Source organism: Aythya ferina, assembly GCF_964211825.1.
Source record: "Aythya ferina genome assembly, chromosome: Z".
NCBI classification, from domain to species: Eukaryota; Metazoa; Chordata; class Aves; order Anseriformes; family Anatidae; genus Aythya; species Aythya ferina.
Window position 1 is genome coordinate 38,399,349 of NC_140299.1, and position 288,358 is coordinate 38,687,706.

At 37.0% G+C, this 288,358-nt stretch overlaps 2 protein-coding genes across 2 annotated transcripts; one reads left to right on the plus strand and one right to left on the minus strand.

The window, feature by feature from the left end:
- Nucleotides 1–4,703: 4,703 nt before the first annotated feature.
- RORB (RAR related orphan receptor B) lies at nt 4,704–150,920 on the minus strand. The gene is made up of 10 exons (XM_084503842.1): nt 150,415–150,920; nt 45,285–45,370; nt 40,727–40,868; nt 37,166–37,567; nt 17,583–17,704; nt 16,100–16,232; nt 14,497–14,604; nt 13,226–13,336; nt 7,840–7,952; nt 4,704–7,322 (listed from the first exon to the last, which is right to left on the minus strand). Exons 1-10 carry the CDS (start codon nt 150,419–150,421, stop codon nt 7,167–7,169), a joined length of 1,380 nt encoding a protein of 459 aa, XP_084359968.1. The 5' UTR covers nt 150,422–150,920; the 3' UTR covers nt 4,704–7,166.
- LOC311427331 (uncharacterized protein) lies at nt 150,839–210,872 on the plus strand (the record flags this gene model as incomplete). Its single annotated transcript, XM_084504645.1, has 4 exons — nt 150,839–151,252; nt 170,886–170,957; nt 207,470–207,521; nt 210,737–210,872. 4 exons carry the CDS (start codon nt 150,839–150,841, stop codon nt 210,766–210,768), a joined length of 570 nt encoding a protein of 189 aa, XP_084360771.1. The 3' UTR covers nt 210,769–210,872.
- Between the last annotated feature and the right edge of the window lie 77,486 nt (nt 210,873–288,358).

A 288,358-nucleotide genomic window follows, 5' to 3' on the forward strand; every position in this document is an offset into this window, starting at 1 on the left:
ATAATTACAAAGAAACACTTATAATTTATTTATTGCTGCTATATCCAATGATGTTTTCTTTCTCTCCCCATGTACTGTGCTTGAATTATGAGGATGATGGAATTATGCAAATGTAGTACATTGTGTTACTGAACTCACTGTGAGCAGTATTACCCTCACTGCCTGCCGTAACACCCAGGAAATATCCTTCCTTTCCCCATGCGTTTTGTGCATTGCTTTATTCTGTCAGCACACACAAAATGGAAGGATGGTTTACATGACACTGACACATCCATTATGTCACTGAACATTTGGGCTGCCTTTTTAAGTGAGTTACTGATCCATGAGTTACCACTGGAGAAATTTTACATCACAACAGTTTTTGTCTGCAGTTTAGACTGCATATACAATTGGCTCTTTTAGTTAAGTGGTCTGTTGCAGACCATTTCTGGGATGGTAAATTTAGGGTTTATTCCCATAAGTCTGACTTCTGGGGACAACACAGGCAGAGAAGGTACAGCTAAATGAGGACATGGAGGCTGGGAGGAAGAGGAGGAAGGAACCTGCTTCCTGTCTACTGGGTGCAGCCTTCCTTGCAGACTGCAGGTGAATGTCATCTTTGAGAAAGAGCAAAAGTGAGTCATACAGCACTCCAGGCCTCATTCATTATGAACTAAGAATAAAAGGAGAAGAAAAGAGAGGCAAGGTTCTTTGGCCAGAAGATTGTTCTTTTAATGGGTAGTTATCATGCTAGCAAGAATTTTAGCCATTTAGACATGGCTCCCAGCAACCTGAAAATTGAAACTAAAGTTGCCTTGGGACAGGGACAGTAAAGAATAATATTATGAAAGCCTTTATGCATAGGGATATTGGCCTCTTCTTTCCAACTCCTGATGTGGTTGCCCAGCCATCTCTAGGTGTAGTGATTTCAGAAGATAGAAAGAGTAAAAATTCATACATACTCACTAAAATAATAGCAACAATGGTCATTATGTGAGCTGAGGAAAACCTATTGGTTGGAGAAATGAAATTAAATCAATGGCTGGCAAGATAATCCCTTGAAATGTACCTTTTTGTATGAGTTCTTGTAAAGGTAGATCTATGAAAATATTTAGCGGAAAGCTAGTAAAACTAGGGATTAGCAGAAATGCATTTATCATCTCTCATTACTAGGAAATTTTCCTAGTAATTACTAGGAGTTTTTTCACCAATGCAGTTTAAAAGTTGAATTTATTTTTTAATTTTAATTTTAATTTTTTTTTTTACCCTTGGGACGAGAAAAGGACTGGTGATGTCATGGAGAAGCATTGCTACAGAGGCCTGGGGGGAGCTGTGACTTTGTGTATCCCTGAGAGGAAGGGGCAGCTGTTAGCCACTTAATTTTCTACTATTCAATCTTTATAGGCATTTCTCCATGTGGTAGCTCAGCAAAACTGTTGCTGTCATTGTTGATGTTATCATTTATTCCATATCTTAACCTTTCGTCTTACACACCTGCAGCAATTCTGAATATGAGCTCACTTTAGCGGTACCTAAACTCATTACCTTTAAACAGCACTTTCTTTTGTCAATTGCCTAAATTCAGTAACTCATAGAGAGCTTGCTTGCATTTTTGTTTCCAAAAGGACTTAACACCATAAACTGACTGGTCATTAGTGCTCCACTAACTGTGAAACAATAGGTTAAGTGAATCCTGCACCAAGCTGAGGAAACTCTGACAGTGAATTCAGTTTATAACAGTTTATAACAATATTACTTCACTGGCTTGAAAGCCTTGTCTGGGTTGTGCTCATTTGGGCAGCTCAACCAGTGCCCTTCAAAGCCTCTAGTGTTCTCTTCCTCATTATCACCATTATACTTATATAGCTAGTTTTAATAATGAAACATCCCTGAGTGGCATACAGTGCAATATCTGCATCAAGCAGTGATTGTCATTTACAAAGCATGAAACATAAAAAAGAAAGGACTGGGTCTCCAACATGCTGCTTGTAATGGATATCAGAGATAGAAGTAAGTCTCCAGAATGGAGGCAGAAAGTGCTGGGATAGATTGGTAGGTGTGTATACTCTGTTATTGTCAGGAAAAGAAAGCCATCTCAGGTTTCCATTTCACATGTACTTAAAAAAGATTGTGCCATGTTTCAGTTTGGTCCGATTGTGCAGTGCTGTATTCCTATGATGTCTAATAGACAATGGCTCTGAAAATAATCTGCTTCCAGGCTGGACCTTGGTCCTTCTAGAAATGGCACAATCAATGCAGAGTCAGAGGGAAGGAAGATGCAGGGGGCCTGGATGTGTCTCATCTGTGCTTTATAGCACAGCTTTACAGTGGGGAATGTAATAATCAGCTGCACTTCTCTAGCTGTGCTGCCTGACTGCTTTGCAGAGTGCTGCAGCCTAGGAGCAGCTCCTACAGCCCAGTGGTGGGAGGCTGAGGGGCCAGCATGTGAGCTTTGCACAGCTTTGCATCCTCTTTGTGTAGAAGTTTGTATGTCAGAAATACCAGCAAAATTAACCCAAAGGGTTAAAGTGTACACCTGTGCAAGCTGCTACCATTAAAATGAACAGTCATATAATAAAGCTTATATTCACAGGCAAATCCAGTAGCTGCTTCAACTGGAGCACCGTAACCTTGCACAGACATTGAGACAGCATTGGTGCTCAAGGCACTACTGAGAGAATAAACTGGTCCCTGTGAAATGAAGCAAAAATGAACAGCAGAAAGTGTGAAGGAAAAGCATTAAAGAGCAAGTATGATGACATCTGACTGTGCTCCACAAAGCTCAAAGGGGACCTCTTAACATCAAAGGTCTGACTTTGTGAGGAGTTGAGCACCTTCTGTGTGATGCTGAGATGCCTCCGTTTTTAGCAGACCTAGTTAGAGCTCAGGGAGCTTGACATCTTGCAAAATCAATTCCTAAATGTTGCCTATCACAAAGCAATCTTAAAATACACATTGTTTTTTGGAAACTAGTTGAGTCAACCGAATGCCTTCTATTACCTTGTTTGTTTGTGTTGATTTCTTTTTCCTTTCTTATTTATTTTATTTTATTTTATTTTATTTTATTTTATTTTATTTTATTTTATTTTATTTTATTTTATTTTATTTTATTTTATTTTATTTTATTTTATTTTATTTTATTTTTTATTTATTTTATTTATTTATTTTTCCTAGCAATCACTAAAGCATTCTTTCCATTAGAAGAAAATATGACTCTTGGAATTAATTCTTTATGCAAAGAGCTGGCTAGAGTGACATTTACACCAAAGTGAAGTCTCTGTGGTAGTATAACAAACAGTCTATATCTGCCTGCTTGATGCCAAGGAAAATTTAGATCAATGTGGTTCAATTATCTGAGAGCAATTCTAGAAGACTCAATATATGTTTTAAATATCTGTTTGTTAAATACCAAGAATCCATCAATCATTAAAAATTGTGTCCTGTGTGACGAGCTTGTCACTAAAAATATCAACAAACATAACCAATTACTACACGGAGCAGATGTGACAAGTTCCAGTTCTAGAGATTTGATTAAAGGGCTCCAGATATTATTGCAGACTAATGAAAGCTAACAAGAAATAAACCATTGCACCAATATTGTCTCAATATTGTCTGAAATGCATTCTGTGAGTGGTCTATGTGGTTATTTACTTGGATAACTGGAACATGCAATATCCAATATTGAGAATTTGTGTACAAATGACTTTGTATCAACAATGACAACAAAAATCCAGCCTGTAGCATCTGGTAATTTTTTGTTATTCTATACTCAGTCAACGAAGGGCAGGAGAAGTACTACTTGACCTATGTGGCCAGTCCAAAATCACAGAAAATTAAATAAATATTATCAGCTCTAATTAGCACAAATAAATAATGTATGAGAATAATTTTCTGTTTTTCAAATAAATAACAGAATTACTTCCTCAAATTCTGTAAAAGTAGAAACAAAAGTAGAACAAGCTATTAATAGTTATTGTTTTAAGATAATAATTCGTTTAGCAATATTTGTTATTGTTTGTACAGGCTATTGCCTATCAATGACAATGAGGATTTTTGCATACCAGATTCTTCATGGTTTTATGACAAAAGGAGAGAATCCATTTCTCACCCCAGACTGTACACTGCTACCTCTGTGGTTTCTGGTAAGTCATTTAACTTCTTTATCTTCATTTCTTTATCTTTAGAAAAGGGTAAGTTATCCTTAATGATTTGGTCAAATCTTACTGAAGAGGTCAAGAGGTTGCAGTGATTAAAGAATAGCGCTTTAAGGATGAAATTCCCCATGGATAATTACTAAATAATATGTCATTTTCACTGGTGATGTCCATTTTGCCATCCTGCTTAAGTCATAATGTCAGCTAAAGACTGATTAGCTTATTTGAAAAGAATAAAACATTTTCAAGATGTAATGCATAACTGTGGATTGTTTCTAAACATAATAAACTTCATTTATCAACAATAAGAACAGTAATATTTATCACATTCCATATGCTGGTGCTTAGCTAAATATGTTACTTATACAGAAAATGAGTTTATAAAAGACTTCAAATGAATAGATAGATAGGTAGTAGATAGATAGATAGATAGATAGATAGATATGTTCTTGTTGAAAAACAGAAGAAAAACATGAATCCCCTGCACTTAAAATTGAGCTCTTGTGGGATTCAGTTTGACTTTTTTTTTTTTTTTCCAAGTACCTTCAAGCTGACCATGCATAAATATGGTTAGTTTTTTTTTTTTTTTTTTTTTTTTTGATATTAGAAAGAGGTGGAATTTGGAGTCCTATTCACAGCTTTGCTGCAAGCAGATAAATCACCTTCTAAGAGGATGCCAGTCTTAGGGTTTACTAAGTGCTGTAAAGAAGCATCAAGAGCAATGTTTTACTATGTTAACTGAAGACATATCAATGTAATGATCAGAAAACATGCTCTGAATTTGGTGGAAGAAAAAGGTGTTTTAGAGATTTATTTCGTATAGGACCTAGTAATTTGGAAGATTGTGACATGTTCACAACAAAATTATTCTCAGCACAACTAACTAGCTTGTGCAGGTTATATACATATAAGTTGGAATGGACTTAAATATTTATTAGCTGTGAGATCATAACTGCTCTTGTATCAGGTCTGGGAGTGCTAAAACAGTGTATGTATACTTGCAAACTGGTTGGTGTAGGGCTGGCCATATCAATTTTGTCTGAAATAGGCATTGAATTACTAGATGATGCGGAAAACGGAGCATTGAACTGAGACAGGAGCTGTGTGGTCTCCTGGAAAAGCCAGAGTCCTTAAGCTTATCACTGCCACAAGCCAAGTTTCTGCACCCACCATAAGGCACAGCTGTGTCCCCATTGGTCCCGGGAGCACTGCTCTGGGAGTGACCTGGCAGACAGTGGGGCCTTCAGCCTGCCTGCCAACATGCTCCTCCTCACCAGGCCTCAGCTTGCATTGCCTTCAATGTGATTTGAAATAAAGAAATGCATCTGCTTTTCTTTATTTGCCCTACCTTTGCTTCATTTCTTTTTCACTTATTTCTGCATCCTCTTATTTCTGTTCTAGTCCCTCTGGTGGTGTCCCCTGAAGGGACTTCTCAGGAAAAGCTCACAACAGGTAGAAGTGACGTTAAAGACAGAGCCATGACAGGAATTGAATACCTGTTCTTCCACAGGCAAAAAGTTTATGGTTTTTATCCCTGGTAGACTCCAAATATGTTAATCATGACTGCAATTAGATTTAATAAATCCCCAACTTTAGGTCTGTAGTAGTCTATGCTTCTTAACTCCCTCCTATGTTTACCTTCGGTTTTGCAAACAAATAAATGCACATAAAATCAATTCAGGGAGAGACAAAAAGATAGCCTGAATCTTTTGCTTGCCTCCTGAAGAGAGCATAAAATCATCCCTATGTATGTGTATATATATACACACGTAAGTGCATGTGCATGTAACATATATGTGGAATGGAAACCATCAGTCTCATCTAGATGAGGCTACATCAGAAATAGCGATAGTTATGTTCATCTTTGTAACCATGGCCATTGCTTGCTTTGACTTTCCTCCTCCCTCCCTCAGAGCTACATTTTAGGCTTCCTATGGTTTTTGCTGAGTTCACTAAGTCTTTCCATTGAGGTAAGCAAAAAAACAAGCCAAGTCTTGAAATTACTTTTCAAAGAAGTATATATAAAATAAAATCCTTTGTGGAATCAGAAAAATGTATGGGTGGGACCGTCTAGATTTTTATTCAGTGTTTCAGACACTTCAATGACATCATGTCCTAAAGCGTTCACTTTTATATATGCTGTATCCCTGTGACAGGGAGAATTCCAAAAAAGCTTTTCTTCTCTCCACTAAAATCATCCAGACAAGGCTTTTGCACCATTGATACATTCCTGATGTTTCATTTACAGACTGCACACATGCACTACATTACACGTCTCAGGAGTGATCCTGTCATTACACATTGGCAGTTGATGATTTAACTCTGACTGGCAAATTAAATTGTGATTGCCCAAAATAAATCTAATACATTACTTGGAGAGCAAGAAATGCATGACAGCCTGGCTGAGCATCCTTTAAAAGTAGGCATGGGACTTTTAAGCTACAGCATGTATGCATATAATACATACATATATATATATATAAGTATATAGCACATATACATATATATACGTATTTCATACATGCACAATAATTTCCAAGACAGCTACAAATTTCCACATGCATTAAACTATCTAAAAACATAGAAATAGGCAAGTCTAATAAGTGGAATTTTCTTAAATTATATTTGAACAATAAACAGCAAGAGTAATACTGCAAAGTACTGCTCTATTCTCATTTATATCTACAATAAAATTCTATGAACAGTTGTCTCCCAAAACATATCCCAATAAAATAAAATTTAAAAAAGGTAACACCCAGTGTACTATATTTTATACTCATAGTCAGTTCAAAAAAAAAAAAAAAAAAAAAAAAAGGAAAAAAAAAGTAAACAAAGAAAAGAGAAAAAGGACATCCCCACTCAGAGTTGCATATTTACATTCTTCAAACTGTAGCGGTGAAAAATAATTCTATTAAGTGCAGAACATTCCTAGTGTTGCAGTAGTGACATTTTTAATAAGTTCATTATGAAAACATTTCTTTTTGTCTTAACAGTGATGCATTCCATGACTACGTGAAAATTTTATTATCCCCTTCACTTGCAGCCAGTGGTTGAGTCTGGATTGAAAAGCTCCTTATATAAGGGAGGAAACAGTGTGTTCACTATATCTGGATGAGACTGTTTAAATACCTGTAGTTTCTCTCCGTGCAAGTTGCAAAGTGCAGTAATGGTTGGTATCTTGGCTATTAACTGTGAGACATTAAAATAAGAAGAAAAGGAACAGGGAGGAAATAAATTTAGTATAAATTACAGTTTCCAGAGTGAACTAATATAGTATCTTTTTGGTTAACTGGATGCAATATCCTGAACTCTATCAAAACTACCTACCCAGACCTTGTATAAGACCACTGTTCAAGTACCGTTAAAGGCTAAAAGCAATTGTCCTGGAAACTTGAGAGAAGTGCCAAAACAAAAAGTTTTGTTAAAGTTCCTTTAACAAGGAACCTTCTCTAGGGGTATTTTTGTTAAAGTGGTCCCACTCTTTCTAGGATACCAAATAAAGTAATTAATGGATAGAACAAAATATGAACTAAGAGGAAAGACAACACCAAGAAGAAGAGTGCAACAGCAATGCTTACTGTTGAATTACAGCAATGAAAGCATTTAGTGTGATGATTTTAATGTATATTAATGCAGTAATGGAGAAGTGGCTACAAAAAGAGACACATGACTGAGGAGTGCTTGGCTCCTTGTTTTAACAATTTACCTTTGTCAAAGTCTCATCATCAAGATGGTTCTTCTGGATCACATGCTGAAGTGCAAAGTATATTTTTTCCTGAAGCTTCTGGACCTTCCTTGGCTCTATTAACCAGGCTCTGTCTAAGAAAAAGGAAGGGAAGAGATAAGGCCAAGAAAAGCACAGATGTGGTACATGCTCATGGATGAACTCAGTGTCCCATGCTGGCAAGCATTCACAGCAATCATAATTCTCATGAGGAAGGACTGCATGATAATTAAAACATGGTTTCAGAAGCAAAGTATCTTAATCCATTAAAGGATCACTGGAGAGATTAATTAACACATTCTGAGTATACAGCAACACAATATTGGCTCTGCATTTGTTTGTGTGAACCAGCATGTTAGAGGGAAAAATGGGAGTAGAAATGAAATAAGATCCAAGCATTTTATTATACTTTGCTGGTAGTCACTGCTCTAACTTCGTATTGATTAGGTAAAAAAGATGTCATGTCATCTTAGTGTCTTAGTACATAAAGAATAAGCATATTAATCAAAACAGTCACATATTTGAAAATAATATAATTATCAAAAAAAAAAAAAAACAAAATGTATCTCATTATTTATTAGGCTAACTTTATGAGACCAAATATTATATTCTGTATAAAAAAATCTTCCTTCAAAAGAATTTATTTAATAATGCAAAGAATTATGAGCTCTTGCAAAATCTTGAAGTGCAAATTTCTCATTATTTAAAAATATTCTCTTTTTAAACAACACAAAATAAAGATTATATGGCAGAATAACAATTACAGTTATTTGGACTTGTACTGATCTCAAATCCCAAGTGTAGGAGATTAAAAAGAAAATCTATATTCTGTCAAGTCATAGCTTCTGGAAACAACCATACACAAAGTGAAGTAGCAGACCCCAAGACAATCTCCAAATGACTAATACTCTGTGTTCATAGAATCATAGAATCATAGAATAACCCGAGTTAGAAGGGACCCACTAGGATCATTGAGTCCAACTCCTGGCACCACATAGGTCTACCCAAAAATTCAGACCACATGACTAAGAGCACAGTCCAAACACTTCTTAAACTCTGGCAGGCTTGGTACCATGACTGTGTCTCTGGGGAGCCTGTTGCAGTGCGTGACAACTCTTTCAGTGAAGAAGCTCTTCCTGATACCCATTTACAGCACCTTCTGAGTTCCCACGCTGCAAATTTTTTTCTCCCTCTTTCACAATCCAGACTGATTCTTGGATCTATAGATTTTAGCTTTCCAGGAGGAAATAAGAAATTAAGTTTTGTCACAGGCACGAATCTTAATGTACAGGTGCAGGAAAATCCTTCTCCTTTTCAGAGCTCTTCTCCATACCTCCCCCAGTCACTAAAATAATCCATAGAAAGAATGTAAATCAAGAGACTGGAGCTGAAGAGTATTTCAGCACAGAAGAAGCAGGATTCTGTCATTTGTCTGACTGTCTGTGGAGAATACTCTATGAAAAGTGACCTTCACCAAATGTTCTGAAAAGAGACAAAACTAAGCCTCTAAATACTTAGCAGATAATCAGAAAAAGAAAAAAAAATGAAAAGGTTAGGGATCATGATCCTGGGAGATAAGCCAATGGATTCTGTACCACCAGTGGCCATAGAAACAGAATTGGCCAAGGGAACACACAGTATCTACACAAATAAACACATAGGAATATTTGGACTTTACAGTTTAGCTCCAAAATTTATGCTGTTGCAAAAACATACCTTTCAATAGTGTTAAATCAATGCCTATTGTGGCAGACTGGAAGTAGAAAGAATTATGAGAGCAATCCTTGAAGATGTATCTTTCTGCCAAAAGAATGAGCTTAAAAATAGACAGACTGTTGGACCACAAGCTTCATCATTTATCTGTCACAGAGCATGTTGTATATAATACAGTTCTTAAAATAATGACAAGAGCTAAGTGAAAATTTTACAATGGATATTAAGTTTGTCTCCCAAAATGTAGTTTCTACCAACTGAAAAACGTGCAAATTTTTGCAAGTTCCCCAGATACCTCTAATTATATTCTTAAAGTGTGGGAAAAAGTCAACAGATAAGTGGCTACCCATACAGAATATGAGAAGCACTTTTTCAACTCTTTCAGTGCTTTTCCTTGTGGGTTTTGGCAGCATCTGTATAAGAAAAACTTGAAGATGAACACTTGTCAAAGGAAGTGGATGTGTCAATAAATTAGTGGGTTGAATTACTGGTGAACCAGTGCTTTATTTGTTTACTTATGTTTGCAAGATAAAACACTTTATGGTGAAGAAAGTGGAACACATGGATTATTTCACTCTTCATTCATTCTCTGTTGCTTATTATATTTGAAAGAAAATAAATGGCAATTTTCAATGTCAATTCAATGTGTACTGATTTTTCTTGCCTCCCCATTCACAAACTTAGCAGCCCAGCTGAAAGGAGAATTATTTACACAGCTCAAACTTGCAGTCATTCTAACAAAGAGAGATTGCCTTCACACTTGCACATGATGCTTCAGCCCATTGTGTCATTTCTTGTTCAGTGACTAAAGATACAGATGCTTGCAGACTACAGCAAGAAATATTTAACAAGCATCACTTTTACTTTTTTTTTTTTTTTTTTTTTGGTTAAAAGAATAGGAGACATTGCATGTCAACTTGGACATGAAATGAGAAACTGCAGATTATTGAGGTATTTCATCAAGTACAACCAGTTTCAAACCTCAAGCTTGATTATGGTGAAAAAAACTTTGAATTACCTCCACTTATTTGTGTTACTTAGCAGAAGCTGCTATTCAAAAGACACCCAACTTTGACTAAAATGCTTTACTAGAATTAATGGAGAAATTTTACAACACATGCCTGCAATACCGCTGGCTCAAAGCCAGTGCTGAGTTGCTGGCTTTTTCAAACACTTAGTACAGCTGCAGATGTTTTAGAAGTAGAAATGAGTGTCAGTGATCTGCTGACAGAATGCATGAGATTTTGTTGCTTTCCAAAGTAAAGGGATGTATGAAGATCTGCAAACCTTTATCAGAATTTCGATTTCCATTGAATTCTTATCTATAGCTTCATAAATTACTTGATCAAAAGTCCATTAAAGTCAACAGGAAACTTTTAATTGCTTAATTAGTGTTTTTTTTTTTTTTTTTTTTTTTTTTTTCCCCAGACCTAAGGTGTACAATACTCAAAGATGCTGGAAGATTTCTGTGACCAGATTTTGTTAAATAAGGCTATAAATTGTTCTCATTTCCAGGATTACCTGGGAGACAGTAATATAACTTCTTTTCAATTTATCTAGAAATTATGTAACTGAATTTCTTTCTCCATGTGAGATACCCCAATCTGATCCAAAGTGCTTTGAAGTCAGCTTCCAAATAATCTTATTGCTTCTGTCTGTTCAGGAAACACCCTAAATATTAAAAAGGTCAAATATTCAGCCATCCCCATCCTACTTTTCCTAGCTTTATAATATGAAGTCAGCCTGAAATCATCTTCTGCTGTCTCTGTTAGTATATTACTGAGGAACTGTACAGCCTAGACTGCCACAGAATTTCCAGGTTGTCTTCAGCTTTGAATTGAGTCAGTCAGTTGACAGGTCACTAATGTTAAACAGGAACAAATGTTGCACATCTCTGTTATTCTCATAGGTTGGGTCTTTTTTGGGGAGAAAAGGGCTGGTGGAGAGGGACCCAATAAGGCACTGTGTCCCCTGTCCCAGAGGAAGCCAGGACATCTGGGAGGTGTCACACAGGCAGCTTTCACACCCATGTACAACTAGGACATGGCTGAGGAACACATGGTAATGGGGGCTCTCTGGAGGGTCATCTTTGAAACATCCTGATCTCACATCTAGCAGGCACTAGTTCAAACCTTTCACCTCCGAGCAGATGACTGCAAGAAGTGCTCAAAGGAAAAATAGGAGTAGAGTGCTTTCAGGAGGTGTCATTAATGAGAACAAACATGTTGATACCATCTGTGCTAGTCTAATTCTGCCTAATGTGATTTCCACCACAGATGTGCAAGACGGCAAAGTGACCTAGAAGAAGTCCTTAGGGAACAGGCTGGAAAAATGATTAATGGTGGAATTTTTTGAAAAGGCCTTTCAAGGGGTTACTCTTAGTGGGAACTGGAGGTCTGCCACACCTGAGGAATGTTTAAAATACCACACTAAACTGAGTTTGTCTTTGTGGAGTTACGTGAATATATGAAAAGAAATATTTTGCCCCTGGAATTATCACTTCTCACATGGACATAAATTCAGACAGGAACTCATGCAGATTTTTACTACTCATGTTCTTATCCCCATAGAAAAACCCAGTCATAACTAGGGACCTGCTCAGGGTCGTGAGATCTGAGTTCACTGAAAATCCTAAGAGGACCATGCCTTATCTTGGGTACCATATTTCTCTGTATGTATGCTGGAGAAATGCCAGCTGGCACTTCTTGTCTGCACAATCTTGCTCCTTGTCTATTACCATTATTCTCAGCAACTATGTCTCCCTCAAGTTCCAGTCTAATGAGATGGTCTTTGACTCAAATAGCAAATCTTTGCCTATAGATTAAGTTCAGGTGGAGAACAATTGATTCCCCCCTCCCCCATTTTCTTTCTTTCTTCCTTTCTTCCTTTCTTTCTTTCTTTCTTTCTTTCTTTCTTTCTTTCTTTCTTTCTTTCTTTCTTTCTTTCTTTCTTTCTTTCTTTCTTTCTTTCTCTTTCTTTCTTTCTTTCTTTCTTTCTTTCTTTCTTTCTTTCTTTCTTTCTTTCTTTCTTTCTTTCTTTCTTTCTTTCTTTCTTTTTCTTTCTTTCTTTTTCTTTCTTTCTTTCTTTCTCTTCCTTCCTTCCTTCCTTCCTTCCTTCCTTCCTTCCTTCCTTCCTTCCTTCCTTCCTTCCTTCCTTCCTTCCTTCCTTCCTTCCTTCCTTCCTTCCTTCCTTCCTTCCTTCCTTCCTTCCTTCCTTCCTTCCTTCCTTCCTTCCTTCCTTCCTTCCTCCCTTCCTCCCTTCCTCCCTTCCTCCCTTCCTCCCTTCCTCCCTTCCTCCCTTCCTCCCTTCCTCCCTTCCTTTCCTCCTTTCTTCCTAAATTATATATATAAATGGTATGTTACATAGTCTGCTTATCTGGATTTCTGTGATAGGGCCACCACATTTTTGATCTATTTCCAACACGTGTAATTGTTGGCAGTCTAACCAAAATACTGGGAGTTGTATTTGACTAATATAGGTATTCTTCCATTGAGTAATACACAACTTGATACATTTAATACACCTTAAACGGTTGTTCAAAAAAGTAGAAATAAAGGTGGACAAGGATGTTAAATACAGAATGAACAAACAAACAACTAAACTAAACAACAACAAAAAAAGAAGATTCATTCTGGTGTTTGGATTAAATAAATACCTGGTGATATCAGAACTGCAGATGAAAACAAGGCAATCTCCTCCTCAGTGAGCTGTAAGGAACATAAATTCTTTGCAAAGTCAAATGCTTCATTCACCAGATCATCAGAACCTACAGACCACAAAGGACAACATCAAGTTAGAAATGTATTAGCTTATATTTTTCCTTTTCATGTTTTTTTTTTTTTTTTTTTTTTTTTTTTTTTTTAAAAAAAAGCACAAATATCCCTACTTCTAAAACAACTACCTTTCGTCAGCTATTAAAATTCTACTTGCTCTGAAAATCAGCTACTTCATGTATCACTTAATCACCCAAAGAAGCACAAAAAATTATCAAGAATTAGGGGTATGACTTAGATGAACAACTTACAGAGATCTTAAAAAGGTGTTTTCTATTCCCAGCATGGAAAGAATTTTTATTTCTAATCAGACATAAAAACTAATGGGGGTGAATGACCAGTCCTAAATAACTTTCACTCATATTGTTTATTAATTAACAGTACAAAAATTTTTGAAAATTTGTGAAAATATCATAAGGACTAAAATACTTAAAACAGTGCAATTAACACACACATAAATGTTTATTCATGCAAGAAAGTGTTATATTTATTCATATGCAAGAAAAAATTATACCTATACAGTAATTTTTTGATATAAATTTTTGATATAAATTACTCTCCTTGAATGTGGTTCTGTTTGTGTCATTTTAAATTTGCTAATAATGTATCACTCTCATTGACTGACAAAGGACACACATTTAGCTATTAATGTTTTAGGTAGCCTTTAATATTATGTCAAGAAATGAAGCAATTGCTTTCACATATGAATCTAAGTAAGCTTAAATGTTTTCAGCAATACAGTATTTTAGACAAGTCCCTTTGTATATTTTATTGTGGTTCATCATTTTAGTCCCCTCCATGGTGTAATAAAGTGGCCTTCTGCAGGACACAATTAGTGGGAGGGATTTGATATGTCAAGCATAACTGACCTGTGATGTTAAACCATGCAGCTTTCACCATGAACTCATGCTTTATCAAAGCTTTAGATGGAAGAGTATGTCTGATGTCTCTGTCTGATAAAACCCTCATAGTGCTCCTTTCCTTTAGAGAAAAACACCCACTACCGCTGGCAACATTTTCAGTTCGACTGTAGAGATTTGGATATTTGAGGTTCAACGTTACTAAGGTTTTCAATGTGTGTCAGTATTTTCAGAAAGATAAAATCTGCTGTTATTTAGCTCTATGTAATTGGTTGAAAAGAAGATCAACATACCCAAGGCTTTAAACATTTGCATCCCTCCATACTTTCCTTCAAACAAAACAGTATTGTTGAGTGGGTTGAAGGCACGGCACATTCTCACCAAAACAACTTCCAAGCAGCCTATAGGACACAAGAGGGAAGAAAAGTACCACACATTACTGCAAAACATCAGAATACAGGAAATTTCAAGAAAATATTTAGGAAGATATCAATCATTAGAAACATCAACAGGCACAGAAAATCTTTGGAGCCACCTAGGTGATCTCTCTCTGAATATGGGAACCAATAGTTCTGTCTGATTTGATTATAGAAGATGAGTAATTTTTGGGCCAGCCTCACCATATTTTCTTTAGGCTTATTTTCTTCTTGCAGCAAATTGGTAACATAGGCTTAATCTGAATTTAGACCTGGAAAAATGAATGGAATAATAATTTTAAGCACCCTCTAACTAAATCCAAGTTTCCTGTAAGAGAAACTCTGAATTTGAGGATTCTTTTACAAACATGTTTTAGATTAAAAGGTCCAGATTTTCTAACTTCTGCTTGGCATTAACAGCAAAACAGAAAATAAAACCTGATGTGTTTATACATGCTGAAGCTAAACAGAGTTGTCTAACTGTATAGTCAAGCGCAACTATATCTTTTGCTTAAGGTACAATTGCGTTGCTAGTTTTGTCCATCAAATGAAAGAAATGACATGGGATGCACTGTCATTTGGAAACGTTTCAAAGTTAGTGTGAACTTAAAAAAATAAAATAAAAATGTTGTTATATGTCTCTCTTTTTCCAGGGACCTGCTCTGCTTCCCTTTCCTTTTGCACTTCTGCCCACCACCTTGGCCAAGTCCCACACTGGCCACAGACAGCACTAACCACATTGACTTTCAGATGAAGTGAACAGCTTTCTGTTGAAAAAGGAAGCACTTCTTATGCTTTAACAAGCTGTCTCACACCTCACTTTGTCACACCATTTTGTCCTTCTGAGTTTAGCGCTGTTGTTGTATAGTCAGAACAAAACTTGTCATGATTCTTAAGGAGAACAGAAATTACCACGTCCCATCTCAGGGAAGGGACCTGTCCCTTTCCTTCCACCTTGCCCTTATGTACACATATGCACACCCAGACATGCACAGAGAGCATGGCCAGAGCATGCCACCATAATCCGCTCTCATTTAGTTCCAAACCAACTGGCGCCAGCAGGGATTTACTCTCCTGCGCACTGGCTGGAGGGTATCTCTGTAGTCTCATTAAAAAGATTAGAAATGACCACAGAGGCATTCACTAATGACAAGTGGAGATTTTATGGGGTGGCAGAAGACTGACTCGACCAGCTCAATTCACAGGGTCCTTCCACTATATGTCAGGTTGGAGACCGCAGTTGTTGCAATGACAATGTGTGTGTGTGTATTTAATAACCACAACTGACTGTAGAGGGAAGGGGATCAGAAGACAGTAACATGATCAGTGGGGAAAACTACAGAAGGGTTAATGCAGCTAATGAAATAGTCTGAAAAGTAAGGTTCCATCAAAATTAAAATGACCTACAGAACAAGACAGCAGAGTACATTTCTAACGTACTGGGAGTAAAACCAGTCTCAAGCCTTTGGTATTTACCCACCTGACTTAAGGAGAAGAATTTGGTCATTCTGGCAGAGCTCCATGAAGCCTGTTATCCGCTTTGCAAACTCCACAACGTACTGGATAGCATGTGTGATCTGAATGGCACACTGTTGCCACAGAGCTTCTCTGGTCTTCCAGGAAAACACACATGGAAAAGCAAACCAATAAGTAATGGGCTTCGTCAGTGCATAGAGGACTTCAAGTGGCCTTGCAAGAAAGTCGTAGGACTGCCTCCCCAGTCAGAGCTAGTGGCATCTCTGCCTTTCAAGGTGCCTAACACTTTTTATTAGAATGTTGTTTTCACAAGTTGGTTGCCCAAGTAGTCTGAAATCTCTCTTTGCTTCTTCAGAGGGGGATAATGCATTGGCCAATATTAAAATATGATTTTAGTGTTGAATTTTGTGCAGGAGAGACAGTCAGTGGCACCAACAATGTAAATAACCCAGGATATTCCAAGGGAGGAAGTGGTGCAGTGCTATTCAGTCATCTGACAGAATATTTTTACTAGTTTGAAACTTAAAAAAATAAATCATTATAGTATCATTGCAATCTGAATACTGACTACCTGAGATTTTTGTCTCCTTGAAAACTACTTTCCTTGTGCATGCAAGTTGTGCAAATGCAAACCAATGTTCTTGGGTTGCATACAATAACTGTGCAAGTTAGTGTGTTTTTATTCCTGTTATTTCTTCTTAGCCCCATGGCTTTCCTAGAACAAGAAGGAGTCTCTTTGGATTCTTGCATGATCAGTTAATCTGCCAATTGATATCTCATTGCAGAAACATTCTTAGTGATACAGGCACAAGAGGCACAAGGAGCATGGCTTGACCTGTTAACTGGACTATATCTGAAGAGGTACCAGTAAGAAATATTCTGAACATGATCTGAGAATCACAAAGGCAGAAAAAAAATCCCAACAAACATGTAATGAGACCATTTTTCCAGCCACTTTTGAACAACTTCACTTTAAAGAGTGTTTTCAATTCATCACTGTTTGTTATCTATAAGTGACAGATATTTACTTTACTCACAGTGAAAATATTTATTATTCAGATAAAAAAGGGCTGTGCTTCTAACAACTATCAAAATGATAAGGAAACAAGTTAGGTTGTCTTATTTTCTGAAAACTCTTAAAATAGAGAGGGTCCAATCCTGATCACATGATGATCAACTGAATTTCTGCATAATGATTAAATACGTTGTAACAAACACTGGATAGAAATCTGGATTCTGTGACCATGTCTGAGCTTTAACTTAAAATTTATCCCAACCTGCTAGAAAGCTACTCCTTCTATTTATGAAATGTCACTCTACTTTTAGTGACCAGGCTCCTGAAAGATATTTAAAAGCCTATTTTCACCTGTATGAAACTCATCAGCTTTCCTTGCCAAATATGTTACAATAACAATTATATTAACATTGTTATATTAACAATTTCAGTTCACAGGGAACAGAAGAAAAAGCATATTACAGGGTTGTACCTTGCTCTGATAAACTTTAATTTCTTCATATGTGTGGGTCTGCCATGCTAGCTGGTGTAGTTCCTCCATTGTGTATTGGCATGTCTCCAAATGAGATTTAATGATATTCTGTGCAATTCGATCTGAGGGGAATAAAAAGTAGCTCATATGAAACACTCTGGTGAACAGTGAATTGCAATAACAAAATGTTGAAAATATTAAGGTTTTTGGAAAATGCAGATTTTCAAAAAATAAAAATCAAAGTCTTTTCTTTCCAGTGATACTTTTATCTCACTCTCTTTTAAAATATTTCTGAAGACGTCTTCTGTGAAATATTTCAGTATTCAGTCCAAAACCAAAGGATGCTTCATAAATTAAGAATGCTTTTGGATGTATATATGGAAATAACAATGGATCTTATGAAATTATTTTAATTCTTTCATTCTGTAAGTTATGATGATGATGACAATGATGACAATTACTATTATTATTATTAATGTGTTCAAATAAATGTTTGGAGACTCTGGTTTGCTGATCATTTCTGTTTACCCAAAGCCTGCACAGCTGCCCACACCTGGCTACTCAGTCCTGACATAGGCATTTGCATTACTTGGGGATTACTTACATCAGAGAAACAGGAAAATTGTCTCATTTTTCTCCAGTTAGGTTTTAGCTGAATTGATTTGTGAATTAGCAGAATGGACATGAACATGGAGACTGTTGCTAGCAAGGTGTGAAAGCTGCAATGAGCAGCCTGAGTTTTAGGAGGAGAGAGGCTGGGGAATAGCTCTCACACTGTAACAGCACATGATTAAGTTACATTAAAGTTATTCTGAAATCACAGCTTTAGACATTACTGCATAGCATGGAGTGCAGGATGCAAGGGGGAAGCATTCATTGCTGACCTGAGAAACCCATAAAATTAACAGTAAACTTCTCAAGGAAGCATTTGAAAGCCACTTGAATGGATTAAAAATATTCCCACCCCCCAAAAAAAATAAAATCCAACATGAATTCATTAGCACTGGAAGTTGAAATGTCTTGATAAAGCATGCTCTAGAAACGCGATCATTTCTTATCTTGCAGCTTTGAGACCTATATAGCTAACGTAGCTCAGTGCCTTATCCTGAAGACATTGTTTAAGCTAAATGCCATTTAAGCAAAGTAAAAGGTGGGAGAAAAAGAACAACCCTGATCTGAAATAGTCATTTCAAAGCCTGCACTTATCAGAAAACATGGGAAATAAAAAGAACTCGGAATGTCATCATTTACTCATCCACATCCTCAACACTTTCTTAGAGTGGGTGGATCTGTTGTTTTGGAGTCCCAAAATAAGACTGTTGCTTTGGACAAATGTTATCTGAATTTAAAAACACCAGTAATAAGGAAAGCTGAAAAATGATTGTAAACATATATATGCTGTCTGCAATCACTACTATAGGAGTATGAATTAAAGGAGATTTTTCTATATTACTGTCACAGTTGATAAGCTGAGAGTTAATGGAAGGGTGCTGAAGAAAACACAAAAGAGTTACAAGTTTTTGTACAAAAAGAGAGTATTTTCTCTATTGAATCTTTAGATAATAATTTAACAGATAATGCTGCCTCTAGGTTTCCTGGTGGAAGAGCTGAGTAGTGTAAAGATAACTAAAAGTGTATATTAGTAAGTACAGGAATCTATCATTCTTCCATGGAAGCATACAAGTCTTACCCCATGGTAGTAAGTCAATGTTGTATTTTGTAGTAAAAACCTTACAGATAAATGGACATGTCAGAATAAATTGAACAATAATTAAAAAAAAATGTTGTATAAACACTATATTTCAGATTTTTACTCCTCATACTGTTCAATTTAACGTATGTTTAAAAAAAAAAATCAGCTTTCTGGAAAAATCATAAACTACAGTAAGTATGACTGTAGCAGTTTAGCTCAAGGTATAAATTTTGTATCTTATGTTCCAGAAAGTATTTAACCAGAAGGAACTGAAGTATGGTTAGAACATTTAAACCTTGTATCTAAAACACCAATTAAATAAATATAGTTTAAACTTGTATTACACATTCCCAATCTGAAAAGTGAAGAATTTTGCTCTCTATAACTACTGAGTGGTCTTTCTGTTTCTTGTGCTTTCTAGCTCATCTCCCCTAGCCTCAGCATTTGTTACACTAGGCTGGAACTATTCATGTTCTTGACAAAAGAAAATACTTGCAATATCAAATACTTTATATGCAGTATAAATACTGCATAGCCAGATTTTGAATCAGATAAGTCTGGCCTGATTGTTGGCCCGATGTGAATCTGAAGATAAGATCCTTTCATTTCACTGACCTGGAAATGTATTTAATCATCAGTTCTATATCACTGCAAAGACTCCCAGCCCCAGTCTTTTTCCTACCATTTACATATTTAACTTAGGATCAAAGATCTGAGTAGCAATTCATGAACCTTCAAGGTTTTGTAGGGATGGCATCCTGTGTTTTAGTTCTATACATTTTTTCCTTATGTACTTACGTTGAGCTGACAATAAAAAAACATTTAGATGTATGAAGGCCTAGGGCAATTGCAGCAAGCAGCAGTTCCAAATCCTGACATCCAAAGAGGAACCAGGTGCAAGAAAGATTTGAAACTCTTGGGCTGCAGGCTAGGCAAGGCTGAGTGCATGAAGGAAAGGGTATGCTGGGTCTCAGGGGAAGATGGGACGTATTTTGTGTAAGCAGCAGAGGAGGCTGCTTGCTTACACTCAGTGCTGGAGTCTCTGGGAGGTGCTTTATGCAGATATAGCAGATACATGGGGTGTGCATTGCTGACATGGTTCAAAAAAACAAAAGAATTATAAGCTTATCTTGGCTTCTCAGAGGGTTCAGCAACAGAAGATGCAATGCAGGCAGAGCAAAGAATATTACTCTCAAAGGGATTTCAAAGAGCATAGCCTTCCCCCTCCCCCCCCTATTTTTTTTTCCCTATGCCATTTTCAGATCTGAGTTCTTTTCACTTATGTAAATCAGCACATATCTCTGCAAATCCCATGCAGAAAGAAGACCTTAAATCCTTGGGAATAATGTAATGACATCTAATGTAAACCTGTCCTGATATATGGCATGGGTATTGTGCGAAATCCAAAACATGACACATTACTGGGAGGAGACCTAGCAGCTCTTGAGTATTGTTGGCAACTGAGTTCATTCAAAGAATGGAACAGTGAGGAAGGAAAGCAGCTTTCTACAGAGAGCTGTTGCCTTAATGCAGAGGCCATGGCCTCAGCCCCCTGGAGGTACCCTTCTGGGGGAATAGTCAACAGATATGTCCCTCCTGTTCTCCAGACTAGAAGCTTCTACCACAGTTTCTCCACACAACAGGTCTTGACTTAAGTCAATTTTATTATTTTCATTTTCATTTCATTTTGTTGTCTGCTATCTTAAGGCAGAGTTTCCAAGGGTTCCCTCACACCAGGAAGCTGCACAGACACAACTATAACTAAGAATCCTTTTTGGTTGGGTTGCAAGGACTATGAAAGACAGCACAATTCTTGTGACCTCAATATGAACTATATTCCCCTTTAAAATGTTCTCAGTCTCCGTTTTACATAGATTACATCAGGTTTGCAACATTTGCTTATGACAAGACAAGCGAAAGAGATGATGCTGATTCTTTATATTTGAGAATCAAAGTTTGAAGCATTTTCTTTTGCAAGGAACACCTGCAAGTGTTGAGTGAAAATTAATAACTTCAGCCAAAAGCAATCACTAAGCCTGCATGACAGTATACCATCAACATTAACAATAACTACAGTTGTAAACTGCATGATTATTGAAGCTTATTGCCATAATATGTAAACACAGATGTACACTAGGTGTTTTATTATTCCCCTTTTGTATGCATACTGGGTTTATTATATTAGGGTTCTATCTCCTCTCATGCAACATGATCACTTGATACTGAATGACACCCTTTAGGGATCTGAGAGCCACAGCATATCCTGGCAGACTGACTCTGGCTGGGAAACATGGACCACAGAAAATGTATTTCCCAGCATATATTGGAAGCATTTCCATTTTATTTTCCATTTATTTTAGTTATAAATTTGAAGAATTTTTAGTATTGTTATTCTGACTTTTTTTTTTTCATAGAAAACTGTCTATTTTTGTGCAAATACTGTTTCATTACAAAAAGTCTCCAGTAAGAAGTATTTGCTTCCAGACTTGTAAGCTAGAAACAACATAGTCTATCAAGTAAATAGTTATTAGTTGTAACCAATATGAGGTCTTGAAAAATCAGAAATATTCAGGCAAGCTATATCTTGGAATGATCAGTTATATCTTATTTCTGTCCCATATATGCCTGCCTAGTTTTCTGTAAATACCCACTATATTAGCCGTTAAGTCTCATTCATTCTTTTTCATTCTGAAAAAAAAATAGACATTTTTGGTTCATCATGACTCTGAATTTCAAAAGATTTAATATCAAATCACACCAGAGCAGTCTGTGTGGTAAACATCTATATTAAACTAAATTAAATAATAATAATAATAATAATAAAATTACAAGTGGTGTCTTAACAAGATCTTTAAAGAAAGCTGATTTTATAGATTCATCATCTGGATTATAGAAATGCCTGCCAGCAGGACTGGTTTCTCAGAACAGGAGAATTAACATGTCCAGCTTTCACAGAATTCTCCAAAATAACTGGAGAGACAAGAATTTAGTTTTAGCATACAGCTCAAACCTCCAGAGAGATGTGTCCACCAGATCCCAACCCTGCCCTGATAAAAACACTGCAGAAGAGGGAAAACATGCTTGAGATGTTTCAAACATTCTCTAAAACCTGTTGATTAATGAGAAAAATAGGAAAACTGTATTCTTCCCCAAACAGTCAAGTGGGCAGGCAATAATTTGGGACAGCTCCAGAAGAATTGTGGAAGAGGCCAGGACAGGGTGAGCTGCAGGGCTGAGTAAGCTGTGGAGGTGTTCCCCTACGGCAATGCTGATGGGGCACTGAAAGGTGCTGGGCAGGCAGGAGGGTGGGTGGATGTGTAGATACAGGCATTTACTGAGAGACAGGCCCACACCATGGAGAAGACATCAAAACTTTTGTTTAGATTCTCCTCATGTGACAAGATCTTGACAACAGCAGCCTGTGCTTTTTAACAGCCCTACTGCAAGTCATACCTCTATTACATGTCTCCGATGCCAAAGCTAGTTCCTGAAAGCCTTGCCAAAGATTATGGTAAGATAGATGGGGGAAAAAGTAACAGAAAATGAAACTTAAATCAGAAGAATCAATTTAAGAAAGAAAGACAAGGAAGAAATAACTTGAACAATGCTGTAATCCAGTGTGTAGGAGAAATCAGCAGCACTCAGTGAGACACAGAAAGGATGGTGGACAATGAATTAATTGGGACTTTGCAATACAGCACTGTAAAATAAAGTAAAATATGCAGAAGAAGATGCTCAAAATAAGATGAAAATCATACATCAGGAAGCTGAAAGATTATCTGTCAAAAAAGATTTGTTCTAATTCAGAAAAACAGTTGTGGATTTCTTGAAAGAAATACTTTGTATATGCATGTAATTCTATGGTCTGTGAAATGTGACTGATCAGACAAGATTGCCTCAAAGCTTGTGACCTGATGAAGCAACAAAAACATGAAAGAAAGATGTATACATGTACTGTGAGTAAAACAAAGGCTGTACAATATGCAGAGGAGACTGGTGACAGAATAAAAATCTAGAGAACATGCTCCTGGGTTGGCAGCTTGATGGAAGCAAATTAGCCTATTAAAGCCAATACCTGAAAGAGGTCATGTGCAAATATTGATGGGAACAGTCCCAGAGCATAATGATGGATCTAACTGACACTAAAAGAATTATATTAAGCTATTAGGGAAAAGCAGCATCTCAACAGTGAAATGTGGAATATAGCACATAGCCAAGATATGGAGGAAGAAGACCATGAGAGATCAATGTTGCTCTAGCAAAAGAAACAGCTTTTAAATTTGGTCTGGTCTACCTAAAACTACAGGGACAAGAAAAATGTTTGATTCTGGAAGACTGGCCTAGTGCAATAAGCTGCAGCATCATTAGTGCAGTAAATCCATCCTGGTTTCTTATGGACGCATCACTTGCCCTTCCTCCTGTGTTCAGCTGGGTAAGAGGCCTCAAGTGTGTACATGGTGCCTGTCTACACAGGCTGACTGGCCAGCAGGCCAACACCTTCTGGGGTGGACACAGGCCTGACCATGGCTTTTCTCCTTCCCTGAGAAGGTCTGTCTTTGTCAACAGCTGAGTAATCTCTTTTGCAAAAGTTTGTGGGAATGTAAATTTCTGAGACCACTGACTGCCTTTGCTGAGGATGAACAGGAGTTAAAGAAGTACTGGGTGTGAGAAAGTTAAAGAAGTATTGGGTGATACAAATACTTGACAGTTCCTTCCTTCCTTCCTTCCTTCCTTCCTTCCTTCCTTCCTTCCTTCCTTCCTTCCTTCCTTCCTTCCTTCCTTCCTTCCTTCCTTCCTTCCTTCCTTCCTTCCTTCCTTCCTTCCTTCCTTCCTTCCTTCCTTCCTTCCTTCCTTCCTTCCTTCCTTCCTTCCTTCCTTCCTTCCTTCCTTTTCCCTACCTCCCTCCTTTCTTTTTCTTCTGTCGTGGTTTAACCCGGCCGGCAGCTAAACACCACAAAGCCGTTCGCTCACCCTCCCCCCTTCCTCTCTGGGATGGGGGAGAGAAATGGAAAGTGAAGCCCATGAGATGAGATAAAGACAGTTTAATAAGACAGGAAAATAATAATAATAATAATAATAATACAATGATGATAATAGTACTACTAGTACTAATGTGTACAAACAAGTGATGCACAATGCAATTGCTCACCACCCACTGACCGATGCCCAGCCTAATCCCGAGCAGTCCGGCCCCCTCCCCCAGCTAGCCACCCCTATATATTGTTTAGCATGACTTCAGATGGTATGGAATACCCCTTTGGCTAGTTTGGGTCAGCTGTCCTGGTCTGTCCTCTCCCAGCTCTTACTGCATCCCCAGCCTGCCCGTTGGCAGGACAGAGCAAGAAGCTGAGATGTCCTTGGCGTAGTATAAGCACTGCTCTGCAACAATTAAAACATCGGGGTGTTATCAGAACTCTTCTCATCCTAAGCCTAAACATAGCATTCTACCAGCTACTAGGAAGAAAATTAACTCTGTTCTAACTGAAACCAGGATATCTTCGTTCCTTTTCTTCCTTTCTTCCTACATTTCTTGTTTTAGGTTTCAGTAGACACCTCACAATAGGTACTCTCCAAAGGTTGTGACAGCTCAAGCATGAATTGCACCAACGGGTTAGGAGCTGTTTAAATCTGAACTACATACAGAAAACTGAACATCGCAACCTAGATAATATAAATCAGCCTAGTGCAGACCTGCAGTGGTCTTTCATCAGCTGATGAGTCAGTCCTGTCTTTTTCAGACATTTCCTTGTAATATCTGGAGATATTCAACTGCAATGCCTAGGAAAAACTCCAGCTTGAAGTCAAGTTCAGTGCTGGTGGTTATAGGTCTAGTAACTCCAAACATTGCACGCAATATTCACCAGCTGTGAATTTGGCCTGCTAAGTGGAAATTATCCACAGGATTCAGCAGTGTCTGTTTTCTACAGGCTCTTTAGTTCTTTCATTTGTCTGTCTTTTCTCATGAGAAATCCTAGGTTTTCTCAGCATTCCCTTCTTTTGCACTGGGAACTGAAGAACTTTGAAGTGTGCCTCCTAAAACACTGATAATCATCCTCAATTAAAATGAATAATGAATTTTTAATTTGCCACTTACCCTTAGGATCCAGTTGAATAGCTAAGAGCTCATCTCAGTTTATATCCTAAGTTGAGCTCTCACAGGGATCCACTTTGAATTAATGCTGCAATAACACCACAGCTTTGGCTGGCTGCTATAAGCATGCATATCAGTTCTTAAAACTATCAAAACTCCTGCTATACATTCTAAATAAAATCTCCATTATAATACTCAAAATAATGGCAGGGTAATACCAAATTAACATTTTTCTGTGTTCTAATTCAAGGGAACTATGACCGTAAATGTAAAAATTTGTGAACAGGTTTCATTACATAGATTACCTCAAGAAATTCTGAAGAAATTCTATGGCAGTAGAGGCAGTGATTCAGGCAATAAAGAAAAGATGTGTCCTGTAGTGGCTGTCCAACATGAATATTGCATCCTTCCATCTGTTTTTACAAATGGGCTGGCTGAAAATTCTTTTTTATTTTATTTTATTTTATTTTATTTTATTTTATTTTATTTTATTTTATTTTATTTTATTTTATTTTATTTTATTTTATTTTATTTTATTTTATTTTATTTTATTTTATTTTATATTTTTAATATATTTTTAATAGAAAAATAGAAACAATTTTTCCGAAATGTGGTTCCAAAAAACAAATTAATGTTTTTATCTGTCCCTGGTTTTCTCAATAGCATAATGCATAAAGGGAAAATAAATAAATAATAATAAAAAGCTAATCAATTACAAGAAATGACAATACAGTTGAATAAAGTCCTAATTCAAAGGAACTTAGAGGATGGACCCAGAATTCAGTTAAAACCTAGAGGATTTATAAATGCTTAAAGGTCTCCACTTAATAATTCTTTCCCTGGATCTCTGCCAATTTAGTCAAAAACGTATATTTTATACTAATTAGAAATCATTTTGCTGGCAGCAAAAGCACAAACCAAGGCAATGGCTAGAGATTACGGGACATGGGCTCTACAGGCACCATATAATTATCACAAATTCATTGAGATGAACTGTTTCCTAACTTCTTGAAACACAGATTACACAATTGTATTACAATTGAGACTGTTCCAAAGCAAGAATGTGGTTTCATTTATTACAATTAAGCAAACATTGTTAGAATGGACATTGTTCACTATGAAACCTAGAAATATGCATGGAACACTTGGAATATTAAAACTCTTAAACTACAGTTGTAAGGCTTTGACCTGTAAGTCTTCAAAAGATTGGGAGAGTTTAGGAATACATTTGAGCATTTTTTTCTCTGACACAGGTTTCTATTCATTTTTTTTTTTTTTAAAGATTTTATACTATTTAGGTGTAGAACTGCTTTAAAAAGCAATAACAAAGCATTCTACAGTAGTTCTATTTTCCCATAGTATGACACCTGCATTGTAGTGTCACTGTATAGAGTCAGAAATTGAAACAATTTGATCGTCATAAACAATCCCAGTGATTTCACCTATTCTGATGCTCATTTGTCTGAATTTTAGTCTCATTGCACTGCAACTTTGCAATAAACACATGCTTGTTCCTCACTGTGTTTCAATCCAACATTTTCCTCATATGTTTCCACTCCTGTACAAAAATAGTGGTGCTGCTCTTTGAAACGAACTATCAAAAATGAATGGACTAATGAAAGGTATAGGTCTCAACCGAGCTGGGAAAAACATCATAAACTACATAATGCACATTATTCATAAATATAAAAGGGATAGTAGTGAAATGCATGATATGATGAATGAAATCTACCACACAGAATGCATGTGGTGTACAAAAGTCAACTATGGCAATGGAAAATAACACTTTAGACGTTGCATGTGTACTGGGAAACAAAACAAAACAACAACAACAAAATAAAACAAAGCTTTCTGTGTTTTTCTTGTGGCTGGAGGTTAGAGAAGAATCAAACAATGTTGTATGCGATGAAAAAGAAATACATTACAGCCCCCACATTTAGCTCTTTGAAAAGCACAGGGTACATATGCATATTGTCAGTACTGAACTTTCCAGAAAAATCATGCACGAATATCAGCATTGACACTGAGGTAAAGGGGTTGTCCGGATGAGGAGGTAAGCAATTTTTCACTACTAATTCAACACACGTGACTTTTGGAGATAATATGATACTTCTATATACTACAGTGATTCCTAACTCTTCACTGTTTTGCCCCATTGATTCTCATCTGCAGTGCTGTCTTTGCTGCCTCAGAGGTTGTGTGTAAGACACAACTTTGCAAGGCACCATACGGCACCATACATCACATGCCACATACCCTCCATGCTCTGTTCCAGCCTTCTTCTTCTGAGGGTTTCTTAGAGAAAGCCAGTTACCATTTCTTCTGCTGACACTGCGACACAATACAATATAATACAGTTCAGCAGGGAATCAGCTGAACAGATATTTCTATGACTGACAGCTATAGCACACCTCAGTACTTATTATACCGCTAGCTTTAGGTTGATCTTTTTGTGTGATTTATAATATGATAATATTCACCGTACAGTGCTATTTCTGAAAAGATTATCATGATATATGGTAATATATGGGATGCATGATATGTTATTTTACATATTTTGACTGCTACAAATGGTTGCTTTCTAACTGCTTTTTGGATTCTCAATAGAATGAACACATTCTGTCAAGTTTGCTTATATAAGAAAATATATCTTTTGAGAAAAAGAGGAATTTTATGTACTTGTTTTAATGGATTAGAAATATTCCCACTTTAAAGATATATATTATCATGCTTTGGAATGTAAGCTATAGATTAATTTGTTTTAAATAATGTTTAATATATTTTTAATTCATTTGTACAATGGTCTGAAAAGCAGGTCAAACAGAACCAAACAACACAAAATATTCCCTATTCTCAATCTCAGCTAAAGATATAATTGATTTTAGGAATTTAAATACTTGAAGCAGTGGTTTATGTTTTTCAAATAGTCATAGCTGCAATTAAGATGGACCTCGTTCTCTTTGGTGCTGCACAGTCAGTAGACATTTTTCATTTCTTGAAAATATGCATCATTTTCCAGAAATTATTTAACTATATGTAACCAGAAATCTTGAGTATTCCTACCAACAACAATTATCCTCATAAAGGGCAATATTTAAAGTGGCATTTTCTGCAACATCTATAGTGCATGATCTGTAATGTAATCAGACTCCATTTAGAAACAATGTCAATGGACATTATTGGTAAAATTAATGTGGCTCTTTTAGTTGGCTAGCATTTGACATATAAATTGAACTAATTGGAAGAGAATTTTTTCCTTCTCTGAAAGAGAAAAAGGATTTCACTTTCAGAAATATCAAAACAAACAAACAAACGAACAAACAAACAAAAAAGCACAATCCAAAAATAACAAACAAAACACCCAAACCCTTTATAATTTACAGGAAAATTGTCTCTAGCATACAATTTTAGTCTATCTATTGCATTTTTAAATAGTTTTAGGTTAATTGCTTAATTGTATAAATTTGAACTTAGTATAGTTAAAAAAGCACATTGCATTCTGCTTATTAAACTGCTGTAATTTGCATTAAATGCGGCTGAAAATGACTTCTATAACTGATATGAGACAGATCTGAAGTCCACTGCAGATACAGTGAGGCAAAGTGGATGTTCAGTGACTTGAAAGCCACGGGGTGAATTTTTGTTTTCTAAATCTACATCAAGAGTTATAACACAAACTCTGCTCTCTCTGTCTTCTTAAGTCAGTAAGAGCTAAAATATGTATTTAGTAAAGTATAAGAACATGATCATTTATTTGCTAACATTTGGATCATTTAAACTATCAGTGTGAGAAATACATATTCAATACAGCCTATATATAGATCTATAATTAGTCTGGTTTTGATCTGTAAATTGTCATTTGTAAATATGTAAATTTACAAATAAAGATTACTAATCTGGAAAAGATAAAACTAGAGAAAACTACAAACTTTCAAAAATATTTCAAAAATTCTGACAATTTTATGGCATTTTTGTTGGCCAAATTTATTTCTAAATATTTAAAATTCAGAACCTGCAATTATATATATATATATAGCTATTTTCATTTTAACATCAGCTCAGCTAGAATTTTTCTGCATCATAATATTTTAATTTATTCCTCCACCCTTCTGTCCATTTCAGATGAAGTGGAAATGTTTCCTAGCTGAGCTAAGCTGTCAAATTAGTTTTGAATCTTGCCATTCCCCATTTTCTTCTTTAATGTACTAGAAGTGGAAAAGATTACTTAATTACCTTAAAAAATTAACAGAAGAGGGGGTTCTAAGCTTTATTACATTAACTGAAATGAGCACAACACTGAAATATTAATTTATTCTGATTGTTACCTTTAAATAGGTAATGATGATTAGAAATAGTGCCCTAAGGGTATCTGCATGGAAATGCTCATGCTGCACATTTTTAACTGCTCACTAGATGGCAACATCGCTCTGCTGAAATACAGCTGTAAGGCTGTACACATCTGCACACATCTGCCCTGCAAAATTTGACTACGACCTTGGTAGAAGAGATATTAAAACATGGCTTAGAAAAAGAGGTGAAGAAATATTATGCAGGACTACATTTACACAGCCTTTTTGTTTTACTATGTAGTGGTCCATGGGCTTGAAACGAAGCTACAGACAAAAGAGAACATCAACACAGCTGTTGTTAATGTCGCCTTAGGTATGGGCTTTAATTTAGAGAGTTCATTGCATTTTGAATCATCTGATCTATACAATAACCTTTGAAATAACATCTAAGTGATAAGTATACATTCTGTAGACAGTCCATTAATTTTTGATTTGGCACAGAGAGCAAGGCTTGGAGGTACAGTTAAGGGAGTTAAAGAATTAACAACAACAGCAACAAGGAAGGAAGGGAGCGAGGGAGGGAGGGAGGGAGGAAGGAAGGAAGGAAGGAAGGAAGGAAGGAAGGAAGGAAGGAAGGAAGGAAGGAAGGAAGGAAGGAAGGAAGGGAGGGAGGGAGGGAGGGAGGGAGGAAGGAAGACCAAACAAGGCTTTAAGAAAGTAAAGCCTGGTAGTCTCATCTGTCATCAAGGCAAGGAAACTTTTCCATTAACTTCTACACACCAAGGCCTTAAGGACACATTTTGTGAGGAAAATGCAGTGCTGTTTTGTAACAGATAACGTTATGCACATACATTGAAACAAGATGGTCTTTAATTTGACCAAGTTTAAAAATAAGCCTTTAATATCACACTTGGGCACAAGCATTACTATATTTTCTCTGGAGCTGCAATGGTCAGGAAACAGAGCTGCTTTTTCCCTTAAAGAGTTTCCATGCACAGGCTGATCTTTGCCTCTCTCTCTCTGTGAGGAGAAGGACATTCTATGTACAACGAAATACTTGGTTTCAACACAGAGGCAGATTGGACCTGAGTTTGAGCTTCTACCACAGCAGGAGAAAATTCTGCCTTCCCAGACCTACAGATATAAGGGACACACAGTACCATGAACCCCTGGGACATGGGTGCCCCTCATACTGCCAGCTTTACCTGGCTGGTGGGACACATCTGGCTTGTGCTGCCAATGGTCAGCAGGACAAGTAGAGAAAAAGCATGCTCAATTTATCCTGAATTCATCAAGCTGAATAATTCCTCTGTCCTCTGCCCACCTTGGCTACAAATCCAGCTCATGGCTCCAAACAAGATGCCTTGAGTCACAGATGAAAATACCTGTCTTAAAAGTAAAAGGAAATAACCTAGAAATTCAAGTGATGTCAAGATGAAGCTCTGCTCCTTTCTGATTATTTACCAGCTTCAGATTATTTACCAGCTTTTTATTTCCTGGGATTTTGAATTTCTTTTTGAATCGGGAACTGGAATACTGACCAGGGCAGAGCCTAAGGCACTCTTCTGCCTAATGGGGAACTACCTGTTTTAATCAAGCTATTCTTCATCATAGGCTCTGGCAGTTACATGAGAAATTTGTTTCTGTATTTGAAAGACTGCTCTTTCTTATACTCAACATTCTCATCATGATCAGATAAGGTGCAGTTGTACCCTGGAATATTCAGCCTATTTGGAGGAATATAATAGTTCTAAATACCTCTGAAGGAGCCCTATATAACTTCAATTTGTCAGCATGTCTTTTGCCTACACTTATTTCCTGGTACAGTATTTAGAGATACTGGTAAGCATGTAATGCAGGATGAGCTACATTTTGCTTACCATGGCATTCTAATACATATATATATTTAAAGTATCTGCTGTATAAAACTTTTGTTTCTCAAAACTGTTAAAATGAACAATTTCCACTTCCACTATTAAGTCTACAACAGATCAAGGTATGTTCAGAAAAAAATAGAACTTTTACATTTAAATTAAAACATATAAGAGTTAAGATCAAAGCATGCCTGATAATTTTGACTTGTGGATAAAAAATAAGATGTGAAGAAAATAAAGTAAATGTTACATAAATTATTTGGTAGAATACCATTGAAAACATTATTTCTACATCTGAGTCAAAATGATAAGGAAATGAAGAATACTTGTTTAATTTTTGAGAGAATTTTACTGTTTGCTAGTGGACAAAAAGTAAATACTAAAGTACTTTATGCAGTTGCAGCAAATTGTTTAGTCAGGTGCAGCAGGGGCCATTGTTAGAACTTGTTTAACAAGCTTTTAACATTTTCATTAATAATCTGGAAGAGAGGGTTCACAGCATGTTAATTAAATGAGTAGATAACTCCAAACCAAGAGAAGTCACAAATCATCAATGACGACTGAGACCTAATGTAGCAGGATTGAAAAGGACAGAAAAACAGAAAAGAGAAAACAAGATTTAAGCTTAGAAATGTGCACTCAGAGGTCTCTTAATAAGAAATGTCCTATACAGTAAAAAGGTAAATGAGAAACAACCAAAGCAATAGCACTGAAGTAGTAAGCGGTGAAATGGATATTGGTTAAAATATGATGCTATGATTATAATATGTAGAGCTATGATTCTGGGCTGCCTGCAAATAAGACTTGTGAAAAGCTTACTCCAACTTTAAGGAACTCAGGGATGGAAGGATTCTCACACATTTGTTTATGAGGAGGATTGCATTCAGACAAGATCAAGTGCCTTGTCTGAATCTTGTCAAGATATGACAAGACAAGTGTGCTGGTGCTTAAACAAATACACTTTTGAAGAATTATGAACACCAGAACAACATAAAGAATGGAAGTCTGAATCTGGTATAAAGTCTTCAGTGAGGATAAGAACTAAAATGACCTGGATACTTAAAACAGCAGTTTGGAGTATCAATAGGCAGGATAGCATAAAGTCCTATCAAGCACAAAAATCAATGCAGTATTGTTTTTCTATCTCTTATATTCTCTATTCACCTACCAGTTAAGGTTATAACTTCTACTTAACATGACTTGAATTTATTTCTAAGTTTCACCAGACTAAGTAAGAGAGAGTGAAATTTAATCATATTTTAATATGAAATCAATGCATCCCACTGCTTAGAGTTTTCTTGCTTTCATTGCTAGACTGTGGCTATATAGATACTCACAATCTGCTGCAGCATTAAGAGATGTTTTCTGATTGTTTTTAAACCTTGAAAATGTCTTTCATCTGTGCTCAAATTCCGATACTTTATGGTACCTCTCTTCCATTTTTTTTTCTTCAGTTGCATCAGTTACCTGTTATACTGCATTATCTCTCAGTAAAAATGTTACTACTCTTCTGCAGGTGCCACAAATGACATAAAAGCAGAACTGGGGTAAAATTCTAGTAATTTAGGAGCCTCAGTTCCAATTTCAAATAGAAGAGGCAATTCCAACACCTATCATCTGTTGTCAGCTCAGAGACAGGCCCTTAGCTGTGTCTTTCTCTCTGCAGTTGTGGGTTTCCCCCCTTTCTCTGCTCAGGAAAGGGAATACCAGTCTGATGGTATGGAGGATGAAAGAATGGGAAACAGGGCAGTCAAGTACAGGGATGGAACAAAAAGCTGGAAGAGAACAAAAAGCTGGGTGAGAATTCAAGAGTAATGCATTATTTCTTAGTGATCCTGCAAGAGATAGAAGTTAAACACTTTTCTAAAGCTCTGTAAGTCAAAAGATCCCATTGATTTTGGTGGACTCCTTTAGCTGTTACGGATATAATCTCATGGCCTCTATGTTGGGCTCAGTTCTGTAACTGAAAACTAATTCAATTAATGTACTATCAGAACTGCGATACTTCTTGTACCTCCTCTGAACATCTCTGGGAACATTTCCCTTTGGTACAGGGTGCTGCAGAGAAACAGATCTCAGGATTGTTTAAATTGTCTCTCAGATGGTTCCTTGTAATACTAACCACCGTTGTAGTACTGAGCTTTGAAGAAATCATTCTTAAGTAATATTCACAAGTCCCCAAAACCAAGCAGGAGAGTGGAAAAAAAGTTCATCAGTAATCTTCAGTAATCCACACTGCTACACTGTAGGTGTAGGTCTTCACTGGACAGCCTAGACCAAACATGACACAGGGAAATGGCACAGGCAAACCACAACTCCAGGGCAATCTGTAGGTCTGAGTACATGCATATACTTATACATCTTAGCATACATACACCCACGAGGAGGAAGGCCAGGCCTAGTTGGTGTTTATGGTGTGACATTAAATAATTCGTTATAAGTGTTTTTGAGCATATTTTGGTTTATTTTATTTATAAATTTATTTTATTTTTGATTCCCATTAGAGAAATCTTATCCCTTGATTATATCCTCAGCCACAACTGAGTCATCATACTTCACTTGTTCAGGTGGGAAGTACCTTTAGGTATTAGGATGCCAATCTCCTTCCATTATATGCATTTATATCAGAGGCAGTACCATCAGTTGAATTGGAGAGATAGGACCAGAAGTGTTAGATGAACAGAAATCCCTTACAGAAGAATCACCTGTTGCCATTTAAACTGTCTCATCTGACACTGAGGGCTATATGCTACTTTTCAAATAAGAAATCACAGAATTTCCTAGGTTGGAAGAGACCTCAAGGTCATCGAGTCCAACCTCCAACCTAACGCTAACAGCCCTCCACTAAACCATATCCCTAAGCTCTACATCTAAACGTCTTTTGAAGACTTCCAGGGATGGTGACTCCACCACTTCCCTGGGCAGCCTGTTCCAGTGCCTCACAACCCTTTCAGTGAAGAAGTTCTTCCTAACATCTAACCTAAAACTCCCCTGGCTCAACTTAAGCCCATTCCCCCTCGTCCTGTCACCAGGCACGTGGGAGAACAGGCCAACCCCCACCTCGCTACAGCCTCCCTTGAGGTACCTATAGAGAGCGATAAGGTCACCCCTGAGCCTCCTTTTCTCCAGGCTGAACAAGCCCAGCTCCCTCAGCCGCTCCTCGTAGGACTTGTTCTCCAGGCCCCTCACCAGCTTCGTCGCCCTTCTCTGCACCCGCTCAAGCACCTCGATGTCCTTCTTGTAGCGAGGGGCCCAAAACTGAACACAGTACTCGAGGTGCGGCCTCACCAGAGCTGAGTACAGGGGGACGATCACCTCCCTAGCCCTGCTGGTCACGCTGTTCCTAATACAAGCCAGGATGCCGTTGGCCTTCTTGGCCACCTGAGCACACTGCTGGCTCATATTCAGCCGACTATCAACCATCACTCCCAGGTCCTTCTCTGCCTGGCAGCTTTCCAACCATTCCTCTCCCAGTCTGTAGCTCTGCTTGGGGTTATTGCGCCCCAGGTGCAGGACCCGGCACTTGGCCTTGTTAAACTTCATGCAGTTGAGCTCAGCCCATCGGTCCAGCCTATCCAGATCCTCCTGCAGAGCTTTCCTACCCTCAAGCAGATCGACACACGCACCTAACTTGGTGTCATCTGCGAACTTACTGAGGGTGCACTCGATGCCCTCGTCCAGATCATTGATGAAGATATTAAAGAGGACCGGCCCCAGCACCGAGCCCTGGGGGACGCCACTAGTGACTGGCCTCCAACTGGACTTGGCTCCATTCACCACGACTCTTTGGGCCCGGCTATCCAGCCAGTTTCTAACCCAACGAAGCGTGCGCCAGTCCAAGCCAAGAGCAGCCAGTTTCTTGAGGAGAATGTTGTGGGAGATGGTGTCAAAAGCCTTGCTGAAGTCAAGGTAGACCACATCCACAGCCTTTCCCTCATCCACCCAGCGCGTCACTCTGTCATAGAAGGAGATCAGGTTCGTCAGGCATGACCTGCCTTTCATAAAGCCATGCTGACTGGGCCTGATCGCCTGCTTCCCCTTCAAGTGCTGCATGATGACTCTCAGGAGGATCTGCTCCATGAGCTTTCCTGGCACTGAGGTCAAACTGACAGGCCTGTAGTTTCCCGGGTCTGCCCTCCGGCCCTTCTTGTAGATGGGCGTCACGTTTGCTAGCCGCCAGTCGATTGGGACCTCCCCCGATAGCCAGGACTGCTGATAAATGATGGACAGTGGCTTGGCCAGCTCCTCTGCCAGTTCCCTCAGTACCCTTGGGTGGATCCCATCCGGCCCCATCGACTTGTGCACATCTAAGTGCCGTAGCAGGTCACCAACCAGTTCTTCATGGATAATGAGGGCCACATCCTGTTCCCCATCCCCTTCCACCAGCTCAGGGTACTGGGTATCCAGAGAACATCCGGTATTGCCGCTGAAGACTGAGGCAAAGAAGGCATTGAGCACCTCCGCCTTTTCCTCATCTCTTGTAACTAAGTTTCCCCCCGCATCCAGTAAAGGATGGAGATTCTCCTTAGTCCTCCTTTTTGTGTTGATGTATTTATAGAAACATTTTTTGTTATCTTTAACGGCAGTAGCCAGATTGAGCTCCAGATGAGCTTTGGCCTTCCTAATTTTGTCCCTGCACAGCCTCGCTACTTCTTTAAAGTCCTCCTTAGTGGCCTGCCCACTTTTCCAAAGCTTATAAACCCTCTTTTTCCTCCTAAGATCAAGCCACAATTCTCTGTTGAGCCAGGCCGGTCTTCTTCCCTGCCAGCTCGTCTTTGGGCACGTGGGTACAGACCGTTCCTGCGCCATTAAGATTTCCCTCTTGAAGAGCGCCCAGCCTTCCTGGACCCCTCTGCCCTTCAGAACCGCCTCCCAAGGGACTCCACCAACCAGTGTCCTGAGCAGTTCAAAGTCAGCCCTCCGAAAGTCCAATACAGCGGTTTTACTGGTCCCCTTCCTGGCCTCACCAAGAATAGTGAACTCCACCATTGCGTGGTCACTCTGCCCGAGACAGCTCCCGACAATCACATCCTCCACCAGTCCTTCTCTGAATGAATGAATGAATGAATGAATGAATGAATGAAAATGAAGGGTGCTCCAAGGAATTCAGGCAGGGGTGTTCACAAAACTACCTTCATCTCTGCTGAGCTCATGAGGTAAGTGAACTTGTTCTGCATGTACATCCACACACCAGGAGCTGGTGTTTTTAACTATGAATACCCTAGATTTAGCTGCTGTGGGGATTCTGGGTGTTGACAAGAATACAGCTGGCTAGCTGAAGAGATCATTTAAGCCTCCTAGTAATGAGCTCATTTGAAGCAAATGCCACACTACTAATTATCACTTGGTTCTGATTGATTCATCACCTGCTTTGGTGCTCGTATTTCACACACAGAAGGTAAACTGCTTGGTTTAAGAGACTGAATAATTCACAGAGTTTATTTAAAACAGAATCATTTCAACTACTTCCATTTCTCTCATTTAGTTCTTGTATATGTGTGCAAATATATGTGCATATGAACATGTAATTACTGTAGAACCATGTATGGAATGCCTATAAAATATTTTAATAAAGACAATATTGTAATCTGGTTTATATTTATCCATTACACAAGAGAAATAATAATTTTCCTTACCTATTTCAGTCATGGATATCCCCGGAGCTAACTGCCCATTGTTGAATGAGCTGTAGGTAAACAAGTTTGGTACAGAGGTGAGGTCATAGATAGGTTCCTGTTTTATCTGTTTGATTCCAGTCATGTCTAACCCAGACTGATCTGGAGAAGGCTGGGCAGAATCCACATTGTAATAACCCTCAGACTTTGGCAGGTCGATGACGTGCCCATTTGAGTAGGTGCTGCCCGTTTCATTATTCAGGTTGCTCAAGCCATTGCTGATGCTGTTGCTGTAAACCCTGGCAAGGGCTTCTGCCTCGCCACTCTGCTGCTGCCGCTGTTCCTGCAGTCGCTGCTGGTGCTTCTGCACTTCAGCATATAAACTATCCCTCTGCTTTTTGGACATTCTTCCAAATTTCACAGCTGAAAAATAAAACATAATGTAAATCATTGTCATCTTTCTTTCTTCTTCTTCTTCCTTTTTTTTTTTTTTTTTTTTTTTTTTCCTTGATTCTTTTCAACAAAACCACTTCTCTGATATTTAATTTTAATATCATTTTTTGCTGTGGAAAATTATTATTATTAGAAATGAGAGAGAATGCAAAGTATTACACTGCATCTCACAAAGATGTATCTCACAAAGGAAAACTATCACGTGCCTGGATTTACAAGGTGACAACTGTTAAATTCTATTTGACAGGAGGGCCTATGTCAAGAAACTCACTTTCTACTGTGAAAGTTAAAAAGATCATGTAAATTTTTTTTTTTTTTTTTTTTTTTTTAATATATCTCTGTGTCCACTGAACATCAACCCAGAGCTGTAGAGCTGTATGAAATGCACAATCTCTGGATTCATATCCCATATGATTTACCAACTTTCCACAACAGTTTAAACTGTGCATTAACAGGATTAGCGCTATGGATGAAAACAAGCCCTAAAGCCCTATTATCACATCCTTTCAATGGGGTGTTATCTTCACACATTTAGAAAAATCTTGGAGGTTAGAGTTATAACCTAGAAGACAATAACAGATTTGAAGGTAAGCAGCATAAATGAATATAATTTTTTCCACAGAGGAAAGTCTCAGGGATTTACACAATCAGTTTACATAATCTCCATGTTTAAGATCCATGAATTCCTTCTAATGAGAAAGGCAGAAAAACATCAGAGTGAAAACCAACCTTCCCAGGAATAGGACACACTGAGATTAAAATTTTCAAAAAATAAGAAGCTGATTGCAGGGGAACTATGAGAAGTATATCCACATACAGGTATATCCACATATATCCACATGTATATACAGAGTTATCTTTTATTTTTCCATCTCTCTTTAAATTCTGGCTTTCTACTAGCCTGGACCTAGGATTCTCAGAGCAGAGGTAGCTGTGCTGTAAGACAAATAAGATCTTTCCATTATGATACATCTAGCAGAATTTATCAGAGAACAGACAGGAGGACATTCCTCTGGAAATACTTGTTTTTACACATTATGAAGAGTATTTTCCAATGCTGAGTATTTCCAGTCCATTTGTAATGGAGATCAGTTCAGAATCATCACACTTAATAGGAGAGGATGGGCTTGTCTCCCATTTTTGCTATCTCACAGTTCAGTTATAGACCTCAAGAAGATTCTGAGCCTACACATGTAGGTGAGAGTGAAAATCTTCTAATAGGAAGAACAACAGAAAAAGAAGGAAACAATATGAGAAGGATGTGCCAGAAAATTGAGGGGGTGTTAGCCTGTTCAATTTATTTGAACTTTACTTTGAGAGTTTGTTTTTCTTGTCATGAGCCCCAGCTTACTTGAAGCCCTCCATAAAGTCTACAAGCCACTTCACATGGACACACAAAGGCTGTCCCTGCAACTGGCCCATAGCGCATTGCACTTTCTTACAGATGACTGGATTTTGAAAAATGCAACTCCGTATTTTCTTCAAATTTAGAGCCTCAGTAATAAAAACAAACACCCACTGTTTATTCTCATTATATATTCATTAATTGGATTCTCCAGCTGCTGTCAATTAGTATCCTGCCTCCGCACGATAAAAACGAATCTGTTACATGGCTGAGAGGTAAAATTCACATTCATTTTCTCTGCTAAAAAAATTCATACAGGCTATCTTAAACTTGCAAGAGCTCTCAATATTATTAAGTATAAACACCCTCACAGCAACAATGGGAGAAGAAAGTGATGCTGTCAAAAGAATCCCTTTCTTTACCTGTGTGCAGTGTTCCCTGAATTATAGGTTGGGAAGACAGGATTGTCAGTCATGCTAAAATACTTTTGTGATCCCATACTTGGGAAATAGTACTTTTTATGGGAAAGTATGTGCTGTTAAATTACTGAAATTTTGCTACTTTAATTTCCTCCAGGAGGAAGTGGGAGCTGAATTGTCAGAGTATATGGTATGCTAGGACCAAAAGAACTCCATGAGATAGCAATGTATCTCCCAGACTGGTGGAACAGGTAAGCAAGTTGTTTCAGTGAGACATAAAATATACTGAGGCGGGAAAAGACGTTTTTAAACAAATTTAAATTTTTAAACAAGTTTATAAACCAGGCCATATAAAGAAATAGCTCTTTATGTAACTTCTTCATCAATGACTTAATTTCAAATGACAGATTTTATGTAAATTGCTTAAGACTGAAAACTGCTGGCAGGAAACCTAATTAATATAACCTGTCTTCAAAAACAATGTTTTCTTATCATACTTCCTGACCATCTCAAATGTGTTTGTGAGCTGCACAGCCTTTGTATTAGCAGTGGTGGCTGGGGCAGGTCTGCTGTGGGCAGCTTTGCTCAAGCCTCCCACCAGACCTTCAGCATGACTTGCCCACATCTTGGAAGGTGGATCAGAGCTCTACAAAAGATCCTACCTGTGGATAAACTGTGAAGCCTCCCCCTGGTTTGATTTCCATTTTCAATGCTAAATCAACATTTCTTATATAGACCCAGACCCAGACAGGAGGACAGGAGGCAATACACAAGTGAAATAAATGCTTTTTTTTTTTTTCTTTTTTCATTAAAAAATGCCAGGTCAAGTGCTCTGAATAAAATAAATGAGTTTGAAACCTTAATATTATCTTCTTTTTTTTTTTTTTTTTTTTTTTTTTTTTTTTTTTTTTAATAATTGCCTATTTACTGTCTTTAGAGATCTCAAGGAAAGGGATGCTTTCTTACCTCAATATTTAGCGTTATTAATATAAGAAATTATATAAACTAGAATATAAATCCACCTCTGAAGAGAGGACGGACCATTTTGTGCTTTTAATCAGAACAGCAAATTTTATCAGAACAGCACATTTTCCTCCTAACTCTTGATGCTTCCAAACCAACACTGCTCTCCATTTTGTGATTCCAATACACACACCCACTCCACTCCCCCCTTCCACTCCCCCCCCCCCCGAAAAATAACCTCCTTTGTTAACTGGCAAAGATCTGTGTCTCACAGTGCATGCATTACAAAGCAAGGAGCTTCTCCTCTCTCTTTTTCTAGAAATCTACAGGGAGTTTAAGCAAGTCAGTAGTGAAGAAGGGTTTCAAAGGGATTAGGCATGAAGCAGGAATCTGACTCCTTACCATCTCTAGACATTCCCAGGGCAAGACATTTCTGCAGTCGGCAGTGTTGGCAACGATTTCTGTTGGTTCTGTCAATTAAACAGTTTCTCTGCCTTGGGCAGGAGTAGGAGGCATTGTTCTGCTGACTCCTCCGAAAGAATCCCTAGGGGCAATGAAGAAGAGAAACAGAGTATTACCATGTGCGTATATGTGCGCACGCTCACACACACACTCACAGCCATGCTTATTTCTTATTTAGCACAATGTTATTTATGCTGTGGCTTTGCTGATGAACTAAACATGTATAGTGGAATTAAAGAACATGCACTCCCAATAAGGATAATTTTTCTTTGTAGAAGAATATTAAATAATTCCACTTTGTTAAGAGACAAAAAGTGGAGAGTTACAGAATACACTCCTACTGTGTAATAACTACAAAGTATCATCTAGTGCTTGTTCCTTACAGAGGAAAAGACTGTCAGAATTTGTAAACAGACAACTTAAAATACATATTCTGACTATTTTCTTTCTTTAGTGAAAGATACTGGTAATATCCAGCACTGGTTATGCGTAGCATTAGAAGCTAAAATGTCTGCTGTTTAATTTAACCTGGCAAATGTTGATCTGATCTGGAGAGACCATACACTTCAGGAGTGAAAAGTAATTCAAATTCAAGCATAACAAAAGCACTAGGATTTAATGACTGTATCAAGTAAACCTGACACACAAAGGAGAAAGCAACACCGTTAGAGACTACCATGAGAAAATATAGACATTTCCCATATCAATGCAATATAAATATCCATTTTATCTATTAAAATTTTTGTAGTTATTCTATCTTCTAGAAGCTTTGGCTGGACTATTTGGCAGTTCTTTATCAAAGAACTAGAACTAATACTTAAAGCCTTATGAGCTCTGAAGTGCTACAATCATCACCAAGAGGTACTATTACTGTAAAAGTGACTTGAAATGAAAGAGTTGACTAGAGAAATGAAATCAGGAGATGAAAAAGAGAGAGGGAGAAAACATTTTATAATATTCTTTTTTTTTTTTTTTTTTTTTTTTCCTGTAAAATAAAGAACAGGAGGAACATTGAATCTAGAGACAGAAAGAGAAACAAAAGACAGAAAGAAAAGAAGTTCATTGGCAAACTTAACAGCTGTGGAAACAGGTAACTGCATGGCTTTGTGTTGGGAAAGGTGAAGGCTAGTCTAACAACTGCAGGAAACCACAAAGAGAATGCATCATTATTGCAGTTACACTAGTTATCAGAAGTGACACAAAAGTGGTTGTGCTTTTCTGGGTTGGTTTGTAAACAGCTCTCAGTGGAGTCAGAAAGCAAGAGCTTACTGCACTCATTAAGCAAAACCAGTGTTATCTCCATGCAGACTGATAATGATAAAATATGGAATCTGTAACTGCTGTGGTTTCTGTGAATGGCTCAATTTGCTTGCCAGGGGTAGCAAACAAACTTTCACTCAAGTCCTTGCAAACCAAATCAGGGTGTCACAAGGTGTCAGTAACAATGGGCTATAGGCATGATATCCCGCTAAGGAGACAGAAGTGGTAGTTCCTAATGTTGAGCATAAGGAGACTATTTGGCCTGTGCTGGTTTTATCAGTGATTATATCTAAAAATTAAATTAAGTTTTATGATTTGTACTGCTAAGAGAATGAACGTCCATGCATGAACATAGGGTGGCTTTCAGAAAAAATCTGGTAGGGACTTGCCTCATCCTGGCTGACCAAAACTTTCTTCTTGCTGTGGAGGTGAGCTTAATTTAACACTAGATGGATGATAATTGCAGATAATTCTTACCCACTTTTTGAACTTTACAGCCAATTTGTTTGTGACATGAGGAACATTTTCTGGTTTAGATTTTAGTGCCTCTTATGTGGATATGGATTTGAGAGAACAAATGAATTAAAAGATGTTAAAAACACACACACACAACCATCTAGCACCAACATGTCTTAACTTGCAGTGCTGTTTCTATCCATTGTCTGATCTCCTCTCACAAGACTATTTTTTTTCCCTCCCATTAAGGTTGATCTCCTCTCACAAAAACTTGTTTGTTCCTTTTCTGCCCCTCTTAGGAAAAAATCAAGGGTTACATAATGAAGTTAATCTACAGCAGGTAATTTATTTCTCCAAGGAGACTTTTGTAATTTGTTCTTCATGCAAAATATCTCAGTGTTTTCTTCAAAGTAGAGAGAAACATCTTATTTCATGTTTAGGGGATCTTTATACAATATTGGCTATATTTGCTGAGAATAATGACAGTTAGGGGAAGCAGGGAATGAATCATTACTGAGGCCACAAAAACTTCAAGACAGGTCAGAAGTAGCAAACACTTTGTGCCAGGGCCAGCAGAGGAGATGAGAAGAGACCTCTCATCAAAAAAAGGAAAGTTTTTTTTTTTTGTTTGTTTGTCTTCAAGCTTTTTGTTTCTCAGAAGAAACCTGTCTTCAGGTTTCACACTGACAGTGGAAACAATGGCAGCAGACACCATTTTTTCACTGGCTCCAGTACGCTACTCAGTCTATGCAGGTGTGTATCATGGAACTGCCACAAAGTTTATGACACCCCTTAAGCACTTAGGATATGCATTTGCAGTGGCAGAACTAATGCAGACATGCAGTGAAAGGATTTTGTGTCCCCTGGAGTCTGTAGCAATGACAGCAGCAGTGTAATCCTCCAACACAACATCCTGAAATGCTGTGGCCCTCTGGTGTCTGGCTCAAATCCACACATGCTGGTGGATACACTTCTGGTCTCTTTCTTCTGCACATCCTCTCCCTTTTAATTGGTTCACATTTCTAATGCATTCAGACAAAAGGAGCTGGACATGACCAGTGTTGGACATTAGTGTGTGTGTTGAGCAAATAGTTATATAGCAGCTGGGTGATGAAGAGTAGAGTTGCACTGCTTGAGACAGTGCTTACCTTAAGAGAGAGGTCTTGCAGAGGGAGAGGCTTCCTCTTGAACCTGATGTGAAAACTGACATCTTTCTTTTTTTTTTTTTTTTTTTTTTTTTTTTTTTTCACAACAGACTCACAAAACAAGATTAGACTAATTGATCTGATACTGGAACAAAAACCATAGGCTTAAAACTGCTGTGAGTGCAAGAGAAGTTATTTATTTCAAAAAGTGGTCCTCACACAGAGCTGAGGGGTGTCATCTCCCCATAGGGTACACAAAAGGCCAGCATTAACCCTAATCACATCTACACCCACATCTACAGGAGACTCCACCCTTCATTCTACTCTTCTGTGGAGGCTGGGTATTGAGTTAATACTCTCATTTTCTGCTTAAAGAATTTCTCTCCAGTCATTTTTGTGCCAATGTTGAGGTATCAGATCAACACATGTCTTAAAATGTGTTAATCTTAAACACAAATCTTAACACATGTCACTGTTGGAAAAATATGCTTATTCCCGGTCCGGTCTCACAATAAGACAGTGTCACATTGTGGAGTCTTTGTTTAAAATTGTTAATATTTCTGAAAGAAATCTGATCTTTGACAATATATTGTTTCTTAACATGTTGGCATTAAATATTTTCATTTCTGAATAGGTGTACACAAATTTTCAGATTTTACAAATACAGAATTTCACTCTACAGAATTCTCACTCTTTCCATACAGAACTCACTGTTTCCATACAGAATAAACCAGAGATATTGTCGTCATCTTTGCAACTTCTCTTTTACATTTAGAGCTAAAATAACAGTGCGTATAATATAAAATTCTGTTTTCCCATAGGTAATAATCTATTTCCTTATATAATAAAAAGTACGGAGTCTTTTTAAAGTTGAAAACTTAAGCCTTTTTGTTGTATTTGCTTGGGGTCTGATTACAGTTATTTGAGCCAATGTCTGGGATAATATTCTAAATTTTTATTTATTTATTTATTTATTTTTGTCTCACTGCCAGTTCCTAGCAATTCCACTATGCTGGAGCTTATAGAGAAGAAGGAAAAGGATCCTTTTACACTACACATAACATAAGGCATCTTTTTCTTTTAGAGACTACAATTTGGCTTGCAGAGAATGCAAAGCGTATAAAATATGACTAAACTGACACCAGTAAGCTTTTAAGATGTTGAACTGAGATACCGTATCAACTTCTAATGCTACAAAGAATATGTAAGAAACAATCCAGTTCTCAAGCTGATTTAAAGTAGAACTTGTGTGACTTTAAGTTGCAAGTTTATTTTATATTATAAAATAATATAAATAATAAATATAAAAATAATACAATGATATAATAGTATAATATAATAATATAAATATAATAAAAATAATACATAATATAAATATAAATATATAAATAATAAGTATAAAATACTTTTATCAGATGTGATTAATTCATGTTTCAAAAGAGGATGTAACTCTAAAGACTATTTAATGAAAAGAAAAGTAACTTGTAAAATCAGACACAGAACACATGTATATGATCAGCAGGCTTTATAGTCTTCGGTTTCTCTTGCTTGAAAGAGTGTAGAAGTGTATTATTGCATACACTAATGCCTGAGGCTAATGCAGATGATGATGACTATTCTGTACTCAAATCTCATACCTTGCAGCCTTCACATGTGATGACTCCATAGTGTATTCCAGAGGATTTATCACCACAAATTTTGCATGGTATCACTTCAATTTGCGCTGAAAAATAAGACAAATATTTTGAGTATGTAATTCTATTTCATTTCTTTCTTCCTGAAAGGAAGGTTTTAAAAGATAGAGGTAGACAACAGACAGGCTGTGTCCCCCTGTTTCCTCCCCTGATAACATAAAACTGCTTCTTATTGTACTGTATGTTTCTGAATGCTTTGATTTGGCAGAATTTAATTTCTTCATATTATGTAATTTCTGCCATACCCCACAAAACTCTTAAACAGTTTAAGTTATCTCATGATTAACAAGTTTTTCCTCATATTCTTCTCTTTTGTTTTTACTTGTTAATTTCATCTTAATTATTACTAATGACAGTCATTAAGGATCCTAAATAATTGTCTAGATTGTTCTTGCTTACACTTTTCAAATATTCATGACTTCATTTTGCAGAGGTAGGTTTACATGGTATGTTTTGGTGCATTTTGCAGAACAGTAGAGGTGATGAAGTTTTCATATCCTTCAGATTATGGCTTCAAGACACACAAAGATCTCCCAGTAGGAGAGATAAGTTTGCCAACGATTACTTAACCTCTCTTTCTCTTCAAGCGGTTTGTTTGAGCCCCAGCTCAATAGTACTACTATTACTAGTACTTAACATCAATATCAATAATTAATTTAAAATTAAATCAACAAACAATTGATTAATAATTATTAATTATAGATTATAATTAATATTAATTAATAAGAATTTTAAAAACAAGTAATTAATAAATAATATGGATAGCTATTAATAATTAGTATTAATAGTACTACTAGCCCCTACTCAAAAATAGGCAATATCCAGACCGAGGTTAAATATCCAATAACTGTGTGATGGGAGAGTCAGGCACTACCTGAAAGTGTTTGAATATGTCTATCTTTCATATCCCTTTATAAACCAAATGATTAGAAAATTACTGTCTTCTATGTGTATATCCTTTTCTTTTGGTAATGTAGCCATTAATTTCCCTTACCTACTTTGAATTCTGCGTATGTTTCCATTTTCTACATTGTAAGAAGACATGCTCTGAAATTTAGGGAAGGATTGTACTTATTCTAGTAAGAAGCATTGAGTTGAAATGAAACCCTTTTTTTTTTTTTTTTTTTTTCTTTCCTATTCATTTCTTTTCCACTGTGGAAGTATGTTTTCTCTGGATTTCTCCTGCAACCTGGAACTAGTATCATACTTGGTAAAGACCAGTACTCCTGGCAGATATTGGTTGTGGTTTAACCCCGGTAAAGAGTCACACCCCACACAACTTCTAGCTCACTCCCCACCAGTGGGATGAGGGAGAGAATTAGAAGGGTGAAAGTGAGAAAACTCATGGCTTGTGGTAAAGACAGTTTATTAGGTAAAACAAAATCTGTATGTGCAAGCAAAGGAAAATAGTTCTTTCAGTACTTCACATCCACAGACATTCAGCCATTTTGGGCTGCATGGCATCATTCAACCCTTTCCAGGAAGCATAGTTTATTCACCACATGTAACAGTTATTTGGCAAGACAAATGTCATAACTCTGAACATCCTCATCTCCTACTTCTTTCCCCTCACCTTTTATTGCTGATCATATGATATGGGATGGATCCACTAGTCAGCTGGTGTCAGCTGCCCTCACTGTGACCCCTCCCAGTTTCTTGCACAGCTAGTGAGGTAGCATGAGAAGCAGAGAAATCCTTGGCTCAGTGTAAATACTGCTCAGCAACACCTAAAATAGCAGTGTGTTTTCAACACTATTTTCATCACAATTCCAAAACAGCACAATACCATCTATTGGCTTCTATAAGCACATCAGTGATAGAAGACCACAGAAATTGCAGGACCTCTCTGGAAGGAAACAGGAGACCTGTTTACCTGGAAAGGCTGAGGTACTCAATGGCTTTTTTTCCTCAGTCTTCACTGGCAAGAGCTCTAGCTACATAGCCCAAGCTCCGTAAGGCAAAATCAGGGACTGGGAAAATGATGAACTGCCTACTGTAGGAGAAAATCAGGTTCAAGACCAGTGAGGGAATCTGAAGGTGCACAAGGGGGCCTGATGAGATACATCCACAGGTCCTGAAGAAAACAGCAAATATAGCTGCTAAGCCATTGTCCATCATTTGAGAAACTGCAGCAGTCTGGTGAAGTTCCCATTAACTGGAAGAGGAGAAACATAAACTAGATTTTTAAAAAAGAAAAAAGGAAGACCCAGGGAACTACAAACTAGTCAGTCTCACCTCTGTGCCTGGCAAGATCAGGGAGCAGATCCATCTGGAAGCTATGTTAAAGCACATGGAAAATAAGTGATTTGTGGCAGCCAACATGGCTTCACTAGGGACAGATTGTGCCTGATAAATCTGGTGGCCTTCTAAAACAGGATTACAGTATTGGTGGATAGGGGAAGAGTAACTGACATCAAATACCTTGAATTGTGCAAAGTGTTTGACACTGACCCCCATAATATCCATGTCTCTAAATTGGAGAGACATGGTTTGATGGATGAACCACTCAGTAGGTAAAGAATTGACTGGATGGCTGCACTCTAAGAGTTGTGGTCAATGGCTCAGTCTCCAGGTGAAGATCAGTAATGAGTGGTGTTTCTCAGGGGTCAGTATGGGGATCACTGTTATATAACCTCTTTGTCAGTGACACGGAAAATGGGTTTGAATGCACAAGAGTGCACTTGAGTACACAAGAGTCTCAGCAAGCTTGCTGAAGACACCAAGATGTGTGGTGTGGTTGACAAACTGGAGAGAAGGGTTGCTATACAGAGGGACCTGTACAGGCTTAAGATGTGGGCCTATGAGAACCTCATGAAGTTCAACAAGGCCAATTGCAAGTTCCTGCACCTAGGCCAGGGCAATCCCAAGCACAAGTAAGCCTGGGTAGAGAATGGATTGAAAGCAGCCCTGAGAAGGATCTGAGGATGTTAGTCAAAGAGAAGCTAAGCATGTGAACCAGCAATGTGCAGTTGCAGCCCAGAAAGCCAACAGTTTCCTGGCTTCCTGAAAAGCAGTGTGGCCACCATGTTGAGGGAGGTGATTCTCTCCCTCTACTCAGCTCTCATGAGACCCAATCTGGAGCACTGTGTTCAGCTCTGGGGCCCCTATTCTAAGAATGACATGGATCTATTAGAATGAGTCCAGAGGAGGGCCATGAAGGTGATCAAGGGGCTGGAGTGCCTCTCCTACCAAGATAGGCTGAGGTAGCTGGGGTTGTTCAGCCTGGAGAAGAGAAGACTCTAGGAGACAGTATCTAAAGGGGGGGCTAAGGGAAAGCAAGAGAAGGACTTTTTGCCAGGAAGTGTACTGATAGGATACAAAATAATTGTTTTAAACTAAAAAGGGGTAACTTTAGTAGGAAGAAATTCTTCACCATAAAGGTAGTGAGGCACTGGAACGGGTCTCCCAGAGAAGCTGTGGATGCCTCATCCCTGGAAGTGTTCAGGGTCAGGTTGAATAGAGCTTAGAGCAACCTGGTCTAGTGGAAGGTGTCCCTGCTCCTGGCAGGGGGGTTGGAACTAGATGGTCTTCAACTTCCCTTCCAATCCAAACCATTCTATGATCCTATGATCAGAAGATTCTAGTATGAAGAAAATTAACTCTATCCTACCCAAAACCAAGACAATATCTTCCATATTTGGGGCAAAAATAGTAACAGTTCTCTGTAACACAAGTCACTCATCAAATACTTGGGCAGCAAAACTGAGAGCCTGCATGGTGATGCTACCCTGAGCACAAAAGTTGCTAGCCCTTAGTACTTTGTATGGATAAATTCAACTCCAAAATGGATTGGAAGTCAGGAAAACAAGTTTATAATTCAGGACATTTCAAACCTGTTGTCATACAAAAAGGCTATAAATACTGGAGAAAATGTATTTAAAAATGATTGCATATTTTAAGACAAGCACTAAGCACATTCGTATGTTGAATGTTGGGGTAATGTAATAGCATAGTCTGGATTTTGACCATTTCCAATCTATAGCTATCATTTATCACTACTTCCAGGAAACAAGAGTTTCCTAAGAGTTATCTTTCTGCCACCATCAAGTTAAGCAAGCAAAGCTCAAGGCAGTGTCTTGCAGAGCCACCATACTTCCCACTGAAAGGAAAATTGCAACCCCTACTCCTTTGTATTACATGGTAGGGACTTACTAAAGTAAAAACCACAAGGTGAATATTAGTGTGCCTCTTCTCTGTAAAGTTAGTAACTATTTCCCTGGGACACCATATACAAAATGAACCAGGAAAAAAGAACATTTATGGATGGTTAGAGAAACTTTTGTTTCCCATTGTAATCTCACTTTTCTAAGATGCTGTCTCTGATCAATCATATTTCTAGGTGAGGTGAACACTGGCTTAAGCAAGCAATAGAGATTTTTAAATTGTTTATAAGCTAAGATGGATAGGATGAATTTTGCTGTAGAAAAATATTATTTATTGTTAATATGTTTTGGGTCCTTCTATTCAAGAAAGTTCATGTCTTGAAACACAATTTGCTATGTCATCCACATTTTTGTGATTAGTTTCTGTATCTTGTTTTGCTTTCACAAAACACGTGATGTAGATTTTCTACCTTCTTAAGAAACTTGTATACATTGGCTATCCTTCTAGCTTAATAACCACATTAAAAAAATAAATAAATAAAAAATAAATGGAAATTCCTTATAGAAATGTAGATGCAGTTTCTTGGTAATTCTTCCAGGTTGATACTGTTTAAAAATGCTCATGCCTTATCCCCACTGAGGTAATTAAAATATTTAAACATGCACATCAAGGTAGTGCTCTTTGAAAGGCTAGCTGAAACAATTGCTCACAGGTTTCTGCTTGAAAGTCATGTGGAGGGAGCAAAGGTAGGCCCTAGGACCGTGTGCTGTTTTATGCTGATAAGCATCAAAGACATATATCAATGTCAGAAGCAGGGACTACTGTGACAATATGAGGAGATCTCCAGGAAAAGTAATGACAAGGGAAGAAAAAAATAAAAACAGTTCAAAGATACTTTTAATGTGACTTGCGTATACAGATTGTAAATGCTGTACGAACAGAGATAGAAGGATTGATCCTGTGACAATCATTGCATTAAGCACAGTACTCGTTACCATGAGCAATCAATAATTCCATGTGTGACTTACAATTATAAGCACTATGCTCATGATAAATATTTCTGGATCAGGTCACTAAATGCTAAGGCTCTGGGTTTCAATTAATATGAAATAAATATTACAGGCATGCAACTTATCAATTAATTCAAACCTTTGTTCAAAACTAACCATTCTATAAAATAGTAAATACAGGATCTCTAAGAAATTGCTACTATGGCTCCTCAAATAGTTCACAGAGAAGGTAACATCTTTAGGACACAGAAAGCATTTGAAGAAGTTTGGAAAAATACACTCTGCTATGGTCTTCTAGGCATTTCTTTTTGTTCATAGGACAGCAGAACAATATTTGTAAGAGAAACCTTGAGTCATTAATTGTACAGGACAGATGAAAAAGAAACCACTGTATTCCCTGAAACATCTTGAATTACCGTAATTAACACCCAATGTACCAGGTTTCTTTTGCAGATTTAATGATTGTCAGGGACTACTACACCTTTTTCACATCTTGTATTTGTTCAGACACCTATAATTTTATGTTGTTTCTCTTCTTCCTTTCTCCTCTTAGGCCAAGAAACATTTTAGGGAACTGTATATCCTACTGCTACCCATAGCTGCTATAAACTAAACAGCTCACTTATGAATTCCTTGCAAGTATAAAATACATTGATTCGGTACTGATTCCTGAATACTGAAGTAAAAATGGAAGGAACTAATAGTGGAGTTGCCGTAATGATAACTTTCAGCAGTACAGGAAAGGAATTTATTTTCTACCAATATACTAAAAATGAGAAAACATAACAACAAAACTACTTATCTCCAATTTTAGAGTCCTTCCACTTGCCTTCTTACACATCAGCTTTAATAATGTGTGTAAGAGTAATGGCTCCTGCCTTTTTTTCAAGCTACAATATAGGTCTCAACTGCCCATTTGTTCAATTTTTCAACAAGCACATTCAGTTTTCATCCTGTCTTGAGATGTATCACTCAATAAAATTCTGCAAACAACCATTACCCAAAATCATTAATAATGTTTGGATATATGCTGCATTGTGGATCACTAATCACTTATCACTAATAGTAACTTCTCTCATCATTATCACAGGGTCATCCTGCCTCTCTTCAGTATTCATCTCTTACTTTATACATCAGCTTAGGAACTACTTTTAGGTTTATATGGCATCCTACAAATTCAAATGCCACAATGGAGTTAATTAAATCCACATGACTAGTAACAATAGCCTACAGATGCCGGGTTTACCATCTGGAACCTATTTTATTCTCTCAGGACAACAGGAAGAAAGGTAGAATATGATTAAGGAAGCAAATACTAAATCTTCTCAGACATTTGAAGTGAACCCTTGGGGAAAATACATACATACGTACATACATACATATATATATATATGTATATACATATACATATATATACTTACAAATATCTTCACTAGTCATTTTCTCCTATGATGGCCCGAGTTAGAAAGATGCATAGATTTTTCTTTGTTGGCAAAGTATTTACTGGCACTAAATTAATTATTGTAAAAATAGGGCAATTATCAGGTTTCAAGAATAGTTATATTGGTGGAATTAGGAAAAAATCCAGGAGCTGCATGGTTATCTGCTGAATTCCTCTTGAAACAAAGATAAGAGTCAACAAGACAGTCGATGACAGTCAATGTGTCCACTGTATATTTCTGAGCACTAGCACTCACATGTATATGTTATCTAACAAGAAAAAAGTAAAACTTACATTTTATGTAATCTCAATTTAACATCTGAGAAACTTCACTTAGGAGAGACAGGACTGTAATCTCCCAGACCTGTAGCTTTGGTTCCAAGGGGAAAAAAGACTCAAGCTTTCAATATTTAGTTCTTGATCAAAAGAGTATATTAACATATGCTGGGCATGAACTTTGAAGAGGAAGTCCTCTGTTATTTGTTGATCTAGGAGGGATCACACGTGGAAACATCAAGGCTAATCAGAGAACCAGTAGCAAAAAACCCAGCTCCTTCACCTTCCAAGAATTCATAACATCCTTGAACTGGAGTTCTTTGAAAAATACTCTTAAATTGGCCCAGATCACTTTCATATTTGTATCCCTAAGTGATTTCAAATTGAATATATTAAATCATTTTCATCTAGTGCCAACTCTGCTTTCTTTCATCCTGGCCTCTGTGAGTAAGACAGGTTTTTTCCTTCAGTGTCACCATCAATAAAAATTTCCACTACAGACTATGCTGCCAAGTAGTACTTGGTATCGTCTTTGCTATTGATTTAGATATTCTGTGGTGACAGCAAGACTTCAGGTGCTTTGCATTTGTTTTTAATAATCTGAAAACATGCAGTTGAAGATACTGGCTACATTTTTCTCTGCCATACCTCATAGAGTGAGAGCTACACCGTTAGCAATATCTAAGCAAGCTAGTGAATGCTAGCTAATGTTAATTAAGGTGTCTGAAGTTACATATATACTGTCAGTCCTTCCCAAAATGATCCATTAAAGTAAGGAGACACGGTGGAATTGACCCAGGAAAATACCTGCTTTATAAAATCGTAGAAGTTTTACACAGTAGTACACACAACTCTGGTTACAGGTCTGGACCCTATTCCTGGACTTAGATCTGCAAAGGCTGTCAGGTCCACTCTGCCCAGTCCATTATGGCAAAGTAACGGACTCTGCCCAGTCCATTACCAAATATGCCAGTTAATAGTCTGTGTGCTGAGCAAATAGTTATATAACAGCTGGGTGATGAAGAGTAGAGTTGCACTGCTTGAGACAGTGCTTACCTTAAGAGAGTGGTCTTGCAGAGGGAGAGGCTTCTTGTTGAACCGGATGTGGAAACTGACATCTTTTTTCACAACAGACTCACAAAACAAGATTAGACTAATTGATCTGATTCTGGAACAAAAACCATAGGCTTAAAACTGCTGTAAGAGAAGTTATTTATTTCAAAAAGTGGACCTCACACAGAGCTGAGGGGTGTCATCTCCCCATAGGGCACACACAGGGGCCAACATTAACCCTAATCACATCTACAGGAGACTCTGCCCCTCTCTCCTACTGCTCATGTGCAGAGACATGCAAATTCCCCAGAAGCAGTAATTCTTTATCTATATGAATCACTGGGCACACACAGTAGATTTGATCTGCACATGGTTTGTAACAACTTGTCATGAATTTCAGAGAAAGTGGTAGTCCTGGCTGTTAGATATTGAGAAAACTGATAGATCATCACTTGAAATAGCAGAGTGATAGATTACAGTTAAAAAGATTGTTTTTCCCATAAATCCACACAGTTGTCATGACTGAATTATTTCGTGATCTTGCACTCTCAGTTGAAGTTTTTTTAGCTTATAATCAATGTCCCTTGGAAGGTTTTTTGGTGATACGTTTTCTTTAATGATTTCCCAGGGAGAAAAAAAAAAAAAAAAAAAAAAGAAAGCACTGAATTGTGTCAGCTCCTTTAACAGATCAGTTCTGCTCTTTATCACATGACTATTCCAAAGACTACTGGAAAACAAAGACTTTAATTTTTCTTTTTTTCCAGTGAAAAACAACAGGAAGTTAGAATGTTCAGAATTAGATTTAGAATAGTTAGAATTGAATGCATTTATTTTTATTTTATTTTATTTTATTTTATTTTATTTTATTTTATTTTGTTTTGTTTTGTTTTGTTTTGTTTTATTTTATTGTGTAGAAAAGATCAGTATGAAACCTTAGACTTAGGTATTACAATATCTGTAGACTGTTATTTCGAAGTTTAAAAATAATATGCTATATATTAGCCTTTTTATAGGTTTCATATATTAAAGAAATATGTTTATATCTTCACTGTAGGGAGACTTTTTGTATCTGCTTCTCCCATAGTCATAATAATGATTATAGAGCATTGTAATATAGACAGATAAAATAATATAAGTTTAAATGATTATGAGTGCAATCTCATAATCATAATATATAAGCAATCTCCAGACTGCTTATATAATCTGCTCTTTTTGTATTTTTTTTTTTTTGTTAGTTTGTTTGAAAACACAACTTTTGGAACAAACCTGGAAAAAATGGTCTCCACTGATTATTTGTCTTTACATTCAGAAGAGAAGATGAAATTATAGAAAAAGAAAACAAAAAAAAAAAAAAAAGAGAGAGAGAACAGTAGGACAACATTTTCTCGTCACATTAAGAAAGGAAATTTAAAAAAAAAGTTTTTGTTAAAATATCCTTTATTTCCTTTATTGAGTATAACTACAATAGATCTAGCAGTGTTATTTAAGAATTTATGAATAGTGATTATTTGCATGTTTGTGATTATTTGCATGTTTGTGATTGTTCAAGTAAATAGATGAGATTTTCAGGTAGATGTGTTATCTTTTATTACACTAAATGGTGCATTCTTTTTAAAAATAAATGATTTTTTATTTCATGTGAAACAAAAAATAAATGATTTTTTATTTCATGTGAAATAAGAGCAAAGGACTTTAGGTTTAAAAAAGGTTAAGAATAATTGCTCAGAGCTGAATTCCATTATGCTAATCAATTGGAAAAGCTGCAAGATTTGCAAAATTGGATGATTCTCTGAGGAGCAAAGGTGGCTGTGATGAAGAGAACCGTAAGGGTCTTAATAGCACTGATACAATTGATATGTCATGATACAATTGATATTTTGGATTATCTTTTTTTTTTTTTTTTTTTTTTTTTTTTTTTTTTTCTCCTGAAAAATTGCTTATTTTAATGCGTTAAATGCATACAGTAAATTAACAAAAAATTTTAGACTTCCTTGGTATTTTTACAAGATAGTGGCATAGATGCTATTTCCTGGATTTCAAATAAAAACTTTTTTTTTTTTAATTATTTATTTCATATATTTATATATTTATTTTCCCCAAGAATGGCAGCCTGGCATGCAATGAAATGCCAAAAGTTTGGAAGATGCCAAAGGCACAGAAATTCTCACCTAGCAGGTTGTTTGCTTCTTTATTTTGGGGAAGACAAGGTGGTCAGAGCAAGTGGGAAGCATGAGGCTGTCTGGGCCTTTTGTGGAATGGTTCACAAGCTGGGAGGCAGCAGAAGGGAAGCTGACCTGCAGGGCAGTGATGACTAACACAAGCCAAATACGACTGTATTATCCAGATGTGAAAATAAGAAAATCAGAGGCTATGGTTCTGCTGTAGGCTATGGCTCAAAGCCTGAGCTCTAAAAGGCTATGCTCAAAGAGATCACAAAGGGTCAAAGGATCAGTAAACTTTGAAAACCACTTAGTGCTCTTAGTGCAGAGCAGCATGTTCATAGCCTCTCAACATGGGAATTTCTATATAAATCTATGTACTCTTTTCCCTAGTAACTCATATGCATGGAAATTATACATGTAACTTCAAAGAATGATGCTACAGTAAAACAAGTTACCACACAACAACAAAACAAAAGTTGCCAGCAAAAAATTCGGACTCCTTAGGTGAGTTCAAATCAGAGATACTTAATTAAATTCTCAGAGCCTTAGCCTGGGCCCTGTAAAGAGCTCAGAAACTTGTCTTATTCACAAAAAAAGATTTAAGTGTATAATAAATGCAGAATTATTAAAGTACAGTTTATACTTCCCTCAAAGACTCAAGCAATGGTTCTGCTGATACTGCACACTTTACCTAAAGAGATTATTATGGTAATCCCAAATATTATACTACCCAACCTATCTTACGTTTGAGCTCATCAGATCCTATGTTCTACAAATAATCTCTAGCAGCTTTAGACAGTGTTTACATAAGCTGGTGAGGATAGCTATTTGAGCAGTGATGTTTTTCTATGTAATTCTCAACACAGAAAATGTGCACTTGTTCAAAATTAGCAGCCTATACAGAAAATACACTGCATATGAAAAGTTCTTTCCTGTGAGAAGCACACTTTTACTCTGCCACCTATTTGTCATAATTGGTAGATATTTGCCTTATATGCTTTATAAGCATATATAAGCACAGCCATTTAACAGGATCAATTCTTTTCCCTCCTACTTGTCTTAGAAAGCTACTGAGTGTGCCCAGTGTTTCTGAATGACTGTTTTCTCACACACACCAATCCATTATTATTATTATTATTATTATTATTATTATTATTATTATTATTAATTATTATAATTTTTATTTATTTATTTATTTATTTTTCTCTTGAATAAGTAGCTCAATGAACTTTGCAAGCCCAGATGGTGTGGTAAATATTTATGGTCAGTTTCACGTTTTAGTGAGCTGAAATTGTCATGTAGTGCTCAATATCTCAGTTAGATACGCTAGATACGAATAGATCACCTCTGTGCAGGTACAAAGCCTTTTAGCACAGAAATGTTGTAAGGAACAGTCTCTGAAGGGCTTCTGTGTTAAGGATGTGGGATCACATGTGACTTTACACCCAGCTAGTGTTACTGCTTGCTTGAGTAGGAAATAAATTAACTTAAATCTTATTTCAGTTTTCAGTGGAAGGCAAGGCATAGTGTTTATTCTCTACACCGTTATTTTGTTCAAACATACAAAGTTTCCTTCACTCCCAATCAAATCACAACCAAGAACAAAAACATCAAAAACATCAAAAAACATCAGCAGAAAGGAGGACCACTGTACAGTCCAACAGAAGCAACTGGCACTCAGCAATTTCAGTGTTCATGACTCAGGTGCCACTCAACAGAGCCTGAAGCCAGCTTCTGTATAAATGGAGGTTTCAAATATAATCATATTGAACTCCTCCTCTATGACTGCTTATTTTCTGAACAGCTTCCCAAACACTTGCACCGGTAAGGGAAAAACTGTAGCAGCACCACGGATGGAGAGCTATAACAAAGATCTTGGATGGATGATAGTAGTGAAATAATAAAATGTAGTGTAAATAATTAAGGATTAAGGAGGTTTCTTCAGTCTGTAGATGAACATAAAATAGAGTTGCTGGAACTACAAAGAGTTCAGGTTTGGAGAAATTTCCAGCTGGGTCAGAACAGTCATCTATCATCCCACATCTTGAGTATTATATTTTTGATATTTTTATTTCATGGAAAAAATGTCTGAAAACTATGGAAGACTCAGGGAAATTAAAAAGTTATTTATTTATTATTATTATTTTTTTTAATACGCATGTAAGATAACAGAATAGAATCAAACAGCATCATATCTTTACTTCTGGAAATTAGTAACTTCTACACATCGAGAAATAACTAAAATTAAAAATACAATAGAAACACAAAAATCTCTACATGATACTTATAATAGAAAAGAACTTTAACTTCATATAAGTACACAAACTCACCATTCAGATAACTGGGTATTTATGTTTTATATTTTTGTATTTTTTGAACATTCAATTATATTCAAATTATGTTGAACGTTCACACATACTGACTTTTTTTTAAGGTCTCAAGTATGGTCTATTTTTACAAACAAAATATTAGAAGAGGTAGGAAGTGACTTTGGATTTAAAAATCTCCAAACTTAATGCATATCCAACAGAAATAACTACTGTCATTGTTAAGTGTATTGTTGTTAAGATGTCAGCATTAAGAAGAACAAAAAAACACTTCAAAGTCAAGAAAAGTACATGAAGTAATGTACATAGAAAGTTCCATAATTTTGTATCATGTATGCACTTTATTTTTGTTTCCCTAACCATTATTACAGTTACCTTGAATATTATCTCTGAGGACACTGTATCCAAAGATGACATTTTACTTAACAAGTTATGAAACTGTGACTTAAAACGATTTAAACACATTTTTAAAGTACAATCAGTGGCTACTAATGGCTTTTGCGAACTCTGGAAAACATTACTTTCATAGAATCATAGAATCTTTTCAGCATTTTTTTTTTCTCTTCTACATATGAGAAGATATAGAAAAAAACTTTCACATCTAACAATGATACATTACATACACTAAATATTCTACTGTGGAAATCACACTAAATATTTCTTTTGCTTTATTAATTAGCCTAATAACTTATATCTTAAACTAGAATAACTAGTGATGTATACTGCAACACTTTAACTAGCTAAAAACCCCTTTCTTCGAGCAATTTTAATTAGTCTGCCTTAATGTCTGCAAAATTATTGAAATATTTAACTTTGTTCAGTGATCATCTACTCAATGTTCCCCAAATATATTCTCCAATATGAATTTTTGTAGTCATATCACTGATTGTTGCAAACAAATGTCATGATTACATTACTGAATATTTAATTCTAAGCATTTTCTTTCATCAAAGATTGAAAATTAAGCATGTAAGGTAGCCCAGCACGAACCAGTAAAGAAGTACACAAACTGGGTAGTCCTGAACATGTACGTTTCATTACAGCAAAGTGAAAGGACCTTCAAGAAGTCCTATACAGAGAATACCAATCACAACAGAGTGTGGACCATAAACCAAGGTGTGAGAATGGCAAAACTGAATAAAAGGGGGCATAAATGGTTATTTTGCACCTTGATTTTTTTTTTTTGTTGTTGTTGTTCTTCAGAAGTCCTATTTCCTGAAAAGATTTTTGTTCCTGGAATCTCTCTCATTCTATTTGTCCATTAAAATTTAAAATATTTATACCGTTTTCTGTCTGCCTTATGCAAGATGCCTTCAATAAAATTTTATCTGATTTCACTATTACAATCATATACTTTGATTAACAATGTGGTGAATCACAGAGTATGATGTAACTTAAGAAACAAAACCATTTTAGTGAGCTAAATATATTGTATATTTGTAGTCCCAATAAACCACAAATTAATGCAGCTTTTCATGTTAAATGTTTTAGAGCTTAAAACATCTTGCCAAAATAACAATTGTAAAGCTCAATGAAAAGTTGAGAAGGAAAAATACATAACCATAGTTTATGTCTTTATATGTGTTAATGAGCATGATTCAGTAGCGAAAGTTGTCCTAAAAATGGAAGAGTTGGTTGTTATTTTTATTTCCCTCTTTCTCTCCTCCCCTCCCCCCCCCCCCCTTTTTTTTTTTTTCCTTCCTCTCTTTTAAGACAGAAAATCATCAGGCCCAAAGGATGGGGAAATATAATTCTGTTGTTAAAGATTTTGATTCTGAGTAGTACTAAGTAAATTTGAAGTAATTCAACACACTCAAGTAGAATTACAGCAGTGCAGCAAAAAAAGGGGATCTAACTTGTACCGTCTGGGACTTTATGTAACTGTCATCACAGTCAAAGGAATAATTTCCCACCTGCTTTCCTGAATCACTTTCCCCATACAACTCTCCCCCACATATTAGGCACTATATAACTCCTACAGAGCAAAATGACAAGACACAGAGACAAAAACAAACAAACAGTAAAAGTGATTTCAGCCTGGAATAACTCAGAAATCCTTTCTATGTTCTCTTCTTGGTGTTTCCTGAATTTTATCATATTTTTGATCATCACTATGGATTTTCACTTTTACACATTTTTATTTAAAATCTTTGCCCTATCTTTTGAAAAGAAATCAAATCAGCTGGAGATATTCTTGGATTTGCATCTGTTGCGGTCTGAAAAATGTTATACTTCCCAACTGTCTACTTCCTAATTTAATCTGTCATTTTTTTACACAGTGGGAAGAATTAATCTTTAGTAAAATTCCAAGAGGAGTTGTTTCAAAGATAGATTTGCTACAGTATGATTAACATTTCCCTTTTTATTCTTCATGGGAATACCTCATATTGTTAAGGAAGGGAAGAAAATAAATTGGACTCACCAGTTGCATTGTTTTTTATTCTGGGTTGAATATCACACATTCTGTTGTAAATAAATAAGACGACTAGGTGCAGAACAGTATTCTCTCTACTTATTCACAGTTACACCTGTGCTGTTGCAAAAGCAGAGTCTTAACAGACTGTGTTAACAAGATTAAATGGAAGAAGTGATAAAGGCATAGACTGTTCCATTTCATTAAGAAAGGGAGGAAGACTGCTTGAGGAACTATGTAATGATATATTATTTTTTTTTCTGATGCTATCTGCAAATTAAATACATTTTTTATTCCAGCCTAATCATTTAATAATAATATCTATTTTCTAGAAATTCTGAAAATAAATCTTAACCTTCCTTTGTGATCAGTTGTTTTTGTTTCATCTGTATATAAGAAATAAAGAATTAAAATAGTAGGTGTACAATGCCAAATTATAACAGATAAAAAGCCTGTCTTGTGAAATAATACCTATATCATACCTGCAAGTATCCAGAGATAAAGAGTTAATTTGCTCAGTGTTTTTAGACTACATGTGATGGACTGACTGAACTGCACCTGTTGGACACCCTTTACATTGAAGCAATATCAACTGAATATCCCAGTTGATCTTGATTTGTACAGTTAGTAAGTACTGAGGAAATTTAGGGGTAAGACTCCTCTTCTTACCCTAGGAGTTCTAGGGGTCTGAAACTCCTGCTTTTATTATGAATCCACTCATAAAGTTACTAAGCCTGGAACAGCTCTTTTCTTTTTCTAGGCTACCGTATGGTCCTTTGCCTGGGATCTTGTCCTGGTTCTCAGGTTGTATGTGTGAGGACATGCAATGCCTGTCATGTACCAAGCACAAAGTTGACAAATGCAAAACACTGCAAACTTTATACAGGTTTTCTGTCAAAAAGACAGTAAAGAAAAACAAGACATAAAATGAGAGTATTTTTACAAGACAGCTAATACATTAAATACAGTACCTCTTACTAATTCACTTTTTCCCTTGGGAGTGTTTGTGGGTTTTCTGTGCTCAGAAAGAATTCTCCTCACCTGCCCGTTATACATTCCCAGGCTTTTTTTTGCTGGCAGGGTTCTGTCAGTTAACTTCATTTCAAGGTAAGCTTTCCCTGCTTAATAGTTTTCTCATGTCTTAACCTTTTGCATAAAGTACTTGTTGGAATAAGAGATGATTCAGATTTTAACATTTCTGTTCTGCTAGCTCTGCATATTCATTCTTTTGGAATTTGTGCCAAAGATAAAACACACAGGACTTCATTTTCAAGCTGCAATAAGGCTGACACATACAGAAGATTGTTAATCCTACCTACTATTGAAAAAAGTTGTTCAAATTGCTCCCATCTCAGATGCTTTGCTATGAATGCTCGTTCTGATTAGATACAACACTTGAGGAATGTTCAAGAAAAGAAACTGATGCATGGGTAAATACTAGGGGAGAGTTCCAAAGTTTATCAAAATAAGGATAATTATTGAAGATTAAGTAAAGTACAGAAAACAAACAAATACATGAGCTGGGAAAAAGCAGCCTGAAAAAATATTTTTCCAACAATGAGGAAAAAATTCTTTGAAGGGTAATAAGAAACAGGATGAGTTAATTACTTATAATAACTCATTTAAATCTGCATAAACATTACACAGCTATTTTTTTCATAACTGTTCCTAGAACCAGTCACGTAGGCTACACGTGATGCTGTCGGATTATAATTTTAAATAAGGTCCCAAACTTTTGGCCTGCTGCATTTTAGATGAATAAAAATTCCCTGGCTTGCTAAAAGAATAAGAATTGCCCTTTCTCTATTATTTCATAAATGGGAGCCTTTGATGTTACGGAGCATAATTTTTCTTGACTGGATAAATAATTGGTGTATAATTTTCCTCCTGTTGCAACAGCATTTCATTCTGCTGAAGTAGTGATTGCCTAACAAGATTTCTAAGTCTTAACATTTCATAATATATTACAGTTCCCTATTAGACACACCACTTTCAGATAAAAAACATGGATCAAAGAAATGGCCAAAAGAAATGAACAACATTGAAGTTTTTTTATTTATTTATTTATTTTTTTTTATTCTCTCTTTAATTTATGTAACTGAAAATTGGTTCTGCCTAAGTCAGAAAGAAACCAATACATTGTTGCTGAATATTACAGACCTTTCTGATGCAGGAATTAGCATCAAATTGGTACTGAGAAACGACTCCAGACACAATGGTTTTAAAATTATGAATTATCACTTGACTACCAGTCTAATAAATCACTCTATATGTCTTGTTAGGTGTGTTCTGCCACACCAACATTGGATGATGCAGAATTTAGATTCAGAAGTCCTAGTTACCAGAAGTATAAATAGTAATATTTAATCTCTTATAAAAAGTATAATGATACAACATTGTTTTTAATTCTAAGTTTGCATATCTAAAGATGTATCTCACTGACTCTCAGCTGAAAAAAATGATATCAAGGAACAAAAGCTGAATAAATATGAAATAAAAACTATTCATTTATAGCATAGAGTACTGTGAAGTCAGATATCCATACATTGATAGTTGTCTTTTGACCAGAAAGCTTTTTTACATGATGGCTTAACAGAGTAAATCAATCAACAAGCTGAAAAAAAGGGATAAAAGGGCTCTCAGGTACTTAGCTTTTTATTTATTTATTTATCTATCTATTTATTTTATTTTTATTTATTTTCATTTCCATTTTCATTATTTATTTTTTAACTGTTTCAACCTAAACAGATCATGAAAAGACCTTCTTTACATGTTTATGAAAAATGTTGCCTCTGTTTTTTTCTTCCTGATGACATTAACCAGAAAAGGAATCTTCTCATGTGATTTTCATGTGATGTATTTTTAAGATAAAGAAAGGTAGGAATCTCACACCAATTGATGTAATAAAATATAGCCTCATTCCTTAATTTCCTAACAGTTAATTCTCTCATCAGTCTAATTTGCTGAGCAGTTTCTAGCATCTTATAACAAAAACAATCACAGGATTAGGTACATAAAGGTGACCTAGAAAGATAATAAACCATAAAAGTTGGTGCAAAGACACTCTCTAATGTACTACAGTAGAAAACAAACAAGCAAACAAACAATCTGCTCCTGAGAGATGTAGGCATTCAAATGAAAATAGGCAATCAATTGGATGTTTTTTTTTTTTTTTTTTTTTTTTTTTTTTCTAAAGACTACAAATACACAATTTGCACAATTTGCAATGGACACAATCTGCAGGAGACATCCTAGGGAAATTGATAGCTGAGAGAGACCTTCAGCTGTTGTACATGAAATCTATTCTAAGTGACAGCCCTGGTCAAAGTTATTTGGTTAGACCAAGCATGGTCTGGCCATCATTTCAGGACAAATGTGAAAATTACCAAGGAGGCACAGTTGGATTCACTTCCATCCAGCCACTTTACTCTTGCTAAGAACAGGCACTAGATGCTTCCGCAGACAATAACATTCTTCTCTTGCTCCAGATCTGTTCTGTTTTTTTTTTTTTTTTTTTTTTTTTTTGTTTGTTTGTTTGTTTGTTTTGTTTGTTTGTTTTCCTCCATTTATTTATTTATTTATAAATCAAAAAGCATCCAGCTATCTGGGGAGCAAAGGAAATGACAAGAATGTGTGTGTGTCTGTACAAGACTGTATTGGTTCTTCAGAACCTTATTTGGTGTGAACTGGTTCAAGGCTGCTGAAGTCAGTGAAGCTGTGCCAGCTTAACTGCAGGTCAGGTCTTTCTCATTTATGCCTACATTACACTGCAGTTTAAAAATAAAGGAAGACAGTGTTATTAAAGAAGCTATAAATGACTGTAATGCTCTCATCTTGAATGCTGCAGCCCCCTGGTCTTAACTTCCAGAGCCAGAGGAAATTGAACAGATGCTTCTGGGTTGTGGCCCTGCACAATTTCAAAGAAGGAGAGTATGCTCTTTCATTGTAGGAAGTAGGTATTGTCCTTGGGGAATGTGATCAGATGAGCCTGCCACTTGCTCTCTTTTGCTTTGTATATTCTTCAGCCTTGCAAGTTCAAATCCACCTTGCAAATGCCCTTTTGGATGTTGGCCTTCCTCTCTTGTGGATACAGAACAGAAAGAATATTCTTGCTGCATCCTGAAGTCTTGTGATCTGTAAATCTAAGTCTCCACAGCCCTGGGGACATTTCAACAATGTGAATCAAGTTCTGTTCCACTTGCAAGCTAAAGATACAAAAATGGTGATGCTACCTCTTGGTTTAAAGAAAAATCAATACAACTGTATAGAGAATCCAGTTCCTTTAATCAGGGCATATATGGGGGAATCACAGCAAAGGGCTTAGCAGAAGCAATAGGTAGAAGGGCTTTTTAATGGTCTTTTTTTTTTTTTTTTTTTTTTTTTTTTTTCTTCTTCTCTATTTTGTTTTCCCAGACCTGGTGAAGAGTAACTCCACCATACTGGGTGAAGGGGAAGAGAAGGAAATGACAGACAGCATGCCATAAAAGGTATATTAGTACACTGTACAGAGCATTTTAGTTCCAGGACTTCAGAAATGATAACAGAGGCTATACCTTTACGTGCAGAAGAAAAGGATCTTTGGAAAGCATTATAACATTAGGGTGACAGACTTCCTCTGTTGATTTGAACTGAAATGGCTTTGAAATACACTGAATGGGTTTTAAGAACTGAGAAGTATAAGATTATCCATAGAAAATTTGAAGAAAATCACAGACATGTAAGAAATAGCATCTCTAAGACAAACTGAAAATACTGCCCTCAGATTTTTAGCTGGTCTGTTATTAAATTTCACTGTGAAAACTTGCAGTGTCCAGCTAACTTGTCCTGCATGATGATGATGATGATGATGATGATGATGATTTTATTTATGATTATTTTTTTGTCTGACCACTTCTCATTTTACCTTCCAGGGAGTGACCTGCTCATCTTGACAAAAATTCTGTTCCCGGAAATTTATGCAACATCTCTTTGAAACACGTAAAGAGGGATTTAAGGCTAAATCCATTAGGAAGCAAATCAGGTATGTTAGACTTTAACACAAACTGCCTTTATGGTTCACAAACCACCTAGTCATACTATCAAAAAATCACTATTGGAAACTACATATTTTGGAATTGGAAAGCTCACACACTACATCTCATGTGTCAATCTCACACTACTGGATTTAGTGTTGGAGTGAATTGCTTGCCATCAGCTAGGATCTGAAAATGTGGGTCTGTTCTTATGCCTGTGGAATTACTGATTTATTTTATTTTATTTTATTTTATTTTATTTTATTTTATTTTATTTTATTTTATTTTATTTTATTTTATTTTATTTTATTTTATTTTATTTTATTTTATTTTATTTTATTTTATTATTTTATTTTCCACAGGATCATATTTATAGTGGTACTATTGCCAGTGGGACTGTATCTATTCCATGAAAATGTACCTAAAATGTCTCTTTTGGAAGCAAAGTACCATCAGCACTCCACTGTAATGCTATATACAGACCTGTGCAATCAAATCAGGCTCCACAATACTGTCGATCTAGTATCAGTGGCTCACTACTGGGTGACTTAAGTTTTCTTCAATCAAAGTCTGCAGCAAGGCTAGGCTTACTGTCTGTCAAGAAAACCATTCTGATCCAATACACCCATTAAGTTTATGTAGAAATGCAGTTTTCTTCTGTAACTGTAGAGTGATTAGACATTATTGCTGGAGATCATCTGAACAAGCACCAGAGTTCATTTGGGTTTGACTACAAGCAGAGCACCCTCTTCCATTCTACACCCAATATGTAATGAATTGCAACACTTCTGGACAAGGAGCTAGCACTCTTTGTTCTCGAGGATTTGAAGCACTGAATAGATTCAGCCCATGGTTTAAGCTCCACTCTTCTCTGATATCCAATTTACCAATTTTTCCCATGATTAGAAATGCCAACAAATATCCTCTTAATTTTGAGTCACCTTCTGAAAAGTAGGAATATTTGATGGTTGCTCTATTGTTGAGCCCATTAATCTATATTATTCGTTTTTTTCCTTGAGCATGGATTACTTAATCTGGCTACAAAAATTGATGTATTTGCCTGCATTCAGTACTTGTCACAGGTTTTGGCCATGTACTGAAATGATTTTATTACAATGGTTGCACAAGAAATTCTCCCCATACAACAAAGCATAATTTTGTATTTAGGATATATGTTATTGCCTCTGATTTGCATTTGGTGTGACTCTAAAAATCCTGTCTGTTGTTTTCCTCTCCTCTTCTCCTACAGTGACATATTTCTGACTGCTCTCAGCCTTTCTCAGGATCTTGGGGGTTGATGGATATCAAAAAAGGAGTCCAGGCTGTACAAAGTTAAAACAAAACAAAACAAAACCAAACAAACACCGCCCCCCAAAAACAAACAAACAAACAAACAAAAACCCTTACCTTCGTTAAAACACAAAAGTTTCACGGAGAAGATATCAGTTGAACTGCTGTGCAAACATGGGAAAATAAGATATTACCATATCACATGTATTTGCTGTTAAGTTTCAACAGACTTGAAAAGAACCAAAGTTTGTCTCCTCGTTGCTGTCACAAATTCATTAAGCTTTATTTATTTACATGTGTCTTTGTGCTGCTATGAAAAAACAAAACAGCTTTCTGAAAAAATGGAACCATCGTCTCCAGCTTCAGAGACTGTATAAAGGGATGTAGTCTGACTTGTTAATTAAAACTGCAGTTTGCACAAGCCTGTGCCTTTCAAGAAAAGCAGAGAGTAATCATATAAAGTGTTTGTTTTTCACCTTCAGGAATGAGAAAATTGTTTTCTTCAGTTCTGTTTAACTCAGCAGAAACAGAAACACGAACATTTTTCTACAGTTACTGACTTGGTCTGTTACAAAAGCAGACCTTACATCTTTAAAATAAAAAAACTAAACATAATGACTTCAGTAAGTTTTGTAATTATGTAAGTTATAATAAGAAATATTTTCAAGTTTTTCATATCTAATACAGGTCTTAGTCTTCAATACTTTAAGCAAAGTATGAACTGAAACTTCTTGATTTTATTCCTATAAAGCACTCTGACCACTCTATGCCTCCTGTAACTTACTACACTTTAAACTTTCTGGATTACACTCTATAATGTCTAGTTGTCAACCTAATAAGACAGGACTATTTATCCACCAGTGACCACAATCACCTTCAGTAAGTTAGTGAAGCCAGGGCAAACACACATAGTTCAGTTTGAGGCCTCTGTATATCCTCTTTAATATAAGAAAACAATAAAATGTCTCAAACATCACTGCTTTTTATCTATCAGCAAATGGTGTTTGACTGGCAGCAATGCTGCTTCTGAAGTGTGCTTATATCACACCCCTTCAACCTGTCAAGCCCAAATATTGGAAGCAGTGTAGTGAGATGACAAACACAGAAGAGTTATTTCAGTGGGGATCTTGAACCTCTCTTGAATTTGTGCTATATCCAGCTGGGGGGAGAAAGGGGATTTTGTGCTTTACGTTAAACTCAAATAAGCTTTCACAAATGGGAAGATTGCCTGCCATGTTATAAGGTCAGTCACAAAGAAAGATTCGCTGCTGGGTTTCTAATCTTGATTCTTGTGCTCATTAATAATACACAATACAACATCAAACGTTTCTAAAACAACAAGCCCAGAACTTTGCTTTAATACCTCTGTCAGCAATTCTCCTTTGCACTCCTGAAGATGTGGATTGTGCTTTTGACAGAAAGAATGAGTGCTTTTAAGTCACTCTTCTAAACACTACAATGGGCTTCTGTTTCCAAGTACAGCATGTGAATAATAGATGTGAAGGTCAACAATTTAAATAATAATAAGAATAAGAATTATTAACTAAGAGTCATGTCTGTTGCAGGAAAAAGAAGTAACAAGGTAAGCATGTAAACATGTGCTGTGTTGTTATTTTGATTATCACATTCAATATAACCTTCAAGCACATTGAAAGACCTCCTGGACGGCATGGAGCAGAGTGCAGAAAAACTGCAGACAGTATGACAGCTTTGTTCTGACCAGTGACATGAAAACATATTCCTCTACACTGGAATGTATTGTATGTGCCACATCAAAAAAACAAACAAAAAAACAAACAAACAAACAAACAAAACAAAACAAACAAAAAAAAACAAACAAAACTAACCAAACCAAACCAAACCAAACAAACAAGGAATAGAGAGACTCATAAATTTTTGTTTTTTCTTTGACACTTGATTTTGAGAGCTGTTTGATTCAAAGTAGAATTAGTAAACCTGTGTGGAGTGACTAAACTCTTCTGAAGGATATAGGCCGTCCAGTAATTTGCTGTTGGCCCAGTCTTTTTGTGGATTGGTCACACACAAAATTTATAGTAGACAAGGTAAGTCATCTTAGGTGCCTTGGATAACCTATTCAGGGAAGTTTTAATTTTGAAAATTTACCAAATTTCCTTCTAACTAATCAAATCAACTTCAAATTAAATCTAATCAATGAAACTGTATTAGTGGCATTGGAATATAGGCAAAGCAGTGAATGAGCTATTCTGGCACAATCATTTGGTATAACAAATGTAAACATTTTTCTTATATCATTTTTGCCTCCCTGTCCCTCTGATTTTTTATTTTTATTTATTTATTTTATTTTCCCAACAAAAATTTAATGAACATAGCTGAAAATTCATTACGGCTAAATACAATATAACCTTTTCACCATAACTGTACAAATCCTTCCTTAAAAATAAAAAGGGGGGGGGGGAAACGAACCTGTTTTTATACCTTGTATACCTGTTCATATACACTTCTCAGTTCCTGTGAGGAGTGACAACCATCACAGAAATATGGTTACATTTGAGGCAGAGTACAATGGCTTTTAAGCCTTGAAGAGCAGTGAACAATAGAAGAAATGTGAAATTTCTAGCAAAGCAGAACTTTGGGGGACAATTTGTTAATTAGGGAAATGTGCCTGGCATAGGACTGATTTGTCAGAGCATGTTCTCAAGCCACAGTAAGAGCCCTCAGTAAGACCTGCTCCCCGCTTTGAGCAGTTAACAGAGCCTATCACCATCTATGAGATAAAAAAGAAAGAGCAATACCAAATGAATCATGGGTATGGTTTTTGACATATCAGTGAAATAGTAAATCTTTCTCAGAAGCTTTTCATATGGTTTCTCTTCCAAAAGAAACATGAATAAGCTTTAAGGAGAGAAGAGGCTACCAGTAGAAGAAGTATTGGTGGAATTTTTTTTTTATTTTTTGTCATCATCATAGTGCTGTGTCATTGAGTTGGATATGCTGTTCTTGAATTAAGAAATAAAAAGATATAACCTTTCATGAAAACAGTATAATGATTAGGTGTAAATTTGGTATCTCCTAATGAAGTATGACAGCTGATGAAATCTAAGAATCTAGTTACAAAATCACAATCTAAAATGTGTTGCAATACTTCATTCTGATATTGTCTAGACAAGCAAAGTCTACTTTTGTAACTGAGAGTGAAAGATTTTCCACTCTAGCTTCTGTGACTGAGAAAATTTGCTTGAAAAAGTTAAAGGAAAGGTACAGCAGAACAATCTTATTTATTAAAGTTAAATATGAAGATACTGTCTGTTGTATTTTTAAATGCTGAAGGACAGTAATATTATAGCCATGGCACTACTATTAAAAATGTTTTAATTGTATGGTATATTCAGGTCTGCTAATAATGATCTTTTCATCCATTTTTCTTTTCTCTAGAAATGCTCTTTCCATAGGGGGAAAGTGTATGTCTTTATACTATCTGCCCCTTTGCACAGTTCTCATGTATAATGCAATTACTATGATTTTCTGCAATTCAAAAGTGCAGCCATTTCCCATAACTACACAGATAGAAAGAAAATGACCCAAATTCAAATTACTGTACAAGAGAGAGACCTTACTAACATGGCTTTTATTACTTAAGATGACAGTGAATAACTACAGATAGCACCAGTATTTTCAATTCAGGTGGTTATCCACTCAATTATTAACAAGCCCTACCTCATGTTCCCTTGGACACTAATGACTTCTGATCATGTGGCTCAGAAGAGCTGAGCAAAACTGTTATACTGGTCACACCAAGAACTACCTAGCTAGGTAAGAGGAAAACAATATGCTAGGAATATATGTTGTAAGTGCAACCCATATTAGCGTATTTCTAATCAGCATATATTAAGTTCTTAGATCCAAGAAGGCAAAACAAACAAGTCCTGCAGCATTTGAAGCCTTTCCTCTTATGCTCTTCAAAATTAGTACTAAGAAAATCTGGCATTCAGACACAAATGTTTTGCTTTGCAGAACAATACTGGAAAAAAAAAAAACATTTTTAATAATGTCAGGAAAACTGTCTCAGAGAGAGAGAAAAGAAAAGCAATTCAAACCAGATGTTCTCAATATGTCTACCTGAAACCTTTTATAACAAAGTTCCCTCTCCACATCATCGATCTAAAGCTTTAATTGGCAGACAGTAAAGTCTGATGGGAAAATAATGGTCTTTTAAATACCTGGGAATGAAAAGCAAATTAAGTTAGCACAGTGTAAGAGGCAAGTAATTACATAATGTCAATCCTGTTTTATACAGTTCAGTCTTTAAACAACATGCAAAGAAAAGACATGTCTGGTAGAAAATATGAATCTTACTTCAAGTGACTCATGTGCTCTTTTCCCAATACAAAGTTAGGGATATTAAGTATAACAGCAGGCTCTTTGCTTAAGGGTTTCTCAAATGCTGCTGCTAACACTGCCAGTTTGTGACTCTAAAATTTTCTTTCCCTCCTGGCAAATCCAAATGTCAATCATTAGCTATGAGACAAATCTTTACTGGGCAACTTCCAAAATGGTCCTCTCTGTAGAAAGAATATAAACTTAGTAAAACAAAACAAAACAAAAACAAACAAAGAATGCATTAAAAGTAGACCTAAAGTTAAAAGATGGATTGAAATCTCAAGCAATTACGTACACTCACTAAGATAACAACCAATAATTTACTAAAGTAAAATAATATAAAATAACAAAATAAATCACTGATAACAAATGAAAGAAAAAAAGTGGATTTTAAATGGCTCATGTCACAGCTCTACACAGATTCTAAACTTGTTTCCTGCTTCTCTTGTTCTTGTAGCACCACTTGCTCATATACCCCACATACCATTTCAGCAGGATTTGAAATAACAGATTCATCAGAGAAAACATCTAGAAAAGGGGGCAAGGACAGGCAGGAAGCCAGAACTCAGTGCTAGATATTGACTGATTTTTCTAAGTAAGACTGTAAGATTCCCAGTAAACCCATTAGTTTAACCTTTAGTATTTTGCTTTTACAAATATTTACCTTAAATTTTCTCAGGTAAAATTTTTTCTCTTTGCACTGTAAAAATCATTGTCTGCATTCTACTTAGGAAGGAGAAGACAATCCTAGTCCAAGCAGTATATTCACTTGAGCAAATTTTGATTATGTGTGAAGACAAGATCTCAGGATCCTCTGCATAAGCGACGCACTAAACATACTTTTGATAGTATCACAGACAAAGGGATGATGAAGAAGGCAATACTTGCTTGGAATTGAGAACAGCTATTACGATCATGATTTCCTTTTATTATGTAGGCCTCCACTGTTACTCCTAGCAGGGTGCATGCAATTAAATAACCATGTGGCACTGATATCTCAAAAGATGACAAGCTTTAACAGCTTGATTTCCTCCAAAAAGGTATAGAATGCTTGTTTTTGCAATGTAGGTCTATGGAGAATTTGATCTTTTCCTCTGTGGTGGTACCTACAGGTGGCTAGAGGACAACATTTGGGTTAGAGTACTGCATTTTCCCTTTCTTTCTCCTCTTCCTTATTGATTTCAGAACAAATAAATTAAGCACTGTTGCTTGCTGCTCAGTCTCCTTTCCCAAAAGCCAGCTTACGATGTCCTTCTGCTAGCCTCCCATCACTTTTAACTCCTTATCATATGTTCAAATCCTACTTTTCACCTCCTTACCTGAAAGTTCTCATGAATTTAAGACAGGCATACATAAAAATACACTTCCTGTGCTTTCTGTCCAACAGAAACTGGATGCAAGAATTCTCTCTTTCAAATCTTTCTTTCCTGGAGCCAGAACAAAATAACACAGCACCCTCTCAGTCTGTTTCACCACTGACCTCCTCTGACTAAATATACCATGCGTAATTTTGAAAGTGGATTTAAGTTGACTGCAGGTGTCAACTATTCCTACTGCCTGTTCAACACTATGCTGATGACTCATACTTGCTCACCTGCCCTACACTCTGGTCACTCACTGCAAGTATGCTACTTTACATGTGGATTTTTTCCTGCAAAGCTTTATAATAAATTATATATAGACTTAAGTCTATAGACTTATAGACTTATAGACTCTTTAAAAATTCCCAACAATGGCAACTGTTTTGTTCTTAGCAAGTGACTGCAATGTGAATCTCTTGCAATAGAGAAGTATTTCAGAAAAGTCCTCTGCAAACTTTTTCAGGTTATTACTATTATTATTATTATTATTATTATTATTATTATTATTATTATCATCATCATCATCATCATTATCATTATTATCATGATTATCATTATTATCATTATTATTACTATTGGCATACAAGGTGACTACTAGTCAGGAGAGGCTCTTGATATAAACCACCATAACAGAGTTCTCTTAGTCTCTGAGTATCATTTGCTTTGAATTAAAAACTCTTGATGAAAGTCACATATAAACTAAGCAATCACATATAAACTGAGCAATAAAGATGTAAATGTCAAATGTTGTGAAAGACAATTTTAACAAATCACCTGGAAAGAAGCATCTGTTGCATAGATTTAAATGAAAGGTTAACCAGGGATTTTGAGATAACAATCAAGTTGTGATTGCTAATAATAATTTTTTTTTTGACCTTAAGTACATTAAAGGGTATTTTTTTTCAAAGCTAATATATTATTTAATCTATTTTCTTCATTGAAACTTCAACACAACGTGAATTAATAGAATAACCATTTTCTAGACCAGAACTACATTTCTGTGGTATTTAAATAGCAATTACTTATTCAAGAATATCCTGACTCATAAGTAGCTAAAACTGTCATACAATGACTCAAAGTATTTCAATAGTGGGTAGGTCCCCAGAGGTTAAAAACAATGAGAAATATAAACAAATTTGTTGCATATTTGCTACTGGAGATCGTCTCTGGTAGCAAATACTTTTCCTCAAATGAAACCACTCAAACACAAAAAACAAAACAAACAAACCAACAATCATAAAGTTTAATATAATCAGGGGCCACTGGATGTCTCAGATGAATCTGAGAAAAACAATTTTAAAAAGTAACTTTATATAACTGTTTTGAATTTACATAAGATTATATAGAATAATTCATTGTATAGTATTATTTTTTTTTCACTTGCCTTTATTTTTGACTAACCTTAACTACCTACAACCATTAAATATCCATGTTAACTGCAATATATATAACTGATTTAACCACCAAATATAGTATACAAATTGTAGCTGACACTGCTGAAAAAAATAATGTTACGATAGAGTAGCCTGCTCCAGAATCAGAAACAATGGACAGTTAGATAAGGGACATGAAGAAGTTTTAAAAAATAGCAGTGAATTATTACAAAACCCTAAGTCTTGTAAGCAAACATTTTCCTATGTCTCCTCACTCATTTTAAGAATGATTATTTCAAGTGATGGCATTTCACTCTAGAAGTGTATTGTTTTAATATAAGATCCATATATGTTTCTTTTCATAAAGGCATTTGGACTATAGGCAAAGGAGCATACACTGACACAGTTATGATCATTATGATTAATTATTATTATTATCAATAATTATTATTTATAATAATAATAATAATAATAATAATAATAATAATAATAATAATAATAATTTGTTATTAATTAATGAATTAATTAAATCTCTTTCATTGAAAGAGTTCTTGGCTCCTTCAAATTTACTTTATAGAGCAATCTAAATAAAATATATTTTAACTATTTTTTTAGTTAAATTTTTTCCTGGGGCTGCCTAATTTTTCATTACTTAGGAGTGTAGATTAAGTTACAGTTTTGCTGCGGATGGTAAAATGTTTAAAACCTCCTAATAGTTTTAAGACATCACTTTTAAAAGTGACACAGAGCTTTTGAATGACTGGAGATCCACTTGCCATTTCAGTGGGCACTAGTTACAACATTAGTAGTCACAAACTCTTTTTTGGTTTAGTGGTAAAAAAAAACTGATACCAAAAAATGATTACTTATTTACAAAATCGTTTCAAAGAATCTGAGTGGATAATCTTAACTCCTTTTGGAAATCAGTGGCACTTAAAACCTCAATTTCCTCAATTATTTTTGAAAATGGAACCCAGAACTTAAAGACCTGCAACACCTACCTCCTTGAAAACCGTGATTTAAAGATGTGAATATATTTCTGCTACTACATCTGTATATTTATATTATGTTTGGAAGAGAATTGAACTTGGTTCTAAAGGTCTAATCCAACACAAAGAGTGTCTGCAGACAGAAAGATGACTTCCATGGTAGATAAGAATAATAATAACAATGACAATAATAATAGACGAAAATGAACAAATTCTGACTCTCTTCCATACTCCAGGGGATTCTAGGTGTTTGTTTGCTATAAGAAACCTGTTCTGGAGCCAGAAACAATAAATTTTCTTTAGGAAAAAGAGTAAGTGTTTATGGATCTGAACATAGAATCGGCAAGAAAATGGAGATGCTGGCACTCTATTTTACCAAAGAGATGGGTTCAAGATTGTGGCACACTTTCAGGATAAGTATTTCTTGTTGCCTAAGGGACTGGTATTTGAATGCACATCTTTTTTTGTAAATTACTTAACATGCTCCAGCAAAGTCTAAAATGAGATTCCCATCTTACTCAGAGTCTAACTGTCTAATATTCTGGAGATGAAGATGTTTTATTCTGTTCCAGGATATGGGAATTTTACTGTATGTCAAGAGTTCCATGTGTAAAAACCACTGAGTACAGGAGCATAATTATTTAGTTGGAGCAAACAACAATTTACATAAGGAGAATTCACTTCAGAAGACACCCAAAAGTACTCTGCTAGCATGGATTATATTGGTCCCATGTACAGAGAGGTTTAATATGCCTTTCAGTGAAGGTAGAACAGAAATCAAGTTTTGGAGTCACTCTTATCTTCACTCCTGGCTAAGAAATTTTTAATTTGAATTCAGATTTCCTTGTACTGCACTTCTTAATTTTCAATGTTTAGCAAAAAGACTTTTCGGTTTGTTTTGAAACATTGTTAATCTTAGCCATTTCCATTTAATAGTGAACCTGTTCATGCAGAGAAAATAAGTATAAATTTCTAAATTGCCTCTGTCATCATTAAGCAGGGGTTCAAAGAAGCTGAGGTTTTGTGCTCTTCTTGACATGAGAATTCAGAAAAAAATATTATAAAAGGTAAGACAGATATAATACCTGTAGATCAGAAAAATGTCTATTGGTAGAGGGAGGACTAATTTTTATTTTAGGGACAATGTTGACACATGAAGATTTCACCCCAGATGTCTCCCAATAAAATGTCTTACTGAAGCATGTTTCTTTCACTTAATCCTTCTGAATTTTTCATTAATCTCCAGATGATGCCCTGAGTTTAGTTGTTTCTTTAATATACACTCCATTAACATAGGAGTCGTTGAGCTTCTTGGTTTACAGGTAAGCTTATCAGCTGCTATAGCTGTATGTGAGCTGTATCCCTCTTTGGCCAGGTGTCCATGGCTAAATTGGGAAGCTTAGCACAGCTAGTAGCAACAACCCTGAGAAATCCTTCTGTGAGATGTGCAGAACAATCTTATTTGTGTCTGCAGATCTGTGGCAGCTTAGTTATACAGGTGCTACCAGAAAGCTAACTCCATGTCTTTTGCTGCTATTTCTATTTATTTATTTATTTATTTATTTTTGTCACAGACAATGCTTTCAGAAAAACAAGAGAGGTGTGAAATATAAAAGGAAGTGCAAAATATCAGAAATAGTGTAAGGTTCAAAGCCATGTCCCACTTAGCTGAGTGTAACATAGCTTGTTCTTGGGGTACTGAGAATATTTACCCCTGGTACTTTATGTATCTATTGATGGGGCTATATGGAGAAATGCAGAATGAATTGCATCCAAAATTCTGTTTTCACTTTTCCAATTATTTATTTATTTATTTATTTTACATAATGTTTTATCTGGCAAATTATTTTATTTTAATACTATTTATTTATTTATTTATTTATCTTAATTACAGGCCCTGAGAATTTAGGCTGTGACCCTAAAATCCAGAAAAGTCTTTCTTATTCTATAACTAAGGTAATAAGTGTTATCTGGAAAAATAACCTTTATTTCTTCACTGTCTCTAGGTTTGTCTTCACTGACACAAAAAGTGAAAATTCTGACTGAGTTGCTATATTTATTGGAGATTAAATAATCAGCCTGATGATGCATAAAACCAAACAGAGCATAGTTCACTGTTTCTCATCTGTTTTGGCTCTTATAAGTGTAGCAACAGTATAAAGAATTAAATCCAATGAAGTAAAGTATTTCTTTTTGACTAAAGTGACTATAAAATTCAAATGCACAATAGAGTCCGAAAGTTTCATTAGAAAGATTCCAGTGTAATGCAAACAAAGAAAAGAATGAAGAATTTATTAAAAACTGAGAAATGAAAATTCAGAATACATGTATCTTTCAGTTCTTTAACATGTTTAACCAAGCTACACACAGATCTATATAAACCATTCTGAAGTAACAAAAAGCAACTTTTTTTTTTTTTTTTTTTTTTTTTTTTTTTTTTTCCCTTAAACTATACGCCTCCTTAATACTGGTACTATAAAACATTGGTCAAATATTTTGGTTGCAAGTGACTAATGGCTGTCACTCACTGTTTATTTTGTATTTTGTCGTCTTTGTTGTTGCCCCTTTCCTTTAAGGAGGATTTAAGATCTGTTTAAGATCCAGAATTGCACATTAGATTTCAGGTCCAGGCTCCATTTGAGCAGTACAACCCTGTTACAGTTTACACAGTATCACTTTGGGCAACACAGCTGAAAGCTGATATTAGCTGATCAGGTATAAATGATTTGCAAGGCTGGATAGTCCTCATGGCAGGGTAGATTTCCACTACTGTTTCTTCTCCTGTTTCTAGTGTTTCAGTTCCTAAAGCTATCCTAGTATGCCCTTATATGTGGGGATGTAACAACAGATCTATTTTAAATTTTTGCCTATTAGCATACAGCTAATACGTTAATATATAGGAATTCAAAGTATTTACAACACCTCCTCTATCTACCTAATAATTTCTCACAAACACATTTCTGTGCTTGTGTCCTTCAAACATATAACATTTGCTACTTCTTCAAATGCATTTATAATAAGAAGCTCTCAGTCTACATAGGACAGTGTATATTTTGCAGCCAACCTGGACATGCAAAAAAAAAATAGTGCTCCAAGTCAAAATGCTGCTTTCTGACAAAGTATTCTGGACATGTAAATGAATGAATGACTTACATTCATGTCTATTTTCATCACTGAAAGATATAGAACAGCTAATATTTAAGAGCTAATTCAACCAACGTGCAATGCAAAGTTATGCAAATTGTACACATTATGCCTTGCTAAGATGGCACACAAGAAATTTCTTTTTCTGATGTACCTTAAATCTGCATCAAGGAGTACACCTCATGTTGCTTCAAAAATCCTATGTGTAAAATTCTCAATTGAATAAAAACCAAGCTTAATACACAGTAATTTGTGATTACAGAATGCATGAAAGGAACACAAAAATTGGAGGTGAAGCATACATCACATGTAACTTGGGAACACGTTTATATTATTTGAAGCCTGTGAAATCACAGAATCACAGAATCATCTAGGTTGGAAGAGACCTCCAAGATCACCAAGTTCAACCTCTGACCTAACACTAACAAGTCCTCCACTAAACCATATCACTAAGCTCTACATCTAATCATCTTTTAAAGACATCCAGGGATGTCTCAACTACTTCCCTGGGCAGCCCATTCCAATGCCTAACAACTCTTTTGGTAAAGAAGTTCTTCCTAATATCCAACTTAAACCTCCCCTGGCACAACTTTAGCCTATTTCTCCCTGTCCTGTCTGCAGGCATGTGGGAGAACAGACCATCCACCACCTCACTGCAGCCTCCTTTAAGGTACCTGTACCTGTATAGAGTGATAAGGTCGCCCCTGAGCCTTTTCTTTTCCAGGCTGAACAATCCCAGCTCCCTCAGCCTCTCCTTGTAAGCCTTGTTCTCCAGACCCCTCGCCAGCTTTGTTGCCCTTCTCTTGACTCTCTCAAGCACCTCGATGTCCTTCTTGCAGCGAGGGGCCCAAAACTGAACACAGTACTTGAGATGCGGTCTCAACAGGGCCGAGTACAGGGGGACAATCACTTCCCTAGCCCTGCTGACCACACTGTTTCTTATGCAAGCCAAGATGCTGTTGGCCTTCTTGGCCACCTGAGCACACTGCTGGCTCATATTCAGCTGACTATCAACCAATAGTTGGTTGACTATTGGCAGGTCCTTCTCTGCCAAGCAACCTTCCAACTACTCCTCTCCCAGCCTGTACTGCTGCTTCAGGTTGCTGTGCCCCAGGTGCAGGACCCGGCACTTCGCCTTGTTGAACTTCATACAATTGGCCTCAGCCCATCCATCCAACCTATCCAGATCCTCCTGCAAATCCTTCTTACCCTTGAGCAGATTGCCACATGCACCTAACTTGATGTCATCTGCAAACTTACTGATGGTGCACTCATCCAGATCATCGATAAAGATATTAAGGAGAACTGGCCCCAGTACTGAGCCCTGGGGGGCTCCATTAGTGACTGGCCTCCAACTGGATTTAACTCTATTCACCATGACTCATTGGCCTGTCTACCCAGCCAGTTTCTAACCCAATGAAGCATGCGCCAGTCCAAGCCAAGAGCAGCCAGTCTCTCAAGGAGCATGTTGTGGGAAACAGTGTCAAAAGCCTTACTGAAGTCAAGGTAGACCACATCCACAGCCTTTCCCTCATCCACCAAGCATGTCATTTTGTCATAGAAGGAGATCAGGTTCGTCAAGCAGGACTTGCCTTTCAGAAACCCATGCTGTCTGGGCCTGATCTCATGGCTGCCCTGCAAGTGCTGTGTGATGACATTCAAGGTAACCTGCTCCATGAGCTTACCTGGCACTGAAGTCAAACTAACAGGCCTATAGCTTCCTGGGTCAACCTTCCAGCCCGTCTTGTAAATGGGCGTCACATTTGCTGGTGACCTATAAATGATGGAAATGGTGGAAATGCTGATAAATGATGGATAGTGGCTTGGCCAGCTCCTCTGCCAGTTCTCTCGGTACCCTTGGGTGGATCCCATCCGGCCTCATCGACTTGTGTACATCTAAGTGCTGTAGCAGGTTGCCAAACATTTCCTTGTGTGTGGATTGTGAGGGCCACATCCTGCTCCTCTTTCCCTTCCACCAGCTCAGGGTACTGGGTATCCAGATAACAACTGGTCTTGCCGCTAAAGACTGAGGCAAAGAAGGCATTAAGCACCTCAGCCTGTTCCTCATCTCTTGTCACTGTTTCCCCCCACATCCAGTAAAGGATGGAGATTCTCCTTAGTCCTCTTTTTTTGAGTTCTTTGCAGCATCGAGGCCACTCGAAGCAGCCGAGGGAGCCGTCAGGACCTGGCAACCCTCATGAGGGAAGCTGATGAGGCGTAGGCGGAGCCAGCAGAATGTAATGTATTTCTACTTAACTATCCACTTTGTTGACTGCAGATTTATCAGTGCTGTATGATGGAACAAATTGAAATGACATGTTGTCAACTTAAGGACTATTTGTTTGAGCCAAGAACTGACAAAAGTTCAAATGTTCATTGCTGTATTCTTACATATCGATCTTCAAGAATAAAATAGTAAGTATGGTCTTTATGATGATTTTGAAATTTTTAATTAGTGTGTTTGGATAATCACTTGCCACTGGTATTGCTAAAGGATGAAGCAGATTTAACACTTATCATGGTACTAGATGATAAACACAAGCATCACATGCAAGGAAATATCTGTTTCAACAAATGCACTATTTTTAAAACCTTACATCCTGGCATAAGATTTGCAGTGAGTAGTGGCCATGAAAAAATAGAAGGAACAGCACTTTGTAAATGTTCATCCGTTTGAGTTTTTCTTATTCAGAACACCAGAGCAAACAGAAATACCAATGATAACTGGAAACAAAAGTCACATGGAGGTGGTGTGGTCTGCTTGGTACCAGAATGCTTAGATGAAGTGTAAATGAATATATACGTGTATATATATACATACATACATATATATACATACATATATATATATATTTTTTTTTTTCCACAAGGAACGTATACCTAATATTTACAAGTAGCTATCCAACATTGGACCAATAGACCATTAGGGAACAAATCCACAAAAAGTATGGAAAATGGACCTTATGGGAACGAATCTATCTAAGACAGGATTGTGTAACTGGCGTTTATATTACCCTAACCTGGCAAGAGAGAGTTTTAGAATTATGTATATATTTATATGTATGTATATATAGAATTATATATATATAGCTACCAATGAAAGAGCTGATGTAAAACCATTCTGGTTGCAGTTTGATGCAATTTAACCAATTTCATGAAAACATTGGCTTACATAGAATCATAGAATCATTAGGACTGGAAATGACCTCCAAGATCATCTGGTCCAACCATCCCCCTCCATCAGTATTACCCATTAAACCATGTTCCTGCCTGGCTTATTAAGATGTTTTAAATATCTGCCCTTAAAGAAAACATTTAGAAACAAATTATTTTCCCAAAGAGTTAGTGATTAAAGCTAAAACTTAAATTAAGCAAGGGAATATGTATGGAGTAATGAGCCACTCAGCTTGAGTAAAGATATCACAAGAGAACCTGACCATTAGTAAATGAACACAGCTATACTGTCTTTTGTCATCCATGTATGCAACACTATTCAGTTTGTGCCTTTGCTTTTTATTTTAAAAATGGCAAAAACGATAATGGCAGTACTCATGAAAACAAACAATCACACATTTATACGAAATAGAATCTGGACACATTCTAGACTGTCCCCCAGCAGAACCTGGCTCAAAGTGAAATAGAGTGATTGATCTGAAACAGCAAATAAGAGAAAATGGTAATTAAAAGCATTACTGAATAAAATAAGTATATGATACACAGAGGTGTTGGCTGGTTTGTGTTAACAACAAACCTGACACAGGCCACAGCTTGTTGATATGGTGTTACAAAGACACAAGTGAGATACTTTAGGTTTTTATTTTTCCTCCAGCCAAGGAGGAAAAAAAATATATATATATATATATATAAATTTATTTATTTATTTATTTATTTATTTTTTCTCCAGCTAATGGCAAGGAGAGACTCTCTAGTGGTATTTAGACACAATATTTAGAAATTTTGAAATAACCAGAAAATTTGTAGCAGCCAGACAGAAGAGGACACACATAATAATATCTATATCTATCTATATCTATATCTATATCTATATCTATATCTATATCTATATCTATATCTATATCTATATCTATATCTATATCTAATCTATATCTATTATATAGATATAATAGATATAATATAATAGATATAATATATATAGATATATATATTTTTTTGTTATTTGTTTAACAAAAACCTCCTAAAATGGTACATTGAAAGCAGGCAATTCTCAGTGGTAAACTTTCCATTTTAAATTCTTTGCAATTGTATACAAATAATTAAATCATCATTTAGTTTTGCATTATTTTTGTATCAAATCATTTTTTGATTAAATTCCATATTAAATATGTATTCCATAGTGAAATATCCTTGTGAAAAGGAGCTCAAAAGTAATAGTGCAGATGACTCTTGTGAATAATGAGACTGTTACAGAAATTGCAAGTTGCTATTAAAATGCAATAAAAATTCACCTATTGATACATTAAGATAATATTTATTAATATTATCTTAACAATAAAAATGTGTCACAAACACTTTCTCAAGGAGCTAGACAAAACATTTCTGTATTAAGAAGATAAAAACGTGTATTTCAATATAAATATTGAAACTTTATATTGAAACATATATTTCAATATAATGGTAATGACTAGCTTTGAAAGACAAAAACATAGCTTAGACAATGTTAAGTATGGAGGAGAATATATATTTATATATTTATAAATGAGAAAAGCAGTTAAACTTACAGTTATGTGCACTCCTCCTCCGAGAGGCTTATAAGAATAGCTTCAGTTTTAAACTTCAAAGCTGCATTTTGGAGGTATTTTATAGTTTAACAATATTAAAATTCAAAGATATTTTTAAAAGTGTATAGCAAAGAAAAATCTTGTCCACTGACATCAGCATGGCTTGGGAGCATGTTCAGTTTCCATGATGTTTCTTTACCCCACTGCAAAACCAAAGTGGTGATGGAAGTCAAATACAAGTCACGAGCTTGGCTGACAGCCTTACACATTTTAAAATTTCCTTTGAATTCCCAGAACTTCAGGGAGAGAAATACAGCAAATGTGAATGAAATGATAACTACAGTGAGTATATTCCTGACTAGTCATGTACTCTGGCACATTAAGATAACATTACAGGACTGTGTTATTCAAGTGGTCTCTGTTAATTAATGTTCAGACTTTGACAATGTGTGCTCTAACCCATTGCCCTAGTCACATTCAAGGTGCTGTTTACGAGGTGCTGTCTTTTCTGACAGCAGGTAGTTTCCTTTTCCCACAGCATTTTAATAACTATAAGCACTAGGCAAGAATAAATGCAAAGCCTGTTCAAATCAAGGAGTTCTTTAATAGAGTCCATTTCCAGAGGCATATACCTCATATAATCTGATCTAGCAATCCAGGAATTTAGAGGACAGATCTGGATAATTTTTTGGTTCCTTGTTTTCACTTGTTTTCACTTTCTAACTTTCAAAATGATAGAAGGTACAGAAAAGAAGTTCCTGAGAGAAGGGTGAGGCCTCAAGTCCTCAGGCCTCAGGTCCTTCAGTATAATGCCTGTCCTGAGCACTTACCTGAGTTCTCAGGTAAGTTCTCAAAACTGACCTCTAGTGTTCCCAAAATGCATATATACAAGCAGATAGCCAAAGCTCAGTGAAACAGCTCATGTGTCACCGTTAGACAATGAAATAACCGGGGGGTCAAATTAAATTCATTTAAAGCATTCTGGTATTTATCTGAGAGCCAGTAGCATGCTGCAAAAGAAAGAGCTGCAGTTTACAAACAATTCATTGAAAAGAAGGTTATATGAAAAGAAAAAGATGAAAAAAGATATATCTTTAAGTATATAATTATATTAATACACACATATCCACAGATTTAAATATACATATACTTCACATAGGGTCTTCAGCCATTTGACTTGGTGATACCGAGGCAGCTTCCTGATGGTAATAATGCTAACCAAATTCCTTCCTGCACACATTCCTGAGGTTGGGAAGGGTGGGGAGCAGAGACATCTTCAGACTCTCCTTTAGGAGAAGAGGATAAAATTTTTTTTTTTTTTGGTTTTCTGGCTGCAACAGAACATCACAAAAATAGTTTCAGGTCCATCCTGGTTTTAAAAATCTCAAATATCCTCCTTTTTCCCTGACAAAAAAAAAAAAAAAAAAAAAAAAAAAAAAAAAGTTTTATAACCATCAAAATGCACTTCATTGGACTTCATTTATTTTTGGAGTTATTTAAAAAACTCTGAAACAGAAATACTGTTTCCAGATGTAGATTGAAAAGCATCATTTGCTTGACAATTTGCTATCATTTCTTCATGTAAAAATTAAGCCTTTATTTTCTACATTTGTCAGTATATATATAATATTAATTTTATTTCAGCCAATTTTTCTCTTCACTTACAAGTAATATTTTTTTCTTTGCTCTGCATGGCAGATCAGCCTACAGTATTTTCCTGATATGAACTTGGCTCTCAGCTATGTTATTCATTCATGGATAAATGTTATTCTCATGTGTTTTAAGCAACATTTTCTCCTTTATATTTTCTTCCTGTGAAAATACTCACTACTGCTTCACAGGATGTAAATATTTTCTTTATAACTACAGTGTGAATACGAAGCTGTTTTTAATCTTTGTGATAGTGAATTTCTGCTTAGCAACCACAAAGATTTTTTTTTCCTCAGTACAGTGAATGATTACTGTCTTCACATGGGGTAGCAAGGGAGCACCAGTTCTGATGGTGTAAATATAAATGTCGATAAATTGTCCATACCTTATGTAATTGTTTTAAGTGGGTCCACTTAAAAGCACTGAAATTTGGTGAAATAATTGAATTACCTTTTTAACAGATTTTCTCTGACTGGTTCAGAACTCACAACAGAAGTCACATGAATCACTGTCAGGCCAAAATATGGCCATCATTATTGCATACTGTTCAAAGCAGTTGCATGGAAGGTGCAGAATTTATAGTTCTGTGCAGTGTTAATAGTGACTTTAGAGCTGCCTTATCCTCCCCTCATTCCATAAATGTGTGCCAAGTATTGTAATAAAAAATAATCTATAGATACTCTACTCTTCAGCATTCTTTCCCTTGCTACAGGGTAACTCCTCCCATTCTTAATCTTTGTACACAACAAATCTTAGTGGTGTTGGCTACTCTTGCCAGTATTAATATACAAAACTTTAGCTTGCCTCTGCAAAAGCTCCCTAAAAATAGCATTGTGAAGTTCCACCTGATAGTCTCAGAGTCACCATTCAAAATGTACTTGGTGAAACGAGTTAATTTGCCACTGTCAGATCTGCAAATTAAAAAATCCAAGTAGTGATATTTTTATCAGTGATATAGACAGTGTGAACAAGTGCACCTCCAGTAGGTTTGCAGATGACACCAAGCTGAGTGGTGCAGTTGATACAATAGAAGGAAGGGATGCCATCCAAAGGGACCTGGACAGGCTGGAGAAGTGAGCCCGCGTGAACCTATGAGGATCAACAACTCCAAGTCCAGGGTGCTGCACCCAGACTAGGGCAATCCCAGACAAGAGTACAGATTGGGAGAAGAACTCATTAAGAGCAGCTCTGCAGAGAAGGTGGATGAAAAGCTTGACATGAGCCAGCAGTGTGCACTTGCAGGCCAACTGCATTCTGGGCTGGATCAAGAGAGGAGTGACCAGCAGGTAGAGAGACGTTATTGTGCCCTTCTACTCTGCCCTTGTGAGGCACCACTGGAGCACAGAATCCAGGTCTGGGGCCCCCAGAACAAGAAGGATGTGAAGCTGTTAGAATGGGTCCAGAGGAGGGCCACAAAGACGATCTAGGGGCTGAAGCACCTCTCCTGTGAAGAAAGGTTGGGCTGGAAAGAACTGGGAAGAGCTGGGGCTGTTCAGCCTAGACAAGAGAAAACTCCAGGGTGAGCTCATTGTGGTTTTTCAGTACCTAAAGGACTCATAAAAAGATGGTGAGCAACTCTTATCAATCAGATAAGTATAGGACAAGGAGAAATGGTTTTATAGTAAATGAGACGAGATCTAGATTAGAGGTTAGGAGGAAATTCTTCACTCAGATGGTGGCAAGGCACGGGAATGAGTTGCCCAGAGAAGCAATTAGGTTCTTTTTGGCTCTTTTACCTGAAATAGTGCTTTTAAAGCAGGATATTTTAAAGCCTTGGTGATGTCCTTTGTTGCCCCTTCCCTATCCCTCTCTCTCCAACATGAAATTCCTGATACTTATGTATTCAACACATGGAGATCACTTGTCCTTTAGTTTCCTGAATCAGCCATATACTATGAGGATTTAATTTATCCTGATAGCAATAGCAGGCTTGACCTGCAGTGAATCAAAAATATAACTATCAGTTGTATAACAGGACACACTGCTTTCACTCAGACAGAGGAAAAGTGGCTAGAGCTTGGGAAACAATTCTGCTCAAGCTGTGCCTGGGCAGCTATTAAAATGAAACCAATTAAGAATATTTTTTTTTCTTCAGTTGAAAAACATTGCTATGATGTCACTGAATGTTAACAAACTGCTTTGCATTTGAAAAAATAAACTATGGACATCTTGTGAAATTCAGTAACAACATTAGCAACCAGAATAAACTTTTCTACATGTCCTCAACCCTAGCTAGAAGATTTTTTTTTTTTTTCTCCAGTACGTCAAAGCTTAGGATCAGAAAAGACCTCATTGAAGTTTTTTGTTTGTTTGTTTGTTTGTTTTTGTAACCAAATAGATGTATTGTAAAGTTGTAGAATTTTGACATATAGAACAAAAGGCACAAGCCATGATAGCTGCTCATTTTCATATCTGTCACATACATCAGATGTGTGTTTTATTTCTACTTTATTCATGGCCTCTCATTTATAAAGAGTGTGTTTTTAAATATGAAGGTATAAATAAACATTCTGTAAACCTGTAAACCACTGTGACTACATATTTAAATCTGGCAATCATCTATGTAAAAACAGTTATTTCTAATCGCAATTTAGATTTATGCCACCAAGTTTTCAGAATAAATGTGCAGTTACCAATTAGGCAACAGGTCTGATTCTTTCTTATAAATTACGCAGATTCCTATAGGTTTACAAATTCTCATTTGAGATCAATATGAGAAGTCTTCATTGAAATCTCATAGAAAGGAGACTTGTTTCAATTAGATCAAATAAAAGGGTAGTGGGATACAAAAGGATATATATCCACCTGACACCACCTTGTCTTTGACCACTTTTACTACTCTTTGTAAAGGATGATTTCATTGTCAAAATACAACATCACATGTTTATTTCAGAAATGTTATAAGACGCTATCAGGTGATTAAAAAAAATAAAAATCCCCAGACAATGAATCTGCTTTGTTCTGAACTGACCCAGTAGCCCATCTTAGTTAATTAACACCTTAATACACTAAATTCAATGAAGGCTAACTTAAATATAAAGAACTCAACAAACAAACAAAGAAATAAATCCAAATAAGGAAAAAAAATTAAGAAAACAGGAAGAAGGGATGATAATGATCTGAAATATTTCAAGTTCTTGTTGATACTGGAACAAGTGGAAAAAAAAAAAAAAAAAAAAAAGATACAAACCTGGATCTGAATCAGTCCAATATTACATTACAGCACTACTCAGTTATTTCTTACAATGGAAAGATACAAAAACCTGCATCTCAAAAAGATCAGGAAATCATACAGCTTGCTTTTCAACATATGTGACCGCATTTTTCTTATCTCAATAAAATGATCTAAGGACAATTCAGTGACCAACACAGATAAATTTATGAACAGTTCACAACATCCAGAGCTTACTGCCACTCTGGAAAACAAATACACATAGACTTACTTTCTAATTTGTAAGATAGAGTGAACCTTGAGTATTCATATTATTTGTACTATCAATATTTTATCAGTAATAAATTTTAATAACTCTTGCAGAAACAGCATCACTGAACACTTACCAGAGGGTGGGCTCAGTCATGCCTACACTAGTAGACAAATGGGGTCAAGCTGCCATTCCAGATTTAATCACATTCTGCTTCTTCAAATCTTAGATTCAGTCTCCAAGAAGCTGCTTAACTTGCCTTCTTTCCAACCAGAGGAAGAACAGTCTTTGAAAAGTTTGGTAAAAATGAATTAGAGAGGTATGTTTGCCTAAACTCTCTGGTTTCATCCCTAGCAGTGCTTGCAAAATATTTGAGGTTACTTTGCATTTTTTTTTACTTTTTTTTTTTTTTCCCCCCCGAAACTTTTCAGTAATCTGATGTATTACACTTTGAAGATCCAGCAGAGGCACTGAAACTGCTGTGTTCTTCCCAATATCAGATAAAGAAGTGGATATATAAAAATGTAGAAGAGAAAGCATCTATAATCTGTCATTCTAACATTGGGTTTGGATACAAGATAATAGCCATTCTTTAAAGCACAAGGCAGAGCCTGATAAACGAGGAGCAGTCTAATATGACCTACTGCACAGGCCCTGCACAATCATGCACGAACAAGCCCAGGAGTTCTCTTGTACCTGTGGTCAAATCCTACTTTGCCTATCAAATTTTTCTACACCTCAGTATATTGCTTCAGCTTCAAATGCTTTGAGAGGGTCTCCTGTACTAGCTTCCCTTCAATGCCCTACTGGCCTTGTGGCTTGTAGCCTCAGTGTCAATCAGAAGCATCCTTTTGTTTTGTTGAAACTGCATGCAACCATAAAAAGTAAAATTAGTGTAGCTGTCATCAGCAAAGATAAGATAAATCTTTTGACCAATACATTTAAAATGCCACCACAGCTTCTTGTTTGCTGTTTTCCTACATCAAAGGTTTTATTGTTTTATTGATCTTGCAGAAACACACGTGGAAAAGCAGACTTTTTTTTTTTTTTCAGTACAGTGGAGTAGGTCGCATAACTAACACGAACATATTAAGTTCCTAAAATATTTAACAGTGAAGTCAGCAATTTAAAATTCCATTTTGGACTCTGAACTAAGGCTGAATCAATGATTTCCCTCAGAGACTGGTCATAATAAAGAAACATTTCAAAAACATTTTCAGTTTAACAGGATATTAAACTCTCTCAGATAGTTTCTCACTTCTACCTCATAATGAGGAAACCTACTACCTTGATTTTTTTTCACACTAGCCATCAACTTATTACCACCATTTTAGGTAGAGAGAAGAAAAGCGGAGAAGGAAGAATGATTACCTGGCTTGTGTCTAAGATAGCACATACCCATTTTAATTTTGGATAAGAAAAGAAGAATTGCTTTATTAAGGATACTCACACTGCTATCTACCTAAAATCAGGTTAATTACAGGTCAATACAAGAGGATTTTACCCTGAGAAAAATCTTCAGTCATTCTCTTACCTCTGTCAGAGGCTCCAATATGCTTACCCAGCTAGGAACTTCTACCTCCTAACCATGGGTCTGCTTCCCATTGCAACAATGGAACAACCTGTTTTTATTTCTGTCATATTGCTACAGCTTTATACTTATCTAAAGTCTTTCTACTGAAAATGAAATGCTCTACAGGCTTGTTAACTTCACATACACCCACTGCAGTCCCAGGCAGATGACTAAAACAAGATAATCATTTATGATTTAATTAAAACTATTTCTGGACCTTTTATCTTCATGGGGCAGTGATGTAGATAAAGCTTGAAACTGGGAACCAAAGCAAAGGTTCAGTTCCTGGTTATGACACTGGACTTACTCTCATTTTATGTGTTAACTATCAAGTAGATGTGGCTCAGTTGTCAACTAGATGTGGTTCAGGACAACTGTGAGACTTGTGTTTGGACCTTTATACATGGAAGGAAAGTTCTGCTGTACACAAAACATTAGTAGACAATAACTTCCATGTAACACAGAAGTTTCCACTGTCTAAAGGAAAATCATAAATTAATCACTATAATTTATATATATACATATGCATATATATATATATATATATATATATAAAAGTGCATTTAGGTTCCAATGCAACAAGCTCTAGAATGATTGGATGTTATGATTTAATTGGTTTTGCTATACCAATTTGATGTACTCTTTCCAAATACCTCTCTCAATAGAAAATATTTAAAATAAACTCTCTTTGAAATATTATCATAACAGGAAAGAAAATAATCACTTCTCCTCCAAAACTATTTGTTTTGCCATCAAGTAGAGGGGATAGAAAACTTCCTGAATAAGTAAAGGTTAAAGCTTATGTAAAATTTTCATGTTTGAAATAAAACAATAAATAATAATTACACCCCCCTCCAGCTCTTACACTGCACTTTTAAAGGCAGATTTTGATCTGTTGTGGTCATGTAAATTCAGTTCAACTCCTTTGTTTTTGATTGAATTACTTCAGGCTCACCAGCATAACCAAGATCAGAGGCTGATTAAATAATTTGCCCAAAGGCAATCACCAATTTAATAGCAGAGTTGAAATAAAAGCTTTGGAGCCTCAGACTCCTCTTACATTGGTCTTCAGCAATGGAAAATATATATCATTTGATTCACTGGTATAACAGAGTACTGTACATTCCAAGTCTTTCTGATTGAATATTTAGAACACACAGAGCCCTCTAATGGTTTGACAGTATTGTCATTCATGCTACATAACGTATAATGCACATAAAATAAAAGTTAACAGAACCTTGTTAAAACAATAGATTCAAGCTCTCTAAAGTTAAGGAATACTGAAATTAATTCTTCCCTATGGTGCATATCCTTTATGATACAGTTATTAATTATAAGATCCAGTATTGTTTTCTCCAATGAACTCTATCTCACTGAGAAGATATTCATTGATACGATATCCATTGAAAAAGCAGCCAGTCGATAGGTTGTTTTCTCCTGTTTGTTCAATGTTTGACCTGGGGTCTTATTTACTGTACACATTACACAACACTGCTCTAAAAACATAATTCTTAATTTACTTATAAGGATTTTTTTTTTTTTTTATGATATTCCAAATCATAGTAGTATCAAAGTAGTATCCAAATGCTTCATAAATATTAGTATATTTATTTTACATCATCTTACTGAGGTATGCAGATGACAAATCTAAAGTTCAGCTGTCAAGGAAAAGGGAGACTAAACTGAAAGAAACAGATGTGTTCAGAAACATTCTTAATTAATTTTTTTATCTTCTAAAATGTTGATTTTTTCAGCTCTTTATAAAAACAGTTTTGATGAAATATTTCCTATGAGGGTTTTATTACCTTTTAAGAAATTTTCTGTTTCCTGACCACTAAAAGCTATAGAAATGTTATCTGTCAGATAAGAAAAACAGCTATCAATGAAAAAGTAGAGTGTTTCAGGTCCCTCACGAACATCTGGCAGGTAGGACAGCAACACAGGCTGGTGAATGAAAGTCCCTGGCAACCAGCCACCAAGCAATCCCTCCCTTACCACTCACCTTCACACAAAACTTTAACTGCACATTTGCACATAACTATGCATAGAGGTGAGAGATCCTGAATGATTCATTTCAACACAAAACAAGGAAGTTTCAGAAATCTCTAGTTGAGCCCCCAGCTTCTCAAAGGACAACATCTTCTTTGAGGGGCATAATTTGAAGCAAATAATTTTAGGAAGGGCTGTAGGAGACAGGCTTCCCAGATCTCAGCTCCAATCACAGTCCCATATGATTCCAGTGGAAAATCCTGCTTACTCCAAAACTCCTGTTTACTGCACGCTTCTCAGAGGTCCAGTAAAAACAGAAGTTATTTGAAATGTAGCTCAAAAGCTCTGGACCATCTCTAGAGAGCATGTGCAAAACATATTTTCCTTGAGGTGAATCTCCATGGTAATGAGAGGATATGTAGGTCTGAGAATCAGGCTGTTCCTATTACACTGTAAGGGTTTGCACCACAATAAGGTGATAAATGATTTACATTTCCTTACCCTTGTCTCTAGATTTGTGCCATATTCTGATTATTTGGATGACTCAGTGTACATCACGGTCCCCACAGAGCAAAGCTAGGAAACAGTGAAATGCTGCATGGGGGCATGAATGTTTTGAATGGACTCAGAAAAAATAAAAAAAGTCAGTGGAGATGAAATAATAATTTAATGGATCAAAACCAATGGCCACACTATAATAAGGACTGACCTTTTATGTACTAACTCCATCAGTCTCAGCTTGTTCACAAATTTTGAGAAAGCAGCACTGTTCTGATTCTCCTGCAGTTGCCATAAAAGTACTGTGTATACAATGTCTTATACATCTTTTTTTTTTTTAACATAACAATATTATGAGTGTGTGCTTAGAGGTGATCCAGAGCTAATTTGAAGAACTTGATAACACAGTAATATTCGGATTGGTTTTAGTGATATCTTCATGTTGGACAACATGAAGTACTATGTTCAAGCCTTTGTTCTGGAAGTAGATGAAATGTTAAAATTTTCCAGGAACAGTTATCCAGAGGCAGATAAACGTTTTTTGAGGGAAAAAAAGTCTGTCCAAATTTTTAAAAATTTAAGTTATTATCAGTTGAAATTAGTGTCATATGATATCAGTACATAACACTGATTTTGTACGTATACATTAATGTCAAAAGTTTGTGTGTAAGCCAAAGAGAGATTTCACATCAAGTAGGAATTCAAATATTTCAAAATGTTAAATTAAAGTATCACAGTAAGATAATATTGATACATTCATAGACATTCATAAAGGAGACATTCATAAAGGAGACATTCATAAAGGAGACAATTCACTTTGAAAGACACACATATACTTTGTTCAAGAATTCAATGTTGGGCTTGTCACCTAGTCTTAAAGTAGAAATTATTATTGTTATTGCTGTCCCATACTTTAAAATGGGAGCCATGTCATCCATGCATTATGAAATAGATCCTTACACACGCTTTACTCAGCAGATACCTCATGCACACAGACAGGTCTGCTAAGTGGAAAACAGATGAGAGCAGGCAGGGGTCTGGCAACCCCTGCAGCACACAGTGCACATCTTCCACCCACCTCTGGCAAACATAGCCTCAGGAAAGCCACCATGTTCACTGAGCCAGAGTGAGATGGGTGCTGCTGCTTTGGACAAGTGCCTACTTCTTGTGAAGGCAGTAGCAGGTCTGCTTGCTCACAGGACACATTTTCCATTGCAGATGCTGCTGATGCTGCTCTGTTCAGCCATGTTGTCACCTGCTGGTTCAGTTTCCACTGCTCTCTGTGCTCCACACTGCTCTTATAAATCTCTTCAAGAGCACTTGAGGACAAAAAAGCTGCTTGTATTTCTCTCCTGCCACCCCCCTCTCCAGTAACACACAACACATTTGTTCAGGGATTCATTAACAAAGCATTAATCTAGGGAGAAAATCCTGCAGTAGTTCCTTAAGCTATTGCTCTGTTAACACGGAGAGTAACCAGTCTGCAGGCTGGAGATTGTAAAACACTTTGTCCTTTCTACTTTGCAAAGCAGTATAACTCATTAGCAAGCCCTTGCTAATTGAATTTGATTTAGTGTCAACACTGTCACAGTCACACAGAAGCATACCAATAAAATTTCAATCCTGCTTGCTGTGATCATTAAGTCCAGTTGTCTAACAACAGGAGCTCTGCCTTTGTGGTGAAGGTTGTCAGATCAGACTCACAGGAGCTCTGCATTTCAGTTGCTACATGAAATAAATAAAAGTGCCAAAGTTGGCACCTAAAATATAAGATTAATGGAGAAATTCATTAGTTCAAATGACATGCATAAATGCTTTTTTTTTTTTGTGTGTGTGTGTGTTTCTGATCTCAGTAATCCTCTTCAAAATGCAAAACCCTATAGACCAATAGAGATTTAAAAGAACAAGTATGCTAAGAAAATGACTACCTTCTATTTTCATTAAAAATCTCCTTTCAAATGAACAGAATAAAGATGAGAGAGTAAAATGTGAATGCAGTATGTGGCTGAGAATTAAGGGCTTTTATATACTGAGTGTGCTGGCAGAGTTGGGCTTGATTTATTTTTATTTTAGATCTTTGACAAAAACAAAAAGCGATAAACAGCAAAAAATTCTTTCAAATGCTCTAAGTTGGGTGTTTTTGGTAAATTAATACTATAATAACAATAACAATAACAGTAACATAAGTATAATAATAGAAAAACACACCCAAGAATACTTACTATTTAGATCTTTAGCACTAAGGAACCAGAAAGAAAATACTCAAAATCTGAAGGTGCTATTCACAACCGTAAAGAACTGTTCACTTGATCAGCTATCCAAGACAATTTTCCTCCTTGCCCCATCACCAAGACAAGGAGACACATTCTTTCTTTTTAATAATTAATTACTTACACAAAGTTGAGTTTCAGTCTCCTGAGGGGTAAGTTCTACTCTGGGGTTCATGAAACCCCATCATCTCTTTTTATTTTAGTGTTTACACATAGAATCACAGGTCCATACAGACACAAACTTACCCCTCACCAGAGGGTGGAGGGATTGCTCTATTTTATGTCAGCAGCAGTACGCTGAAATCTCTGTCTCACAGATCAAAAGAAGCTGCCATATATACTGGATAACTGGGGAGGAGCAGTTCTGTAGGGGAATCCTTATTGACATCAGTCAATACTGAGAATGTCTTTTAAACCTTCTCTGGAATCTCAACTGGAAATTAGAAAGAAAAAAAAAAGTAAAAAAAAATAAAGTAAAGAAAAAGTAAGAAAGAAAGGAAAAAGGGAAAAAAAATACAAAAATACCAAGAGCTGATTAACTTTTTTTTTTTTTTTTTTTTTTTTTTTTTTAACTCATAACTGCCTGTTTATTCTCTTACTGAGTTTGGAATGATACTTCACAATTAATTTAAAAAATCTAAAACAAACTCAGGGAAACATTTATGTTACAAAAGTACATTTTCTGGAGCCATGGAGACATCATTCTATGAAGACATGAGGCAGACTGGTAATGATGGGTCTACTCATAGACATACTCCACAACATACATGTATGTAGCCCTGCGTTGAGCACTCAAGGAGAGCTCTCTCTAACGCAGCACTGTCCTATACAATAAGGAGGTACCCTAAACGTCTTTACAGTACAAAATCCAACATGGCTTTTTTAGGGTTTCATTTATAAAATTGAACTGTTCACTGATGACACACAGTTCATCATTTTGACTGTATTAACCACTGGCAAATTGCAGCCTCATATATTCAAAAGCTTTGGGCATAACACCAGTACTTCAAACTATTAAGGAATATTCTCTGAGTTAGAGGGCAGCCCACTGAAAAGATGCACTGCATGAGTGTGTCTAAAAATACTTACTGCTGCCCCAACATAAAGCACAGACATACCCACTTTATAGAGTAATGCAAAATGACACTTGAGAGATCTGTATGTTTTGCATACAGATCTTGTAACTTGAAAGCAGTGGGTTAGACAGCTTTTCTTTTTTATTTGTTTATGCTAAAATATTATGTATCCTATTTACTGTAGAAAAACCTTACCATAGCAACCCTCTAGTCTTTTACATCAGACTAGAATCAGTACTCTGATGGTCTTCAAGTCTCTCCCTTCCAAATGGACTTTGAGTTGAACAGTGAGCAACCTCAATGATTTGTTTGGATGAGGATTCTGGAATTCTTTCTTCTCTGTTGGTCTTATTCACCTCAAATAAGGGGCAATATCACATTTCTTACAAATAGTTTTACCCAGTCCAGCCATTTCCCTCCTCCTTTCAGGAACGCTCCTCATCCTTATTCTAAGTCTATGATAACATCCTTCCCCATTAGGGTTTGCCTGATGAACTGCTGCCTCTTATCCAGGATGGATTTTTGGCCAGTTCTTTTCCTGTTTCCTATGATTCATCCTAAGTCCATGAAAGTGTGCCTTTACTATCAAAGAGAAAAATAATGGGATTGATCATATGTAGACTTTTCTCCTTACCCTATGTGTGCTCAGAGGAACCTGACATGCCTCTGAGTTTTTTAGTATTTTCCTTATCAAAATCCCTGGGTGGGAGAAAAACTCAGAAACCTGTTTAAGCATTTGCTCCCCAAGTTGTGTGTGGGCTGTTGCTTCATTTCATTCTGCCACTGTCTAGACTATTCTGTGAAAAAATCTAGTCCTTATGTAAAAGAAACAGACCAGACGACAACGTCTCAGTTGTCTAGTAAGTATTTTTAAACTCTGCAACTTTGTGTCATACCAGTTAGCAACAACCAAGTGAAATATAAAAAGAAGTCCATTTTTAACCTGCTGAAATGCAACTGCTTACATAAGATATGACTAATTACAAGGAGGAAACTAAACTTCCACAATGTATTACTGGTGGTTGAAGTTCTATGCTGCTCTTACCAACATCTGGCAATGGAACCCAACTGCCACATGACTGATTCTGTTGGCAAGTCAGGGATAAAAAAAGCTAGGTTAAGACTGGCAAAGTATGTTGAAAACAAAGCTGTGGGTTATCCTTATTTTGGTCTGATGATTTCTTGTGTTTCTAGGATTTTTAAACCTAATGACCTAACCTCTATCTTTACATTAGAGGATTATAGCTGTTTGTGTGGTAGTATATTTTAAAAGTAGAAAGCATTTTTATTTACATTTACAGATAAAAACTGCACACAGCTCAGATTTTTCCATTAGAAAAAGGCCTCTGAACAAGTGTGAGGGAAAATAAACTTTTTCTTCTGCTCTTTCTAGCCACAAATATGTTGATAATCTCTAAAAGACCAGAAAGGAGAATGATAACGTGATAAGTTTTCACTACTTTCAAAAGAATGAAGATGACGAAAAAGACCCTAATGGAACTCCTTAATATATCTCTGCTCCTTTGAAAAGATTTTGCATTTACATGGCCACTGGACTAGAACAGCAGAGTAATGAATAAGTAATAAGTAAGGAAGATAAAATATTTTCATGTCCATTTTATTTACAGTTTCAGTTAGATACATAACAGACATATTTCCCTATGTCTGACAAAAACTCAAGACAAAGTCACAAATAAAATTACTGTAAGGTTATGCTTCTTAAAACTGCAAGAGATATTCCTAAGATAATTGCTGTAAAGCCTTATAAAATTTTAGTAAATAAAATAGCGGTTCTTAAAAAGGGTAAGTAGTTTTAGGCTTGAGATATATTGGTGATAGTGCTAATATTCATGAAAGTGTTAATAGATGACAATATTTCATACAAGTAATTGGAGATATGTTTTATCCAAAGCTAAGGATCAGATAGCAGCATGGAAAACACTTCGGTCTACAGCTCATTAACTATTAGTGCAGAAATATCAAGACAACCGCAAAAGGAAGTATTAAATGGTTGCATATCAAGTCACATATATTTGCTTATTTATTTGATTATTATTTATTGGATATTTGATTGCAGTGATTAGTCTTCATTTTTTTCAAGTCAAAAAAGTCTCATTGTCATAGAGAACTTTATAACAAAAATATCCCTGGAATAGTTTATATTTACAGCTGTTCAGGACATAGTCCATAAGTAGTTCCATTTCTATCCAGCACAAAAAACCCTTCACACAGCTAAGACCTGTAGTATATAACCTGTGAGGTTTGAGGGAAGGATACTGTGAAAAGAGCCTGGAATAACAGATTGTATTAGAGGAATGCCTGCTCAGATTTAGAATTTCCTAAGAACGTAAATAAAAACATATGGCTACATCTCTCCAGATTTGGCAAAGCATCCTATAAATGTATCTGTTCTAAAGAGGGGAATAGAAAAGCAAAAACATGTACAAAATCTTGAAACTGTCAACTGAACTGACAACCTAAATTACAGAAGAATCCAATCTGGACCATGCCTGGCCAGTCACCTGGCTTCATCTGTTGCAACCCACTAAATAGCCTGCAAGGGACTACAGAAGTTGTTTCAGATATAGTGGGAAAGTATTTTTCTCCCTTTTGAAGAATTTGGATATTTTACAGATTCTCTTAGTCTGGGAAATTCAAGGATCCATTAGAAGTGTGTTTACAAAAATACATCAGTAACACGGATCAACTCTAGCATTGCTCGGGACTAGATAAATCAGTTGTATGAATGCACCAACATTTAACTCCCTGTTCCTTCAATTGTCCTTCAAAAATGTCCTATCATAATGATGATGATCTTCTCATTATCCATCGATGGGAAATTCTGTCCCTCCCAGGGTCCTATCTTGAACAAACACTGAAATACCTTTTCCAGTAGAGATTATATTGCACTACAGTCCACATGGTTGCTTTAGCTTCTAGGAAAGACTGTGTTTACAGCAGAAAACAGCTTGCTAGTTTCCTCTTCATTACTCTTATTTTTGATCCAGATATTCTGTTCTGCTTAATATGGCATACCTGTCTCTACAAGCAGTTCTGATTTTGAATACTAATGTTATTCAGATTTAAACAGAAACAAGCAAAGGGGGGGAGGAAATGATTTTTTATCATCATAAAAACTTGTAAATCTGTCAAACTGAAATCAGATGTTTTTCAAATTATTTATTCCAAACAATTCAAATTATTTTACACATATCAGCATTATTGCAACAATAACCATTTTGGTATTCTACCTCACTGAAACACTACTTCATTTCACAATGGTAGTTATATTTAGCTGTGGTTTTACAGTTTGAAAAAATTTGGGATCTACAGCTACAATAAAATAATTTAGAGACGCTTAAGGAAAAGGTCAATGTTTTGTGTCTTTGTGTCTTTTTTTTTTTTTTTCCCTCCGACTTTAAAGTTTTATACAATAGAAGTTAATGAATAGTTTTGCACTACAATTAATATGTTTTTCCACTGGTACAAACAGACTTTGGTTTCCAATTCAGTGTTTGCTCACACATTTTCTAAAGATAATGGGTGCTGCTTGAGTCCCACACGTTACTAGATGCTTATACTATGGAAGATACAAGTTTTTAGTCTTATACTTGTTCTAATTTCCTGCTACAAGTGTTAAGGGGCTCTTCTGGTTACCAGAACTCAGTTGTGGCGCGTCCTGGCTTAATTCCAGCAGTGATGCTAGCCTTCTTTCCTTGGGCACTCATAGAGTTTGGAGACAAGCCCAGGCACATCCAGCTTCTTAATTAATAATGCATCACAGTTATTTCAGAAATGTCTCGAATTTCTTCAGGCAATAGCTTTTCTGTTAATTCTGTAATTAACTAACATGCACTACTGTCCTGAAGAAGAGGGTGGGTCATTCTTTCTTTTATTGTAATTTCATCATGATAAAATGATGAATCACTCCATATATGCCTACTAATGTTCCAAGCAAATATAATTATGGGGCAAACACTCTTTCTATATTTCAATTTAAGAGGGAGAAAAAACAGGCTCTAACTATAAATTATAATGTTTATAATATTTTATAATTTATTATAATTTATAATTTATAAATTTATTTTTATGTTTATTATAATTATGTATAATTTATTTATCTGTTTATTTTATTTATTTATTTATTTATTTCAGATTGGGAACTGTTGTAGTGTCATATCAAATAGATTAGAACTCACCTAGTTTAAGGTAAAGATAGATTTATCACACAAGCCGGATGAAGCCTTATTTATTATTGTTAACTATATTATGTTACTGATGTTTACACAGCCCTAAAGTTTATAAAAATAATGTGTAAGAAACTAAGCTGGTTATATTTGCAGTTTTTTTTCACTAGGACTAGTTCATTAATGAATTACAATGCAATGCTGAGCTAAGCTTTCTGTCTTTAGAAAACATTTTTTTAATTCTTGTTACATATTCATTTGATTTTCTATGATGGAAAATAATTGTTTGATTTAGTTTTAGGAGCCTTTCTGGTCTGAAGTTGTAGGATACCTTTTTTTTTTTTTTTTTTTTCTTGAGAATGTAGCACCTAGAGATCACCAAGATAACCATTATTTCATGAAGAACATATAACTCCAAAATGGGAAAGGAATTTGGATATGTATCCTTCAAAGTACTGACCACATACATTAGTAACCATAGTAAAATAAAACTTACCTTTGGCTGCTGTAAGACTACAACTCAGCATTACTATGTTGCTCTTACTACCTTTTATATTCCATTTATGAATTTGTCTGGTTCCAAGTTAAAACTGGACAAGCTGTTTTCCCCCTTTAGTAGTGCAGAAGGCTAAAGCCATGGAAGAAAAGGCTATCTATTATTAATTCATAACTTGATAAATGTCCAGGGGGCTCACATACCATGGTTACCTTCAGTGGCATAAATATGTTATTTTATACAGAAGAATGTAGGAGTCAATATGGTTTCACCTAGTGGAAATCAATTGACTTGCCTGTAAACAAGTTGCTACCTTTTACAGTAATTTGTATATCTGACCAAAACTAATTAAGTCATTAAGAACAGGCTAAACCCATCTGAATGTTGGCCCAATCCATGACAGCATACAAGAAAGAACAAAAATAGTGTGCTCTGTCGATGAAGCTTAGTTCCATAAAAGTAGTTTTGCAGAGCCAAATTCCCTACCCCACCCCTTTGACAATTATTTCTGAGACTAATTAATACATTTCAAGTGGCATGCCCTTGGCAGGAAGCAACAGAAGAATTTGTTCTAGACAACCTAGTTTAATACTTATTGTTCTTACGTTGTAATAGTAAATGTTTACAGCAATTTAAGAATTGAAGATATGAAAGATAACTTTTTTTTTTTTTTCCATATAGATTTTATATATTTGCATGTACCTGTGTGCACTTTTTGCTGTGTGATTTTAGGATATTTGAGTATGTGCATTATGTACAGAAGTACGTACTCAGGAGTAAGATAACAGTCTATCTTTTAAACTATATACTATGGTATATACTTTATATACCGTATACTTTATATATATGGTACCTGTAAGTGAACATTCCCTACACTCCCAGTATCTTCCCTTACTTGCATCACCATACAGATGGTGATGAGACCCATCACCATCTGTATGTACCTGACCACATGTACTTGACCCATGAAATCCATGTCAAGTAAAATGCCAGACCCCAGATTTGTAGTTATAAATTAAGAAAATTACTCTGCATTTAGTGGAGTTACTGAACTGCTACATTTGAGAGTTTGGCCAGGTATACTTGTGGTCTGTGACATGTGAGAATAACAAAACAAACAGTGTAATTTATCAACCATTTTTTTTTTTTCTTTTTTTCTTTTCCCCATCGGTATATAAGGTGTATGCAAGTGTGTTAGACTAGTTACTTGGAAACTCTACTCTTTATTGAGGTTTAAGAAAACAAATAAGTCTTTGTATTTTAAGTGAATTTATAACTATATAATCATGCCATTCAACAAACACATATATCTGAATCACCGTGTACATTTATTAGCTTGATATTCATAGGCTTGCCTACTTATTAATATGGCACTGCTTCTACAGTACAACTGCTGTGCAAGGACATTTTTTTCTAAACTCTGACCACCTTCAAAGCTTATCCTTCAATTATTCAGTGTAAAGCATCTTTGCAGGGTTGAGTATACACTGGTGACGTCTTGCATGTACAAACAGGACATAATCTTACAACATTTATTTTTTCCTCAGTTTTTCAGTTATGAATATACAATGTTGAGGCTAACGAATTTCATCATTCAAATTTACAGCATTAATTCCAGAATGCTGGAGGCTTAGAAATGGTTGCAATATATTTATTTTTCTTGATGAGAGTCAGAGTTATTTCTGTTTTGTATTTCAAAAGTCACAGTATGTTAAATGGCAGAACACTTTCAATTTATTTGATTTTTTAAAATTATTATTTTATTTTTTAATCACAAACAGAAGATTGAAAGCTACAGGTTACTTATTATGAGAAGAAATCTGTTATGTTCTAATTGGGTCTTCTGGTGAGAAGAAGTGATTGTTCTGATTATAGCCACATTCATGCTGCCACTTTCTTGTGCCACTAGGTAAAACAGGAAATTTTATCATCATCATCAACTCAATGATTTTCATTTCTGGAAAATTAATGTAAATACATGCTACAGACAAACATATAAATGAAACAGCTTTAACCTGATTCACTTGTCCTTCTGAAAGTGCTGTCCAGTGTTGAATTATATTTAATTTTGTATTCAGCCATGTCATCCATATTCAATATCATAACTGCAGGCTGAACTTTGATATGTTCCTGGAGATAGAGATGGGAAGACAAAGGAGGCTATTGACATATATCAAAGGGGTTAGAATGTCTTGTTACTGAAATGTTTTATTATTTTCTAATTTACCATGTATATGCTAGCTACAGAAACCCAGATTAGCCAAAACAAATATCATTTGTTCAAAAACATCTAAAAACCTTTTATTAGCAGCTTTATAATAAGGTACTCTCTATAACCAGTCTGCCAAAAAGCTAAACTTTTTGGCACTTTCAATACTAGCTTCTCAGGTACAAATTTTGGTTTTATGCATCAAGAAATACCAACAAACTACACTTTCCCTGGCTTCCCTGATTCAGAGGGAGAAAAACTAAAAACAAAAACAAAAACAAAACAAAACAAAAAAATGAGTTCCCAGGGAGTGGGAACTGGTGTATATTCTGGCAACCAGAACCATGATGACAGAAACAAAAGCAGCAAGCTTGCTACTGCAGCTTTGAGGGATGATGTATGATTTATTATTATTATTATTATTATTATTATTATTATTATTATTATTATTATTATTATTATTATTATTATTTATTTGTACATGAACCTGCTCAGAGATCAGAGCCTGTTACTGAGTGAAACATTTTCTCCAAACATCTTTCATTTTCACATCAGGAAGTAATATCAATTTCTGCATTCCTGTAAGCAAGTGTGATTTGAGCTTAAGAGCTCAGCTGTGTATGATTTTAGCAATAATGTTCAAACTTATGGTCTTCAGATGTCCTCACTTAGTTAAAAATAATTGCTTTAAATACTAGGTATTAGCTAAAGTTTGTTTTAAGACCCAGTTTTGAAAAAATGTTTTTACTGTCTGCCTTCCTAGGAAACCCATAGAAGAATCAAATGCTTGCTAAGAATATCAGTGATCTGCAAATGCAGATTCAAAATTTTCTTGCATTTTTGCCTGTCTTTATTTTTGTTGTTGTTGTTGTTGTTTCCATAAATTTTTTTTTCTCCTTGATCAAAAACTTTGAGAGTTTGACAATTCAGCTAAATATAAAAATGTATAAATGTAGTTAAAATCTTTCTATCGGATCACTCATTTAAAACATCATTCATAACCTTCTAATCACTTCAGTTAAATCCATTGAAATGTACATGGCTCTAAACATTTCTGGCATTATACATTTTAATCCCAATTAAATGATAACTGTTTACACATTCATCATAAAATTATTAGTAGAAATTACAAGTTTACAAAAATGTCAAAAAACTTAAAATTACTGGAGACTCCTTTAAAGAGAATAATTTTAGAGAATTAGAAATAAGATGGTAATTAAAAGGTAAATTTAAGGACATTGAGTACCTCTTTTAAAGGAAGATGGGGTGGAGTGAGAAAGGGAAAAAAAAAATCAGCTTAATGAACTATTTAGAGGTTTTCCTAGTCCTTATGATGATGAAGATGATGATGATGACTATTATTTTATTATTATTATTATTATCTTGTTTGATTGATCTTATTTCATAAGATTTCTTATATGAAGAACCCAGATAATTTTGTCATGATTAACCAGCACCAGGATTATAGTTGAATAAAAAATATAACTTGGACTGTTCTGCTTTAATACATCTGCAAACACATACCCATATATGCACAGAGATGAATATAAGCATGTGGTTTTTGTTTCCAGGATTGATCCAGTTTACACTCCACAAGTGTAAACTCTGGCAAGAAATTTCAACTACTGTAGAAAAGACTAAAACTGTACATGCTAGTTTAGGTCAAGGTATTTATTATGTTAACATTACTTAAAAGGTTTTATTTAAAACTACATCTCTATTAAAATTAGGCTGTCCTTCTTTTCCTTCTTTTCTGACCTGAGCTTCTTGGACAACATCATATCCAATATTTCAAGACATATATCTCATATATTGTGATGTTTTTTGCTTTTTGACAGTTACAGTTTTCTTTTTCTCTCTCTCTCTCTTTTTTTTTTTTTTTTTTTTTTTTTTTTTTTTTTTTTTTTAATTGAAACATTGCCTGGTCAGGATCGCAGGAAAATTAAATTCAATGACTGATAACAACTGACCACGTGGATTATAAATAATAATTTTCATGACACTTAAATTCTTATTTGGAAATGAATTTTTTAAGTCTAAAGTAACTGAAAATTACTTTAGCTTCTACAAAATGTAAAGTGAGTGTCTAATTTTCAACACAGTCCACACTTTCATGTTTTTTCTTTGGAAATTTTACTACAATCATCCCAGTAAGAGTGTAATTCACATCTTTTGTATGAAACCTACATAATAAGATGGACAGTCTGAGTTGAGTGTTTTTACCCACTAACTACAACCAGTGTAGGATGAGTGCCTGAAATTTCACTTCAGACAATTAAATGAAGAAATGAACTCTAAAATGAGGTAAAAATTTGGACATCTCCCACATGCTGTATTCTAATGTATGCCATTTAGGGCTGTGAAAACTCTTCTCAGAAATTTATAAAATGGCTCCTATTTTATTCTCAGTATGGACAGGACAAAATTGAATTCAACTGTGCCATTTTTTTATTTGCTTTTTTTTGTTTTGTTTTGTTTTCACAAAAAAAAAATATCTTTTCACAAGAAAAAAATTCCTTTCACAAAAAAAAATAAAATCTTTCCTTCACTGGACTGTATGTTTGATCTTCTAGCTGGTGGCAGCATGATAAAGTGGCCTGTGCAAGTTGTTTGTTGCAGATCAATAGCTAAATAAGCAGCTTCTTGATACTGTGTATTTATAATTTGTTGTGATACCTGCTTGAAGGGAGACAAATGTTACATTGACCAGTGAAGTCTCACCATTCTGCAGAGATCTGGAAACATATCCCATGCTTCCCGGGAGATGTCAGCATTAACAATTATAAAAACTGGATACAATGTATTCAAACTAATCTATGTGAAGCTTCTTAATGGCTCAGAAATTCAGTGTAGAATGGGTTAATACCATGGCTTAAATCTCCAAAAATGCTTTATTCAGAAATCTAGGTTGAAATGACATAGGCAGAAGATAGCTGACACTTAGTAGTAATACAATACATGATTTTTGTGGAGTCTAGTTAAGTCTTGGCAATACAAATACATTGACTGACAGGACTTTAAGACTTAAATATATACTTTTAAGAAGTGTATAAACTGTGTGTTCAGCAGTGTTGGCTTGAAGTATATCTTCTATGGAAACTTCTGGTAGGCTTACAGATGCTAATTCCTTCTTTCTTCCTGCCATACACAAACTGCCATGTCAAATTTACATTCAGAAATAGCTAAACACAGCATTATTATTATTAGCTCTTGTTTGCGGTAACTTCTAAAAAAATTAGTACAAGCCCTAGTTTGACTTAGTAGTATAAAGTTAAACAGTAAAAACTTTAAGGAATTTAAAAGGAATAGATAATAAACAAATACTGCTTTCCTGACCACAGAGGTTTCCAGAGATACGTTTATAGTTAATAGTTTCTGGCATATAATTTAGTAAGTATTTATTTATTTGTTTATTATTTTAGTAAGTATCAAAACTTTGATTTGTTTCCATGTCATTGTGCTATTTTTTGTTTTCCAGGTGACTTTTTTTTTTTTTTTTTTTTCCTACCCTCCCAGGAATGGGTAAGTCACTCCTGAAACAGCTCTTGAATCTTGAACACCAATCCCTTTACAACTGAATAAAACCTGGCAAATCACTAAGGACAAAGGTCTCCACTGTAGTGTACATAAAAAGAAGATTTACAGTCATATGCTGTATTGAGCAGCCTTGTTGAATAGAATATAGCATACTGCATCTTTGACAGGCTGAATGAAACCACATGCTAGCTCTGATTTTAAGCTTGCATAAGAAGCAGAGGTTGTTATATCTTCAGCACATCAGGGAATCAAGCAGTCAGAGGGAACTGGGGAAGAAAGTAAGGTCCAACATGTTTTTCTCATTGTCCTATATAATACATAATATTCCCAGCTTTAGCTTTTTTCCATTTATTTGCTCCCCAGGGCAATTACATGGCATTTATTCATCTTAACAATTGTAGGAATGAGAGGTTACAAACAAGATTTGTGTAATACCTTTTAACCCAAACTGTCTTGGGGAAGGAAGAAAATGTCACCCAATCTGTGTGAACCTCTTAAAGTGCATTTGGATCATCAGAGCAGCCAGGTTAGTATTTCAGCCATCTTCTCTTTCTTCTGTAACTATCTGCATAAACCCATTATTCAACAAAAAAGGGACTTATCTACAAGTTCCAATCAGATAAAGCTTCTATGACAGGAATAATGGGCCCTCCCTTTATCTCTTAAACATATTCAAACAGCATTTTCAAAGAAGTTAAACCTCAGGTGACCACATGGTATGTCCTCAAATTTACTGTGGAGAGCTGGGGAGGGAGGACTCAAAATTATGCTATGTGAAGCTGTCCCTACTATCCTGAATATTCAGGAAAACTATACTGTTTATAAGCATGCAGGACAAGAGAAAAAAAAAAAAAAGAAAAGCCAACAACAGCTTGACCCAGTGATGATGATGGAGAGAGTGGATGGATTATTCTTAAGAGAACAAAGAGCCATTTTCAAATGAAATGTCACTAAATTTTACTTGGTTTGCATAGATCTAACTTTTATTAATGACTTCCAAACAGCTATATTACTGTACTAGCAAATTACCATATGGTCAAAATGGCAACTTTTGAGAAATTCAGACTTAATCCATGCATGACCACATGCATAAATTAACAAAAGATTTAGCTTAAACTGTTTAGGATAGTAGCTGATTTCCAAATCCCAAATTAAATGTACTTGTTTTAAATTTTTTACATTAAATATGAACCATACTCCAAATCACAAACTAAAAATAACTAAGCTTTGGTGTGTGGGTTCACAACCTAAAGACAGGATTTGTTTTGAATAATATGCATGACCCCTTTTCTCTCCCTAATCTGGCTAGTGCAATACCTGAGTTCTTCATGCTAATCTGCATGTTGTGGTTTGCACTCTCCCCATTGCAAGCATATTGATTGGCATAAAGGAAAAATCTTTAAAGTGGTAGCCATTCACTTACAAATGACTAAGTGCTTAGACATTTTAGAGTACATTATTTTTTTGATCCCATCCAAGGTTCTTCCATAAAACAGTGTTATGGGTGATGTCCAAAAAGGCTTCACCTTTTGAAACTAAATTTCATTGGTTGAATTACATGTAATTGTCTAAACAAACAAACAAACAAACAAACAAAACATTATGCAGGTCGCAATTAGGCTTCATTACACTCAGGAATGTTCATATGTCATACAATGTCAGAGAAGACAGTACAACAAGTCTGACAGCATCCTTCTATATATACCAGTACTAATTATTTAGAAGACTGTGAAAGCCCAAATAATTTCACACATCTCTACACTTGCTTAGCTATGGAGCTGAACAAAATCACAGAACAGTTCAGGTTGGAAGGGAGCTCTGGAGTCATTTAGCCCAAGCTGCTTCTTGAACATGGAACCGACCAATGCCTTCCTGACTCTGGCAGCAACTAGTTTATGTTGGAATATACATATTTTTAAAATCTTTTGTGATGCACATATACAAACTATAGATGACATTTCTGGACACAAAATGGCTTACTATCAAGTATGGGTATCCTAATACAGATTTAAACAGACATCTCAATTTAACTGTAAAAGCCAGGTGGTTTGTATCCATGAGATAATTTTTCATCATTTTTTTTCAGAGGCATACTCTTGCTCTGCCATTATATAATGTACTTAGAGGATTTGTGTATCAGTTAATTGGTTGGATATGACTACCTATATTTTATTATTTAATCTTGTAAAGCCTTTCATCTCTTTATGATTCTCAAAGATCTCAGTCCCCCTACCCTTTCCCTAAATTATTGTTATTTATCTGCAGGACAGAAAGGAGCAAAAGAGAGGTCCTATCTAGTTGAAGTTCATTGTAAAAAATTAATTTAACAAGTATATGATGGCAGGATACTAAAGCTGGAAGACTTGATTCCCTCTTACCTTATGCAAGTATAAATTCATTTCCATGCTGTACGAAAAGATATTTGGAAACATATGTAATTTCCTATTTTATCTTTTTAGAAACACCTATATAAGTCAGACTTTCAGTTGCATCCATTTCCAAATTATTATTATTATTATTATTATTTTAAAATTAAAAGTGAATGTAACTCCTTGGCATCTCTTCTTCTTCTTCTTCTTCTTCTTCTTCTTCTTCTTCTTCTTCTTCTTCTTCTTCTTCTTCTTCCTCTTCCTCTTCCTCTTCCTCTTCTCCTTCTCCTTCTCCTTCTCCTTCTCCTTCTCCTTCTCCTTCTCCTTCTCCTTCTCCTTCTCCTTCTCCTTCTCCTCCTCCTCCTCCTCCTCCTCCTCCACCTTCTTCTCTTCCTCATCCTCCTCCTTCTCCTCTTCTTCCTCTTTTCTTTCCTAATCTTTTTAGATATTTTTTTAAAGTTTAATGGAGAAAATAAAAACACACATCATTTCTAAGCACACTACTGACTTGATTTCTTTTATCCTTAGGGATTTATATTACCAATTATTCATTGACTCAGCCAGATGAAAGGGAACTGAAGCTATTCTCCTAAGTAAAGTTTTCTGTTTTCTGAAAAGGCTTACCAAGAAATGGATACTTTAGAAAGGGAACAAACACAATAGATGTTGCACGTTGCATGGAAAAAGGAGTCTTTTATAACCCAATCAATTTACTTTGTGTCTAGCACATATCCAATGACTGTTTGATTGTGTATCTGCAACAATAAAGGCTAGTGAATATCTTCTTTGCAGAGTGTTCTCACAGATTTGCACAATGGTTTATAGATCACAGGCAAAATGAAAACTGCCTCTTTCGCCCAAATTTCACACTGTTCAAAGCTCAGATCTTGCCTAGGCATCTCTTTGGAAAGCATGTTTTTGGGTAGTTGCAGAGCACTTGCTCCTGTTAAACAACATTAGACACTGACCAGAACATTACTGCAGACTTTTAAATTCACTGTTGTATCCTATCACCTTTGGCACAGATATCCATGGACACTAGGCAGAACTGGTGCTCTTCCCTTCACAGTGACTGGGTGTTGTGATTTACAAATGCAGTACATGCTAAATCATCAGCAATACAGATCCTAGAAGTTCTGGAGGAATTCTATTTCTTACTCTTTGTGTGGTCTTCAGTGCAACCAAAAGCCCCGAGGTAGCAATTTCACACACAAAATAAAGAATAGATGCAGAAACTGTAAATATAGCTAACAAAACACACACGCACAAAACACACAAACAAACAAAACAAAAAAACACCAACCAGTGAATCAAAAACCACACTACAAGCAATGTAGGAACGTAAAATAAGTTAAAAACTTCCTTCAGCAACTAAGGAAAAAGCAGCTGAACACTTTCAGTGTCTAGAAAGGGGTTCCAGCCACCTCACCACCTAAGCTTTAACATCTGTTTACCTGTTGAAAATAGAACTTTATTTGATGAAAAATTGGCTACTTTCATCTTGTGGAAGGGGAGGTTTAGGGATGAAGAAAGCATTATGTGTTTCTCTTTGTGTTGTGATATAATAGAATATCTACTGTTGGCTCAACTTTGTGATTTTTAATATTGCTTTTGTTGCAATGTGTTTACTTTGCCTTAAAAAAAAAAAAAAAAAAAAAAAAAAGTAAGGTACTGTGGGTACTTTCCTTACTAAATGACACTATCTTAATTCACAACTATTTTTCAAAGTCTTGCATTGTAACATGCTTCTAAGTAGGCCAAGAGAGGCTGAGCAAAATTTCAACTTCCTGGAAGAGCTGCTTACTGAGTAACAGGTATGATTAAAACGAAGGTCTTTCTTTCTTCGGCAATTTAAAAGTTGTGCTATGCCACTTTACTTTTATATAACTGCTCTAAACTCTTTATGTTTTCAGCAGGATTTGGCACTAAACACAGAAACATAACATATTTTTTTTTAATTATTGTTATTATTATCCTTATTTTAATATTTTGTTCTGTTAGGCTGACAATTATTCCTTCAATTTCATAAAAATAACAACAGCAAAAAGGAATTCCACTTTTAAATATCAGTTGAAGAGTAGTTTAGTCTTGGGACAAAGCTATATTTCAGTAGATTATTTATTTATTTATTTAGATACAAGTTATTTTTTTTTTAAAGTGTTCATATTTCTGGTCAAGAAGAGTGAGAAGTGTCTGGCAAAGGGACTTGTCCTAGTAATGAGAAAGAGAGCATCAGAATGACTAGCTTTCTTCCTCGGTATATTTCTGGAGAAGTGAAATCAGGCTGGGAAATGAAGTCAGTTTGATATCTCAATATTGCAAATACTATTAGCATTATGGTGCTGAAAATAATACTTTGATGTTTTTTGTCTATGATGTATTCTCAGGATATGCTGAAGCTTTTCAAAAATGACTTTGTTGTTAATTACACCAGAGTTATCATGGTAAGTTTGAACAGAGCAAACTACGCGGTTGCTAGAGCTCCCTGTTCTCTCCCATGCTGCCCTATGCATTTCCTGTAAGTACTAGCAGCTAATGGATGCTCCTAGCTCCCTTCTCCATAACAAATGATTTCTCTTTATGTAAAACCATTAAGAGTCTTTTTTTTTTTTTTTTTTTTTCCTCCACCTGCTCAAAGGAGGCCGTCTTCGTGAGGAGAACAGGATGGAATATTCTGTAAATTTGTTGGCTGAATATGAGCCAGCAGTGTGCTCAGGTGGCCAAGAAGGCCAACAGCATCCTGGCTTGCATAAGAAGCAGTGTGGCCAGCAGGGCTAGGGAAGTGATCATCCCCCTGTACTCGGCTCTGGTGAGGCCGCACCTCGAGTACTGTGTTCAGTTTTGGGCCCCTCACTACAAGAAGGACATCGAGGTGCTTGAGCGGGTGCAGAGAAGGGTGACGAAGCTGGTGAGGGGCCTGGAGAACAAGTCCTATGAGGAGAGGCTGAGGGAGCTGGGCTTGTTCAGCCTGGAGAAAAGGAGGCTCGGGGGCGACCTTATCGCTCTCTACAGGTACCTCAAAGGAGGCTGTAGTGAGGTGGGGGTTGGTCTATTCTCCCACGTGCCTGGTGACAGGACGAGGGGGAATGGGCTTAAGTTGTGCCAGGGGAGTTTTAGGTTGGATGTTAGGAAGAACCTCTTTACCGAAAGGGTTGTTAGACATTGGAACGGGCTGCCCAGGGAAGTGGTAGAGTCACCATCCCTGGAAGTCTTTAAAAGACTTTTAGATGTAGAGTTTAGGGATATGGTTTAGTGGGGACTGTTAGTGTTAGATCAGAGGTTGGACTCGATGATCTTGCGGTCTCTTCCAACCTAGAAATTCTGTGATTCTGTGATTCTGTGAAATATTTGCATAACTTATTATGCCCCTTGAGGCTAGAATTTGTTTATTTACCTTGAACTGCATCATTGCCTGAAATGAATGTACCTTAAGTTTTCTAAGGCTTATAAAAATAATTGATCAATATCTGGTCTACTGAATTGAAAACAAAATTTTGAAAGTAATACCTCAAAATCATTGCAAAGAAAAGGCAGAATACAAAGGGCTTGCATTCTGGAAACTCCACTGTCTAAATTTTACTGTCTTCAGTGGTTACCCTTTATAAGCTTAAGTGTATAGCAAATATCCTCTTAGAACAACTGGCATATGGAACATTTTGAACACAGCCATTTCTCCATGAATTTTCCAGAATTTACTGAGCATATTTACAAATATATATATATATATATATAAAATTACCATTCCAAAAGCATGTTATTTCTCACAGCACATAAAGCAGCAATAATTCCAGAGCTGATGACCTACACTTGTATCAATTAGAAGTATTTTTTCATTTCCAGATTTAGAGATATACCAGAGTACCTTGCTGAACAGTGTATTTCTATCTGTTAAGTTCATTGAAAAATGAAAGCTTTAAGGCTTCACCTTTCACAAAAGAAAATAAGCCATTTCAAAAGTCTGTTCCCCTGGCTGCAATGGTAGTCCAGATTATCATTATAACCAATGACACTTCAGGCAGAGGAAACCAGCATTTCAGAACAATACACCCTGCATAATTAAAATATTGATGGTTTCAAAACTTCTATTATTCTGACACTTGAATTTTCTGATCCAAAGGACTGCCAGGCTTTCACGGCAGTCTCAGTGACCAGGGTCACCATACTTTAAGATATGTTCTTTTATTAGTCATTCTCACTGCATAGGCTGCTGCAGTAGAATGATATTCTGAAATCCTGCATGCTGGCACTTCAGAAATCAGTGACTATCTCTTGAGAAGATAGGTATGTTTTATGTCCATATCGAGGTTTGTGATCTCTGCCAACAATGAAACTGGATTTCAGAAAGTGGATAAAACTCTAGGAAATGTGCTGAGCCCATCTAATTATATGCAAACTTAAAAAAAAAATTATCAGATAAGCCTGTTAAACATTACATTCTAGATTGTGGTCTATAGGTAAGTGGTTAGTCTCTGATTCCATGCTCAGCAGCCTGCAGCTGCTCCAGGGAAGCTATTACACTGTTTTCATTTGTATAATCTTAAAAAGAGTTTTCAATTAGAAGTTTAATGTTAGGGCTGAACTATTAAAAACAAACAAACAAAAAAAAAATAGTTGATACATATTGTGTATAGTGACCAAAAAAGTTTGAAAACCATCATACTATAAGTGTCATTAATAGACAGTTTCACTCTTCAATGGGGAGATATCCAGGAGACTCACATCATGCAGTAGAACACAGGACAGTCTTACATAGAATACGAATTTAGAATCTTTATTTGTGAATTTATCTTTCTACAAGTCTCACCTCAGCTTCCTGGAAACTCCTTTTTTAAATAACATTCTCAGAGGAAACTCTAAAACTAACACAATTATTTTTCAATGTTATCAATACTCCCATGTTAGGGAGAATAAACACATCTCATTTGTGTCCCTGAATGTTTCTTAACAGTAAAAATGCCTAAAAATCCAGCTGGTTCTCTTTCTTAATCAACTGAAGTGTTATATATTTCAATTCGATTTCCCTATTTCTGTGGTTACTAGTGGCTTCATTCAACACACAAACATATAAAATGTTCATGTTCTTCAGCAGCTCATTGAAATATCCTGTTTCTAAGATATTTCTAAAGTTTTGTAGAAAACCTGCATCATTTTCCTTATGAGCATTTTCCTCCTCTTTCTCTATCAGTATACACGCCTAATTTTTTATCTTAAGATTATTTTTTTCAGCTTTATGTTTTAAATGTAGCATAGCGAGTGGGAATTTATTTCTTAAGCATTCCTGATCTGAGGGAATGAAAATACATTAAAGAAAAAGAAATAAATCATACAGAGAATTCATCTTGAAATATTTATTTTCTTTACTTCCTTTCTTTGTATGCTTTTCTGTGTATTGGTAGATAGAGAGAATGTTATGTTTTCTTGTAAAATGATGATGGGTGTGTGTGTGTGTGGAGGGGCTTAAAAGTATTGGAATGGAAAAGACTGCTGTTTTCACGTAAAAAACCTGCATGTTTTACCTTGTACTCCAGAGTTCCAAATTGCCAATCTTGTGAAGTGCTGTCACAACTTATGCGTGACTGACTGGTTACAGTGCCTGCTGATCTATATGGAGAGGTGAGAATTTGTCACTATGCATAAGCAGAGAGATCAGTCAGATATAGTGATAGATCTGTTCTTTGCCTGGATTCGTCTGCTGCTATATTAGGGTGGCTCAGCGGCTGCCAAATCAAATTCTAAGCCTAGTTTCATGGCTGAAAATAAAAAAAGAAAAAGGAAAAAGAAAAACAGCAAAAGTGGTGTCCTGACACAACCACTTTAGGATGCAATAACCAAGGAGAAAAAATACTCTCATAACCACTGTGGTGCTGTGCTCCTGTCTTCCAGACCAGCCGCAGCAGTTACAGAGTTACATCATAACCTTTTCCCAGTCACTGTAGTGTATTCACAACACAGTATAGCATAGCACAATGCAGTAACAGGTACCTACCTCTCTTGGGGCTAATAGTAATGAAGATATTTTATATATCTAAATGTACCACTATCAAAAAACACAAAACAGTAGCACAGTACTGTAAAAGAGATGTCCTACTTACAGGGAGGAGAGTCAGTATTCGAAGTATTGTATGATGGTCTATTTGTGGTTGTTATTTTTAATTTTAGGTTTTTATTTTATTTACCCATTTTTAAGTTTAAAAACTACAGAGACCTTCCTGCAAACAGGCTTTGAGTTGGCTAATTCTCAGACCGGAGAGCTCCTGTCTAGAAGACATGTTAGAGTCCTACCAGCAATCACTTTTTTTGGGTAACATGTTGACTGTTTTACTGCTAGCATTGTACCAATTTGTCAGTGGACTGAGAAGGTTTATGCTTTTCACAGACTGGAGATCAGATAGAAGGAGGTTGCAAGCAAGTCATGGTCTTTGCTCAAATACCTGGCACTAGAAGAAGAAGCTCTTAAGATCTACAAGGAGCAGAGCCCTTCTTGTCTTTGCTACCTTACCCTTCTCTTCTAAGGTCATGACAAGTTCTCTACTGGAAATACAGGTGACAGTTTACAGAAAGGCACATGTATCATCCACTTAAAGTCAACAAAAAAGAAAACACGTGGGAGTGGAAAAAGGGATGAAAACTACCAAGATGAACTGTGCCCACCTGGCTGCCTGCATAACTGATGCTCTGTTCCTGCCTCTGCCTCCTTCCTCTGCTGCCTTTTGTCATCAGTTCCAGGACTCTCTGACCCAATCTCCCTGTGCTTTGTCAGAACCCTTAACCATAGGCAAATTAGAATAAAAAGCTGAAATGTAAACTTCACTGGATTAACAAAAAATAATAATTAAAAAAATAACACATCACAAGTTACAATCATCTAATGGGCAGATTTCAATAGAGCAGAAATGATAAAAGAGTGAGGTGTCAAATACACAGGATTTACAGGAGACTTTTTCAGCCCGTCTATCTTAGACGTTACAATCACGTATCTGCATAAGTGATTAAGACTGCTGGCCTGAACATAGGTCAAGGTCTGTCCCCTCTTCAGAGGTTTTAGACAATCCTATTCATGCCTGCATGTGCAAGAACCATGAAATCTTTGTACTACTGTGGCTGCTGATTGCAGTCATGATTTATATTCTCAGTTATTATTTTTTAAACTAAAGGAGTCATTAGGGAGATAATATCAACTGTATCAAGTGTATTTAATTATAGTGCTTAAAGGCTGCTTTACTGCTAGTGGATAGAATGCTCCACTCAGAATTTTGCATTCCTTATCACTCATCAAAGGAATAGCAATAGAATATATTTTATAATTTTTCTCCCACTGATATAGTGTAATAGTAGCTCTATTAGTTTTCATCTCTATAGATTAAGATAACTGTTGGTATGAAGCAGCTTGTAATGATGGAACAAAGAATCAAGGTTAGTTAACTATTTCCAGACTGGACTCTGGCTTGAAGCATGACCTTTGACAAGGGACTTGTCACATCTACACTGAGAACTGTGTTAGAACTGTAAAAGCTCATTCAGCACAGCCTGGATGCTTCACTATGCTTGAACTTCCCTGCTAGTCTCCAGGAGAGAGACTTTACTGCAATCACAGTAGACATTAGTTTGCTAGGTAGTTTGTATGGTCTCACTAAATGGGAGATCATAAAACAGACCTAATAACTTGTCATTATGGTGTAGCAGAAGAGCAATGCAACTATCAGTTGGCACAGTGACATAACAAGCTGCTTGTTCAGCAGTGCCTTCACACCTTAAGCACAATTCTGTTATGAACACTGTATTGTTTGCAAGAGCTGTTTTATTTAGGGTTCCACTGGATGTAAAAATAGTATTGTTTTATAATAAATTGGCAATGAAAAAGTCACACTTCAAGCAGAGCTTTTCAAGTACTCCAACAAATTCTGGAAGAAAAATGTCACACATTCTCACTTCCCCTGAGAGCAGCAGCAACAAACAGCAATCTTGTGGAACAGTTATTGTTATGTGTTGTGCTGTTTCTTACAGAACTGTTTGTTTGTCATTGGTGTCTATTTAATCATGCCTGTTATGCTGGATTTTAAAGCTTAGTAAACACTTTACAAATCCACTCTGGTTTTAGACAGGCTTGTTCTTTGTGAAAGCTAAAATGACTGGATTCATCAAGGGCAAAAACCCAAACACAGTGGAGGCATAATCTTTCTGTGTACTGCAGCATGATGAGGAATCAAGGTGGCAGGAAATGAGCACATCAAAGCAGACAGATGTCTACCCATTTGGTGGAGCTGCAGTATTTTTCTTACTTTTCTTTAGTATAGAACAAATATTGTACTTTGCAGGTAAAACAGCTGTCACAAATTGTTTTTCATGTGTTTTTCAGTTGGCATTGAGTGTCACTGTTAACTAGAGGCTATTGGACCAACATGAAGCTATGATAAGTCCAGGAAAAAAAAAAAAAAAGTGTATTTAAATACATATACACACCCTAAGGAAAGATGGTGGAGCTTTCCATAAACCTTGTACATGTATGTTCATAAAACTTTGCAAAGAGCATACATGATTAATGTTAAAATACACACTGATAGTATTTTTGATGAAACAAAACATTTTACTATTTCTGTTCTAATATTCTGGAATTATTCTGTAATTAATAATAAATAAATAAATAAAAAGGTGGTGGAACATGGCCAAAACACAACTTCAGAAGATGTGTTTATATGTATAAACTCTGTGTGTATATACATACATGCATATATACTACAGATGATAGTATATAAACAGACGTATACATACATACAAATACAAAAAGCTGCATATGCTTCAAATATTCTTTTACAATATCTGATGGTAGATTTCCCCTATACCTATCATTTAACAGTGAACATTTGTAATAGTCATTTATCATTTGCACAAAATAACATCAGTAGATGAATTATTGCCCACTGTAGTAAATATATATGTATATTTAAGACTAGACTAAATATGTGGACAGCTGCTTAAAGAAAAGAAACCTTGACAGAAATCTCTCCTCGGAATCTGGTTTCAGCACATTAGATCAGTGTATTTTCAGCCAGAGAGACAATATGTCAGCTCAGCTAAGGAAAATCATAGGCAATTTTTCATGCAGTGCTAGTTGTAGAAGTTTAAGAGTTGCCAAAAATTTCTGAACTCATGAACTCAAACGTCAGCTGAGCCACTGTTCTCAAGGTAGAATATTTTCAATAAAAATATTCCACACAAGTGGCTGTGTCCGTGTTTATGACTCACAGATTAAGCCTCAAGGATTGTGTACATGAGGGCAGTGGGAGAGTCTCATACTGTTGAAAAAATTCCTGCTTTTAAAGGTCAAATGGTTTCATAGATTTTAGTGTGAAAAGTCATTTCAAAAGCTTCATTTTTATAGTAGCCACTGCTAATCAGATCATTTCCCAAAACATATTTTTTTTCTATAGTATAAAAAATGAAACAAAACAAGCAAAAAAAAAAAAAAAAAAAAAAACTTTGTGCCAAAATATGTCAGAAAACTTCATGCATGTTTGAAGACATTTATCTTCAAAACACTGGCAGAACTCATGCAGAACTGTTATTGGCAAGTACTATTTAGATATTATATTTAAAAAAAAAAATACTATACTGAATTTATTATACATGTATGCCTGGATATTTGGCCAATTTCTGAACAATTTATTGTCTTCCATGGAAAATGTTATTTTGCATTAAATAAAGGAATATTTGGAATCTGGATGATTGATTAGGGCCTAAATACTGTGATTTTCCTTTAAGATTTATTTGAATCAATCTGAATTCAAGATGTATGTTATATTCAGCAGACGTTTTTAAGAAACTAAAGTCATAAAACCACAGAACAGGTAGGGAAAACAAATAGTGCCAGCCACTGTACAGGCAGGCTTGCTGGCAGTTCAGTTTGATTAGTTGTCATAAGTTTGCTAAAATAATTAGTAAAAATGTCAGTGTGCTGCTTGTCAGTTTACAACTTTAAAGAGGTGTTAGTTCATACTGACAGACAGCACTGCTCTTTCCCAGTATAGCAAAAAGAAAAGCACAGTACAGCAAAACCATAAATATTAATATGTATCATCAGGTTTACCACTTAGGAGTGTCACCTTGTGATTAATGGACTGATACTGAGAGCTCTAAAGCAAAGCAGAGTTGAAAAAGATGTGCTTGTAGGCTAAAATACAATGCCTATTGTGCATTTCAGCATACCAGCAGTATTTTAAATAAAATAATAATAATAGATATTAATCATAATATACAGAATGTTGAACTGTTTCATATGACCATAGAAAGTTGCTCATTCAGTTTCAGGATAAATTCTTATTTTATCTGGGCATACATTAAAATTACTGTAGCATTTTTGGCGATAGACGACATTTGCCAAATTCTCCAAAAGATACAGCTTCTCTTTCCTTATAGAGTGCCTCTACAGTTGCACTTGAATGTTTGAACAGTATGTACATATTTATAAAATGGAACAGTGGTAGCAGCGTATATACAGAGGCAGACATGAACATGGTGACACATCCAAACTTTGGGAGATTTGCAGAACTTTCTAGAGTGCTGAATGTATGCCAGCGGGTGAAGAGCTACTTTATATAATATGCTTTATGTAAGACACTCTTTATGAGTCAGTCTTTTCACAATATAGCCATTATGTGTACCAGCACCCTGCAGAGGGTTCAGCATCATGTCTGATCTAATTCATGTTAAGGTTTTGCTCTTTAAATGGCTGAATCTTAGAGCCTTCATGGCCTATTATTTTAGGGCTTTAGTTCCACTGACTTCACCACTACAAAGTTCCTAGTGTCATATAAAATAAACACTTTGCTATAACACTGTAATATCCTTTTAACTGGGATTTATTTATTCATGGAAAACTTATGTGACTAAACTTTTCAAAAAACGTTTTTTAAAGATATATATTATTTGATATCTGAGTCTTGTTTACTTCCAAGCATACCACAAAACAAGAGTCACACTGTGTTTCTGTAATCACTTCCACTTTATTATTTGCAAGAGAAAAGTTAAAAACTTTCTAGAGAAGGACAAAAGCAAAGAAGAGCAAATAGAGACGCCATTGAATGATGGGTCCCAATTATCAGTAAGTAAGGAACAAGGCTATATAAATTATAAGTAAACCGACTGCATTTCTTTGTAAAAGAAAAAAAGAATCACAAAGATTTACTGGAGATGACTAAAGCAGTTGTAAACCTATTGATAAAATTTGTTGTTTTTACTTGCCATGCTATTTCCACTGGACATTATAATTAAACTTATTAAATAATGTTTTTCTGGTCTGTGATTTATTGCTTGCCTGTCATCCTATAATGCATGTTTCAGTGTTAGCTCATAACAGCCATATCACATTCACAATAGCTTATGTGCTAGCTGAAACAATCCAATTATTTACAATAATAATGTAAGTAGCATCTCAGCTGAAACTTATTTTCTGACACATTTCTCTACCAATTAAGAGCTGGAAAACTCCCTTAGTTTATATCAGACTGTAAGAAAAATGGAGAAATAGTATGCTAAAACCCCTTCCCATAGATTTTTCCCAAGGAGTTTCTCAGTTTCTGGCTAAAGCACTGCATGCATCCCTACCCCTCCCCCCCCCCCCAAAAAAAAAAAAAAAAAAAAAGCACAAAAACTTGTTTTAAAAAAGGTTTGAAAATAATTACTACTATAAACTCCTGTGATGTGTTTTATTTTATTGCTCTGCCATATGGAGTCTGATTTAGAAGCAAATGTTGGTTTCTGTACTGCAAACTGCAAGATGTGTTTATGTGTGAGCAAGATGAAGAAGAGGGTTCAGAGCTGGGTTTATACCCCCAGACACCAATAGCTCATCCATCTTCTTCTATGTAAAGGTGTCAGATCCACAAAACTATACAAACCTTATCCTGTTAACTGTGCATTTGAAACTTAGAGTCTGAGCAACAGCTCAGAAATATCTCAGTGTGAGTCTAGAAAGAAATAAGGCATTCTTAAACAGGAACAAGTGCATCTAGGCAATCTGTTAATCAGAAGCTGTCTTTATTTCGTTTATCTTCAACACAACCATTAGAGAGGTTTAAGATTTTCCTTTTGATATTAGACAAACTTTTCCCAACTTGAGTATTGAACAAATCCAATCTGCTCTCTCCTCCTGTTGTCTTCCCTCTTCCCCCCACTTTCCTTCTCAGTGCCACCTAACATAGGTGCTATCAATGAATCATTGGTGCCTTTTTACCATGTTATTCAGGGATCCTCTGAAGCCACACTCTTCTGTTAGTGCTGGATGTGCTACCCTGATACAAAGGCACTGTAAAGACATTTCCACAAAGAATTCACTATAAATGTAGCCAGAAATGTTTCATGAACTTTGGGTACAGGTTTGTAAATGGAAGCATAGACCTCACAGAAAGCTTCTTGGTTACCATGGCAAAACATAAATTTTCTAGATCTCACAAGTTTTCCTTACTTCTGTGAATTTCTCACTAAAAGATTTTTACATCGATGAAATACTATCAGTGTAACAAATGCAAGAATTTGAGTTGTATTTAAGGGAAGGTTACAGAGTCATTTAAGCCTCTCATATAGTCTCACTTGTAATGAATAATAATGAGGAGAAAATATTTTCAGAAAGATTTCTTAATCTTTCTCCTTCCCCTCAAGCACTTATTTTGTCGCTGTTCTGTTTTCTTTTTCTTTCAGCAACGTCCATCTCTCATAACTATACTTATCATATACAGATTCCCATTAACTCTTCACTTGTTATTTCGAGTTTTACTCTTCATGGAGAATCTTGCTATCAAAATACTGTCAGGCTGTCAAAATACTTCTTTTAGCCTTCTCCTCTCCCTACTACAATATCATCTTGAACCCTTTACACTTGAGGGCTACTTGTATGGAAATGCCAAATCACAAGAGTTTGGACTATACAATTAAGCTCTGAGACCCACATTTTTAGTGCAATTTCTGTCATGAAATACATACTAGAATGACAAAATAAGTGTAGTTTCAGTGATAAAGTCAGAGATAATTATACAGCATAATTAAAACTAATTATTTCATATTTTTTCCCTGTAGTAAGTACAGGGAAGAGTTCGTTATATCAAATAGTATTAAACTAATTTATTTAATGGTCAATTGGCAATTTTCTGAGCAGTGTTAATATACTGGAACACATAAAGTATTGTGGTAACATATTCAGAATTACAAATATTTAATATTGTAAATAAATTGTAAATACACATTGAAAATGGGTATGTTCTGCATTTTAAAGTAGCTTTTTTTAGATGGATATAATAACTTTTCATCCGAGTGTTACATATGTAAATCCTTGCACATTAGAGAAAGAATATAATCTTTATTGTGAATTCTTACTATTCGTTGCACATGCTCTATGCATGCAGTAGAGTTTATATTCTGCACTAAATTTCTGAAGTCATTGACAATATTTTTTGAAGGATAAAATACAATGTTCAAGCAGGTCCAGAGAAAACCATATTGTCCTTGTCTGCTTGCCAAGACAAGCACAACTATAGAATTACATTAGATTCTATATGATAAGGGCAACCTCAATAACAGTAGTTTTCTAAAATTAAGAACTGTTTAGAAATGATAGACATTCATCCAGTCTATAAGTTTATAGCCACTTTCCTTAATGAAAATTTATCTGACATATCTGCCTCCGTGCCTCAATGAAACTCATTAACAGTTTCCATCTGAAGGAGAAAAAAACATTCAGTGTGAAGCTAATACAACCCTGTTCTTTCCTCCATGCTCAGAAGATAAGAGATGATATTCCATGTGGAATAGGCATATTATTGGCTTTGTTACAATGACTGCATATGACCAGCAAATGTCCTCTAAGACCTCTGATAGTCCACTCTTGCATCATGTGGCTTTCACTGTTCACTGAGCTCTTCTTCTTTTACCCTGTCTTTGGGGATCCACAAGACATCATGGGCTTCAACTCCGAAACGAGTCAGGTCCTATATCCCACCCTAGCTAGACCAGTAGTCACAGGTGGAAAATGGCAATCCCCACAGAATTTTAGGCAGTTAGTGCTGTTAGGTTAAAAGTCTCCTATCATATAAATAATCTACCTGAGGGAAACTTTTTTTTTTTTTTTTTTTTTTTTCCCCACAAATTTGTCACCTGCATCTCATTCCAGATAAGAAAAGTTGGAATCTGGGGCAATGGAGTCAGAAACGGTTGCAATAACTCAAGTTCTAGGTGGGAGATCCAAATTCCAGGTTTTATCGTCTAGATCTAATATGCCAGCAACAGGCCCTTTTACTTTTTCATTTGTGCCTGCATGTTATTGATCAATATTTTTATTTATTATTATTATTACTTATTGTTATTACTAATTTACTTATTTAGTTCATAACTGCCAGATTTCCTGTTATATGAACTACAATGCCTGGAGCAAATTTTAATAAGTGTCTCAAAAGATATGTTCTTTTATTCAAAGGGAAGTCAAACAATATTTGTTCAATTTTTAATGATAATCTCATTCATATGATAAAGTTACAAGAAAAAAATGCTCTTGGCAATATGCAAGTGTCAGAAATGCGTTACAAAGTGGCAATAACAATACAGCCATATTTATCACAAGGAGGTTTACAGTGTTTCTGTACTGTATCGTAACAGTACTTTTTTTTTTTTTTTCTTTTCCTTTAAATTAAAGTCTTACTGCAGCAGACATGTATGTTTGGGTAGAATACGTACTGCCAATTTAGTTCAAAATATTGTTTTTGTGCTTGTGACTACAAACTTACTAGTGCTACTGGAGAATTTTTTGTCTGAGGATGTATCTCTGCATTGAAGAGTTCTAGTTTAAAATTAAGACAAGTAATGGAAACAGAGCACTGGAAACAATAACCAGGAGAAGTTTGAGCTGCATTTCTGTAACACTTCTTATTAGGCTTGTGGGCTTGACTACCATCTTCAGCACTGGCTTTATGGCCTGTGATAAAAAAAGCTGTGTAGATGAATTTAAAAAAATTACTGTGGAAACTTGGCAACTGTCAGTTTTCTCTGAAAATTAAGCATCTGTCCTGACCTTAAAGTTTTCTAAACACAAGTATACATAAATATGCACAGTAGTTGTTTAGATTCTTTGCTAATTTTATGGCTCTGTCTTTCTGAAAATTAGGTGTTCAGCCTCCCGGTTACTTAGAATGAGACTATAAAACTTCTGTAAAATTTACCCTAAATTATAAATGATCAAAATATGTATTTGAGCCCTAACTAATCTCTAGCAAGTAAACAAACAAGATTTGAACCATGTCTAGTTTCCTTTTCTATTATTGTCTCCAAGATTTCCAGAAAATTTATTTCTACTGGACTTCAAATGAGCATGTCCTACCATGCAACAAGATCAGAAAATAATTGTTTCAAATAACTTATTGTGGTCCGCTATAAAAACAGCAACTTGGTAATCCTTACTAGTACCAGAAAAGCTATGATACTGTCACTTAAATCATAACTAAGAAATTAAGCAAACAGCTAATCAATTAAACAATATTAATATATTTTAATTAGGCCAAACTTAAATTTATAGGGTCTAAAAGTGAAAGATACTGACTCTGAGCACCCTCAGGTATCACAATGGTATCACATCATGTATCACATCACAATGTCACATAGACAACTCACATATTCTGCAACTGCACTGTGAAGACTTCAAGCTGTATCAGTGAAATCTATGGAAGGATAATATACTGATGTCAATATTTTTGTCACTATGGCATGAGATTGCAACTTTTAATGTAGCTACTTGCATTCCAGTTGTTTTTTTAATTATTTGTCTGTGTGCAGATAGAGTTATATTTGGATTCAATGTGGACAAATAACTAAAAATATTTTCATAAAATATTTGTAAGAAAAAAGATGTCACAGTCACAGAATTTCTAGGTTGGAAGAGACCTCAAGATCATTGAGTCCAACCTTTGACCTAACGCTAGCAGTCCCCACTAAACCCTAAGCTCTACATCTAAACGTCTTTTGAAGACTTCCAGGGATGGTGACTCCACCACTTCCCTGGGCAGCCTGTTCCAATGCCTCACAACCCTTTCAACCCTTTCAGTAAAGAATTTAACTTCAGTTTATTTGTGCACTTTTTTTAACTTCTGTGTTCAGTTTTTTAACTGTGCACCTGTATTTAACTTCAGTTTATTTGTGCACCTTTCACACTTCCCAGAAATATTTTACAAATTTACTAGCTTCCATAAAACTCTGACAGTAAATAAATATTAGAGAATGTTCATGAATTTTGAATTTGAATCCTTATACTAGAAATACATTTGCTAGAATAGCCTTTGCTAGGAAGTACAAACTGTATGCATATCATGTTTTTCAAAGAGAATAATCATATTTGGAATTTTAAATATATTTCCAACAAATTGGTTGTGGACAATTCAGGGACTTTTTTACTGAGCAAATTCAGCAATTAAACATGAAAAATTGAAGAAAACGGCAGTCTGATTTTTTGCACTTGAGAAGACATAAGAAGAATACGCTTCAATAGGAATAGCTTGCTGCATTCTCTAGATTTAATTACCGCCCTACCTTAAACAGCAAAACCTTCCCTCTCTATGTTCCTAATATTGGAATTAAAAAATCTAGCATCAATGTCTGTACCACACAGACCACTGTGTATCACACCACACAGAACTGCAGAATTAAGGCAGATAGCTGTTCCCTCTTCTGTTGCTTTCCTCAAAAGAATTTCAGAGCCATCACTACTTGCTGCCACAAGTTTTTTGAACTGAAAGCAAACTAGTCAGCCTATAATAAAAAAATCAATATACCATACAGTTTATGTCTGCCTTTGATTACACTGAAAGTTTAACAATACACAGTAATGCAGAAATTCTGCTTATTTTCTTCGGTATTTTTTCCAACTATGTGAGCTGCATGGTGTCATTTCTGTAATTATGGTATACTGAGCTCATAGCACTGAAATTCTCTTATTAACTACAGTATATATTCTATATATTAAGTCCCTTTATGAAATTTTAAGCATTATGCTTAAAAAAAAAAATAAAAATTTATCTCTAGTATTCCAACTATAGCAGTAAAGATTTTTCTCTAGCTTTCTTATCATTTTAAAAAAAATCCTCAGCTGAAAAGTTAAAGGATTTTATGTGCAGAAAAATGATTTAAGGTAAAATTCTGAACCAACTAATTTTACAATCTTCTTGTATTTCCACATCCTGGACAGAACAAAAAACAGATTTGATCTCATTTACACCACACTGTAAGTTTAAATTTTTATCTTGGCACAACAAAATTACTGCAACTGAAACCCTGATATATAGGTAAATAATTTATTAGGGGAAAATATAAATATCATTTTCCAGCCTGAACTTATTCCTCCATAAAATATTTTTCTTATATCAAATACAAATAGAAAAAAAGGACCTACTTGACTTATTTATTTATTTTAGGTAGCAGCACTCAAAACAATGCAGGCTTTTCTCTGTCAGCACAAATACTCCAAAGCTGCTAAAATGTACTGAAAGATGTGTGTCTCTGAAAATGTTGAGAATGTCCCAAAGACATTGAGAATACTTAAAAAAAGCTATGACAGAATGCAATTAAACCCCAGGTTTTTAGCATTAACATTCTAATAATTACAGCTATATACATTCAGCTTAAAATTAAAATTAGCTTAAAAACTCAGCTTGACCTGGCAAAAATTTAAACATTTTACTACCTTTCATATACGTATCTGTTTTAAAACACTGCAAAAAGTCTCTCCCAGAGTTCTACTGAAGGCAGTAAGAGTGAATGTGCCAAAAATACAAGGAAAAACTCCAACATGTAGCCCTTTTTTGTCTGTCATATGAGCCAAATGTTTTAGATATAGTTCTGGGAAATATCCAGACAGTTTATTTAGGACAAAACATTAATGACAAGTAAAGACAATCAGATACCAGATGATTTTATTGCTGTTTTGTTGTTGTTATTGTTATTTGTTTTTGTTGTTGTTTGCTTTGTGTGTGTGTGTATGTGTGTCTGTTTTCTTTGTGTTTCAGAAACATTACAACATCTTTCTAACTTGGCAAATTCCTATTGTTACCCTGTTAATTTTAGCATAAAATCCATTATTCTTCCTTTCCCAACTCTTCTGTCTGTAATCATTATTAGTTTGCTTTATTATATAATATGGAGTGGGGGAAAAGTGGTGACTGCATACAATTTCAACCATTAATGTATTGCTCAGCAATTTGGAAAATTTGCTGTCTAGTAAAAGAAACTTTAAAAAAATATTATGCCACTGATATAGCAAATTGCAGAGTTTACAGATATTCAGTTAGCATTCATATGTGCCAGGGGTGTAGCAATTGTTATCCTTGTTTTACAGAGTAAAGTACCACTTTCCAGAAATGATATTTCTGTAAAACTAAAATGTAGCAAGGAAGACTGCTTGAGAAAACTGGCTGTGGTACCTCTACTAAACAGTGTCCAACACCTCTGACTTTGCAAGAAGATTTTGGGGAAGAGATAATGCTACAAATTAATGTGTGAGCCTCAGTGTGAAAATGATTCACATTAGATAGCTTGACCCCAGTTACTTTACTACCTCAGCGTTATATATGTGACAGGAATTGATTGGAAATTGACTATGGTTTGATCCAACAATATTAAATAAGACATGATAAATAAAAATCACAGAGGCTCATGTGTGTTGAAAAGTATCTGAAAATTGATATTCCATCATGGAGAAGAGAAGTAACAAAAAGATAGCATTATAGAGGCTTACCTAGTGTGATTTATTTGGGCATGTGAATGAAGAAAATTAAAGTCGTGTAGTAAAGTACTCATTAAAAAAAAAAACAAGAACAGAAAATTCAGAAACAAAGATGAGGAAGATGTTATGGAATGGATAAACTATACAAACTCTATACAAATTTTATGTTTTCCATACTTGCAGCTTACACAGGCAACTGAGCCTGCGTAACCTATCAGTATCCAAATACCTCAATGTACTAGAGCAATCATGATGTTCTTATTTAACGTAGTGACATCAGACTGGGATGTTTTAAAAATCTGTGACCCAGCTTGATAGTCTCTGTTTTGTCTTTTATTTTATTTTGTCCATGTTTTGATTATTTGGGCAGATTTCTTCAACAAGAAAACACATTACAGAGTTTCTGTTTAAAATTAACACAAAGCCTAACTATTCTAGAAATGCAGTTTATGAAATGTCTTGTGATGCAATTAGTAAATTTTGCTAACATATATAAAGAGATGCTAGTCTGTTACATGTTATATCATCAAAGCTGGAGAGAGGTAATTTCCAATAGCTCCATCATAAATACACCTCTGGGATAAGAGAAGAAAAAACAGTTATGGGCTGCCAACCTAGATTAAAAATCAAAGGAAATACAGACTAGCAGGACACATGACACTACAGGGTTACATATATCAAGGTGCATGGTATGGGGTTAAGAACACAAATACTGTCTGAAAAGAGAAGTGAAGTTTATAGACAAAATAGAAATTAGAGAACAGAGGCATAAGCTTCAGATGCACTGCCGAGAAGAGTCTGGCATAAGAGGAAGAATGCTGTAGAGGGATGCTGTGTGTCCTTCCTGAAGGGGTAGGGACAACACCCTTACAGGACAGCAGGGCCAGAAACAGGGCCAGATTTGCATATGTTACCTCAGTGTTATGATATCTGTACATAATCTGAGCAACAGTCTTTAAGCAACGAAAAACAATTGTTCATAACCGGCAGCTGAGTAGTAGTACAGATGACTAAACATAGTCTGTGCTGCACATGCTGAAGATGCTTAAAAATAAAGAGGTCTCACTGACAGGGAGAAAATGGTTTGGTTCAAGTTTATTTCAAATCTCAGGGAAGTACAACATCAAAACTGTCTGAAAACACTCAGTTAACAGTTGTAAAAGCAAACAAAACAAAGAAAAAAAGATAAATGCTGAAAAAAAAAAGACCTGAAATGGTGAGGATTGCTGAGACAATATGGTAACAGGGCATGAGCAAAAGACTTTGGAAACATATTTAGAACTAAGGCAGAGAAAATGTAAAGAACGTGCAAGCACTAATCACTATCAAACATCTCTTTCTGCATGTATTCTTCTGAGTATTAACAAAAAAAAAACAAAAAGAGAGAAGGAAAGAGAGGACAGGATGGGAGAGAGGGAGGGAAAGAAAGAGGGAGAGAGGTAGAAATTGGAAAGTAAGTGAGCATCTAAGAATAGGAGCCAGGTGTTATTTTCTTAGAGAAAAGGATTTATTTTCTTTTGATTAAAAATAACAACCAATAAAAAAAAAAAAGAAAATAACAACAAAAAACAACAACAACAAACTTCAGTTATCTATGTTGAAGTTAGCTACGTACAGCTCAAATGATCAGCGTATCTTTGGAGATCCTCTGTCTTTTCTTACAAATAGTGAGTGGAAAAAGATTGAGTGATTTTAGTCCTCTAGCCAGGAGGATCAAGTTTGTCTTGTACAAAAGAATAAATTATTCAACTGGCTATTTAATAGCTTAGGAGAACTCAAAACACCCCAGCCCCCCACCTGAATTTCTGGCAAATATTCTCATTATGCACATAAGACAGAGCTGAGAGACATACATAACAAACGTCCTGAGATGATATTCATCTTTACACTCAGTAATTCTTACCCTACTCTATTCTCAGTGGAACCAAGGGGACTGTTTGAAGAACAATCTGTTACCTTGGGTGGTCCATAAATCTGTGTGCATTAACATGATTGGCAATTACGTTTGACTGTATTCTAATGCTGTGGTAGAACAATGCATGACTTAGATTTGAATTCTGCTGCTCTTCCTTCCAAATCGCCACCCACAACTAGGCCTGCTGCTGGTAGCAGAGTGACAATCTGAGGATAGTACTGTCCAGTGCTATGATTGTTGCTCGTTATCACACCACCTACAAGCCTGACTTTGTGATCTCCTGATCAGTGTGGTCACAGGCTCAGTAATGAACTGGGAGCAATATTTTACCTTGTTACAGAGAAAAAGCAATGCCCTTGTTACAATGGAAAGAACAATGACAGTAGCAAATCACCCACAATGAAAAAAACTATCCTTACACAGCCATGCTCTTCTGGACTTTGATAATCCTTCAACAACCTTGTTTACTATTTAGCAACTGATAATGTTAATTTAGAAGGCACTACAACATCACTCCATTAAAATAGAATGATGAATTCTCACAGTGATCTCCTAATGCACTTCTGATTATGACCTTAAAGGACATTGACACAGTTCATCCATTCATGCAAATTATTAGCTGGAGTAAATCATCACAACTGCAGCATTTTCAGCAGAATTTTCATGATTAATACAAGTTGGAAATCAAAACTTTGTTGCCCTATAGTACAATAACTAAGGGTCATATATGCAGAGACATGAAGACACCACAATACTCAGCTTTAGGAACTCGAGGCTTCAGAGACTATGTGTGGGGTGGTGAATACTGTTAGTCTCCCCCATGACTCTGTTCGGTTTTGGGCTACCTCTTCTATAGAAAGAGGGGCAAGTAAGGAGAAGAGCAAGGGAAGATAAGCGCAAGCATGAGTCTTCAGCACTGTCAACAATTCACTTGGGGAATGTTATAAATGAAGTCTCAACTCAATCTGAATTTAGTAATATTTATAAAAGACAAGTAAACAGCACTGGGTGCACGGGGAGTCTATGCTCTACCAACGAGCACACACAAAGATCGAACCTTCTAAATATACAGAACATTGCTTTTACATACGAAACCCGAGTATGCCTATACATATGTACAATCAGAACAAACAATCCTTTAAGTAAGTCTATTACTATTAATGTCCATGACTGGGGGAGCATAGTTGGCCTGGTTGAAGTTTTCCCATACCTTCCATGACTTATAACAGTGTAGTGGGTTTCATTCTAAATTTACAGAACATTGCTTTACATACTAAACCTGAGTATGCCTATACATATGTACAATCAGAAAAGGTAACAAACAATCCTTTAAGTTCCATGACTTAACAGTCTCCATTTTCCATTCCTTTTCTTGATTACAAACACTGAAGAATTCCAGGGCTAGTTGTGGGAACAATATGTCTCGCATTAAGTTGTTAAGCGAATTGCTTCTTAAAGTAACTTGAACCATAAAGCCTGGTCTTTAGGCTTTATGTATCCTAATTTTCCCGGATCAAAGAAAAACATATCCATCTCCTTTTCAAGGCAAATAGGGCCTGGGTCAAAAGGCACGTCCAGGTCACCAGGGGGCGTAACAGCAAAAGCCTTTGATGGCTTAGCGGTGGTGGGGCTGATGGCATAGCAGTCAGATCAGTAAAGGAGCTCGCAGTTCCCTCACTATCTGGCAAACCACATGTGTCTGACTGTGGCCCCACAAGGCTCTTTAAGGCCTCAGAGACTGCTCGCCAGATGCTGAGCAATCCCACTGCAACCCTGTCGTTTTTACTTGCAGAGTCCCACACCTTGACCTCAATTTGGTCGCATGGGTCAGGATCATAAACTGTCTGCTTGTTAATAAGGAGAATAAACTGTAATGTTACCAGGACAGTCTTTGTTTCTAAAGACCTGTGATTCCCCATAACGTGCAGCTGCTTATCAGTGAGGGACAGTTGTGTGCATGGGTCCTCTTCTCTTAGCTCAAGCTTCTTCCCAGCTCCGGTACACCTATTTCCAGTGACTTTATTTATGAGCTTCTTTGAGTGGTTTGTTGAGTTTGGCCGAACCTATCTTCATGAGGTGATCAGTGTGCCTGTTCCCATCCTGGTCTCCATTCTGCTAGCCTGTTCCTTTTCATTCCTTCTTTCTTCTTTATTGATGACATAACTTCATTGTGTTGCATTTTCATCTTGAGGACAGGCTCCCCTCTTATACCCTTCTTCCCACAGCAGTCCTTTTCAAACACAACTTTTCATTGGTCGAATGACTTTGCCCAGCAAGAGCAAACACCCAGCAACTTCCATACCTTAACGGCTGGAGAACAAGCAACCCAAGACGGCATGGCATCTCCTGAATCGCCCTTCTTTTTTCCCTCTAAACTCTTTTACGTTCCTGATGGCCTCATCTTTAAGAGTCTGAAGTTATCATCAACCAAGAGTCTTGCCTACCCCCGTGGCCACACTCCCACATATCCCCTTTCTTTATTAACAGCAACCATCTTCTTGACACAAATTATTATGCCATATACCACAGGGAAGGAGCTTTTGCTCTAGTTTATGACTCATTTGCTATTCTTACTTGATTTCAAATTTGGAAGGAAGATCTGAGGTCAGACTATGAAATTTTGATGTTCAGTCTAGCTCAGTGGGGCTAATGGATGATCTGTTTCCAAATGAGTGGAACTTTAGAAGTATTGTAAGCAAGGATCATCAAAAAACAAGATGGAAAAACAACAGCTCCGTTCCATTCTTGCTACAAATTGCCAACAACAATGTTGTGAGGATAGTTATCTGAGCTAGGACATGACCACAGTTACTAAGGTGCTGTGAAGGTACTCCTAACTCGCTTTTAGTGGATAAAAAGCCCCATCATCTCCCTCTCCACTTTTGTTTTGTACAGTATGTGTTCTGTTAGGTATATCCTTGTGTATTTATTGGCTAGATCCTCAAAAGAGCACAGGCAAAAGAACATCTTCTGCACTGTACAAGAGTACAGATGTGATATGAGAAATATAGAAAATTAATTTCTGAAAAACGTTAATGCAAAAATCAAATGATTTGATGAAAATGAAGTATTCTGAAGATAAAGAGACACTTTAAGAGTCAGTTTTGGAGTTGAACACATCACAGGTGTTAAATTGCATTTATAATTATTTAATGGGTGATTATCTAAGTTTTTAAGGCATCAGAAAAATGCTAGTGTACTGTCACCAACATAAACTTATCTTCAAAATCAGTAAGACATTACAGTGAAGTCAGTAATTTCTACAATATGTTTAACCTTCATGGATACAACATGAGCCGTATCAGCCTATGAAAGAGCTACATAAAATAGTCCAGGATATATGCTAAGTAATTTTGTAGGCCTATCATCAACAGTGAAAGCATTAAGAATAACAACTTCATTTTATTAGAAAGCCTGAATTTCGTCAGAACTTCTGCAAATTCAGGAGCTTAAAGGAGATCTTAAATGCTACAAATAATGAAAAGTTTAGATTTTAAGTACTGGTGCTATTGATTCCAGATCAATGGAAAGAACTAACATTTAGAGAATGAGCAATAAAAACAACTCAAAACAGAGAAGAATGTGGAAAAGGCAGATGAAAGCAAACATTAGTGGAAGAGGAATACAGGTAAAATCAGATGAAAAACAGAATACATGTAAAAACATATAAAATACTAACAACAGCAACACGTCTGCTCCTCTTGATCTTTTCTGATTAGAACTACTATTACAAAATCATAATGTGATGATGGATGATTGTTACTGGAGTGAACCTGTCTCAGATTTGAAATCATGAAAAACATTCAGGGAATACTTCTTATAGACAGAAAAGACTGTCAGCATCAGGTGAATGTAATTGCCAGTGCAGTTCCTTTCTGCATGAACTCTAATTTTCCTATTTTATCTTGAGAAATGCTTGACTGATCTGCTCACACGAAGACAAGGAGCAAAATCAATACCACCAGCCGCATGAAGGTAAGTGCTAGACTAATACCTATGTCTATTAGTATGGTTCTGACATAGAACAGTTCTACCATTCTCTAGTTGTCTCTAGTTGTTCTGAACATATCTTTCAAATATTGTGTATTCTGTGAGTGTCCTGTGACTATCCTACCAAGACCTATACAGTTTGCAAACTTAACGAATCTAAGATACTATATTGCAGTAGAAGACCAACTAACAAACAGTTCTGGACTGCATCTATACTGCTCTATAAGAACACAGCTGGCAAGCTTCCCTAGGGCATAAAATCCTTAGTGTGCATACTAGCTTTGCCCTGGGGCCTACCTGAAAGCATTTTTTTGTTCAGTTTACCTAAGCCTGTCAAGGAACAGCCTTGAGCATGCTTATCGCCAGACTGATCTCCTGAGGCATGTCCATCTCTGTCACAGTCCTTCCTGGGCTCCTTCTGCAGCTTGGCATGATTTTAATCGAGATGTAGAACTTTGTCAGATCTGACCAATAAAATCTTCAAAAGACATTTCCCCAGAATAACCAGTCTAGAGACAAATAATCACTATACATGCAGACAGGAAACACTGCAACAGTCATTAAGTCCTACCAAGAAATTGTGTGAAATAAAAAGCATTCTTCTGGGATTTTCATTTATTTGTTTTAAATCCAAGCCTATGATTACCACTGTTTTTTGAAGACCAGCTGCTGTGGACACAAAGTAAAATATCTTCTCCGTAGTAATATTTCAGTAAATGAAGGAAGCTACACATTTACATGGCTATAGCAGAGATCAGAATAAAACTTGCAATACATTGCACTGAATTGTTGTGGGAAACTTTATAAAATTAGTCTCTATACACTCTTACTGCTTCTTCCTTCACTAATATTTTCTCACAAAAGGGTTAAAGAATAGGTCAGTCCTATTTATTCTGAAATTGGGATGAAAATTCTACAGCAACAACAGCAAAGCTGAGATAAGTACAGTTCAGAGTAGCAAGTTCTGCACTATCTTTGGTAGAAAGACGTATGCTAAGAATATGTTGAGTGATATAACAAGAAAAATATTTTATAACAGGAATTAAATGGTTGAATTAAACCTCCTTCTCCTCTCCTCCCCTCCACTGCCCGCTAGCAAGCTAACAGAATTAGCTTAAATTTTAACAAATTGTGCCATCTCAAGTTCTGCTTTTGCTGCTACATTTTTTCCAACCATGACTCAAACTCAACATATCAAGATACAATCCTCGAAAAGTTCCTTTTCTGGGACTGTTTTTGAGTTCTGTCTCCTTGACATATCAAAACAAAATTTTTACAAATGTAAGATAATGCGCTGATCCCAAAGCATCTTGCTTAATGTCAAATATTTTTGCTTAAGGTATAATATTATTGTAAGAATCCCAAATACATCTGAAAATTTCTCCTATGCTTTCTTCTTCAGTAAAGAAAACCTTGTCACAGTCTTTTTTTGTTTTGTTTTGTTTTTGTGTTTTAGGGATTCCTAACCACATCTTAGATAAAAGTGGTATTTTCTGTTGATTTGTGTTCAGTCAGTGTTCTCCTCAACACTTCAGGAGAGGATAAAATCTATTTGGAAAACAAAGGAAACAAACATAACTGCAAACACTAGATTCCTGTCCAAACTTTTTTTTTTTTTTTTTTTAAATAAGAAAAAACACAAAAAGTGCAATTGTTTATTTATTTATTTTATGAGAAAACCTTAAAAAATCAAGTTTTTGTGCAGAATAGATATTGATGACTTTTCTTTTACTATTGGAGCTGTCCTGTTGAAGAAATCAGTTATATTTCCAGATATTTAATTGAAATACACTGCTGAAGAAAATTATACAATTCTATTGGTTGGTGTAAATTGGGCTGCCTAGCAACAAGAGCAACAAGTTTCAGCTAAGCAATATGACAAACTAGTGATTGCCTCTGTGAGCATGAGTTTATGTAAGTAGGATTACTACTGGGTGCTCTTTAGAGAAGAAACAGGAAGACAGTCAAAATTAGATGATAAATAAAGTATAAATATGACTTCCTTAAAAGTATGTACTTTTTAAGTGTGTACTTTTGAGCTGACTCAAACCAGCAATGTGTTGACAAGCCTATGTTTTATTTATCAAATACTCTTTGAAGGGAATGTTCAAGCAAGATATAAACCTGTGGGACAACTGGATCAGCAAAAACAAACAAACAAAAAACAACCCACAAACAAACCAACCAACAAAAAAGTATTAAAACCTAATGTTAAATCAACTAATGGGTGACTCATCTCATTTTAGTCAAAAATATATTTATGCGGCTGTCCCCAACACTGTATGTCAAAGCAGCTTTTGTATGTTGATAACAATCATATATTACCCCAAAGCAAATTTCCCCAACATCCAAACCTGTTTCACTTTATAAAAAATGATATTCAAAAGACACATCTGTAGTGTGGCAAAAACAGTACTCTGATGCCAAGACTCCATGGAAATGAGTCCTACTGAGTAAGATTCATAGGGTTATGTGTGTATATGACATGATGCCATTTCTTATGAAAAGACAGGCTTGTAAAATACAGAGAAAAGTTGTGATAAACTAGTAGGGGTTTGTTCATTGTCCTTGAGAATTTAAAGAATCTACTGAGTAGATAAGGTTTTACAACTCACGGCATTGTAACATGGGGACAAATGGGGAAGGGGGGTTGGGTAAACATCCTTGTTAAAACAAAGATTTTGTAAGATACCACCCACCCACCACAAGACATCCTATTTTGCCCCCACCTGAACACAAGCACAACACATGATCACCGGAGGAAGAATAACGACCCCCAACAACAGACTGCGCAGCCTCAGAACAAGTCTCGACAAGTCGACAGGTCTCGACAAGTCGAAAAGTCAAGTCTCGACATGCCAGAACTTGAATGCTATAAAACAGCGACACTGGAAAGGGGAAGTTGCGTGTTGTTGCGGAGCGGAGACTCCCCAGCCGCCCAGCGCTGTTTTGCTTGTGTCTGCTTACTTGATTAATTGCTTGTGTCTGCTTACTTGATTAATAAAATAATTTCAATAGACCAGTAAATTGTGTGGTCTAACTTATAACAAAGTGTAACCAAAAACTTCACGGTGACCCTAAATTCATAGGGGTAAAGATGACCTTCACAAAATTACATACTAGAAGAAAGCAAAGCTATTCAGAACTCTCAGAGAAAGAAAACTCACTCAGATGAAGAAACAACAATGTAATGCATTAATTATTGAGACTTCTGAGAATGTTTTTTATAATGTTTACAGAATGAGATCCAATATACGCTTCTAGCAGTGTGACTCAATTAAAAATGCTTTTTCAAAAGCAAATTTAAATAATTTTGACGCATTTTCACGTGATTTTATTGGCTTTCTACTTCTTATTTTAAAGTAACAAAAACCACTGCAACCCTAGAACACATATTTGTACCATCTCTTCATCATAAAAGCTGAATTATGAAACAATGTTCATCTGCCCTCCTCTAGCAGAAAGTTCAAGTCAGCGTTTTATACGAGATTTTCTTTTAAAGGATTTACAGAAACTACCTACAAGTATCAATATTCGCAGTGCAAACTCATATCTTTGTTCTGGTCTCTCTTGCTCACTCTGTCTCTTTTTGAATTTCCTATAAAAGCTAAATTAGGTCTCAGGGGCACTGCACCACTAAACAAAGATCTCTTCTAGTCCATTGTGATGGAAGTAAATGTACTCAGGAGGGAGATGTACTTAAAGGAGAGGCTAAAGTGTCTCCCTCCCCCAGTTCTCTCATCTTTAACACAGATTTTTTTCACCCTCTCTTCACAAAGTCCCTCACTTTGTGAAGGGACTCACTCATACACTTGCCCTTCCCCCTTATGGCCTTCTCTCTTTCTCAGACTTGTAGCCAGTTGAATTTACTGAACTGTGATAAAATCCTTTTTTTGGCATAACTTTCTAAGCTGTTCCAACATTTACATGTTTCCTTCTACAGCCTCTTTGAGGATATATACAGTCAGAATAAATGAAACATACTCTTTTTAGCATCAGGACAGCTATTTTAAGAAGATATATCCCCAGTCCAATCTGCAGCCCTACAGAGTGGTCATTATATATTATTATGACCATATGTTAATGTGACTTAATAAGAAATCAATTCTGTTCACCCCGTGCTGTCCAGTCTACTGTAGGTAATAACAAAACTCCAAATTTTCCTTAAATCTAACTCTATGACTAAAGGATTTAAAGGATGTTACAAACAATTATAATATGCCTCACTGTTAGGGATCACAGCTTTCACTGAGAGAGGAAAACAAAAGAAAGAAGATTAATAAAATTTAATTTCTGCTCAGCTATGAAAACAAAAGAATTAAATATTTAAAGAGTTTAAAATGTTAAAAATACTATAAAAACATAAAAACAAGCATGGTGTATTCAGCTGAAAAGTCTAGTGTACAGCTGCACACACACACACATATGTTACTTAAAATTTGCTATTACAGATTTAAATGGAGACTTATGACCACCATTTGCATTGGACTTGTTCACATATATCTACAAAGAAATGAAGATTCCTTTCAAATAACTCCAGTGCTGACAGGCAGAAAAATACAGAATTACGTTTCAGAACAACTGATTTAATCCTGGTCTTCCCACAATGCTTATTCACAATTCTATTTTTCAGCTCAATATTTTATCTCTAAAACTTTAAAAGTATGGAATACGTCTGAATATGCTTAAGTATTTTTGATAGAAAGGCCATAGTAACTAGAAATACACTAAGATTGCTTATGAGAAGTCCATGACAGAGACACTCTCATGTTTGTATATTAGATTGCAAAGTTTATTGTTAACACATGGGATTCTTTTTATTTGATACAAAATTCTAATGCATCTGTCATTCCTGCTGCGCTCTCTTTCTATGCCTGGTATATTCTTCAGGGTTCTAGTAAAAATTTTGAACTTTGTAAAAGCAAATTCAGTGTCAGTCTCTAACCACATGAAGCAACTTGAAATATTTTATTTTATTTTATTTTATTTTATTTTTTTAACAGATAATACTATGGTTTATCAACACAATTCAGAAGCAAACATCTTTTTCTAGCATGTGAAATGATTTAGAATTAATGATAGATGCAGAGACTCTAAACAGATTACAGACAAAAGTTCAACACCAGGTTGTTTAGTGAGTGACTGAGCAAAATAAAAAAGCCACGGCACTTGGTGGCCTGTTGGAAGCAAGCTGGTGGTCTCAGTCCAGGCCTCAATGGACTTTGTTAATAGAAAAGGAAAAACAAAACCCACCACACAGCACTAATTGGCACCCCTGTTGGCACTGTCAGTAGCAAGGCCAAGGTTATAACCGCCACAGGAAAAGGGTCTTTCAAGGTCAATGTTGAAGCACAATAGGGCAATAACAGAAGAGAGATAGACCCATTGTTGTAGCAAGTTTGGCTCCCAGGATCTCAGGTACCTAATGATAACCTGACAAGACTTCTGCCACACAAGTAACCTCACCGATACAGGTATTCATATGCCACAAAAACCTTCTGGAATAGGTCTTAAATCTTTGCAGGGTACAGAAGAGACATCAGCCTGGCCCCTTTTTCTAGTAAACACTAGATCACATATGAAGGTACTCCCTGACTTAACAAAATCCTTGCAAAAGTTCTAATTTAACTGATTTGACAGAGTTTCATTGCACAAAAGCTTTCTTATTTTTTTTTTAATGTATAAAGATGCTGACTGTGACTGCAATAGAATGGGAGCTATTTCTTTTCATATAGGTAGAAACAGTCATGCAGGAGAAGAAAATAAATGGCATAAATTAAATACAGCTTATATTGGCTTTCCTGTACATGGATTGTTTACAAATGTCACTATAGAAAATATTCATTCAAATGCATAATTATAGGTTATTTTGGCATGGACAGATACAAACTTCATTCTGCCTTTCTAAAAAACACAGTGTCGGAAGGATATTTCTGGTTCATCCTTAATACCTATTCAATGGACAGTTTCTGTTCAGGCTGCCAATAAAACTGTAACTGTCATAGAAGCAGCTCCTGAAATGAAGAACCATAAAGACTACAAGAATAGAAAGCAACAAATAAGGCAGTGGAGGTGGGAATTAAAGCCAATACTGAACAAAACAGCATAAAAACCTAAAAATGCAGGTGCAGTAAAATCCAATAAGTGTACATCAAAATGATTGGTTAGCTATTAGAGCAAAACCTGTAAAAACATAAAATATATAGCTTTTTAAAGTAAATTTGTGTGCTTAGATGTGAATACATCTACAGAAAATTGATCTTTTTAAACTCATAATGAGAAAATAATATTTAATTTGTATATAAATGTATTTGAATTTATTTATTTTTCATTTTTTTAGTATTTCAACTATTATGTGCAAAAATATATCAAAATATCACCTGTAATATCATCATGTAATATATCTTTAGATGCATTTAAAATATGAAACCTTATCAGTTACTTTTCTGTAGTAAGGTAAGTAAAAAGTTAATGATGGTTTAGTGTTACTTAAAGTAGCATAAAGTCACCTTTAGAGAGTGATCAGTATTTTCACAGAAATAGCTTCATTCCTTAAATGAAAAATAATTCCTAAATAATTTATATTAGTCTTGACAGTAAACTAGAAGTCTATCCTTTGATATATTATGAAAAATTACAGCATGCATTTAATAGCACTTGTCTTCTTGAAATAATTTTGTCCTGCTGCTCATTTCTGCTCAAAAGATAATGTAGGTTAACACTGGGTCAAAATTTGATGCATTCTCAAACATTTCAATAACAACATAAAGACTTCTCTGAGACATATAACCTCCTTTAGCTCAACTGATTCTGAGAATGGATGAAATAGATGTTAACGGATGACAGCTTGGCTCTCTGCCTCTTTTATGCTTAGGACTTACAGAAAACTGCAGGGGGGATGTGGGAAAGTAGAGAATTCATGTAAATGAAACTCCTACACTACCAGAGTAGTTTTCCAAAAATTTATATTTCCTTTTTTTTGTTTTGTTTTGTTATGGAGAATTTTGTGGCCATTTGCTTCTGTAGTAAATTCTGTGGGGTTGCTACAGAGTGGAAAGGTAGTCAAGGGTAGTTACTAAAAGAACATCTTGGCCTTAGAAAAAAAGGATAATATCATAATAGCATTTTATATTTCTCTTTATCTTCTGAGCATGGAAAAAGGACTTAAAGGCATTATTTGTATAGTACAACAAATAAACAAAACAAAACCAAAAAGTTTTGCTGTTATTAGGTAGGACATTATCTTTTCACTACTACACATTTCCATTGTCTCAAAAAGCCTATTATATGAATTACCTGTAGTCGACTCTTTAAAAAAAAAAAAAAAAAAAAAAAAAAAAAAAAAAAAAAAAGAAGATGCAGGCAAAATCTTTTACCAGGCAAGAGAATGAGCTAGCAACCAGGCAGTACAAGGGAAGCAGAGATTCATCTCTCAAGCACCTCTTCTATCTCCAAGGCTACAGGCATGCAAATGTAATAGGTATAGGATAGATATGCCAGACCAAGTTTTAACAGGTTCTTTAATTCTTCCCTGCAGTGTATCCCACACAATTTTTTTTTTTTTTTTTTAAGGCGAAAAAAATATGTGTGAAAGGGACAAAACATAATTTTATATGATATGGACATTTATGATGATCTAATGAACTAATCAACTAATTCTACATTTTCTAACAAGTGAAAGACCTTAGTGTCAAGGCCTTTCTGTCTATACTGCTTTCAGTTACAGGAGTGACTGAAAAAATTTAGAGTAAGAATGAGAGTGAAAAATAAAGGAAAGATAGGGAGAAAAACAAAACAAATAAAACAAACAAAAAAACCCACCAAACACCACATTTGATTTGATCCAGAGTTTTAAAAGGTCAGATTTGGATGTATTTTGTAAACAACATTTCAATTTTGCAAATGACTAACTTGGCTGAAACACAGTGAATGCCAGGCTCCTACAGACAGCTTACATAACTGTATATGTGATGTTCCAACTTGCAGCACTCTTGAGTAGCAGAGCTCTGGATATACGCGGCAAAATGAATGGGAGTGGATGTATAATGTTAGCTTTTAACTGAGTACCAAATAGATTGAAGTCCCATTACAACAAATCTAAATGCAACACCAAGTATTACGAAGTAGTACAATGAATACATTCATATTACACATTTTTTCCCTTATTTTGCCTTTTCTTTCTATTACTCCCACTTCTTTCTTTCTCATTTCTAATAGCATGCCCTCTGTTATTTACCTCAGCCTGCAATGAATGGATGATGAAGAGATCAGTATTTTGGAGTATAGGACTGATCACAAAAAACAAACACAACTCCTCATCCTTCTTTTTCATATACTTTTCCTTTACATTTCCACATATTTCTTCCACATCACCCTGCCTCTTGTGAAACAGCACAATTCTACGCATTTTTTTCCTCTAAATTCACCACACTTTTTTCCTCCTCATTTTCTCTTGTGTTTGTTTAAATTCCCTGTTGAAATCATATACTTCTCGTCTTCATCTTTATGATGAAGTTGGCAGTTTTTTTCTCCCTAGGTTTCACTGAAGCCTGAAAATGGTATGCTGCAAAAAGTCTATTTAGTGTCCTGTTCTTTATGGCACTCCCAGTAAAGATTGTAGCAACTGCTGATTTAAAGCACATCTTAGTTTGTATGCTAGTAAAAAAATAATAAAAAAAATATGACAAAAATAAATATTGGAATTTTGGCACGCTCAGACCAATGACAAAGGAAGAAAAGAACTTTTGTATAGGGTTATGAAATAAGACTGAAAGTTCTTCCCTCTTATCCTCTTAACTCGAAGTGTATTATTTAGCTCTGTCATCTTCTAAAAACAATATGACTGTAAATAACCAGAGCCATACTGTACCATCAGTTTTAGAGTAAAATGTTTAAGACAGGTCTATAGGGAATTTTGTTTCAAAAATAAGGTTACACCTTGAATCAACCGTGCCTCAGCTCTGCAGAAAGGTTTCACTTTGTTGTTGTAAAATACTGTAAAGTATGTTTCTTTTAAACACACATATGAACAGTTTCTCCAGAAATCTTTGTGTAATAATTGTTGCTTCTCAAAGTGTTTTAGTAGATATTGCACACAAAGTTTTGTGGAAGACCAATTTTTAAGTAATTATTTTTAATTAAATTACAGATAGTAGTTACTGGCTACTTTTGATGTTTCATCTTTAATATTGCAACAGTTGCCACAACACTGGTAAAGCCATTATTTTCAATCCATTCCACATAAGGAATTCTACTTCATAAACATGTAGAAGTACTTTGCAAATTGTACTAGAACGTGATGTTGACATTCCTTAAGCCGTGGAACAATTTGTAGTTTGAATTATTCTGAAGCGGTGTTAATGAACCATAGTTGATATTTACTGATATTGTTTTAATCTTCCTGGTTATTCTTACTTTTAATAATTTCAGATACTAAAATTTATCTGAATTTTCCAGAATTGTCTATGGTTAAGAATAAACTAGCATATATTACTGAGGATTCGCAATTGTTGAAGTGCATCCCATTGAAATAAATCAAAACTGTTTTATCTTGTTTATATGTGGCTTTAATTTATGCTATTTTATACTAATGATTTTAGATTCTTTAGAATATATAGACTTTTGAGAAGATGTAAAAAAAAAAAAAAAATAGTTGCTTCTGACTATTTCCAATATATAGCAACATTAATTTTAAATGCAAGTATTCCACAATTATTGTTGATACATATAATAAAGATTACTGGTAAAATACAGTTTATATATCTAACTACCTTACATTAAAAGAACAGCTAAATTCATCTTGTGACACATTTCTATATGTACTGACTGACATACAGAGAGTGTTTTTTGTCAAAAGAGAAAAAAGAAGGATTTGCGGTCAGACACGGCTAACAACATGTACTCACATAACTTTCACAAATTCATTGAAATAAAGAATGGCAGTTTGAGTATAAATCCCAAAACAAACTGAAATGAGCTCTGCTAGATCACTGGAACTTTCTCCAAAATAAGGTCTCTTCCCTTCACAGAGATTCAACCACTGAATGGCACTGTGTTTTAATGTTTCTTCTCTAGTGCCATTACATCTCTGTGCCACTAGACTGTGCTGCATTTGTTCATATTTGTGTTCCTACCACATATGAGTATCTAGACTCAGCCTCTGTGTATGGTCTCTCCTTTCTTTCATCTCATCCCAATTAAATACTGAATATAGTGCAAGTATTGCACAAAATTCCCCAAAGAACCCATATTGAAGTATTCAATGCTTTTGTTTGAAGCATAAAAGTGATAAAGGAAAAAGTTACTAGCAATGTGGAAAAAAAGTTTTCCAAAAGTCACTCCTGCGGCAAGCTCTTAAATTTAGAAGTTAACTGGAAGTAGTTTATCATCACCTAGTAATACAGCATGTTTTTCAAGAGGGAAAGAAGACAATACAGAGTAATGTCTTTAAGAAACATTTTTAACCAAATACTGTCCTTAATATCTCTCTCTCTATATATAAACACACTAAATACAGTTCCCAAATATAAAGTACAATATGATGTCCTTCTCTAAGAGAGAATTATCATTTCCTATAAATCTTTTGGTATACAGTTTGCTCCACTTTTTTTTTTTTTTTTTTTTTTTTTTGCCATTGACTGCAGGGCTGGGGCTGTAGTTTCCAGTCACACTTCAAAAACTGCAAACTTTCAACATGCAATTTTTGCTAAATAATCCAACCTTTCAATTATCCAACTGGTTAAAGACCATCTCATTTTATCTCCTGTTGTAGTGGGAATGGTAATGCAAAGGTTGTTTATTTATAAACAGCCTTGTTTTCACTTTTTACACTTGAAGTCTATTTTAAGAGAACCATAATTTCATCTGAGACCAAAAACAACCTTCTCCAAAACATAATATGTTACCCTCTTGACAGCTCATTATTTTGACAGCACATTGAACCGCAATTTAACAACTTCTTCTTCTTTGTCTTTTTTTGATCTAGTTTTTCTCCCCCACCCTCTACCCCTGAACACTTTCACTCAAAAAAAAAAAAAAAAAAAACAATATATAATACATATTGCTTGTAAGAGTAAAGACATTTTTAGTCTAAAGGATTGCTGGGTGGAAAAATTAAATATGATGAGAATGTATGTCCTTTTTAGAAATGTTACTCTAAAGAATGAATTAACTTTTGGGTTAATGAAGCAAAAATGTAAATCTTGAAAATAATTTTGGTGTGGAAGGTGTCCTGTTGCATCCAGGAAGCATTCACAGTGAACATGGATAACTAAGAGGAATAGATTAACTGTGAGACAACCTCAGAAACATGGATAAGAAGACATAATGAATTAAAGACGGACTTTATAATAATTATCAAAATTCCTCTTAAATTATACTGATATTTTAACCATGATAAACTATTCATTACTTCTCGTAGTAGATTCATACCCAAAAATGTTATTAATGTAAGTTTTTTCTTACAATAAAGATTAGACTTTTTTTTTTTTTTTTTTTTAACTAGCAGCCATGTGGCATTCTGAATAAGCATAACAATTAAAGTTATTTATTAAAAATTGGTTGAAGAACAATGCTTGTGAACACTTTTAAAGCTCCAAACAAGTAATGTATTTACCAACATCTTCCTGCAAATACAAATTTCCAGCCAAACCAACATACATATTTGAGCACCAAAGTGTTTCAGGCAATTAGGAATGGAGGCTGATTTTGTGGAAATTTCAGGGCAACAAGGATTAAGCCTTTCTAATGATTCATATTTCTTACAATTTTAATCATTGGGTTTCAAAGAGACATAGAGCAAACAAACTCAAAATCAGCTTGCCCTATTTATGTGAGTAGTCCTATCAGATCTAACTGAATGACTCGCATAAACAGACCCATGACAACAGGAAAACTTTCAGAATGAGTTTGTCTGTCAAGCAAGCACAATTACTTGACATTCACTTCTTAATGAGTATGGCGTTTTAAATGTACATGGTTCAGTTCCAGATAAACATATGATTTTTAATATTTGCTGTGTTTCTGTGCAGAAGTAACAGTGTTGATCTTCCTTAAAAATTCTGTAGATGCATTGTAATTGCCAATTCATCAAAATAATTCATCATTAACAGCATAATATCCACATTTATGTCAAACTGAATTAGCTTATATACTTGTATCAGAGGCAGAAACAGCTGTCATTCTGTTTGCATAAATTTCCAGCAGTATGTGTCTGGCAAAGTTAAGCATGAGCTTTTTTATTTTAAAAAAATATTTTAAATATACAGCTCCAATGTATACACAAACAGCAAAAATACAGAGGACCAACATTAGCATCCACAGGACCACTCAAATGTATTGCTCAGTTAGACAAGAAGCAGGCCATGACGATAGATCTATTTTATTGTTAATCATATGCATAAATAGGAGTTTTGAATATGCTCATGAAAGCAATATTAGAAACAAACAGGAATGGCACAATTCAAAATGCACCTTCTGTCTGCCACCCTCATTCACACTGTGTGATGTCTTGTTCTTAAAGCTGCACTACAGACTTTGCCCAGACTGCAAACTGAATCTGAAGAAACAACACTGAACTTTATAAACATGAATCACAAAGAACAACATTTTGACATCTACACTTTGTCTATGAAAGTCATTATGGAAAGCCCCAAATGTGTTAAATGTTCAAAGCTGTTAAAATTACTCTTTAAAAACTGATTTAAAATTCAAATATATCAGGTTCTTCAGAAGAACTTTGTTGAAGTTGATTTAACAGGTTTATTACTAAGCTCAATATCAAGTGATTTAGGACAGTGTCTTAAAAGTGTAAAACACAAATACTAATGCAGTACTATTACATCATGATTTTATATGGTGCTTGAGAATATTAATAAAGGTTTTTATTTACTTTGACTATATCCAGTTATTTACACAACTACTTGTCCTGGTTTCAGTTAGAACAAAGTTAATTTTCTTCCTAGTAGATGGTAGAATGCTATTTTTTTGGCTTAGGATGAGAAGAGTGCTGATAACACCCCTGATTTACCATAAATGCCGTTATAACACCTGTGGTTTCCCTCATTAAGTGCCCAGAAGATAGAGTCGTGGGTTGAAAGGCCAGCATATGGGCTACGGAAGGGCTAGTTAACCTATTATACTGGTGCACTGGTAAAGCTCATTCCTATTCATCTGATGATTAGTTCAATCAATATTTACTCCTGTGTGCTTCTTTTGTCTTCAGCTACAAAGCATGCATTCTTCAATTTCATATCACAGACTTTGTTTTCTGTGAATTCACTGTACTATTTGAGAAGAAGGGAAACAGTTCGCTGGATAGTTTGGAAATCACTCGTTTGTTTTTGTTTTCCTGTATCAGGTGACCAGTATCCATACCATACCATCCTAATTCCTGGAAGTGCTCAACAACATAGTGCTGTTGAAGGTATACTTCATTCATACATTTCTATTTCATCCATCCAATAGGCACATATCAATGTCACATATTACAGTACACAAGCACTCTACAGACTCTGCAGTAGTTAGCATGTTTTTACGAGGAATTCCGACTTCAAATTTACTCAGAACGTTTTTTTGTTTTGTTTTGTTTTGTTTTTGTTCGTGGTATATTTAACCTAGAATACTGATATATTTTAAGTAAAAGACAAATTATTCTCTTAATGCAACCATGACTGTATTGTCATAAGTGTAAATCATATCAAGTTATTGCTTATCACTATATTTACTTAAAGGCCAATAATGGATGTCAGACATTTTCTGTAAAACAAAAGAGAAATCATCTCTAGCTAATGGACATCATATTTTTGTAGGTTTTACCTTGCCATATTTCATGTCACTGGACTTCTATTTATCAAACAGAATTTTCTCATTAAATAAAATCAGAAAAAAATCTTTTCTAAGGTAAAAATTATAAAGGTAATAAAACAGATATAGTTTTATATTGAAACTCCATTCTCCCTTCTCCCACCTAAACACTGTGGCATAATAATAAAAGATTATTATTGCACAACATCCTTTGTAATGTAAATACAGTACAAATCCAAGTATTGCAGAGGTACAAATAGGCTCTTATACTTCAGATTTGATTCTTGATGATTCTAAAAAGACACCTGTCATGCTACTTGAACAATACACGAATAATACGTTTGTATTTTCTGTCATGTAATGCAGTTTATTACTGGCTCATAATTTTCTAAATATTTACTAAAAATTGACCTGCAAAGGCCTAACACCGGAAACTTGATTTTCATCACACTTCAAGGAGTCTCAATGAAGTCAATAACATCATTCAGATAAGTACCAGTTGGGTGTACCACGCTGTGATGACAAATAGGTTCTGGTGTAATGGGGTAGGGTACTAAATCTGTCAAAATCTGTATTGATTCTGTTACCACTTTTGTTTTAAATAGTCAATGCATTTTTTTTTTCTTTTCATTTTTTTGTTGACACCTTTTAGGATACTTCTGCCACATATTTAGTCACATTTCTTATTCCTAGAATAACTTTTGAAGTAGATTCCATTTGCTTTAATGAGTGTATGAAGATTTCCTGCACTCATTTATTAAATAAAGAGCTTAAATATTTCTCAGTTATCCAGACTATTTGTACATGTTACTTAATAAGCTCTCTCAGCAATACTGCAGATAGTATTTGTTTGATTCACACTTTGCTAATTGCTTACAAATATTCCAGCAATACTAAGAAAACAGAATAAATATATAACATTATGTTACATACCAACAAGTGTAAAATACACATAAAAACTTCCTTAAATACCTCAGCTTAGGGGCATCGAGGAGTTCCATTTCTTTAAAACATAAAACTCTTTCTAAGATTCACAAATGAAAGCTTCAATACTACTTTTTCAATAAAGGAGTGCTCTATATAACTGTTTTGATGTCAGTTTCATAGCTCAAATATATTTTTTTTTAATTTTATTTTTGTCTGCATACAGGTAACAAGTGCTAAGAATAAAATTAGGTGATTTGTAAGATTTTATTCACTTAAGTATTTCTGCTTGCATTAAATACATGTACATAATGCATTAGCATTCAACAGCTTTAACTTTACAAATGAGTTTAACAAAAATTAAACTAGAAGATAAAACCTAAAAGACTTGTTTTCTTTTTTTAGTTAAGCAACACACTGATTTTAGAGCACTGTATAGCTCTCTTTTTCTAAAACTATTTTGTTAAGTGCATTTCTACATTTTTTGTTAAGTACATTCTTTATCCCTTCACAGGATTTTGACAGGAATGGAAGGTTGGAAATAACGAGGTCTCTGTTGAACAGTTATTGTAAGTCTCAATCTACATTTTATACTTATACTTTGAAACGGAAAAGACATCAACTTCCAATTTACATTCCCAGTTCAGAGGGAAAGATATGGACCTACTATGACCATGACTGCATTTACAGGACAAGTGTTCAGCCTCCTGCACCAGAATATCGTTCAACTATAAATCAGCATGGCTGTGTGTCCTCAAAATAATTTAAAGGAGAAGTAGCACTGCACGCTATTATTCTGAATATGGCATGACCAATGACTATAAATGTAGCGTCACAACATCTGGGATGTGCTTCAATGCGGGATGCACTACCATGGGATGGCAGAGAGCCTACAACAGCCCAGTGCTTTGGGATGCATCAATTCAAACTGGAAATTTTTGGCAGCTCTTTGGCCTCCAACTCTGATGTGCAGCAGGTGAACAACCACAACAAACTCTGCTCACACATTGGACATCAACTGTAACTCAGAAGAATCACAGCTTGGCTGGGAAATTTTTGGGAAAACCTCACATATACAAGAGAGCTTCTTCCTCTGATCATAACAGTGAGCATAACAGTTGAAAACTCATTAAACCCTTTCACAAGAACATTTATAGCTCTCTAAATGCATTATTTCACAGAAGCTTGAAATCTATTATGATATTTATTTCATTTATTAGGCTAGCCACATACGCAATGGACAGATATTCTGTTAGCGTACAGTGTTCTCATCTGTTTGATTGTGTGTAAAGTACTGCTCTCATCTCGATGTACACCTGGTGTAAAATATCAGTTCAGTAACCTCTTGCACAATGAGTTCTGCACAAGGCTGGAAGTGGCCTGTTCGTCCCTCTACCCCAAACCATTTTTCCACCACTTGTAAATTCCCTGCTGAGCAAGCAAGCATACATGAGACATGAACACAAACAAGCATCTAGTGCTAGAGCATCACACCTCTTCATGGATGGCAGCTGACAGCACAGCCCAAGGGGTGTCAGAGGAGTCAGAGACAGAGGCAGACCCTGTGAGTGATGCAACCAGGTGTGTTGGCAGATCCCACTCCTTGTCCCCAACACATGGCTGCTTGGCCAGACCCAAGCTTCTTTTAAAGGAAAGGGTCAGAGGAGTGAGACAGCATTTCACTCCTTGCTCGTCGTGGCAACTCCTGGGCTCAGTGGTAGCACAAGGGGGACAAGAGGACAGGGTGGCTGTGCCTTGGCTTGCCTAGCTTCCCAGTACAAGGGAAATGGGTACCCTTCCCAGGGGGCACAGGCAAGCACATATCAAAAACAAACAAAAAACCCTGAGCCACTGACTGGTTCTGCTCACATTGAAAACGCTTCATTAACAAAAAATTGCTGCAAAAGGAGACGCTCTACAGACTTGAGTGTATTTCCCCCTTTCCTCATTTCCTCGTGTTCTTATGAAAGAAATACTGTTTAGCAAGTTCTTGGTAGATGCCCCAAAGCACAAACCCTATCTTCTAGGAGAGGAGGGGGAAAGAGGACTTTTTTGTTTCTCTGTGCAAATGTCAGAGTTTGAATTTCTACAGAGAAAATTACACACATGCATGGTTTGTTAGTGCTGTTAATGAATTCAGCTAAAGGAGCAAATATACCATATGAGAAAATCCTAGTTGTTTCTAGTGTGTGCATCGCCATTAAACAAACCAGAAACCCAAGATCTTTGCACGCAATGGGGATGTCACTCCGAGCATGTTTTGCTCCTTGCAAGCCCTTCTTCTTCAGCCCAATACCCCAAGACAGACTACTTTTTGCCTCATTATCAAGCAACTGAAAGGAAGGATGGGGCACTAAAGGGGAGCATGGAGGATGTGGCAAAGGAGGTATGCAACCCTTGCGGGTGCCTGAGGCTGGCAAGGATGGTTCTTGCCTGACCCAGGAGAAGGGGCCAGTGGAGTGCCTGCGGAGTGCTGCCTGGCCCTGAGACATACAGAAACAATGTGCCCCCATGTCCTCCGTGCCCAGCAGATAGATGTCCCAGCGCGTCAGACACAGCAGGCAGCATGTGGCCCGGCGGCACTCTCTGGACCAGCTGCCCAGCAGCTTGGCAGTCTCCTGCCGGTGGGGATGCTCTGCAGTCTCCTGCAGGACCTCCCGCAGGTGAGGTTGCAAGCTCTGGGGATGCAGAAGCAAAGGCTCTGGCTGCCCTCCAATGTAAGTGGTAGAACATGGCTGCACAGGGCATTTGCTTGGGGGACCATGGAAGAGAGTTGCTGGCATACCGAGGGGGATCCTGGGAGACACATCCCTCCCCATCTGCCGCCCCCGAGGAAAGTGGGCCCCATGCGATTAGGCGGCTGGTGAACAGCGTGAAGCCAGTGAAAAGTCCTGAGAACAAGTTTTTGGGAGGGAAGGGAGAGACCTACCCGTACTTGCAGATCTGGGACCAAGGGGCAGGCAGCTTCTGCGGTACAGACCACCTGCCGCCGGAGAGCATGTCCCGTGTACAGTTTTGGGAGTGTTTAGGGGAGTGCTTCAATGCAGAGACATCGGTAGTCGCTTCCCTCTCTCCATCCCTGCCCTCTTCGGCCTCAGGCGACGCCAGACTTCCTCGTGCGGCCCTCGGGGCACGTCAGGGTTGTCCCTCAACCTCCTGAGGCGGGCACTTCGAGCTTGTCCCCGCGGGTGCGGGAAACACGCTGAGAGCAGCCACGCCGACAAGCAGGCGCGACCCACCAACTTTCTCCCTCGGACCCTCTCCCTCGGCACAAAACCTCCTCTACGACCCCATCCCCGGCCGTTTCCCCGGAAAATAAGAATAAATAAGATAAGCCGCTCCCCACCCCGCCCGGCCCGCTTACCTCGCATGGTGTTGGCGACTCCCCGCTCCGCGCAGTCATGAAGCTGGGAGCCCGGGAGCCGCACCACGAAAATCCCGTCTCAGCACCCGCGGAGGCGGTGGGGGCCGCAGCTCTGCTCTGCCGGGAACACCATCCCTCCGAGGCGGCTCGGCGGGGCGCGGCTCGGCGCGGAGCGGCTCCGCGGGCTGCCCGCCGCCGGGAGAGCTGCTCGGAGGCGGCCGCCGCGCACCCTCCCGCCCGCAGCGGAACCCCTGCGGGGGTCGCCGGGGCCGCGGAGCGGCGGCGGCTCGCTATTTGAGAAGTGTGTGTGTGTTTATGGGGGGGGGAGGAAATGAGGGAACGGAGTTAAGCTAGGAAAAAAAACAACAATAAAAAGGGAAAATGCACGGACAGAGGAAAAAGAAGAGCGCGGAGGGCTGCGGGGATGGCAGAGCATGTGCGCTTTCACATGACACGGGCGCCCCTCGGCAGCTCCCCGCTGCGGATTTCCACTGCGCATCGACAGCGACGCGCGGAACGGGAGAGAGAGACCCGGCGAGACCGCGGCCGGGAGGCTTATAGAGGGGGGCGGGCGGCGCCGCCGGCACGGCCCCGCCCGCTGTCAGCGCCGCCGCCAATCGCCGCCCGCCCGGCACCGCGCCCGCGGGCGGCACCGCGCCGCTGCCGCCAACCCCGCACCGGACCCGGCACCGGCACCGGCACCGGCCGCGCGGGGGGCTCCGATCCGCTCCGCGCCCCGCCGCGCCCCTCTAGTTCCCCGCAACTTTTACCCGTGGCGGCCGGGGCTGGGCGCGGCGGTGCAAAAACGAGCGTGGTCCTCCGGAGCTTGTGGAGAAAGGTAACAGGCAAAGGAAAGCTCCTCGTCTGACTTCGTTTTTTTTTTTGTTTGTTTGTTTTTTTTTTTTTTTTTTTTTTTTGGCTGGGGAGGGGTGTGTGTGTATGCTGTGAGGGTGCCCTGGGAGGAAGGTTAAAGCGTTGACCCCGGTGAGGTTGGCGCTTGGGAACTCCGTTCCGTTTTCCGACAAGAGTGGTAAAGTTTGGTGGTGAGTCATTTGCTCATGAAAGAGCGAACCTGGATGTCAAAAGCAGTTTATTTTCCCTCTGAAGGACCAGCAGACAGTAGCGCAAAAACCGATTTGTTCCGTGGACAGCGGGATTTTCACTAAGTTGTACCCCCCGCTCTGAATTAACTGATGTTTTCCCCATGTCTTGCTCATACGAAAAATGACTGCGGACTCTTTCCGATTTTTTTAATTTATTTTTTATAGAATTCTTTCCATGTGGTAAATCATGGAACACCATGACAAGCCATCTCTGTCGGTCATTTTAAAAATAAGTCCCTAATGCCAAGGATCACAGTTTCTATCTCCAAGCATAACATAAAATCAAAAAAAAAAAAAAAAAAAAAAAAAAAAAAAAGATTTAACTGAAGTATGTCTATACAAAATTATTCATATCGACCTCAAAAATTAAAATGGGATATATTTCAAAGAGAGATACCTTTAAGATAAATATGAACCTGGCAAAGTAAATTTATTCTTTCCTACATGAATTATGAGATGAAATTCTATCAACCCTGTTGTACAAGAAAACAGAGGTAAGATTTCTTATGCTCTGAAAAAGTTAAGGATCAATACAGAAAAAAAAAAGGCACAGTGATGCTTCCACTATTGGTGCAAACTAGCAAAGCTTCAGTCCTGGGAGGAATGTGAAAGGTTTGCAGGAAGTAGTCAGACTCTTTGCTGGTCAGACTGTCTCAAAACACCTGTTTGAACTGAAGCTGAGAGAGACATGAAGAAAGCTTTGCCGATATTGAAAATATTTAAATTTACCTGATCTTGGTGAATTTTGTTTTAACTGGATTTGATGTGGTGAAAAAGGGGTTGGTAAAAATCACGCAAAGCAAAACAAGGAAACAAATGAACAAAAAACCACACTGAATTCCTAAGATATTACACACTTAATATTCTTGACCATCTGATTTTATTTATTTATGAAATCTTATGTACTGCAATGCCTAGCTCTTTTTTTAGCATTTGCTTAGGGCACTTTCTTAGAATCTTGTTTACAAACTCTTATCAATCGGTTTTATTTACTCCTCTTGTATCAGTAGACCTTCTAATACTTTCCATCTTTTCTCTTCACAAGAATAGGTATTTCCAGTGGCATATTGTCTTTATAACAGAGATTTTAGCAGGTGTGACTGGCTGCAGACATGACTGTCTAAAGCATTTTCTTTTGTGGATTTTCCCATCAGCCTTCTCTCCAACCTACCCACGATGAGCAAAATTTCTGAGATAACTTCAGTAAAACAACACTTACACTTCACTTGACAAAGAAAATTAGAGAGCATGGGAAATATATCTAATCTTTTTAGTGTGTATAATTTTCCTAACATCTAATTTGGAATTTGGGTGCAGTGTTAATTAGCTTCTGGCTAGTGCTTGGGGCTTTAGAAAAACAACTAGGAGAAAGAGATACTGTATCTAATTCGTGCCTGGTGTACTGCAACCAAGACTCTTCTTTTTCCTGGATGTCCATGTAGCAGCCATAACAAAAGCAGAACTGGAATAGGAGGCAATGACTCTTTTTCCATGTTTTCAATCTTGTCTTTATTGTCCATGCCAATCTGACTTTTAGATGTAATTGTTGTAAAGCTACATCTTAACACCAGTCTAAACTTTGATAGGTAAATAACAAGCTTTCTACTTGCTAAACAGTGCATTCAGAAAACCTTACACTACTGCATTAAGTACTAGTACACCTTTATTTTGAATTTATATGGTTATTTTGACAAGTAAGAAAAATAAGCCAAAACTGATTTGTCTGTATTCTCTCTTAATTTGATTTTGATTTTGTTTATCAACTATATATATATGTTATATATATATTTAAATTGACAAAAATAATTTAGCCTTTAAGGCTATTTCAGCCTCAGATAATTTCAGCCTTGAACTTTTTTCTCTCTGCTGTATAGAGTGGCAATTTTTATTTGTTTTCAGAAGTCCTTGTAGAATTTTGGTTCACTCCTCTGTCTTGATCTAGAGGTTGATCCCTCTGTCTATGTACCCAGATGTCAGAGCTAACTTCTTCATCATCTGTAGCAAGTTGTTACATTTGCAATTTACTCTAATACTTAGGATGAGATATTGTCTGTTAAGCAAATGTAGGGTTACTGAAATCATTCTACATCCAAGTAGGTGAGCAAGACACAGGAAAGCTGTGACCTGACTTCATAGAGGAAATTGGCATATTTAAAAATTTAACACATATCTTCAGTAGTTTAGGATAAACTGAGTTGTATTAATTTCTTGAACTCAGTGTTCTTGGAAGGTAGTACTTATCTTAGGTTTCAAAGATTACATGGTATTTCTCATTTCATGAGTACTTCAGGGAAAATGTTTAGAAAAAACAAGGCGTAAAGAGTTAAAATATAATGAAAATCTTGTTTTATTCAGAATGTTAACTAATGCTTTCAAAAAAAAAAATTATTGCTATTATATTGCTAATAATGCTAATATATTTATACTAGAAGCTAAATAATGAGAAACTGCCATTCAGAATTCTCTCTTAAATTAGCACCTTTTCCAAGTCTGCTTGAATGACAAATATTTAAGAAGACAATATTTAGTTTTATCATTTTAATCATTTGCAATGTATTCATTAGAACTGTATCAAGTTTTGTGTACTATATTTTTTTTAATTAAAAATTTTTCATTAAAAATTACTGCTGCAGTCAAAACAATCTGTGTCCATAGGCCCCATTCTATTCCTCTGAATCGGTCAATTTCTATTGGCATTAAAGAAAGCCAGATCCATCCTGTAGCCAAAACTAGTTTCTTAGGTTCAATAGAACCAAGATTGGTCACACTTTTCTTAGTCTCATCTGTCTCTGTGGTCTCAGTGCCAGACATTACTAACTGTATGTAAGTCATGAGACAGAGTTTCTAATTTTGCATTTTATGACTTCTGCATGGAGTTATTGAAAGACTCAAGAATCTTCTCCCATAGATTCTTCACTTCAAATTCACTTTCTAAGTTCTTTCTCATTGATTTATACCTGCATGCCTTAGATAAAGCATGCACATATTGTGTTTATGTGCTATAAACTCTCATAACCATTATAAAATTTCAAATGTTTTATAGAATATTATTGAATTCAAGAACTATGTGTTTTTTTCTGAAGTACTAAAATTGTTTTAAAAGCATACCTAAAAAGTTCTGACACGTTCAGAAACAATATTCAGTAGCAGAAAATCTTTAATTATGCCAATTTAGCTTTAGAAGCTAAGATTGTAATGCATAATGCATGACAGGATAACCAGAAACCAAAAAAAAAAAAAAAAAAAATCAGAATAAAAAAAAAAAGGAAACAAAACAAAACATACTTGATTATTTCCTATGTTTTGTGAGAAGTAATCTCTAGATTACAAAAGAAGAATGTCAACTCCTATAAATGCTTCATGACATTTAAAATATGATGTTTTATTTGATACCTCAAATTTATTTTAAAATGTGCATATTTGATTTATTTTCTTACAAATATATTGTTTTTCAAGTGTTACTGAAGCCTCATTTCCTTCTGCATTTTCTTCCCTGCCCTGATGGCAGAACTTGTACAGTGATTCATACCTGCGTTAAGTACATTGTCAATCACTAGATCATTGTATAAAATGTCTCAGTGAAATATATCTGTGGACAAGAATGAATAGTAGGTGAGAAAATGTTTTGTTTTGTTTTTAAAATGTTTACCTAAGGTAGCTACTAAATAAAAATGGAAAAATAAAACAAACAACAAAACTAGCTGTAAGGGTCATTGCTGGTCAGAGCTGCATTAAGTCTAAAGCACCACAAACCTTAAAGTGGTATTTTGGGTCAGGTGTTCAGACTGGGAAGAGGCTATGTTTGGTGGAAGCATGTAAAACCAGTAACCTGGTGTTTGCTGTGGAGAAACTGCAGAATATCTGAATGTTAATGAAGTAAGGAGGCAGCAGAGGAACACTGCTGAAAAAAAGCTGCTGAGAGGCAATGACCTTCTGACATTTTCATCCACATTCTCCTTCCTTGGCAGAGCCAAACATTCCTCAGTAGTTTTATGGCAATCCAGGAACAAGAATGGACTTCAGCAAAGGGGACAGGGAGACAAGAGGTTGAAACCTCTCTGAAACCTTAAAAACAGAAAATAAAACACAGAAGAAAAGAAGCAGGATACAGCCTATAGATGAACGCTTTTTCCTACTAGCAGGCTCTGAGGGACCAGGGGGTATAGGCTGAGAACAAGATGATTTTTTTAAAGTGTATTGGTGTCAAACAGTAATTTAAAAAGCAACAATCTATTTCAGCCAAAGAGTTTCCACTATAAATGGATAGTGACCTTTTAGCTAAACATTCTTTTTGCCTCATGGAAGCAGTCTGTCCTTTCCCTTTCCCTTTCCCTTTCCCTTTCCCTTTCCCTTTCCCTTTCCCTTTCCCTTTCCCTTTCCCTTTCCCTTTCCCTTTCCCTTTCCCTTTCCCTTTCCCTTTCCCTTTCCCTTTCCCTTTCCCTTTCCCTTTCCCTTTCCCTTTCCCTTTCCCCTTCCCCTTCCCCTTCCCCTTCCCCTTCCCCTTCCCCTTCCCCTTCCCCTTCCCCTTCCCCTTCCCCTTCCCCTTCCCCTTCCCCTTCCCCTTCCCCTTCCCCCTTCCCCTTCCCCTTCCCCTTCCCCTTCCCCTTCCCCTTCCCCTTCCCCTTCCCCTTCCCCTTCCCCTTCCCCTTCCCCTTCCCCTTCCCCTTCCCCTCTCCCTCTCCCTCTCCCTCTCCCTCTCCCTCTCCCTCTCCCTCTCCCTCTCCCTCTCCCTCTCCCTCTCCCTCTCCCTCTCCCTCTCCCTCTCCCTCTCCCTCTCCCTCTCCCTCTCCCTCTCCCTCTCCCTCTCCCTCTCCCTTTCTTTTTCTTTTTTTTTTTTTTATTTTTTCTTCTTTTTATTTTTTTTATTTTTTTTTCCTTTTCACTGAAAAAAGTAGAATAGAGATATTTTATTTATCAGTAAATGAATTTATATTCTGGTGAAAACCCAGTTCTCCTATTCGTATTTGTGCACTACAGTTTTACATTTTAAAATTGAGGAAGGTCAAAAATGATTTTTAAAATCTCATTTTTTCCTACTTCTGAGCTAATGTTTATTTAGAAAATCATTTTAATTCATCCCATTTTGATGACCTAGCTATTTTCACTAATTAAAAAAAAAATAAATCCTTTATAATTAGAATGGTCAAAACCCACATATAGTAACTCCTCTTTTGAAACAAGTAAAATTAAGGGGAAAAGTATTTTTTTTTTTTGATTTTGCATATTATGACTGTAATTGGAATATTGGATGTAAAAAATTACATTTCTGAACTGAAAAAATTTAGAAAAAAATCAAAAGGCCCTGGGTCTTACACACTTAAAGAGAGTAATCTGTAATCTTCTCTTGAGGATTCAGTTATTTATTGTTATTTTACAATACATTAGTACCTGCAAAACAGAGATGGGCTTGTGAATAAAATTTGGAAGTAGCATTTTAAAAAGGTCATATTTCATGGTTTTGAACTGAAAAAAAAATATGTTTCTTTGAAATTTTAGATAAACCAAAAAAATATTCACGTTTCCAAATGTTTCCCTGTTTGTGGCATTTAAGGTATTCATATCTGGGGTTCTGCTTTGACTAATCTCCCATGTATATCGAAGCTCCCTCTACATTCAGCAAATTTAACTGTAGCTCATAGCAACCACTACAGTAACGAATACTTAAAAGTTTCTATTCTAAAGTAATTTCCTCCCTCCCTGCCTTCCTCCCTCTCTGCCTCCCTCCCTCCCTTCATGTCTCCCTCTCTTTCTCCATCTCTCCCTTCCTCTTTCTCCCTCCCTTCCTACCTGGACCGAAGGTATTTGTAGAACCAACTTTCATGAAATACGCACCCATTACATGACAATATTTCACAGATATCTACAAAACAGAAGGAAAAAAACCAAACAAACTACCAAACAGGGGCAACCTATCTATGTTGCATATACTGCAAATACTTTGGGAATCTTATAAAGTGGGTTTCTGCTTATTTGTATGATGAAACCTAAAATTGCTTCTTTCAGCATAGTTACATTTTAAACAGATATCATAAAATACACCAATTTGCAGATAGTTGGAAATAATATGTTCAAACACTGTCCAAACAGTAAGGCCAGGGATGTTTAAAGTGCCCAGTGTTGGCCTAGTTTTTGAAGCAGATGAGAGTAGAATCAGGCTTTTAAAAATATACATGCTAAACAGACAGTTTTTGTTGTTGTTGTTGTTGTTAAAGTAGATATTTAAAGAGAATAAAAGATCCTACAGATTGCTTACCCCTATTTTTGGTGTGATACATTTACGGTCCAACACAAGGCAAACAAGATAGTTACGTCAGATAACAAAAACAGTCTCCAAAAACAGAAGTGACTATCCATGTTCTTTCATTAAAAAAGCTCCTTCTCTTATAAGGGTATCAGCACCATTTTAATTCATGCATTTAATTTTTCTTTCCAGTTCATACACTAATCCCAAAAGAGTAAAAGTGTTCTTAGCTCAACCCCTTATATGAAGCATGCAGATTGTGCAGGTCTTGACCTGAGCATGTACTAATACAAATGCTTAAGATGTAGTTATGTAGTTTTCTGAATTAGAATTTGTTGGGATGCTTATTTTGCTACAATTCTGATATTAGGAAAATCTTCCCATATTAGTTGGCATAATACAGAAAGTGTTTTTGATTTCAGTGTTCCTCATATTTTATCCATTTGGAGTAACTTATACATTATATAATTTTTTTTGTATAAAATATATAAATAAACTAATAAACATTGCCTAATTTAATTCCAAAATTATTTTTATTACACCCATTACAATAAGATACAACCATTACTGAGTCCAGGAGACACCTTCTAGATTCAGCGATATAAAGTGCTGAGCAACTCATATTTATGGTTAGATAGACAAGGAAAAGTTCTTATTAGATATTTTGAGAATATAAATACTGGTGTAAAGTCAAGTTCTTGGGATGTATACTATCCCTTGATAATGTTGTCCAGTGTTATTCCAGCATAAAAGCAGGCAAAGCTTAAATATTTTGAATACTAAATATTTCAATGAGTACTAACAATCTCAGTATTTTCAGCATAACTGGGTCATGGATGGATAAGTGCACAACTTGTACACACATAAGCCATGCCAAGAAGCTAATATTCATCTAAATCTTACATTTCCAGTACGGCCAGTTTCACCTGGCACATTGCAAATGTTCTCTGCTTGTATCTTACCCTTAAATCCTAAGAACAGGAAAAGATAAAAGCACACTAAGACACAGTATAGAATGATGTCAGTGCTAGCTTTAAATTAATTATTTTGGGTACTGGCAACAGTCAAGCTGTGATAGCAGAGAGGTAACTCTGTGTAATATATATATATGTATATATTTACATTTTTATTTTTTTTTCTGCTGCATGGGCACCCTCCAACTACTGTGGTGAGACCTCAGGAAATACTGCGGATGTCAAAGCTGCATAACAGTTCTTGTAAAACTTTTGCATTTTAGAGGAATTTGAAAACATTATAAAGGAATCTTGTCCCCTGAGCAGTGACAATGCTGCTAGAGATTTTGAAGATAAAAAATAATAGTAGAAAGAAATTATTGTTTGTTTTACAGCAAACTGCAGAAGACTTTGAAATCTCCATCAGTACTGTCTTAAAATGAATTAGTCAAAAACAGTCTCTTAGAGGGATTTTCAAAGGAAGAAGATAAAAATTATTAGTGACATCATAACAGCAGACTGACAAAACTGCGATTGTCTCCTTAGAAAAAGGAGTTAGAGATATAAGCTGGCACTGAGAACTTTATTTTCATCTTTCCCTGAAAAGGCAAAGAGATGGTCCAGACTGGAAAGGTGGACGGAAAAAAAAATAAAAGCAACCAAACCAATCAGCCTCTCTCCATTTGACTGTCATTTAGTGCTCAGATATTGAAACATGTTGCTACAGAGGAAAAAAAAAATCAGTCACAGACAGGTTGAAATCTCTGGTAGTAATCATAGAATTATTGAATGGCTTGGATTGGATCATCCAACGCCAACCACCTTACTATAGAAAGAAATGCCACATACTAGATGAAGCTCGCCAAGGCCCACTCTACCCTGCCCAGGGATGAGGCATCTGCAACTTGTCTTGTCAACCTGTTCCAGTGCCTCAGCACCCTACACTGAAGAATTTCCTCCTAATGTCTAATCTAAGTCTATCTTCATTTAGTTTAAGACCATTCCCGCTTGTCCTATCATTACCTGAGTAAAGAATCCATTTCCATCCTCTTTATAAGATGCCTTTAAATATTGAAAGGGCACAATGAGGTCCTCCCGGAGCCTTCTCTTCTCCAGGCTGAACATCCCCAGCTCTCTCAACCTTTCTTCATAGGAGAGGTGCTCCAGCCCTCTGATCATCTTTGTAGCCCTCCTCTGGATTTGATTTACAGGTCCACATCCTACTTGTTCCAGTAGTCCCAGACTTGTACACATTACTCCAGGTGGGGCCTTATAAGGGCAGAGTAGAGGGCTGCTCTTGGACTGGACTGGCGCATGCTTCATTGGGTTAGAAACTGGCTGGATAGCTGGGCCCAAAGAGTCATGGTAAATGGAGTCAAATCCAGTTGAAGGCCAGTCACTAGTTGCATTCCCCAGGGCTCGGTGCTGGGACTGGTCCTCTTTAATATTTTCATCGATGATCTGGATGAGGGCATTGAGTGCACCCTCAGTAAGTTCGCAGATGACACCAAGTTAGGTGTGTGTGTTGATCTGCTCGAGGGTAGGAAGGCTGTGTAGGAGGACCTGGATAGGCTGCACCGATGGGCTGAGGTCAACTCCATGAAGTTCAACAAGGCCAAGTGCCGGGTCCTCCACCTGGGGTGCAATAACCCCAAGCAGAGCTACAGTCTGGGAGATGAGTGGTTGGAGAGCTGCCAGGCAGAGGAGGACCTGGGAGTGATGGTTGATAGTCGGCTGAATATGAGCCATCAGTGTGCTCAGGTGGCCAAGAAAGCCAACAGCATCCTGGCTTGCATAAGAAGCAGTGTGGCCAGCAGGGCTAGGGAAGTGATCGTCCCCCTGTACTCGGCTCTGGTGAGGCCGCACCTTGAGTACTGTGTTCAGTTTTGGGCCCCTCGCTACAAGAAGGACATTGAGGTGCTCATGTGAGTCCAGAGAAGGGCAACGAAGCTGGTGAGGGGCCTGGAGAACAAGTCCTATGAGGAGCGGCTGAGGGAGCTGGGCTTGTTCAGCCTGGAGAAAAGGAGGCTCAGGGGCGACCTTATCGCTCTCTACAGGTACCTCAAAGGAGGCTGTAGTGAGGTGGGGGTTGGTCTATTCTCCCACGTGCCTGGTGACAGGACGAGGGGGAATGGGCTTAAGTTGAGCCAGGGGAGTTTTAGGTTGGATGTTAGGAAGAACTTCTTTACCGAAAGGGTTGTTAGACATTGGAACGGGCTGCCCAGGGAAGTGGTAGAGTCACCATCCCTGGAAGTCTTTAAAAGACATTTAGATGTAGAGCTTAGGGATATGGTTTAGTGGGGACTGTTAGTGTTAGGTCAGAGGTTGGACTAGATGATCTTGAGGTCTCTTCCAACCTAGAAATTCTGTGATTCTTTCTCAACCGTCAGTAATGATTGAAGACTTGTTAACTTGAGAGTTAACAAGTTTTGGAAAAGTTCTTAAAACTGTTTTTTCTGCTCTTGAAAAAGTCTGTAAACTGTTGGGTTTTGGATGTATTTGTATGTAAAATGTATGGTCCTTAAAACTGTAGGAGAATAAATACTGGCTTTGACCATTATATGATACAGTATGGTAATTTACATACTCCTTAGGGATTGCTAGAATATGTAAATTCTATGCTTATATGACTCATATGTGCCAAAATAATTTTCAAAGTTTTATTTATATGATAAAAGAAAAAGTATGATGTTAGAAAACTTTTGTAGGATTATAGCATGATAGATCAAGTAATATTACACATTGTAGACATTTTTGAACTGACATACTCTGTTTTTCTTTTTCTTTTTTATTGGGAGGATAATAGAGTAAATTATCAAAAAATAAAAGAAAATAATATCATATACTGCCAAAGCACTTCCAAATGTTATAAATGAAGTCTCAACTCAATCTGAATTTAGTAATATTTATTAAAGGCAAGTAAACAGCGCTAGGTGCACAGAGAGTCTATGCTCTACCAACAAGCACACATGAACATCGAACATTCTAAATACAGAGAACATTGCTAGAACATACTAAACCTGAGTACGCCTACACATATGTACAATCAGAAAAGGTAACAAACAATCCTTTACATTCCATGACTTAACAGTCTCCATTTTCCATTCCTTGTCTTGATTACAAACACTGGAGAATTCCAGGGCTAGTCGTGGGAACAATATGTCTCGCTTTAAGTTGTTAAGCAACTTGGTCTTCGGGCCTTATGTCCTGAATCAAATAAAAATATATCCATCTCCTTTTCAAGGCCAATAGGGCCTGGGTCAAAAGGCACGTCCAGGTCACCAGGCAGTAGCAGCAGAGGGGCTGATGGCATAGCAGTTAGATCAGCAAAGGAGCCTCCCTCACTGGCAAACCACTCGTTTCTGACTGTGGTCCCACACGGCTCTTTAAGGCCTCAGAGACTGCTCGCCAGATGCTGAGCAATCCCACTGCAACCCTGTTGTTTTTAGTTGCAGAGTCCCACACCTCAATTTGGTCCCATGTGTCAGGATCATAAACTGTCTGATTGTTATTAAGGAGAATAAGCTGTAATGTTACCAGGACAGTCTTTGTTTCTAAAGACCTGTGATTCCCCATAACGTGCAGCTGCTTATCAGTGAGGGACAGTTGTGTGCATGGGTCCTCTTCTCTTAGCTCAAGCTTCTTCCCAGCTCCGGTACACCTATTTCCAGTGACTTTATTTATGAGCTTCTTTGAGTGGTTTGTTGAGTTTGGCCGAACCTATCTTCATGAGGTGATCAGTGTGCCTGTTCCCATCCTAGTCTCCATTCTGCTAGCCTGTTCTTTTTCACTTCTTCTACTTTATTGATAACATAACTTCATTGTATCGTGTTGCATTTTCATCTTGAGGACAGGCTCCCCTCTTATACCCTTCTTCCCACAGCAGTCCTTTTCAAACACAACTTTTCATTGGTCGAATGACTTTGCCCAGCAAGAGCAAACATCCAGCAACTTCCATGCCTTAACGGCTGGATAACAAGCAACCCAAGACGGCATGGTATCTCCTGAATCACCCCTTCTTTTTTCCCTCTAAACTCTTTTACGTTCCTGATGGCCTCATCTTCAAGAGTCTGAAGTTATCATCAACCAAGAGTCTTGCCTACCCCCGTGGCCACACTCCCACATCTCCCCCTTTTCTATTAATAGCAACCATCTTCTTGACATGAATTATTATGCCATATATCACAAAAATAACCAAAAAAAAAAAAAAAAAAAAGGGGGGGGGGAGTCAAATGGATAAGGAGAACAGTATTCAGATGACAATTGTGTAAAGTTCTTCCTTGCAAGCTGTAGAAGCTGTAATATTATATTTTCCAAAATTAAAAAAAAAAAAAAAAAAAAAGACCAAATTCTTTTTTTTTTCCTGCTTCCTTTGTTCTACATACTATGTAACTGAAGTGGGCATTACGTTTAAAGAGAAAGATCATTTTTCCTTTGTCAAATATACAATAATCAAGTCAACTGTAAGCAAACAAACCAACCAAAGCTGTGTACACTTTCAAATTGAAACTGTTTGTTTTCAGATCTGAAGTCAACATTGATAAATATAGTTCTGCTCATGGTTATTGATTGCACTCTGTTCCCACTAAATCTACTTTCATTCTGCCAGATCCTTCTTATAACTGTTGATCATACCTTTCTTGCCTGCAAAACTGCACCTCTGCTAATTGACAAATAAATTATAAACTTCTACAAGGATCAATTTTGTTTTCCCCTAATTCTACACACAATTTATATAAACTGGCAGAGAATGACAGAAATGTTGAAAACAGATATGCAATGCTCAGCTCTACCTGTACTTCACTGTACAGCCACCAACCTGTCTAGACAGAAATAAGCTGGTTAAAACTAGCTGTAATAGAGTCTGAACTGGAGACAGAAAAGGATGAAGTAATCATTATGGGCCATCACAACATTGTGTTCTTCAGGTGAACATTGGTTACTGTACAGTGTATGGAAGGTCCTGGGTTCTTGCTGGTGCTAAACTCAGACTGTGAAGCACATCCTTTAGTGTACAAAACTCTGTCCATTTTTTCCAGAAAAAAAAATACTTCCTGTGACTGGGCTACAGCCCTGAAATACAGCTGGATGTGAAGCCACTGAAGATTAGGAAACTCCAAGTAGCTCAGAAAGCTGCCACATGTCCTTAGCAACAGAACTACCACAAACATAGGAGACCTTCTAATAGTTTCCTATAGAATTTTTAGTCAGGTTCAAGGACTCTTTCTTTATCTTCCTAGTTGAGTCCCAAATGCCTAGGAGACTGCTTAAAGCTCTGGATTGTCATCTGGATTCTTTTGGCACATAAGCTAATAAGGGTAAAGTCTTCTCTGGTACTGGTGTCGTACTTGAAATTCATTTCTATAGCAATGAGGACCACCAAAAAAAATTTCTTTCTAGTGAAAAGTGAATTTAATTAATTATGCATTTTTCATTTTTTCTGTCTCTGTATCTATATCATATTTTTTTAAGTCCCCAGTTCTGTACAGTCAAAACATCTAGTTTTGGTTACATACTTCCACCAGATGCCTAGTTCTAATGGTCTGAAAAATAGTTTTCTAAATACATAGCAAATTTGTGATGTCATCTATTTAAGGAGGTGCTGCTTTCTGTGCACCTGATGTAGAAATATAATTTTTAGTTAGTATGCAGCTTTTGTGAGTCAGATTGTGATGTTATTGAGAAATATCTGTAAACAGCAGTGGCTATTTGATGAGATGGAATGCAAGGAAAACTACCAGTGTGATATGGTCAAGTTACTAATTACAGACCCTACCAGGGTAGTCAGTTAAGTGAAGTATTAGGAAAAATCGTACTTCTACCTGTGGGAGAAAAAAAATAAAAATAAAAGAATCATCAGTACAAGAAAAAAGTATATTTTTTGTTATCCTATCAAGGTCTGAGGATATATGCAAATATCATTCCAGATTTTCTTCTGATGTCACTTTAAAATTAAGGCCCCAGGCAAAGAAATTGTTGGTAAAAATGAGAAGTAATCATTAAAAGATACTGTAAGAAAAGGCTGATCACAGAAAGAAAATACAAACTCTAGCAGAAAGGCTGATATATAAAACCTAGCAATAAAACCTCTGTTTATCTTTGTACTTGCAGCCTGTCTAAATGTTTCTCAGGTAAATCTACAACGCAACACCCATACAACATATTACCTTGTAAGAGCAATCAAAGAAGTAGAGAACAGAAAAAGTGACAGGTTGATGTACTTGATAAGGCTTCTCTTACATACCAAAATTGAATTTAAACAGGGTCAAATACTGGCTATATTCAACTACATATCCTACATTAAAACAAACAAACAAACAAAAAACCACTGAGAACAAAACTATTTTGTGCCATACCATACCATGTCATTTTGGATATATATACATATTTTAGATTTAAAATGAAAAAATAAAATAAAATAGAAAAACTGCCTTGTTCCTAATGTCACAGAGCACTGACTTAAACATTAACAAAAGTTATTAATCAAAAGAAGAATATAAATGAAAAAAAGATTTGACTAGATCAACCCTATTTGAGTAGTTAACAGCTAACAAATATACAGTACAAGAAATCATCATCATCAAAACTTTCCACTTCTAAAATTAGGAACAAAAATATGGAATCAGCTTTTACTAGCTGTGATGCAAAAATCTGCAGAAAAAAAAAAAATACTGATAAACTGTAAAGCAAGAAAGGATTGCTATACTTACAACAAATTCCATAGGGTACCCACACAGACTTGTTTGAATTAAAGCATAATTTTAAAGCAAAACATCCAACTAATTTGATATTTGCCAGCAATGAATAATTTAATATGTCCTTTTCTAAAGCTGTCCTAACAATTTTTAATATTAAAAATGTGCTATCTTGAGACTACCACCATGTCGACTTATATGGCTCTTCAAAACTTACCCCTTGTGGTGTTGCCTTGCTTTCTTAGAGTAACGTGCTGGATATCCTACTCTAAAGCACAAGATACAGAACATAAAACATGGAAATCAGTCATGATGGTCCTTGCTCAAAGGGATAGAGGTTTGTGGAGGTAGCTTTGTCCATGAGTATGGGAGCAAAGGAGGTGCAACTGCTCTAGTACTGGTTCAGTTGGCACATACCAGTTTCTGCAGCTATTTCAATTCATAGACTAGTCTCAGCAACTACAACCTCAGCCAAATACACTGAGCCAAGTTCTGTTCTTAGTTACACCAATGTAATTCTGAATAGATGCTGGCCTGTTTTTTTCATTCATAGCTCATACTAGTGTTAATCGCTTTAGATATGAAAATAATGCTTATTCAGGCAACCTCCCACTCATGTCATATTTCTCACTGAAATTAATGAAAGTTTCAACTAAGAGAAGACTGCAGAATTTGTAAATATTCAGTCAGTGTATAATTTGCTGCCAAATTCAAACTTGTTTGCCACTGAGTTAAAGGCAACTCTAGTGAATTTACTGGAGCTGCATCTCATTTCAAACTACCTCATAGTTTCATTTAAAGTAAACTAATCTGCATGTTTGAAAGAGGAATTTGGAATAATAATTGTTTCAGCCAGGCTGTATAGAAACTGTTGGTCTTTATTTCCTTCTACCCTAGCATGAATTTCGGAGAAGCAGCTTTTACTCTCACATACATGTATATTTGATGCAAGACAGCTAAGAATCCCACTGAGCTTTTCTCCTCTTTTTGCTTTCCACATCTGAAAATAAAAAATACTAACAATCCTTCTTTAAATAAACAAATAATCCACTTAACCATGTCCTGAAGTTTATATATGTGCTTATGAAGTGCCAGTTCTGTATTTAAGCAATAATTCTGAAAATGATGATAATAATAACAAAAAACTCATCTTTTTTAACAAGTGATGGTTTTTGACTTAATGGCCTAGGGTAAAGCCAAGGGCAGATAACACTCTAGCAAACTGGCTGTTAACTTCATTAATGACTGATTTATTCAGGATTGTTACTATTATAAATTAAACTCAGTGGTTTAGAACAGAATTTATACAATTTTGGTTACACTCCCCACCCCCTCCTTTAAATTAGCTATGACATGATTTGAGACGCATTTGGAGAACAGCTATTTTTAATTTAGCCTTTCTGACTATCTTGGACATACATAATTTTAGTAGAAATCTAAACCTTGTAAATTGGCAGTGTATAATTCAGATTTATATATATATATATATATAAACATTTAAATTAGGCTGAGAGGTCCTTAAGAAAGATGAGTATACTTCCACTTTATGTATGGATAAAACTGATGCCAATTAAAATTCATCTCAGACCTACCCGGGTATATTCTGCCTGCATCTGTTAGGAACTTTTATCTCTGTACATTTCTTTTTACACTGTTACAAAAGAGAAATGCAGGCAAATGAAAACCAGTGTAAACTTCACACAAATGATTCATACTACTTCTGTATTGTTCAAATCCAACTTGCTGTATTTTACCTAAGCAATACAAAGGGTTGTAATACTAGCACAATGCTTAAATAACAGCAGTAGATTTTGAATAAAGAACTCTGCATTCTGCTGGCAGCAGAGGACATCAAACAGAAAACATGCCAGCAGTATAGACCAATGCATTATCACCCCCTCCCTCTTGCTGCATAACTCTGCTTCATAATATGCCATAACATTGGCAAGCACAGCTCAGAGCTTTTTGAGAACACAAGGAAGCTCATGAATAATGGTTGAATCGGGAAAGTGATAATTAAATGAGACAACTGAATGCCAGTGGAGTCCCCAGTGGAAAATACTCTACAGTGAAGTTCAACTCCACCCTTCATTCCCTGTTTTTAGCAGTGCATTACTATAGATATTTTTCACACCAACATTAAAAATAAATAAATAAATAAATCAAGTTCCCCAAACCGTGTGTATTATTTTCATATGTTGCCCCTGTTTAAGAAAGTAAGGTATTTTCCTTTCTCTAAAGAAAGAGGAAAAAAAAAACAACAAAAAAAAACAAACAACAACAACAAAAAACAAACAAACAAACAAAAAAAAAAAAAAAAAAAAACAACCACTGTCACTGAGATATGAGATCTCAGTGAGATAAAATATTTTGCTGTTTTTCAGACCTAGTTGACACCATACTTTTTTTTTTTTTTTTTTTCCAAACAGCAACAACCACCAATGGCTAAAATGCAGTGAACCTCACGTAAATGGTTGCTTCACGTTTCTTTCTGTAGAGGTATAGTTATTTTATTTCCACCACCTTCTTTCTGTAGTCACAGAACAAACATGGTTAGCTGGGGTGGATACTGTTCAGCAGCTGGCCTCAAAGAAGACAGATCTAAGTTTTTAATCCAATAGACATCTGCTAACCTCTTCTCTGTCACAGCACCCAGTTTCTTCCGAGCTTCTGATACAAGGAGAAGTTGCCATGTACTTTGTGCATTATTCAAATTGCAGTGGGACTAAGAGCCAGCAGCTGCAAGCTGTTAACCCAGCCCATGTTTGTTGTTGTTTGTACTTGCTAAATAAGTGCAAGTACATTGCAAGAGTTAAACAGTCGAGAAGGTACTAAGGAATGAGTTTCACTATGGAACAAAAAATTGCTTTTTCTTAAAGGACTAAAAGTTGAAGTGACACCAATAACTTGACATTACAGTGAAATGTGATTGTGACTGTTAACAGTTTTGTGATTTACAGTGTGTAAAAATTGTTAATTCATTCATTTTCATTTAAAATAAAATCTTTTTCTATTTTATCACCTGCCTCTTCAATGTTCTTTCTCAACATTACACAGAATCACAGAATTGTCTAGGTTGGAAGAGACCTCAAGATCATCGAGTCCAACCTCTGACCTAACACTAACAAGTCCTCTATTAAACCATGTCACTAAGTTCAACATCTAAACATCTTGTAAAGACCTCCAGGGATGGTGACTCCACCACTTCCCTGAGCAGCCCATTCCAATGCCTAACAACCCTCTCAGTAAAGAAGTTCTTCCTAATATCCAACCTAAGATGTTCAATCCCAATGTTCTTTTTCAAACAAACTTAGAACATTTTTTTTTTTGAGCAGTACTTAACATATCTAACCTGACAGCTTTGCATTCAAGGTAGAGAGAATATTTTTAGCATCTGTAAAAGATCGGTGGAAAATTGGTTTGGGGTAGTTTATGTAAAATATCATACAAACTATTAGCATTTAAAGTATATTTATGTGATTTTCAGGAAAAAAAATGTTTTCATTAAACCAAAAGACAAAGGAAGATATAGGAATCCTATTACTAAAAAATTATAAAGTGAAAATCTCTATCACACCTACATTTGCAGAAACAGATTTCTCTCATTTTTAGAGGGAGGTAGTAAAACTCTATGCACTTGATTTATTTACAGACCACTATGGTAAACACAGATTACTCTTAATCTGTCATAATGAATGGCATAAACTACTCTTAATCCACACAAGCAGAACATATGAAATTTCATATTATTATTCAATACTGTATTTTCATGCCTAAAGTTGTCTCCACTTTTGCTTCTGTGGCTCAGACAAATTGTATAACTTAAATTTAACATCAAGTAGATAATGCACAGGTATTCTGGGGCTCTCTAACTTGCTCCAGTTCCATTTTATGTTGCTCAATTACTCCTTCCTTCCTTCCTTCCTTCCTTCCTTCCTTCCTTCCTTCCTTCCTTCCTTCCTTCCTTCCTTCCTTCCTTCCTTCCTTCCTTCCTTCCTTCCTTCCTTCCTTCCTTCCTTCCTTCCTTCCTTCCTTCCTTCCTTCCTTCCTTCCTAAACCATAGGAAATGAGTAAAACTTTATAATCTTGAAGGTCTAGCACAACCTTCTTAAAGCTGGAAAACTCTGAATCACCTCTATTCTTAGGCAGACAATATGGTGTGGACTATTGATTTAAATAGTTATTTTTCAGCCAGATTGGTTCCCTGATTCAGTTCACTGTGTAGGCATACAAGTAATGCGATAGAACAGTAACTGAAGGTGCTTGCTTAGGTTGGCATAGCTACCAAAATGTAGTCTCCACGTGAATTCTTTTACACCAAATTGATTTTTTTTTCCTATCTCGAAATTAATTCATTTGTTTCAAATTAAATTAGATATTTTAAAAATTATTATTATTATTTTTCCCAGGTGAGAATTGCAGTGTAATAATGAATCTAAACTGATTTATTACACAATTTTTATCTGTTAAATTGAACAAATCAAGAATTAGAGAGTAATATCTATTTTGTAAGGACACACCTGAACTTTTACTTAATATTTTTGCAGATAGTGCCTATGACATTGGCATTATGTATATAAAAACAAAACAAAGCAGTGGAGATGTGTTGTGCAAAGTGATGTTGCCAACTGCATGTTAGAGATGATTCAGATTATTTTTACATGACTTCAGACCACTAATAAATCAGCACAGAAAGCTCCTTATAGGTCCTCATACACTAATCTGAATATAAAAAGATTAGAAAATCTCTTACAATGCTACATGAAAGAGAAAATTAAAATTTCAGCCTTGTTAATAAAGTTATAGGTTTCAATAACCAAATACAATGCTTTGCTGTTTGAAAAAATGACAAGGTGCCTTTGATGGTACAGGTTACCAGAATCGATTTCAGTGTTAATGTTTATATTTGTAATCTTCAGGGAGAGTTTGTTTGGTGAATAGGACTATCATTATCCTCTTGAAAAGGTTAGATTATTGCCCACACTTCGTCACAGATTTAGGTAAAGAATGTTTGCTTACGTCTGGAATGTCAATGAGGAGGAGAAAAAAGGATGTGAAAACAGACAAACACCAAAGACGGGTAAGCACAGACACAAAGCTTCATCTTAATTAGCATGATTATTGTGTGTTTAGTTTAGCAATCTATTTTAAATACAAAAAGAAGCATATCGTATTACATTCACTCATACTAAAACTAAAGTTTCAGTACTGCAAGTTCATATTTACACTTTTCTTTGACATAATTTTCTTGAGCACATCATTCTCTAAATATGACTTTTAATGAAAAAGTATAGCCTTAAATAGTGTGAACAAGCTCCTTGTTATTCACATGTTGATTAGGAGAAAAGAAGAAAAATGTAAAACATCAAGGGGCTGATTTTGCAGTTTGGCTCACACCGAGATGCATTTTAATCCATAAAAAATTTGGATCACTGGATCAGTAAAAGAGTCGATTCTGCCTCCTTTCCTTCACTTGCAGGTCGTGTTGTTGCAGCTGCACAGCGAGAGTCCAAGCACCTCTCCTTGCAAGAACAGCGGCATTGGAAAAGTGGTGAGGACAAAAGGGGGAGCTCTCGGGAACAGAGCTGGAAGAAGGGAGGTGGCTATAAAATTACGGACTGAGTATGGCCAGGGACCTTCCTTAGCGTGAACTAGCCTTTCAGTGGGAGAAGGTTGTGGGAATAAAACTTTGGGGAGAATGCTTATATACCCTCTTACCGTTCCTTCTCCTTCCCAGTCAATTTCACAGTCAGCCAGTATATCCTGGAATACTATTAGATAAAGTGACAACACAACTAGCATTTCAAAACATTGTCCATTTGTGTCTTTATCTTCTTCCTCCTCTGTTTTGTTTTTCTTGTCCCCAGTTTATTCTTTTAATCAGGGGAAATCTTGGAAATATCTTAAAAAAAAAAAAAAAAAAGACAGAGAGTGACAATTCAAGAGAAATTTCCATATGTGATTTCACAAATAATTATAATTATCACTTCTTCTTTAAACTGTTTAACCTAGTGGGATTGTTTTTTGTTTGTTTTTATCTCCTTCGACTGTTTATTCTCCTTCCAAGATATTTCCAAGATTTTTAACAAACAACATCCTATACGTTTTACTCTGCAGAGAATTAATTTCAGTGGAACAGCAAATTTGTCTGAAATATACTTTTTTAAAGTATATTTCCAAATATATATATATATTCATGTATGGGTGTGGCATAGAACTTTAGAATATAGAACACAGAACATAGAGATAGAACACAAGACAAATAAAACTATAGTAAAACCAGTCATTGGTATTGGTTATTTAATTGCCTATGTTTGGAAACAGTCCATTTTTAAGAAATGCGTTCCATGGTAGTTATTCGTAACTTTATACAAGAGTATTTCTGACAAAAAAAAAAAAAAAAAAAAAAAAAAGCAAATAGAGTCTAAAATTTAAAAAAAAAAAAAAAAAAATATATATATATCATATCTGATTGGGCACTTAAATTTTTGTTATTTGTTCATTATTTCCATTCATCAGTTGGCCCAAAATAAATTTAATAAAGAGGACAATGTTTTATTTCTTTCAAGGACAAAGAAATCCTAGAGTTAGGAAAAGTGTTTTATTATATTTTTATTTTTTTTTTCCCCATAACTTTATAGAGTTTTCAAACTTCTTCTTCTTCTTCTTCTTCTTCTTCTTCTTCTTAAATGAAGCTTCTCATTCCAAAAACCATTGAAAATTAGCACACTTCTATGATCCTTCAGAAGGAATGTTAAGGAGAAATTACAAATAAGAGTATTTGTTTTGTATGTAAATGGAAAATTACCATGGAAGTTATAGACAGCACAAAAAAGGTTTGTTAGAGCATGTTGCTAAAGACACGAACCTTTAATTTTTTTTAGTAAATACATTTAAATTACTTTAAATTTCCCTACTTTTTCTGTTTAAATATATCCAGTTCTGCTCTGAAATTCAGAGGAGGAATCTCCGAATTGTTGTATTCATATATGTAAAACTGGATTATTTAATCTGTGACTCACTTTATACTTATATACTTTATATATAGACATATTTATATTTTATACTATATATACTTTATACTTTTAATCTCTGACTCACTTTATACTTTTTCAGGACAGCAATGAATGTCAGTTTAGCATCTAACATAACACAATATTAATCATGATGAAAAAACAGACTACTGAATATACTGCTTTCTAAGATTCTGCCAGTAATCAACAAACCATACGTATATTATACTTGGTACTTCCAAAGACAAGTGATGTACTCTTTGTTTTAGCAGAAAAGGATTCAACCATCTCACAACAGATTCCAAACCCCAGAGAAAATGGTGGTGGAATTTGGAAAAGGCTTTTTCATGAGTTGATTAAATAAATTCTATCCTGTTTGAAACCATCTGAGATCATGGAGCAAATCCTTTTGGAAACTATGCTAAGGCATACAGAAAATAAGGAGGTGACTGGTGACAGCCAATATGGCTTCACTAAGGGCAAATTGTAGATGTCATATACCTGGACTTGTACAAAGCATTTTGACAATGTCCCAAATAACATCTTTGTCTCTACATTGGAGAGACATGGATTTGATGGATGAACCACACAGAGGATAAAGAATTGGCCAGATGGTTGCACTCAAAGAGTGAGCAATGGCTTGATGTCCAGGTGGAAGTCAATGACGAGTCGTATTCCTCAGGGGTTGGTATCGGTACTGGCACTGTTTAACATCTTTGCTGGTGATGTGGACAGTGGGATAGAGTGTGCCTTCAGCAAGTTTCCTGATGATACTAAGCTGTGTGCTGTGGTCAACACACTGGAGAGAAGGGATGCCAACCAGCGGGACTTTTACAGGCTTTAGAGGTGGGCCTGTGCAAACCTCATGAAGTTCAACAAGGCCAAGTGCAAGGTCCTGCACCTGAGCTGGGGCAATCCCACACAAATATAGGCTGTGTGGGGAATGGATTGAGATCAACTCTGAAGAGAAGTACTAGGGGATGTTGGTTGATGAGAAGCTCAACATTAGATGGCAATGTGCACTTGGATCTCAGAAAACCAACAGTATCCTGGGCTGTATGAAAAGAAATGTGTCCAGCAGGTCAAGGGAGATGATTCTTCCTCTCTGCTCTGCTTTCATAAGACCCCACCAAGAGTATTGCATTCAGCTCTGGGGTCCCCAAAATAAGAAGCATATGAACACATTAGAATGAGTCCAGAGGAGGGTTTTGCGGATGATCAGAGGACTGGGGCACCTCTCCTACAAAGAAAGGCTGAGAGAGTTGGTGTTGTTCAGCCTGAAGAGAAGGCTCCAGGGAGACTTTATAATAACCTTTGAGTACTTAAAGGGGCACTACAATAAAGCTGGGAAGGGACACTTTGTAAGGGAGTGTAGTGATAGGACAAGGGGTAATGTGTTTAAACTGAATAAGAGTAAATTTGGATTAGATATAAGGAAGAAATTCTCTGTGACAGGGGTGGTGAGGCACTGGAATAGATTCCCCAGAGAAGCTGTGGATGCCCCAACCTTGGCAGTATTCAAGGTCTGGTTGGGTGGGGCTTTAGGCAGACTGGTTTGGTGGAAGGTGTTACTGCCCATGGCAGGGGAGCTAGAACTAGATGATCCTCAAGGTGATTGGCTCCAGTGCAGACGTGTTCTGCAGCAGAGTGGGGGATCGTGGTGGGCAGAGGGTTTTCTGCATTGAGGCCACTTGAGGTAGCCAATGGAGCCGCCAGGACACGGCAGCCCTCATAAGGCTGGTTCACGGGGTATGGGCAGAGCCAGGAGTGCCCCTCCTCTGCTGTACAAAGGCAGGCCCTAGGGATTGCAACAAGTGAGCAGGAGCATGGTGACCAGGCCAGGCAAGCAGGATGTGGCATGGCAGTATGTGTTGCAGTTTGAGCCCCTGAAACTTGGCGCTAAAACTTGGCCAGCTAGTCCCGGCAACAATGGTGACCACCTGGCAGAAGGCCATGGCCTGCAGGAGCCCAGCACCCACCACTGCTGATGCAGCTTCCCAGAGTTCAGGGAGGAACATGCTGCCACCAAGGTGTCAGACTGTTGGGTGTGCCCTACTTTTACGCTGATACAGGATGGCAGTAGAGAGCACAGCTGTGGGAGGTTTCCCCAGGTTGAAGAACTGCTTCACATGGTGACAGAAATTCAGGAGGACATGGGCAGACAGAGGAGCATCAGGGAGTAAGAGAATGAGATTGACTGGTGGGGTAGAGTTCTGCTATCCCTGAGGCAGACTCCTTAGCCAGTCACTGGGCAGGAAATGAAGGATCTCCTACCCCATTTCCAGGCAGAGGGAGAGGACCTAACAGACCGGGGGGAGTGGAAGCAGGTTCGTGTTTGGCACAGCAGACAACCCCCCCTGCTGCCTACCTCATCTTCCCAGGTCCCCCTGTGCACCCTGTGGTATGAGGCTCTGGCAATTGATGGGCAAGCAAATGACAGTGTGGATCATGGTCCATCCACACCTGGGGAGTCACCCAGGCAAGTTGACCTACACCCCACATCACAACAAGCCCCACCAAGAAAAAAGAAGTGTTATTGTCATAGTGGCCTTCCTTCTGAAGGGAATAGAGTGCCTGATTGTCATCCAGACCCGGCCCATAGGGAAGCCTGCTGTCTCCCTGAATAAGAAACTTCGCTTGGACAATCACTTGCCTGGTATGCCCCTCTGATTATTACCCTTTATTGGTTTTTCAAGTTGGCAATGATGATGTGGCAAAGAGAATCCCAAGAGCAGTCAAAAGGGACTTTAGGGCTTTGGGGCAATTGGCTGAAGGATCATGCACAGGTAGTGTTTTTCTCCATGCTTCCAATAGCGGGGATTAAGACTGAAAGAAACAGGCAAACCCAGCTGATAAATACAAGGCTGGTGCCACTGACACAATTTTGGGTTTCTTGATCATGGGAAGCTCTACATTACACAGAGCCTCCTGACTCCTGACGGGGAGCACCTTTCTATGATGGGGGAAAGGATTTTTGCCTAGGAGTTAGCAGGGCTGATTGTCAGGACTTTAAACTAGATTTGAAGGGGGGGAGAGGCAAAACCAGCCTCACCAGTGATAAGCTATGGGACTGTGTGCCAATTCTTGAGGAACTGCATGCTGAGGAGGCCCTTCAGTCTGCCCCACAAAGGGCTGAGTTGATGAAAGACATCTGAAGTGCTTCTATATATACACATACAACATGAGAGATGGCACTTCAACTCCATGAAATGCTTGTGTACTAATGAGCGTAGTATGGGAAACAAACAGGAAGAACTGGAGATCTGCATACAGTTGCAAGGTTGTGATCTCATTGCAATCACAGAGACATGGTGTGATAACTCACATGATTGGAATCCTGTCATGGAAGGCTATGTGCTTGTTAGAAAAGACAGGCCAGGCAGGCAAGGTGGAAGAGTTGCTCTTTTGTAAGACATTGCACATGGACCTCTGCCCAGGGGTGAAAGAAGAACAAGTGGAGAGCTCAAGGGTAAGGATTAAAGGACAGGCTATCATGGCTGACATTGTTGTGGGTGTTTGCTACAGGCCATCTGATCAGGAAGAGGAGGTAGACAAAGCCTTTTTCAGACTGCTTCAAGTAGCCTCTCAATCAGAAGCCCTGGTCCTTGTGGGGGACTTCAACCACCCTGATATCTTCTGGGAAGACCACACAGCTAGCACAAACAGTCCAAGAGGTTCCTGCAGTGCATTCATGACAGCTTTTTGACAGGAATGGTGGAGAAGCCAACAGGAGAGGTGTTTAGCTGGGTCTTTTACTAACAAATGAGGAAGGACTAGTTGGAGATGTGAGGGTCAGGGGCAGCCTTGGCTGCAGTGACCATGATAAGGTGGAGTTCAGGATCTTGCAAGGAGAAAGCAGGGCAAAAGGTAGGATTGCAACCCTGGACTTCAGGAGAGCAAACTTTGGCCTTTTGGGGGATATACTTTGAAGAATTCCATGTGTTAGGGCCCTGGAAAGAAGGGGATCCAAGACAGCTGGTCAGTACTGCCCCGGTGACAAATGATATGGAGAGGACAGAGTAGCTGAATGCCCTTTTTGCTTCAGTCTTTACTGATAAGATCAGCCCTCAAGAATTTCAGAGCCTGGAGACAAGAGAGGAAGTCCAGAGAAACAAGGACTTTTTGTTGATTGAAGAGAATTGGGTCAGAGATCATCTGAGCAAACTTGATATCCACAAATCCATGGGCCCTGAAGTAATGCACCCACAGGTGCTGATGGAGCTGGATGATGTTATTGCTAGGCCACTTAGGCCAGTCAGCTTCACCTCCGTCCCTGGAAAGGTGATGGAACAGCTCATCCTGGAGGTCATCTCCAAGCATGTGGGAAATAAGAAGGAGATCAGGAATAGTCAGCATGGATTCACCACGGGGAAATCAGGTTTGACCAATCTGATATCTGATATACTTCTATGATGAGATGACTGGCTGGGTAGATGAGAGGAGAGTGGTGAACATCATCTACCTTGACTTCAGCAGGGCTTTTGACACTGTCTCCCATAACATCCTCATAGATAAATTCAGGAAGTGCGGACTAGATGAGTGGACGGTGAGGTGGATTGCCAATTGACTGGATGGCAGATCTCAGAGGGCTGTCCAGTGTTGTTCAATTTATTCATAAATGGCCTGGATGGTGGAATGGAACGAACCCTCAATAAATTTGCTGATGACACAAAGCTCAGAGGAGTAGCTGATACCCCAGAGGGCAGTCCAGCCTGGACCTCAACAGGCACTGGGCTGCGAGGAACCTCATGAAGTTCAACAAAGACAGGTGCAAGGTCCTGCCCCTAGGGACGAATAATCCCAAGCACCAGTATAGGCTGGGTGCTGACCTGCATGAGGGCCGCTCTGCAGAGAGAGATCTGGGAGTCCTGGTGGACAGCAGGCTGATTATGAGACAGCAATGTGCCCTTGTGGCCAAGAAGACCAATGGTATTCTGGGCTGCATTCGGAAGAGTGTTGCCAGCAGGTCAAGGGAGGTGATCCTCCCCATCTACCTAGCTCTGGTGAGGCCACACCTAGAGTATTGTAGTAGAGTATTGTAGAGTATCTAGTTCTGGGCTCCCCAGTACAAGGGGGACATGGAGCTACTGGAGTGAGTTCAGAAGAGGACTATGAAGATGAGTAGAGGACTGGAGCACCTGTAGTACAAGGACAAGCTGAAAGAGTAGGGCCTGCTTAGTCTGGAAAAGAGAAGACTGGGGGGAGACCTCATTAATGTATATAAATATCTGAGGGGAGGGTGTTGAGATGATGGAGCTGGTCTCTTCAGTGGTGCCCAGTGAGAGGACAAGAGGCAATAGGCACAAACTGAAGCACAGGAGGTTCTGCCTCAATATAAGGGAGCACATCTTTACTGTGAGGGTAACAGAGCACTGGAACAGGTTGTGGAGTCTCCTTCTCTGGAGATATTCAAAACCCACCTGGAAGCCATCCTGCACAATGTGTTCTAGGTGATTCTGCTTGGCAGGGGGCTTGGACTAGATGATCTTCAGAGGTCCCTTCTAACCTCATCCATTCTGTGATTCTGATTCTCTGATTCTGTGATTCTGTGAAGAGTAGCTTCCAACCAAAACCATTCTATGATTCTATAATTCCATGATCTTCACTGCTTATTAGGCACAATCAATTCACAGGAAAGACAGCAAAAATCATGTATACAGATATAACCTTTTGTTAAGGAAATTCCAAGGACATATCTAACATACTGTATCTAACATATTGTATCTAACATATCAAGGACATATTTTCCAATATGACATGTTGCCATATCAAGGACAATGCTACCATGAAAGGGCTGGATGGGAGGTGTCTGAGGTCCTCAGTGTATTGAAAAATTTAGTAAAGAAATTATTGAAATTGTTGTACCTCCCTGCTTCAGGAACTAACCTTTCTCATACTTTTTACCTACACCTAGAATTTCCTGTTGCATTATGTTTTGACAGGCTTAAAGTATCTAGACAAAAAATCTGTAGGCCTGCTTTTCTGTCCAAATTGAATGTAATGTGCTTTAAAATATCTGCTAAATTACTTCAAATACTTCTGGGGACCAAATTACTTCAATGCAAAATTTTACAGGTAATTTCTCTGGAAAATTTTCCTAACCCAGCAACACAGAATAAGTATTTACAACTGGGAAAGATTAACTTGCCATTTTTATGAAAATTAATCTTTGATGAAGTTAAAAATCTTTCAGAAACCAAAGTTTGTACCTTACAAAGTAAATATTTGTCTAAGTTTAGTAGCAAAAATCTCCAACATCTCCTCCCTTTGAGATATGGCTTAGGCCTCTGTCTTCAAACTTCATATTTGGTACCTCCTCAGAGAATATTTCATTTCTTACCTGTTCTAGTTTAGGAGACCAATGCTAATCCACATTTTAGGATTGATTTTAGGGTTCTAAAATTATCATATTGAAACCCACATGGAGGTGTTCTCTGTCATGGACCAGGCTGCAGAGTTTTTATTTAAATCTTTAATCCTTGGCTGAAGTAGAATTGTTTAAATAAAATCATTATTCAAATTTTAACTCTTACTTACATGAATATGGAACTGAATGATAGTTCTGGGGACTCTGGTTTGTACATTTGAGATCTAAAAAAATAATACAATATATAATACAATAATAACCCTTTAATCTTCTGCAACACACATGATTCACAGACCTATAAGACTTTGCCTACCCACTCACTACCTAGTGGTCTCACCAGTTTTTGATCATAAAGCCGTTCAGTCTTTTTCTATAAGAGTGACTTCCCAAGTGCAGCAGTACCCCAGGAACTCTCCCAGCAGAACTACTTTCTGCTTTTATTGCACTTTTTGATGATGATTTGAGTAGTACAAAACACAAGTAATAGAAGTCATAACCGAAATGCGTGTTCTATGTTCTTTCTCTCTTTCTCTCTTTCTCTTTCTCTCTCTCTCTCCCTCTTTCTCTCTTTCCCCCTTCCTTCCTTCCTTCCTTCCTTCCTTCCTTCCTTCCTTCCTTCCTTCCTTCCTTCCTTCCTTCCTTCCTTCCTTCCTTCCTTCCTTCCTTCCTTCCTTCCTTCCTTCCTTCCTTCCTTCCTTTTCTTTAGTTTCTTTCCTTACTTGTTTTTTCTTTTCTTTCCTTTTCCTGAATTTCAGTGTCAGTTGCCCTAAGAGACAAATGCACACCTTTTGTTACCTCCACTGCTCTCGCTGTTCCAAGGGTTGTGATTTTCAAGGTATCTTACTCGTAATTATGTTCTGAGTCATGGGCTGCTGCAGAGTATGTGCCTATATTCCCATAACTGTGGAGCATTTAGTCTCCTTAAACAATGAAATGTTAATGGAATTAATTAATCTAATACTTCCATTATAGCAAATTTCAGAGTCCTTATCTCTCTCTGTCTCTCTCTGTAATCTATCTATCATCTATGCTAAGATTTCACACATCCTGGACTATTTTCCACCTCACAGCATGACTCTGCAACTAATGGGGATTTACTCCAACTGAGAAAGTAACAATTGTGATCTTTATCTAGTGACTCAGCACAGAACATTTTTGCAGTAGTTGTGGATATTTTCAGAATTATCAGCCCAGCTTATGAAAAAGGGTTCTATTGAAACTGTTCCACAGCCTTAACTATAGTGTCTAAATTAATTCTCCATTAATTTGCCTACACATGCCATTAGAAAGTAACATCCAAAATTCTTCAGCTAAGCAATCCATTGTAAGCGTAAACTTTCACGGGCTCAACTCTTAAGAGAAATAATTTTGCAAAATTCTGTAAAAAAAATATCTTCAAAAGTAACCATTGCTAAAGCACATAAATTCCGTGCTCAGTGACCTCCCCTCCCCTCCCCTCTCCTCCCCTCCCCTCCCCTCTTGTTCAGCCTGGAGAAGAGGAGGCTCAGGAGCAACCTTATCTCACTCTATAGGTACCTTTAAGGTGGCTGTAGCGAGGTAGGGGTTGGTCTATTCTCCCACATGCCTGGTGATAGGATGAGGGGGAATGGGCTAAAGTTGTGCCAGGGGAGGTTTAGGTTGGATATTAGGAAGAACTTCTTTACTGAAAGGGTTGCGAGGCATTGGAATGGGCTGTCCAGGGAAGTGGTGGAGTCACCATCCCTGGAGGTCTTTAAAAGACGTTTAGATGTAGAGCTTAGGGATATGGTTTAGTGGAGAACTTGTAAGGTCAGAGGTTAAACTTGGTGATCTTGGAGGTCTCTTCCAATCTAGATGATTCTGTGATTTTGAAACAGGCTCTTCCCTTTTAATAGCAGAAGAAAAAGAATGAAGTTTCACCGGTATAGAAGGTGACTATAACTGTCATCAAACATTTCAGTCCCCTGACTGATTTTGGTCAGTACAGAAGAATAAGAGTTTCGGAACTTGTATCTTTCCTAAGATTGTCTCCTTATTATTATTTATTTTACAGATGTTTTTCTATAGATATTAGTCTATTTTCAAAGTTCTTTACGGAAATACATGACACGGGTTTTAAGTGAACTGATGAATTTGTCTGTTCAGATTATCATTAATTAAAAATGAATTAAACCAACTATATTTTTACTGAAAGTTGTAAGTGGAAAAGGAATGGGGAAGAGATCATTGATGTTGCTGAATGAAGCACTTGTATTACTCAGTGTCATCATTCCTGAGATTACATGGTTGCTACTTATATTTTTTTGATTCAGGATAAATTCAGCTCTGATATTAACCTGAAAATTCTAGATTATCAAAAGGAGTATATTTTGGTAATCCTATTATCCTTTTAACAGCTTCCTAGGAAGACAGATGAGGGAGTCATTTTGTCCTAATACTGTTATTATTTGAGATGATTGCTTGCCATCATGTCAGCTTTCAATGAAATTCTGCATATCCCTGTTAGGTGACTGTTTAATGTGTGTTCAGCAAGGAATTAATACAAAATAAAACCTCATAAACATGAAAGAGATTCCTTATGGACATAGAGCATTGCTCAGCCCTGTACAGAAAGAACATTCTATTTCCCCATGGCTAGGAACCTGCTTTGGGTTTGTTCTAAACAGTGCTTGCTTTTTCAGCATACTCGATGGCTCATTATGAAAGTTTCACAGATTCAAAAGAACTTTCTAGGGACAGAAGTGAATAAAATGTAGAGATTAACACAGCTTATAATTATGATCACCTATTTCCCTCCCATTTATTTCTCAAGTTTAGTTTTCATTAATAAATTAATTTTACCAACAGCACTGAAATACACCTTTAGAGAACTTCTTCATCTGGGACTCAGGAGCTTGTGTGGAAGAAATGATTGTTTTCTGATGGCCCAGGTTAGAGAGGAAATTTCGTAATCAGACAAGAGGACTGGGCTGGGAACTTTCTCTGAATATGGAATACTTGAACACAGTAGGGAGATCTCAGAATTTCATTGTTTACACAGTCTTCTTTAACAAACAAGGGCTCATAGAAGTAAACCATGAAAAACTCAATTTATCCTTCTTTACTCCTATGGCTGTCTTTTAAAACATCTTTTATTTTTTTTTTTTTTTTGTCTGCTTATTCATTTGGAAAGTAGTACAGCATTTGAGTCTGGAAAGCAAAGTAATATTTATTTAATAAAAAGAAAAAAATGTTTATATTGGATTTTGTTGTTGAAAAGAAAACCTTCAAGAATTATTCAGCTAGTCTTTGGTTTAAATTACCATTTTCAAAGCAATACTTTGAAAAAAAAATCCAGGCAGTACTGCATTAAAAATCTCAGACACAGTTTTATTAATACCTTATCATACATGTTATGAAGTCTTTTCCTTTTCCTTTTCCTTTTCCTTTTCCTTTTCCTTTTCCTTTTCCTTTTCCTTTTCCTTTTCCTTTTCCTTTTCCTTTTCCTTTTCCTTTTCCTTTTCCTTTTCCTTTCCCTTTCCCTTTCCCTTTCCCTTTCCCTTTCCCTTTCCCTTTCCCTTTCCCTTTCCCTTTCCCTTTCCCTTTCCTTTTCCTTTTTCATTTCATTTTTAATTCATACATGTTTAATCAAGCCCAATTCCATGATTCATTATATTTAATAATCACATTCACATTACATGCTTTTCCAACCATTGCTTTGCTGCCTTCTCTCCATATTCCTCCTGTCTATTTTTCTTATATTAAAAGCACTCCTACAAGAATTTAATTTTTAGTTAAATCTCTTTCCCCACCCCCTTAGGCTGTGAGGCTGAATTAAATAAATCCTAGTAAAAGTAATAAACCACTCCTAGCTGTGGCCTGGTGATATCAGTTGTCAGGCTGTCAGAGTAAATGTGAGGACTGAACTCACTGTCGTTGCTACTGGGGAAAAAAGAATCCAAAAAAAACCAGGAAACCATCAACATAAGAAATGCTGTGTCTAAGACCTGAAAGCAGATGAACTGACAGAGAAAAAGTAGTCTTCCTAACAAACATATTTATTTACATTGGCCTAATAGCAATTATGGCTTTCATAGTCAGTATTTGAGTATATTTACATAACATTAGTACAACAGTACTGATGCAAACACATACTGGACATACCAAGGAACATAACCTCTCCCCAGACAAAACCTCCAAAACAAAGAGAGGGAAACCTGAAGAACTGTCCTGCACAAGCTCTCTCTGGGATACAGCAAGTGAACACTGTAACATGGCCGAATTTATGTGTGTGACTAATACAAGGTGACAGCTCAGTTCAAATCTCTCTGCCTGTCTTTAGTGAGACCATTTTAATGAAATGTTTGTTTACTCTTCAAAAGCTGAACTCAGCTTGCAGGGAATGCCTATTTTGTATTTGAGTCTGGTTTGCAAGAACAAGGTATTATAAGTGACTAACAAACCATGGCATTGGTGAGTTGGTCTCATATAAGAACAACAACAGCTCAGAAAATAACAGCCACCTCTTCAGTAAGGGCAGCTGATTCCTGCCTTTGGGATAGCCACTGCTATAGGAATTCCCAGGGGAATGAACATATGAAAGGATCAAGAAAGATTTTAGCAGGGGCTATTTGAGCACATTGTTGTATAAGCTATTTTCAACAATTGTTATAGTAAATTGGCAACGATAGCGCCACCATTTCCTAAGAAAAATATAGCTGTGCAAAATGCTTATAGCAACTAATGATAAATGACTATTTAAAAAAAAATTAAGAAAGCAATAGTAATGGTGATGGGTAGCAGCATACAACAACAAATACAGTCAACCTTGTCTATCTCCACTAATGAAAAAAAAAAAATCTAAATAGGATAGGTACATTTTAATTTTTGGAATCTCATTTTATTCCAGAATAAACCAGGTGCAAAATACAAGTCAGCACATGCTATGCTGAGCCCTGCCTGTAAATCTGCAGGATCATAAATTAAGGATACCAGCTAGACTAAGCTCAAAAGAAGAATGGAAAATAAAATAAACAAACAAACAAACAACAGGGATTTAAAGCCTTTTTTTTTTTTTTTTTTTTTTTTTTTTTTTAATCCTCAAAAGGCTGAAAAGAAGTTAGAGAATTTAGCCAGCATGGTATCTGAATTTCTTGTGTGCTTTTACCTGGGAGAGGAGAAAGATGCACAAAGATTAACTACAGAAAATAACACTGCATGGAGTACATGGAGTACAGCTGAATTCCCCATGGGATTATGGGATTCCTGGACATTCCCAGCATCACAAACCTTTACAGGAAAGAGTATCATGCTATGACACAACCACAGCAATTTTCCAGCAACCCTACCTTTTCTGTTAACTCAACTGAATCATCATGTATCTGTGCCCTCCTGGAGACAGGGAACCAGGCATCATGATCTTACCCCATGAGCTCCAGCTGTCTACTTTGCCCGTGAGATACCTGGTCTTTTCCTCCCTGTCAACACACATGGAGTTTGTCATTTCTCCCTTGCAATTGGCATTCCAATGCAAATCAGACTTCTGATTTCTTTCCCTTAAAAAGCTATAACTTCAATGAACATAATTACAGGAGAATATTCTGTTATTTTTTCCAGCATCTCAACAGCTAACACTAATGAGTACAGAACAAGTTCTGCTACTTGCATTAGAAATAGACAAATCATTTAAATATCATCTAGGGCTTCAGTCTTAATAAAAACAGATGTTGAGCCTCTATGATGTTCATTTAATCATTGATGTAACATTTATGGCAGTAAGTATTGGTCAAGGTAACTGCAGGTAAATATGTCTGTTTTAAGTTTGCTGTATCAGAGTGGTACACAGATTTTATTTTTTTAATATTAAGTATTCTGCCTGAGAGTTACCCATTTCATGTTCACAGCTCCTTATCATTAATTTCATCAGTAGCATTCTACACAACTGAGAAAGTTTAATTTGTAAATATTTCCTGGTCAAAAAGATGATCAACCTGCTTGCCAGTGACAGGATTTTCTTTTTTTCCTTTCCTTTTTTTTTTTTTTTTTTTTTTCTTTTTAAGAATGCCTTGTGAAATTATTCCAATATAGGCATTTATTTCATCAGTAATAAAATTTAATCTTTTATCTCCAGTCCTTGATTTTTCTAATTTTTATTTACTCTGAAAACTTGTAACACTTTGTTTTGTTTGTTTGTTTAACACGGCATTGTCATTTTATGGGATCTTCTTTGCAAGACTGTTTCTGTTGAAATACACCAAATATACAAGCAAAAATTATACGTTATGCACAGAAGATGCATTTTAAAGAAAATCAATTTATGCTCTTTGGCACACACATCATAGGAACATATAGACAGAGAGTCACACTTTAGATTTTTCTCCACACCTTTTGGACTTTGTTTTAATGCAGTTTTACTATCAACAGCTACATTTTCAGCATACTGTAGCTCAAAAAATGCACCCATACTTGGACAGCAATATTTTTCATGTTACACTATGAAAGGTAATGTGAATTTTATCAAAAAACAAAACAAACAAACAAACAAACAAAACAACCAACCAATCAAAAAACCTTTATATACAAAAGTTGCACTCAGATAGTGAAATTTGCACCAGACGAAGATAAGAGAAAAATGTGTATTGAAGTAAGTTTTAGATTTCTGTTACACTGTTTTCCTACTCTGAATGGAATTCTATTATATATTCATGAATAATTATAATATAAGGGTGGTTTTGAGCCCAGAAGTTCTTAATTAACAGATGAATAAATAAATAATAAATAAATAAATAAATCTATTTAATTTTCACTTTTTTTTTTTTTTTTTTTTTTTTTTTTTTTTTGGGCACTTTCTCTTGTGCTTTCTTATTACGGAACAGTGCACGGTATTAATGTAATTAGCATAGACACTGGTCAACATTACTTCTCTTTCCAGACAAATAGTCAGTGTAATCAATACTTAACATTACTTCAGAATTTATATTAAAATACAACTGGTAGCCAATGGCTGATTAATTTGAACATCAATTTGTGGTTTATTAATGTTCCACTCTATAACTGAAAGCTAGCACCTTCCTCTACTATTAGACTCTTGCCTTATATTTTTACTACTTCAGATAATCTTTTAAAAGTCAATCATTCTAGGTTATCAATTTGGTGTAAAAAATGACATAATTATGAAAAGAACACTAGTAACTCAATCAACAGATTTTTACCAGTGTTTATTTATTTATTTATTTTGATCCTTTCTAACATTATTCCAAACAGTTTGTTTTAATTTCAGTTTTCTGTGTGACAGAAGAAAAATAGTATTTTAAAGACTCATTTATTTTCCATTCCCTAATTCTCAGTAATGGCATCTTCTGCAGGTCTTACTTACTATTTTTCCATAGATGGAGATTTTTGAAATAGCCTGAATAAGTGCAATTTGACATATTGTTCTTAAGTAACTTGCAAAGACACTTGCCAATCTTACCTTATTTCACGTAGATAAAACAACCATGTGAAAATGGATGTCACCTGCCATAGATATCACCTACCATAACACAAGAATGTTTTCTTGTGTTATATATTCTTCATCAAGAATAGTGTGTGCAATGTAAGTTTTTGAGCATTGTGTACAGTACTGGGTGCCACAATAGAAGAAGGGTACAAAACTGGTACAGAGTGTCCGAAGGAGCACAACAAAGATGCTGAAAGGCCTGGAGGGAAAGATGTATGAAGAGCAGCTAAGTCACTTGGTTTGTTCATCCCAGAGAAGGGGAGGATGAGGGGAGGCCTCATGGTGGCCTGCAGCTCCCTCATGAAGGGAGCAGAAGGCAGGCACTGAGCTCTCCTCTCTGGGCACAGCAACAGAACCTGAGGGAATGGCATGGAGCTGGGACAGGGCTTTGTGTTAGGAAAAGGTTCTTCACCAAGAAGGTGGTCAGGCACTGGAACATGCTCCCCATGGCATTGGTCAAGCCACTGAGCCTGGTGCAATTGAAGAAACATTTGGACAATGTTCTGAGACATATGATTTGATTTTTGAGTGTTCCTGTGTGGTGCCAGGAGTCAGATTTGATGATCCTTCCAACATGGGTTATTCTATTCTATAATTCTATAGTTCTGTAAGACAGCAAAATTAGCTTCATCAGCAGGTTCTTTCTCAAGATGTGCATCGTATTGAGGCCTATACACTTATTCAAAGATGGATCCTGAAACACCTCTAGAAACCATCTAAAGAAGAGAGGAAGACCATTCTGAAATTTATTAACCATTCTCCCTATTGCCTTTCACATAATGGAAGTAATTGTCATGTTTTCAACATCAAGGACAAAAGATGAAGCAGGAGATAGCTAAGGCTTTATCATGCTTTATGCATTGGAACTAAATTTAATTTTATGCCTTAGAACAACCATAAAATATTCTTCTTTTGTTCATAAATGTTGAATCTTTTGAATCATGTTGGAGAGGAAGATGGGACTTATTCAGAGCAAGTGTAAGTTAGAGGAAGGCCAGTGTAAATTAGAGGAAGTTCAGATATTATCTAGGTAAGGAAGACCATATATTCCCTGAAAAGACCCTTGTGTCAACTTGAGATCACTGCATGTTTTTGAGTTTTGGAAGCATTCCTGACTACCAGAGGGTGATGAAGCTATGCTATCTTAATGCTGAATATTCTTATACACTATTGAAATCAGTTTTGAAGGTCAAGCCTAAAAAAATCCAACCTGGAAGAGATGGTGTTTAACAAAATCAAGTGTGATAGGAAATGCTTGTCTGACACATGTATATATACTTTTGGGTTAATTTTACACACTTCCCAGGAATGATTCTGGATTTGGATCAGCACAACTGACAGCTAAACACATCCTTAAATCTCTCTGATGTTTAATGTTATAGCAAATGAATGCTCAAAATAGATGATTAACAACATATTCAGCAACCATTTGAACACTATTTTGAGAACAGTGATGACAAAAATGACAAGACATGCACATCCATTGCAAAGCATTCTGATGTGAGTTACAGTGGTGAATACACTGTTATCTCCAAAGTCATTAAGGAAAACCAGAAATGTCAAATCAGTCTACCCCAGATCTGCTTTGCTGATGTTCTTATCTTTATCTGTGTGACAGATAGCAAGATCTGGGAACTGACCAAAGTTTTTAAACTTGACTTCTGAATCAGCCATGAAGAGCAGTATCTTTAATAACTGAACTTCAACATTCTGAATACACAGATATCAGAAATAATTTTATAGAATACAAACCAGTGACAATTTTTGAGAGTATTATTACCCAAAATCTGAATGCAGGTTCTTACAATTAATCTTTTTAAATGAAGAACTTAAAAATATTACTTTGATTGTTGTCAATAAACCTGTGGATAGGCCTGTGTAGCTAATTGTCTCACATCACTAAGGGTGCTGTTAAAATCACTAACACATATTCCCTACTGATTTGTATTAGTGTAACTCTGAAAGACTCATTTTGGATGAATCTTATAAATGTATAAATATAAGTTATAAATAACTTATAAATGTAGTTAATAAGTGAAGAATGAGTCCAAAATGAGGTTAATGGGGTTATGGATTGTATTATTGTGAAATGAGTGTGACTCCTTTTAATTAATTTATTTATTTATTTTTCCCGTATAAGTTACATTCCAAATCCAGGCTCTGATTTCACTGAAGATTGACAGAGTGATGTCTGTTTCTGGTTGCTCCTTGTCTAAGACTTCTGTATTCCATGCAGAGTATGTTAGGTTTATTGCCAGTGTATTGCATGGTCACAGAGTAGACTAAAATACAGCAGGAAGGAAATGTAGTCCATTTTGGTTTCACAAACAAAATCTTAATTAAATAAAAATATTCGCACATGCAGTTCTCACATAGACCTGAATAAATATGAAATAAGCCAGTGATTTTGATAATGTTAAATTAAATGTATGCTAGACAGAAAAAAAGCTTTTAAATTCATGTTTGTTTGTTTGTTTGTTTGTTTTTTTTCTTTTTGTAAGTACTCCCATAACACCAAAAACTATTTGAGAACTTATCTGATATCCTGTATACAAGTAGACTGCATTTGAACAATACATATTTTATTTTATTGCACAAGTATTCTACTACAGTATGTTTTCAGCACATTAAAATAAATTACATATAATTTGAAGAGACACCATGCTAACAAAAAAGTTAGTAAAAAAAAAAATAGGAGAAGAAAAGGCAAAATGAAAGAGATGTGCAAAGTTAAGAGGAGAGAGAAGAGAACACAGCTGTAGAAGTGAGCAATACTTAAGTTAGGGGTTATAATATGTATCTTTCATTCTAAACAATGCCTTTTTCTCCACGTTTTTTTAGATGAATGGGCTGGAAATATCACACCTAAGTCAATTAAGAGTAAGATACCCCTTTCCTTTGTTCATCCTGAATCAAAGCTCCTAAGTAAGTATAAATGTATTGTATAGTGAACACAGAGGTCAGTGAGGAAGACATAAAGTCTTTTCATCAGAGAAAATGGTGATTTAAATCTTAATCTCTTTCAAAGGCTCTTGGGGAAAAAAAATAACACTCCACTAAAGGTAGAACAGAAAGAATACCCAAACAGTCTCCCTCTCATTATTCATCACAACTAAATAATCAGAGATACACCGTCTTGACTGGTTAGATCATATTTTCTATGTTGTTTTGGTTTTGGAAGAGCTAGTTAATCAGAGCTTTTTTTTATATTTCAGTTCCAGAAGCTTGTGAACTCACAATGAAATAAGATGAAAAATCTGGTTTAAAACTACACTTAAAGACAATATTGATTATTTAGTCTAATTTTCAATCTTCTATCTAATTTTTCTTGACCTAAGACAGTCTAGGTAACATCTTAATCTAGTTTTCACATGCAGTGGAATGACAATGTTTAGATTTTTACAGCAATGAGAAATCAAATTAAAATATTAAACCCTAATATGCAAATGGGAGACTATTTGGGGAAACAAAGTGGTGCCAGACAAACCTACTTTTCGATTTTGTTACTAGATACTAGATACCTGGTTAGGTCGTTGCTGTTTTTCTTACATTCTGGTGTTGTGTTAAAAAACATCCACTTTCAATATCTCAGAGCCTTTTCCTCTTGTATCTAATCTACTTCCAGAAGTCTGGTAACAAAATTAGGCATCATATTAGATCACATGACAGCTGTTGTATAGTGGGGGATGCTGACAGATGGATCACAGTTCTCATAAACTGGAAATGCTTCTCCCTTGGTGTTCCAGGCGTGTGTTCCTCAAAACACTGTAATAGAGAGGAAAGGCCATTCCTCACTGTACCTTCTCCTGCTACTAGGGACATATCTTGGCTAGCTGAAGATGGGAAAAAGGAGTAAATCCAACTGAATGCTTAGTTATTCTGCCTGTCCACTTACCTCTGTAGCTGATGGTGGCAACAAAGAGATGGGGCTTAGATGCTTAGCCATCTAAGGTCCTCTGACATGTTCATGTTGATTCAAATTCAGGACTGCTTTTTCCTTTCTAGTTTTGCTACCACAACCTCTTATTTTTATTTATTTATTTATTTATTTTTCTCTGAAATTCTTCTCCCTGAAAAAATGCATTTAAAATTTGGAGTACACTATTTCAGATAGTATTGTTTTCAATAACATATTTCTTTCTTTTCTATTGTTTCTATTATGGAGGTAGGAATGGTCTTCCCTCATAGCTCCAGATACTTGTAAACAGTCAGACTGTTACCCTCACTGTATTTGCTCAACCATTCTTCATAGAATCATAGAATGGTTATTTTCCATCAAGGTTCTTCTAAAGCACAGAATCATAGCATCATAAAGATTGGAAAAGAGCTCCAAGATCATCTGGTCCAACTCCCTACCACTGCTTTCCATCCCCCTACCACCAATATTACCCACTAAACCATGTCCCTAAGCACCATGTAAAGCTGGTAAGTGAATTACTTCAGGGTCTTTCTTTTTGTATCTTATAGTTTTTAAAGTTCTCCAGACATTAACCTCTAGACTTTTACTAGGACTTTCCTACCTATTTTTCAAAGACTTCATTTCATTGTTGTGTGTATACTACAATAAGTACCAGTCTTATAAGTAAAACACAAAACAAATATTAAATTACGAGGGAACTCATAATTTCAGTATGTCAGTGATGTCAAACTGTGCATCTCCTTCACAAAAAAAGTGAATAATTTTATTTTCCAGGTTTTCCATATTTAGCTGGCATTAAGCATATTTAAACAGATTCTCTGCACTGGGTTCTCTTTAAAAATCAATTTTTGTATCTGTTATATATGAAATCCATCAGAGAAGTGTCTTGGAGAGATAATCTTTCTGTTCTGTTTTTTAAGTCTGAAGGGGAAGAACTATATTATTTAGTCCAAAAAAATTTACTGAAAACTTTTCAACTCTAATTTCATATGTATATATAAATGTGTGTGTGCACATGCATGTATGCATGTAGACTGGTCTTCACAGGGGAACTTGAATTTATTTTAATAATTCATTAATTAGACAGTTGTCTGGGTCATCATAAGTTTTCAAGCTAAAAATTATTCTTTTACTGCATTTGTGGCATTATTTCAGCCATTAGTGACAATGTCTTCAGTACAGATTTCTACTTCTGAGTCATTTCCTTTCAGATAAACTTTTATAAATTGTGAATTTTTTGGATGAGTACCAAACAATTATCTTTTTTTTTTTTTTTTTTTTTTTTTTTTTTTCCCAGTTATTATTATTATTTAAACTGAATTTGAATTATTCCTGCATATGCAAAATAAATGAAAAGTCATTTCACATATAACCACCAATGCCACTAAATTCTCTCTACACATTAGCTCTGTAGCCATACAAAAAAGCATGTTTAGGACACAGATTTTGCTGCTTTTACTGTAGGTAAAATGTTTAGTTATTGGGTTAGAGGGAAAGAGAATTATTTGAAAATCACATTACTCAAAACATCCCTAAATAACATCCTACGTGTACCATTTGTAGTTGACAACTGTGATGAATTATTCCGGCTAGGCAGCTAAGCCCCGCAGAACCGTTCACTCACTCCACACCCAGTAGGATGGGGGAGAGAATTGGGAAAAATAAAGGAAACTTGTTAAATGAGATAAAGACAGTTTAATACATGAAGAAAAAAAAAATAAATACCCAAATGGTGCAAAAGAAGTCACTTACCACCAGCAGACCAATACTCAGCAATTGGTCATCAAGCAAAGGCACCTTTAGGACACTCTCTCAATCTTCTCCATTGAGTATGACTTTATATGTTATGGAATATCTCTTTGTTCACTTCAGGTCAGGTGTTCTGGCAGAGTCTCCTCCCAATTTTTTGCCCATGCCCTGCCTACTTGCAGGTGGGATAGAGCGAGAAACAGAGATGGCCCTGGTGTTTTTCAAGCATGGTTCAGCAATGACCAAAACATTGGTGAGTTACAACTCTGTTTTGGTCACAAATATAAAACTACGGCATCATACAACACAAATCATGGATTATTTTCAGCCAGGTTAAATCTCCTTGAGGCACACATTGTATTTCCCCATCCATTTTATCAACCAAGTGACAGTGACTAGAACAAAAACAATCACATGACCTTTTTGACTTTTCCCAAAGAAGGTGTATACACATTGATTTTCCTCAACAGTTGCTAAAGCATGCTATGGGGACTCATTTTCTTCCACAGTATGTAAGGTGTTTGTCTGGGCAGGTCCAGGTCAGTTAGCAGATACTCTAGTGTTAACTAGCCAAATAACTTCTGCTGAATTTGCATCCCAGTGCTTAAATATCCCAGAACATATTGCTATCTGTATATTTTTTAACACTCCATTGTATCTTCACTCTTCCCAGAGACTGTTGTGTGATGAGTGCAATGACACACATAATCAATGCCATGTTCCTTGGCTCAGATGTCTATTTGTTTTTTTCTGAAATGAGTTCCATCATCTGACTCAATTATTTCGGGGTGTCATGTTGCCACAAGACTTGTTTTTCAAGGCCCAAAATGATGTTTTGGACAGTGGTATGAGTCATAGGTAGTCCATGCAGTATTCACTTCCACTGGTGTGAACAAATGAGTTTGCCTTGGCATGTCTGTGGTAGTGAAATGTAGTCAGCCTGTCAAGCCTCCCCATATTGATACCTCAGTCATCATCCTCCATGCCATAGAGACCTTACCCACTTGGCTTGATTGATAGTCAAGTCCACTACTTGAACATAATGTTGCATCTCTTCTTCAGAGTCTTGATCTGTCATGGACTCATTGAGCTATGAATAAGCATTGATGTGTTATCAAGTCTGCTTTAGTCACTAGACTAAAACAGCACTATGTAAGTTGATTAAGAAGAAAATTAGCTCTGTCCCAGCAAAACCTAGCAAAACAATGCCTTGATATGAGCTGTATTATATTTCTTATGCCTAGCAATAGCAACTCAGTTCAAGCTAAGAACATTTAACAAATGTTATAACTTTTTCCATGAAGAATCAATTCAGAGACAGTGTTCAAATTATAGGCCCAGTTCAATTTTCTATAACAAAGCCACATCAACAGTAGATTTGTTACTCTTTGTCTTGACATTATTTTCTTGTACCATGGTGTGGAGTATTCTGTTCTATTTTTTACATCACTGTAGATTATTATGACTTAAATAATAATTATTATTTATGACATTATAATACATTATTACATTATTATGACTGTAGATTATTATAACTTTATTTATTAAGCTCCTGAAGAAATAAAAATATTTTTAAAGGGTTGTATGCAATTTTTGCCCATCTACGTTATTGCTTGAGTACTGTGTTCAGTTTAGGGCCCCTCAGTACAAGAAAGACATTGAGGCCCTGGAGCATGTCCAGAGAAACACAATGGAGCTGTTGAAGGGCCTGGAACAAAAGTCCTATGAGAAGTGGCTAAGGGAACTAGGGTTGTTTAGTCTGGAGGAGGCTCAGGGAAGACTTTATTGCTCTCTACCATGACCTGAAAGGAGGTTGTGGCAATATGGAGGTTGGCTTCTGTGGTGGTTTTACAGCAGCTAAACACCACAACTGCTCTCTCACTCCCCTTCCTTAGATGAGGAAGGGAAGAAGTAAAGTAAAGAACAACTCATGGGTTGAGATAAGGATAATTTAATTAAAGGGAAAAATAATAGTAATTATTATTATTAAGGAAAGATTATTATTAACCAAACAACTTAACTAAAGGGAAAAAAAAAAAGGAAAGGGGAAAAGGGAGGGGAAAAGAGAAAACAACAACAACAACAAATAAAGGCTATGTGGAAGTGCAAAGGAAAGAAATTACTCCCTACTTCCAATCCCACAAATGAGCGATGCTTGACAATGTCCTTGAAGCAGAGCCTCAACGCATGTAGCCGGTGTTTGGGAGGAGGACCAACGTTTTCACGAGAGCCCACCCCTCCCCTCTTCTTCCTGTTTCCACCTTTTATTGCTGAGTGTGACATCTCAAGGTATGGAATATTCCTTTGGTTGGTTTAGGTCAGCTGCCCTGGTGATGTTTCTTTTCTTACTTTTTTGCCCACCCCCTAGGAGGGTTAGAGAGAGTCCTGATGCTGTGCCAGCACTGCTCAGCAGCAGACACAACACTGGTGTGATAACACTGCTGTTCTAGCTACAAGTGTAGGGCTCAGCAGTGTATGGGCTGCTGCAGGGAATGTTAACATCCCAGCCAGACATATGTACAGCCTCACACATAGGGAGAGATTGGCTCAAGTTGTGCTGGGAGATGTTCAGGTTGGAAATTAGGAAAAAAAAAATCCCAGAAAGAGTGGTTAGGCATTGGAACGGGATGCCCAGGGAAGTGGTGGAGTCACCATCCCTGGAGATGGTTAAGGAAAGGATAGGTGTGTTACTTAGTGACATGGTTTTGTGGGCAATATCAGTGGTAAGTGGATGGTTAGACTAGGTGACCTTAGAGGTCTTTTCCAACATTAATGATTCTATAATTCTATGATTATGTGGACTCAGCTAATATATTCATGTATATTTCCTCCCTGACTGTTCTTCATTACAACTATCCGGACTCCCAGAAAAGGCTGTAGCTTCAAACCTCACTACTTTTATTAGACAGCCAGTTAGTACTGCATTAGAATGTAAAAGGGATTCATCAGGGCATTAGTTGCAATGACCTCATGTGCTCATGAACACATTTAACAAGGGACACAGGCTTTGTAGAATTGACGCAGCATCATACAAGATTCATTGTTCTCTTCCTGACCTTTCAGAACCCCAACTTATTTGCCACAGCATGTAAGGAAGACCTTCCATTGCAGATACCATGGAAAGGAAGAGTCCTTTGCATCTGAAATGTCTAGTCATAGGTAAAAGAGAAGTTACTTCAGTCACTATGTTTGTTTGTCTTGATGCAAGAACAGGCAGAATTTACCTTGAGACAAAATAAGATGTCCTGACTGATAACAGCACGTGTATGTGGTAAAGTTACACACGCAAAGCCAGTCTTTCATCACTGAAGTATGTGAGCTACACTCATGCATGCTTTATCTACTGCCCTGAAGCCTGAAATTCAAGAATAAAAAGTAGAAAAAAGTCACCTCTGGGAAAAGGAAGGAAGGAAGGAAGGAAGGAAGGAAGGAAGGAAGGAAGGAAGGAAGGAAGGAAGGAAGGAAGGAAGGAAGGAAGGAAGGAAGGAAGGAAGGAAGGAAGGAAGGAAAAACTATTTATTTATTTATTTATTTGTATTTTTTATTTTTATTTCTTGCACGTGCCAGTTAGTTTTTAAATGTGGCTAAAAAGGATGAAATTAACACACTGAAGTATACTATTTTATAAAATTTTCAGCTTGATTCAGCTTTCTAGCTTCTGATGGAGATGCAAATGCAGCATCTTATAGAAACAATAATACAAGTTGTAATCAAATGAGGATTAAGAATTAGATTTTTGAGAGAATTACTTGGGAAAGAATGTGAGAAGATGAATAGAACTATGCTTATCATGAGATTTGGTACTGAGAACTTTTTTTCAGTGTTTAATTATTATTATTTTTGTATTTTTTTATTTTTTTTTTCTGACTACAGTAAAGGAAGGGCCACTTTCAGAGATTCACAACATGTTATTTTATTAACTACTCATAAATGATTTTTCTTCTTTAATGAAAAAAAAACCACACTACCATATGTTTTCTTCATAACCACTTATTCCACACTGCCCCAGGGAAGACATACTTACAAAACCAGAGAATTTTCTACAGTTTAAAAGAAAAAATGAAGCTAATGAAGTTACCTTTTCAATTTCCTTTGATAATTTCAAAAATATTAACTTTATCAGCATTTCTACATTACAGAAAGCATTGCACACCAGAATATTAAAAGACACATTTCAAAAATTCTATGTATATAACTGGAATAGTTGCTTGGTCACTGGAGTTGATGTTTTGTGATGACTCTATTATGAATCAGACAGTGATGATGATGATTAGTTTTTTAATAGTTAGGGTGTGAACTGTGCCCTTTTCATGTTCATATAATATCTAAGCCATTTTGGGTGCTACAGAAATAGATTCAGATAGAAATTATTAATAATGTGTGAATACAGACAGATCAGAACTGTAGCCAGAGGCAAAGGAAGATGCAAGAGCAGATGATCCCTTCTCTCTACCTCTAACCATTTCCTACTCGGTATGCAAGTGAAAAAGTCAGGTTGGGAAAGGGAAAGGGAAAGGGAAAGGGAAAGGGAAAGGGAAAGGGAAAGGGAAAGGGAAAGGGAAAGGGAAAGGGAAAGGGAAAGGGAAAGGGAAAGGGAAAGGGAAAGGGAAAGGGAAAGGGAAAGGGAAAGGGAAAGGGAAAGGGAAAGGGAAAGGGAAAGGGAAAGGGAAAGGGAAAGATCTAACATAAGAGCTGTGGAAACTTCTTACTGATCTCTGTACCTGGGTTGTAACTCTGATCTTCTTATTATCAGCTGACAATGGGATCAATTCTCTAAATATCTCTGTAAAGTTGAACTTCACTTCCATGCAGAAACTAGATCTAAATCATCAGGTCTGCATGAAAGAATAGGGGTTTACACCTGTCATATTTTGTAAATGTATGTGTCCAGTCCCTTCCCTAACTTCAAATTATCATTATTAACTATTATTAATAGTAATAAAAATTGTGGGCTGAAGCTTCTTTTGAAGTGCTATAAACTCAGAAAGTTCTGAAATTAGTAGTCAGACTGTATATACTTCCCAAACACATGCTGGTCTTTCTACTTTCCTTGGCATGAAGTCCAAGCTGCAAACATTTAGAGTTTGTTAACTATGCTGATTTAATAACAGAAAAAAAAATCCTCTTGGAAAGTTCTTGTTTGAATATTATGATTTATCAACTATTAGATAATGGATTGACTAATCTGCATTATTAAATGTAAAAAGCCAAATATGAGTGAACAGTAGAACTAAATGATAGAAATAGACAAAAATGATTCATCTCATATCGATACTGAAATACTGTTTTGAATGTCCTTTGGAAACAAATAAATAAACATTTCCTTCTGTCATGAATTCTTTAGTGAAAAATAAGTACAACTATAACAGAGATAAAGCTGTAATGGAGTTTTTAGCAGCATATAGGATAGAAGTGCTAAAAATATGAAAAATTTTCAACTTCCAATATGTGGTATCTTTTCAGAAGAAGAGACTCTGAGATTATGGCAGCAAACAGCATCATGAATAACTCATCACTGTTGGTGATATTTTATTTATTATGTAATAGTCCTTGGGGTGTTTCCAGTCTTGAACTGACTGAAAATGTCAATTCTATTCCTGTAGGAATGTGTATCTTCTGTATCACATTGAGTCAGGAGCTTCATCTGTCCATTTCTATCTGTATTTCATAAAATGTGTGTTACACATCCACTTGTCTGGTGATAACATTTTTTGCATTGCTTGCAAAATTCCTCTTTCAGGTGTCAAAGAAGTAGCTTTAGAAAAAAGCAGCCAATCTGTTCTGTATTGACCATGTTCTCAAGCTAAGGCTATATTGTTATGTTTATGTCTGTGTGTACATGTGTGTTAAAAAAAGATCATTATTATTTTACACACACACTCTTGCTAGATTGTTTCTTGTCTCTCTACAGACTACGTAAACTGACTATGTGATAATACAGTGAAATCTTTGCACTGAATGAGAAGACTAAACTTAATTAATATGAAACTAATTGTGGTCAAAATAAACAGAATCTTTGTCATAAAATGACATTTTGTTTAATCTCCTGAGAATACTTTGTAGTTGCATAAACTGTTTGCTTGGCAGACCTGTGTATTAAAACTGAGCATTTAAGTGGAGTTAAGGACCTACCACTAGGATTTTATACTCTTTTAGAGAATTTCTGGGGTCTCTCTACAAAAAGTACGTAGGAATCATTCTAGGAACACATCTCTCTGAGATCCATGTTACTCTGAAGTCATAGAAGAGCTTTCACTTAAGGTACAAGGATACCAATACTCCTTACCTCTGGTACAGTTACAGAATCAGACACTTTAGTCAAAATAAAATAAAATAAAATAAATAAAATAATAAAATAAAATAAAATAAAATAAAATAAAATAAAATAAAATAAAATAAAATAAAATAAAATAAAATAAAATAAAATAAAATAAAATAAAATAAAAACGCCAACAGTACTGCACAAAACACGAGTTACCTGTACTGAATATTCTGCCAATGAGAAGCCCAACTGGGAACCCTGGGTTTAGACAGTGGTATCAATTTTTACATGTAAGTAATCTTTGAAGAGTTGGAATAGTGTTCAGCCCTTTCATCAAGGATCTTAACGAAGTAGTATATTCAGATCACAAAGAAAATGTATCAGCTGGGAAATCAATACACATTGCATTTAAAATAACAGATAGATTTGACATATAAACAGTAAAAAATAGTCCAACACAGTTTATGATAGTTCATATTACTCACTGAAAAAAAGACATTCATTAAAAAGAAAAAAAGTAAAACCCTAATTTAAATAAGTACAACACAATGCTAAGAAATTTAAAAATGTTACAATAAATAACTATATTTCCACTGAAATTATATAGAAACTAAGGCTTAGAAATATTACGGCAAATACACTAAAATTTATTCAAATCATCCATCTTCTTCCTCAATCCATCTTCAAATTTTGAACTGCAAATTCAAATAAAATATAGTTGCCTCACTGTGCCTGTTTCTAAATTAGTTCCCTTAACATTATTGAAGTACTATAAATCAAAACTAAACATCACCATAATTAATTACAAATACAGTATTTAATTTCATGTGGTCTACATTCACTTTATTTAATCTCAATTCTTCGTGTTTTGTGTCATACTGTAATAGCAGTGTTATAAATGAAATCTCAACTCAATCTGAATTTTGTAATATTTATAAAAGGAATATTCATAAAAAGTATAAAAGGCAAGTAAACAGTGCTGGGTGTGCGGGGAGTCTACACTCCCCCAACACGCACACACAAACATCAAACATTCTAAATATACAGAACATTGCTTTACATACTAAACCTGAGTATGCCTATACATACGACATACGTACAATCAGAAAAGGTAACAAAGAATCCTTTAAGTTCCATGACTTAACAGTCTCCATTTTCTATTCCTTTTCTTGATTACAAACAAGTCTCCATTTTCCAATCCTTTTGAACAATACGTCTCGCTTTAAGTTGTCAAGCAACTCGGTCTTCAGGCCTTACGTATCCTGTTCTTCCTGGATCAAAGAAAAGCATATCCATCTCGTTTTCAAGGCCAATAGGCCTGGGTCAAAAGGCACGTCCAGGTCACCAGGAGGCGTAACAGCAAAAGCCTTCCATGGCTGTAGCAGCAGAGGGGCCGATGGCATAGCAGTTGGATCAGCAAAGGAGCCTGCAGCTCCCTCACTGTCTGGCAAACCACACATTTGTGATTGTGGCCCCACATGGCTCTTTAAGGCCTCAGAGACTGCTCACCAGGTGCCGAGCAATTCCACCGCAACCTTGTCGTTTTTAGTTGCAGAGTCCCACACCTTGACCTCAGTTTGGTCCCATATTTCAGGCTCATAAAATGTCCGATTGTTAATAAGGAGAATAAGCTGTAAGGTTACCAGGACAGTCTTTGTTTCTAAGTACGTATGATTCCCCATAATGCGCAACTGCTTACCAGTGAGGGGCAGTTGTGTGCACGGGTCCGCTTCTCTCAGCTTGAGCTTCTCTCCAGCTCCAGTGCACCTATTTCCAGCGACATTCTGTACAAGCTTCTCAGAGCAGTTTGCTGAGTTTGGCCGAACCTATCTTCATGAGGCGGTCAAAGTGCCTGTTCCCGTCCTGGTCTCCATTCTGCCAGCCTGTTCCTCTTCACTCCTTTTTCCTGCTGCTTTATTGATGACATAACTTCATCAGGAATATAAAAGAGTTTAGAGGGAACAAAGAAGGGTGATTCAGGAGACTCCATGCAGTCCATTTCCAGTGTATTTCCAGCTGGAATGAGTCAAGAAGATGGCTCCATTTCTTAATTGTAACCCACATCCAGTTTCAGGCTTGGTTTAATCTAACCCATCTAAATTTATGTTATTAGAGACAAAGGGTACACCCAGCCAATGGGAGCGTAATGTCTGTATTGTGAGGGTGATGTCTGCCCTCTCAGAGCACAAAAGCATTCACAGTCTTCGTTGTTTTTTTAAGTGGCAGAGCCTTGAAAGCATTTGGGTTTGTAACTGGGGATGTCAGGAACATCTGTCCTACTCTTTGAATTTCTTGAACTTCACTACAAGTTTAGTTGCTTGAGTTTTAGATACAAGAAGCTGTATTTCAGATCTAAATGAAGAAAAATTTCTGACCACGGTGAAACTTAGGGGAATGCAAACCTTGGTGTTTAACAACTCAAAGTCATAGCAACAATATTGTCACAAAGATATTTGCAATCTGCTTCACGCTATATTATTTAAATCTTTATAACTATCTTTTATTACTTATTTTTTTTTTGCTTGATCTTGCTTCACAAATACTATGTTGGGAAACATTTTGGTGTATTCTTTTTTACTGCTTATATCTAACCAGAAAATACCTTCATTTTTTACAACTCTCTTTCTCTGAATGACAAAAACAGCCATTATAGCTTTTAGACAAAATTCAAAGTGCTTTCCTTACACTTTGTGAATATATTTTCAATTTCTTTTGTATGCTGAATACTGAAAAAGGATATTTCAAACCTTTTGAATATTTACAGAAAATTCTTAAGCTTGTTTGTAAAGTATCTGGAAAAATATGTTCTGTGGAAAGTGATTTGTAATTGCAGGGTATATGATTTTAGAGTGAAAAAAACATTTTTTTTTTTTTTTTCATGAAAGTTCAAATCAGGGGACTATATGAAGGTTTGAAATTTAGCACTTATTTAAGTGCTATTTCAAATTCAATTCACACCTTATTTTGTGCCTGTTTTTCTACCAGTTTTCATTTAATTTGTGATATTTCATTTATTTATTTATTTATTTTAATTAATTAATTTATTTATTTATTTATTTATTTATTGTCTGCTGTCAAATGGTCTATCTATAAGCCTAACAGTACAGACTTATGAAGAACCAGTCTCTATTGTCTACTCTCTACAAATATATATTTTTAAATACATGTGCACCTTCAAACTAATATGTGCTATTGATTTATATGAATATTGCATTATTACCGATATGTAAAAATAATACTCGTTGGTGCTGTTATTCATTTCCTAATCTTTATTTGCAGGACTAATTCTCTTTTTGGGCAATTGTATTCACCTCTATTGGATTACACATCTTCTTCCAGCTATTTTCTCAGTCTAGACTGTAAGAAAATTGGATTCCTCTGACTTTCTGCAGTTTTTTGTACATTCATATTCATGACACGTTATTCCACAAAACTTTTCTAGCTTTAGTTGCTGGGATTTGCTTGCTTTCTTTTAACTTAATATTTTCATTATTCATAAATGATTTCAAATCAAGATGTATGTCTGAATTCAAATATTTAAAGAATATTACTCTTGATACAGAATCCCACAGTTGGAAGAGATCATTCTAAATAACATAAATACCATTTACAGTGTTTTATTTTCCTTTACTTAGAATTGCTGGAGTCATTCATAGTGATAAGAGCTCTCTACAAGATATTTTAGGTTACGTGAAGCACTGCAGCAAGGCATAATACAGTCTTCATGACATAATTGTCTTTCTGGAAGTTTTTGAACTAAATCTGAAATGAAATCATACTTGCACCACTTTGTACCTGCATATTGCAATGTCTTATCATAAACTGAAATCTCACATATATATATATATATATATATATATATATATATATATATATATTTTTTTTTTTCCAGAACAATCTAATGAACTAGAAACCTATCATAAATCTCTTCTGGAAATGGAATATGAAGATGAGATCAGTCACAGCTATGTCATATTTTGATCAATATTATATGTAATCACACAGACATAATTTTAACAGAATAGCTCTCGATATTTTTCTTATTACATGTATGTTAAGGATGTGCCATTACTCTCATGAAGCAGCAATAATAAGTACATTAGCACATTAGCAATGAGCTGTACTGCCAAGTGATAAAGATGTTAATTGTTAATATGTATAAAAGCTTTCTTTCAGTAAGAAAAATATTATTTTTCAAGATAACAAAAACAACTGTAAACCCGAGAAATATGAGTTGGAGCATTAAGCTGCTTAGATCAAATACACATGTATTTGAATGTGATAAGAGTAACAATTTTCTGTGTCGATAAGTGTACATTGTTATGTGCTTGAGTATAAATTTTCTTGTTTGTAAGAACTGGGTTTCTTAATGATATTGTATATACATTATTTTATTTTATTTTATTTTATTTTATTTTATTTTATTTTATTTTATTTTATTTTATTTTATTTTATTTTATTTTATTTTATTATTTTATTTTATTTTATTTTAATTTTATTATTTTATTTTATTTTATTTTATTTTATTTTATTTTATTTTATTTTATTTTATTTTTAAAGAAGGGGTAGGGGAGATACACATCCTTCAGAGATAAAAATGATCAATCACATAACCTTCAGCAGAGCAGGTTTAACATAAATATGCTTCATATATGACCTTCAGATATTTATACCACATAAATATATTTGTATTTGGGCCTGTAGGTGCGTTGCCAATTTTAAGATACAGCCACACTAGTCAGAGGTACAATAAATAAATGAATTAATAAACAAACAAATATTTAGCAAAAGAAAGTAGTTTCAATTAGTTATAAATATGTGCTATTGACAGAAGTATCTCAATGTGAGAAACACTCTGTAGCCAATAACTTAGGCTCAGGCAAGGATCTCAGTGAAGTAGTAATTTATTTGCAATTGCAGTGGTGGGCGCCCCACAAGCAGGAGAGCGCACCTACTAGTTCCAAAACACAGTTCATATACTTTTTGATGACAGGACCCTCTCCTGTTTCCCCACTGAGTGGGTAATCCAGGTTCACAATCTATCTGATGCTTCACAAACAATGCATGGCCTTCAGTTGACGACCTGTTAAATTTCAAATTTCTTTTGACGTTTTTACTGCTTGAAGTTGTAATGTTTCTTCACTTATCTGACTTGACTTAACACTGTGATTTTCACTTAATTGTCCTTAGGAGTCTGGTTGTCTGCATTTTACAAGGTGCCTGCTAAACTTTCTTATCACTGTAAGCATATCTCAATACCACATTCCTTCCCACTGCAAAACTCTGCAAAAACATTTCTATGCCCACAATTCCCCCTTTTTCTTCTTAATAAACTGTTGATTTTTGCAAAACTTTTCTCTAAGGTGTAATTTGGTAGATATCTTCCTCTAATTCACTTTCTTTGCCTTCCATTTCCTCTAATATCATCATCTTATCTGAGTAGGGTGGTGGATCCATGGTCATTTGTTTCAGTAGTGCAGTTTAAATTAACTGCTGGACAAGTCCCCTTACACAGGGGATAATTCAACAACCAATGGCTGTCAAAACTTCTGCTACTACGATCAAGGATGTAAATACGGACACTACCATCCCTTTCCATTTACCAAACCAAGATTCCAACCATCCGGTGATGGAAGTGTCTGTTCCTAAGCTTTCTACCAATTCACTGGCAAGGGTGGTAAGCCCTTGCAATGCTATAGTTACTGTGCCATTCAGGACAGTATTGTTTGCTATAAAAGTGCAACAATGGTTGCTCAGTACACACACCTCCTTCCTCCACGAACATCATATCTAATGCTATTCTGTTTTCCCAAGCCATTTTGCTGGTGGCATATAGTTTTTCAGCGATTCCTCTTATCGCATCCCTTGTATAATTTATGAATCTCTGCCGATCATAATAAATATAATTAATCCAATCCACATTCTTATTGATTGTTACCCACTAGAACAGTGACTCAAACCATGCAGCAATTTGATTCCTGGATTTCTGTTCATCTGGAACTCCTCTAGGCACCCCAATAGAATTTATGTATACTCTGTCATCAAATGATACTCCTAAGCTTCTTTTACTTCTGGGTATTTGTGATGTTTCTCTTTCAAATGCCAGGGTGAAGGGTATAGCTAATTGAACAAGTGCAGAAGTGCCTCCCCAGTTATATGGTAGGGTGGACCATAAGATCTTCCCTCCACAATACCACAAGAGATCTGCCCTGGGGATCTCAAGTCTTGAGCAGTTTTCCATGAAGTCCTTGGTAGCACAAGGCAAATTCTCCCAACTGCTGGGTAGCACTCACACTCTGCTGTGAGAGGCAAGCTGTATGGTTACCTATAGCTATAGAGAATACAGGGGGAACTGTGATATTGCTATCACGCAAGGAACAGCAAAGAGAGACTTACGGGCCTCATTTCCCCAGGCAGTCTTTTCTTGGTACAATGCAATCATACATCGCACCCCCTGGGAATCCTTGGTCCACCCCCATGGAAGGACACTCTCTGGGCAATCGGTCATCCTGAGGCACAAGCATAGCAATAACTATGGTTGAGATTCTAGACAGTATATTTGACCCATTCTATCCAGGCATTCACATCCCCATACCCTGTTTGAATCTCAAATGTTTGAACTGCCACATTCAAAGAAAACATCCTGTTCTGTCTCCTGTTTTCTCCTTGAGTTTCTCCCTTTCTCTGATGGTAGTAGAGGATTGTTTCCATATAGCTATTCTCAATCTGGCTGTTGGGTCTCTCCCAGTTATTTGTTCTCTCTGCTCAGTTGTCATTGGGCATTTAAATCTCCACAAGCTAACACCTCACAAGCATCAAACATGACGGATTGTAGTACATAACCCTCTGTCACAGTCACCCATATTTTGATGGGGGTATCCCATTTTTGCTATTATCTGGTCATGCCTTTTCCAAGTTGCCAATTGACTGAGGCCTTCTCTGAGGCCTAGAATCACTAAAAACAAAATTAGTGATTGATTTTTCCCTGTAATTATTTTTAAACCTTAGGTTTCCAAATAATTAGCAATACAGAGAATAAGATGTACACTACTACCATAAATAAAAATCCCACCTTGGGAGCACTGCAATTCGCTATAGGTCTGTTCTTTCTCTCAATCACAAGTCACACTCATTATTTACCTATGAAAATAAAAGGTTAGTTTACAATTGTAAGCTTTTATCCTGCTCACAGTCCACTATGAGATTTTTCTCTTCGATTTCGACTTCCAACAAGTCTTCTGTAGGAACAACTTCCCAGGTACTAGGGTTGATGGATGTCTTCACTCGAATATAGTGAGTCCAACCTTTTTCTGCAGTTCTTACAGCTGTGGTCCTTCCACTGTTTCAGCTGTTTCATTGTCCATCCCATTCAGGCTGGAGTTGATTCTTTCCAGGTCCGAATCAGGACCCAATTTCCTGGGTGATGGTGGTGAATGGGGAATTCCAAAGGTGGGGTTTGATCCAACAACCCACAGGTCCTGAGAGATGAGCAAGAAGAGGACAACCCCAGAATATAGTTCTTAAGAAAACTCTCTTGTTTTGGATTGTGGTATCTCATCCCTTCTGCACAGATAGGGCAATCTGAACAGCATCTCATATGGTGAAATTCCTTTCTTGGTGCTGTTTGAACCTGTAGGAGTAAACATTTTACCCAAGGAAGTTGGGTTTCTAATGCTAATTTAGTTAATTACTTCTTTAATATCTGGTTCCTTCACTCCACCTTCCCAGAAGAGGAGGGGTGCCAGGGGGTGTGAAAATCCCACTCAATCTCTAAGGCCTGCTTTAACCCTTGCAGTAAAGCTTACACCCACCCAGTCACATGGTCAATTAGGACAAACAAGTAATTCAATAAAGCCTACCTGTATACTTTGAAAAAGTCGAATCCCTGGTTCCCGTCCCCCTCTAGGTGGGTTACTGATGACCTTTTTATTTACCTTTTGGCATATGGTACATCCTCTGCATATTTGCTTCGCTAAACTGTATATTCCTACACAGACATACTTTTTTAGCACAACATCACACATTGCTTGCAATGACTTTTGATGTAAAACAATTAATTTTTGCCTCATTGATGCTTTATTCAGCATTTCCCTCCCATCAGAGAGTACCCAATTTCCTTCAGACTTCATGGCTCCTGATTCCTTAAAAAAATCTTTCTTTTAAAACTTTTTAGTTCTTTCTTAATTTTCAACAATTCCATGAATCTTCTCTGGATTTATTCTTTTCCCTCAGACATTAGATGCCTTAAATACCTGACTTCTCTTTCTCCATATTGTAATTTATTTTTCAATATTCCCAAGCCCTGCTTTCCCAGAAAGTTGAATAGCTTGCTAATAGCTTCCTTTACAACTCTTTTCTCCTGTCCTGACAATAGAAAATGATCCACATATTTGTAACATTAATACCTCCTTGGGAGGTTGTAATTGCTCCAAAATCTTTTTTAGAACTTACCCAAATAGATAGGTGTTACACTAACATGGCATAAAAGCTTGTATTGCTACACAAAATTCAAAGACAGCACTGACAATCCATTCAGACTACTAGAGTAGGCAGAAAAAAGTACTAGGTAAAAGATCAGCCTTATGACTTAAGCCTTTTGCAACCATTTGGTTTATATTTCTCCTCAGAAATAATACTTAAAATATCTAAAGCCAGGAAAAAGAAGCACACCCTCATTCATGGGAGGTATTTCTGGTAACTTAAAATACATAACAAGTCTGTAAATACCAATCCACACAAATAATGGAATTAGATAATTCCTAAATTTTGAAATATTATTGAGCAACTCTTTATTTTCACAAGTGGTGTGTGTGTCTTCATTTGTTTGTTCGTTCATTCATTCATTCCTTCTTTCCTTCCTTCCTTGTCTGTCTCTCTCCAAATCTCCACTACTCAGACAAGAAACTTGGCATTTTTTCAAAAATATTGTTCTTAACAGTACTGGATGAATATATTTTTAATTGCTAAGAGTCAACCAGAATTAAAGGAAAAAATGTGAGGTTCATTCTATAAAAGTGACGTTTCTACTATTTTACAAAATGTAATGACTTCAGATAAGACTTCTGAAGCTTTTCAAGGGAAATAGTAACCATCTCAGAGTCTAAATATGATGTTGAAAGTCTTTGCTTCTTATTATAGGAAGAAGTAAAAATTTGTATCCTTTTTCTTCCACATGACTCCCTCTAATCTCCTCGTCTGGACACAAAACTTAGTCAATGTTTTTTATAAAAAAAAAAAAAAAAAGAAAAAAAAGTGCATTCATCTCTAATTAAACTTCAAATCTGTTTTCTCTCTTAGATGGTGAATGAGCCAACACATCATGAATGTATACAGAAGGAAACAGCAGGAGGTATACATATAACCACTTTCTCATTTGATCATGCTATTTACCTTTTTTTTTTCTTTAAAACATTAATTTTAATGGTAATTCTGTTGTTCCTTATCTTTACTTGGCTCTCTTTGGTTGTCATAGGCTTTAAGCACAAGCAAATATCTTTCTACAGTAACAAGCAGTAAAGTGCTATTATGGAGTGATTTTTATTGAGCGTGGAAAAAGGATTTTGGTACAGAGGAAATCAAAGTTCACACCCATGGGTCTGAATCAGTGTTGAGATGAACTGCTTTAATATCCAAAGCTCAACAATATAGCTCTTTTTATATTTATTTATTTATTTATTTTCTGTTGTACATCACTTATGGCCTATCACAATTTACTAGTGTGGCTGGAAATAAAATTCATAGTTTGCTCTCAAATAATCATGTTAGCTAAAAAAGAGATCACTATTACAACACAGTACCAAAAAGGCATGCCTTGCACACTATTAGCCAGTGAGGAATGCATGTGTAGACACACACATTTACTGTACTGATTCAGCATCATCAAATCAAGTGCCAACATTTAGTCAACATATTTTATGCAGTGAGAAACTTTTTTTTGGTGTTTCTGTACAGATAATAAGGTTTTCAAGCTGTTAGCAGCTCTCTTTTTTGGTCAATTTAGCATGGGAGAATTGTTTCTTTTCCATGTATTCTAAGATCAGAAAATAACCACATTTGTGTGCCAAAACTCAGCAAGCAGTTCTGAATTTGTTCTGCCACAGTTACAATAAATCCCAGCAGTTTCTAACAGACTTAGTAATATATTGTGATGGCTGCTTCCCCAAACATTTGATTCATAGCTAAATATTTACTTAACACCTTGCACAAGAAAAAGAGGAAAAATAAAAAAAAATCACTGAACTTTCTGAAAATGTTTACAGCACCATTTGCCAGGTTTGTTGCCTTTTAACTCAAGTCCATTTACATGGAAAAGCCCAGTCTGTACAACAAAAGTATAAAACAAAAGCTGGATCATTTGAGAGAGCTTTTCAAAATAGGGTCAAAACCATAAATTAAAAATCTATTCCATGTCATGGAGATATGGAGATGAATATACCACATATGGCTTTTGCAGTGTCTCCAAGGTGGCTGGAACATCCTAGAATTAAACTAATTACCCACCAGCCAGGTAGCAGTCCTGCTTGAAAACATCTATGAAAAGTTATACCTCTTTGTTTTTATTTATTTATTTATTTATTTGTTTGTTTGTTTGTTTGTTTGTTTGTTTGTTTTGTTTGTTTTTGTTTTCTTTACACAATAAAAAAATATTTTCCACTTTCTTCTTACCATGTGCTTTCTGATAATCTGTTTGATCACATTTATTATAATAAATATTTTCTCCGTATTGTTATTTGATTTATTATTTGAATATTGGATTTGAATCATTGCATCTCTAACAAAAATTGTCTTATTTAGTTGTCTTGCCTATGTAGCAGAAGTGTTTAATTCTGTTTTTTAAATTATTTTATTTTCATTTATATATATATAAAATGTATATAATAATACCTAAGAGGAAAAACAATCTTTTTCATTATCATACCTGTTGCATAATTTCATATTTGGGGTTGGAGGTAGAAAGAGGTTGTTTTCACATGTTATAAGTAACAGAGAGAGTACTTCAGCCTAAGCTTTGTACTTATTGTGTCCCTTTGTAGATAAGATCCTGTTACAGAACACTAAAACTTACTTGCTGGAGACTTTGACATTAACTGATGTTTCTTAATGACAAAACAAATTGTTGATATACAAACTAATATTTAGTGTCACTACAAAGCAGTAAAAAGTTTGCTTTGACTGAAAGTTGGATGAACTATTATTCATTTCTGTACAACATTTTTTTTTTATGCAACCAAAAAGGTGAAAGAAACAGATGCAGCCACCTTAAAGAAGTCTTTAAATGGTTTTCAATAATTCTAGGAGGCACATATAACATACACATATGAGGAAAAGCTCTGTCCACAATAGGAAATGAATAAATTGAAGGGTTCATCAGCTCTTATAATCTTGCGTTACTTTGTCACTCTACATGTATGTGATGGAAATGACTAAGTACTGAACTGGAGGATATCTTCTCTTACTCCTGCCTGTAGGTCTCTTGTCTGTTTCTAAAAATGTTGACATTATTAGAAACAGCAATACTACATTTGCCATCCCAGGTTCCTGTAAGCATCATACTCTGTGACTTTTGACTTCAGCAAAGGTCTCTTCCTTTTAATTTACTGGTGAAATACGTCACCAGTGCTATCAGCAAAACAGCACAAATGAAGTACAACAATAGGCTCAATTTTCTGAGCTTTCTTAGTTGGATGAAATGGCAAACACGACAGTGTGACCCTCCCAATAGACAAAGCAGTAGATGGAACAGGGGAAGTTCCAATTTATTTGTAATTTTCATACCATTTTGAACACACAGTATCCCCATTCCTATCATATTCCTGTCACTCATGGTTTTAAAATTGGAGGTCTTGTTATGAACCCTTTCAGATGACTTGCTCTCTTGATAGAGCAGTGATCAGAGATGAACAGACTGTAGCTTGGTACTGTATTAATAACAGGGAACTCTAGTCATATGAAGACATGAGAGGACCATTGGGATCATGGAGGACACAAAAATTTGTCCTTAAATTAGAAAAGTGAATTCATAGAATCATAGAATCATAGAATCATAGAATATCCCTTATAAATCATATAATGCTATTATAAAGGTATTTTCATTCTCAGTAGAGATTATGTTGTCACAATATCAGCAACTTAGTCTCACAAAACCAAAAAAAAACAATATAAAATAAAATCCAGTGTCCTGTATACTACCAGTGCTGGCATTGTCAAGGAGTCTGTGTTAGGCAAACATGGGATCACAGAAATTCTAAGGAAAATGGCATGAAACAAGACCACATGTGATACTAGCAATTTTTGGTAGAAAATGTATTTGTTGTGATTTCCAAGTGAAATGTAGAAAAGCCATAAAAGATATGCCTTATCTTGTGGAAACTATTTCTATTTATATATATACATATACATATACATATACATATACATGTATATATATATATATATATATATATATATAAAGAAAAAAAATGAAAGAGAAAAAATAAGAATCATTATCTACAGAATAAGAATCATTAACTATAATCATAAAAATAAGGATCATTAACTACAATCTGCCATTTGTATCTTTTGCAGTGAGGTTATTATTTGCTTTAAGTATTCTTTGAAGTGCAACCAAAGAACCAGGGATGGACCAGAACTTCAGAGCCTTTCTGGATGAAAAACAGCCTCTCACATTTCTTTCATTGGTAAACTTCCCAATACCAACAAAACACTTTGGAGCATTACAGCAAACTGTTTGCTGTTCCTCATTAGTATAGTGGTGAGTATCCCTGCCTGTCATGAGGGAGACGGGGGTTCAATTCCCCGATGGGGAGGCCATGTATGATTTAGGCATTAGAATAGGATGCTCAGGGAAGTGGTTGAGTCCTGGAGGTCTTTTTTTTTGAGATCCTGAAGGTCTTTAAAAGACGTTTAGATATAGAGCTTAATTATATGGTTTAGTGGAGGACTTGCTAGTGGTAGGTCAGAGGTTGGACTCGGTGATCTTGGAGGTCTCTTCCGACCTAGATGATTCTGTGATATATAGAAGGGCACGCTGATTAACCTGGGCAATTACATCCTTCGATGTCTTTATTGTTGAGATATAGAACTGCCAGGACATTTTCAGTCATAAGTAAATGAAGAAGTTTCTTGCTAATTTACTGCCATTAATAAAGGAATAAGGGAAATGATACTTAAAATCTGTTACTATGCTTACTAAAATTGCTTTCACTTGAATGTGCATAACAGATAAATTCATATTTCCAAAATCAAAAATCAAAGGAAACACTCAATGAGAACTCCTTGGAGAGCTATTTGAGGCTGTTCCAGGAGTACCTAAGCCTGCTGCAGAAGTACTATGTAAAGGGTGCCCCGATTTACAGTCACAAACATCTGACTTTGGTATTAACATTGGTGTCTGGCCTGGAGTTCATCTACTTTGACTACCTTGACTGTATGCTGCATACCTGAATCTGGTCCCATACATGCAAAATTACTGAAAGCCTTGGTACCTGATAAACTATAGATATACCATTATCCTTAATCACAGCAGAAAGTGAGCAGCAGATCTCTACTTTAGTGCTGCAAAAAGAATCTGGAAATATGACTTGTGAAACAATCTTCCAAGGGACACAACAAAATTCTTAGGTACCATGTAGGGAACACTCTCAGACCACAGTTTACATTACTTGCTATTACAGCCTTATCTGCTGTATTATAAATGGTCTATCCAGCTATTGTAAGACCAAGAGTATCAGAATTATTCCTTGGATGGTAGATTGCATTACAAAAGATAAAGACTGGAGAGGGAATCATGTTTGTCACTTACATGGTACTGTTCTGAGCCAAAGATGAGTAAATAGAGCATTAGTTATGAGAACTTACCAAATCTGAAAGTTTCTAATTTTCCTTCTTCCAGTTTAAAAGGCAAAAGAAAAATGTGATCCAAACCCAACAAATCCTGGCTAGGTCTGAGACTACCAGACCATAGAAGAAACTCTGAAGGTCACCTTTCCAAAAACTGGGATGTGTTGTGGGAAATATTTGTGTAAAGGACAGGACATTTCTTTCATCTTCATATAAAGATCCGAAGCTGTGATGCTTTAAGAAAACAGATATTTTTTCATGAGCTGGGACTATGTGTTGTTACTCTTAACAAGATGATTTCCTCTATCAGGAAGAATCTCTAAACTGAAACAAATGTCAATGAGTTCCCTAGTTAGAGATTCTTGACTTCCTGGTCAGTCTGCCCTTCCTGTTTGATATCTTTGGTCCTTTCTGGTGTTCTCCATGTTGACCATATTCTCCATGTTTTCCATGTTGACGTTTCTGGTGTTCTCCATGTTGGAGAACATGTTTTTGGAATTCTCCATGTTAACCCATCAATAGCTCCTGATCTTCAGAGAAAGACATGGCTAAAAATTTAGTCAAAAAGGCATTAGAAAGACTATGCTTATAGAATTGTTATGAAAAATGTTGCTGTTATATACTCCCTGAAAACTGATCCCCTTGCTTGCAATGCTGATACTCTATATTTATGCTGGTGTGATGGAGAACAACTAGCCTGTTCTCTTTAGGCAAGGTATACAAATTAAGGCTTCAGAAAATAAATCCCACTCATATTCTGTAACACTGGCACATTAAATTAAGTATTCTAGCAAAATACCTTTTCTGATAAGTACATTTTCCTACCTGAAGTTCCCAGCTAGTTTTAGCTGAGTACTGTGTCCTTCCTCATTTCTTGTCTGAAGCCTTCTTACCAAGGCATTGCATGCTAGCAAAGGAGGAAGTCTGTGACTGCCTATACAGTTTCTCTAGGATGACTAGATCGATGGAAGATTTTACATTAATAAATCTATGCATATTTAATCTTTAAAAAGTCTTTCTTATAATGATTTCTTCAGGCTATGCATACTTTTTTCTTTACAGTCTTTTATTGCAAGTTTTTCCATGGACCCATCACTCTCCACTTTAGACCTTTTACAGGTTCTCTGTGGCACTTGCTACAGTTATCAAGTTCAGAGAAAATGGTTCCCTTTTAAGTCAAATCCAGTGCTACTTAGTGAACTAGTTGGCAACAAGGCATGAGAAGAACATTGCAGCTGCTTGACTTGTCCAGATAACCTGTATTTCATTCCCATTTTATACTTAGCCTCAAGAACAAAGCTGGTAGGAGTACAAAGATCATAGCCTTCTTGCCAAGGTCTCCCTCATTACTTTCCTACTGTCATCCTATATCACCATGTTTGTTTAGGTGTTTGTTTCAAGGATGCCAACAATCAGCTTTTGTTTGGCAAATATAAATATTTCACTGTCTTACAACAGAGAAATACTTTGAACACTCCCAAAACAGACTTGTTTCCTTTCCCCCTTTTAGTCAGACATAGGTTATAACCTATGCCTCCTCCCCACAGCAGCTCTCAAGCACAGGAAAACAAATTAAAAAGCCTCAAGTATCCTGTATGAACTTTATCTGACCATCAACAACTGGCATTGCTTCTTCATTCTGAAATAAATCAATTCCCCATTGTGACTTGACTAAAATGTACTGCATTTGTCTGTCCTGTCAATTATACATTTTTTTTGGCACTCAAAGTCAGATACCAATCTGAGATCATGAGGTTACTCTACTGATGCTGTTGAGTCACATTAGTAAAACTCATGGCAGACATTTCTGTAAAAAAACTTTCCATTGATCTATGTTCATCAGCAGGGAAGAAATAACAGGAACAATACTATCTTGCTGAACTTTAAAGGGATACAAACACAGTATATTTTGTAACATATTTATGCCGTTGATTTGCTCTCCATCACACATGATACTTTGTAGAATTCCTAAGCACTATGTTATGTTTTTGCTTCAATCTTTTTTTTTTTTTCTTCCCCCCCGCAAAAATCAGACATATTGTAAATGTGACTTGTACTTATATTTTGCATGGGGCATATAACACTTCAAGGGCACCTGCTGGCCTTTGCTGGAACAGACAAAAAACCTGAAGACCTGCAGAGAATTATGACAGAATGGAGAAAAATAGCGCAGTGAACCTGTATAACAAACTAGTGATTTAAGTTGGAATTGATACTCTCACCACACGGTACAATTTCATGCTGTAGGACACATCAACAACATAGTTTCTGTGGTTAGATTTTGACTGTGTGGTCACTGGCAGCATCAAATACGTAAACGTTTCTGAGAACAATTGCAAATTGACGTATTCTTTTGCTGGCGGCAAAGTTCTCTGCATTTGTACAGGAACTAAATAAATAAATAATTACCCCCCCTTTTATAGTACTTCTGAAAGAAGAAATATTATAAACTTAACATAATTAAACAAGAATATCTTAAAAAGACCAAATAATCTAATTTATTTCCTTACTCTGTCATCAACATGGGTTTTATTTATCTCTCTGCAGCAGTACACCACTAAGTCATAAATGTGCTTTTATTAATAGAAGTTACATATTTCTTATACATATCTGACAAGCATTATGTTATAAATGAAGAAGCAACTCAATCTGAATTTAGTAATATTTATAAAAGGCAAGTAAACAGCACTGGGTGCATGGGGAGTCTACACTCTACCAACATGCAGACATTAACATCGAACCTTCTAAACATACAGAACATTGCTTTTACATATTAAACCCAAGTACGCCTGTACATATGTACAATCAGAAAAGGTATCAACTGAAACATAAACATGGCAAAGGTTTAAAAGGCAAATGTTTAACAAACAATGCTTTAAGTGTATTACTATTAATGTCCATGACTGGGGGAGCATAGTTGGAGTTGGTAATTCTGGTTTAAGTGCTCCCATATCTTCCATGACTTCATTAATTTTTCTCAGATTATATAACAGTCTCCATTTTCTATTCCTTTTAATGATTGCAAACACCAGAGAATTCCAGGGCTAGTAGTGCGAACAATATGTCTCGCTTTAAGTTGTTAAGCAACTCAGACTTAAGGGCCTTATGTATTATATTCTTCCCGGATCGAAGGGAAACAGATCCGTCCCCTTTCAAGGCCAATAGGGCCTGGGTCAAAAGGCACGTCCAGGTCACCAGGGGTCATAACAGCAAAAGCCTTAGATGGTAGTAGCAGCAGAGGGGCCAATGGCATAGCAGTTGGATCAGTAAATGAGCTTGCAGCTCCCCCACTGTCTGGCAAACCACACTTTTCTGACTGTGATACCACACGGCTCTTTAAGACCTCAGAGACTGCTCACCAGATGCTGAGCAGTTCCACTGCTACCCTGTTGTTTTTAGTTGCAGAGTCCCACACCTTGACCTTAATTTGGTCCCATATTTCAGGATCATAAACTGTCTGTTAATAAAGAGAATAAGCTGTAAGGTTACCAAGACAATCTTTGTTTCTGAGGACGTATGATTCCCCATAATGCCCAACTGCTTACCAGCAAGGGGCAGTTGTGTGCATGGGTCTGCTTCTCTCAGCTTGAGCTTCTTCCCAGTGCACCTATTCTTCTTGAGCTTCTTCTGGTGCGCCTATTTCCAGTGACTTTCCATATGAGCTTCTTTGAGCGGTTTGCTGAGTTTGGCTGAACCTATCTTCATGAGGTGATTAATGTGCCTGTTCCTGTCCTGGGCTGTGTTCTGCTAGCCTGTCCCTATTCATTCCTTTTTTTTTTTTTTTTTTTTTTTTTTTCTGCTTCTTTATTGATGACATAACTTCTTTACATCATGTTGCCTTTTTTCATCTTGAGGGCAGGCTCCCCTCTTATACCCTTCACCCCACAGCAGTCCTTTTCAAAACAACTTTTCATTGGTCAAACAACTTTGCCTGGCAACCAGCAAACACCCAGCAACTTCCATGCCTTAATGGCTGGAGAACAAGCAACCTGAGCCAGCATGGCATCTCCTGAATCACCCTTTGTTCCCTCTAAACTCTTTTACATTCCTGACGGCCTCATCATTAAGAGTCTGTTGTTAGGCTTTCCGACCCCCATGGCCATACTCCCAAATCTCCCCCTTCTTTATTAATATCAACCATCTTCTTGACACAAATTATTACTCCATATATCACAAAAAGAAGGTATTCAGTACCTTGGTACTCCTGCGTAAACAGGTCTCCTGTTTCATTGAGCTTTGGGCCCACAGTTTTCCAAGTCTTTTTTTTCTAACCAATGTAATTGTAGAAGACCTCCTTGTTCGACATCCCTAGTCAGACTCAATTCAGTTTGGACTCTAGCTTTCCTAACTTCATCCCTGTGTGCTTGGGCAATCCCACATTGATTCTTTCCTTGATTTTTTCTCCTTGTGTCTTAACATAGTCCAAGCACGCTGTTGTAGAAACTCAGAGATGCTCCAAATGGTTCACAGAAAAGAAGACGCAGAATTAAAAGTCCATGGGAAGAACAAGGGTTGAATTATATAGCAAAGAATTTACACAGTTCCTGCTAAAGCCTCCCTTTTATTTCTGTGGCTTTGAACTAGTCTTCACAAACTGCATAAAATAACATTTACTTATGCTAGTCTTTTAGCTTTTGGATTAGGTGTTCAAAAGGGACTCTTCTTAAAAATGAACTCTTCTTAAACTTGTTCAAAACCCTTGGTTTAAATCTTTACTAGTTCAACTTGTGGTAGGCTCACCAGGGTTAAAGGGTTTAACTAACTAAATGATATTTCAAAACTACTGAGGAAAGTATCTTTCACTCTTCAAAAAGATAGACTTCCTGATCATTATTTATTTATTTATCTATCTATTTATTTATTTATTTATAAATCTGATGTAAAAGAAAAACATTTTACTGGGCAGATCTTTGTGGGAAATACATACACATTAAAATACAAGCTAATAGCTTTGTTACACTGTAATCCTTAGGGGAAATTACATTTAGATTTGTGTTTTAATGGAAACTTTGCCTTGAAGATAGAGTACAATTTAGTCAGTCAAACACCAACAACATCTGTCACTGTCACTAGCAACTGATCTCTTAATCATGAGCTATTCATTTCAAAATGGCTACACACTTTAGAACAACATTAATCTCAGAAGTCCCTTTGTAATACTACCATTTGCAACCCCTTCCCTTCCCTTCCCTTCCCTTCCCTTCCCTTCCCTTCCCTTCCCTTCCCTTCCCTTCCCTTCCCTTCCCTTCCCTTCCCTTCCCTTCCCTTCCCTTCCCTTCCCTTCCCTTCCCTTCCCTTCCCTTCCCTTCCCTTCCCTTCCCTTCCCTTCCCTTCCCTTCCCTTCCCTTCCCTTCCCTTCCCTTCCCTTCCCTTCCCTTCCCTTCCCTTCCCTTCCCTTCCCTTCCCTTCCCTTCCCTTCCCTTCCCTTCCCTTCCCTTCCCTTCCCTTCCCTTCCCTTCCCTTCCCTTCCCTTCCCTTCCCTTCCCTTCCCTTCCCTTCCCTTCTCTCCCCCCCCCCTCCCCCCCCTCCCCCCGATAAACCTCCCCCTGATAAACTGCAAAGATCAGGCCCAGGAAAATCACACTGTGCCTTACAGCCAATAACACACTACACCAAGAGGAGGGTGACAGTGGTTTCAGCTACTCTGTCTCTGTTGGAGTTCTGGCATCTTTTGATATCTTTGTCTTCCAGTGTAGATTTACTACATTGTTGGAATTGATTTCTGCCACCCCCGCCCCCTTTTTTTTTTAATGCAGTTTGTCTTCAGGCTCTAGCTCAATGTGTTTTATTACTGTAATTCTTGGATTGCTGGCACCTGCTTTCTGCCCATAGCTTTAAAGCTGTGTATTCTTGCCTCAGTTTCCTCTGGAGGCTGGATTATCAGCTGCTTGGCAGGGGTGGCTCTAGCTAGGCATGTGGCACAGGTACTGTTGCTGCTGCATGGGGATCTGTACTTTTGATAGCTCTGCTTTGTCAGCAATCCCTGGCAGTGCCCATTCACTTCAGTGAGATGTTAGGAAGACATCTTCAATGATTAAATGAAAGAACCTCTCTGTTCTACCTGCCAAACCCTGTCTGCACCCCTGATCACATTGTTTTGTTTCTTCAGTTCTTCTTGGCATTTAAAAACAAACCAGGCTTTCAGTAAATAATTTGCTTCTCTTCAGTGGAGACTAGAGTGCTGACTCCCCAGTCCTCCTTAACTAAAATCTTTCCCTTTCTCAGTTTGGAAGTGCCCAGTTGTCATCTCTCTCCACCCTTACGTATCCTATGTGGTTACACAAGCTTGCCTCAGGCACAACATGCCTTACAATGCTAAGTATTGCAGGGCCACCAGCATTGCAAAACTTCAGAGAGGTGAGATGATTGGCATTATGCTGCGTGTCTCCTCAAGAACACCAGAATGAAGATCGATCCAGGAGTCTTCTGTCTCCCGTACAGGCTACCAGAAACATCTGAGATCACTTACTATGAAAAGCAGTTTGCTTTTCTCTTTTGAAACACAAAGATCCATTTTTCAATAGAAGCTATCAGAGCTCTCATTAACACTATACAGGTAAAGAAAATTAAGATGAAAAGAATTGCTATCATTTTCAAAGAAAAGGTAGAATGAATGTGGTAAAGAAACCACACTGACACAGCTAGCAATAAGTAGTAGCGGCAGAAAATAGACACACAAAAACTATTATTATTATAATAAATGTATTGCATTAAATTGAAATCTTCTTTCACTGTGGATGCTTACAGTTTTTATATATGCTGAGGTTAGGCTTTACTGGTTCATTTTTTCTTATTGAGCACAAAATTTTTCTTTTTGTTTACTTTCAAGAAAGACAAGTCCAACAGTTTGCTAAGTTGCAAATGTGCAGCTGAAGGAGACATCAAACTCTGGCAAATGAGCCTGAGAAAAAATATACTTCCAGTACTCCAGCTAATGGTAAATACTGTGGTTGTTTTCCTGGAGTGAGCAGCGGAGTTCCACCATGGCCACTCTCTCACTCCCCCTGCTCAAAGGGGAAGGGGAAGACAATACAGCAAAAAGGGCTCAAGGGTTGAGATAAGTGTGATTTAATTAAAGGGAGAAGGAAGAAGAATAATAAAAAGAAAAGGCCATGCAGAAGCACCGACAGAGAAAAACAATTACTCTCTATTTCCTATCAATGACTGACATTCAGCTACATCCTGGGAAGCAGGAACTCAATATGCTTAGTGGTTGTTCAGGGGGACAGATGCTTCCACAACCAGAGCCACCCCCTCCTCCTTTCCTACCTTTTATTGCTGTGTGACACCACATGGCATGAAATATCTCTTTGGTCAGTTTAGGTTAGCTACCCTGGTGACGTTGCCTTCCCACCTCTTGCTCACCCCTAGCCTGCTGGCTCTTGGGGGGTTAGAGGGAGTCCTGATGTGGTGCCAGTATTGTGCAGCAATAGACACAACAATGGTATGATACCAGTACTGTTCTAGCTAAAAGTGCAGAACACAGCACAGTATGGGCTGCTGCAGGGAAAGTTAACTCCATCCCAGCCAGACCTAGCACAGAGGAAGGAGTGATCTTCCAAGTAAAATACTTCTTATTTTACAGCTTTTACAGTTAGTTAGTTAGTTTGTTTTAACCAACATAAGTGCCTCAGAAGTAAATATTACAACAACTTATGTTTTCCATACTTTCTTAGTATATTCAAAGCAAATTTACAGAAAAACAGAACAGCCTTCATATTTGGAAGTAATTTTGGAAGAGATCACAAGGAAAGATTATTGTCATATACATAGTACTTTTTTTTTTTTTTTTTTCAAAAAAAAGTTTGCTACCTACCTAGACATGTACAGGATGAATTTTTATATTATATTATTACATATTAATATTATTATTATATTAATATTATATCCATAGGTGTACCATATATGCCTAGTGCATACGAAAGCAGCATCAGAAACACATGCTCCTCAGGAGTATGTAACAGCTAATACAAACTCCAGTGTCTTTAGATTCACTCATGTTTTGCCAGACTGTACTTATGTCCTTTTTTTTTAAACCCGTATCAACTATCTATTTGTCATCACAATCGATTTTATTCTTTGCAGAACCTTTTGAAGATATTTATGCGAACCATGGTCTTTTCAATAAGATTAAAGAGAATGCTAATTTTCCAAAGGACAAGTAAAACAGAGTTAAATTAGAAGTCTGCTCTTACTTCCATCTGAATCAATGTTGAATCTGAGTATTAACATGCAGAAACTGGGATTGTAATCACATGGGATGTCTGTAGCAGCTGAGGGAGGGAGCCCAAGTCTCTTGACTCCTAGTCCTGTGTTTTATCCACAAAACCACTCTTTGCCTAGAATGGCTCTTTCCTCTCCAGCACAGCAAATGATACAAGAGTTTCTCTAGATCCATGACAAAAATTCACACAACTCTATTTCCCCTCTGGTTTTGTTTATTTAGTTAGCTGGTTGAAAGAAACAAGCTGGTGATAAAGATGGTGATAAATGAGTGAAAAAGACTGGGCCAGAGGAACCATAAAACTCTGTTCAAGCTGTCCTACAGAGAGGATGTTAAATCTTTGCAGTCATCCAAATTCACTGCATCTGAGAGGTCATTAATATAACTTGGTGGACTGTGAAAATTTAACCCATTTGGTCCAATATGTTTACCAAAATATATTTTAAAAGAGGAAGGAAGCTATGTGAGTGTGAGAGATAGATGTTATAGGGGCTTCCTAGTTTGTCATATGTCCATTTCTTTTCCTCTATTTTGAGGAAGAATTATGAGTTACTTCCTCATTTTTAAAGAATATCCTTTCCTTGGTTTGTGGTAACAGGTTCAAAGATTTTTGTTGGCAGATACTTTATGAAACCAATGTACCTCCACAAAAACAAAGATCGCTTATTTTTCTAAATAAGCTGTATTCTTCCCTAACTATGCATATTTGGTGTCGTGTTCTTTTTTCTACATATTGCAGAGAATAAGATTGCAAGACACATCTTTTCTTTCAGTTAAAAACTCCATAACATTTCCTCCAATAGATCCTAGTAGATCAAATCTGCTTAGACTTTTTAAAATACAGGTGACTTGATCATATATTTTTTGCAACTCATTACTTTCCTACTTCCCTAGTGCTGCTCAAAAGAGCAGAAATAACTTTGTAACAAGTTATATATATATTAGTAATAATATCAGTCTAATTTCATTCTTTGAAGTCACTGAAGTTTTGTCAAAATATGCTGAGATCAAACTGAGCACTGAATTCAAATTATGTAATCTTTGCAGCAGTCAGGTTCCATGCATTGTTCTTCTTTCTGAGAGCATTCAGAGTTCCAGGCTAACTAAGGTTGATAAAGTTCAGTTCCACATATGCAATTTTACTTTGTTTCATTTGAATTTGGAGCTTTTGCTATGATATGGTATCATACATGAAAAAGGGATAGAATGATAGACCAGTTTCTTTCATTTCAATGACAAGGAATCATAGAATCATAGAAAGGCCAGGGCTGGAAGAGATCTCAAAGATCTTTAGTAGTTCCAACTAGATCAGGTTACCCAAAGCCCCATCTACCCTGGTCACACTTCCAGGGATGGAATATCTACAGCTTCTCTGGGCAACCTATTCCAGTGCCTCACCACCCTCATAGTTAACCATTTCTTCCTTGTATCTAATATAAATCTACTCTCTTTTACTGCAAAATCATGTTGTATTGTTATCTTGTTTTATTACCTCAATCCCTAATAGAGAGTTCCTCTTGTGCTTTCTAGTAGGTGGAATGGTGCAATGAGGTCTCCCTGGAGCCTTCTTTTCTCCAGGATGAACAACTCCAACTGCCTCAGCCTGTCCTTATAGGAGAAGTTATACATGTCTCATGGGATGTTATAGACTTTAGTTATTGTGTAGTGTCACTATAGCATCTCAAGTCCTGTTCCACATTAAAAGTAGAAATGAAGACAGTGCTTCATCCCTTTCCTTCTTTTCACTTTATTAAAAGCTTAGTCAGTTTAAAAAGCATGTAAAGTATTTAATAATTGAGTGCAAAATTGAAAAACATACAAAATGAAACAAAACAAAAAGCATATTAGTTTGTAAGAGTTCTGAGATTTTGGTCCTATTCACACACTGTTCCAGTGCATATATGTATTATTCTGAAAGCTATAATAAACTTATAATAATAATAATAACAACAACAATAATAATAACAACAACAACAACAATGCATATAATATATATTATATATATTATTATTGTATTGTTGTACTATTATATTATTGTATATATAATATATAATATATAATATAATATAATATATAATATATATTGTATATTGTATAATGGATATTGTATAATGTATAATGTATAATGTATAATGTATAATGTATAATGTATAATGTATAATGTATAATGTATAATAATAATAATAATAATTTAAGGAAGGTAAAACTTTATAGAAGACCTTTAGCATTGAGAAACAGATTTTGCATTATATTGTAGATTCCACAAGTAGCCGGTGAAGGTGACAAAACCTTGGAACAATGCTCTCTTGACGTATACCAGATATACCTGATATACCAGCTGAAAGTATGTCAGGTTAAAAGTTGCTAGTCAAGAAGCTCATGAGAATATAGAACATTATGGGTAGACAGTGTTAGCCAAGATAGCGTTATATCTTTTGACAAGTTAGCAAGTAATTTTATCTCCTCCCCCCAGAAAAAGTGAGATTGAGTGAAAAATTTAAAACTCTCAGTGTTTCATTTTGATATTTTCAAAATAAAATGTTTTGACTTTCTATTTCAAAATGTTTTTTTCATTCAGGGATTTACCTCATGTAAAAAACTAAACAAAACAAAACAAACAAACAAACAAACAAAAAAACCAGATGACCAACCAACAAACAAAACCCCCCAAAATTCCCATGCTTGGGAAAAAAAGTGAAACTAAAAGTGAACTGACTGATGGTTGTTCAGTTTAATTATCAATGAATTAATAATGACCGATTATTGGTAGATCTATCTTCAAAAGGCAGCAGAACCTCTGGTAAGGTACTGCTAATACTGTATTGCTCTAGTACAGCTAAAATTATCAACTAATAGCTACTGAAAAAAAATAATTAAATTTTATGGAAATGTAACTAACTTAAGTGAAAATTAATAATGTCACACCTTTCTGAGCAGTTCGTATCTGTAAACCAAGAGGCAATAGGTTTACTTATGAAGCTTATATTTTCTTAAAACATATTCTTGAGGATTTATATGATATTTTATTCTAGTATAAAGTGACTACTTAAACACGACAGCTAAGCTGTTAGCAAGTCAAGTTCAAGTAAGGTAAGTCTGAGCACTTTTACTCCACCATGAACCTAAGTGTTTCATATTGTAATTGACAAAATTCACATCTTTGAGCATTTCATTTAGACTTTGATAAAATCTGCTCACAAAGGCAGATGGCAGGCTGTTATTTTTAATTCACAAGCCATGTTAAATATATGCCATATGTTATAGAACTTCTGAAGCGCAGCCTTTTGAATGCTATCACAATAAACTTATGAAATTACATAAAGGGAAATCTGACAGAGAACACCAACACTTCAGGTTACATGGCTGAAAAAGGAAGTGAAAATGGCGTGACATTCTGCTTTATAAAATAGAGCTATCAAAAATACCGAATAACCATTGAAGCATCAGTGAAGTAGAAGGGAAGTATTTAGGGGCTTCTGTAGTTTTGTTTTCCGCATCTAGAGAAAATTCCCTGAATGCACTATATGCACTAACCTATCTGTCTGCTTGTAAACAAAAGGCTTGTGATGTTGCTCCCTATATCTAGGGAGCTTCATGTGTAGGTTAATAACAGCAATGAAAAAAAAAACACAAATGGTCTAAGTATAAGTATTTCAGATAACACTGAAGTCACAGTTGTTGTACAGAGTCATTCAAGTTGCAGCCATCCTAGAACAGAAGTGATGAAAGCTGCAAAAGCAACTGGAAAACAATTCTGGTTTTGTTATTGTTGTTGTTGTTGTTGTTATTATTATTATTATTACAATTATTATTATCCCCCCTCAAAAGGATGCAGTTAATGAATGAAGTTCACAGCCTACAAAGAACAATTGATAGGGTTGTACAGGGCTTTAGTAGTGAGTGGGAGATATATCTTTAAAATGACTAGATACAACACATTACTCAACTTCTGGCCTCTGGATGTTCACAGGCAGCTCAGAGAGACACAAGAGATAGGGAGTACAACAATGAGCCACTTCAGTTAAACCTAACACAGGAAGAAACATTACACCCAGGGAGGGAAACAAATACCCTGGCAGAAAGAGATGGGAAGGACAAAGGCGTTTGAAAAAATTCTGCATGCAAAGAGGATCAGAAATCTTGTGACCAGCTGTGGCTGAGGCTTGTTTATGTAGACCCCAACAACCATTGGAAAGGCAGTACATTCGACAGCTCTTGTGCACTACTGATCAGACAGAATGAGAATAGTGATGGTGTGAACTGGGCTGCCATGAGCAAATGTTGTTTATTTGGTCCTCTGGTTTGCATGGGCATGTTGCTGTGGTCTTGGATTTATTCAGCTGCCTAACACAGCCTGGAGCCACTGGAACAGAAGCTTTAAAGAAATTGTATAAATGTATGTGCAGAACAGCAAGAACATTTCTATATAGTGCAGAGATGGATGAATTATTCATCATATTCACAATACAACTTTTGGCATTTTTTCTTGAATACATTTCTGTTTTTTATTTATTTATTTATTTATTTATTTATTTATTTATTTTTATTTTTTAATTATTCAGCATTTTGATCAAATAATTGCCACACTTTTTATTACCATTATTACCATCCATCAGAATACTTTTATAGGTTCTTGGTTTCTTTATTCAGTATTCATCTTAACATATTCAGTGACACCTGATTAATCCAGCCGTGTCTAGAATTCTTCACTAACTTACATTGCTGAAATCAGTAGGCTAATGAGATCCAACATTGTTAAGAAGACTGTTAAAGAAAATGGATAACGTTGTCTTTTTTTTTTTTTTTTTTTTTTTTTTTTAAATCTATTTTAAGGATTTATTTATTTTTTAATTTGTGAACACTGTTTGCTATTTTACAGGACTAAGTATATTCAGAAAAATCATGTTAATAATACATAGATTTGTAACACTTGTAATAATATTGTGCTTGGGCAGCTTCAGTATTTTCATTGCAGAGATAACCAAGTGGTGTGTTACAATGGTTTCTCAGTAGTTATTCACATTCACATTCATTAAGTGCAGTTGGACTGGATTTAATTTTAAGGTAAATCCAAAATGTGTTAATTCAGCTCAGTGAAGATGCATGATTGTATAAACTAAACAAGGAGGAAATGAAATTATGAGAACACATGTCTTTAGTGGTGGTACTTCAGCTTTAAACCAGAATGAACAAGAACAGATTCAAAGTCTAAGAAAGGGCAGGTTATCTTTTTGATGACATGATGTTGTGAATTGAATAACTACTATATCTATACTTATACATTTTCACTAATATATATAGGCTGGAGTCTTGAGAACAGATATAAAACTCCACCTAAGTAATCAACAACTTTCTATTAGCCCTCTGTTTAGTATTCCTCTAGGGAGTAAAATTACAAATAAAACTCCAAAGCTCTTGAGACTTACTAGAAAATAAACCAAAAAGGGTACAAATGTCACAATAGGGAGCTCCAGCCAATGAATTTTAGATATTGTGACAGCATTAGACCCACTGTTAAAAACACCAGTCATAATTGAATTCCCCTGGATGCTGTAGGCTAATTCTCGTCTTTGCACACTGAGTGGTTGGGTGAATATAATGATAAATAAATAAATAAAAACTTTCTACAAACTTTCCTTACCCAGTTTCCATGGAAATGAAAGTAGAAAGACTGCTGGCAGTCAGTAGCTGAGTGTGAGAACTCTTGCTTGCAGATGTCAGTTCCTGACTGTTCACTGAAAACTGCGAAGTGTTGGTTTAAAAAATCAGCTGCAAATGATGTCTTCAAAACTGCAGCCCTTAGAAAGAAGTTAAAGCTGATAAACCATTTTTAAAATGGGATTTTTTAAAATGCAAAAATCTTTACATTTCTACCTGGCTGCCAAGACAAATCACTTTTGCAAGCAACTGGACTGGTGACTACATTTCCAGTCAGTATCCTCTATTTCTGGATTTTCTTTGTGTCCAGAAGCTTGAGTTGATTACTTTGCAGAGTATGCTGAAAGGCTTACCCGTTTAAAGAGAGTACAAGGTTTCTCGTTTGTTTGGTAAAGCTCTTGTGGATTCTGTTTAGATTTTGACTGCTAAGATTTGCATAAATTTAACATAACAGAGAAGATAAATGTATCTAATATTAAGTTGTGAAATGACTGCTTTGTGGAAAATAAACAATAAATATAAAGTTTAGTCATAACCTTCAAATAATTATTGAGAATCTTTTTTCTATATTTTGATAGAGTCACACAGTTTGAACCCAGACTTAGGGCAGCTACACCAAACTTCTTACTGTAATAAAGATCTATCCTTCTCTCCATATTAAAAAAAAAAAAAAAAAAAAAAAAAAAAAAAAAAAGCTGGAAATATATATGCCAGTTATATCCCATACATATTCTCTACATCTTACTAAAACTTTCACCAATGTATTTATTCCATTGTATATTTTTAGTCAATTTATTGTGCTTAAGTAACAGACTATGGAGTAGTGAGTATGAGGTGTTTTTCCTAAGATTACAGTCTTGAAGACAGATAAGCATTATTTTATGGTATACAGTAATTAACATAGTAATGAATTATTTACCCTGGATTAACTGTTTGTTAGTAGTTTAATTCAGGTAGCAGTAACTCATTCACAAACAGAACTGTCAGAAGTGTGATAAATAAGTAGCTGATATGACATGTAAAGTAAGTGTACATTACACTTAAAACTACACACATAAAACTCCTTTTCCCTTTTTCCCCTACACATTAATTTAATTTTCATGACAGCGGCAGCAGGTGGAGTATTTTGTCTTCTTTTGTTATTAAGGAAACTCTGTTAATAATTGGCCAAGAGATAGAGAAAGGATAACCCATAACTGCTAGCAACAGCACAGCCAGCTGTGGCACCAACATATTACCAAGAATTATGTAATTTATGCCAACTAACATGATGCACCTGTAAAGCAATTCAGTATCACTTAGGCAATGAACAACATTTCTGACTAAACTGTGTGAACATACAAGAATAGAAAAGACTGTTGTAAATCTTTTTGATTGGATGATGAGCAGGATTGAAGATTTTGACTTTGTTGATCTCCTTTCTCTTCACTGTCTGTCTGAGAGCAACCACTAGTTTAACTCTCTGAACTATGTAACAAATAATTATTAAATTATCTTTTGTTTTAAGATGTAAAAGAGAAATTGAAGTCACTTTTCTACAAGCTTTTATTTTTTCATTCTTCCACCACCACACCACCACTTTTTTTTTTTTTTTTTTTTTGGCTAACTTCAGGCTGCCAAGATTCATCAATAATTAACCAGCAAAGTTAATTCCCATATGTATTATTTGGTTGTAGGTTTATGCATTCAGGAACATTAGAAAAAAGAAGAAAAGTACTGCAGAGCAGAGATTCTCTGAGACTCTCTACCTGAGCAAAGACACTTTGAGAGCACATAGAATAGTAGTTGTTGTTTCGCAAAATACCCATACAAGTCCCAACAAGGTATTTTTCTTGGAGGTATATGAACTTTCAGAGATGAGACTGAAGCCATTAAGTTATCTGACCACTCACAAGTGGTATTTTTAGCCAGGTGCCTAGCTTGTGCCCAAATAATAGGTTTCAGAAGAAATCTCATTCATCTTTTGTTCATTATACATGGCCAAACTGTCTACCTGGAGCTAATTATCCAACCCTTGCTATAGCTGTATGCTATGTATATACATATTATAAAAGGACAGACTTTATAATCGTAAGGGCTGCAGACATGTTCTGTTGAAAAGGACCACAGTCTTGAAGCTGTGTTGAGATGGATCAGAATGTCTGTTCCTCCTACGGTTTTTGAAGAAGGTGGTAATTAACACTGGTCTACCACATTGTTCCGCTGAACTTTTTAGTCTTACAGTGGGTAAATACTTACCTCTCCTTCACTGGATAGTGAGCTATCAGGTGATTCAGTTCCTTATTTTCCTTCCTGAGGCTTTTTCTTTATCTTTTTCTCTCCCCTAGACCGTTTGTATTACTCATTCTCTTGTATGTATATATATATATATGTATGTATATATATACACACATATATGTATATATATAAAATCAGGAGTATTCCATAAATGAAGTATTATTTTTAAATATCCACCAGTAGACTTTTGAAAGACTTTTTCACAACGTGAACACAACATTGAGGAAGATAAGCAAATAAAGTTATCTAATTCTATTCTGTAAGGTATGAAATGACTTCTTGCTAGTGATAGGGAATAGTTCCCTAGGACCAGCACACAGTGTACATTTCTTATTTAACAAAATAAAGCATTTGAGTAAGGAAGCAACTAGAGACCATACAGGCAGAGGGGACATGTCTAGTCCATATTTATTTAGTTTTGGCTTCCTTGTGATCAGGGAGCTTATACAACATGGTTAGCTATAATAGGAATGTCACATCTTCTAGAGCTTTTTGTATCCTTCCCATGGCTTTCTATTTGCCTGGCTGTCCCAATTCCTTCTGTATAACCAGTTGTTTGCAGAGATGGTATTGCCAGCTAATTACACAGATGCTAGGCTGATGTAAACTAATTTACAACAGTTAAGAGTCTGACTCTTAGTAGTCAGTCCCACTCAGAACACTGATATTAAACTAAGAGATTAAAAAATGATCTGAGACTTAGAGCAACAAAAGAGTAGCATGTTTCTGTTCTGCCTAAGAGCATGATTTCCCTCTCTGTACATAAACTAGCATATAACTTTGACCATGAATTACATCTAATTTATGCATCTGTAAAAGCTAAGAAAAGGTGTTCAAAGTAAATTTAAAGTTATTTCCATTACACATTTGAAAATTTCAGTTTTCAGCTAACTCCTTATTGCTACTATATATACAATGCTAGCATGAATAACAAAAGCAAATGCTGGGTCCTGCACCTGGGATGGGGCAACCCAGGCTTTATGTACTGACTGGGTAATGAGATGCTGGAGAGCAGTCCTGCAGAGAGCGATTTGGGGGTTGTGGTTGACAGCAAGTTGAGTATGAGCCAGCAGTGTGCCCTGTCAGCCAGGAAGGCCAACCATATCCTGGGGTGCATCAAGCATGGCATTGCTAGTCTGTTGAGGGAGGTGATTTTCCAGCTCTACTCTGCGCTGGTGCAGCCTCACCTTGAGTACTGTGTGCAGTTCTGGGCACCACAGTGCAAAAAGGACATTAAACTGTTGGAGAGGGTCCAGAGGAGGGTGACAAAGATGGTGAAGGGCCTAGAGGGGAAGACGTATGAAGAGCAGCTGAGGTCACTGGGCCTGTTCAGCCTGGAGAAGAGGAGGCTGAGGGAGGACCTCATCGCAGTCTACAACTTCCTTGTCTACAACAGTGTCCCCAGGGAAGTAGTCATCACTGCACCATGCCTGCCTGAATTTAAGAAGTAATTGGACTATGCACTTAGTCACATGGTCTAAACTTTTGGGTAGACCTGTGTGGTGTCAGGAGTTGGACTTGATGATCCTTATGGGTCCCTTCCAACTTGGGATATTCTATGATTCTATGACAGAGTTCCCTAAAAATGTAATAGAAATTATATGTTGTCAGTAATCAGCAAACATCAAATGCCCAAGCTATATATAAGAACTTATAAAATAATATTGCATTACTGTCAGATCACAACTGTACGTTGTCTTTAATGCCGTGTTGCATGTTTCATAAAAGCTCTTCCTTGTATATGCTGAATACAGCTGAAGTGGGAGTGAATTAATGCTCCTTGGCCCTTTCTTACTGTTCCCTGCTCACACTTTCTATTTATATCTAATGTCTTATACATCCATAAGATACTGGACTCCTCCATGATCAGAAACAAGGACTGGTTATCTAAATGTTAGTACAACAGGAGCTTGATCTGAGATGTAATTCCTTGATAATATTAATATACAAGTAATAAATATGGAGTCGTTGTCTCATAAGTCCACAACTTGATTGTTCTTTCTTTAATACAGCAACCTATGCAGGTGCTAAGCAGGTACTTTGCCATTTTTTTCTGACCTGAAAACATTCCCCCATCTTCTGCTTCTCTTTCAAACTTCTTAAGACCTAAGACACAACACCAAGGTCAAGGAAAGATTTCAACTGATTTCAATGATCTTCAAATCAGAAGCTAACAAGTATGTCAGTAAATAGCATATATGTACATTTTTTAAAGTGGAAATGGCAAGAAAAAAAAAGCTCAGTTTTGCTTCCTAATACCTACTGTCATGAGATAGATAACCTGAAATATTTTTCCTACTCATGTGGACGAGGGAGGAAAAAGAGACAGAAAAGCACTCTAGAAATGCACATATAGAATCTTGCAGACCACTACCAGACTATTAGTCAATACAAACTTCTTTGCTGAAACTTCATATAAGAAGTGTTATTCTGAACTCAGGACTTGTTTAATTTACAGCTGCGACCACTGCCACTTTGAGATATTTAGTGGTACATACACTTTGCTAGATATAGCTACAGGTTTTCTGCAAAGTAGTTTCTGATTTTTTAAAGCATTCACAGTTACCTGAGTTTGGAAGAAACCTAGATCCATTTTCTTAAGAGAGGAGCTTTAAAAGAGCACTTTTATTGACTATCCATATCCTACATCTTCAAGTCTTCCTCAGTTAAATATTCCATTATAAGCCTTCCTCTGTAGTGTATGCTTGTGATCAAATGTCCCATTAGAAACTTCTTTAGACAAGTAGGATCAAAACTATGTCTACTGAACCAATGCACTCAACCAGAATTCATACTGACCTTCCCCCAGGAAACAAAAAACATTTCTCGTCATTAGCATACAGCTGCTAAGTGTCACACCGCGCACACAGAATTGAAGTTTTCCCTCTCAGCTCCTCATAGTGCTTGTATCACAAATGTCTAATGGCAAATGACTACAGCTGGAAAGGACACCTTGCTAACTCCAGGAATATCACAAAAATTGAGAAACAAACAAGAAATATTCCAAGCTTTCCAATGGTATTCCATGGCATACTGTATGTGATACACCACTAATCACTCTTGATTCTATGATAAATTTGAATACTAATCCCTTCTGAATAGGGATTAAGCTTCAGCATGTAGAGAAGGGATTCATTAGAATTCATCTCATCAAGACACAGCTTGAACAAAGTTCCACAGCCCTCTCTGCACTGCAGCCTTTTTAGTGCTGACAACCAACTGCCAAAAGCAGCAGAATTAACAGTTAGTGGTTAAAATAAACAAACTGTAACCTATGAATATCTGAATTTTCTCAGTCAGAAGTTTCAGTTGATGTGGTGTGTTGTAGTCTGGAGAGGATTTTCAGCCAAAACACTTCCTGGGTAATAACAATAGGCAAACCTTCACATAATTCTGAAAGGGATGACAGTAAATAAGGGAAATGCAATGGTGATCATGTTGACAGGGTACAAGCATGAGTGTTGTGAAGCCCCATCTTTTGATATATGCATCATTGGCCACAGGCTCACATAGTTAAATTACTTCATTGATTCAGCATGAATCAGACTAGATATTAATGCATCATTGGGATGCCCTTTTTCAGTGAGCAGACCCACTCTGGTATAGCTTTGACCTCCTCCAAATGGTATTCATGTAAAGGCATAGAACGGTGCCTAATGCAAGATGTAATATATGCTTTACAGTATTTTTTTGTTTCTACTGGCTGGAATCAATGAGTATTTTAACCACCAAATTAAGAGCAAAACCTCCAAACTTTTAGGACTCCATTCTCAGTTTTGGCTGAAATGGCATAGGTTTTATGAACACATGGAGCTTTGCTGTACATAAGCTGAAAATTTGCAATAGTCTCTGATACATCCTGCTGTTGCAAGGAGAAATGGCCTCAGGCATTCTGAACTAAAATACTTTGTCTCCAGTAAATCATGCACAGCTGTACAGCAATACAGTTCTATATGCTCTGCAAGTGGAATACTGCTGTGCTAAAAGATGACAACCTCTCACAAACAACTCCACTTTTCCATGTGGTCAATGATAGCCCAGCAAAGTAGGACATAGAAAATCATAGGCTCATCATGTAGCACAAAATTAACCTTAAGACATATCACTAATCACAAGTTTCAGCTTCATACAGAATATTTAGCAGTCCAAGTCTCATACATTATAAGCAGCTCTTTAGCTAATTTTGAAACGTGTTAAAAAATCAAAAATTCAGTTGCAGAAACCTAGTACTGTATGACACCAGCTGTTGTTGATTGGTTATTATTAATATATAACATAACATAAAGTAACATAACATAACATTTCATAATATATATATATATATATATATAACATAAATATTAAATTATATATACTTTGGCTATAAAGATACTATGCTGATGTGAGCATCCAGAGGTTATGACTCACTACATATTGTTTGTCTAAATTAGCACTACTTTATCATTGTTTTCTATTAATATCTTTAGCTGTGCAAGGTATTTCCATGCAAACAATGAACATGCTATGATTTAGACAAACATGCAAATTCATAATTCAGAGTATCCAAAGTAAGTAGTTAAATCTGAACATTAATATTTTTCAACACACATAAATAACAGTATCATGCAAATTTCAGATTTCATATCTAGGGTAAGAGAAATTGTTAATAAACTCTGTACATAAAACACAAAATCAGGAATTAGTCATATTAATTATTTAATTAAAGTGTTGAATTTAAAAAAGAAAAAAGGAAAAAACCAAACCAAACCAAAACAAATTGCTCTCACAAATCTTTGTAATAGAGTCTCACATAAATAGAAGGAAAAAAAAAAAAAAAAAAAAAATTTGCCATTACCTTAGGATAAATTCCATGGAATTTTCATACGACATAAATTAGGTTATGAAAACTAAAAATAATTTTATATGTGTATTACATATATTCCACGAAGCCTTTAGGGTGAATGCAGCAGCTTGAATTGAGTCAAATATTATTTTTTATGTGCCATAATTATAATTACATTTGCTATTTGAAGCCAGCATGGCTTCACAAAGGGCGTAGAATTGTAGAATCACAGAATCTTTCTGAGTTGGAAGGGACCCATAAGGATCATCAAAGTCAAAGTCCTGGCACCACACAGGTCTACCCAAAAATTCAGACAATATGACTAAGAGCATAGTCCAAATGCTTTTTAAAATCCGACAGGCTTGGTGCCATGACTATGTCCCTGGAGAGTCTGTTCCAGTGCTCTACAACCCTCTCAGTGAAGAACCTGTTCCTGATGTCCAACCTGAACCTCCTCTGTCACAGCTTGACCCCATTCCCTTGGGTCCTATCACTGGTCACTAAAGAGAATAGACCAGCACCTGTCCCTTAACTCCCCCTTGTGAGGAAGGTGTAGACCACAATGAGGTCTCCCCTCAACCACCTCTTTTCCAGGCTGAACAAACTAAGTGACATCAGCCGCTCCTTGTAATCCTTGTCCTCTAGGCCCTTCAACATCTTAGTAGCCCTTCTGTAGACACTCTCCAACACTTTCACATCCTTTTTGCACTGTGGTGCCCAGAAATGAACACAGTACTCGAGGTGAGCCCGCACCAGCACAGAGCAGAGCAGGACAATCATATCCCTTGACTAACTACCAGTGTCGTGCTTGATGCACCCCAGGATATGGTTGGCCCTCCTGGCTACCAGGGCACACTGGTGGCTAATATTCAACTTGCTGTCAACCACAACCCACAGATCCCTCTCTGTGGGCCTGCTGTCCAGCATCTCGTCCCCCAGTCTGTACGTATAGCCAGGGTTTCTCTTCCCAGGGGCGGAACCCAGCATTTGCTCTTGTTAAACATCATGAGGTTGGTGATTGCCCAGCTCTCCAATCTGTCTAGATCTTTCTGCAGGGCCTTTCCACCCTCAAGAGAGTCAACAACTCCTCCCACTTTAGGATCATCAGCAAATTTGCTCAAAACACCTTCTAGTTCTACATCCTTTATGTTTCTTTATGTTGTTTATGAAAACATCGAAGAGAACAGGCCCTAAAATGAACCTGGTGGACCCAACTGGTTACCAGCCACCAGCCTGATGTGGACCAATTTACCACAACCCTTTGAGTCCTACTCATCAGACAGTTATTAACCTATCATATTTTTTTTTTCCTAGCTGTATGCTGGACATTTTGTCCAGTAGGATCCTATAGGAAACTGTATCAAAATATTTACTGAAATCCAAACAGATCACATCAGCTTGTTTCCCTTTATTGACTAGATGGGTGATCTTATCATAAAAGGAAATCAAATTTGTCAATTTTGACAAAAAATTGACATGAAATGACATGCATTTAACCTGGCATTTAAACTCCTTTTGGACCTATGTTGGCTGCGACCAGTGACTGCATTGCCCCCCAGGTATGTGGCATAAAGACCACATGGAAACTAGGGTTCTTTTAGGATCAGTAACTGCTACTACTTTATTGATATAACTTCAACTTCCCTCTTACTGAGAACAGGCTCCCTTCTTATACCATTCACTGTAAAGCAGTACTTTTCCACTAACTGTTCATTGGTCAAACAACTTTGTCCAGCAAGTACAAACAACCAGCAACCTCCATGTCGTAATGACAAGAGAACAAGCAGTGGAGACAGCAAGGCTCTCCTGAATCACCCTTCTTTGTTCTTTCTAAACACTTTACATTCCTCATCATTAAGAGTCCCATATTATCACCTACCATGGGGCTTGTCGACCCCCATGGCCACACTCCCACGCAGGTGCACTTCAATAACTTCAAGGATAATCTTCTCCATAATTTTACCAGGCACTGATGTGAGACTGACAGGCCCATAGCTGCCAGGACCTTTTTGACCTTCTGTGGTGGTTTTACTCAGGTGGGCAGCCGAGCTCCACCACAACCGCTCTCTCACTCCGCCTCTCCTCAAAGAGGAAGGGGGAGAAAATACAACACAGAGAACTTGAGGTTTGAGATGAGAAAGGTTTAATTAAAGGGAAAGGGAATGGGGAGGAAAAAAGAAACAAAAGAAAAAATCAGTCCATGTGAAAGCACAGAGAGAGAGAAAAAAATTATTCTCTACTTCCCATCAACGAGCGGTGTTTGGCCGTGTCCTGGGAAGCAGGGCCTCAAACACGTTCAGGAGGAACAGCGCCCTCCCCCACGAGAGCCTCCCCTTTTATTGCTGAGTGTGACATCAGGTGGTATGGAATATCCCTTTGGTTGGTTTAGGTCAGCTGCCCCGGCAATGTCCCCTCCCCATCACTTGCCCACCCCCAGCCTGCTGGCTCTTGGGGGCTTGGAAGGAGTCCTGATGCTGTGCCAGCACTATGTAGCAATAGACACAACACTGGAGTGATATCAGTGCTGTTCCAGCTATGAGTGCAGAGTACAGCACTGTGTGGGCTGCTGCAGGGAAAAGGTGACTCCAGCTCAGACAGACCCAACACACCTTCTTTAAAATTGGTATGACATTTGCCAGCTTCCAGTCTACTGGGACCTCTCCAGATTCCCAAGATCATTGAAAAATAATTGAGAGAGGTCCCGCGATGACATCAGCCAACTCTCTGGGCACCCTGGGATGAATCCCATCCAGACCCATGGACTTGTATGGATCCAGGTGGAGCAACAGATCCCTCACACACGTTCAGGATCAATTGGGAGTCTGTTTTTCCCACCATCATGGTCCTCAGCTCAGGGCACCCATGGTCTTGAAGCCCATCATCAGTGTTGAAGACAGAGGCAAAGAAGGCATTAAATATCTCTGCTTTTCCTATGTCCTTGTCTGTGAGGTGGCCATCCCCATCAAGTAGAGTTTCTATGTTTCCTCTGGTCCTCCTTTTTTTTATTCATATATTTTATAAATCCCTTTCTATTGTCTCCCACAGACCTGGCCAACTTCAACTCTAATTGGGCTTTGGCTGCATGAATTTTCTCCCTACAAAGGCGAACCTGCTTCCAGCAGCCATGCACTTTCTTTTTATGTCTAAACTCCAGAAGAAGATCCCTGGTCAGCCAAGCTGGCCTTCTGCCCTGCCTGCTTGACTTCTGATATTTTGGAATTGCCTGATCCTTTGCTTTTAGGAGACAGTGATTACAGACTGACCAGCACTGATGAATGCCAACACTTTCAAAAGCAGTTTCCCAGGAGACCTTACTAACTAGTTCACTGAACAACCTGAAGTCTGCTCTCCCCATATCCAGAGCTGAAGTTTTGGTGGCATTTTTTCCTCCTGTCACCAAAAATTATAAACTCAACTGCTTCACGGTCACTATGACCAAGACAGCTGCCAGTTGCCACATCCCCCACAAGAATCCTCTCTTTTCTCCAGCAACAGATCTAGGAGGGAACCTGTCCTAGTTGGCTCCCTTAGTACCTACACCACGATGTTATCATTGAGGTGCTGTAAGAGCCTCTTGGACCTGCCTGTGTCAGCCATGTCCTAATCCCAGTCAACATCTTTTAAATTGAAGTTCCCCGTAAGGACAAGGGCAGTTTCTTTCATTGATATGTCTTAGTTCCTCAAATAATAATTCATCGATGTCATTATCCTGACCAGGTGGTCTATAATAGACTCCCACAATGACAACCCTTTTACTTGTTTGTCCCTTAATCCTTATCCAGGGGCTCTCAAGTTTGCCACTGCCAACTGCAGGCTCTACATTGTCCAGCCCCTCCTTTACATACAGTGCCACCCCACCGCCTCACCTGTCCTGCCTGTCCCTCCTGTGGAGCCTGTAAGCATCTAATACGACATACCAATCACAGACATGATTTGCCTGACCTAACCTTGGAGCCTTCTGTAATGGAGTGACTATATCAGTCAACAAGGGAAGACTGACCAGTTTAATCTACTTGGACTTCTGTAAGTATTTTGACACAGCCCCACATTCTCCCAAGGCATCCTTATCTTAATCTCCATCTTTTACTGGATGCATGGGGGAGCATTAGTAGTGAGGATAAGGAAAAGTCTGAGGTTCTGAATTTCTTCTTTACATTTGTCTTTAATAATCAGACCATTTATACTCAGAGTACTCAGCTGCCTGACCTGGAAGTCTGGGATGGGGAGCAGAAGAAACCTCCAGGGTCCAGGTGAAAACAGTTAGAGACCTGCTGCTCCACCTGCACCATCACAAGTCCGTGGGGCTGAAGGGAACAACCCAAGGGTGTTGAGGGAGCTGGTGGTTGTGATCTCTGTGCCACTTACCATCATCTATCAGTGTTCATGGTCATCCAGAGAGGTGACTAGATGACTAGAGACTTGCTAATGTGATGCCCGTCTATAAGAAGGGTTGTGAGGAGGACCCAGGTAACTTCAGGCCTGTTGGCCTGGCCTCAGTGCCAGGAAATGTAATGGAACAGGTCATCTTGAAAGCAATCATGCAGCATAAGAGGGACAACTTGGGGATCAGGACCAGTCAGTATGGGTTTATGAAAGGCAAGTCCTGCCTGACCAACCTTATCTCCTTTGATGACCAGGTAACCCACCTGGTGGATGAGGGAAAGACTGTTGTTGTAGTCTACCTAGACTTCAGCAAGGCCTTTGACATGGTCTCCCATTGTATTCTTCTGGAGAAACTGGTGGCCCATGTCTTAGACAGGTACACTCTTATGGTACACTTATATGTACTTATATGGTACATACAGCTGGCTGTATGGCCAGGCCGAGAGTGGTGGTGAACAGAGTGAAATCTGGCTGGCAACCAATCATGAGTGGTGTTCCCCAGGGGCTGGTGTTGGGGCCTTATGTGTTTAATATTTTTAATGATGATTTTGATAAGGGAATTGAGTGTGCCCTCAGGAAGTTTGCAGATGACAGGAAGTTGAGGGGAAGTGTTGATCTGCCAGAGGGTAGGAAGGCTCTGCAGAGAGACCTGGACAGGATGGGTCAATGTGCAGAGGCCAATGGGATGAGGTTCAACATAGCTTCACTTTGGCCACAACAAACCCATGCAACACCACAGGCTTGGGACAGAGTGGCTGGAAAGTTGTGCAGAGGAAAAGGATCTGGGGGTAGAATCAATGGGATCTAATGCACCCTCAGCAAGTTTGCAGATGAAGATATTACTGGGTAAGTTGCATGGTGTGGTTAAGACAATAGAAGGAAGGGACACATTCAAAGGGACCTAGACAAGCCTGAGAATTGGGTGCAAATGAAACTAATGAGATTCAAGTCCAAGCTCAAGTTGCTGAACCTGAGTTATGGCGATACAAGACCTGAGTACAGGGTGGGAGAAGAATTCATTAAGAGCAGCCCTATGGAGAATGACTTGGGGGTTCTGGGGGATGAAAAACTTGACCTGAGCCAGCAGTGTGTGAGCTTGGCCAACTGTATCCTTGGCTGCATCAGCACAAGTAGGACCAGCAGGTCGAGGGAAGTGATTGTCCCCTTCTGCTCCTTGTGAGGCTCCACTTGGAGTACTGCACCCATGTCATTGTACAGCACCCCAGCACAAGAAGGATGTGGATTTGTTAAGGAGGTTTCAGAGGAGGGCCATGGAACTGATCAGAGGGTTGGAAAACCTTTCCTATGAAGAAAGACTGAGAGAGCTGGGGAAGTTCAGCCTGAAGAAGAGAAGGCTCCAGAGAGACCTCATCACGGCCTTTCAGTACATAAAGGAGGCTTATAGAAAAGACGGAGAATGACTTTTCACTTGGGCAGATAAAAGACAAGAGGGAATGGTTTTAAACTTTTTTTTTTCTTTTTTTTTTTTTTTTTCTTTTTTCTTTTTTTAAGTAAAGTAGATTTAGATTAGATGTTGAGAGGAAATTCTTCATTCAGTGGGAAGTAAGCCACTGGAACAAGTTTCCCAGAGAAGCTGTGGATGACCCTTCACTGGGAGTGTTCAAGGCCAGGTTGGATGTGGCTTTGAGCAACCGGATCTTGTGGAAGGTGTTCCTGCCCATTGCAGAGGAGGTGGAACCAGGAGATCTTTGTGGTCCCTTCCAACTCAAGTCATCATATGATTCTATGATTTTGATTTTCTGTGAATTATGACTGGAAAATTGATTGGTCTTGGGTTGGTAAAAAGCATGACAGCATTGGGTAAAATAAAAAGTGTTTAGATTCTGAATATTAAACAAAACACTGACAAAATTGCAGGTGTGGAAACCTGGACTTGATGTATTCTGAGAGATCCGTGAACTTGTAAAAGTAGATGATTCTCTGATTTGGATGTCCTAGCAAGACAACCTATTTCACCCAGTAATATCTTCATACCATGAAGAGTTATATGATTTTTGAAAGAGTTCCACCAAACTTGTATTGCAGAGTTTTTATCATAAACCATTAAAATTGAAAATCTAAAAAACCGTACCTTGAGGAAACATCTTACAAAACAGGTTAGTGTTGAATAAAATGTTGATTTAACATGACAAATCTGTCCCAGGAAACTTGCAAATTTTTTCTTGTTCTGTTGGAATCACCACTCCATTCAGGGTTTTTATGCTAATCCAATCTTTTCACAGAAAAGCTGTTACAAAACTGTGCACGGCCCTTGACAGATTATTTGTTCTGTAAAATGTTACAGCACTTTTTTTTTTTTTTTTTTTTTTTTTTTTTTTTCCTTACCGATGTAGTAAGAATTGGTGCCCACTGGAGGGCACAAAGAAAGTCCTATAAACGTGTGTGAAATGATACGTGAAGATTAAAGGCATTGCTCTGTCTTAGTAGAGAAGTTTGACTGCCATTAACTTGTGGCGTTCAGGTCTTGTGGTTTGTTCATACCGTGGCTAGTTGCACAAGAGACTGGAAAAGTAAGTTCTCATGTGGTAAACTTGAGCTTTATTTTGCTGTTAGAGATCAAAGTAATAATACTGTTCTGCTCATTGCATTTTCATCCTTCTGCTTTTCCTACTCTCTTAATGCAACTCTAGCAGTATCTTTCAGAAAGCATGCATACAAAATCTTAGAGGCTATATGTATATAAGTTTTAGTTAGAGCCTTGAAAGCTTTAATTTGATAGAATACATTGATGTCACAACATAGGAGAAATATATGAATATAAATATATGGATAATACATGACTGCTTTTTAGCAATGCTACATTCATGGGTGGGCCAAATGTAACATATTTGAGGAAAATTAATTTTAAATAGAGATGAATTTGATTTCTTATTTACAAAGAGATTGGTTCATTAGAAAAGTCTTACAGTCATAACTTCCTAGGGAAGTTTCCCATCCATTCATTTCAAGGTGAATCTGATAAATATCTTTCTGTAAAATGAAAAGGAATCCCACATTTGCATACTGAGGAAGCCTCTGTAAGATTATCCAGCCTTTCTCTGTGTGAAGACGAAATGACTGAGAATATTCTCAGGAACTTTGACAGTTCACCATTACATGACATATATCTTGAAACCTTTCTCACATACTTCTAAAGCTTGCAGTCCAACTGACATCACCCTTAGAGTATCGTCCTGATCCTGCAACTAATTCCTATTCCTTTTCTCAGATTTATTGTATTACCCTTAAATTAATTATGTTCCACCACTCGTAAAGAATAATTGCAGTTCCATGACAGTAACTGCAAGTATCAAGTGCTCGTAAGTTTTTTTTGTTATATTTATTTGTTTGTTTCTTTGTTTTCCCCACTATTTGACACTTGTTTAGTCAAGCTATACATAATTAGTTGGCCAAACTTTCATTGTAATTCTCCTCTTGATTTTGTGATAATCTTCAATCAGGTTTTCTCAAAATTCTTTTCATAAAGCCAATACCTATCTCAAAATACCTGTAACTAGAGAGCTAGAGCCACTATAATTCTTCAAAAGCCTTGGATTCCATGGAATCTATGTATATTTTTATATTTGGTAAGAAGTAAGAAGATTTACTGCTCTACCCAAAAAGTTTTATGGCCAATTCAACCTGTTTTCCAGCAGTTTATTGTCATACAGCTAGAAGTGGTGCTGGAAATGCTGCCAAAATTATGTTTATTACCCTTGTTGTATGACTGGTTTGCAGAAGCTTCAGATTTGTTAAATGTTAACAATTCAGGCTGAAGATTTCACCATTAAAAAAAAAAAAAAAAAAAAAAAAAAAAGGTTTTAATAAGAAATTACATTTTCTTCTGGATGATCTGTCACAAGAGAAATAGGTAGTGCCACTCAGGTTAAAAATAGATTGTCAGCTCTTGAAAGAACAGTAGGACTTCCATCTTTAAGATCTGGACAAAAAAGGATTTAGACAGAGTGGGATACTATTTGTAACTGAGAGTCATGTTTTCAGATTCATGGGGAAAACATGCTTTCACATACGCTGAAAACAGAACATATGAAAAAAATCTCAATTTGATGACAGTCATTAGAGACTTGGCAGCTGAGCTACCAACACTGAATGAAACTGGCATCCTGGGGAAAAAATGATAACGTGACCATGTAATTAAGGCACACACATGAGGGATGAATTAAGAGTGCATGTCTTTTTAATTCTGTCACTTCTTAACTTTTCTGTGCATTACTTTGCAGTCTTAATTTTCCTTTACGTGGTTGTGCCTGTAATTAAATATGCTTAATGGGTCAAAGGCTGGCGTCCTTCCTTTATCAGTTGTCAGAAAAGCTTCCTGAATTTCTATTTGCCACCTATCATTTCTCTTTGTACTAAGCAATTATGTAACAGAACATGCCTTAACATAGTTAAGGCTTGCTTTTACCTTTGATATCTGCAGCATTCACCTTAGTTTCTATAGTAGTACTACAGAACTATTGGGAAGCTCTTTATATTTAGAGAACGTTCTTTCACTTTGTCTCAAAAAGACACTGGAAAACTCTAAAGACTGAGGAATTAAGAGTATTTGAATCATTCTGTAGTTTGCACAGTGCTATCTCATCCAACATAAATGATTTTCTCAAACATATAGAGATTCAATTTCAACAGCTTTACTGAAATTTGGGTACATTTTTAGAATAGATTCTTCTGCAGCTTCAGAACATAAGAACATAACACCTGAAAGTGGTTGCTTGCTTCATCCCCCCTCCTTTTTTTTTTTTTTTTTCCCCCCTTAGTATAAATTACTATTGCATTCAAAATTCTAAGGGCTTTCTGCCATCTGTTTAACAAATACCTTGACTGTATTCAGAATTATTTCTGTGATCTTTTGTTTTAGAATAGTGATCTTTTTCATTCATTCTGTTCTTCAGCCAATATTAAGCCATGGCAAGGCACCTATGAATTTGCAAGCAAGATTATCTGTCAACATTCAGCAAGAAATAAACACACAGTGTTATGGGCAAGTGTGTAAAATACCATCCTTCAGAAGATTTATCATCTTTAAAGAAGACAGTGAAAATAACACAATATGTATGTAATATTTGGGCATATTCACTTTTTTAATTTTAATTTTAATTTTTTTTTTTTTTCCCAGAAATGAATGCTGTTTCTCATCGCAGTGAGAAAGAGCTTACTGTGGAGAATAAATACTGTCCACTACTAAAGATGAAGCATGTAACTGACAACATTTATTTCACTTGTATTATAACATGCTGTTATACAAGAGGGACATATAACTACTGGATTTTGTTCTGAGGAGGGCTACTAAGATGATTAGAAGACAGAAGCACCTGTTGTATGAGGACAGGCTGAAAGAACTGGGCTTGTTTAGCCTGGAAAAGAGAAGACTAACCTCATTAATGTATATAAATATCTGAAGGAAGGGATGAAGCTGACAGGATGAAGCTGATCTCTTTTCAGTTGTGCCCAGCCAGGATGAGAGCCAACGGGCACAAACTGAAGCACAGGAGCTTCCAGCTCAATATGAGGGGGCACTTGAGGGTGACAGAGCACTGGAACATGTTGCCCAGAGAGGTTGTAGAGTATCCTTTTCTGGAGATATTCAAAACCCACCTTGATACTATCCTGTGCAATGTGCTCTAGGTGATCTTGCTCAGCAGGGGAGTTGGACTAGATGATCTTCAGAGGTCCTTTATAACTTTGGACATTCTGTGATTCTGTGATGTTAACAAGAAAGTTGATCAAATATATATACATTTTTAATTGCCTCAGCTTTATTGTTGAGGATACAATACTGAAATTGTGCCGCTTGCAAAAATACTGACACTCATCTTTAAAGGTATTGTCACAGAACTGAATTTTGTTAAATAAAGCAAACAGTTATTGGATATTTTATTCATTATATCTCCTTGATCCTCAGCTATGTGGTGCCAAATACATGTTTAATATAGCTCTATCACAGTGATAGATTCATGGATGAAATTAGCTCTGTTTTCATGTCACTCAATTACTTGTGTATACCATCTCCTATATAATTAAAGTTTTATATTTATAACAATGTTTTAATCTTAAGAAAGACTTAAAAATGATCCTTAAAGAAGAACCAGAGAAAACATCCACTACATTGGGTTGAAATAATGATTAATGTCAAAAAATGAAACTCCAGGATGGACCTATAAATTTCAGACTTTGATACTCACATCTACACTTGTGGAGAGATATGCCCATACATTCAAATTTCTCCTTTATTCACAGTATGTTTTCAAGTATGGCTTTCAACAGGCATTTTCCTCATTCAGTTTCAAATACCTGAAAGGACAATTAGTCACATCATTTCTGTCCCCTTGCAACCATACAGTACAGCAGCCAGTAATTCACTGATGTAAGTAGAGGCAGTCTAGAGTTATTTGATTTTGCAAGGTGCAAACTACCCAAAGAACACCCTAACTCCTTGAAAATATACTGTGTGGAACTCCCTTTGCTTGATGGGAATTAAAGGCATTTGTATCGTGTCTCCAACTGCTCAGACAAATACCTTGAATTTGCTAGTTAATATTTTCTACTCCACAGACTCTTCAAAATGGAAAAGCTGTCAGTTTGCTTTAGGAGGATCCAAGTTGATTTTGTCTCTTATACTTGGAAATCCTTGTCACTGTTATCAGGCAAATTTGGAATTCAAATATCACAAAAGAACCCATGGAAAATGATTTAAAGTGAATTTATTACTTAGTTTAAAAGGGAGTTATAAATTTCTGTAAGAAGATTAATACTTTCCTCATTAACTTTCTGGTAGTGATTTCAAAGGCCATGAGCTCTGTCTCATTCAGAATACAAGCAGTCAAATTCAAGAGAAATATCTCAAAATCCTGCATGGGGTTAATAAAACCTTTTGTGACATTTTGGACTGGATTGGGATTGGGGGAAAAGATGTGGAATTCATAACAGATTAATTCTGTAGCACAGATAACCACTTCCCAATTTAATCTCAATTAAGTTGCACTGTATGTGGTTAGAGTTTGTGAATACAGATGATGAGATTTGATTAATTTTAGCCTAGCTGCAGTGCAACATTTTGTTAGATATGAGATTCAAAACAGAAATACCCTTAGAACTCAAGGTTTTATTTTCAGAATATGCTGTCCCTTTATCCCAAATTTTTGATTACTAATACTATCACAGTTTTGAAATTTTTAATGAAAGATCTTTGTGACTGGAAGGTGGAAGAGCTCACGTTGAAATCAGCCATTTTAAAATGGGAAATAGGCATATATTTCTCTAAAATGAATTGGGTTATAAACACTTTCAGATGATGGATTTGTCTACAAAAGTCTTTGATATCAATTGCTGAATATACTTATGGCATCCTGTGGCCTAGAGGCATGATTTACTATGTGATGATCATCTGTCTAGCAAGGTCTGGCAGTTGCAAGTTGACAATGGCATCATACAAGTACAACAATCTGCTAATACACACTCTTTATTACACTGGTAGAATAGCTTGATAAAGTGCAAATAGCATCTGATCCTCTACAGTCAGTTATAGTCCTGCCTTTGAAGAAAGCTTTAACAGGGGATGCACTGCACAATTATATAACTAATGATAAGAACAGAAAAATAAAAATTATGGAGAACTTCAACGAAAAGCATATAAAATAAAACTAAAATGAGAATAATGGTTTTTGACAGTTGTCTGATATCTTAACTGGTGTAAATACCTCCAGGTAGTCCTTTGCAAAAGTTTTGGCTAAACACCTGACTTTTTTTTTTTTTTTTTTTTTTTTTTTTTTCAGCTCTATTTACCATTTCATTCAATTTACTTACATTGAGCACTGAATAGTTTCCATTCTCTGACATTCTCCCTTCCCAAACACGGTACCATGCTTCCTCTATGTCATCCTGGTTTTCCCAAATCAACAAGAGTCTATCCCTAAGTGAAACTGATGAAATCAATAGAGTTCCACAGACATGAAATTATAAAGGAACTAACTGTAAGAGATGGTAAAGCCACTTATTTTCTTTCTTCCTCTCTACATGTGAAGCAATAAAGCAATAATGTGGGTTATTGTCACTGTTGTGCCTGAAATCCTGTAGATTACTACCATTAGCAAAGTATTGGTTCCTTAAAAGAATTAAAATTCAATAACAGAAACACCTGTACCATCAAAAGAAAAAAGCAAAAACAAACCAGCAAAACCCTCACCCATGCAAACAAACAAAGGCTGCAATATTTTTGATAGATTAATTTTAAGTAAAAAGAGTAGTTAAAGCAGCATGTCTAGCCTCGCACCTCCATTTGTGTCCATATTGCAAACATTGCTAAAGTCAGGCTACATATAAACATGAGAGGTGTCAGCTACCTCAAGTGACAATTTTAATGATATTAGACAGAAAGTAATTATGTAAATTAATGAAGAATATTTTAAATAGGAACTAAGGGTAACAACATGGTCCTGCTAAAATCTTCTGCTGATTTGCCCAGGGTAAAGAGCTCATGTTTTCCACTGTAAAGGCACATCAAAGAGATGGGATAGCTGACATAGTCCATCACACAAATCAGGACTATCATAGAATCATAGAATCATTAAGGTTGGAAAAGACCTCCAAGATTGTCTGGTCCAACCATCCCCCTACCACCAATACCACCCACTAAACTATGTCACTAAGCACCAGGTCCAACCTTCCCTTAAACATTCCCAGGGATGATGACTTCACTATCTCCCTGGACAATCTATTCCAATCTGTAACTACTCTTTCTCAGAAGAAATGTCTCATAATTTCCAACCTAAACCCACCCTGGTGCAACTTGAGGCCATTCCCTCTAGTCCCATAGATAGTTCTCTAGTCCTAGATAACTAGTCCTATTGTTAGTTATCTATGAGAATAGGCTGAACCTCAGCTCCCCACAGCTTCCTTTCAGGTAGTTGTAGAGAGCAATAAAATCTCCCCTGAGCCTTCTCTTCTCTAGACTAAACAACCCCCGTTCCCTCAGCCAATCCTCATAGGACTTATGATAAGGACTTATGTTCCAGGCCTTAACCAGACTTGTAGCCCTTCTCTGGACATACTCCAGGGCCTCAATGGAGTATGTCCTCAATTCTTGCAGTTAGGGATCCAAAACTGAACACAGTACTTGAGGTTCAGCCTCACCAGAGCTGAGTACAGGGGGATGATCACCTCCCTGGTCCTGCTGGCTACACTATTCCTGATACAAGCCAGGATGCCATTGCCCTTCTTGGCCACCTGGCGCACTGCCAGCTCATGTTCGGATAAACATTGACCAACACCCCTAGATCCCTTTCTTCTGCACAGCTTTCCAGCCACTCTGCCCCAGGCCTGTAGTGTTACATGGGGATGTTGTGGCCAAAGCGCAGAACCCATCACTTAGCCATGTTGAACCTCATCCCATTGGCCTCTGCCCACTGATCCAACCTATCCAGGTCCCTCTGCAGGGCCTTCCTACACTCTGGCAGATTGACACTTCCCCCCAGCCTGGTGTCATCTGCAAACTTACTGAGGGTGCACTCAAACCTTATTGACATGAGAATAAGCTTTGTATTTATCTGCATGAGTATGATATTCATTGTAAAGCTTTACATATGTCTATACAGAACTTATGGTATCTTGTTACAGAGTAGATCATGACAGAGAAGGAAAATTTTTCATATAGGTCACAAAAGTCTTATGATAAAAATATTTGCTTGAAGGAACAATATGAGTATTTGTTCATCCCCACACCAAAGGAGACAAAAGAGATGACAGTTTTCTACAGTGTATTCATTTTGTTGGCAGTACAGAACATTTTGAAACCTTCTTCTTGACATTTCCATCTTTCACTCTACCCGGAAGCAAGGAGACCATTTTATATTGCATCTGGTCATCTTTTGCTTTGGAATGGTTCTCTACTTCTTTCTTGTAATGCCTTAATAGGTTACTATCACAATCTTTTTTTTATGTAGTTGAATGCATTTGATCTCCAACAAATTTATCACTCAGTACCTCTGATTAAAAAAAAATAAAATCTGGATGCCTTTGAAGAATTGTTCTGCTTTGGTGGAGAGTAAATGGATTTATTTTTTATTTTTTATTCTATTTTTTATTTTTTATTTTTTTATCTTTTATTTTTTATTTTTTATTTTATTTTATTTTTTTATATTTTATTATTTATTTATTTATTTTTAAATTAAAGCTCTTGTAGTTTCCTGATACATACATGTGTGCATGTGTAAGTACGCAGGGGAAGGGAGCTTTATATTTATTACACCAGGAGATCTCACTTGTTGGGATACAAAAGATGGCTTGAAAATACTTAGTGTTTTATGGGCTATATTTTTCCCACTTTTCTACCAATGTATTTAAATTATTGCACAGTATAAAATCCACAAATTCTAGAGAGAAATTCACCTGATTATCATGCCAGCAATGGTCAGAAGACTAATTAGCTCTATTAACTTGTCTAATCCAGGAGGATATGAGAGGTGAAGGAAGGTGGGTATTTGCAGGGGTTGGGGGGTTCTTATATTTTTTTTTTCCTCTCACATTTTAATATTTTCCATTTATATATATTAAAAAGATAAATCCTTGCAAAAGAAAATTAAATACCTGCAGATTTAATTTCAGTGACTCTGTATTTTACAACCTCATTTTCACTTGTGACCAGACACTTGAGTTATAGTGAAAGATAGGTGACTGACATTTTTTTTTTAAATCTATATAGTGTAACGAATGCACAGATACCTGAGGTAGCTCTAATTAAACTTGTTTACACACAGAGACAACATAGCCATACATACATTGCTTTAATATGACCAAACTGACGTTCATTTAGGGATTTCAGAGGCAAACCTTACTTAAATGTAAATGGCCAGTCACTCCTGTCAATTTTTTAAAGCTGCTTTTGGAAACTGTAACAACTATCACAAACTCTTAGGTTTACATTTAGTAGTAAGGTAATCAGCATATTGAAACATCAATTGTGTTTCAGTCATATCTGGACTGGGACATTCTTCAGACACAGGGAGAGTTCCACCATTGAAACTGTACAACAAGCTAGATATGACATTCCTTGAAAATACTGAATATATTATATCTTAATATTATTATTATTTTCAGTATGGAAAACATTTCCTCACCTTCTTTTTGTGACAATTTGGAACAGCAATTAGGGAGGTGTAGTTGTTGCAGAAGTTGTTACAGTTGGAATATGCTACTGATCCAGAAAGCCAGTCAGTAAATGTGAGGGGTAAATATAGATGACATCTCAGCAGCCTATTCTACACTCAGTACTCAACCTTATGGCTTGTGGGAAGCATGAACTGTTCTGGAAAATCCCAGCTCAGGTTCCTTAGTTTATTGACTAAACAATGCACAAAGTAGCATTGTTCCTTTGATGCAGCACAGTGCAATTGAACCACCCATGTCCAACAAATCCAGTTATGTGAAAGATTTTGCAACACATACCTATTGCAACACATACTTATTTCCAGTGCAAGTGGAAGCACTTTTGAGGCTCAGCAGCACATTATAATACAAAGGCTGTATTCCCCTAAAGTACATGTGTCCAAGCATGTACAGACTGCTTTGGCATTGTAATTGAGATTGAGTACAAAAATTATTGCAGCTTGAATACTGTGCAGTGGAAATACAACAGTGAACACGGTGCTGTTTTGCTGTTCTAGGGATTGACTCTTCTTTCATGTGTCCTATTTACATCTACAGAAGCACAAGAGCTAAAACACTCCTACAAAAATGTGAAAGTACAATTGAACCTATATAACACTTATCTATTCATTTAAGGGCTGCCAAGCTTATGATAAATATGACAGAATCCTCCACAAAGGATGATTCATCATATCCTAGAAATTCAGATATTATCTCATCTATTCCAGAAGGATGCAGGCAGAGAAAAAGAATGGCTTTGTAAAAAAAAGATAGTTGATTTATTCAAGGTCATACCCTGATTTTGAAAATACTCCAGTGGCAATAACTGGAAGACCCATATCCAAGCCACATAGCCACACTTACCATGGCTTTGTGCTCAGTTCTGGCTTTCTTTAGAGGGAATTTATATGCAACTTGTTTTGCATGTGGGCAAATGACATAACTCTATGTAGGAACTATTGGAATATTTCTTATTTTTTAAATAATTAAGTTTTGGGTTGTATATTTTTGTTTGATTTTTATTTATTTATTTATTTATTTATTTATTTATTTATTTCCTTTCTGGTTCTCCTTCCTCGTTTTTGAGCCCTTTGCTTGGCAGTAGTTTGTGTACATGGTATGTTAGTTTGTAGGTATCTAATCTATATTTTTGTAGTCTGTGAGCTTGATGCAGTTCAATCATAGAATAATAGAACCATAGAATGGCTCAGGTTGGAAGGGACCTTAAATATCATGTAATTCCAACTCCTCTGCCATGGGCAGGTATGCCACCCACTAGATTCAGTTTCCCAGGGCCTCATCTAACCTGGTCTTGAAACCTCCAGGGATGGGGCATCCACAACCTCTTCGGGTAACGTGTTCCAGTGCCTCACAAGCCTTTGAGTGAAAACTTTCCTTCTAATCTCTAAATTTCCTCTCTTTTAGTTTAAACCATCCCCCCTTGTCCTATCATTATTTGATTGAGTAAAGAGTCACTTTACATCCTTTTTATAAGTCCCCTTTAATTACTGAAAAGCTGCAATGAGGTCAGCCCAGAACCTTCTCTTCTGTAGGCTGAACAACCCCAGCTCTCTCAGCCTTTCTTCATAGGAGAGGAGATCCTGCAGTCTGATCAATTTCACGGCCCACCTCTGGACCCACTCTAACAGACCCATGTCCTTCTTGTGTTGGGGGCCCCAGACCTGGATGCAGCACTCCAAATGGGGCCTCACAAGGGCAGAGTAGATGGGGACAATCACCTCTCTTTACCTGCTGGTCACTCCTCTGTTGATGCAGCCTGGCATGAAGTTGGCCTTCTGGGCTGAAAGCGTGTACTGTTGGCTCATGTCAAGCTTTTCATCCACCAGTACCTCCAAGTCCTTCTCTGCAGAGCTGCTCTCAATATATTCTCTCAGTCTGTACTCACGTCCAGTATTGCCCCAACCAAGGTGCAGCACCTTGCACTTTGACATGTTGAACCTCATTAGGTTCATATGGGCCCATTTCTCAAGCTTGTTCAGGTCCCTTTGAATGGCATCCCTTCCCTCTGTTGTATCAGCTGTACTACTCACTTTAGTGTCATCTGCAAACTTACTGAGGGTGCACTTGATTCCGCTGTCTATTTAAACAGTACTGGCCCCAGGACAGACCCCTGAGGGATACTACTCATCACCAGCCTCCACCCAGACATGGAGCTGTTGACCACCACTCTCTGGGTGCAACCTTCAAGTCAATTCCCTATCGACAGAATGGTCCACCCATCAAAACCATATCTCTCCAATTTGGAGACCATGTGGGACCATGTCAAAGACCTTGAAGTAGTCCTGGTAGATGACATCATTCAGTCTTCCCTTGTCAACTGATGCAATCACTCCATCATAGAAGGCCACCAGACTGGTCATGCAGGATTTACCCTTTGTAAAGCTATTCTGGCTGTCTTGGATTGTCTTTGTCTTATGCCCTTGTTAAGTGACAGTAGAAATCAGTGAGAACATTGGCTTCAGAGGGCTCAGAATAGGGTACAGAGACTTTTATTAACCAAACATTTAGTTGCTGATCTTTTTCACTAAAGCATATAATAAAAGATTGTTGTCAAAACTCTGATCTCATTTAAATACCTGTGAAAACTCACTAGGACTAAGATTTGACCCAATGTAAATCAGAAATGGAAAGAGAGAAGAAAAGAGAGGGAAAAGAACAGCAACAAATGTTGTGTACAGCATTGGTGCAGGCAACCATTTCAAAGCCGAAGCCAACCTCTTATCTCACTCCTTCACAGGAAAAAAGAAAAGGGGAAAAGGGGGAGGGTGAGGGGAAAGTACTAAGACTTTGTTTCTCCCAGTGTTTAAGAAGATTCTACAAAGTTTGTTTCTGCCCTTAGCAGAAATAATTTGCACTCCTAAAATTTCTGAAACTTCTCCAAGTCTTAAAAAAGTCTTGTAAAGTAGTTGCTGACTATGCCTATTTTTTTGCAGTTGTACAGCCTTGAGGTGTGTTACTAAGGCTGTGAAGTTGGATATGTTAGGTGTAGGGTTTATGAATATGAAAAACAGTAAATTTGCATGATTGTAGTCTATCAGTCATTGAAATCCATTCCTATTTGAGCAGAAATGATGTATCAGTGCATAAAACATTTAATTAATGAACACTAATTTTTTAAAACAAAAGCTACAGTGAAAGAAAGAAGAAAGAAAGAGACAGATTTAACTTCTAAATGCATTTCATTTTTGAGAATCTTTCAAGATCATCTCTGAAGATCTAGTGTCAACACCATTGCAACTTCAAAACTCATATCTTCTGCCTATTGCACAGTTTTAAACTTCTACTTCTATAATCAAAACAAGGGAATGTAACCTCCCGTTTGTAGTTTCTCTTTTAAAAAATGAAAGGCTTCAAATGGCACAAGGGCAGCAATTATGCCATCCAAACCCATCATGACAGAGTTCCAGGGATAACACTGAAACAGGCTAGAAAAAGGTAAGGTATATCAAAAGTAGACATGATGGACATGATCTTATTCCATTTTTTCCTGCATTATTTTATGATTTCTTGGGACCTTGAGATTAATAAAATTGACTCATTATTACCTTCCATTTGAGTATTACCTTAATATTCAATTAAGGTAGCATATGCATTTTGGTCTTATAGAAATACAGTATTCAATAACAGCTATGCTACATGATCATAGTCACATTTTCAGGGTAGGTTGAAACAGGTGGAATATTCTTTTCAAAACTGGCTTAATAGAATTTAACTTTGCTAAAAGCTTACCTTTTAATTTATTCTAGCAAAATTAATCATAACTATTTTGGAGCATGTTGGCCAGAATCAACAGCAGGTGTCATACTAATTTTAGAGGACACATTACAACATTTATGGTAAGTTAAAAATATACTACTGTCTTCAGAGATGACATGCAAACTGACTCTCTTTAGGCACTTAATTTTACACCTTTCAATGTCGCCTGAACAAAAAGCCTAAGTTTTGAAAACAGAAGCTACAAGCAGTCAGTGAGCCTAGGATACTGGTCAGCCAGGTAAGGGACCACAAAATGTACCATCTACCATTCCTATTTCCTGCCCTACATAAAAATTCACAGCAGCCTTACAAGGTAATCATGCAATTATTTTCTTTGTCTCTACAAAATTTCAGGAAGCAAAACCTCAGGTCAGAATTCTATGATCTATTTTGGCTTAACTCAGCTGTAAGAAAGATGTGATTATACAAAACATGTTAAGACAGCTGAACAGGATGAATAGTCATAATTCAAACAGAATTTCAGATCTCAAAATTTTGCTAAATTATTTGCTTTGTTCATATCAATGTATTCAATAAATAAATAAATAAATAAAAAAGCCTAAGAGATGACATCATTATTTTCTACAACTTCATGAAGTGGGGAAATGGAGAAGAGGTGCTGATTTGTTCTCCCTGGTAGACAATGTCGATAGGAAGTATGGGAACAGCACAAAGCTGCTCCAAGGGAGGTTCAGACTATTCTGTTCTGTTCTGTTCCGTTCCGTTCCGTTCCGTTCCGTTCCGTTCCATTCCATTCCATTCCATTCCAGAGAGCGACACAGAGAGACAGAGAGACAGAGAGAGAGAGAGAGGGAGAAAGAGAGAGAGACACAGAGAAGGAGAAATCATGGAGTTCCTCTATGGGCTGCAGCATGCACATCTGCTCCATTGTGAGACCCATGGGCTGCAGGGGGACAGCCTGCTCTACCAGGGGCCTCTCCACAGGCCTCAGGGGAACTTCTGCTGTGTGCCTGTAGCACCTCCTGCCCTCCTTCTGCACTGACTTTGGGGTCTGCAGGGCTGTTTCCCACTCATCTCTCTACCACCTGCTGTTGTGCAGCATTTTTTTTTTTTTTTCCACATTCTAGTGCTCTCACAGAGGCACAGACAACATCACTTACTGGCTTAGGTCTGACCAGTTTTAGGCCCTTTTGGAACTGGCTGGAGCCAGGGCTCTTATCTGACATGGGGCAGCTTCTAGTCTCTACTCACAGAGGCCACCCCTGCAGCCCCTCTGCTACCAGGCCCTTGCTATGCAAACCTAATACATATCTCCAAGCATATATGCTGGTGCATGGGGTTATTCTTTTCCATCTACAGGACTTGGCATTTCCCTCACTGGACTCTGTGAAGTTCTTGTCAGCCCATTTCTCCAGCCCATGTCCCCCTGGGTGGCAGTGTGACCTTGTGCTGCATCAGATACACCTTGTTGTTTTGTACTGTCAGCATACTCACTAAAGGTACATATTGCCCCATCATCCAGTTCATCAATGGAGATGTTGAGTCTACTGGAGCCCAGTATTGAGCCCTTGGTACAGCAGTAGCCTCCAACTAGACTTCATACCACTTGTCAGCACACTCTGGGCCCAGCTGTCTAGCTAATTTGCTATCCACCTCATTGCCCGCTCATCCAGCCCATATGACATAAGATTCTTTATCAGGATCTGCTGGGATACAGTGCTGAAAGCCTGTCTGAAGTTGAGGCAGATAATACCAGCTCCTCTGAGCTCAGGTACTAAGCAATCTATCCCATCTTAAGAAGTTATTGAATTGGTCAGGCAACCAACTAACTTTGTGAATCTATGCTGACTACACCTAATCACTTTCTTGTCTTTCATTTACCTAGCAATAATTTCTGGGATTGATTATTCCATCACATATACAGGTATATCACAACATCCATGGAATGAGGTGGAGTTGACTGACTTGCAGTTTCCTGGGCTCTCCTTCTTGCTCACCTTGAAGACAGGCATGACACTCAACAATCCATGGCCTGTCTGCCTCTAAAAGAAAGGTTTTTGAACATATTTTAGCTTTAAAATACCATGAAAAATAACTTTTTTTTTTTTTTTCTTTTTTTCTTTTTCTGTGTTTTGAGTACAACTCTGACAAACTTCAACATTTCCAGGTACATTTAGGTCCATATTCAGGGCATGTGAAGCACCACATATACAAAATAGACCATGAATTCCTGAAGAAACAATATCACTTGTCCTCTTGGATTGGCATCTGCTGTTTAAAAATGTAGTGAAATTGTAGTCTGATCATAGTGTTATCATATATATATATACATTTTTCATTTTTGACATATATTGAGTGCACCCTCAACACATTTGTCTATGACACAAAGCTTTGTGGTGTGGTTGACAGGCTGGAGAGAAGAGATGCTATTCAGAGGGACCTGGACAGGCTTGAGAGGTGGGCATGTGTGAACTTCATGAAGTTCAGAAGGCCAGGTGCATGGTCTTGCATCTGGATGGGGTCAATCAGAAGAACAAATACAGGCTGGGTGAAGAATGAATTGAAGGTGTCTCTAAGGAGAAGGACCTGGGGGTGTTGTTTGATAGCTTGACATGAGCCAGCAATATGAGCTTGCAGCCCAGAAAGCCAGCTGTATCCTGGGTTGCCTCAAAAGATGAGTAGACTTCAGGTTGAGGGAGGTGATTGTTCCTTCCTATTCCACTCCCATGAGACCCCACCTGGAGTACTGTATTTAGCTCTGGGCCCTACAGCACAAGAAGGACACAGAATTCTAGTCTATTGAATGAGTCCAGAGGAGGGCCATAAAGATGATCAAGGGGCTGGAGCACCTCTTCTAAAAAGACAGGCTGAGTGAGTTGGGGTTCTTCAGCCTGGAGAAGAGAAAGCTTTGGGGAGACCTATAAGAGCAAGTGCCGGGTCCTGCACCTGGGACGGGGAAACCCTGGCTGCATGTACAGACTGGGCAATGAGACGCTGGAGAGCAGCCTAGAAGAGAGGGATCTTGGGGTCGTGGTAGCCAGCAAGTTGAATACGAGCCAGCAGTGTGCCCTGGCAGCCAGGAGGGCCAACCGTGTCCTGGGGTGCATCAAGCACGGCATCGCTAGTAGGTCAAGGGAGGTGATTGTCCCGCTCTCCTCTGTGCTGGTGCGGCCTCACCTCGAGTACTGTGTGCAGTTCTGGGCACCACAGTATAAAAAGGACATGAAACTGTTGGAGAGTGTCCAGAGGAGGGCTACGAAGATGGTGAAAGGCCTTGAGGGGAAGACGTACGAAGAACGGCTGAGGTCACTGGGCCTGTTCAGCCTGGAGAAGAGGAGGCTGAGGGGAGACCTCATCACAGTCTACAACTTCCTCATAAGGGGGTGTCGAGAGGCAGGAGACCTTTTCTCCATTAACACCAGTGACAGGACCTGCGGGAACGGGGTTAAGCTGAGGCAGGGGAAATTTAGGCTGGACATCAGGAGGGGGTTCTTCACAGAGAGGGTGGTTGCACACTGGAACAGGCTCCCCAGGGAAGTGGTCACTGCACCAAGCCTGTCTGAATTTAAGAAGAGATTGGACTGTGCACTTAGTCACATGGTCTGAACTTTTGGGTAGACCTGTGCGGATGATCCTTAAGGGTCCCTTGATGATCCTTGATGATCCTTAAGGGTCCCTTCCAACTCAGGATATTCTATGATTCTATGACTCTATGATTCTATGACCTTCTAGCAGCCTTCCAATACCTAACAGGGCCTACAGAAAAGCTGGAGAGGGACCCTTTGTCAGAGACTGTAGTGATAAGATAAAGGATAATGGCTTTAAACTAAGAAGGATAGCTTTAAGTTAGATATAAAGAAGAAATTCTTTACTCTGAGGGTGGTGAGGCACTCATACAAGTTGCCCAGAGAAGTTGTGGATGTCCCATCCCTTGAGGTGTTCAAGGCCAGGTTAAATGGGTCTTTGAGCAATGTCTTTGAGCAATGTGATCTACTGGGTGGCATCCCTGCCCATGACAGGGGGTTGGAACTAGATGATCTTTAAAGTCTCTTCCAACACAAACCATTCTATGATTCTGTGTTTTAACTGTTTTGTTGCTGTGCAAGCACCAACATATGCATATGTCTGGTAGACTAGTATAGTAATAAATAAACAAATAAATAAGATTCTGTAATCTCTACAGTAGTGAAAGTTTAGCAAACCACTAAAATAAACTAGCTCAATGAACTGAGCAGCAAAAACAACATAAAACTAAACTGAAAGCATGCCAAAGGCAACAACATTTATTTTACTTCCATCTCTAATACCAAATCTAATAAATGACAAAAGGGTCCAGTAATTTCTTTGTTACCCTTCCTGCCTGGACTTCCATGACTTCCAGGCATATTTGCAGTATGATCTCTTGATTCAATAGTCTCCACCATTTCACAGAATCACAGAATTTTCTAGGTTGGAAGAGACCTCAAGGTCATCGAGTCCAACCTCCAACCTAACGCTAACAGCCCTCCACTAAACCATATCCCTAAGCTCTACATCTAAGCGTCTTTTGAAGACTTCCAGGGATGGTGACTCCACCACTTCCCTGGGCAGCCTGTTCCAATGCCTCACAACCCTTTCTGTAAAGAAGTTCTTCCTAACATCTAACCTAAAACTCCCCTGGCTCAACTTAAGCCCATTCCCCCTCGTCCTGTCACCAGGCACGTGGGAGAACAGGCCAACCCCCACCTCTCTACAGCCTCCTTTAAGGTATCTGTAAAGAGCAATAAGGTCACCCCTGAGCCTCCTCTTCTCCAGGCTGAACAAGCCCAGCTCCCTCAGCCGCTCCTCGTAGGACTTGTTCTCCAGGCCCCTCACCAGCTTCGTCGCCCTTCTCTGCACCCGCTCAAGCACCTCGATGTCCTTCTTGTAGCGAGGGGCCCAAAACTGAACACAGTACTCGAGGTGCGGCCTCACCAGAGCTGAGTACAGGGGGACGATCACCTCCCTAGCCCTGCTGGTCACGCTGTTCCTAATGCAAGCCAGGATGCCGTTGGCCTTCTTGGCCACCTGAGCACACTGCTGGCTCATATTCAGCCGACTGTCCACCATCACTCCCAGGTCCTTCTCTGCCTGGCAGCTTTCCAACCATTCCTCTCCCAGCCTGTAGCTCTGCTTGGGGTTATTGCGCCCCAGGTGCAGGACCCGGCACTTGGCCTTGTTAAACTTCATGCAGTTGACCTCAGCCCATCGGTGCAGCCTATCCAGATCCTCCTGCAGAGCCTTCCTACCCTCAAGCAGATCGACACACGCACCTAACTTGGTGTCATCTGCGAACTTACTGAGGGTGCACTCGATGCCCTCGTCCAGATCATCGATGAAGATATTAAAGAGGACCGGCCCCAGCACCGAGCCCTGGGGGACGCCACTAGTGACTGGCCTCCAACTGGACTTGGCTCCATTCACCACGACTCTTTGGGCCCGGCTATCCAGCCAGTTTCTAACCCAACGAAGCGTGCGCCAGTCCAAGCCAAGAGCAGCCAGTTTCCTGAGGAGAATGCTGTGGGAGACGGTGTCAAAAGCCTTGCTGAAGTCAAGGTAGACCACATCCACAGCCTTTCCCTCATCCACCCAGCGCGTCACTCTGTCATAGAAGGAGATCAGGTTCGTCAGGCATGACCTGCCTTTCATAAAGCCATGCTGACTGGGCCTGATCGCCTGCTTCCCCTTCAAGTGCTGCATGATGACTCTCAGGAGGATCTGCTCCATGAGCTTCCCTGGCACTGAGGTCAAACTGACAGGCCTGTAGTTTCCTGGGTCTGCCCTCCGGCCCTTCTTGTAGATGGGCGTCACGTTTGCTAGCCGCCAGTCGATTGGGACCTCCCCCGATAGCCAGGACTGTTGATAAATGATGGACAGTGGCTTGGCCAGCTCCTCTGCCAGTTCCCTCAGTACCCTTGGGTGGATCCCATCCGGCCCCATCGACTTGTGCACATCTAAGTGCCGTAGCAGGTCACCAACCAGTTCTTCATGGATAATGAGGGCCACATCCTGCTCCCCATCCCCTTCCACCAGCTCAGGGTACTGGGTATCCAGAGAACATCCGGTATTGCCGCTAAAGACTGAGGCAAAGAAGGCATTGAGCACCTCCGCCTTTTCCTCATCTCTTGTAACTAAGTTTCCCCCCGCATCCAGTAAAGGATGGAGATTCTCCTTAGTCCTCCTTTTTGTGTTGATGTATTTATAGAAACGTTTTTTGTTATCTTTAACGGCAGTAGCCAGATTGAGCTCCAGATGAGCTTTGGCCTTCCTAATTTTGTCTCTGCACAGCCTCGCTACTTCTTTAAAGTCCTCCTTAGTGGCCTGCCCACTTTTCCAAAGCTTATAAACCCTCTTTTTCCTCCTAAGATCAAGCCACAATTCTCTGTTGAGCCAGGCCGGTCTTCTTCCCCGCCAGCTCGTCTTTGGGCACGTGGGAACAGACCGTTCCTGCGCCATTAAGACTTCCCTCTTGAAGAGCGCCCAGCCTTCCTGGACCCCTCTGCCCTTCAGAACTGCCTCCCAAGGGACTCCACCAACCAATGTCCTGAGCAGCTCAAAGTCAGCCCTCCGAAAGTCCAATACAGCGGTTTTACTGGTCCCCTTCCTGGCCTCGCCAAGAATAGTGAACTCCACCATTGCGTGGTCACTCTGCCCTAGACAGCTCCCGACGATCACGTCCTCCACCAGTCCTTCTCTGTTTGCGAAGAGAAGGTCTAGCGGGGCACCTCCCCTGGTAGGCTCACTAACCAGCTGCGTCAGGAAGCTATCTTCCACGCTCTCCAGAAACCTCCTAGACTGCCTTCTCAGGGCTGTGTTGTGCTTCCAGGATATGTCAGGGAAGTTGAAGTCCCCCACGAGTACAAGAGCTGATGATTTTGCAACCTCTGTCAGCTGCCTGTAGAATTCCTCATCCGTCTCATCATCCTGGTTCGGCGGTCTATAGCAGACCCCGACCAGGACACTAGCCTTGTTGTCCCTGCCGATCCTAACCCAAAGGGACTCGACCTTGTCATTCCCAACCTCGAGTTCTACAGCCTCGAAAGACTCTCTAATATAGAGAGCCACACCACCACCCCTTCTATGCTGCCTGTCCCTTCTATAGAGCTTATAGCCAGGCATTGCAGCACTCCAGTCATGAGACTGGTCCCACCACGTCTCCGTGATGGCAACCAAGTCGTAGCCTGCCTGCCACACGATGGCTTCCAGCTCCTCCTGTTTGTTACCCATGCTGCGTGCATTGGTGTAGATGCACTTCAGCTGGGCCATTGCCTTATCCTCCGGCCTTGCCATTGTTCCCCCTGGCACAGCCCCAACAATCCTAGCCTCAGCCCCATCCCCCTTCCTACCTAGTTTAAAGCCCTCTCAATGAGCCCTGCCAGTTCCTGGCCCAGGATCCTTTTTCCCCTAAAAGATAGGGACCCGTCTGCGGCCATCAGGCCAGGTGCTGAGTAAAGTGCCCCATGATCAAAAAACCCAAGATTTCTGCGTTGGCACCAGCCCCGGAGCCACGTGTTTAACAGGTGGGCTTTCCGTGTCCTCTCTGAACTCCTCCCTGCCACCATAGGGATGGACGAAAACACCACCTGCACTCCCGCTCCATCCACTAACCGACCCAGCCCCCTAAAGTCCCTTTTGATAGCCTTGAGGCTTCTCTCTTCGATGTTATCACTGCCCGCCTGGACTATCAAAAGGGGGTAATAGTCAGAGGGGCGTACCAGGTTAGGAAGCTTCCTGGCAACGTCCCTGACCCTGGCCCCAGGGAGACAGCAGACTTCCCTACGGGTAGGGTCCGGCCGACAAATAGGGCCCTCTGTTCCCCTAAGAATCGAGTCACCAACAACAATAACCCTCCTGTCTTTTTTGGTGGAGGCAGTCCTGAGGCGCGGAGTCGACCTCCTCGCTCCAGGCATCCTCCTGGGAACATTTGCTACCTCTTCCTCACACACTGGCCTCTCAATCTCTAGGGCCTCAAACCTGTTGTGTAAGGGCACCTGGGAAGGTGGGGCCGGAAGGGGAGAGCATCGCCTGCGATGTCGAGCAGGGACCTGTTTCCATTCCTCCTCAGCTCCCAGATCCCCTCCCTCTGCCCGACGGGGACAGGGCAGGGGGTCCGCCCCCATTTGGGGAGTCTCACCTCGGCACCTCCCCTTGAGGCCCTGCAGGGAGTTACTCCAGAAGTCTATCTCCCGCTCACACTCCCTGATGGCCCTCAACCTCTCCACCTCCTCCTTGAGCTCCGCCACCATGCGGACCAGGTCATCCACCTGCTCGCACCTCACGCACGCAGTTTCTCTGCCTCCCGCCGATGGCAGCAACAGGCTCAGACACTCCTTGCATCCGGTGACCTGAACTGCGGCATTTTTTAACGGGTAGTCGGTCTGCGTGTGTACCGACTTTCTGGAGAGCGCGCCGTGCCTGGTGGCGACCATTATCGCCTAGTTACGGCTGTTGTTAACGAGGTGTTGTTTGTGTGTAGGGGGAGCGCTCTGCCCTTCCTGCACGCCCTGCCTGCGCGAACTGCCGCGCTAACTGCCGCGCCACTCCCTCTGACGCGCCACGCCCTGTTTGCCCGCCCTGTTCGCCGCGCTCCCTAGGGGCAGCTTTTGAAGGGCTGGGGAGGGGGCGCTGCTGGCTCCGCCTTCGCCTCGTCAGCCTCCCTCACGAGGGCTGCTGGGTCCTGGCAGCTCCCTCTAGTAGGCTCGATGCCGGACAAAATTAGCCCTGCCTGGCCCGATCCCCCGCTCCGCTGCAGAACGCGTCTGCCCCGGAGCCGATCGCCTCGGCAAATGGCCAGAGTTTTGACCAGAGTTTTGTGCAGAATTGCTGACTGCTTTCTATTCTGGTTTGCCAGAATGTGTATTGAAGATGAACAGCTGTCTCTGATAATGCTGCTCCTGTATGTGTGTGTATGCATGTGTATAAGGTATTAGGCTATACACTATAAAAAAATGAGTACCGTCCAGTGCATTATTATTACCAGAGTGGAAGTGCCTTTTGTGTGACTTCAGGAAGCTACCATTTACAGGTCACTGAGCTTATAACCTTCAATCTTAGGTCTTTTTTATTCTGTTTATTCCAAGTCTAACCAGAATGCAGCAGGCATAGAATACTTCTTGCTATGATGTATGTAATTCTCTCCTTTGAACTTATCAATAAGTGACAACAGTTACTAGTGTCATCTGGAACCAGCTGAACTCAAAGACATTTGTCAGTATGAGATTCCATACATTTTCTGTGAGCTTGCTGTCACCAGTGCCACAGGTTGAAGGAGTGTGTGTATGTGCATGCATTTTTGCTGGGGTACCCCAACTAAAAATCAAAATGTCATGTTACTTCATCTGCCAACTTAATTAGAAGTTCTTTGAGAACTTTGGTTCTGTGTCCTCCACCATGCTTGAGAAAAATGGTTTTGGATTTCACTGGAATGTTCAAGTAACAGGACCAAACTAATGAAATATGAATTGTGCATTATCAAAATCTCTGAAAGGACCTTTGTTGTCAGGTGGTTGACCTCCACCTCCTTCACACAGGCTCATTTTGAACTTCCTGCTAGCCATACTGAGTACCAAGAGCGGCCGCCAGTGAGGGTGCCAAACTGAGGTGTTCAGGATCTAAATTGCCTATCAGAGGTCTCTGCAACTGTATGAACTTTACTTCCCAAAGTTCTGTGGCCAGCTGGGACTTGAATTACACTATTTCATAAAACAGTGAATTTAGGGGAGTGAGTTCCTTCTTTCTCCTGGGAGGTTCAGTGACTACACGGTGGAAACTAGGTTTACTGAGGTATTTTTAATGTCTACAGTAATCTCTTGATGTAATTCTGAAAATCTTTGCATCAATCAGTTTTAATTTTAAAAACTTTTCCCAACCTCCAATAAGATTTCCTCTGAAAACTTTGCTTCTATTTCACAGAATCACAGACTGATGGAATCATGGAATTACAGAATGGTTGAAGTGGGAAGAAACATCTGGAGGTCAGCTATTCCAACCCCACTGCTCAGGCAGGGATGCCTACAGCAGGCTGCTCTGGTTGCTCATTTGTGCATTTTATGGTAAGTATAATAAACAAATAACTCATTTTAACACCAAATATACAGATACCTGTATGGGTATTTTGCTAATCACGTGTTGAGTCTGAAGAGTTGGAAAATGATGCAGAGAAAAGCAACACAGTTTTATCTGTTCAAGTTTCAGAATGGTATATTTTTTATGAAAATATAGAGCAGGTAGACTATATTTGCTCCAAAATCAGATGACAAATATCAGGAAGCTGAATTCATTATAATTTTAAAAGCTGCTTTATTTCGAACTCACTTTCATATGTGAGAGGGAGCATAGGATACAAAGTGCTGTCTCTGTGGTGTACTTTCATCTCTAGAACCTCACATACAAGGCAGTGGCATTTGGAATGAAGATGCACAATTGTTGTCATTATTGATTATGTCTGCACTATCAGACAGATCAATAAGCTAATTAGCTAATGCCCAATCCCAGCATGCATTAGGTTTTAACAAGTACTATAATTAGAACTATTTGGGCGTGCTTTCATTTTTAGTTTGTTCCAGAGGAATTAGGAGGGGTATACTGGGGTCTTGTTACATTAGTACCCCCAGCAGAATGGGGAATACATCTAGAAGAACAAACAATAACAACAACAACAACAACAACAAACAACAAAATAAACAAAACAAAACAACAAACAAATAAAGAAAACGACAAAAAAAAAAAAAAGCATCTCTTCCACTCAACCTTCACTATATACATATATACATACATACATATATATATATCAATCTGTGCATCTCTTGTACAAGTAACTTGGATTGTGATTTGAAGGACATCTGAAAATATTGTGAGAGGTAAGACAAAGGCCAAATGCTTGTAACAAATAACTTAAAGCATCAAAAGCATCAAGAGTTACCTTATTTGCAGAAAGAGCCAACTCTGACTTTCACTGAAGTCAAAACATCCCTCAGAATTGCTAGCATAGAATTGTACCTAGTGCATGATTTTTAATTATTCACAAAATTCAATTTAAATGTTGCCTGACTTTTACTGGGGACAGTTAACAGCAACAACAGCCTCACAAAAGAAAATAAACAACAAAACAAATCAACAAAAAGGTACATTTCCAGAAGGTCACGAAGATATTTCATGCCAACCGTAGAAAAAGAGAGTATTATGCTACAAATATTTTTCAAAACATACAAAAAATAAACAATGTGGACATTATTCTACCTACAGAGTCTGTATTGGTATACACAGAGTAGCTCTAAGAAAAAGCACAGGTAAAAAAACTTTACTTCCCCAACATGCATTTCAATATGCTTTAAGTATAAAAACTTAATTTAAAATAATGTCAGCATCTTTCTTCTGTAGAATATGAGGCTCAGCATCTTTAAATTATTTAGGAGGTCCTCAGAGAGTCAGTTATGCTTATAATGTCAGATTTACTCAAAGAAATGGAAAGAGCAAAGCAAAGTGTTGAATAAGGACTTCCTGTGTGATTTTACCAAGTTATTTTTTACTGCCTGTAATTGAAGCAGCATTCTCACCTCATGCAATTTTAGCAAAAAATATATGTTGTATAACTGCTACTTGTTTAACTTTTTTTTTTTTTTTTTTTTTTTTTTTAAATATGGCAGGTCTGCTCTACTGAACTGCTCTTTAGCCCATGAGGATATGTTCACAAATAAATACAAGCTCTATCAAGATTCAATTGAAAGCACTTTTGCACAGAAAATCCTAAATATGTCTCCTCTGAAAAGGAAAGATAGAGAATAGTATAAAATTATAAGGGAAAGAGTTCACCAGTAACTTCTCTGACATTTTTTATTCCCTTATGTTGTGTTAAGAGTAGAAGGATCATAGCTAATATCTCTAATACAATTTTAACAGTTTATACTCAAATAAATGATGATTATCAGGATCTTCTGTGCTGTCTCACATCAGTGGCACAGTTTATCATTACAAGTATACTTAAGATATAGCCAAAAATTCTATCTTAGCTTTAGGTTAACATTAGGTTACCTGAAAAAAGATTCTCACTAGTGTTTTCTATAATGAACATTATCCTTCTTGACTTGGCATTTTGGAGACCTTTGAGCAAAACATAGTCTGCATAAGATGTGCTGTGTTTTCCCATGCATAGGCCAGAAGTTACCTGTTAAATAAAACAAAACTCCTTCCCCTCTGCCTGCCCCAAGCCCTGGTGCTTTATCAGTGGAATGGATTAAGGATGTATGGGAGCAGACCTTTAAAACATCATGCGTACAAGGCACGTTTGTATTCAAATCCTGTATACACTTCCTACACTTTCTTTCTTAACTTAGACATCTCTTTCTAATTTATTAATATTTTACATGTTTTAAGACCAAACTGAGAGCTTCTGGACTCATGCTTAAATTTCTTTGTTCAGGTGTTATAATAAGAAAGTCAACATGCATTTCATTTATGTGGCTTTACTGGGAAAAACCTGCATAAGGATGCAGTGTTGACGTCTGTAAATAAACATAGGAATACACTGACCAGCTGTAGCTCCTGTTTTCCCTGCACCTCAGCCACTTCTTATCTTATGCCTTTTTAAGAAAAAGAAGAACTACTGATCCCTCTTTGGTTTGACACTCTTTCAGCGCTAATGAGGAAATTAGAAAGTAAGCAAAGAACATCTATCAGAGGTAGAACAAGGAGAACAGGCCAATGCCTACTTTATCTCCAAACACCTTGTACTGGCACACCATGTACTGTCGGTGTCTAAGACACTTTGTATTTGAACTACAGCACAAGCTCTCTGGGGAAGAAATGCATCATCTGATTTGCTTTTGAACTGAGCACACACATTATGGACTCTTTGTACATAACAAAAAGGAACCAGTAGCATTAATAACATTAATATTTTGAAAAGTGATTTATCAATAACTGAAATAAAGAGTTCTCCTTTTTAGTAAAAATAAAACACATCCTGCATGCAGTTACACAGTACATAAGATGACATGACATGTCATATGCTTTGATTGGTAGAACATTAGAAAGAGTTTTGGGTAAAGCTGAGTAGTAATCTCAGCATTTGAAAGTCCATAAGATTACTGTGTTAATTTTTTTTTTTTTTTTTTTTATCCTGACACTTCTGTTGGAGAGCTCTTTCAGAATTCCTCTGGTAGACAGAATTGTATTAATTGCTCCCCTCTGTTGCCTCAAGAGCAAAAAAATACCCACAATTTTTTTTTTTTTTGGTCACACAAATCTTATATTTATTGTTCCTTGTGCAATAACTTGCTATAATAAGTATATAACCTAGTATAACCTAGTATGACAATATTTTTGATAATCAGTCTTCAATTTCTAGAGTAACATAGACTGAATCTTTTAGTCTTTGTGAGGATCCCCTCAGTTATCTTTTGGTTTCTGTTGATGGTCAGATCTTTCTCCAAGTTATAGTAGGCATTCCAAATGACACCTACTATTGTCTCTGCGATATTATTACCTAGTCCTTTTTCTGGTGGAAATATATTGTACAATGAATCTTTTCTGATCACATTCACCTTTCACACTTTCATTATTTAGGTGAATTATTGTAAAATCTTGTTAACACCAGCTTTACTCTTTTCTTTCTCTTTGTCATTTCCAAATGATAGGCATATAATTTATAATAGCTTCCCTCATTAGTACATATATATATTATTATTATGACCCTTAAGGTCATACAGTTCTTCCCAGATATCAACATACCTCTACTTTCTCCTTCTTTATAAAAATACTACTCCCCCACTCCTCCCAAAAATAATAAATAAATCAGTTATAGAATTTGTTTTTGATTGGTATCCTACTTCCAATCTGAACTGAAAGAGAATTTATTGAAGAGTTTTTGATTATTCTAAATAAAATTTTGACTTGTTATAAAGTTTGATCCCTGTTCATTCCTCTGTTCACACTATAGTTTTTAACTCTGTGCAGATATATGCAGATTGTATTTTTTAACCTTTTTTTTTTTGCAAAAAATTGGTAAGATAATTGGAGCCTCACATGACAACTTCCATGAAGAGGATGATCTTCCATTACTAATAATCTGATATTATAAATATTATATTTCACATATAAAATGGTTGTAAATTTGATAATAATTAAGCCTTTTCTGAGCTATTTGACATTTTTGTCATGCCAGAAATTATCTCACAACATTCATTAAAAAATAGTATTATAAAATACTATTTGTTTAAACTGAAGGTAAACAATATTGTGCCAGTCCCAATTATATGAAAGTTTGCAAGGTATCCATAACATACAGTACATATAACAGTACAAATACACAGACATAAATGATATTTAAAAAAAATGAGGAGGGCACATTTCAATATCTTTTTCTTTGGCCACATGATACAATTTAAAAATCAGAATGCATATTTGATGCACGTTCTTGTTTTTTTACTAGAGTTTTTTTTTAACCATTATCACTTTTAAAATGTATTTTTTATTTTATTTTTTTTTTTCTTCAAAAAAGAGAGACTATTTGGAAGGTCACTGAAACCAGTAGAGTTACTATCAGTCTTGAACTTATGCATATGTCTTATCAGTCTGTTGGACTGAGGCCAGAATTCCTATCACTTCTAACATCAAGTCCTGACTAAGGCCAGAAATTGGTTCATGCTGTCCTCTTGATGAGTATAGTACCTTGTACAGCTGCCGCAGCTGCTGCTTTCTTCCCCAAACCAGGACAATATTGTTATTCAGTTTACTTTAATTCTTCAGGGTATTTCCTTTTCATAAAACCACTATAACAAAACACCTTTGACAATAAAAATAAAAAAAGTACACTCTGTCCAAAACCTACTCTTCGTGTAAGAATGAGATAATCTTATCGCTCATGGCAGTTCATCAGTCTTCTGATTTCAGTATAGCAAAGAAGACAGAATATTTAGACTGTACATGAATTAAATTAGAACAAGTCTTTGCAACCCATGTTTAGTGACAAGAAAGAGACAACATCAGTACTGGCCTTTCCGTAGGCTTATCAGGACGTTACAGCATGGAATGATTTTATACTGTAAGATGTTAATTAGAAAACAGGATCAGAGTATCATATTTATTGGTATATTTGGCTTCAAGTTCAGATTACATGATCTAATTTGAATATCCTCAGAAGAGTTGTTAGGTGCTGAGCATTGGAAAATCTGACCTTTTCCTTCTAAGTATCTACTTGATCTATGACACTATTATCAAATCCATTATTTTTCTGTTCAGTGAATTGTGCCCCAGAATCATGTGCCTAAAGTATTCCTGAATTTCCCCTGACTTTCAGACAATGGATATTTTTCTTAACCTAGAGGATCTGCATTCCATAATAACATGAAACATATATTTGGAAATGCAAACAACATCGTTAACATTTAAAATAAGTTTAGCGATACATGAATTTATGCTGACATTAAAAGTTATACTAAATTGCTGCTTGGGTTATTTTGAGAATATCTCTATTGCTAATATGACAAAAGATGACTTTAATGGCATCATAAACCAGAAACATGAAAGCATTATTAAAACCTGCTTCATAAAGTGTTACCAACCTGCTATCTGTTAAGCTGTTCAGACATATTGAAATTTCAAGCTAAACACACTGGGTGACTTCATACAACTTTTAACAAGCAGTGTTGTAAAATCAATAGTAATGGGTATGTAAGCTAAAAAGAAGAAAGAGAAAAGGATTATTTTTGCTACTATAATCCAGAATAGGTATTACTGGACAGAAAGAATTACATTTCTCCTAAAATCTAGCCACATTTTCTGAGAATCCTTTTTATTTATATTTTTTTTATTATTATTTTTTATTTTTTTTTACAGTGGTACATTTGTTCTGTACATTGTTGTGTCCTGCTATTTCTTCTTTGAAGCATGACATTTAATTTAATTTATCCTAAGAGATCAGTCACTTTAAGATCTTATGTATTTTTAAGGCACAGAGGAACCATACTCTGCATCCCTTTTCATTAATTATTTACTTCTCTACAGAGTAAAACTTTACATGTCCAATTCCTTCCCTTCTAAAATGCATACTGGACCTGAGTAAACTAGAAATGTTCTGAAACAGATCTGATTGCAGGCAAGATATTAACCATTTGTATGTGGTGTTGCCTTAATGAAAGCTTAGGAAATTGTTTTTGGAGATCCTAATCTTGTACACAGCTGGTGGATTAAAAATCTTCATGTTAAGGTCTAATTTTCCTCCCACCACAAGTCTCTTAAAATATTTTATGACAACAAAGATTTTAGAAAAATAAAAAACTAAGAATTTAATGCACTATTATATGCATTTCAGATTTAAATCTAAATAATTCTTGTAATTACAGTCTAATGAAAAAACAAACATTAGGTTTCTGGAAAAAAATATCAAACATATATATTTGCTGGGAGGATCAGGATTTTATAATGTAAGGTCTTCTATTCTTGAGTTATTTCAATGGTACATTTTAATTAAATGGCAAAAAAAAAAAAAAAAAAAAAAATGTCCAGATAAGTATACAGGTAAAGTTGTATGAGAACTTCTTTGGACATACAACAATTTATGAATTCATTGCTGATTACAGAAATAAAGAATAGGTACATCTTATGCATCTTTCAGGAACTACAGTTTCCTCATATAAACTACTGGGAGAAAATATACTTTTTATGAATTGCATATTATTTGCATTATTTGCATACTATTTTCATTCTCTCCTCCCGCACCCCCCAACCCCCAAACATGCTTTACAAAACAGTTGAAATTAAAATGAGATTTAGGTAGCAAATGAGGCAACTGGGGCACTGGACTCACAGAGGTGACATCATGCATGTCAAAAACAGGAAAAAAGTTATTCTAAGAAAAGAATGGGGTCAGCTGGAAGTAGATAATTTGGAGTGTTTTTCAAATACAAACAAAAAAAATCGCAGTGCTCTTTGAATAATTAATTTGTGACAAAAGGAATGGCAGTGATACATAGATTTTCAAGGCTGTTCTACAATACTCATGCAGGAAACTACTTCAGCAGAACAGTTTTATTTTGACTGTATTTAAGTCTCCTGCAGATCTCTGGGCTAAAGATCATTGATCCAAAATGTTCCTCCCTTCTTATAGGTTGCCTTTTTTTTACCACAATGGTAACAGAAACTTTCTGGTTGAAAAATGTATATGAATAATGCACGAGCTATAAACGAGACCAAATTAAATAATAAAGTATAAAACAAAACTGGAATTGTTTCTTAAGTTTTGTACTCTCTGGCAAACTTCACTGACATTCACATAATATATTTCTTATACCTCCATGGTGTATCTTAAAGATAGCACCCACTATACAATCCCTAGTTCCAACACTACCTGAGTACCTATGCTTTGGTCCAATTCTGAGACGATAAGACACAGTAATTAATGTAAGTAAAAAAATGGGGAAAAAAAAGAAGAGACTTGCTTATATTACCTGGTTTACAGGGGTTCTGTGTATCATGGAGTATCCAAGTGTACTTATTCACTAGGAAATTTCCTTAAGAAAAGACAAGGAAATGTTCTTTATCACTTTATTAATAATCTCCCTGATCAGCTGCCGTTGTTTGCATGTTAATGTAAGTCAGGTAAATATCATAGCTCCAGGAAGAGCTGGAAGTCATGCTTTTGTTCAGATTACTATTAAAGCCACTTGTAAGAGCTAGGGGGAAAAGCAATGGGAATAAAAGACTTCTCCAGCTGATACACAGGTCCCACTAAGAGTAGAGGTCAAGAAACGTATATTACAGCCTCAGTGGCTTGCCATGGCCTTTTACTTGTTTTAATAGCACACAGAAATGTACATGGGATTCAGTAAGTCCAACTGATACGGCTGATTCCCACAGAAGGGACATAACATGCTTGTGGGATTTTCTCTGTTACTTCTAGTACAGACAGGTAGTCCGGGCCAGAATTAGCAAAGGCCCCAGCTGGAGGTTTTTACTAATTGGTTTAGTCCCCATTCAGTGTCTTACTGAGGCATCAGGCTGTTTAGACCATGTTTTATTATTATTATTATTATTATTAATTAATTAACAGAAAGGAGAGCTGGAAGACATTCACTGTCTTTGTGCTTTCTCTTCTTGTGGGTAAATGGAGAAGGCAGAAGGCAATTCAACTCCTGTCTGTGTAATTGTAACAATATCTACTTTTATTCAATAACACACAGGACCATTTCTCATCTGTTTGCTGCACTAGTAGAAGGCTGTTCAGCCCCAAGTTTGTATAAATTCCCAAAGCAACACTTGATTCATTATTATATAATCACATGTGATGATCATTAATATACTTATATACAAGGAAAACTTGTCTGGCAACTGAATTTTAAGTATAGTGTAAGCTTTTTATTAATTAACTTTATTTGTGATGCACTGAAAAAAAAAATTCTTCAAAAACAAAGGGGAGTTTTCATTTTAAAGCTTACTAGGTATACTCAGTTTAGGAGATGACTAAAGTTTAGCTTGTTTGCAAAAGGTGCAACTCTTGAATCACTGAAATTTCATATACTTAATTAACAGAAGACCAGCCTAAATAATGTCTATTCTCTAATCCTTCCTATCAATGTAAGGGCAATTCTGAAATGAACTGAAAGGGAAATAAGGAAGAAACATATGATGATCAGTTAGACTAATACCCCTAGAATCTATAATCTGTAAATGAAGTAACAACCCTACAAACTCATTCACAATGAAGATTTTTGTGACACAACGTTATTAAGATAGCTGCTAAAGAAGCAGTCAGGACTTGTTTTAAAAACAAAGAAATTGCATTTAGAACATTTTATTTTTTTCTAGTTTCCCTCCCCTTCTCTATTTCTATAATTCAATAAATTGAAAATTCCTGATAAATGCAGTGCTAAAGTTTGTGCCATGGGTGAGGAATCCTGAAAGAAGTGCAATTCCAAAGCAAAGTCCTCTTCTATAGTGCTACCTGTGTATAACAGTGGGCACAAAGAGATCATGCTGTGCCTAAAGTCTTGGAACAGTGGATCAACAACGCAGAGTTAAGATGAACCTTGAAAATTCCATTAGATCTGGTGTTAAACAGGATAAGTAATAGAGAAGGAAAACACTTAGTAATTCTCCACTTTTAGTGTAACCACAGAATCACAAAACCATTAAGGCTGGAAAAGACCTCCAAGATCATCTCATCCAACCGTCACCCTACTACCAAAGTCACCCACTAAACCATGTCCCTAATCACAAGGTCCAATAGTATTTTTCTCAGAAAAATAATGTTAGGACAAGGGGGAGTGGTTTAAATTAATAGAAAGGAGATTTTGATTAGATGTTAGGAAGAATTTTTTTATTCAGAGAGTGGTGAAGCATTGGAAGAGGTAGCCCAGAGAAGCTAATCCCCAAAGGGATTGAAGGTGTCTCTTTGAAGGTGTTCAAAACTAGGTTGGACAAGGCCCTGGGCAAGCTATGTAGGAACAACTCCTGCATCTGTGTAGGAGAACATCTGTCTGCATTTGTGTAGGAGCAACTCAAGGTGCCAGTACATACTGGGGCCCACCCACCTGGGAAATATCCTGGCAGAAAAGTCGGTGGCAGAAAAGCATGTAAACACCAAATGGAACAAGAGTCAGTAATGTGCTCTTGCTGCTAAGAAGACTAATGGTATTCTTGGTTACATTAGCCTAAGTATTGTCTGTAGGTCAATGGAGGTGATCTTTCCCATCTACTGAGTATCAGTGAGGCCACATCTGGAGTATTGTGTCCAGGTCTGGACCCCCCACTTGAACAGAGACCTGGATATACTGGAAAGGGTACAACGTAGGGCCACAAAAATAATGACTGAAACATCTCTCCTCTGAGGAAAGGCAGAGAGAGACAGAACTGTTTGACCTCAAAAAGAGAAGATTCCAGGGGAGATTTCATCAATCTCAATAAATAATTGAGATCATCAGTTATCATCAAATCTCTCAATAAATACCTCAATGGAAGCTGTAAAGAAGATGGAGTTGAACTCTTTCCAGTGGTTCCTATTGACAGGACAAGAAGCAGTGAGAACAAACTGGAGCATAAGAGGTTCTGTCTAAATCACAGGAAAAACTGTGAGGGTGATGGAGCACTGTCAAAGGTTGCTCAGAGAGGTTGTGAAGTTGTTTTCTCTGGAGATGTTCAAAAGCTCCTGGATGTCACCCCAGGCAGCCTGTTCTAGCTTGCCTGATATGAGCAAGGGGGTTGGACAAGATGTCCTCCAGAGTCTCATTTCCAACCTTAGACATTCTGTGATTCTATGTTTCTGTGATTCTGTGATTCTCTGACTGACCTGTATAGACTGAAAACAAAATACAACAACCCCTCCAAACAAAAGCAAAAGCAAAAGCAAAAACAAACAAAACAAAACAAAAAAAAAACACAAACAAACAACAAAATGACTGTAATAAAATTGCCAGAATGTGACCAGATCAACAATGAGAATCAGTAGAAAGCTAGAAAGCATTATAGTGTTAATCTGTTTCCAATCTCGTTTTCTCCCTCCCTCCTCCCCCCCCCAAAAAAATCCACCACCACCAACAAAACCACGAACAAATGAAAATCACAGAAAGTTGTCTAAACATGAGCCAGCAGTGTGTTCAAGTGGCCAAGAAGGCCAATGACATCCTGGCTTGTATTAAGAGTAGTGTAATCAGCAGGACCAGGGAGGTGATCATCTCCCTGTACTCTGCTCTGATGAGGCTGCTCCTCGAGTACTGTGTTCAGCTTTGGGCCCCTCACTACAAGAAGGACATTGAGGCCTAGAAACATGTTCAGAGAAGCTAGTGAAGGGCCTGGAATACAAGTCCTATGAGGAACAGCTGAATGAACTGGGGTTGTTTAGTCTGGAGAAGAGGAGGGAAAGAAGAGGTCTCAGGGGAGACCTTATTGCTCTCTACAACTACTGGAAAGGAAGTTGTGAGGAGCTAGGGGTCAGCCTCTTCTCACAGGTAACTGGTGATAGAATGAGAATGAGAATGTGAATGAGAATGGTCTCAAGTTGCACCAGGGAAAGTTCAGGTTGGAAATGAGGAGACATTTTTTCTCAGAAAGAGTAGACAGGCATTGGAACAAGTTTCCCAGGGAGGTGGTAGACTTACTGTTCCTGGGAGTGTTCAAGGAAATTTTGGACATGGTGCTTAAGGACATGGTTTAGTGGGTGATATTGGTAGTAGGGGGCTGGATGGAGCAGGTGATCTTGAAGGTCTTTTCCTTTCTATGATTCTATGACTTACAGAGTGAAAAGAGTGAAGAAAAGTATAGCCACAGTCCAAAAACACATAACTTGACATCTTACTGTAAAAGCCCATGGAGCCTTACTGGTTTGCATCAGGGAAACATTTAAAAATAATGCCACTACCATACAATTTAAATTTTGGTTAGGTAAGTAGCTCACTGCTCAGTGGGTGATTCCAGACTGATTTTTTTGTCCCACCTTCATTTCTTGGTCTGAGATTGCTCTGAAGGTCTGGAAAGTGGTGAATGCAAAATGAGACCCTTCAGTGAAATTCAGTATATCTACCAAAATCCTTAAATGTATTTTGATAAGGATTTTGATAAAATCTCAATATTTTTAAATTACAAAAGGGTGATAATTTCTTGCAGTTTTCTTTTATAACAGCAAAACAAATGATCTACCACCTTAACTGTTCAAATACTGAAGTGGGAAACACGTAGTATATAAAAACTTGAAAAGCTGTGTGCTTGTATTTTTTTGGATGTCTAATGACTTTGTTGTTTCAAATGTTTTTGGCTATTAATTATATTTCTGACAATATTCCGGATCAAACACTCAGGAATAAATTTGTGGTTTCATTTTTTTTTTTTTAGTACCATAATTACAAATTGTAAACAACTTCCCTTTTCCCTAAAGGTTGTGTAACTTTATAAAAAACAGAGGGGAGGGGTGAAGGATGTGGAACTGAAAAAAAAAATAATTAAATAAATCCAAGAAGCTATTGAAGTAGAAATTAAAAAGGGATGTTTGATATGAAAAGTAATGACTAGATAATGGGTTTCACTGGGATATGGAAATATATCCCAGAAAAAGAGCAAAAACCTGCATGAAGGAGGTTGGGGAAAGAAAGCCCCATCCTGTTTTTATCTCCCTCATGCATGGGAGATAAAAACTGTGACCAGGCCAGGTCTTGGGAACAACCCACTGTTGACACAGTTTGACTGGTAATCTCCTTAGAAATGATTCTGGTTAAAGAAGAAATTAATAGATAATTTCATTGTTTTGGTAGAAAAATAGAAAAGAAAAGATGAAGAGACATTCATGTACTGAATTCTTGCTGTAAAGAAAAAACACTATTATAATTACTGATGACATTTAGCCAAGACGCCTCCCCACAATATCTAAGTTTATCCAAATTCTGTTGAGTTCTTTCACTTTAATAATTGATTGTACAACAGACTCTTAGAAAGCTGTCAGTTTATTGTCAGTCTATTTTGTAGAAATTTACCTTTGCATAGCAGAGGAGTGTGTCTGTTAATCTCAGGAAATCAGAATACCTCACATATGTCAGGTGAACCAGTTGCATCCATTATAAGAACAGGTTTAGGACAAGATTGTATATTCCATTGAAAGCATATGTTTCAGTAGTGCAATAAATTAAATGAAATACCAAAAAACAAAAAACAAAAACAAAAACAAAAACATCTTTACAACTGTACTTTATGATCAGTATCATCTTTAGCTTCCCTAATTTTTTAGCCTGCCTCATTAGAAATGCCTTGGAATTCTCCAAAACTCACAAAACTGTGCAGAAGTCCCGAGGCCCATTTTTCTCATCTCTGTCACTGTAAGTGACTCCTGAAAGAGTTACAGCAATGCTCGAACAATCTGCTGCTTTTCTGGTCTGGGTTGAACTGACTCCCTTTTTATAGAAATTTTGTTCCACATTCCTTGTCAGTGAACAAAGGGGCCTCTTATTGTAATTTGCAGGATTATATAATTTTCTGTCTTCAGCCAACAAAACATGGCTAAATTTATCAGTCTTATTTCTTAACAAGAGCAGATTGGTTATAAATTTCTTTTGCCTATTTAGATACATTTCATGACATCATAGTAAACCTAATATGAGAACTAGAAAATGCACACAGGCTTAAACAGAGACATAATTTTAATTTCCCTGTGAGAATTCTGAACATACTGGATTTTTTATAAATACAGCAATAGAATGATTCAGGTAGAAACTGCACAGCCATATATTCTGTCACTTGAATTTTATTAGATTTGAAGTAATCCTCTGGTGTATAGTCATATTTGGTTTAAATGAAGTTGTAGCGATGAATATGTCTGTGCTAGTATCCCTTCTCCCAGCGATGGAAGCTATATGCCAAAAATAACTGAAGGAAAAAATCAACAGCCACGTAACTATTTCAAGAAGAAATAACAGTAAATAAACAAGATGTATATAACAGGCATTTATTCCGTGGCTTAAAATGTTATCACCTGTACTCTTCAATGTGCAGTTTCAGGTTTGGCAGAACATTTGTTAGCAAGCATTATTTTGACATGGAGACTGGGAAGGAAGACAGTTACTAGAGGTCAGGTGCTTATGAGATTTTGCTTCAAATTGCTCAGGCTTTATTTTCTCCCAGCTAAAGATTTCTTGTTAATGGGGGACTTCTAGTCTTTCAGAAGAAAGGCACCAAATTAATGTCTCTTGTTCTGCTCCTTCAAAAATTTGTGTATGAAAGTGGTTAACCCCATAGTGTTGCTGTTTTATCTTTAAATTTTAGTGTGTTCTTTTATGAAATGAAACAGAGACCTTTATAATGTTAAGAACACAAGCAAACGAATTTGTGATGAAACTAATGGCTTCAACAGAAGTGACATTATGACCGTACAGCTACCCATATTACATTTGAAAGTATAGTTTAGTGCTTTGCCTACCTAGCTGATTCCCCCCCTTTTTTTTTTAATGCATATTTTCCTCTGTTTATATCTTCAAAATTCTTACATCATACCTACAAATCTATTTCAGCAGAAAGAATCTATACAAAGAAAATCATCTGAATGCTTCATGATTTTGAATATTTCATGCCTTTGACAACAAGTAGCTGGTTCCCTGCTTCTTCTCTAGTCTACTTCATATCAATTATATAAACTTTTTTTTTTTTTTTTTTTTGAACTTTTAAGAGAACCATTAGGATTGCATAGTCCATTAAGATCTCCTATAACTAAACTCGTGACTTTCTGATGCAGTTCCTCCCACCCTTAACCTCCCCAGCTTCAAGTTAAATCAATTCATATATCACCATTCATCATCTTGGAAATCTAGCTTGCAACTGAACTCTCCAATTCTCTCCTCCAGAAATGTGTCAGAATAATTCACACTTGCTTCTATCACTGCCTTTGACAATTTGTTCCATTATTCAGTAACCCTATGCATAAAGAAATTCTGTCTGAACTGCTTATATGTTAATCCTTTCTCTAGCATCAATTCATTATCTCTGTTTTGGAGTAAATTATTATCTCAAACAGTGCCTTAGTGAAAATCCATTCTGTGAGATCCTTCAGGATCTCACATGGGCCTAATTAAGGCCTTGTTCTGTTAAGATCTATCTGTTCTGTGTGTCTGATCTCAGATATTTCAAACTCCTCTTTCACCAGCTAACAAAACACTTTTTATTTTTCATCTTCTATAGGAAAAATGAAAAAGAAACCAAACCAACCAACCAACCAAACAAACAAATAAAAAGCAACAATAAAAAACAACCCCCACCCTACAATACCAAAAAAGGAGATGGATTCAGTTTAGAGGAGTGTCAGGTCAGCAAGGCAAAACAAAAAGCTCTGAAAAAGCTCTCATGCTTGACCTTGTAGCTCAGGCATATGAGCAGCCTCCTAGCTTGGTTACACTTTCTGCTGTCTTGAAGAAAGGAGACTTTCAGGATACTCCACTTATCTGCAGCACTCACTTTCTACTACACAGCATTACTGATCTGATAGAAATGCAGATACTTGGTTTCAATTGTGTTAATATTAACAGGACAATATAAAGATTTTGTTATGGCAGATGTGTTGTCTTCCTGCAGTAGCAGAGGTAGCAACTTAGTGTTCTACCCTTCTATTTTCTTCTACAGCCATGTATTTTTGAGTTTCATCCAGATGTCAAGACAGTGAATACTGGGGGTAATGTTAGTGTAATAATCAGTAAGAAAAGCACCCGACACAGTTATTGTTGCTTGATGGTCTGCTTACCATTGAATAAACTTATCTCTATATTTCTTCTGCTCTGACTCAGTCCTTGTTTCCTTAAGTAGTTTGTGCGTTACATTGGTTTTGATTCATCATTGCTACATAAGCTCTTTAGAGAGAAATTTTCAGGCCTGGACAATCCATATAAAGACAAAGTTTTTGTGCTGTTTTAATACTGGTCAGGCATTTAACATGGATACTATACTTGGTCAGCTTCATGAATTTTGACTTTCTTTCTTGGGTAATGAACATTGTCAGAAATCTCTGCCAATTCTATTTTCTCACTTGTTATTACACTTAAAGTTTGTACTGTATTTTAAAGATATGAAGCTCAGATTTGTGATACTATTACAAAAATTATGTTATGTTTCAATCTCCTTGAACATTTTGATGTAGCAAAACTTTATAGTATATTGTGCAATTTTGGACTTGGTTTGATTAGGTAATGAATTGCATTATGTTGACTGTGATGATGTTGATTTCATCATCCTTTACAGAATCTCTTAGGTAATAGTCCCAAAATTTAACTTTAGGAAAGAAAAAAAGAGGACAATACTCCACAGATCCCTTATCATTACTTTCAATCTGCTATAAAATTTGGTATTATGAACTTTGTTTTTATCTTAAATTTAAGTTTCAATAATATTGAATTATTTTTGGTAAGATTAAAAATGAATAAGATGTCAGAGGGAGTGACATATTTTGATTTGATGTTTCATATTCAAAATGGTTTGTTTGTTTGTTTGTTTGTTTTTTAAAGCATTCTTTATTCTATTTCTTCCAAAGCTTGTCATGGTACACTTCTCCATAAAAGCTGTATTTCTTTCCCTTTTTCTGGGATTGATAAAGTGAAGGAACAGCTCACATCAAAATCTCCCTGAAAATAAAAGCATGCCATATTTCCTCATCAAATTATTGTTTTTAACAAGTGCATTTTCTATGAAAATTATCAGTACAGAATACCTAATCAGTTTTTTTTTAAAAAAACAAACAAAACCAAACAAAACCCAGGATTTTATTATTATTATTATTATTACACCACAAATATATCTTCTGTTATGTCCACATCAGCTTGCTCTTCTGTGATTCATTTACTACCACTGCTACCTAAAATATCATCTGTGGGTAGAGATTTTAAGTGTGTAAGAAAAATGAATTCTTACCCTGAAAAAAATATAAATCTAAAAAATATGTCCCAAATTTCCACCCTAAAATCTCTGTCTTATGTTCAGGATAATTTAATTAGTAACAGTTTCAGGAAAAAAAACAAAACAAAACAAAACAAAACAAAACAAAACAAAAAACAACTGTAGGAGATGGAAGGAAAATAGTTTAATTTTGTTCTTTTTTTTTTTTTTTTTTTTTTTTTCATCATTTAAGTTGTTGAGTTGTTCATTTAGATCTTAACTAGTTTTATATTCAACATTTACAATACAGTAACTTAAAGTTTAAAATTAATACATCACTGAGATTTGAAAACCTCATTTTTCATTTAGGAAAAGCTGATATTAATATTGCAACTCTTGCTCAAATTTTCTCTAATGTATACCTAGATGAAAAATTAATCTAGGCTGATTTTCCTCTATTAAAAGTATCCTAGTTTTATTGAGCTGACTTTTCACAACAAAAAAGAGAGCCTTTCCTACAAGGGCTCCAACTAGTATGGGAACAAACAGATATACTGTGTAATACTACTCAGTATTTTCATGCCTACTGGAAGGAATAGAATAATAATATAGGCTTGCAGCCTTTGCATGCTTTACTACCTGCAAATCTGAATATGCATTCTTGTTTTCCTTGGAGCATGAGCAAGTCCTGATAGACCACCTCACCCCACTACTACTGCTGCTAGCTGCCAAATTACAAGTGTAGATAGCTTGCATACATGTGATAGGTGGATAGATGATGGGGTTCCCTAATGACCATTATTTTTTTTTTCAGTTAATTGCATTTTAAACATTTGCAAAACTTCCTGATTTTTTTTTTTATTATATTTAATTATTATTATTATTAATGTATCACTTTCTGTTTGGGTCTACATAAACAGATAGATGGATAAAGGATGGACATACACCTATGTAAATCCTCATTTGATGTATATGTTTTCACCATACTACTCTCTAATATTTTATATTTGTGCTAAGCTGATTTGTTTCTCTTAATCCTTTTGTGAAGCTCCTTATTCAGCAATATAATGTTGGCCTTTTTATTCCTGCTCTGCCTATTATTAAATAGCACTTGGTTTTGCACACATATATTTTTCTTCTAACACTGTTTTCCTTAATGATTGTTCTCTTCTGCATTTTTGTATTTCTGATTTCCTCCAGGTTGTTTTACAATCTGTTTTATGGTCATTGTATAACATTGTCAAAAGATCATAGACTCAAATTTTTTAAAACAAACAAACAAATAATAAAAAAAAAAAAAAAAAAAAAAAAGCACAAAACAGACCATTTCATACAAATTTTGGTAAAAATAAACCAACAAAAACATTACTTAATCTTCTGTTCTAAAATATTCAATTTTCAAAGTCCTTTTACCATTTGTCCATTATACCCAGAGACAAGGCAAAGATACCTACTTAGGCACAGACACATGTACAGGTTCAAAAATACCAACAAGCACAAGCTGAAAAAAAAAGTAGATTTCGGTGAAAATACAAGCACGCTGAAGCAGATGGACAAAACCTTGGATCTGTGGTAAATCACACCCTTCTCCTTCCTTCCATTAGGCCCCTGATTTATTTACAGAAAGGTGGAAAAACTGCTTGGAAGCAGGAGCTGTGAGAATGGTGTGCTAGGTCTAGGCCATTGTCTGCTTGCCTGGAAACGCTTTATACAACTACTTCACAGTTGTTAATCACTTATGGTCTTATTTGACTAGAGCACATCAAGGAAGATAAGGAAATAGCGCTTCTCTATTGATATGATTAGGGATTATGACAGAATTGTGCCCACAAAAAGCACATTTTTTTTCAGTTTGTTTTATTGATGACTTCTGACTGAACCTTTTGGTGGTCAATGCACAGCTGTGACATATTCTAAAAGCAATTTTAGCATAGTTACACTCCCCAACCAAGTTACGATTCAATTTCTACAAAACACTCTCCACAGGCACTCTTTCAGATAATATATCCATGCTTAACCTGACACAATGCTTTTGTTGCTGATTTTTCTTTCCAAGCTATTTTAGAATTTCCTTCTCAAAAACAGCCTCAGATTTTGTCTGTTTCTGCACATCAGATTAGGCAAGGGTATAAAAGAAACTTGAAAACTGTATCTCGGCTACACAAAGTGGATGAGAATAATATTCATACTCCCGCTCTCCACTGCTACCTTCCTGCTTTTTTTTTTGCAGAGTAAAATCAGTTTGCAGCCCAAAGATCTGACCTTGCAAGGTGCGGAACACCTTTGGCTGACAGCAGTCAGCCTTACAGGACTTCATAATATATGCTGAGCACCACCAGGCTGTACTCCTACAGATCTGTGAAGAAATAATAGTTTTCTTCCCATATTAGTTTCCTTCCCAAATATTTTCATTTATTGCTTACATTTTATTTTTTTATTTTATTTTATTTTATTTTATTTTATTTTATTTTATTTTATTTTATTTTATTTTATTTTATTTTATTTTATTTTAATTCACAAAACAAATGATAATTACAGGCAAAGAAATGAAAATCAAGCACACATATACAAAAAACAGGAAGTATAAAATGTATGTCATCCTGTAACCAGCCTTGCAGTGCAGCAGACATATTAACATTAGTATTCAGATCTATGGAACAGAATGTTATTATTAAAGCAAATGAGGAGTTTTTAATATTATAAATATGTATGACTTTGTAGAACAGTAAGGAAATATATTCTGCTCAAAGTTCTCTTAATGCTGAATATTTTAATAAAACTTACAGCATTTTTGTACAAGTACTATAAATTATCCACTTTAAAATTAGATAAAGATTATCTGAGAAATAATTATGGCTATATGTTCATTAGATCTGAATTGGAGGACTGAGAGATAAGGGCATTAGGTCAAGTCTTTCAATCTGCTTCCAGATATTCATTTCTACTATAATGCCTATAAGCATATTATGGTAACAGAATCTCAATGTTTAGAGAATTCTAATTCATTCCCACTCTCTGGCTGTGAGACAGTCATTCTTAGATAGTGCATGCAAAAAAACACAAACACAGAGTTTGAGCATATTCAGCTGATGTGTTCCTTTCCCTTCCCCCTGCTTTGCCTCACCTCCTGCCTACTGAAGCCAATCATCATGCAAGACTTTACCAAGCAGATAGTAAATGTTGATTCAGACTGCAGTATTTACTTAATAATGGCATTGCTTTATCCTTGCTTTTAAGTTAATCACAAACAATCCTCCACCAATCCTTGCCAGGAAGCCTCCCTTAAGTCCATTGCAAATCATAGACATAATCTGTGTAAATAATTAATCTGCCTGAATCTTATTCCAGCAACACCTGCACCAACACTGATTACCAGATGTGTAATTGCATTTTGCTTGTATTGAAATGGATTTACCTCTGCTTTTTGTGGTTGAGAGTGCCTCACCTACCTTGTGATCTAGGGCAGCATTTCTTTACTTTTATTCCCTGATGTGAATGAGTACTGAGGTATGAACCAAGGTGAGGTCAAACCAGGAGGATAAATCTTGGCCAGTTTCCTCTGAAGTCAAAAGTCAGTGTGTGACTTCTGCAGTGACAAGGGCAAAATAAATTTCTAATAATAACAATAGCAACAACAACAATAACAACAAAAACACCACCACCACCAAAAACAACAACAACATCAACATCATCATCATCATCAACAACAACAACAACAACAATAATAACAATAGTGTGATTTAACCCCAAAGTGCTTCCAATTGGTGCAGAAATTAACACATAAAGTGGATTCGTCCAAAGATTCCATGAAAACGTACAGGTATGATCTCTTGATTAATGGCTTGTATGGAAATAAAGTTTTTAAGAGTCTTCTTTGTACCATAGAATCATAGAATCATAGAATATCCCGAGTTGGAAGGGACCCATAAGGATCATCAAGTCCAACTCCTGGCACCACACGGGTCTGCCCAAAAGTTCAGACCATGTGACTAAGTGCACAGTCCAATCACTTCTTAAATTCAGGCAGGCATGGTGCAGTGACTACTTTGCTGGGGAGCCTGTTCCAGTGTGCAACCACCCTCTCGGTGAAGAACCTCTTCCTGATGTCCAGCCTAAACTTCCCCTGCCTCAGCTTAACACCATTCTTGTGGGTTCTATCACCGGTGTTTACAGAGAATAGGTCACCTGTCTCTCCACTTCCCCTTGCGAGGAAGTTGTAGACTGCGATGAGGTCCTCCCTCAGCCTCCTCTTCTCCAGGCTGAATAGGCCCAGTGACCTCAGCTGCTCCTCATATGTCTTCCCCTCTAGGACCTTTGCCGTCTTCGTCGCCTTCCTCTGGACCCTCTCCAACAGTTTAATGTCCTTTTTGCACTGTGATGCCCAGAACTACACACAGTGCGGCCACACTTCAGGTGAGGCTGCACCAGTGCAGAGTAGAGCTGGACAATCACTTCTCTCAACCGACTAGCGATGCCATGCTTGATGCACCCCAGGATATGATTGGCCCTCCTGGATGCCAGGCACACTGCTGGCTCATATTCAACTTGGTGTCAACCACAACCCCCAGTTCCCTCTCTGTGGGGATGCTCTCCAATGTCTTGTCACCCAGTCTGTATGTATAGCCAGGGTTGCCCCATCCCAAGTGCAGGACCTGGCCCTTTCTTTGGTTAAACTTCATGTGGTTGAAGATCACCTAGCTCTCCAATCTGTCCTGATTTGCAAGGCCTTTCCACCCTCATCCGAGTCCACAACTCCTCCAAGTCTGAGGTCGTCGGCAAATTTGCTCAAAACACCATCTAGTTCTACATCCAAATCATTTATAAAAACATTGAAGAGGACTGGCCCTAAAAAGGAGCCTTGAGGGACCCCATTAGTGACGATCCGCCAGCCAGACGTGGCCCCATTTATCACAACACTTTGAGCCCTACACGTCAGCTGATTGCTCAGACATCATATGAAGTTTTTGTTAAAATGTATGCTGGACATTTTGTCCAGTAGGATCCTATGGGAAACCATGTCAAAATCACAGAATCACAGAATTGTCTAGGTTGGAAGAGACCTCAAGATCATCGAGTCCTACCTCTGACCTAACACGAACAAGTCCTCCACTAAACCATATCGCTAAGTTCAACATCTAAATGCCTTTTTTTAGAGACCTCCAGCGATGGTGACTCCACCACTTCCCTGGGCAGCCCATTCCAATGCCTAACAACCCTCTCAGTAAAGAAGTTCTTCCTAATATACAGCCTGAAATGCCCCTGGTGCAACTTTAGCCCATTCCCCTTGTCCTGTCACCAGGCACGTGGGAGAATAGACCATACCCCACCTCACTACAGCCTCCTTTAAGGTACCTGTAGAGAGCAATAAGGTCGCCCCTGAGCCTCCTTTTCTCCAGGCTGAACAAACCCAGCTTCCTCAGCCTCTCCTCATAGGACTTGTTCTCCAGACCCCTCACCAGCTTCGTCGCCCTTCTCTGGACTTGCATGGGCACATCAATGTCCTTCTTGTAGCGAGGGGCCCAAAACCGAACACAGTACTTGAGGTGCAGCCTCACCAGAGCCGAGTACAGGGGGACGATCACTTCACTAGACCTGCTGGCCACTCTGTTTCTTATGTAAGCCAGGATTCTGTTGGCTTTCTTGGCCACCTGAGCACACTGCTGGCTCATATTCAGCCGACTATCAACCAATACTCCAAGGTCCTTCTCTGCCTGGTAGCTTTCTAAGCACTCATCTCCCACCCTGTAGCTCTGCTTGGGGTTATTGCACCCCAGGTGCAGGACCCGGCACTAGGCCTTGTTGAACTTCATACAGTTGACCTCAGCCCACTGGTCCAGCCTATCCAGATCCTCCTGCAGAGTCTTTCTACCCTTGAGCAGATCAGCACACGCACCTAACTTGGTGTCATCTGCGAAGTTACTGAGGGTGCACTCAGTGCCCTCATCCAGATCATCAATGAAGATACTAAAGAGGACCGGCCCCAATACTTAGCCCTGGGGGACACCACTAGTGACTGGCCTCCAAATGGATTTGGGTCCATTTACCATGACTCTTTGGGCCCGGCTATCCAGACAGTTTTTAACCCAATGCAGTGTACGCCAGTACAAGCCATGAGCAGACAGTTTCTTGAGGAGAATGCTGTGGGAAATGGTATCAAAAGCCTTACTAAAGTCAAGGTAGACCACATCCAAAGCCTTTCCCTCACCCACCAAGCATGTCACTTTGTCATAGAAGGAGATCAGGTTCATCAAGCAGGACCTGCCTTTCATAAATCCATGATGACTGGGCTTGATCACCTGGTTGCCCTGTAAGTGCCATGTGATGACACTCAAGATAATCTGCTCCATGAGTTTCCCTGGCACTGACGTCAAACTGACAGGTCTGTAGTTTCCTGGGTCTGCCCCCCGGCCCTTCTTGTAGATGTGCATCTCATTTGCTAGCCGCCAGTCGACTGGGACCTCCCCCGATAGCCAGGACTGCTGATAAATGATGGAAAGTGGCTTGCCCAGCTCCTCCGCCAGTTCTCTCAGTATCCTTGGGTAGATCCCATCTGGCCCTATTGACCTGAGTATATCCAAGTGCCGTAGCAGGTCTCTAACCATTTCCTCATGGATTGTGAGGGCCACATTCTGCTCCCCATCTCCTTCCACCAGTTCAGGGTACTGGGTATCCAGACAGCAACTGGTTTTGCCACTAAAGACTGAGGCAAAGAAGGCATTAAGTATCTCCGCCTTTCCCTCATCTTTTGTAACTAATTTCCCCCCTGCATCCAGTAAAGGCTGGAGATTCTCCTTAGTCCTCCATTTTGCATTAATATATTTGTAAAAACATTTTTTGTTGTCTTTGACGGCAGTTGCTAGATTGAGCTCCAGATGAGCTTTGGCCTTTCTAATTTTGTCCCTGCACTGTCTCGCAACATCCTTATAGTCCTCCCGAGTGGCCTGCCCTCTTTTCCAAAGATTGTAAACCCTCTTTTTCCTGCTAAGCTCAAGCCACTATTCTCTGTTCAGCCAGGCCGGTCTTCCCTGCCGGCTCGTCTTTGGGCATGTGGGGGCAGACCGCTCCTGCGCCGTTATGATTTCCTTCTTGAAGAGTGCCCAGCCTTCCTGGACTCCTCTGCCCTTCTGAACTGCCTCCCAAGGGGCTCTACCAACCAGTGTCCTGAACAGTTCAAAGTCAGCCTTCTGGAAAAAAAAAAAGCTTTGCTGAAGCCCAAAAAGATCACATCAGCTGGTTTCCCTTGATCAACTAGATGGGTGATCTTATCATAAAAGGAGATCAAATTTGTCAAACAGGACCTACCCCTCCTATATATGAACCCATGGTGGCTGGGACCATGGGTTCATATATAGGACATATTAAGCACCCTGGGATGTATCCCATGGACTTGTATGGATCCAGGTGGAGCAACAAGTCCCGTACACATTCAGGATTGGTTGGGAGTTTGTCATTCCCACCTTCATGGTCCTCCAGCTCAGGACACCCTGGGTCCCAAAGCCCATCATCAGCATTGAAGACAGAGGCGAAGAAGGCATTCAGTGTATTTGCTTTGTCTATGTCATTGTCTGTGAGACCTTCCCCATCAAGTAGTGGACCTATGTTTTCTTTGGTTCTCTTTTCTTCTGTTCACTGAAACATGTTCACAGTACGTGTTCACATGTATCATCTCACTTCATCATTCAAATGGCTGAGATTAATCCTGACAAAACACACTTGAGACATATATGTATATACATATATATATACTCATAATATATATGTATGCACATGGCATAATATATATACATACATGTATATACATGTATATACATGTATATACATGTATATACATACTCATAATATATATACATGCTCATGTACAAGCAAAGGGCCAGCACAATGTCTAGTGGTGTTCTTCAGTCATTTCAGACCTGTTTAAAATTTGACCTTTAACCTTTACCTATAGTCATGCATTGTACTTAAATGTCTCTGTTACAACAACTTAGATGTTTTGTGTTGTGGAGGTACAGTACTTTGAAGTACACTACAGTAATGAACAATTAAAGATTTCAGCTGCAACATGTTAAAGAAAAAAAAAGAATCATTCTGCTCACTAGAAGCTAATATTCTTTTTATAAGTCTTAAAGACTTTATAAGTATTTTTATAATAAAATAATACATAATCTACATAATACATAATATAAATAATATACATAATATACATAATACATAATATACATAATACACATAATACATAATGCATAATAAATATCCCTTCCCTTCCCTTCCCTTCCCTTCCCTTCCCTTCCCTTCCCTTCCCTTCCCTTCCCTTCCCTTCCCTTCCCTTCCCTTCCCTTCCCTTCCCTTCCCTTCCCTTCCCTTCCCTTCCCTTCCCTTCCCTTCCCTTCCCTTCCCTTCCCTTCCCTTCCCTTCCCTTCCCTTCCCTTCCCTTCCCTTCCCTTCCCTTCCCTTCCCTTCCCTTCCCTTCCCTTCCCTTCCCTTCCCTTCCCCTCCCCCCCCCCTTTTTTTTTTTCCTATTTCTTTTATTTTCCTTAAACCATCTGGTCTGATGGTTTAACAGCTCTGAAAACTGCTGATGATTTTTTTTTTTTTGAAAGACAGGAGCACAGTAAAGCATGTTTGCTTTTATATTATCACAGATTTTCTCTACAGTACTTTTGTCTGCAATCATGATTTGAAAATTAACAAAAACAAGCACCCTGACTTTTCAATGTTTTTTTTTTTTTTTTTTTTTTTTCCATACTCATACATTATATATGTATTATATAATTATATAATTATATTATATAAATGTATCTGTATTATATAATATTAGTGGTATTTTTTTTTGCTATTTCATGTAATTGCAGAAATGAGTGTCTTAACCTAAGCAGACTCTTAAACATAATAACTTAAATGAGACAATGTCATAAAATGGATAAATAAAATGAATATATTTATCTTCAGCACAAACTTTACAGGTGACCTTACCTATCATGTCCTTAGAGAAAGGCAGACCAAAACAAACTAATTTAGTTAGCAGGATTAAAAATCATAGAATCACAGAATACTCTAAGCTGGAAGGGACCCATAAGGATCATCGAGTCCATCTAAACCAACAACATAAACTAAAAAAAAATGAAACATATGGTCAGGCAAGAGCACCATTAAACCATATCTGGCAATGATGCAGGTGAGGGAGAGAACATCATATTCTTCCAACATACCTGGCAGATGTCAACAAGAAGTATCATACCACTGAGACAAGCAAGTCCAGGAGATTTCTGAAGCACCTTAATGATAACTAATGATAAAGTTATGGTAACAGGAAAAGGACAAGAGCAAATGTTGGTCTGATACTTGATGAGGATGAACACCTAACAAATATGGTCACAGACAAGGTGGAGACATTTAATGTATTTTTCACCTCTGCCTTCAGCAACAGTGATAAGCTCTGTGACCCCAGCTGCCCTGAGTTGAAAAACCATAACTGTGGGAATGATAAACTGTTAACCACAGACTTGTGCAGGATTTGCTGCTTCACCTGGATGTATACAAATCCATGCGACCTGACGGGTTTCATTCCAGAATTCTCAGAGAACGGCTGATACCGTTGTGGAACCTCTCTATTTTTCAACAGTCTTGGGAATATGGAGAGGTCCCAATTGACTGGAAGTTGGTAAATGTGGTCCCAGTTTTCAAGAAGGGAAAGAAAGTACATCCTGACAATTACAGGCCTGTCAGTCTCACTTCAGCTACTGTC

Bases quoted from the DNA above. Each gene is read 5' to 3' on its own strand.
- RORB (XM_084503842.1), bottom strand. The intron at 17,705-37,165 runs GTAAGGAAAATT...TATTCCCCTCAG, and splicing joins GATATCCATGACTGAAATAG to ATCGAATTGCACAGAATATC. The intron at 13,337-14,496 runs GTATGTTGATCT...TGTGGTCTGTAG, and splicing joins GCAAATGTTTAAAGCCTTGG to GTTCTGATGATCTGGTGAAT.